Source organism: Podarcis muralis, chromosome 1 (assembly GCF_964188315.1).
Source record: "Podarcis muralis chromosome 1, rPodMur119.hap1.1, whole genome shotgun sequence".
Classification (NCBI taxonomy): Eukaryota; Metazoa; Chordata; class Lepidosauria; order Squamata; family Lacertidae; genus Podarcis; species Podarcis muralis.
The window spans coordinates 46,142,066-46,407,658 of record NC_135655.1 but is presented as its reverse complement, the minus strand read 5'-3'; the positions used below and the strand labels follow the sequence as shown (position 1 = coordinate 46,407,658).

At 42.3% G+C, this 265,593-nt stretch overlaps 2 protein-coding genes across 11 annotated transcripts in view; both read left to right on the top strand.

Annotated features, from left to right (window-relative positions):
• The window catches only part of PCNX1 (pecanex 1), a 79,610-nt gene extending 70,946 nt beyond the window's left edge, over window positions 1-8,664 (top strand). Inside the window, exons 33-36 of the mRNA XM_077919751.1 lie at window positions 93-171; window positions 454-939; window positions 1,752-1,892; window positions 3,568-8,664. Coding sequence (XP_077775877.1) covers window positions 93-171; window positions 454-939; window positions 1,752-1,892; window positions 3,568-3,708 — 847 coding nt within the window. The 3' untranslated portion in view covers window positions 3,709-8,664. The remainder of the gene's footprint in view (window positions 1-92; window positions 172-453; window positions 940-1,751; window positions 1,893-3,567) is intronic.
• A 109,055-nt stretch (window positions 8,665-117,719) lies between these two features.
• On the top strand, window positions 117,720-263,098 carry SIPA1L1 (signal induced proliferation associated 1 like 1). Of its 10 annotated transcripts, none has more exons than XM_028724757.2 (24): window positions 117,720-117,854; window positions 146,096-146,190; window positions 197,377-197,498; window positions 201,604-201,672; window positions 214,620-216,467; window positions 217,331-217,461; window positions 218,902-219,090; window positions 220,669-220,843; window positions 224,640-224,743; window positions 227,207-227,364; window positions 228,374-228,947; window positions 229,987-230,261; window positions 232,275-232,556; window positions 239,143-239,292; window positions 241,981-242,099; window positions 244,264-244,382; window positions 246,620-247,065; window positions 249,957-250,193; window positions 251,712-251,877; window positions 256,221-256,443; window positions 257,176-257,322; window positions 258,034-258,148; window positions 259,323-259,404; window positions 260,468-263,098. In XM_028724757.2, the coding sequence occupies exons 5-24, from the start codon at window positions 214,979-214,981 to the stop codon at window positions 260,609-260,611; spliced, it is 5,325 nt and encodes a 1,774-aa protein (XP_028580590.2). In that variant the 5' UTR covers window positions 117,720-117,854; window positions 146,096-146,190; window positions 197,377-197,498; window positions 201,604-201,672; window positions 214,620-214,978; the 3' UTR covers window positions 260,612-263,098. The 10 variants fall into 10 exon arrangements, with proteins under 10 accessions (XP_028580590.2, XP_028580597.2, XP_028580625.2 ...); XM_028724764.2 differs by lacking the exon at window positions 197,377-197,498 and adding an exon at window positions 173,009-173,069; XM_028724792.2 differs by lacking the exon at window positions 197,377-197,498 and having other exon boundaries at window positions 244,288-244,382.
• Window positions 263,099-265,593: the final 2,495 nt, after the last annotated feature.

Below are 265,593 nucleotides of genomic sequence, written 5' to 3'. Positions count from 1 at the left end.
CATGGTTGCTTTAACCACCCACTATGAGCTCTGTGTATGCAGCAGCTCAGCACATGGGCTAGGCAGTTTTGACAGCGTTATGTCTCAAACAGAACCCAAATCTGTGGTGGTATGGAAAAGCATTGCCCAGTTCAGCTAATGTGCCACTGTGCAGAAATAGCTGATGACATGGTAAAGCAGCTTAGACGAGGCAACTGAACGAAGACAAGAGAAATGTAACAGTTCATTTTGAATCATGTAGAAAGTAGATGGTATTTATCATTTATCAGGTATGTTTTACACTTGTGTATGAATGAAAGTTGTACTTCCAGAAGGCACTGGAACAGATTATGGATTTGACTTATTTGACAAGTATTGAAACCTTGTAGAGCTTTTCTAATTTGCTGATCAATTTTAGATCAAGAAAGAACTGGTATATTAAAGGCTTAAAATAAAGCTGTTAAGATATCAAAGATTTCCACTTGCCCTTTGCTCTCATGGTCCTTTATTTCCTTATTAGGCACCAGTCATAGTGCTCATTCTGTGCAGTCCAGCCTTGTCAGACACTCTCCTGCTCGTGCCTCAGTTGCCAGCCAGTCGTCCTATTGCTACAGCAGTCGTCATTCATCCCTGCGCACGTCCACTACTGGCTTTGTGCCTTGCCGACGCTCCTCCACCAGCCAGATCTCCCTTCGCAATCTTCCATCGTCCATCCAGTCGCGTCTGTCCATGGTGAACCAAATGGACCCCCCAAGCCAGACAGGTGTTGCCAACATGCAACATGGCCTACCTTCCTCAAGCAGCTCCAGCCAAAGTATCCCTGCCTGCAAGCAGCATGCCCTCGTTGGATTTCTAGGGACAGAGGGAATGAGTAACGTCACTGATGCACAGCCAGGCACACATGTGAGCCCTGTCAACCAGACACAAACCAAAAGGGAGGATGTTAGATATAGAATTCAGGTAAATCAACTTGAGTAGTAGTAATAATAATAATATTTATTATTGTTGTTGTTATTATTAATTTTATTATTTATACTCCACATATCTGGTTAGGTTCCCCCAGCCACTCTGTGCGGCTTCCAGCAGAATATAAATATGTAATAACATAAATCTGATTCCCAGTCTTCTTTACAATCTTTCGAATCAGCACTCATCACTAGCAAGTGAGTGGTACGTTAGTTTTTGACCTCTTGTGTAATGCAATACTCTAGAGAATGGAGCTGAGGTTCTTATGGTAAAGTATCTGTAGAGATGATATACTACTACTTACAAATACCTGCAGGCTCCAGACCATGAAAGATACAAAGGTTTGAAAGAGGCAAGCGACTTGATATGTTTCCAACACAGCTTTTGAGCTTTAAGGCTGCCTTACGATGATTGCCATTCTTTTCCGCATACCTTATGTCGACTAGTAACCTTAACTGATCAATCTGCAGTTCACAAATCCTTCAAAGCATTACATCAACTAGCTGGCCTTCCTGTGCTATAGGCACAGCGTAGGAGATTAGGATTGTGTTCCTGTTTTATTCTACGTACCAAAGCTTATAAAATGAAGAGATTTGCATGCCTGGTATTAACTAGTATTGGTAACAAAATTTGGAAGATGGGGGAAATGGGTTTACAATGGGGGAATATTAAATTATGCAGCTCCTCCCCTGTGTACTGAAGTGGTACAGTCCCAGTACAATATCCTTTTTCCAATAGCAGAAGTGAGAATTTAATTTGCATTTAAACAGATTATTCCAAAATATTTTAAACTCTTCCTGTTGCAGATAATGGATCCCAGCCAGGTATTTGAAGGGATCAACTTGTCCAAAAGAAAGGAACTGCAGTGGCCAGATGAGACAATACGGTTAAAAGCTGGAAGAAACAGCTGGAAAGACTGGAGTCCTCAGGAAGGCATGGAAGGCCATGTAAGTTGCTCTCTGCAGTGGATTTTTGGGATTGGAACATTTATCCTAACAGTCCCATTGAACATACAGCACAGGACTATGTATACTTCATGTTTCAGAATAATTTTGAGCACTAGGAAAAGCTCAATTTTGCAGCCTGTAAGTTATGCTACATATATGGTGATTTTCATAATCACCATATTATATACCTTTCAGAAAGTATATAGAAAATGGAACTCATGCATGCAATAAGTTATAGCAGTCTTGCTAACCTGACACCCATGAGTGCCACATTGTCTGCAGAGGCTTTCATTGGTGTCCCTTGGCAGGTTTCCCAGACTCTGAGCTTTCAGGTAAAAAAAGAAGTAAGCTCTAGCCCTCCTTGAAAGAAAGTTATGAGGCAAAATGTGGAGGTAACTTTTAAGTGATTTTTGTGAAATGCGAGTGTGTGATCTGACCACATTGTATTTTAAATTTTAAATTTAAATTTTATTAAACGGTCACAGACCAGATTAACTCGTACAGCTAGTCAGCAAAGCATAACACCGGAAAAAACAAAGGACAATTTCAATACAGATTAGGCCATAACAGCAATTTAAAATTAGACAGCATAAATAAAATTAAATATTTGCCTTCGCCTGCATATTGACATTGGAAAGCTCTTGTTTCCTGCGCCTAATAGCGGCTACACAGAATTTGGCAACATTGATCGTAATTTCAGGAACCTTATCTTCTACCAAGGCTCTCATACGTTGGAGTACTGGTTCATTTTTAAGCTTTTGTAGAACTGGGGCAATAAAGGTCAGGCGTAGATCCTCGTCGTAACTACAGTGCAGCAATACATGCAGACTTGTTTCCACTTCCGATGAGCCACATGGGCAAACACGTGACTCATATGGTTTGCCCTCATATCTGCCTAGCAGCAGGGCAGAGGGCAGAACGTTAAATCTGGCCAAGGTAAAGGAGTGTCTGTACTTAGGTATTTGTAAATCAGCCAGATAATTTGCGGGTAACAACCCTCTCCCAAAGTCTCTAATTGTGGCATGTTTATCCATTTTGCCCATATGACATTGCAGCTCTATGTCCCTAATGCGTTGGAGCACTTGACTTCTGGCTCTCTCATATCCTGCCGCTATCAAGATCTGTATATTTTTCCTGGTACTGAGGAATACTCCATATTGTTATTAGATGGTAACAGCATTAGACTGGGGGGGGGGGAGAGAGAGAAATCAGTATTGTGTAATCTCCACAATTGGGACATAATGGGAAGCAATAAGGTTTTCAGGAGTGGATGTCTCTTTGAAATGTGCTCACTTGTCCCAAAAGATCGGTTTGGAGATGGGATGATGGGATTGTTTGCATTTCTTTCCTTTCCACACCTCTCCTCTTTCAGTTCTTCATGCCTCTTCTAGTGGTTGTTACACTATAAACTACTGGTCTACCATTATGAGAAGGAAAGACACCAGTGCGCCCTCTGTTCAACTAGCATACCTGCAGATAGATATTGAGCAGTCTTTGAGATGGGGCAGACACATCTGATGGGCAAGACATGGAAGCGTAACCTTGGTCTCCCCACCAATTAGGGAGAAGATGATCCTCCAGTCTGGGTCATTGCCTTGTCTCCATAGTCTTTCAGAATGATGAAAGCTGCACTTGTTTGTAGTATCTAAGTTTTCTGTGCTTGACCTTCCTCCAGGTGATTCACCGTTGGGTGCCTTGCAGCAGAGATCCAGGAAGTAGATCTCACATAGACAAAACCATCCTTTTGGTCCTGATTGAAGACAAATACGTTCCTGTGATTGAAACTGGAGTCCTGGAACTTGGGGCTGAAGTGTGAGCTGCTTGGACAGTTTAGCTGCTTCTTGTCCCTCCGCAAGGTTTAGAAATGAGGTTGAGTTCTCAAGAGGATGCTCCTCATGCCTCAAGTAATAGAAAAAGACTTGAACTCAAAGTGGTTGTGTGTCAATCTCTGGCCCAAAAATAAATAAGGGGCGTTGCTTTTATTCTTATTTTTCAAGTTAGCTACTGAGGAAAACATTTTGCATGAAGGGCAATGTTCTGTTTTATACTTCATTTTATGCATTACAGTGCTTTAAAAGAACCCCACATTTTCCAGTTTTAAAATAGGAACATCTCGCTTTTCTAATCGTTTTGGCAAAAATGGCCATGTTTTGTCACAGTAATGTGGATTCCATTCATCTTTTCTTTTTTTTAAAAAAACAACCAAGTAGCGTATAAATCTTGAGTTCAGTGTAAAGCAGAATGGTGGGTTTATTCTTGGCAAGAGTGACCAGACTTAAAAGATTCTTATTTCTTGTGAGTGAAACGTTTCAGTGAGAAAACTGCACTAATTTTTTTTTATGGCAATGCACTAAAAAAAAAAGGGTCTGAGGTTGCTCAGAACATTTATTTATATATGTATGTATAAATATATAAACAGAAACAAATACCATTATTTAAATTGCCTTTGGGATTAACCCCCTCCCGCTCCATGTTCATACTGATGGTAGGACCTGTGCCATTGATCCGTTTTTCTGGCTTAATATACTAGATTGTGCATCAGTACATTCATATTGTCCTATTCACAAGATATGGCGGAGTACAAATAATTGCAGAATAGCATGCCAGAGGTGCCACTCCGGGTGAAACCAATGGAGGGCACAGATGTGCAGTAATTTCACCTTGTTATGAAGGGCCCAATCACACTACTGTGCATCTTCTGTCTCTACCTTTTTGCTGCTTTCCATCTCAGAGCCAACTAAAAGATGCTATTGGCATCCTTTGGAATAAATTTTTACTTTTTCAAGGGAAATTGGACGAGACCCAGTGTTTTAAATGGGATAGTGGTTTTCTATGTGCATTTGGACTTCTTCCTATATTCAGTCTGGTGAAGCAGCTGGAGGGTTGTTGTCGTTGTCGTTGTCGTTGTTTTTATTTTTAATTCAAGGAAAAATACAGGAGGCACAGCCTGACTGTCATATCATTTGTACCATTTCACCTTTTAGCTCCCTTTAGTCATTCTTTTCTGTGACTTGAATTTTATTTTCAGTGATTATATATTCTATAATAACTGTACTTCGAGTATAACTGTGAAATTGAATTATGTTGCATATCTTAGGTTTTACTGTGTTTAGGTTTGTTTGTTTTTTTTCCATAGTGTGTGTGTGTGTGTTTTCAGGGAAACAATTTACTCAAATAACATTGGGACGAGGAGAGGAAGCTGCAGCTTCTTAATGTGCTATTATTCTGTGTCTTGCCCCCAGCAGTCATGAAAAATTGTGTTATGTAGGGATTGTTTCCTGTGTGCGATCTGGAACTCTGCAGGGCTCGATAGGAAACTCAACACAGTCTGCAGCTGTAGCTTTTAGAAGCAGCCATCTTTTTATTCTCTGGAACTTTCCAAGTATTGCCTCAGTTTAAAAGCTTTATGGGTGATCTTGCAAGGGAGGAATTGCAGTAAAATTAAAAGCATTATACACCTAATGAAAGAGTTGAAGTACTTGTGACCTAATGTGTATTAATGTCCAAATACAACTTGCCCTATGCCATGAACATGAGCTTTGCACTATGCAAAGTGTCAATACAATGTTGTTTCTAGTAAACTTAGGATCACACATTAAGGTCACACATTGAGCAAAGTTTTTCATTTCCCAATAATGTGAATTTCACTGCATGTTTCTCATGCATGCGAAATCACAGGCTTAACTTTGGGAGCAGGAGGTAGAACATGAATGTAAGAAAACTATTGAAAAGAATTTGCTATTCTGGCCTGGGCTACAGCCTGTGTTCATTAATTATCACACGAGTGTCTGAATGTCTTCAAATTAGCACCAGGCTGTGTTGGCATTTTCATCATTTTATAGGCATGAGAGAAACCAGCCTGTATGTTGACAGGTCATTCTTGTATTCCTTCTCAATTGACACTTTTAAATTTCATTTATCACTCCTATCTTGAGTTTCCCAAGACTGTTAAATGATGGACAACCAGTCATTTTAAAAAAACCCCAGTGATCTCACACACTATTACACCCATCAGTAAAAGCGTTTTCTTTTTTTAAAAATAAAATGTCAGTTTGACTAAGGCAGTGACTTGAGTACCGTATTTTTCACCCCATAGGACGCACCGCCCCATAGGACGCACCTAGGTTTTTTTTGGGGGGGGGGGGAATAAAGAGAAAAAAATTATTTCCCCCCCAGGCGCGGGGGAAGCGCAAGCTTTCCCCAACCCCAGCCTCAGAACAGGCTGCCGCCCCAAGCCTTGCGCACCCAGCGGGACCTCCCGCCGGGCGTGCGAGGCTTGCGGACATCTGCCCGAAGCAGTGGGGGGGCTCCGCAGCTCACCCCCTGCTTCGGGATGCAGGCTGCCGCCCCAAGCCTTGCGCGCGAGGCTTGCCGACATCTGCCCGAAGCAGGGGGCGGGCTCCGCAGCTCGCCCCGTGCTTCGGGCTGCAGGCTGCCGCCCGCAAGCCTTGCGCGCCCGGTGCGGCCTCCCGCCGGACGCGTGAGGCTTGCGGATAGCTTCCTGAAGCCTGGAGAGCGAGAGGGGTCGGTGCGCACCGACGCCTCTCGCTCTCCAGGCTTCAGCGAAAGCCTGCATTTGCCCCATAGGACGCACACACATTTCCCCTTCATTTTTGGAGGGGAAAAAGTGCGTCCTATAGGGCGAAAAATACGGTACATTATGACAGGTTGTCTGTGCTAGATTTTTCTGAGAAAAAAAATTCTGCTTTCCCATTTTTAACATGCAGCTGGCGACAAGTACCCTACAAATCTGTGACTTAGAATATTGCACTCTGGTTGCACTTGATCCAAGATTCAGTTTTTTAAAAGATATGGCAATTTTAAGGCTTCTGATGTGTTCATATATAGATCCTTTTGTAATTTGGTACGTTCAGTTATTGAACCCAAGTCCCTAGTATGCAAGTCATTAGCTCAACGTGGTTCCAGCTGCACCAGTATTAGCTAGAAATCTCATGCAGTTAGCAGTGAAAATATCACAAAAAAGTATGTGACTACAATTTCACCCTCAGATTTTTTAGGTTGCCCATATTCCATTAATTGGGAAAGAACTCTGGCTTTCTAGGTTCTTAATGTATGGTCACCCACTTAATACATAGGGAATTTCTATCCAAAACCCATCTGCTTTTCTCTTTGAGCACTACATTAGGTGGGTTTGTTGACCAAAAAGTAAAATTCTACACAGCCTTCATTATATGGAGGCATAATATAATCCAACATTTTCACGGATTATAACCTTTCCAGCAAAATGTGCAATTTTTAAATAATAATAATAAAAAACCTTAGCACTTTTCTAAACTCTGCCTTTCAATACTTGGCAATATTGTAAGTAGCTGGTAATCTGCTGGATTAATTTTTCTCTGTGCTTAGACTAGCTTCTGAGGATAGATATCTAGAAAGTTTGTGAAAATTAGTTTTTCTACAGGTGATATTTATAAATGTATAACGACTACCCGACCTGGGGGGAATCATTAAACATAGAAGCATGCTTAACTTCCCAGTTGATGCGCTGGGAAAATAAAGCAAAATCTTTTCTTACCTCATTTTGAAATGCTTTGATTTTTTTCTAAAGTACACAATCCTACTCTTGTCCAATATTGCAGTAGTGAATTGTAGACTTTTTTTGGTAAACCAGAAAATGCAAGGAAGTTTTCAACAGAAGTGTTGCTGTTTTTCTTTTTTAAAAATCTCTTAGAGATTTTTGTCTGACACATTTCTGATTTCAATTCTGTCATGACTTTACCTCCCTGTCTTGTTATTTGGGAGCTGATGGTGACAGAAATGTACGAAAACACTGGCCAGATGTACACTCTGAATGGTATGGCAAGAAGCCCTTAAACTTTGCTTTGGGACAAAATGTTAGGAAAGCAGGCATTGAAATGAATTAATGTGAGATCAAATAACCCAGTCATGTCAGTCTTCTTGTTAAAAGCCCTTTTTAAAAAAGTAATACCTTAACTAAATGAAGTGGTATAAATGGAAGACCCTTTCAGAGCATATAGAACTACTTCATATTAGGTATGGGGTTAAGCCACCATGGTATTATATACCTAATTTTATTAAGGGATTTTCTTTTACCTATTATATAGGTTTCTACTTGTCTGGCCTTACTTGGTGTTTAAAAACACGATGCCCTTTGCTTTGTGATGCTAGACAGTGTAAGAAATTATAGCAGTATTTAATCCGTGCCTTAGTAAAATGATGGTGGGTACATAACACCTTGGTGGGACCTTGACTAGTTTTCAGCCAGATTTGTTTAAAAGGCTGTTTTTAAGATGGCTGCTCCAGAAGGCTTCAGGGGGTGTAATGCAAATACTTTTTTAAAAAAACAAAACAAAACCCTGCCATAGACTTTTGACTGTGTATACACACAGCCCTGTACAGTCGCTCGCTTATGACTTCGACAGATGGAATCTCATAGCTTGAAGGTCAAACTTGATAGCATCCTTATGAAACTTAGCCTGACAATGAACTGCAGGAGGGAGAAAATAGAGCAAGCAAGCAAGTAAACTGAGTTTGAAACGGGATGTGGAATATATATATACCTTGCATCTACCAGCATATGGAGATATTACCAGGGATAGGGGCATGTGTACTTGGTGTGTGCGTGCGTGTGCGTGTGTGTGTCTGCGTGTGTGTGCTGTTGGAAACAGCCTGTAAATATTGTAGCTGTTTAAAACTGGGGAAAGCTGAGGGGGGTTTGTTTTCAACATGCATTGAAAAGAACAGTATTGACAGTGGAAAGAAACACTGAAATAAAAAAAAGTCTTTTTCCTCTTGTTGTCCTTGGTTTTGCTTTCATTTTTACCTTTTGGTTTCTCACAGCCCAACCCACACTTTTCACACTTTACCTCTGAAGAATAATACAGTGGTACCTCAGGTTAAGTACTTAATTCGTTCTGGAGGTCCATTCTTAACCTGAAACTGTTCTTAACCTGAAGCACCACTTTAGCTAATGGGACCTCCTGCTGCTGCTGCGCTACCAGAGCCCGATTTCTGATCTTATCCTAAGCAAAGTTCTTAACCTGAAGCACTATTTCTGGGTTAGCAGAGTGTGTAACCTGAAGCGTATGTAACCCGAGGTACCACTGTATCTAAAAAATTGAGGGTTGCCTCTTGATCCGTGAAAGGAGATGGTGACGTATTGTATGCCCACTGGCTCTGCTTGGTGCAGACTTCAGGGTTGGAAGTTCAGAGCCCCGCAATCCAGAGGGATCTGAAATGTCACTAGAGAGCAACTGGCAGCGGATAAGTTGAGGGGTGGGCAAGGTGCAGGACCCTGCTATGAAGTTAAGCACCGCTCCACCCAAGCTCCAGTCACTTGTGATCTTCCTTTCCTACACTGGAACCTGTAGGAATGGTGTTCGCAGGGTGTGGGACAGCATAAGACACACCACAGCGTGTTTAGCCGCCATGCCCTCTCTTCGACTTTTTGTCTCCTCAGCAGTGTACCGTGCCCTGTCTCTGACCTTTGTCTCCTTTGCAAAAGGGTTGCTCAGTTTCCTCTCTGATGGGAACATGACGTGGTGAAACAGGTAGCGCAAGTAACAGGGCAACGCCCAGAGGGCTTGGGATTGGAGGAGGACAAAGGGCAGTCGTCCTGAATGTATCTGGCTGGTTTTGCATATCTTGCTAACCAAAGGAGCTCTGCGAAACTCCTGAGTGTGGTTCGCACAGCCCACCTGCACCAGCAACTCCTGTCTCGTCTCAAATCCTTCAGGACCCAGAGGCATTATGGGGAAGTAAAAATGGTGGGGAATCAGCCTCCGCTGGTACTTTGCTTTGTAGTGCTCTGCGCCCCAAAGCTTTTGTTTATTTTAAAAAGCAAGCAGGCTGGGTAGTCAAATGAATGTTCCAGCCACGCAAAAGGGTTAAAGAAGAAGGTGGGGGAGCATTTAGGGAAGAGCACAGGGTGGTCAACGCAGCAAGGAAGAGACGGTGACCACCACTGTCTTGGAGGCCACGAGAGAAAGCCTCACCAGAGTCGGATTTAGGGGAGCGCAACCAGTTCAATTACACTGGATGCCAAACCCTTGAGGGTGCCCTAGGGGCACTGAATTTTGGCATCACACAAGGTGCTGCTGAAATGTGAGGTGAGGAATCAGGTGGGGAACCTTTAGATTTCCACTTCTTCCTCAAACTCCAGCTTCCATCAGCTCCTACAGCGTGGCCCCAATAGGATCACTGGGAGTTATGCTCCAACAGCAACCAGAGGCCCAAAGCTTCTCCTTCTGTGGCCCACATCATTATAAATAGTTACATTGCCTATAACAGCATTGTGTGATCACTGCCAAATTATTATTATTATTATTATTAATCATCATTATCATCATTAAGTAACTTTATATACCATCCTATACCTGCAGGTCTCAGAGCAGTTCACAAGATATAATTAAAATATGAAAACACAAAATACACACCGTATTTATTCAAGTCTAATGCGCCATTGAATCTAATGCGCACCTCAAATTTCAGTACCTTGAAACCAAAAATGTAATGGCGAATGTAAAAGTGCCATCAAATCTAATACACATCTTAATTTTTGCAATGTAATTTGGCCAAAAAAGGTGAGCATTAGATTCGAGTAAATACGGTAATGAAAACAGAAATAGATGAATAACATTCCCCTCAAAAAACATATAAAAAAGTTTAAAACTATTTTAAAAAAAATTAAAAACACAATTAAAATCACAGTACAAATTCAGTTCTGTACTGAAAAGTCACACTCATAAGTCAACTTTTAAAAACCAAATTGGTGTGATTGATCATAACCATAGCACAAATTTTTCAGCTATAATTTCTTCCAGAAAATCTTTCTACAACAGCTACCTGTGGACCTTGCCTCTAGAGATTATATACTGGATCTGGAATCTTCAGCAAGCAACCTTATGAGGTATGGCTGAACAATGAATCGTTACATTTAAAGTCTTTCAAAGCATTACATGTTCATTATTTGATTAATGTCTCTTCTATTATGGGTAGGCCAATAATATCTTTTTGCAAGGGGAAGGAGAGAGTGTTGAAGGTAAAAGAATCAACATCCGTTGCTGCCCGAGTGAATCTTGGCTGAAATAAGAATTGCATGTTCACTCTCTTACCTGCTAACTAGGTAGAAAGTTGAGCTCAGTGTTGTCATTACTGTAGAGATGCTACTGAAAGCCATGAGATATAACGAAGACTCTCCAGGGACAATGTTTATAGAGAATAATAGCAAAGTGCAAAGCCCTTGGGGATCCTAAATAAGACGAAGAGCATCCCTGTATGGTAGCATTGCACAAGTAATTGATGAGTAGGAAGAGAACTAGTTTTGAGGGCAGAATAGCAGAAGTTGGGCAAAGGCGAGTGAAGCAGGAGTGATAAACTATCAAAGGTACAGAGGAGGAGGGCTTTGGGGGTGAGGAAGGCATGAGTGATTTTCACGAGGACAGTTTCAGTGGAGTGGGGTATCAAAAGTGCTCAAAAGCAGAACTGAAGGAGAGCAAGTCACGGCAGTGGGAATAAACAGCTTGTTCCAGGACATAAAGAGTAGAAGGGAAATTGGGGCTTAGTTGGAGAGGGAGGAGGGAGCTTACTACCCATGATGACTTTGTATGCTGCTGAATACCCACTGCTGGAAACCACAGGAGAGGAGAGTGCTGTTGCCCTTAGATCTTGTTTTGCATGTTTCTCATGGACATCTGAGATGCGGGTGGCGCTGTGGTCTAAACCACTGAGCCTCTTGGGCTTGCCAATCAGAAGGCTGGCGATTAGAATCCATGCGACCAGGTGAGCTCCCGTTGCTCTGTCCCAGCTCCTGCCAACCTAGCAGTTGGAAAGCTGCTCACACCAGTGCAAGTAGATGAATAGGTACCACTGTGGTGGGAAGGTAAACGTCGTTTCTGTGCGCTCTGGTTTCCGTCACAGTGTTCCGTTGTGTCAGAAGCAGTTTAGTCATGCGGGCCACATGACCCGGAAAACTGTCTGTGGACAAATGCCAGTTCCCTCGCCTTAAGCAAGATGAGCGCCACAACCCCATAGCGGCCTTTGACTGGACTTAACTGTCCAGAACAGGATGCTGAACTAGATGGGCCACTGGCCTAGCAGTGCTATCTTGTGTTCTTAAGGATCAAGTGGTTGGGTGTTTTTTTGTTATTTGATTTAGAATTGGGGAAATAGCGTGGAGATTGGATGCTGAAGGAGAAGGAGCCACAGGAGAAAGGTAGGTTATAATTTGCGAGGGGAGGGGATCCAGGTGGGACACATAAAAGTGTTAGATGAAGATAAGTAGTGTAACTTGCAGAGTGGACTGTGAACTGTGCCTGAGGGAGAAGATGATGACCATACATAGGTAATATTGCAGGGTGTATATCAAGGCATTCAAAGGTGCTGTGCTCTGAGCTGACACGCATTCTGTAGTGCATGGGACTCCTTTTGAATCCAAAGGGAAGGGAAAATGCTGACTACCACTGCAACAACCCTCTCTATTTTTATTCAGCATTCACAGTGTGCTAGTCGCTGCAGAGAAGATGAATGGAATCCTCATTTTAAGATAGTGGCTTAGATCCAAAGGTCTGTGGGTTGGTGTTCTGTGCACACCCTGCAGCTTTCTCTTTTAACCCCTTGACCACTTGTAACACATCTGTTGCTAAGCATAAGGAATGGAATGGTGAGTTATACAGCTGTTGTGGGTTGTAGCAGGCGGGATCCTCTTGCCCATGGGGCACTTTCGAGCCAGCACCTGAAATCTGTGAATTAAATATTTCATCGAATGCTTCCCTTACCACAACCGATCTAATTCAGATAGAAATAATGTAGATTCCACGTGCATGAAAAGCTTGTGAGAGTGGGAAGCCAGGCTAACTTCCATGAAACAACTATTGGTGTATAGGTATTCAGAAGTCTGCAAAGGAGTCCTGAGTAGATGTATTTCAGAGAACGTAAGGGCAGCCCTTCTGGATCAGGCCAGTGGACCTGCTAGTGCAGCATCCTGTTTTCACAGAAGCCAACAAAATGCCCATGAGAAGCCTGCAAGCAGGACCTGAACACAGCACTGCTCTCCCCTCCTGTCGTTTCAGCAATTTGGGCATTCAGAAACCAGAGGCAGCAAATAGCCAGCATGGTTAGTAAGCTCCCTTCTCCCTCTCCAACCAGCCCCAATCTCTCTTCTACTCTGTGTTCAGTGCCCACCCCCCTGCCCAATTTCCTGTCTATTCTTTATGCTGTTGATAGCCTTCTCTGAGAGCCAGTGTGGTGTAGTGGTTAAGAGCGGTGGACTCGTAATCTGGTGAACCGGGTTTGCGTCTCCGCTCCTCCACATGCAGCTGCTGGGTGACCTTGGGCCAGTCACACTTCTCTGAAGTCTCTCAGCCTCACTCACCTCACAGAGTGTTTGTTGTGGGGGAGGAAGGGAAAGGAGATTGTTAGCCGCATTGAGACTCCTTAGGGTAGTGATAAAGCGGGATATCAAATCCAAACTCCTCCTCCTCCTCCTCTTCTTCTTCTTCTTCCTCCTCCTCCTCCTCTGTGAAGTTGTTTAATCCACTTTTGAACCCACCCATTTTGATGGCCATCGCTGCCCCTTAAGGAAGCAAGTTGGCTATGCATTGTAGTTGTGGAGAAGTACTTCCTTTTCTCCTGAATCTTCCAACATTTAGCTTCATCGGATGTTCACAAGTTCTGCTGTTAAGATGAGTGTGTGCCAGCTTGGTATTTATTTTATTTGAAATATATCCTGCCTTTCTAGAGTCTAGGTGGTTTGTTTATTGAGCAGGTGTGCAATATCACATGAATAGCACTCTTTATTTATGTGAATTGCGGAGATAAAAATGAACCAGGCTATAAACCATTTGCCACGAGCAATGTCAAAAAGACAGCTTCACACCAACATGATTTTGCTCTTCCCACCTGCCAGTATACATAATTTCATGCCGAGGAAGCAGCGTTCTGCTGAATTAGGGGGAATGGGAGCCTTCATCAGTTCTTGGTGACATTTTTAGCATGGATTAGTCTGCCTAATCCTAGTGATATATTCACAAATACATGTAATTGAGTTAAATGTAAAACCTGTAAAATATACAAGGTAAAAATATCCAAAGAGTAATATAGACAATTACGTTTATTTTTCAAAATAGCCTCATGTATTTCAAGCTGGTTCATTTTTTTAAAAAAATGATTATAATTGCTAATACATTTTTTTGATGGGGGGAGGAGCTGTTAAGTTCAAAACACACTGGATCATTTTGAAAATAAAACTGATTGCCTACACACATTCAGGTACTGTATTTTTCTTCTTCTTCGGATGTTGTTTCTGGAATGAATCTAAAACGCCCAGCAGGTGGCAGCAGCAATACAATCCTGCAAATGTGAACTAATGATGCAATTCAATGCAGGCTTTGATTGGGAACAGTTGTGAGGCACTGTTTAATTTTGTTTAGCATAGTTATATCCCGCTTTTCTATTGGGGTCCTCAAAGCAGCTGGAAACTTAGTAAACAAAGCAGCTGCGAGTTAGAACCCCACGTTCATAAACTGAAAACAACCAGCAGCCCCCCCATGGAAATGCAGACAACAGTCCAATGTTCTTCCCTGCGGGGCAGTCAATGTACTTTGGGGGGAGGAGGGGGGAGGATAATCTGACTGGAGCAGGTCCAAGTTCATCTCTACCTGCCTGGCTCTTCTTCTTTCCCACAGGGCAATTGCTGCAAGGTGACTGGAGGTGACTGGATGTATGGAAGTGAGAGCTGGACCATAAAGAAGGCTGATCGCCGAAGAATTGATGCTTTTGAATTATGGTGCTGGAGGAGACTCTTGAGAGTCCCATGGACTGCAAGAAGATCAAACGCATCCATTCTTAAGGAAATCAGCCCTGAGTGCTCACTGGAAGGACAGATCGTGAAGCTGAGGCTCCAGTACTTTGGCCACCTCATGAGAAGAGAAGACTCCCTGGAAAAGACCCTGATGTTGGGAAAGATGGAGGGCACAAGGAGAAGGGGACAACAGAGGACGAGATGGTTGGACAGTGTTCTCGAAGCCACAAACATGAGTCTGACCAAACTGCGGGAGGCAGTGGAAGACAGAAGTGCCTGGTGTGCTCTGGTCCACGGGGTCACAAAGAGTCGGACACGACTAAACAACAACAACGACTGGAGGCAGAATTGGGGAGGGCGAGGGCATCCAAACTTGAGCAGGCCTCAGTGCTGCCTGGGCTGGCCAGCCAGCCTCTCTTAGAAGGAAGCTACACTGAAGGTTTCTTTGAGAGTAAAGTATTGCCAGGATCTTCTTGAAGATGAGGCATAATATCCGGCTTCTCCTTTGCTTGTCTTGGTCTCCTGCCCAAGTGGGGGCAGTTTTGGATCCTTCAGAGGAGCCTACGGGGCCTATGCTTCCCTCCACCTCCTCTCTCTGCGGTGTCCATTCCTCACTGCTTTGTCTAATTTTGTCTCCATTCTTGCTTATAAATGGCCTTGGATTCCCGTTCCAAAAAAGTTCCCTTTGATTTTGAATGTTTTGCATTAACATTTCTTTTGTTAATAACTTGCATGCAAAGATCCTTTTCCCTCCCCTCTCCCTGTGCCAGACCTTTTTAACTACTGCCGTTCTGTTTTGAAAGCATCCAGATGTGTGTGTGTGTGTTTTATATATATAAAAAAGGAGTTATTGTATGACATTTCTCAGGTTTAAAGATTAGACTCTTAACATGAGATGGGTGAATCATGTCTAAGGACTCTCAGCAGCCTAGCGTGAGACTTGGTGTTGCAGCAGAGAAACTTACCTCATGTGGGGAATGAGGGAAACAGAATCCCAGCTCAAGCTAGCCACTGACACGGCCATTAAATCTTTTTTAATAACGTTTCTCTGACTGAAGTGAGTAGTTCACAATGCATCTCCACTGCACCTGCTCCTTGAATCATATTTTCTTCCCCCTCCCCCCACCCCCACCCCCACAAACCTTTTTTTATTAAGTACTGTACAGTAATTTTCAAGCTGGTATCCACATTTTATGTGGGCTGAGGCAAACGGCTGTGACAATTCTGGTAAAGCAGAGAGAACAGTTTGCTTTTGCACAAGCTTGTTATGCTATTAGTATAAATCCATAATGCAACACAATCTCTGCTTTAGAAGGGCTGCCAAATGGTGACTACCATTTCATCAGGTATTAGCCTGCTAGAAAGGATTACTTTCTGCACAAGATGCATGCAGAGCTTGCTTCAGCTATAAGCACATCCAAGAAAACTACAGGCTGTATACAGCGGTACCTCGGTTTTCGAGCGTCTCAGAAGCCAAACGTTTCGGTTTTCGAATGCCAAAACCTAGAAGTAAATGCTTCCATTTTTGAATGTGCCTCAGAAGTCAAACAGCTTCCGCTGAATGTTTTTCAATTTTACCCCTTGCATTTGCAGTCCACCCTTTGCACCTCAGTTATTGAATGTTTCTGAAGTCAAACAGTCTTCCGGAATGGATTATGTTCAAAAACTGAGGTATCACTGTACAAATTCCAAAATTAAAGACATTGCCTATTTTATTTCCACCAAACAGTGCCCTAACAGTTCAGGATCACAACAAGGCGGTCAATGTCCCCACTGTGGAAGGATGTGTGGGTCCAGAATTGGCCTCCACAGTCACTTACGGACTCATTGTTAAAACCGTGTTTATGGAAGACAATCTTACTTGGCTACGAGTGATAGCCAAAGAAGAAGAAGAAGAAGAAGAAGATTCATGGAAGTCATTTTCATCTTCAGACTTTGTCTTCTATACTTGTTGGCAGAACTGCCCAGCCACCCAATTCCTGGTTCTGTGTATTTAAAGCCAACAGCCTTGGGGTTTGTTTGTTTGTTTGTTTGTTTGTTTGTTTTGCAAGCTATTCTCTGATAAATCTACTACATGTTTTGGAAAGTTTGTTCATGCAAACTTTGGACACTCCTTAAGCTACAATAACCAGATTTTGTATGATAGTTCCCAACATCAAAGAGCTGGTTTTCAGCTTTGTTTGGCCATAGTTTTGAATCAAGAAGCTTTCAAAAGTGCAGTTTATTGGTTTCCAAGTATTCCTAAGCAAAGGCTGATACTAGGCTGCTAGTAAAAATATGCTAATCGAATTATTGCAGTGGCACCCAATTCAAAAAAGCTAATATGAACACACAAATCCATGTAAACAATATATATTTGGATGCAGTGAAAAGTCTCTGGAAGGGGGCTCACACAAAAAGTCCCTCTTGGTGCTCAGGGGACTCTGCTGAAAGGAGCAGGGGATGGAGGGCAAAGGGGGAATCCCAGAAAACGGCAGAGGGGCTTTCCACGAGCAAACCTAAGTGGACATTTCCCCCTGCGGCCTCAAGCTATTTGTCTCAAGCTATTGTATTTGTCTAAGTCTTGTTTGGGGAGCCTTTTTGCTACATATACCCCGTTGGGAGGCAGCTCCTGCCTTATAAATTAGACTCATTGCCTGAACAATTTACTGGCAAATAAAGTCAGTAGTGAACAGGGATCGCCCAAGACATTTTGCTGCCCGATATAAACACTCTGCCCCTCCCCACATAGTTCCTGTGCAGAAGCCAATCAGACTGGAAGTTGAGACTGACAGATGACTAGGCCACGGCCTCAGTTCTCAAGCTGTGGGTCCCCAGATGCTATTGGACTACAACTCCCATCATCCCTGAGCTCTGGCCTTGCTAGCTAGGGGTGATGGGAGTTGTAGTTCAACATCTGGGGAGCCACAGGTTGAGAAAGGCTGGCTTAGAGGGTACAAGCGGGCAGTGGCAGAGGAAGGGGGGTTCAGTGGGTGTGGGCCACCCTGGGTGTCACCACTGGGGGACACACAAAATGCTGGGCGGCATTCACCACAGGGCCTGTATCATGCCTGAGCCGCGCATCTCTCCTGGGAGAGACACAGTGGCTTGGAAGTGCACAGGCTCCGCACTGCCCAAACGGTCTGCCCACTGCCTCCCCCCAGCTGTAGGGCAGCTGAATGGGAGGAGGCAGGCAGACTCCGGAGGCCCCACAGTGCGTCCCGCCTCCTTGCCTGGCTGGCTACTATGGTGGTCACCCAGCCGCAGACATGCTGCCCCCTGGAGCTTGCTGCCCAAGGCAAAGGCCTCACCCTGTCTCAGAGTGTGCTAGCCCCGTCAGGGACTGTAGCATAGTGCTCTGACTGGCTAGAAGGGAGGAGCAAAGGAAATCGCCATCCTCACCTCACCTCTGGTTTTTCATTGTGTCGCCTTGGTCCCCTCCCTTCTAAACAGGACCCTGAAGCCATAATCACACACTTCTCTTATTGCTCTGAGGACACCCGTCCTTCATTCACCTTACCTTCAAACTCTCAATTCTTGCATCATGTGACCTTTGCTCCACCACCCTTAGTTATCTGTAGGTCTCTTGAGATGCCAAAAAAATTGCTACCCTTGCTTCCTGTATGCTTGGAATTTCTTCCAAAAAAATCTGTATGGTACCACCTCTCCTACTTTCCTCAGATCCCTCTCAAACCCCACCTTTTGCATGAAGACTTTGGCTCAGCCCCCAGGTCCCCACACTCTACTGTATCCTAGCCCGAGCATGTAAAGCTGAAATAGTCACATATTCCTTCGCTGTTTACTCCTGCCTCCACCCATATCCCATATGTTGTGAATGTAAGACTGTAAGCTCCTCAGGGGAAAGACCTGTCCTCTGTAATCTGTTAGGTGCCACGAGCAGTGATTTTTATTTTCTCTTTTGCATTTGTATGACTAGTGGCTGAATATGTAAAAAACTTCCTTTAGAAATTGGGGGGGGGGGTGTCATTTGAAATAGTTTCTTTTTTTTAAGGGCGTTTAGAAATTGCAAGGGGAGAGCATACTGAGTAACTACATGCAGATTTGTCTAAAGTCATTTAAAATGACCAAATCGCTATTAAAAATCCCAGTGCAGTCCTCAATACATCTGGGGGGCTGCCTAAGGCGAAGCATCCCTATCCATCTCTCCAACCCCCATGTGCAACAGTACAGTGGTACCTCTGGTTATGAACTTAATTCATTCCCGAAGTCCATTCTTAACCTGAAACCGTTCTTAACCTGAGGTACAACTTTAACTAATGGGGCCTCCTGCTGCCGCCACGCTGCTGGCACGCAGTTTCTGGTCTCATCCTGATGTAAAGTTCTTAACCCGAGGTACTACTTCCGGGTTAGCGGAGTCTGTAACCCAAAGTGTTTGTAAGCCAAGGTGTTTGTAACCTGAGGTACCACTGTATTTGAGTCCTTCGCATTAGTGATGGAAGAAATCATCAACCAGTGCGAAGTATTTCACCCCAGTGTGACACACACTTACTCAAGCCATACTGTGGTTGTGCTAGGACTGAATTGCCAGGTGAAGAAAAACTCTCATTTCAAACCCCGCTGGCAACAGTGGATTGCTGCTGCTTAAATGACTGCCAGATTGGTCTCTCCTCCCCCTCCCCAATATGCCTTTTGCTAAAGGTCAGCTACAAGGATTAAAATGTAAAGTGAATTAAGCATAGGAATATAGGTAGACTTTCTCCGCTGTAGCCAGCCAAGGAAAGACTTCCATGGAGAAACAGGGTTATAATTAACCTTTGTAAAAGCTGTTTATTCCTTTCTGGAGACGTGTCACCTTCTGGTGTGTAGAAACCACCTCAGAATTTCGCTACCTTTGACACTTGCTAATGTAACCTTATTGGAAGTTTCCAGTTCCTGTTGCAAAGCTGTGACATGACATCCCTACGAAATTTGAGGAGAGGGATGTCTGAAATTTGACCCTCTGGTGCTCTAGGGGGATTTACTTATTTATTGCTGATGTTCTGTCACTGGAATGCTAATGCAAAATTTATTTCGAATGATGGCCGTGTTTCGGTTAGTGCATTGTTTGGGGAACAGCAAAATAAGTAGATTTGCCTTTAGATGTGAACTGAACTGTCCTATATGAGTGGGACAGCCATGCAAGCCAAACCAATGTAACTTGCCCTAAGTGGGAGGTTATACTGCACTGTCTAAACACGTTGCAAATATAAGGTGCTGGATAATTGCTCAGATAAGGCCATTCTGAACCTAAATGTCACACATGGTTGAGATTCGCGGAGTTTCATGACAGCCGGATGTCAATAATGTCAGAAAAACGATGCCTTCTGGGGTGCTCCAAGCAAAGTGGGCAAGAGCTAGCAAATTTCAGAATAGTTGGATAATATTTTGGAGAAACTTATTTTACAGTGAATCCTAATCCAGAAGATATAAATCATTGTTGGAGAATCCACACCATAAACTGCCTTTAGAGCAAAGCTATATTGAATGTATTCCTGCTCAGCTGTATTGCCTGGCAACAATGCATTTCTTATCCATCCTTTTCTTTTTAAATTAATTTACCTTGCTGTTTTGATAAATACTGAAGCTGAAAGGTGAAAATGATGGCAGCAGTAGTACAATGCCAAATCAAGATTTTGTTGTTAAGGTGATTACAGACAAGTTATTTCCCTTTTTCAAGGCCATGCCCTCTCGGAAACACAATTGCCTCAATTATTAATCTTATCAAATTATCTTACAATTGGGCACAGACAGGGCCTGAATGCCAATGGAAGGAATGTGTGTAGAGATCAACAGGTGAGAACCTATTTGACTGTCTACTAAAGCTGGAGAAAATGACTTTGAGTGTCAGGGGTTTAACACCCTGCTGAGCAGAAAGGTTGTCTTAAATCCTACACGCATCTCCCTCATTCTCTGGCAATAAAAACAGACAGCAAATTAAATATCTAACCATTTTGCTGCCCTTTCAAGAGACCTATCTATGCTGCCTGAGGTGGTTGCTCCACTCTGCCTAATGGTAGGGCCAACCCTCTTATGGAGACGTGCCCATGTTCAATGGGGATTGCTATGACTTATGAGCCCTAGTTGTCCACCTCCCATCCTCTGTCCCAGGGACTGTCAACACAGTGCCCTTTCGGATGTTAGATTACATCACACATCATTCCTTTCCATTGGTCATGCTGGCTGGTGCATCACGTGCATCTGAAATGTCTCATGTTGGCAACCCCTGCGCTATCCACTACAGAACCATAGACTTGGAAGGGACTTCAAAGGTAATGTAGTTAGCATGTACTTTGGCCCTAGCTGTTGAAGAACAGGATATGTATGCCTTGAGTCTCAAGTCTGGTTCCTGGGAGAATGACTGAGACCATCCGCCACACTAGCAGAGGAATTAATTTCGTTGTAAGTAATTTCGTTGTCCCCGAGAGGGGGCAATGACAATAAAGATATTATTATTATTATTATTATTATTATTATTATTATTATTATTATTATTATTGTAAGTTTAGGTGAAAACACTAATAATTGTTGGCCAAACTGCCCTGCCTGGAACTTGCCCAAAGCCTTGGCTGGTGAATGTGTCAGGAATGTGCAGAGTGGTGACAAATCTGTTCCATTCAATTTTTCTCAGCTTGATGAGACACAGTCTTGGAACAATAACGTCAAATTGTTTTCAGGGTCTTAGAGGCATTTTATAGCCATCCTTCCTTTGCCTTCTCTCCAAGAGACTCCAGAACCAAAACTGGACATTATATAGCCAATTTTCACCAAGGCCTGCTTGTACCAATAAAATAAAATGCTCTGTGTCACTAGCAGAGATTTCCAGAGGAGTGGCTGCATTAGTCTGTTGCGGAAAAAATCAACAGAATACATAAAATTGCGCTTTGTTGCACGCTGAAGACTGAGAGTTGGATCTGAGAAGCACGCAAGCAGCAACAATTCTGATAGTGCTGCCGTTCTATTGCACAACACTTAGTGGAAGACTGCACAGTGCGTGCATGCATCTTGAGACATTGTGCAAGAGATTTGCCACACCTTGTGCGTTGATTTCCATTCTCTTTCACACAAGAATCTTGTGCCGAGTCTAGAAAAGTCCTTCTGCTAGCTGTGTAGGAGAAGGCATTTCAGCAAGGGCAATTTGTCATGTAAGCTACAACTGCTGAAATTCTCCCTTCTACGTGTCTATTAAAGGCGGCAGAAGCCTTATCAAGTTTTCCAGCTGGCCACCCTGAGAAAACAGGGATGTGACAAGCGCAGGGCATGAGTTAGAAAGAAGAACCTACAGCTTGAATTACTAAAGGCTCCAAAATGTGCAATCAGAATATTTAACTCCATAGAGTTTCTTTTACCCCAAGGAACCTGGGAACCGTAGGTTTATAATTTATTTATTTGAACTATTTAGAAAACAATCTGTGCACCTAAGTGAAGTTCTTTAAACTGGACTTGAACTGGACAGCCCATCAATTTGAATGATTTAACAACATACCGTATTTTTCGCTCTATAAGACGCACCAGACCACAAGATGCACCTGGTTTTTGGAGGAGGAAAACAAGGAAAAAAATATTCTGAATCTCAGAAGCCAGAACAGCAAGAGGGATCGCTGCGCAGTGAAAGCAGCAATCCCTCTTGCTGTTCTGGCTTCTGTGATAGCTGCGCAGCCTGCATTCGCTCCATAAGACGCACACACATTTCCCCTTACTTTTTAGGAGGGGAAAAGTGAGTCTTATAGAGCAAAAAATACGGTATTTGCTGTCTCTTAGTGCAGGCCCAGGTTGTTGAGCCTGAGCTTCCACAGCTGCCATCTGCCATGAATAACCATTGGCAGGATTGGCAGCAACAGCAGAAGATATGTTCTAATCTGGGCCGTCTTACCCATAGGAGCTAGGGGTGCAGGGCGCCCGGGCAGCGGGCTCTCAGGGGTGCCAGGCCGAGAGTCCGGGGCCCGAGAGTTGAGTCCAGGGAAGAGCCCGCCTGTCGGTCAGAGCCTCTGAGCCGCAAGTTTGGGGGCGACCGAGCCAGCGAGGCATTGAGGCAGCCGGCTGGCTCTGCCCTCCTGCGTGCCTGGGACTGGGCAACCTGGGTGTGTGTGTGTGTGTGTGTGTGTGTGTGTGTGTGTGCCAGGTGGATCTTTGCACCCCAACGTCGCATATACTTAAGACAGCCCTGGTTCTAATGCTGATGGTAGTATCTTATTCCCTTCCTAATGTTTTAAATGTGCATTTTATAGTTGACTTCCTTTTGTAATGTTTTCTTTTGAAATGTTTAAGATAATATTTTTGTTTCCTGTTAATTTCGTGGTTTTGAATGTATATTGGTCTTTCTTCAGTAGTGTTTTATTCTTGTTTTATTTGGTGTTTTGATGTGTTGTAAACTGCTTTGGGATTTTTTTCTTAAACATATAAAATGGTACAGAAATGAAGTGAATAATAATAATAATAATAATAATAATAATAATAATAATAATAGAGAATTGTGAAAAGGCATCCCTGGATGCAATCCTAATACAGTGTTACCTTGGGTTAAGTACTTAATACATTCCGGAGGTCCGTTCTTAACCTGAAACTGTTCTTAACCTGAAGCACCACTTTAGCTAATGGGGCCTCCTGCTGCTGCCGTGCCGCCGGAGCACAATTTCTGTTCTCATCCTGAAGCAAAGTTCTTAACCCGAGGTACTATTTCTGGGTTAGCGGAGTCTGTAAACTGAAGCGTATGTAACCTGAAGCGTATGTAACCTGAGGTACCTTGGAAGTCAAACGGAATCCATTCCAGAAGTCTGTTCGACTTCCAAAATGTTCGAAAACCAAATCACAGCTTCTGGTTGGCTGCAGGAACCTCCTGCAGCCAATCAGAAGCCATGGAAGCCCTATTGGACATTTGACTTCCAAAAATAGTTCGCAAACTGGAACAGTCACTTCCAAATTTGCGGCGTTCTGGAGCCAAAAGGTTCAAGAACTGAACTGTTTGAAAACCAAGGTACGACTGTATATTGATTATGGCATAAGCTGTGTAGCCCATGAAAGCTTACACCATAACAAGCTTGTTATTCTTTAAGAACAACAATTCCATGTGATAGGAGAACCCTCTGTCCTTTGTAAGGAAAGGTTTACCAGAGGGTTCCTATTAAAAAGTTCTTTACATTGGTGTGATTTTTCCCTGTTACGCAATTTGTAACGCATTCCTTATTATTAGCCACATGCGCCAGAATGAACACAGCCTGTTTTTGTACCCTTTTAAAGAACTATCTGATGAATTTTCTATAGAAACAGACATTTGCCTGCCAAAACATTATGCTGCGATAACTAAGCCTCGTTTTTGAGGTGCTACAGGTGTGTTTGTCTGGTCATAGATGACCCTTAAGTGCCTATCATGGAATGTCTTCCCGTGTCTGGTAGGTTTGAGGAAAATGACAACTTCCTTTTTAAAAAATAGGTTTTTCACTTTCATGGTAAAGCAAAAAGTAACAGCAGCAAGCATGTTATGGGTGGACTGCCTCACGCATAATCCAGCAACAAATAATTGTTGCAATTTATTGAGCACCTGCTATTAGGTATTTATGGACTGCCTGCTTGCTTCTGCCTGTGCACAGAGAAGCTAAGGCCAGTTCCATCTTCCTGATCTATGTGCATGTATAATACACGCATCATATTCATCATTTACGATGTGTATATGAACATGTCCAGTATTTTTATGTCTTCCAGAAGGGTACATTATGCTAGTCTGTTGCAGCAAAACAGGCTGAAGGAACTTAAAAGATTAGTGCATTTATTATGACATAAGCTTTTGTGGATTAGAGTCCACTTCATCGAATGCACGAAGCATTATCTTCATTTGGCATGTGTATATAAACATGGTGGGTGCAGACAGAGGGGGAGAAGGAAACAGGGATGCCAAATGTCACGAAATGCAACGAGTACATCTGTTCCAAATCCGCTGAAGTTTAAATGCAAGCAAAAAAAAAAAAGCACAGTGAACGTTCACAACAACAGCATCTGGCAATTGCACACTCATCTTTGCATATCTGAGTCAATTAACAGGTTAAAGAAATGGATATTAAATGCTCTGACCCAGCAAAGGAAGATTTCTGCATGCAGTTGATAGAGATATGGATCTGGATGGAGAGGCACATATTGGTTGCTCATCCAAGCTCTGTGAAACTGGAGAGTTGTATTTAATGTAAGTGGAGTTTCACTGTTGTGGTCAAAATAATGCTAAGCAAAGCCTGAGTTCATGCTAAGTAGTTTAATTACAACAGTTGTTCAGATTCTTCTGCTTTTGGTTCTTGCCTTGCTACAAGGATAATCTGTGCATATTTGCATATTCCCGTTGGGTATTTTTTGCGGTGGGAGGGACTATTTGTCTTTTTAGTAGTTTTTTGGCTGTGGTAGTAAAACAAAATATGATAACCGTGGACATATAAGGATTGTATGTGAGGTCCGTAAGTGAATCTCTAACTTGATTAAAAACAGCAGAAGCTGTGCATGTGAATCCAAACACTGGTAGGTTCAGGGTAAAGCATTTCCAGCCAATTTATGATTCAGGAGATCCTGGATCTAGGCTCATAAAGTGAGTTCTAAATTGTTTGATAGCTGAGACATATTTCTCTTCGGCATTAAGGTGGAAGGTGCACTCCACTCTTTGACACAAAGGGATGCATAAACTATCAGAACTATCTGCCCTCACAGGACCCCCTTCGCCTTATTTTTGGTGGGAGTTTCTATTCTGGGCACCCCTTCTCTGAGAACCAGCGTTTGTATTACATGTGTACATCAGGAGCAGAGGCGGAGCTAGCTGCTCTGGCACCCGGAGTGGCGCAAATGCTGTGCGCCCAGGGGGGGGGGCGCAGTAAGCATGGGGGCGGGGCAGTGATGTCACCCCCTCAGGGATGACACCTGGGATAGGCCACACCCCACTTCATCTGCCAGTGGTTAGGAGATCCAAGCAGAATCTGGGTGGGCATGTCTACAGGATTCACCACAGCACCAGAATGCTGCAGTGGCTTACACATTCCTCATTTGCTCAGATGTTTGAAACACTAAAAAAAGGGAAGCTTATGAATCCCTGAACTCAAAAGTTTCTATGCCCCTGGACTCCAAAATAAACATTGGGATACCCCATATCATACATCTGCACAATCACAACAGCTTCCAAAATATGCTTCCAAAATACTCCTAAATGTGTGCTGACATTGCATAGTTCACACTCACTCTCTCTCTCTCTCTCTCTCACACACACACACACACACAGAGAGAGAGAGAGAGAGAGAGAGAGAGTTGTATTTATTGATTTGGGGTTTCTTTTTCCCTCAGGCTTCCCTAAATGCAATAAATAAATGCAACCATTTCTGTGCTTAAAATACTGCAGTCCTCTGTGTTTCCTCTAATAACGTTTGCCCTTGACCAGGAAGAAATGTTCTAGCTGTGATACTCACATAGAATAAAGGTAAAGGTAAAGGGATCCCTGACCATTAGGTCCAGTCGTAGCCAACTCTGGGGTTGCGGCGCTCATCTCGCTTTATTGGCCAAGGGAGCCGGCGTGCATCTTCCAGGACATGTGGCCAGCATGACTAAGCCACTTCTGGCGAACCAGAGCAGTGCATGGAAACGCCGTTTACCTTCCCGCCGGAGCGGTACCTATTTATCTACTTGCACTTTGATGTGCTTTCGAACTGCTAGGTTGGCAGGAGCAGGGACCGAGCAACGGGAGCTCACCCCTGGCGGGGATTCAAACTGCCAACCTTCTGATCGGCAAGTCCTAGGCTCTGTGGTTTAACCCACAGTGCCACCCTATTTTCTCCCTATTTCCATCAGAGTAATGTTGGAGGATATGACCATTGGTCTATCTATCTCAATACTATCTGCCCTGACTGGCGTTGCTCTGCAGGGTTTTAGGCAGGAGTCTTCCCCCAGACCTCCCTGGAGATGGAACCTGGGGATTTTCTGCCTGCAAAACTGACTAGCGGCCCCATCTTCCCCATTATAGTTTGTTCTTTTCCTTTCCACCAAGCAGGTTGCTTTTTCTGCCGCGGAGCATGCAATGACGCATGCTGCCTTTGCTTTGCAGGCTGTGCCTATGAATAGTTCCATATGCTTGCATTAGCTCACTGTCACTTCCTCATTATGCCACTTTTGCAGAGAAGTGACTGTGCATCCTTGGGACCTTGCCTGCTGCTCCTTGCTTTCAACCAAGGAGAGCTCTAATTGCCATTCCGCTCTGCTCTCAGAAGTGCACTGGGGGTCTGCAGGAAAAAAATCACACTGCTAATTAAAACTACTCTAGGATGTACAAAAGCTACAAAGTGTAAACACTCGCCCCCCCCACCCCCATTAAAATTTACTTGACACGTATTATCAAGATGAGGGAGGTGGTGATTAAGTGGGTTTTTAATTCTACCGAATGGTGATGCACATGCTGAAGAAGCGCTGCAGTGCTTATGTCTAAAACAGTGCCTCACCACTGTGAGAAGATGCTGGACTAGGTGAGCCTTCGGTCTCATACAGCAGAGTTCTCCTTACGTTCCAAAACTCACTGTCACGCGAGAACAGCCAAAAGAATACAGTGGTGCCTCGCAAGATGAAATTAATCCGTTCCGCGAGTCTCTTCGTCTTGCGGTTTTTTCGTCTTGCAAAGCACGGCTATTAGCGGCTTAGCGGCTTTAAGAAAAAGGAAACAAACTCGCAAGAACTCGCAAGACGGTTCGTCTTGCAAAGCAAGCCCATAGTGAAATTCGTCTTGCGGAATGACTCAAAAAACGGAAAACCCTTTCGTCTAGCGAGTTTTTCGTCTTGCGAGGCATTCGTCTTGCGGGGCACCACTGTATTACAAAGGGCATGTGCTTTCAAAATGAGACCAAGACTGTAGGCCTCAGACTTCTGAAGGAAGAACCATATGTCCACATTGTGGCTAATTTGTTTAATAAATAAATATAAATACAACCTATGGCCTTTTAAACTAGTGGGAAGGGGGCAGGGGGCATTGTTTTTGTTTGCTACTATGTTATGTATTTTTGTGATTTTATCTTGTAATAATAATAATCCTCGGATGTTGATGATGATGATGATGATGATTTGATCCTCGGATGAAGGGCCGTTTAGAAATTTAATACAGTGGTACCTCGCAAGACGAATGCATCGCAAGAGAAAAAACCCGAAAGACGAAAGGGTTTTTTGTTTTTTGAGCTGCTTCGCAAGACGATTTTCCCTATGGGCTTGCTTCGCAAGACGGAAACGTCTTGCAAGTTTGTTTCCTTTTTCTTAACACCGTTAATACAGTTGCGACTTGACTTCAAGGAACAACTCATAGCACATGGTGTGGTAGCCTTTTTTGAGGTTTTTAAAGACTTTGGTGATTTTTGAAGCTTTTCCAAAACTTTTCCGACACCGTGCTTCGCAAGATGAAAAAAATCGCAAGACGAAAAAACTCGCGGAACGAATTAATTTCGTCTTGCGAGGCACCACTAAATAAATGATAATGTTAGGTTTGCATTTTTTTGGTACTGAACGTATTGATCAAATGTGTAGAGATCTTTTCTATTCTAATCAATTCAAGAAGGTTCTGGAAGCTTCTCTGTGTGATACAAGTTGGTGCAAGCTGGAAGTTTCTAGCTGACAAGCAAGGTTATATTCTGCCTAGAAACAAGCGGAAGGCTCCTGATGTTTTGGTTATTCCTTCAGAGAAGCTGCACAACTGGTTTAAACTGGTTCTGTTATCTCTGTCAAGGTCATGCTGACTATAAGAACAGGCCAGAAGGAGCCTGAGTTTCACTTTCTGTCTCTTTTCTTCTGGTGTAGTGGTTTGAATATAGTATTCTTAGTGTTAAGGTTTTAGTCTTATGGTAAGTTATTGTAAGTTTAAGTTAATTTTGATGCAACTGGATTTCTTATTTATTGTGCCAATCCTGAAGATATATGAATTTGTGACTATTATTGCTCATTTACCTTCAGTAGTAAAGCTCTGCTGGATGAATAATTAATTAATTACCTCTGGTCTATTTTTTTTTGAATCCTTCAACGTGTTTAAGTTTTTACTCTGCTAACTATACATTGGAGTCTGCTTTGAATCAATATGAGCAGTACCAAATAACAAATAATAATAACAGCTATCTGGAACAGGGTTGCCAACTTTTATTCTGATGTTGCTCTTGTGCTTGTAACATCTGTCTGAGTGGTGCACATCAAACGACTGAAACATTTCCCACTGACTGAAAATGAAACCACTAGTACTGTACAGTGCCTCTGGTCCAGATACCTGGTCAATCTCTTCCTGATTCTGAGTGAGGGTAACAGAGAAGCTTCTCACTGATGTTGCCAATTCCAACCAGCTGTGAAGTGCTGATATGATAACTTAGTGAAGGTCTTCCCCATTTAAAAAAGAATGGCAGCAGAGAATTGCAGCAGAACACCAGGGAAAGAATGGCTTAAAAAATGCATGAAAATTGCGTGCCAAAGAGTGGAAAGTGTGGGAAGGGAAGCTGTGTGGTTTGCAAACAGGAGGAACACTTGCAGCAAACCTCAACAAAATCCAAAATAAGATGCAATGTGGTAAGTGCTGCTTTGGTCATAAAGCTGTGTGTTGTGACACTTGCAGCAATATCCTCAGTGTCGTCACTACTGTTCTGAACTGCCCAAATGTCAGATAAATGTTTGCAGGACATAGGTCTTGGCAGCTATTACATGGTGAGTTGGGAGGTGTGGCGGACGTGATTCATTTGTTTACATGCAATCTATTTGCTTTTATCCTTCACCTAAAGTCAATCTCTTGCCACTTGGAGTCTGCTGTGTCTGCAGACAGTCAGAGTTACCTCACAGCGGCAACCTGTACCAAATGGCTAAAATATTGCTCTGAATCAGAATGGCATGGAATCCAAGTCCAGTTCTTTGTTACCTGGCAGCACCATATTTGTTTTCCTGGTTAATGTAAAAAGAAATAATAATGGCCAAGGCCATAAATAAGCAAATAATCACGCTATGTCCATGTTGGCCATTAAAAAATGTGTGTCAATATAAAAAAAACCAAATGTGGTAAAGGAATCAACAGCAGATATAAGACAGTAACATTTCCCCTTCATCAACCAAATCTCCCAAATCACAGACTTGAATACCAGCAGTAAACTCAGCTTTATTTACGGAAGACCTACAGATTTCAGTAGTGCCTCTATTTTCTGAGGAAGGTAAATAGAGCTTGCCCTTTCTGGTTATCCTTTGGTTTTACCCTACCCACAGCATGCAACCGGGTGTAGTCCAAACTTCCACAATCCAAGGCTACAGATGCTTTGCAGTCTTAAGTACCATCAGCCCAAGTCACCACAACTGGGCACCAAGTTGTTATCGTTATTAATTAAATTTGTATACCACCCTTCTTCATCTGAAGATGCCAGGGCAGTTCACAACTGAAAAATTAGAGAACACTGGTGCAGAAGAAAGTCTTAGACTGGGGAGGCCTAGGTTCAGAGATTCCTTCTCAGCCGTAGCCTAACCTACATTGCAGGGTTCCTATGAGGCAAGATTAGAGAAATATTTGTAGACTCCATAGAGGATGGGTGGAATACAAATGTTACTGTACAGGCTGTGCTGACTCTTGTTGTTTAAAAGCAGTTCTAAAGTGGCATTAGCTACCTGACCTGTTGCTATTAAGTCAGCAGCCTTTGGAAGGCCAGGATATTTAGTGCTGATTGTTTCTTGTCCTCTGTGGACTGCAATGCTAGAGCGGGAGTATTTTTACATAGATGATGGTCAATTAGGGAGCTAAACTGACGTGCTCGAAGTAGACATGGCAAAGATAGAATTTCACAGCTGTTCTATCTAGAGTTCTCCCTTGGGAGCCTAAGACTTAGCCAGAAGGATGACGATATATTGGCATCTGTGAAATTAACGTTAGCTGTAACTGAAATGTGGATTCCCCACTCCACACGCACCCCAGTGCCAAGTATAGTCCTCTCAGATCTTGGGCGAACGAATGACAGCTATGAAAGGAAGATGCAATAAAGAATGTATCAATTGGAGTTCTGTCTGGACCACAAGCTGAGCTTTCCACATAGGAAGGGAAATGAATCTTAAGGTAAAAGGTAAAGGTACCCCTGCCCGTACGGGCCAGTCTTGCCAGACTCTAGGGTTGTGCGCCCATCTCACTCTATAGGCCGGGGGCCAGCGCTGTCCGGAGACACTTTCCAGGTCACGTGGCCAGCGTGACAAAGCTGCATCTGGCGAGCCAGAGCCGCACACGGAAACGCTGTTTACCTTCCCGCCAGTAAGCGGTCCCTATTTATCTACTTGCACCCGAGGGTGCTTTCGAACTGCTAGGTTGACAGGCGCTGGGACCGAACAACGGGAGCGCACCCCGCTGCGGGGATTCGAACCGCCGACCTTTCGATCGGCAAGCCCTAGGCACTGAGGCTTTTACCCACAGCGCCACCTGCGTCCCCTAAATGAATCTTACCAAGCTCTAATTGCAGCCAGCCTTACCTGCTTCTGTTCATGCAAGGGGCTTATGGTGGCTCGATTGATTTTACATATATTGCTGCATGCCACCCCAATCTCCAAGCACTGCAAGGGATTCTAGGGTTCATGTTTCCTTTTGGAAATGAGACACAGCGGAAACAGTGGTGTCTTTATGATATATGGTTTATATACACATATATACCACCTGAGCCTTTGATGGAGGGGTTCACAGAATTGACACTCCAAAAGGGTCTTGTTTCTCTCATGGCCACAGCCTTGGATTCAAACAGACATCAAACGCCATGCTATGCCTTTCTAGCTTCCCAGCTTGCTGCTTTTGTCTCCAGCTTCTAGTTCACATAATAGCTCTCAACTCTGGCTTTATATGTTGAGGGAGCCCCGCCCCCATTTTCCATCTCATGCTAGCCCCTTGAGCCTTTGTTCTCTTAATCATTAATCATCATTCAGGCAATCACCTCGAAACAGGATGCTAGTCTGGCTTAATTAGCTTTTAACACTTGCTGGATCCAGGGATTAGAGAGGTCTGGCAACCATCTTAATACCCCAAACCCTGATTAAATTCTAATAGTTACAGGATCCAGGAATTTAGAAAGGTCTAGCACCCCCCCATAAAAAAACACATAACAATATCTGTTTCATGTGAAATTCTCAGTACACTAAAAACTAGTACAATATTATAACAGGATCTATTGCATTCATTTTAATAAACTTTCAACCGATTCTTCCACTCCATGCAGGGATGGTCTGACCATTAGGAAGAGTGGGGCAGCTGCCTTAGGCAACCAGTGTTGGATATGGGGGTGTGGGGAGGTAGCAGCAGCTGCCCTCCCAGCTTTTCCTCCTGTGTCTCCTGGCTATTCTTCTCTATTGGAGAAACACAGCTGTGTCACATGCATTGGGATGGGTGAACCCATCAATTTCATTTTCTTATTTTTCCTGCCTTGAGTTCCATTTTTCACATTTAAACAAAAGTTTGCAACGTTTTAGTGTGACTTGCTTCAAATATGCACAATTTTCTTTGCAGTCTTGCCTAATTTTTGCAATCCATTCTCTCTAGTTTAATGCTTTTTGTGCAGCCTGTATATGCATTTTGTACATTTTGCTTGACCAGAGAACTTCATTGCAAAATTCAGAGGAGCACAAATTTTGAAGGCTTGCTGCATTTCAGTTCATGTAATGTTTCAGGAAGTGTGGGTTACGTAAGTTCACCTTTAAAAGTCAGTTGAGCTAAATGCCTCCTCCCCAGGGCTCTTGTCCTGCACCCACTATGCTATCCTGCTGCCCTCAGGTGCAGCAGCAGAGGATGCTGTCCTGTCTGGCCTGTGTTCAAGTGAGACTCTGTACACGGAAGGTTCCCAACCCCTGATTTAGGGCCTTAAAGGCTAAAACCAACCCTTTAAATCTGAGCTTGGGAAGAAACAGGAAGCTAGTGCAACTGGTGCAGCAACGGCAGAACACATCTGTGAATGTGCAGGAGCTAGAAGGTATTTGAAGACATCCAAACATTGTTAGCAGATCAGTTCTGAAAAGCCCTCTAGGCACTCAGGAAAATCTCAAAATGGGTGAAGTCCATCATCTCCTAACCTTTTCTGAAACTAATTAACTGCAGAGGGCCAAAAGGCAGGTGCAAGGGCAATCACACCTCTTGCAATGTGCTCTACGTGGGGCTACCTTTGAAGGGGACCCAAAAACTACAATTAATCCAGAACGCGGCAGCTAGACTGGTGATTGGGAGTGGCTGCCGAGACCATAGACCATAGAGTGGCGGAGTATAAATAAATCATTGTTATTGTTGTTATAATTGTTGTTGTTGTTGTTGTTGTTGTTGTTGTTGTTATTATTATTATTATTATTATTATTATCTTGCAGAACACAATTTTGCCTACAAAAATAAGTTTCTATTTCTATTTTCACAAATGGTGCAAAGTTGTAGCTTCTTAACTTGAAAAGCAAACAAACCCATATCCATCACACGAATGCTCATCCATCACACAGATTCCACTGATGCAGTAACATTCTTCTGGTGATATCTGGCATCCATTCACAAATATCCTGGGAGCTTGCCCAAGTGGAACTGCTGACAGAGGCGCTGGGCGCTCTACTGTTCTTTCTAAGCTGTTTTGCTTGTTTAATCAGCAGCTCTGAATTCAGAATCCAGTTGCTGCCGTGTGCAGTACATTTTGTGCTTCGTTTTGTTATGTACGGTGCGCTGTGCTGCCTGAAGCTTCCATTGACTTCATTGTGTCTGGTAATGCATCAGAAACACTGACAAACCCAGGGCTCAATCTGACTCATGCTAAGCTACCGGAAGTCTCACTCGCTTCAACAGAACAGAGCTCAGGGCATGACTTACTCTCCTATAGAAATATAAATCATTGGGAGTTAAACGTACTTATCTTTGGCTGGATTGTGTCCACGCAGATGCTGATTGCAAGTTCATTTTGCCCAACATATGTAGAAGACAATGCAAGCATCTGCCTTAGTCATAACCATCAAATTATTCATGTATATGCTGTGGACCACCTGAACGAAGCTCATGAACCGCTGGTGCTCCGCAGAGCACATTTTGGGAACCTCTGGCCGGGATGTTGTTGTGCACGCTTGCCTTAGAACCTCGGGGATAAAGTTCTGTTAAGCCTACAAAACCCATTCCTCTAGTCTGTTTGTGGACCCAGAACTGATCTACACACAACATAGTTATCATCAAAATGCCAACCCATTTCCCACCCCTCCCTCTTATTTAATCTGGGTTTACCTTTTGCAGGGGAAATCCAATAAGTTTAACGAAACCTGTTGCCAACAACCCATTTGTGATATGTGAATGAGCCATTTGCAATATTAAGCCTCTGCCTGAAATCACCCTTAATACCTTGCAGCTGTTTTTATTTTCCTACTGTATGTTTGCTTCATTTGAAGTTGGAGTTGGAATCTACCTTGGGGCGGGGGGGGGGGTGACCTTTTGATGAGGTAGGTAGAAATATGTTTTAAAACAATGGGAGGAGTTCAAAATCCAATGGAATAAAACTTTGCATCAGCACAAGCCTTTCTGCTTGTCTCTCTCCTCCCTATATGCTGGGGGGGGGGGACCTTGACACCCCAGAGCTGATTTGAAAAGGCCCAGGGTGCAAGGGGGAGAAAATCCCTGTTGCACTAGCAGAAGTCTCTGCGCTGGGTTATGTTGACGTAACTACTTACTTGAATCTGGCCCAATAAATGAAAGTACTGCCACACAAAAGGTTGTGTCCCCCCACCTACCCCCCCAAATGTGTTTTCTGCAAAGAGGTTTCGTTTTTGTTTTTTGCAATGAAAGCAGCCCCAGATGCTCAGTTTCCCATGCAAAGTAAAAATAAAATAAATAGGGGGTGGCCTTTGTCTGAAAGTTGTTTTGAGAGAGGTCTCAATAAAGAGTATAAAGGTATACCTGTGGGTATAGGGCGGTATAATAATAATAATAATAATAATAATAATAATAATAATAATAGCTGAAGTAATAAATCCATGATAAGTAGCAGTAACTTTCCCCCTGAGCCACCTTGCACCAGTGACCTAGCAGTACAAGCAAGACTGGAAAGCGATAGTTGTAAAGCACTTTGCACACTGAAAGAGCAGCATTAGTGATGTTAACTGTGATATTCTGGCTTGTTGAGCTAGATTGCCTTGTGGGGAGGATTTGGCTGAAAACACTAGTTGTTGCTATGGAAACGCATTCTGGTACTACAGCAAGCGGGTTTATGACTCACCATTACCATAGGTAATAAACATCACAAGGAACAATTTGAGTTGGGGCTGATGGAGGGGGAGTGGATCACATATATGTGGTTCATAGGGGGTGAAGATTTTCCAGATTCTGGGGACAAGCACATCCTCTCTGCCTTCCCAGTTCTCAGAGGCATTTGGCAGCCTAGTATTGGAGACAGTGTTCAGGGCAAGGTGCATGTGTGAACATACACATACTTCTAATAAAGGAAGAGTGAGATGAGCATGTGCAGAGTGCCTTTCCTGGCCACCAGGCAACCTCCACTGGCCCACCCTTTCCAGCTGCCAACCTTGAAGTGCATCTTGAGCAGCAATACAGCACCTTCCTTTTTAGAAACTGGCGATTTAGTTAAAATACAGCGCTACCCCACACAGGTCTAGCCAGCATTAATTCTCAACTGCAATCAAAAGGACTTACTCTTGGGTAAGTGCAACCTGAGAGAGATTCCAAATCATATTCATTAATCCATCTTTCAGCTGACATATTGAGCAGATAAGAAATATTGCCAAAGATTTCACAGGGTGCTTGTTGTTGGGGAACAGTTTTCTATTTATAGTAGAACACAGCCTTTTCTCAACACACAGAGTCATAAAATCTAATCCATTCAAGTATTAAAATATAAATTGGGCAATTTATTTTACTCATTCCCTTCGCAGCGCAATCCTATGCATTTTTATTTTTGTAAACTACCCAGGGGTTATGGGCAGTTTAGAAATTCCCTGGGAAGATCCCTGGGAAGAGGGATTGGATGATAAATCACTCTGGAAATGATAACTCTTAACAAGTCACAGTTCCCAGGATCCTTGCGGGGAAGCTAAGACTGTTTAAAGTAGCATGATACATTTTGTTGCAGGACCCATTGTACTATTCCCCACTCACTGCTCTAGACTAGAATTATAGAATTGTAGAGTTGGAAGAGACCCCGAGGATCATCTAGTCCAACTCTCTGCAATGCAGAAATCTCAGCTAAAGCATCCATGACAGATGGCCATCCAACCTCTGCTTAAAAACCTCCAAGGAAGGAGAGTCCATTCCACTTTCAAGAGCTCTTACTGTCAGAAAGTTCTTCCAGATGTTTAGTCGGAATCTCCTTTCTTGCAAATTGAAGCCATTGGCTGAAGTCCTACCCTCTTCCATGGGACAACCCTTGAGATATTTGAAGATGGCTACCTCTCAGTCTCCTAAGACTAGAGCCTTAGCATCAAAACCCCCAGAACCTTCTCAAACCAACTGCTTGGGAACCAGCTCCCAACCCCACAGAAATGTGTGGATTTACTCTGTAGAAACAGATCTGTGTGTCTCAGCTTCAAGAGGAGAGGAGAGCAATATGTTTGCTTTCGGTGGATGCTTACAGCATAATGTGCATGTCAGAGATGCCATGTCCATTTGCCTCCAGGAGCTGTTTACTTGCAACGTTTCCTGTTCCAACATGTACCAACTCTGGCAAGTATCCTGTTGTAGCAGAAAATGCTACATGTTTCGGTGGACATCAGTTTATACTTCAAGCCACACATTATTCATCTCAGTTGTGATATTTATTTCATGGTTCTTTACCCTTGAAGAGGTTTTTTTGTGTGCTGGAATGCTTTCTAGAATAACAAGGCGATCTTTAGCGGTGCTGAATAATTCATTGCTTTGCTTGAATTTATGACAAGGCCAAAGAATTTTCCACATGCCTTGAGTGTTGCAGTGATGCAAGACCTCTCTGGGATTAGAACCACACTAGTAAATCAGCCCCGTTAATATCCCTGCAATATCCTATTATAGATCTTACCCCTAAGAAGATCCCGTCTGTGTTGTTAATTTGCTTGATGACTGCCTCCTGGAGTTTTATTTGACTGACAAGTCTCTCTCATGCTAGGATGTAAAGGGTACCTTTTTAGAAACCAGTCCCTGCAAAATGACAATTTTGTCAGATAAGGCTCCCTAATAGCACTCTTTAGACTTTATGAGAGAGAATTTTTACAAGTTGCCTGCAAAAGGGAAAAATCTTCTTCCATCACAAGACCACATTAAGGTTTTCAGAGTCTCTCTGTGTTGTTTTTAATTCTTTTGAACTCCTGGTTTCAGTCTTCAGACATTCCCCAGACCACAAAAAAGTTGGCATTAAAGGGAGCTGCATAGCTGATGACTCACCACCACCAAGCTGAATACAGCCTGCCAGCAGCCATGAAGGGAGCCTCTCAACACCCTCCTGTTTTTGCTGCCTGTGTTGGACTGCCAGCATAAGATTAGCACCACGCAGGGCACACTATAGGACTGGAGCCGGGACCGGCCCTACCATTAGGCAATGCGAGGTGGCAGTTTGGCCTTATCATTGAAGTTTAGCAAATGGTCAGCTATTTCATCATTATTTATACCACAGTGAAAGGTACCATTTCGCTTTGGGGCTCTGTCTCAGGTCAGACTCACAACATTTGTTTGTTTAATTTATACACTGCTTCATATTTCAGAAGAAATCTCCAGGCCATTTGCAAATCCTAACAAAAAGGGATCAATATAAGTATGCAAAATCCACGTTCAAAACCAGACACTAGCACTGCATTCTTGTTATTATCCCACATTCTAAGTAATTTGCTAAGTAACATGATTAAATTACTGGTTTCACATAAAATAATGCTTTCATATAAAAACATGCACATGCCAGTGTAAGGGGGAGTCAGGCTAGCCTGTTTTTGCACAATTTCTGCTAATATATATAGGTGTCACGTATATTGTCCACACCTAAACCCTTGTCCTTCCCCAGCAGAACAGCGCTTGCAGATATTTTTAGCCTGTGAGTTTTCAGTAAAATCTTAAATGTATACTAACTTTGTCACTGACATTGCTAAACGTTGTCTCAGCTACCATCTCCTCCTGCTAGCAAGGATCCCTAGCTCATTGGAAGGGCATCTGCTTTCCATCCAGAAGGTCCTGGGTTCAAACTCTGGCATCTCCTAGTCAGGCTGGGAGAGACCCCTGTCTGAAGCCCTGAAGAGAGGCTGCCAGTCATTGTGGATAGTATTGAACTAGGTGGATCAATAGTCCGATTCAGTATAAGGCAGCTTTCCACAACCCTACAACTAAAGGTTTTGCTTCTAATTACAATTAATTTAAAGGGACGTGGGTGGCGCTGTGGGTTAAACCACAGAGTCTAGGGCTTGCCAATCAGAAGGTTGGCAGTTCGAATCCCCGCGATGGGGTGAGCTCCCGTTGCTCGGTCCCTGCTCCTGCCAACCTAGCAGTTCGAAAGCACGTCAAAGTGCAAGTAGATAAATAGGTACCACTCCAGCAGGAAGGTAAATGGTTTTCTGTGCACTGCTTTGGTTCGCCAGAAGTGGCTTAGTCACGCTGACCACATGACCAGTAAAGCGAGATGAGCGCCGCAACCCCAGAGTCGTCCACGACTGGACCTAATGGTCAGGGGTCCCTTTACCTTTACCTTTACAATTAATTTCCGAGGTAAAACAGGAAAAGTAGCATGTGGAGGAAGGGAGCAGGTGGCATATATTTGTATGCTAGTGAAACATCGATGAGTGGAGCATAATATTTAATTAGTATGGGATGCAGGTGGTGGTGTGCTTTAAACCACTGAGCCTCTTGAGCTTGCCGATCAAAAGGTTGCTCTGTCCCAGCTCCTGCCAACCTAGCAGTTCGAAAGCACGCCAGTGCAAGTAGATAAATAAGTACTGCTGCGGCGGGAAGGTAAACTGCTTTTCTGTGCGCTCTGGTTTCCATCACGGTATTCCATTGCGCCATAAGTGATTTAGTCATTCTGGCCACATGACCCGGAAAGCCATCTGTGGAGATGATCGCTGCAACCCCATAGTAGCCTTTGACTGGACTTAACTGCCCAGGGGTCCTTTAATTTGACCTTATTTAATTAGTACCATTTCTTTCTTTTTCTTTTTAGGCATCTAGATTTGTTTTTAAAAAATTGCACCTGAAGATTTTTATGCAAAGTTCAAGCAGCATGACAAACCAATATCATAACAGCAAGGGGCATAGTTCAAGGACTCTCGCCAAAATGATCTAAGGTTGCAACCCCACTGACATGGGAGTAAGCCAGGTTGCATCAGAAGGGAATGACTTCTAAGTAGACATAGTTAGGATGGCAACCGGAAAAGCTAAAGGCATTCCCAGAAGGCCCTTCCAGGGATCCTCAGCCAGTAAAAAGTAAGGCAGCAGGGAGTAGGTACCAATTTTTCATTTCTCGCCGGGGAGAGAAGCGATGAGCAGAAGGCCCCACAGGTCTGCCAAGGTGACCTGTGCAATTTAACTTCAGCAGAACAAAGCAGCAATGTAAGCGACAGCGAGTGCTTGCAGTTGCAAAGGGACCCTCCTCTCAGTGAACTTTCCATTGTGCTCGGAGTGCGGGAGAGAGGAGCGAAGCAGGTGAAGTCTTGGCTCCAGCTTTTATTTCTTTTCAAGCAAAATTATAGGGCTGGATTTATTCTTTCTCTCTCTCCTCCCTCACCCCCCCCCCGCCTTCCTCCAGCTGCAGTGAAAATGCATTGCATGATAAAGCACCAGATCTGACAGGGGCTGGGCTGGTGAAGCATGAACAGTAAGCAGTATTGAAAGAAAATCATGTGTTTCTTTTGCTTCACGCTTATTTTTGCTGGACCACTGCCACTGCCGACGCCTCTCTCCGCAGCAATGTGTCCCAAAAGCAGGAGCCCAGCCAGAGAAAGAGTGGAGAGCCCAGTAGCAGCAGCAACGGGTCCTGCACAAACATTTGCTTTTAGCTGAATGAGAGGGCTTAGGATCATTTTTCCCGTTAGGCTACAGCTGAGGTTCGTATTTCTCAAAAGGGGCAGGTTCCTGGTAAGATTTCGTGAAGATAAGAAGCCAACGAAATAGGATATTTTATAGTTTGTGGAAGTTCACAGTGGGAGAAAAGGAAATTGATTAGCTTTGAGGGAGGTTTGGGGGGGGCGTTAAGATAGACTATCTCACTGCTCTGAAAACACAGTCATACGCATGCTTATTTGGAAGAAAATCACAATGTGACCATAGAGTTTTACCTCCCCCCCCCAGAAGGGGGAGAAATAGATTCAGTTGATGTTTAAAGGTGAACCTACCTAATTTGCACTTACAGAAACATTGTGAGACCTGAAACAGTCATCCTTTGAGATTTACAATTCTCTGAATTTTGCAGTGCAGTTTTCCAGCCAAGTAAAGTATACAGAAATGCATATACAAGGGTGAAGCGTGCATAAAAATGCATGTGTGGGTGAAAATAACATACGAACATGCATTAAAGTAAGGAAAATTTATTTGAACAAATGTGTATTGGGAGAAATGCAAACGTGTATATTAGGATAAATCTACACTGAAATGCTTCTGAATTTTCATGAGCATTCCTTTTTTTAAAACTGCAAACTGATATGAATATGTGAAGAAATTGGCTTAAGAGCTGAAAACTGAAAAACTGAAATTGAGAGCTTTGTCCGTCCCTATTCTCTGGGACCAGGATTATGGCTTAAGTAACATACATAGCTAAGAGTCATTCACTTCTAAGCTGCAATTCTATACCCATGTATCTTGAAGGAACCCCCACTAACCAGCATGGAACTAGCTTCTGGGTAAATGTACATAGGGTCAGACTCTTATTTATGAGCAAGGATTTTCATAGCCACTGTGCAAAAAAAACAAAATATCACAGGGGAACTGCAACCTTTTGAACAGAGATTAGATTCTCCTACAAAATGCAAGAGTGTGGTGATAAAAAAAATGTACAATATTAAATCCACAGACTGTGAGGGAAAATACCTAAATAATACAGTATTTGGAAACTCACAGGTTTTGGGATCAAAGCGTTCAATCAAAACCAGCTGCAAAGAAAACTTGTGTAACAGGCTCTTTCAGTAGTATTTATCTCCAGTCACACCACTAAAAAAATCAATGTTGGTATGGTTATCAGTCAAGCACAGATTTCATAATTTTATGAGGAATTGCAAGGAGATTAAAATGTACTGGAGAAAGATTTAGTCTGAAAATTAATGAACTATTCTCCCATAATGCCCTGGGAATCAGGGTGTGCGCTTTTAGGGGGTGAAACTTAATTTTTGCAAATTTCTTCAGTGAGGGGTCTTTAAAATATGTTTTTGGGTGCAAGGAATTCAAATCTGCTATTATTATTGTGATTGGAAGCTTGGTAAGTCTACGTTCAATGAAGAAGCACATAAACTGCTTTTGGAAAGCCAAAGAATTTTACCTTTACTTTTAAAAATATCAACTAATGATAATAAATAATAGCAGTAGTATTAATATGCAACATAACTGCAAGTACTTAGAAATCATTTTATTTTTTAATGATTTCTATGCAATTTTAAACACATTTTACTTACCAAGTAAAACTCAATTGTAAAGTAAAACTAATATAACCAGAAAATGTTTTGAATTCCCAAGTCATGTTACAACTTTTTAGCACCCCCATATTATTGGAATTGAAAGTTGAAAAATTCAACACTCCTTCCCAAGGCATTCTTATTGGGTTAAGTCCACATTCCCAGCAAGTTTGCACTCCTGTCTCAGTGACGTCTACGTTGACTTGGTCAGGTCCACAGAATGGAAGATGGCAGGATCCCCAATGACGTGCCGTACGGGGAACTGGCTTCAGGCACCAGGCTCTTTGGCAGACCAACTCTGTGTTACAAATATGTCCACAAACATGACATGAAGGCTGACAACATCAACCCTGCTGTGTGGGAATCCCTTGCAGACAACCGCAGTGCCTGGAGACAGGCAAGTCATGTGAAGTGTAGGTGGGTTCCCACAAGGCAAGACACAGTGATAACAGCAAGAACCTTTATTGAACTAACAGAACTGGACAACAGGGGCAAAGCAACTGCTTATATACATTTCTGCAGGCCTGGGCCACTCCCACTCCGAATGTGATTGGCTGTCTAAACTCCCAAGCTGTGAATCATGAGTTTAAGGGCCAATAGCAGAGGCCCAAATCCTGAAATGTTCTCTGATTGGATATCATGTATCGAATCAGAACAAAGGGGCTCAGAATCCTTAGTCCAGACTCAAGCTCAGTCAAACACAGACCACTGAATTCATAACATCATGTATCCATAGCTGTGGCCAGAGGAGGAATGGCCACTGGGAGGAGCTCAGAGAGAAGAAACGCCATGGTGCATCTGTAGCAGCACAACCAGATGCCTTCATCTGCCCCAGCATCAAGAAAACATGTCCTCAACCATCTTGCAACAACTCCACTGTCCTAAGGGGTATCGTGCAACACTTTGAGTATAAACTATTTTGTACTTCCTGCCCAAGTTCTAGCTAGGCAAGATGGGTTACTCAAGGTGCTGCTGGAATCCAGACAGAAAGTTCAGCAAAAGGGCCAAAATGCTACCTCATCCATCTCCTGCTACAGGCTATCTGAGGAAGAAGGTAGAGAAAGAGCAAGGATAAATTAGAATCAACAGAGCGAAGAGATGGAGGTAAAAATATCAGCAGCTGTTAAAGTACAGTGGTACCTCGGGTTACATATGCTTCAGGTTACATACGCTTCAGGTTACAGACTCCACTAACCCAGAAATATTACCTCGGGTTAAGAACTTTGCTTCAGGATGAGAACAGAAATCGTGCGGCGGCGGCGCAGCAGCAGCAGGAGGCCCCAATAGCTAAAGTGGCGCTTCAGGTTAAGAACAGACCTCCAGAACAAATTAAGTACTTAACCTGAGGTACCATTGTAATAATATCCCAAACCTAGATGCTAGGAACTGTCTCAAGATTCCCCCATCTCACTTCAGTTTACTGCGGCAGTGACACTCTGCTTTCTGAGCTGGTAGACTGGGAAGATCCTAGCAGTCCAAGGCAATATGGTTTCCTATGATATGAGTGTTTATCTTTCAAAATACTGAGTAAACGCTTCCTGTTCAATCTCTCTGTGTTTGCATGACTGTCTGTTTATTTTGACCCAGCTCATCAGCCATATTGAGCTAGTATTATTGCTGCAAAAAAGACTATCCCATTATTTATAGCCCTTAATGCATTTTATTGATGCCTGGCTCTGGGGACAGATTCTGAGCACTGAAGCAAGCATGTATGCTTGCTCAAGCTGAACAAATATTAAATTGAGTGTGGGGAACTTTTGGGTCTCCAGATGTTGCTGAGCTACAATTCCCATCATCCCTTGCCAGTGGTCATGCTTGCTGGGGCTGATGGGAGTCGTAGTTCAGCAACATCTGGGGAGCCGCATTCTCATCCACACCTGTCTTATATGGTATCAGAAATGGATTCTGTTAGGAATTGTAGTCCAAAGATTTTGGAGGGCACCAGGTTGGGGAAGGTTGTCCTATCGGCTGCAGTAACATATGGAGCTATTTAAGCCATCAGCATAGTGGGAACCTTGGCAAAAACTGGAGCGGTTGGGAACAGAAGCTTCTGATTTTACCTGACAGTCACAAGAACCATTTGTCAGTCTGATCCATTTAAATTGCTGTCATGCTTCATTAAATGGGAGACGGGGCATAAGAAATGTATAACAATGTGCAAAATGTCCAGTCTCCAAGCAAAACTCTAGCAGAAGCCCTACATGTTTTTAAAGTTGCTTTTCAACCGAGAAAGAGCCCAGTTGTTGTTCTTAAAAAAATAATAATTAAAGCAATCAATTTGGAAACATATGTGATGAGTCAAGCTGGAAAAGATATATTTGTGTCTGAGGTGAAAGAGAAAGAGGATTTTGTTGTTGGTATCCATCTGTCTCAGGAGACAATGGAGAAGTGTCCCTTTGGGGGGTGAGGTCAAAACATTGGAGAGTTACAGCGCCTGCTGTGGCTGTAGAGGCCGATAAGGGATAGACATGTTTTGTTGCACCTGGGGCAGATGAAGGCGACTGGCTTTGCTGCTACAGGTGCACCATGGCGTTTCTTCTCTCTGCGTTCTTCCCAGCGGTCATTCCTCCTCTGGTAGAGAAGACTTTGAACCTGGTGTAGCAGAGGACTTCATGATGAGGAGGTTGATTGAATTCGGTGGGACAGGGAATCCTAGAGCTCTAGAAGTGAGACGTGCTACTACCAGCCCTTTTATCAGGATATGAATATGGGCACCACAATTTTTACCAAAAAGATACAGAGGAAGGAAGGAAGGAAGGAAGGAAGGAAGGAAGGAAGGAAGGAAGGAAGGAAGGAAGGAAGGGGAAAGCACTGGGTTTAAACAGCCGCAAAGAACACAAAGAACAAAAGGGACCAAGCTAAATGACACCCATTTGTCTAAGATCCTCAGAAATCTGAAATTTCAAGCTAGACAGCGGAACTGAGGCAGATAAGGTACCAGAAAACACTGTAGCAATATAGGGTGCAAAAAGCAGGCACCGTCAGTAAATTAGTTACTTACTGAGGTACCAGAAATAAATTGAAGGGTGGAATAAAAGCTCAGCGTAAAGCCTGGCTCAATGAAGCATGGCTCACACTTTTCTTTATCACTCAGAAAGATTCCTGCACTTGCAACTAGGCTAATGTGCTGGGTCACCTGGCTGACGTGCCATAGACTTGGGATAGATATACATGTGATGATCCACCTCTAACTGCCTAGGCAATGTATACTGACAGTAATATGTTTCTGGTGAAAATTTTGTTATTTATCCAGGCATTTCCTATGAGAAAACTGTGTATTATATATGATGATGGGTTGTATATTACAGTGGTACCTCGGGTTACATACGCTTCAGGTTACATACGCTTCAGGTTACAGACTCCGCTAACCCAGAAATATTACCTTGGGTTAAGAACTTTGCTTCAGGATGAGAACAGAAATCGGGCTCCGGCGGCGCGGCAGCAGCAGGAGGCCCCATTAGCTAAAGTGGTGCTTCAGGTTAAGAACAGTTTCAGGTTAAGAACGAACCTCCGGAACGAATAAGTACTTAACCCGAGAGTACACAGTAGCAGCACCTTTTTTCCCTAGAAGAAAAGCGCTGGTTTAAAATATTTGAGCTGAGAAATAAGACAGGACTCTGGAATTATGTCCTCTGTTATTAGGGACCAGAGCTTCAGGGGTATCTAGATAGGCTGAAACAGGGGTCAGCAAACTTTTTCAGCAGGGGGCCGGTCCACTGTCCCTCAGACCTTGTGGGGGGCTGGACTATATTTTGAAAAAAAGAAGAAGGAATTCCTATGCCCCACAAATAACCCAGAGATGCATTTTAAATAAAAAGGGGGATTCTACTTATGTAAAAACACGCTGGTTCCCGGACCGTCTGTGGGCCGGATTGAGAAGGCGATTGGGCCGCATCTGGCCCACAGGCCTTAGTTTGCCTGGGCTGAAACAAGCCACTGTTCAGGTGCTCCAGCAGAGCTACAAGAAGGGCAAGTGGGCACACCCAAAAACAACTTGTGCTCGTGTGTGTTCCAGAGAAGATAATCTAGAGCAGCCTTTCTCAACCTGTGGGTCCCCAGATGTTGTTGAACTACAACTCCCATCACCCTTAGCTAGCAAGGCCAGAGCTCAGGGATGATGGGAAATGTAGTCCAACAACATCTGGGGACCCGCACGTTGAGAACCGCTGATCTAGAGCTTGTGCATTGGGAGTGTTAAAAGCATGCAGACAAAACTTACACTCGGATTGAAAAGGAGCTGTTGGTCATTGTACTCACTCTGACCACATTCCATCAGCATGAATGTGGCATGCTTGTGAATATTCAGTCTGACCACAAGCTTCTGGAAACTATCATCACAAAGCCAATGGGTGAAATGCCAGAGAAGCTACAGTGAATAGTTCTTCTGCTATGGAAGTGTGACATACAAGTTTCTTACATGGCAGAGAAGGGAACCGCAGTATTCACCCAGACACTGAACCTGCTAGGGGAATACTTGTCAAAGTGGGTCAGGGGTGTAAATGGAATCAATAAATGAACACTGAGTCAAGCCTTCTGCCTGGAGAGTTTGAGAGATGCTGCCTTTTATTTAAATTAGTAAATTTATATACAGCTTCACATTTCAACAGAAATCCCTAGCCGGTTTACGAATCCTAATAAAAAGTAATCAGAAACATAATACAAACTCCATATTCAAAACAGAACAATACTATAGTACAGTATAGTACTATATATGTACTATAGAACAATAGTGCTTACAGTAATCCTACATGTTAAGCAACACAATTAACTGAGCATCTCTGGAATTGTCTGCTCCTCTGCTAATTATCCTGATTGGCTGTTGTTGGCACCTGTCTCGGAAGACAATGGAGGAGTGCGCCCTGATTGGCCAGGCATTGCCAATCTTACACAAAGGAACCTCAAGCCTTCTTTTCAATGGGAATATGTGGTTGTAGACCACACAGATGCTGGTGCAGCTGGTGGTTTCCCTGCTGCTAAACAGGAATTGACATGACAGACAGACAGACAGACAGGCAGGCAGGCAGACAGTAAGTGCATAAGTAGACAGTGAGTGGCTTTATATGGGAAGAAAAGAAGGAGAATGTGCTCTTTGGTTTCTGGAGGCTCCAGCTAGCCCTGCCAAACCTCCCTGCCACTGAACTCCTGAGCCATGCAATGCACAAAAACAGTATGGGAGCTGTTATTTTATGGTTAATGTTTAATGGGTTCCATAGACTTTGGAAAGTGGCATTGGTCAGTTTAGCATGTTGCCTGTATTTAAGATACAAGAAGAAGAAGAAGAAGAAGAAGAAGAAGAAGAAGAAGAAGAAGAAGAAGAAGAAGAAGAAGAAGAAGTTGTTTATTTTTTATACCCTGCCCATCTGGCTGGGTTTCCCCAGCCACTCTGGGCAGCTTACAGCACATAAAAAATTGTAGAACACTAGACGTTAAAAATTTCCCAATACAGGGTTGCCTTCAGATGTCTTCCAAAAGTCAGATAGTTTTTTACTCCCTTGACATCTGGTGGGAGGGCATTCCACAGGGCAGGCACCACTACCAAAAAGGCCCTCCACCTGGTTCCCTGTAAGCTCACTTCCAGAAGGCCCTTGGAGCTGGACCTCAGTGTCTGGACTGAACAATGGGGGTGGAGATGCTCCTTCAGGTATACAGGGCCAAGGCTGTTTAGGCCCTTAAAGATTAGAACCAACACTTTGAATTGTGCTCGGAAATGTACTAGGAGCCAATGTAGGTCTTTCAGTACTGGTGTTATAGGGTCTCAGCAGCCACTCCCAGTCACCAGTCTAGCTGCTGCATTCTGGATTCATTGTGGTTTCCAAGTCATCTTCAAAGGTAGCCCCATGTAGCACAAATTGCAATAGTCCAAGCGGCAGATAACCAGAGAATGCACCACTCTGGCAAGACAGTCTACGGGCAGGTAGGGTCTCAGCCTGCGTACCAGATGGAGCTGGTAGACAGCTGCCCTGGACACAGAATACATATTTATTTATGTATTGCTTGTGAAGCAATATATGGTTGACTGGGGATGATGAGAGCCCAAAACATCTAGAGGACAACAGGTTGGGGAAGGCTGGCCTGGAGGGCCACATTTGGTCCCTGGACCCAAGGTTCCCCATCCCGGCTTTAACCTCTCCAGGTTTTTCTTTTTTTGACATTTGGCTCCTGTCCAGATGCATAAGGCAGATGAAGGGAATAGCATCTCCTGTGCCTCTCTCCAACAGGGTAACATTTAGTTCTACGGCTACAGCAGTGAGCTTCTCCCAGGGAGTCCATGCACCCGACCTCTCTGTTTCCATAGCATTTCCCTCAGGTCAGATCTTCAGCCCTAGTGCCTCCCTTGACATAATGAGTACCAAACATGCTTCAGCCAAGTGGGAGGAAAAGATGTACAGCCACTGCAGAAGAAAATGTCAAGAGTTACACAGGAACAGAGTGTCATAACAACTGGAAGAATGGAGGGGATATAGCCAAGCATTTAGGAGATAATGAAAGGGTATGGGAAAGGGATGGTACTTTTCAAAGATGGGAAATGGGCCCTTTTCTTTTGCAAATGTATTGAAAGAGCAAGCACCAAAAACAAAACAAACAAAACAAACCTTTGACAACTGGTGTGTGTGTGTGTGTGTGTAGCATCAAGGCCTCATCTGCACTAGACATTTGAAGCTGTATCATATCATGTTAAACAGGCATTTTTTTCTGCCAAAGAATGTTGGGACTTGTTAAGGGTGTTGAGAGTTTTCTGACTCCTCACAAAGCTATGATTTCCAGAGTTTGCTGGGACGAGGGATGGGCTGCTTAACTGCTCTAGGACTTGTAAACTCTGAGGTGAATAGGGCTCTCCTGGCAACTCTCAGGACCCATAAGAAGCTACAGCTCCCAGGATTCCTTGAGAGAATCTATTATTGTTTAAAGTCATATGGTACTGATTTAAATATATAGTCCGGATGGGGCTCAAGTTTGGTCCTGAGACTTTAACAACAATGCTGCAACTGGAAATTCATCAGGCAGATGGAAATTCATTAGGCAGATCTATCAGTAGAGAGAGTGAGGCTATCATTTCAGGTGGCAGATATGAGGAGATTATGTGGCCTTCCCTCGTGAGCCTCTGGCCTAGGATGTGTGAGGAAAACTACACTTGCTGAATTTCTGCCTGTCACGCAGCTCCTCCAGGCATCGTCATGGAGCCTCTGTGGGGGAAAGTAAATGATAGCAACCTCAATTATGAGCATGAAACTAGAGATTGTGGGTATTCAGGGTCAATTATTCCAGAACAGGTGAGGCATCTCTAAACATCCTTCTTACTGTGCACTCATGATTATTTGTGCTCACGATGGTCTCAGGGTGCCAATACACGATCCTGCTTTCAATACTGTCGGTTCCTTCAAACGTTTTTTTTGGGGGGACATACTGTTTCATTTCCAATCAGTGCATGTCCCGGAGCTTCCTGCTGAAATCCTGTTTCTTTTCATGCCACAGATGTTCCGTGTGTGTGTGTGTGTGTCCTGCTTTTATTGCGCTGTAGCACAAGAGTGCCCCACCAGCTGGCAATAATGCCTTAACACTGGGGAAGCCTCGCAAGGACAAGGCAACAGAGCCCAGTAATCCACTTTAACTGTGCAAACCTAAATACCCAGTATGTGCTTGAATCCTTCCTGCAAAATACTGACAGTCTAGTGGAGGCAAAACTATGAACAACAGGAAGGAACGTGAAAATGGCTGAAACCAATTCCTTTTCACTTGCAGTTCAACAGGGGAATACAGCCTCATTCGAAATTGACCCAGGCAGGTACTATTCACAATACACAATACATTTTCTGGTTGAAAACTCCCATTCAACAGAAGCCCTAGGGTGTCTCACAGCTGCACATCTCTGTGAAATCAGCACAGCCCTCTTGTCTCCTAATGTAGCATATGTATTTTAGAATTTATTTTTATAAAAACCTTTGCAATGCCATAAGGACAGAGTTATGTAAATGGCTTTATTTTGTCTTGAGGTTGCTTTTTTTGTTTGTTTGTTTTGCTGCAGAGGCAAGTTTGCAGTGTGCTTTTATTTGCAATTTTTATCTCATTTTTAACATGTGTACATAATATGTACATAGGATATTCGGTAACAGAATAATGCCCCATGTCACCCACCTTCAATTCTAAGTGCTTAGAGGAGGAGAAAACCAAGTTTCGGATGCCCAAATCAACCACTGATTAGATAACGTAAAACTAATGTTACTTTTCACATTTATGCATCATAAGATTGGGGGGGGGGGTACGCTCCTCTGAAGGTGGCATGTTCCAGCCCACCAACCGGCAGCTTAGCTTCAAAGTCCTGTTGATAATGTGCTAGGAAAGTTATATTGTACAGGAATTTAGTGCTTGGCAGAGTCGAAACATTTCATTTCTGGCTACCAGCTGCATAATATAAATGGAAGTTGTACAGTTATGGATGCTGCAAATCACCCCAGAGATCCTGCCTCGCAGAGCCCAGGTGGAGCTTACGATAACAGGACGCAGGGATCCTTTCCAAAACGGTGCTGGAACACAAGAACAGAAATCCCCCAGGAAGCCACAAAACCTACCTACGTTCTATACTGCTGGACAAAATGCCCATATCTTCATCACATAGATGCTCCTCTCCAGTAACCACTGGTCTCCAAAAATATGGTGAAACGACCATCATGTTGAAAATACCAAAGATTTTTAAAAATGTTGCAACAGGCCAGACATGCACTCATGTGCAAAATGTTCCTTTCTTGAAACCTCAAAGGGTTTCTCTCTTTTTTTTTAGGGATAATGTTTCTTTGTTTTTGGAAATACAGTGGTGCCCCGCAAGACGAATGCCTCGCAAGACGAAAAACTTGCTAGACGAAAGGGTTTTCCGTTTTTTGAGTCGTTCCGCAAGACGAATTTCCCTATGGGCTTGCTTCGCAAGATGAAACGTCTTGCGAGTTCTTGCGAGTTTATTTCCTTTTTCTTAAAGCCGCTAAGCCGTTAATAGCCGCTAAGCCGCTAATAGCCGCTAAGCCGCTAATAGCCGTGCTTCGCAAGACGAAAAAACGCAAGACGAAGAGACTCGCGGAACGGATTAATTTCGTCTTGCGAGGCACCACTGTATAGAATTTATTTCAATGTACGATAAGGCAACATGGCAGACAGACCTATAGGCTGCTGCCAACACAGACCATAAGAGAAGTTCATTTTATTAAACATTTGTTCCCTTCCAGTCCCTTTTCCTTCCCAGTGTTAGTGTTTCATCAAGAAGGATGATCTGCAAGGCTGGAGCTTTTAAATCACTTGAGTCTTTCTCTTGTGGGTGGAGATACTCAGTCCGCATTGGATGTTGCTCTAGACTGGGGGAGGGAGGGGGGTTATACAAGAAGCAAATGCAAATTTATAAACATTTATTTATATAAAATGCCTGGAATGAAATAAATTTTGAATGAATAAAATATTTAAAATTACAACCTCAAATATCATCTTCATGTAGACTGATTTGGCTTCGGGAGGTTAGTGCTTTATTCACTACTTCATAATCTATAAAGTTTAAATTTCTGCATTTTGGGGGTGGGATTGTTGCTGGAGGTTCTTACGTTCAGCAATAAAGCTGTGGTCTCTTCAAGTCCCAAAAAACTACATCTTGTCTCTGTTCTTTGTTGATGCACAGCAGAAATCGCCCACCCAATTCCTCATGCAGCGAGGGTAACATGGAGGCAACCCACTCTTCACTCCTTAAACTGTTGTCAGTGGAGAACACTTGCCCCCCATTGCAGAACTGGAAGGCGGAAAAAGTTATTTATTGTTGCCTATTGGGACAAATTTCTATGCTCATTTACCCAATGCCATCTCAGAGGGCCTGCTTACATATTTCCAAGGGGGAAAAAGAAAAAGAAAACACATCATTGAAAAGAGGACCCTATGTGTGCAGAATTAGAAGAAGTTACTATAATATAAATACCTCATACCATAGTGTGTATGTGTACCAGGTGATTTGTGTGCCAGCTCAGGCTGCTTAACCCCTGCGGTTGACATGGCCTTATCTTCTGATGCCTCTTTATCTTAAAAGTGGACTTGGACTGCACAGTCCTTCAAACAGAGGACTGTCCTGTATACAGTAGGATACATGGCTACCCTGAGATTTATGAACCATAGAAACGAACATATCTGATAAACCTCATACACAGGAAGGTCATGTCTATGCTATTTAATTATCATTTGGGGGTGGGTGGTAGTGTAAAGAAACGTTTAGTTCTACATTTGAACATCTCTGTTCTTTTTGGGGGGCAAATGAACGGAACTGAAAATCCAACGTGGCAAGCTGATTCTGGAAAATGTGCATGGGCATCTCTTGACCTGAGGGATTTTTTAAATTCTCACATACATGCAATTCCTTCCCTCAATATCCAGCTCGTAGCAGCCAGGAAGTGAAGTGTTTTCGCACTAAACTCCTTCAGCATTAAGTGTTTTGATTGTTCTGCTGTTCTCATTCCTATCTCCCTTGCAATTTGGAAGCCGGTGCTTTGGAGGCCTTGCAAAGGAAAACAGAGGGTGCGGCGGGAGGGAGGGAAAGCTCCACACCAGCACATGAGCAAGACAAAGCCTGGATTAGATTGTAACTTGTTTATGGAAATGAAGGAGAAATGAACAGATCACACACACCTTAGGAGCGCAGGCACTTCCTTCCTTCAGAGGCAGAAGCCCAACAATAACTAATCTGTAAACACCAGATTCCTGAGTTTCAATCTTTGGTTGTAATTAGAGGTAAGAAAGAGGGGACATTCTTTAGCCCAACACCCAGGATTTCACATGACCAAAATTCCACAGAATCTCAAAAGTTGTTGATTCTTCCCAAGGATTCAGACTTGGCCAGGTATTGTCAGATGATTTAGGAGAGCATCAATGATAGTGAATAGGAAAAGCGTGGGTGGCTAAATCCCTTCTTCCAGTAAGTACAGTGGTACCTCGGGTTACAGACGCTTCAGGTTAGAGACGCTTCAAGTTACAGACTCCGCTAACCCAGAAGCAGCAACTCAAAACTTGCCACAGAGCTTAAAGCAATCGCTTCTCCCATTTCACAGGGATGGCAGCAGGAGAATCATCTGATATGTGTCGTCCTCTTATTGCCAACTGCCAAAGCAAGGACCACACCTACTGACCCACCTCCCACTCACAAAGCAATATCCTGTGGGCCTTGAGATGGTGGGATAGAAAGACTCTACACACACACACACACACACACACACACACACACACACACACACAACCCAGTGAGAAATTGCAGTGATCCCAATGGCCTGGAGCAAAGGTAGCTAGTTATTTTGAATCATCTCGTTGCGTGTTTTCCACCAGCAGATCACAGCCCTCCCTGCCCCTGGATTCCCAAGTAAGATTTGATTCCATTTGATTCTTGCTTTCTTAGTGTCCCCTCATCCTTCTCTGCCTCGAACTACTCTGTCTCCTAAACAGCAAATCCCCCTGAAGCTTACACCCCTACCTTCTCCATTTCCTATATGAGGGTTTCTCCCATGCCTTATCTCCCTGCCCTTTGCCCTTCGATTCCCACTTCTCATTTCCATCTCTTGCCAACCATTTAATCCTACAATCCAAAATTTATCCTCTTTTGAAACAGACCAAGCTATATTTCCACTTTCCTCAGCGACATTTTTCAACATTCGATGACTTCCCCCTGAGCATTCAGAATGTTTATGAATATTCTATCACAGCAGCTTGCTCAGGATCTGGAGAAGAAGGGAGTCCAGGTAGGGAAAAGTCCATTTTTAGCCTGTTGTATAAAAATTACTTTAGGCTCAGTTGTACCACATTATTGCTCAGGTTAGAAAGTTAAATGCTAAATGGAAAGTGACTCATACAAATACTGTTGGAATGATGAAGTATTACCTTTCTTTTCTTTCTCCAATTATTTAGTGCAGCTGGAAGCTTTTATGAGTGAATCTGGAAGAAGTTCCAGAGTAAGTTGTGCTGGACTTCCCAGAAAAGGAGCTGTAAAAACCTCCAGGAATTGCCAGCAGTCATCCAGAGTTCCTTGGCTAATAATGTGAGCAAGCAACTTGGATAGCCTAGTAGCATAGAATGCCTTGAAGCAGGTAAAGAAAAGTATTGTCTATCTTGGCAAAAATGTTGGTTTCAATGGTACTAGGCCTATAAAACTCATTTGTTTTTGTGTAATTCCAGTAGGTCTCTCATTTACGCAGTTCCCCTTGAGACAGACAGACAGACACACACACACACACACACACACACACACACACACACACACTCCAGTTTAAGTGTTCTGCACTGTACAAAATAACCTCTCAAAACTAGGTACCATCCAAAATATTTTGTTTAGGTGAACAAAAATCAGGATGGGAGCCATGAAGTGTTTTCAGGGATCTTTTCTCTGCTCCACTCAGAACATTTACCATCTTCTCCTTGCTGTCTTTGTGCCATTCCTTAAAATAAAATTTAAAAAGCCTCTTCTACTTTCTCACAGCCTTAGACTGTGCAAGCTTTTTCAAGGAGAGTGATGAAGCCCCCATGTGAACTTTCTTCCTCCTTGTGCTTCTCCTCTCCATCTTTAACCCATTCCCTCTGCTCCCACAACTTCAGTTTGACTCCTCTCCACCTCCAGTTATTTGACCATACCCACGTGGTCCATGGATATATCCCTCACATCCACACTATGCTTTCAAAGTCCTCCTATACCACTCTTATCATGGCTTTCCCCAAAGAATCCATAGTTTGTTAAGAGTGATGATAATTGTTAGGAGCAACAATTCTCAGCACCTTTAACAAACTACGGTTCCCAGGATCCTTTGGGTGAAGTCATGATGGTTAAGTAGTAGGAGAGTACTTTAAATATATGGTGCGAACGTGGCCTTGGTTTCCTCCCCCTCTTCCCCCGAGAATTATGGGAAATTTTATCATGATGGGGCAGACTACAGGGACAAACTTCTAAACACAAGCTGGAGACTTAACCACATGTATTAGGATACAAAAGAAGAAGAAGGCGGCACTTACCTGCTGAATAACCCCTGCACACCATTGGTGGCATTATTATTATTAATAATTAGTAATAATTTATATACCACCTTCATCTTCCAAGGATCTCTAGGTGGTTTGCTCCTCCCTGCCATTTAACCCTCACAACAACCCTGTGAGGTAGGCTAAGCTAAGAGATGGTGACTGGCCCAAGGTGTCCACGGAGAGAAACAAGACCACCTGCTTTTTGCCTGCACGTGAAGCTGATTGCAAAGGGGCAGCAACCCAAATTGTAACCAGGAGGAGATCCCAGGGCCCACTTGGAAATTTCTAGCACTGAGCAAGTTTCCTCTGTGTGGGAGTAACGTGCTTTTTTTTAAAAAATGAGGCGTGACTGTGGAAAGTGTATGAAAAGTTGAAAGTTAATAATCTGAAGGATCTATTTCTGTGCAAGGCTGAGCAGTGAGGGCAGAAAGGAGGAAACTGCTCAGAGGGACTTTTCTACCCCTGGAAACATTTCCTCCTGAGTTATTTCCTTTGCAGTGCTTTGAAAGGTTAGACTCCCAATTAGCTGTGCATTAGGCCTAACCCGCGTCCCATTATGATACGCTCAATGGACTGTGATGAATTTTCTCCCAGGTTAAAGCAGACTTTCTATTAAAAGGGGAAAGAACAAATATAAGGATCAAGTTGGTGGTAGAATGAAGGGTTCCCCCCCCCCCACTCTCTCCTCCCTGTCAGCATACCTTGCATGCCTCATTAGCTTGATATAAAAGCAAGATATTTTTTAATAAGGCCCTTTCATATTCGCCTTTACTCTTGGTCTTCTCCGATTCATTGAATTAGTAAAGGATGCAGTTACAAGTGTTTCTCCCTGGCCTGTGATCTGCTTCCAAACCTCCATTTGGCATGCTGGAGCCACGCCTGAAGCTGCTAGCTTGGGCCTCATCTAGACATTGTGTTTGCCATGGAGATTGGCACTCCAGGGTCAAATTCCTCATGCTCCCACACTCCCACACCCCTGCCCATACACTCTAATGCGGCCTCCCCAACCCGGCACTCTCCAGTTTCTGCTGGATCCCAACTCCCATCACTCCCAACAGGCATGGCCAATGATCAAGGCTGATGGGAACAGTAGTCCAGCCACACCCGGAGAACAGGTTGAGGAAAGCTGTATTGGACTGTATTAGAGAAGGCTGCTGTGGCAGAACAACCATGAACACCAGTGGCAAACACCATTGCTGCGGAACAGAGTCTGCTAAGCTGACAGCACGACAGCCCTGCCCATTTATCCGCAGTCAGAATTTGAGAATACAGTGGTACCTCGGGTTACAGATGCTTCAGGTTACAGACGCTTCAGGTTACAGACTCCGCTAACCCAGAAATAGTACCTCGGGTTAAGAACTTTGCTTCAGGATGAGAACAGAAATTGCATGGTGGCGGCAGTGGGAGGCCCCATTAGCTAAAGTGGTACCTCAGGTTAAGAACAGTTTCAGGTTAAGAACAGACCTCTGGAACGAATTAAGTTCTTAACCCGAGGTACCACTGAAGTGCAATAAGGAACTTCAATCAACAGGCGGCAGCAAAGAAGCTGCAACAGCAACTGAGGAATATTGCAAGAAGGACCTCCAGCAGCTGACAGCAGAGGTCCTTCTGTAGTTCCGCAGCTCCAAAGTAATAGGAATTGCTAAACCAGGTATAGAGTGGTTGCAGGCTTATCTCACCAAGGTAGATCTCTGCCCATAATAATCCAGCCAGTGAAGTTTGGCAATCTTCTAACTAAAGCACTTCTACAAGAAACCAGTTCAACCCATCCACATTCTCTTTAAAAGCCTACTTTCCCCCTTCCCAGATCTGTGACCCTTGCTCTCCAGAAGTCATAACTGGTTAGCATGAACCATCAGGAGCATTCTTAAATGCGGGTAGCTAGTGGACAAGGAGTCACAAGTGAGCCAGACACCCTTCTGTTTATTAATTTAGTCCAACGGTTACAATAAAAAATATTGTTATTACTATCCAACATGCAAAGAAAGTGGGGCATGCTGGGTTTGAACACTACCTGCTTCTCTCTACACTAGCTGCTTCTACCATTTGGTGGAGTGCATTTTCTCTACAGCTTTACATTAATGTGTAGGATTAGCGAGGAAGAAAGTAAGCCTTCAAGGAAGTGCTGTTGTCATTGGAGAGAGAGGGAAAAAGCTGATCAGGTTTTGGAAAGTGGAGGGGGTCTGACCCTCTAAGCCATGTCAGAAATATTGCGCATCAGCATAATAACTTGCAAGATCCTAGGATGGTGATTTTTTAAAAAAAGGATGCTTGAAGTGCCTTAAAACGCTTCTGAATGTAAGAAAGGTTATTTCCCCCAGATCCAGTTTCCCCCTCTCTTTGACGTGTCAGTGAAAATACACACGCTCTTAGCCATTTGCTAAACGCACATAAATCCCCACTGAAGTGAGAAACAAATTCCACAGTAATTGCTAAGGAGATGTGGAAGATCGAAGGCAGAAGCTGCCGCAGCATCGGAGGCCTGGATAATAAGATGTGATAATTGTATGGAGCCCACCTTTCTGCCTCTGCCAGAAGTGTCCATAAGCTCAAGGTCACGACACAGCAGCAGATCCCAGCAACAGTCCGGATTAATGGAGTGGAGCTGAAAGTGGCGAGCTCTTTTCCTTCAATTACCTCTGTGCTGCCATGAATGAGGATGATGACCAGTCTCTTGGGGAGATTTGTAGGAAGCTGGAGTTGGGCTCAATTATATAGCAAGTGGAAGGACACATCAAAAGCAGAAGGCCCAGGAACAGCAAAGGCTTCCGTGGCTCTTTTGTGTCTACAAATGTGATAAAGAGGATTGTAAGGGTGGTTTTCTTTTTCTTTTCTTTTTCAGAGAAGTGAAGAAATTCTCTTTTAGGCCTTATCGCCCATAGTTTTGTGTAGCTTAATAGAAAATGATTGGGACTTAATAGAGAGAGGCAGAGTTGTATCTAAACAGTCACACATTGGCAAAGCCCCATTGAGAGATGCAGTCACTAACCTCACACCTCGGGTCAAAGTGCACCTTCTAGAATAGGGAAGGCAGCTCTGCAGATGAAGCAGGGAGTCACATGACCTCAGAATAAGTTCACTACCTGTGCCCTGAATACAGCAAGACAGTCTGGCCAGTGGAACATGCATGGGTTTAGCCTCTGTGAAACAAATAAGTTGGATGTCTAAGAGTGAGTGGGTGTATAACAAGCACAACTGAACCTTGGTAGAATTCCTGGAAATCTCAGGAGGAGAGAGTGCTCTTATGCTAATATTTTACTTGCTGGTTTCCCACAGGCAACTGGTTGGCTACTGTGAGAACGGGTTGCTGGACTAGATGGGCCATTGGCCTGATCCAGCAGGCTATTGTTATGTTCTTACTTATGTTCTTACTTAGGGAGACTAGAGTCAGAGGCAGGAGAAGCTGCAGGACTGGAGAGTGAAGGAACGGATGCAAGAGGAGGGAGAGATAGGTCAGGCCAGTGTGGAGTCGAGGGCTTCCACACCTCCTCCTCCTGCCCTTCCCTTACCTCTCCTGCTCCACTGTCTCCCAGGACCAATGCTTGTGCGCAGCTCGGATAAGCTGAGGTCAGCGGCAGGGCCTCTCTGTTGTTGTATCCGCTTCATCAGGTGCACACCTAGAAGCAGCTGAGAGACGTAGGACTAATAGACATGCCTTTTCCTAACTCCTAAATCCTCTCTGTGGACATGCCCTGCCTGAAGGTGCTGTGACAGTGGATTATGTACTATATGAGAGAAAAGGGAGGGAGTCACAAAGGGGTGCTTATCATTCTTAGCTGTTACAACTACAACTACTACTATTTTAAAAAATTAAATCTGACAGATTAATCAGGGGGTACCCTGTTAGTTGATTTTTAAAATGGATTAATCAAGCCAATTAGTGGCCTGGCATGGCCGCATTCCTAATACAGTGGTACCTTGGGTTACAGATACTTCAGGTTACAGACGCTTCAGGTTACAGACTCCGCTAACCCAGAAATATTACCTTGGGTTAAGAACTTTGCTTCAGGATGAGAACAGAAATTGTGCAGCGGTGGTGGCGGGGTGGCAGCGGGAGGCCCCATTAGCTAAAGTGGTGCTTCAGGTTAGGAACAGTTTCAGGTTAAGAACGGACCTCCAGAACAAATTAAATACTTAACCCGAGGTACCACTGTACTCAAGAGTGTACTGAGAGTATGAGGCAATACACCAGCGGATTGGTTTTGCTGCTAGTTCCTTCCACAAAGGTGGCTCTAAGTTGAATTTAAACCAGCTTCCTTTGTGCAGCCAAATGCTGAGGAAGTTGTAGACAGTGTTGCGCACCTCCCCCCCCCCCGCTCCCCACCTTTCAGGCACATTATCTGCGCTACAAATCTTTCACACGGGTTACTGGTAGGAGATTTCTACTGGGAGAGCTACCTTTGGAGAAGTGCCTCAGGCAGCTCTGCCGCCAATGCCCACACTTCTGATTTATAGTTTTGAAATGTTTTTGCCTTTCTCCCTTATGGATTTTCTTCTCGTCTCTGTTCATTCTTCCAGAAAAGAAAAGCACTGGTATTGACATGGGCACATGACTCTGAGCAGGCCAGTTTCTCCAGGGCGATGGGCTTCCGCTTTGCTGGGTTTCAGCAAGCCTTTTCCTTCCGGTAATATGCTGTAATGTTTTAACCTTTTGGGTGGTCTGCAAACATTGTATTCCCCCCCCCCTCCAGGGCATGGTGAAGAATCCTGACCCCATGATAACAATTCCAGCCTGTCCATGGCATGCCCTGACTGTTGGGATGGCTTGTTGCATAACACTGATGGGCAGCCCTCCCACCTGCATCCCAGAAGGCATTTGTGTGCTACCTACATCAAGCAGCCAATATTAGATGAAAGGCTTTTATGCTACCCCAGAGTCAGCCTCTTCCATGTCAGGCAATAAAGCAGGGAAATGAAAGACCAAAAACCCCAACGACATTGCATGCACGCTCTTCCTCACACTTACCGTACTCCTGTTAATCTGCCCAACAGCTGGATCTGGAGGTCCTGTGGATTATTTGTGTGTGTGTGTAGAGGGAATGGAATGCTACGGCTGAAGAGGATTTCTGATTTACCATCACCAGCCAGACTTTGACACAAGTAAAACAGCAGAAAGGATAAGCTGTATTTGCGGAATAATGATTTATAACTGAGGATTTTTGTGGGCTGACAAAGTGAAGAGTAACTCTGCCTGACATTTTGGGAATGTGTTATAGTTAAATAAAAGTCTAATCAGGAATCGAAATATGTACAGCTGATGGGAAATGAAGAAGGGGGGAAAATAATGATAAAATGCTAAAATATTTTAAGCATCGAAATGGTATTAGGAAATGTATGTTACACTGAGCAGTGAGTAAGGAAGGAAAGAGAAACATTGTGGGAAGTCAACTTTTAAATTTGTATTAAATTATTAATTTGATGTTAATTGGTTAACTTTTTTGAAAAGCAATAAAACATTAATTGGCAAATCACCATCACCATCATCTGTCCAACAACCCAGAGATATCACAGTGGAGGAATTCTCCCTACCAAAGATTCTACATGCCCATAGTGTGGCCTTCTCTCTTGCTCTGACATAACAAGAATGGCCACAATCCAGGGAGCTACAGCAAAGCTGAAAGCTAGGTGGCAAATGCCTTTCAGGGGAAGATGAGGGGGCTGGTCATTGTCACACTAAGCTTGGGAAGGCATTGAATGATGGAGGACCTATGGCCATGTCCAAATGTTGTTGGCCTCCAGCTCTCATCAGTTCCAGCCAACTTAGACAACACTCAAGGATGATGGGGATCTATAGTCCAATCATATTTGGAGAGCGCTGCCGGTTCTTCACCCCGGTTTAAAAAGTACAACACTGAACCAAAGGCAAAAAGGCTAGGGGTGAAAAGCTGGGTTTTGAATTCTGTCCGCAAAAAGTTGATAGTACAAACTGTTAAGTACTAATGGAATCACACAGAGATCATTATGATGCTCATCGTCACTATTTATGAAAGGAGTAGATGTGGGGAAATGATGCAAAGGGCAGGCACCCTTTGCACTGTTGCAACTAATCGTAGACTGTGGTGACAGCAGCACCACTCTAATGCAACCTTAAGCATTTTGTTCCCTGCCCCCATTGTTCCTTGCTGTTTCTATGCAGGTTTGCTGACTGTAGCTATATATTCTATGTGTCTGTACTTCCTTTCATGATCACCGAGCTATTCTTCCCATCTGTTGTGCAAGATGTAATACTTAAAAAAAATAAAATGCCTCAAATACATGTGCAACCAGCCTGTAGGTAGGCACTGCTAAGGTATATCCAGCTGGGCTCTATAATCCTGGTAAGAACTGCAGAAATGGGAAGCACCCCCCCCCCCAAAAAAAAACACATTGTACTTGCTCCCTGAAATCAGAGCCAGCCCCAATATTCCACCCACCAGTAGGGAATCTGCCTTCCCTGTTCCTATTCTTTCAGGTAAGCTCGTACTTGCTACCTGGTGCTCAAACTATGCAATTTATGCAGAGATATTTTTCATGGCTGATGAAAGCAATATGCTGGAAAACTGATGAGCAAAGGGGGGAAAAGGGAAGCCAGCAAGGCAACTTTTAAAAAACACAGCTCTCCATTTATTAACCTAAGCAATCGAAAAGACAATCAGGAGCCGCGCACCTGGGAACCAAGGCCTCTGCGGTTGGCTGCATTCTTCACAACCCAGCATTTGGATGGCCTCCCAGAATAAGAAACGGGGAATGTTTTACAGAGGACAAGAGGATTCAAAAACCCTTCATCTGCCTTTTACAATCCTCTTCACTCCGACGGTTCACAGCCCAGGCCTAACCGTGTTTACTCAGAAGTGCCCCATTGATTTAAATAGCACACATTTCAGAGTTAAATTTGCTTGGGATTGCAGCCCAAAAGCCTGAGCACGGCAGTCAAATGTGTATGACTGAACGCTTTATTTTCCAGGGAAGACCACTTTGGGAGCGGGTGAAAGGGACGATGGAGGGCTTAACAATATCCCTGCCTGGAACCTCCTCGTCCAGAATTAACTCACTGGATGGCGTGTCAAATGCATGCTGCATTTGAACCCTTTGTTTACCTTCTAACATGTAGTTCCGTCCTAAAAAAGATGGGCAACTTTCTTAGTTTTGTTATAGGAATCCTAAGGTCTTAAATATAGCATAAATGTTGATAATCACACAAGGTAAAAACACATACACAAGTATACAAACCACATGTCTAAAATAGTACATGAGAGCCATCCAAAAGCCATCTTGGCTCTCCTAAAGACTCTAAATATTTCCTCTGCTTCCTTAATCCCCCTTGCCTGAGAACAGGTAGGCAGATAGCAATCGGGAAGTTTCTGAAGGGATTCCTCTCCTATATCTATGAACCTCCTTTGTATTAATTGTCATTGTTTGCCCAGACGCTCTGCATCGAGGGACATCTGACGGGCATCCTGATTGTCTTATCAAATGCTAATGTCTTGTGTAAACTGTGTCTGGAACTATGTAAAACTTGCCACATCCTCAGGAATATTACACCTTAGCCTGCCTGAGCCACAGTAACCCCACCTGATGTGTGATGTGATTTCTGACTGTTTGTAGAGGGGATGTGCTTCTTCTCCACGCCAAAATGCAAACCCTTAAAAGAGACGTTTCTTCTTGGTTCTGGGTCTCTCTTGCCTCCTTACAAGGAGGGGAGGGAACTCTGTTGCAACAGGAAAAGTAAGATCTGCCTTGCTTTCACGGCATCCTGCCTCCATCCATTCTTCTCTGACCAATCATGGACTTAGGGGACTTAGTCCCTTGGGAGTTGGGCAGCAAAAGCCAACCCCCCCTTATTTTTTCTATATCACCTTGAAGCAGAAGTGGGGAACCTATAGCCCTCCAGATGTTGTCAGTGCATGTCTAGGTATAGTTTGAAGACACACAGGTCTACCATTTTGCAGAAACTAAGCATCCCCAGATCTGGCCAGTAACCTCCACAGTTGGAGGCAGCAATGCTTCTGAACACCAACTACTGGAAACCACTGTGGGAGGGGAGGGGACTCTCATGCTCAAATCCTGCTTGCAGGTTTCCCATGGGGAACTGGTCAGCCACTGTGAGAACAGAATGATGGACCAGGTGGAACATTGGCTGGATCCAGCAGGCTCTTCTTACTTGATTCTGGATGAGCCACTGCCTGGGAACTGTATGGACTCCACCTTGGGAGAAATCTGGGATATAAATTCAAGAAAACTAATAATGCCTGCTAAAGAAGGTAAGAAAGTTAACACTGATTCATCCATGCACAATATTAATCACTTCTTTGTAGGAAGCCCAGCATTCTTTTTCCTGTTCTACTCATCTCCAGGGAAGGAAATTCGGCTGCTTCTGCTGTTTATTGTGCAGTTTTGTGTACCTGAGCAGCCCCCTCTCCCCACGTACGTCCATTATTCACAGAGATGGCATCGGCATTGCAGAGGCAGAAGCTGATAATCAGGAAATGAATAGTTTGCCTTCCTTCAAGATCTCTGGGGAGAAAAGAACCCTTGTGCTGTGCTTGGAGTGACGTCTGAGTGCTGAAAGAACCTTTTTACTTAGTAACCTAATATTGCTTCCCATCTTTCTGAATGATAAAGGGCTTGGTTTCTAATTCATGTAATGTTTCCAGTGAGAACAGTGCCTAGTTTATCATTTGATGAAAGCCTATAGGAGGTTAATTTGATGGGGGGGGGGCAGGAATTAGGAGGCTTCTCTAATAGGTGAGGTCTGAGTGGCCCAAGGGGGATGGCAGGGAGATGCCAGCTGCTTTTGAAGGTCACTTGCTCAAATTCGTCCAGGTTAAGGCAACGTCTGCGAGCTCTTTGATTGCTGTTTAAATAAAGATGAGGTTGTTCCAGGTGGATGGTGTCACCAGCCCAGATGTCTCCTCAGTGGATGCACTCAGTACCAAGATGAAATGAACTACTGGCCTGTTAAGAGTGAGCAAGGAGATTCGTGGTCTCTCCGATGAACACAGCTATAGGCCAGTGCTCACATGCACCACCTGATTTTCCATCATTGGATTGCTTGGCAATTGACACTTGCTGCTGAATGAACAAAAAAACACTTGAATTTTATTTGTTTATTAAGTTTTTATCCTGCCCTTCTTCCCAAAGGAACCCCAGGTGGCAAACGCATCTATGGTATACCACTAAAAGTAAAAATAAGAATGCATTTAAAAACAATTTAAAGTACCCTTCATCCTCCTAGCAGTTGAACCTTTGATGTCCTAGAGCAGCAGGCAAGTGTGTCATTTCTTTCTTTGGTTCTGGGATGAGCGATGCATCTTGCTACCATTTGGGAATCTTCTAGACCTTTTGGCTTTGCTTTTGTTTTAACCAGTTTCATATAAAATGTTTACAGGCTCCTCACTACAAGCTGCCTAAAATGGAACATTACCAGCAATTCAGATAAACAAGGGGAGCTTTCAGGATGAAAGCAGAGCTACTCTGAGAGTTCAGCACCTCTGCAGGTTAGTTAACACATGGAAAATTAATTACCAGAAGCATGACAGGCTTTTAAGAACTTACAAGGAAAAGGGGCCTTTGTCTGCTAAAAAAGAAATTATATGCACCATCTCACTGTGTCTTTTAACACACCTTTCAAAATGTTATCACGGTGACTAAACATTTCAGAATATCTTACCTAGCTTGTTGATTTTTCTTTTTCTCAGAAGCAGAAGACCAAAGTGTTCCGACTCAAATGCAGTAAGTATCTATGAGAGAAAGGCAGCATCCTGGACAACTTGCTCCTTCAATGGTTGGATGTGAATGAAAGCCTTCCGCTAGTTTGCTTTTCCTGAGCTTCACCCACCATGGTCTTAAAGAGTCAACCCTCTGACCTGAAGGGGAGTGATTCTTTGCCTTTCTGTGCCATCCCGCCCATAGGTGCCAACTCCCTGGGGCCCTGGGTACCCAAGCACCCACAAAATTCCCCAGGAAGAGGCCAGGCACCCACAAGTTTCAGTGCCAGGGCCATGCATGCTGCTTGGCACCCACGGCCCCGGGCATCCATGGTCACGGGGCCAAGTTGGCACTCCTGATCCTGCCTGTTGCACTCCCTGTGTTGATAGGCAAACATGATAGTGCAGAAGCCATTAGATTCCACCAGCAAGTCAGACTTGGCTGACAGCCTCCGTGAGAGTCTCAGAATGAGTCACAAGTTCCATGGACTCTGGGACCACCAGCGTCAGACTCAGCATCAGGAACCTGGTCCAGCTGACAGTACAGCAACCCCAGACCTGCTGGCTCCTCCTCCTCCAACTCTGAACCTAAGGATGGTGCCAGAACACTAAGTCTCCTTGTTTTGGACTTTCACATTATGAGCAGGGATGAACAGACAAATCTTCAGTTGGTATTAGCAGTGCTCCTGATCTTGAGGCACCACAACACATTTACAATTGCCATGGAGCATTGAAGCTGCCTCTCTGTGCTTCTCTCCCACATGACTCTGGTGTCTGTGAAAGCTGCACCCATGTTGACAGGGCTGATTTCATGAGTTTTTCCCACCCAGCTAGTACCCCGATGCTGATGAGCTGGCCAAGATCCATGCTATCAACCTCCAGCAACCCTGCTACAAACACCCCACAACTCCACAGAGAGACAACTCCCATCTGGTTTGCTGATTTTGTGAAGGAAGCCTTAACCATCAGGGGAAAGGGGTATCAGCTACCGATGCTGCAAAGCCTCTTAAGCATTCCATCATGGTCAACTTTCTGGAGGGCCTTTCATTTCAGTAGTTGGTGGAGCCAAAGGAGAAAGTGGGCTGAGCAACAGATGTGACTCTCCCCTTTGTACAGTAGGCTGCATTCCACACATGCAAAAACCAGAGGTTTCCTCTACATGCCCTCCCCCTCTTCTCTTCATCATCCAGCCAGGCGAGCAAGAAGCATCACCACACTTCAAGGCTGCTGCAGAGTGGGGTGAGGGGTCCCAAGGGCTGGACAGAGTGGCCCAGTTGGCTGCTTAAAGTTCCCAGACCTGAGGTTCCTCACCCCTGACCTTGAGATGTCAAATCCCCAAATAGGAATGAATTGAGAAACCAAATGCCTAATCATTTTCAAGCTGAGAAGCAGATTACTAGAGTGGTGTAGGAGCTCCTTTCCTATGGTCCTCTGTGAGATGAAGCACATGAGCTGGCAAAACATTGTGGTTCCTTTCAGCACTACAGTTGCCAGATCCAGCATGGACCAGCTTCTGAGTGTGGGTGGAATATGTTTTTCAACTGGGCTTCAATGGAGGCTATTGTGTGGGGAAAATGTGTATGATGCAGCACAGAGCTTTTGAAGAATCGGAAAGCTGCCATGGTGGTTCCTTATGTGAGTGACCTTTGACCCTCCAAAGGTTGCTGAACTACAACTCCCACCATCCCTGGCTATTGAACAAAACTGCAGGGTCTTGTGGGAGTTGTAGTTCAGCGACATCTAGAGGGTCATTCCAGATCCTGCTGTAAGGGATGTGAACTGGGAGTCTGTCAAGGGAGTTGAAGAGATGAGCTGGAAGAAGATGGGGAAGTCTGGGAAGAAACCTTTTAGAAATCTGCCATCATCCTATGGCTGAATTGTCAGCTTACTTCTCTTTTAGAGTCTTTCATGAGATGCTCTGATTGCAGTTAATATGACCAGACCAATATGGCTGCAGCATGTGTTTGAAAAGACGTTGCACAGTCGTTCAGCTTGTGGCTTCTGGCCTTCAGGTAGGAGGAATGAAGCAAAAAGCTGGAAAGCTGGCAGCATTTCTTGGCACTTCTAATGGAAGCTATAAATTATACTTTTCAGAGCAGTGGAAAATAGAAACCCTCATCAATGCCTAAAAGCCAGTCCAAAAACGGGGAAATTTCAGAAGTGTGAGTGCTGGATTTCTTATGAGGAACAAATATAATATTCACACTGTTTCCCCTGGCCTTGTGGTTTTAATAAACTAAGCATACAGCTACTCCCAACCACGGTGGTTTTGCATCCAATTCCAAACCTGACTGTCCATAACAGCTAGAAATGCAAACTATATGGAGAGGGAGCTAAACATGAAGTTGTCTTCCTGATGGCCAGGACTCAAGTGGTGGATTCGCCATGGATTTCTATAATGGTGCCTTTTTAAAAAAATGTTGTTTTCTTTTTCTACTTCCTTTATCTCCCTGACATTCCATCTGTTTTTGACAGCTTATTATACTGATGTTTCCATGGAAGTATCCATAATTCCAACACCTGCTTTTGAGTGATAATGGTAGTTAATTTAGAAGAAAATAGACCGTTTCACATATTTTCCACTAAGCACAACTTTGTACTTCACACCTGTCACTGCTCTACTTACCCTTCTAACACTGCAAGATCTTTCATTATTCCTCAGGATCTCAAATCCTGTGGTTAGCAATGCTTTCTTTGGAAGCCTGGATGTATCTAGACAAATATGCCTGCTAGTTTCTGTTAAAAGGGGGGGGGGAGATCAAGATGGGGAGGGAAGAAGAGGCATCTCTCAAGGTGCTTTGCTAAAAGAAGACTGGAGACTCCAAAATATCTGCTAAAAGACTTATGGTAAAGACAACTAGGTATTCAATAAACTGTAAAGCTACAGAAGCAGAATTTCATTACCTGTTCAGAAGCTCAGAGCTATACAAACTTTGGAAAGAAAGCTGAGTCCTTTCTCTTGAAAGTTTAGAACATCTGTTGTGAAAAATCACAAAGTAAAAAAACCCCACATTTGAAAAAGTGACTGTTGCTATTCCCAGGTTCAATTTCAGTCTTATTACGTATTAAGAATGTTGTGCCCCATAAGATATTGGGCATAATATTCAACTTTTGTCTTGGGAAAGATTATGGAAGGAAGATCTAAAATTTACAGTGTGCTGTTCATTGAAGGAAAACTATATGAAAATGATGTACAGATGGTATTTAACACCAGTAAAATTAGCTAAAATGTATAGAACTGCTTCTAATGTATGTTGAAAATGTAAAGAAAAAGAAGGCATGTTTTACCATATGTGGTGGACGTGCAAGATAACTTAAGCATTCTGGGAAATGATATATAACGAACTAAAGAAAATGTTTAAAAGAACATTTGTGAGAAAACCAGAGGGTTTTCTTGTTAGGCATTTTAGGTACAGAGATTCCAAAAGAACAGGAAAGATTATTCATGTATGCGATGACAGCAGCAAGAATATTACTGGCCCAGAGATGGAAAGAAGATAAAGTTCCAACCAGAGAAGAATGGCTAATGAAGATGATGGACTATGTCAAAATGGAAAAATTGACCGGAAGAATCAGAGACGAGGATGAGAAGAAGTTTAAGAAAGAATGGGGAAATTTTATACAGTAATTTATTCAAGAGGACACTGTAAACAACTAAAAACTTTGTCAGGATTAGACTAATACTTGTAACGTACAAAACACAATGGAGATGGGTAATAATACTGTTAGCAAATTAGCTAAAAAATGGATAAGCTGAAAGTAAAATGGATTGACATTGAAAACCAGAGAAGGCTGGTGGGAAGTCAGGGATTCTGAGAATCCTAAATGTGAAGGCGAACGATATGTTTGTAAAACGCAATATAAAAATTTATATAAAAGAATGTTGTGCTCCAGAGTATTGGGGGATCCTGCAGAACAGCATGGGAGAAGTTAAATGGGACTCCATGGGAGGAGTTGCATGGAATCTACTATGCATTCCCCTCTCTCATCTGCTAGCCTGGCATGTGTCCACCTTCCAGTCATGGAAGTCACCAGCTGTTTTGGAGTGGAAGTTGGGTTGGGGCAGCGATTCCCTTTCCATCACTTCTTTTTACAAACCAGCCCAGCACGATGAGTCTGCACGTTCTGCTCTGTAGCTATGAAATGTTCAATTTGTGCTGCTTTTCATTGTGCAGCAGACAGACTGAGTTTCTATCTAATTGAATCCTAAGTGGAGCTCTTTCTACTGCAGATAAATTAAGGGGGTGGGCAATGTAAAGGTAAAGACATTAATCGAGGCAATGTGCTGGCAGTGTGGGTCCACTGCGAATTTATCTTGCATATATACACACACAGAGAGAATATATATGAGAATATATATGAGAAAACAGAGAAGATAAAAGACTATGTGTGTGTACACACATACACACACAGAGATACAGTCTTTTATCTTCTGTTTTCTCATTATTCAGCTCTGTTTGCAGTGGATTTTATCAAGCCAAGCAAATAATTGAAAATTGTCAATTTCCCCACCGAGAGCTTTCTTTCCTTCCCCCGTCTTTACCTAAAGGTACAGCAAATCTCCTGCCCTTTCTGAGGAGATCTGTGGAAAGTTGCCTTCTCTTGGGGGAAGTGAATGTCATGTTGTTTTGAAGGACTGTGGCTAGAATTCTGTTTGCGAAGCCTAAATAGGGCCATGAAATGGAAATGCTTCAGTAATTAATTAATTGGCTTTTAACTGATTAACGGATGAATTAATTGATTTCATTTAAATAAATGTACACATTGCAAACCTCAGTACTTTGCATATCCTGAAGGGGGAAATCAGTTTATCTTAAGATAAAAAGAAGAGCCCCACTGAATGTGGCCAAAGGCCTTTCTGTTGTCTCCCACAGGGCCTACCAAACGTCTAGGAGAAGCTCAAAAGCAAGACAAGTGAGCAACAGCCCACACTCAGTGATATTCCCCAATGACTGGTATTGAGAGGCATGCTGCCTCTGAGGAGATAGATAGATATATACAGAAAGAGAAGGGAGGAATCATGTTATTTTAACTTCAGTGTTAATAAACATGATTTACGGACACTGAGGTCCAGCGCCGAGGGCCTTCTGGCGGTTCCCTCACTGAAAGAAGTGAAGCTACAGGGAACCTGGCAGAGGGCCTTCTTGGTAGTGGCACCTACCCTGTGGAACGCCCTCCCACCAGATGGCAAGGAAATGAGTATCTATATTACCCTTAGAAGGCATCTGAAGGCCTTTTAATATGGTATAGGGAAAACTTTTAATGTGCAATGTTTTATTATGTTTTTATATATGTTGGAAACGGCCCAGAATGGCTGAGGCAATCCAGTCAGATGGATGGGGTACAAATACTACAACAACAACAACAACAACAACAACAACAACAACAACAACAACAACAACAACAACAACAACCTACATAAGTGGTAAGCACATGGTGTGGGAGATGCCAGAGTTCCCTTCTTATTTCCTCGTCCAGGAAGATGAGCAACTCTCCATGCCTATGTATCACAGGCAAAATACAATTTCCTCAAAAGTTCACATTTCTTCCTGATCAAGATAGGGACTTCTCAAAAGCACGGACGGAGCCTGGCTCACTTAATCTATATCCTCCACAAAGTGTATCTCCTTACATTTTGGAGCCAGGCTCTACCTTGCTCTTTTCCAGTCGGGAATATTTTTAGAAATGCTCTTACTCTATTGATTCCAGATTATTGAGGAGGTGAATAGCATAGCGGTTGGCCGGAACCAATCCGCATTTTGCAGCTTCAGTCTGTCTGAAATCTTAGTTGGAGGAGAAGGTGAAATCTATATCCTTTCCTTGGGAGTCTTGATGAGCCAAGGGACAAAACTGATAAGAGAATGGGGACAGGTTGCTAACACTATTGATTGTTGCCGGTAAGAGTTGCCTTTTTTCATCATGTCTTCTTGTCAAATCCTCTGGGATCCCTGAGCACAATGTGGACATCATATAGGTTGAAAGGGAGAATGGCTGTGCTTTTCCTTATATATTTAATTTATGTGCTAATTGGGAGAGGGTGTCTAAAGGGGAATTTTTTATAGTTAGAAGTGCAAAAGAACATGGGATAAGACTTTCATGAGAGCATATAAAGTAGGGGTTGGTGCCCACCACCTCCCCATCCATACCATGGCTTTGATCCAGGGGTCCTGATCCAGGGCAACTCACCCTGGGCTAACCTGGGGACCACATATAATAATATAATAATAATTTATTATTTATACCCCGCCCATCTGGCTGAGTTTCCCCAGCCACTCTGGGCAGCTCCCAATCAAGTATTAAAAACAATACAGCGTTAAATATTAAAAACTTCCCTGAACAGGGCTGCCTTCAGATGTCTTTTAAAAATAGGATAGCTACTTATTTCCTTTACATCTGAAGGGAGGGCATTCCACAGGGTGGGCGCCACTACTGTGAAGGTCCTCTGCCTGGTTCCCTATAACTTCGCTTCTCGCAGTGAGGGAACCGCCAGAAGGCCCTTGGAGCTGGATCTCAGTGTCTGGGCTGAACGATGGGGGTGGAGACGCTCCTTCATACCTCACCCTGTATCTAGTTCTGAAGTAGTTGAGGGGCAGGGCTTATGTTTAAGAACCTTTTGACTCTTAATTGCTCTTCTCCCCACACCCCCAACCTAGACCAAGTGGGGTGGTGGTGGTATTTTTCTTTGCTGGCAAAGAAGCACCCGGCCTCAGGCAGGGAACAAAGTCAGGTGGTGTGTTCCTACTTTCTGGTGGTGGTCTGCAAGATTTCTGCAAGATTTTTCCATTCGATGCCAGATCAGGACCCAGGCATAGTGGAAGGGAGCTTTTGCTCCCCTCTGTGGTCCTGGTTTAGATTAGGGGGACCTGCGTCTGAAATTTGGATGAGGGTGAGTTCCGGTTTCACTCGAATTAGATCTTTCCTGTGTATGCAGTGCTGCCATAAGATGACAACTCTCCCTTGCAACCCACAAAGTGCCTGAAGAAGGGGACTTTAATTTATCTGTATCCTGCTGGTTACACTTTTTAATTTTAAGAAATTGTTTAAAAATACATAAAGAGTGTACCTGTGCAAACTCCATTAAAACATGCAGTTACATATTCACTTAAAGCATGTAATGCATTCATAGCAACAATTATCTGACCCAATAGAAAAATTAAGAATAGATATTATAATTCATAAACCCATTATGCAAATCACTTACATATAATATTTCTTAATATATTGAATTACAGCCTCCATTTTTCTAGCATTAATGCATATTTTTAGATGATCTTCATAGTATACTAAAGCTTAACCCATCTCAATTTGGTCCCTTTTTAAGCAATTGTGTTCTAATTGTATTTTTATTGCTCTTCCTTGTTCTTGAAAAAAATCTAATGATTAGAAGTGGGGAGAAAATGCAGTAAATGCTTTTTTTAAAGTGTTTTTAAAAATACACTGAATTTTCAATAAGGCTCACCATTGCCATCTAGTGTCACATTGCATATTGCACTTAAAACACACTTGAAACATTTTATTTGCAGCTGTATAGCTGAGTCCTCAGTGTTGGCCTCTCAGGGAATAAACATGCTGTGCCAATCCCCTCTATTTAACAGGGGCATACTTTTCCCGGAACCATTTTTTGTTTCTAGGAAACGGTTAATGCCTCTTCGCCTTGACTTTGGATAGCCCAAAAGAAGCTTCTTTCTTAGCTAAGGACCATTAAATCAACTTTAATTATCCCTTTCTGGATAATTAAATCTCTCCCAGTAGTCAGCAATGACAAGACAACAGTGGTATTTTGTGTTGGGCAAAATATTACAGAAAAACATTAAAAGCTTAAAAGGGAAAGCATAAAACCGCAGACCGTTTACATTCCAAGAAAATGCATTTGTTGTGAGCACTTAGGAGCTTTTTTTTTTTTTTTAAGGATCTTGGAGCACCCAATTGTTGGTAACGTAATTTCCATAACTGTTCTCCAGAGACTGATCCACACAAGAGTGAAAGTGGAGGAATGCAGTAATGAAGCTGCTCCACCTGTCTCTGTTGCAGCATAGCTGGAGAAACACAGAGGCATTTTATGTTTTGGTATGTACCATACTGCAGATGGTGACAACAACCATGAAATTAAAAGACGCCTGTTTCTTGGGACAAAAGCAATGACAAACCTAGACAGCATCTTAAAAAGTAGAGACATCACCTTGCCAACAAAGGTCCATATAGTAAAAGCTATGGTTTTCCCAGTAGTGATGTATGGAAGTGAGAGCTGGACCATAAAGAAGGCTGATCACCGAAGAATTGATGCTTTTGAATTATGGTGCTGGAGGAGACTCTTGAGAGTCCCATGGATTGCAAGAAGATCAAACCTATCCATTCTGAAGGAAATCAGCCCTGAGTGCTCACTGGAAGGACAGATCATGAAGCTGAAGCTCCAATACTTTGGCCACCTCATGAGAAGAGAAGACTCCCTGGAAAAGACCCTGATGTTGGGAAAGATGGAGGGCACAAGGAGAAGGGGACGACAGAGGACGAGATGGTTGGATGGTGTTCTTGAAGCTACCAGCATGAGTTTGACCAAACTGCGGGAAGCAGTGGAAGACAGAAGTGCCTGGCGTCCTCTGGTCCATGGTGTCACAAAGAGTCGCACACGACTAAACGACTAAACAACAACAACAACAACATGTACCTCTAAATGCAAAATACACAGACAAATCATCAACTGGAAAGGTTGCTGATAGAAATGAGCCATCATATCTCCGTTTAAGCTCATTGCCTTCCTGGTTGCTATTTTTGTTTTTTTGAAAGGTAAAGGTTGTAACTTCACTATGTGGGGATGCACTTCATAGCTGATGCTGTACCTTTCTGGAGCAACCCCTGGATTTTCCACTACACTGCGCACTTCTGGACATCAGTGTTCCAGCGCAGGCCAATCAGACCACAGGAAGGAAAAGTGGGGACTGGAAGGAAGCAGAACAGAGCTTTTGAGAGATTGTGGGCATCAAAAAAGAAATGGATGAAGAGTCAGAGGTGGGCAAGCGAGAGATAACCAGCAGCGGTTAGAGAGGATGATTTCAGGAGCAGCGACCACTGGGATGTAGGAGTGGAGCGAAACTGGAGATCCAATAAATGAAAGGGGCAACAGAGAAAAGGCAAGAGGCTGACAAATCAAAAGGATCATCAATGGCATGGGTCGGCAAACTAAGGCCTGTGGGCCAGATCAGGCCCAATTGCCTTCTGGATCCAGCTCACAGACGGTCCGGGAATTGCCATGTGGATCGCCAGCGTTTGTGCGTTCTTTCCTTCTCCCTCCCTCTCTCTCACACAGCGGTGGTGGTGGCACCTCCTCCCTCCCTCCCTCCTCCTGGCTTCTCCCCGCCCTGCCTAGAGGAGGAAGGGGGCTGGGCTTTGTCGGTGCCAGCAGCAGCGCTCGAGCGGCCGCTATTTTAAGCAGCCCCTCTCCGAAGCCCTTTTGTGCGCCGCTCATTGTCCCGCTGCTGCTGCCAGCCCCTGCTGCTTGCAAGACACAGCTAAGCAGCCACCGGGGCTCATGGTGCTCTTGCATCATTTTTTTCTTCAAAATATAGTCCGGCCCCCCACAAGGTCTGAGGGACAGTGGACCGGCCCCTTGCTGAAAATGTTTGCTGATCAGCAGGAATACTGAGTGATGCTTGATTTCTGTTTGAAGTCAAGGCTGAAGCTAAAGGGAAAACAAAACCCCTTTGGGGTGTTAATGCTGTGAACCCCTCCATCGTAGGCTTAGGTTGTATATATGTGTAAATAAACCATATATCATAAAGACACCACCGTCTCCACTATGTCTCGTTTACAAAAAGAAACATGAACCCTGGAATATCGCACCACTCAGAGGCTGGGGTGATGTGCAACAATATTTAGGGTGCTCTGAAGATGGAGACGTTAACTGTGGCATTGACGTGTGACATGGTAGCCAATTCAGGCAGACATCTGTATTTCCCAGTGCAGGAAGATGGAGGATTTTATTGGTTTACAAAGTGGGCCCCAAAGGTAAAGCAATTCACAAGAGAGCAGGAACCATCTCACAGTACGATGCAGAGCAGAAGTGGATAAAGAAACCAGTTCAATGAATGTAAGATCCAATTCATGTGGGTAGGACCCATTCCCAACTAGTAGCCCAACTAGTTGCCTGCCCAATCAATTACCAGGTGGTCACAGGCTAGAAGTTCTCTCACTAATAATAATAATAATAATAATAATAATAATAATAATAATAATAATAATTTATTACTTATACCCCGTCCATCTGGTCAGCCCTCCCCAGCCACTCTGGGCAGCTCCCAACAGAATATTAAAAACACAATAAAACATCAAACATCAAAAACTTCCCTGAACAGGGCTGCCTTCAGGTGTCTTCTAAAAGTCAAGGTAGTTGTTTATTTCCTTGACATCTGGTGGGAGGGTGTTCCACAGGGCGGGCACCACCACCGAGAAGGCCCTCTGCCTGGTTTCCTGAAACTTCACTTCTCACAGTGAGGGAACCACCAGAAGGCCTTCGGCGCTGGACCTCAGTGTCTGGGCAGAACGATTGGGGTGGAGATGCTCCTTCAGGTATACAGGACGGAGGCCGTTTAGGGCTTTAAAGGTCAGCACCAACACTTTGAATTGTGCTCAGAAACATACTGGGAGCCAGTATAGGTCTTTCAGGGCTGCTGTTACATGGTCTCAGCGGCCACTCCCAGTCACCAGTTTAGCTGCTGCATTCTGATGTGCTAGGGTTGTTGTTGTTTAATTGCAGGGTGTGGGAACATTCAAAACGATGTTCCCAGCCTGCATCTATAGCATTCTGCCATATTCACCAAGGTCGTGAATTGAGCAGGTGACAGGAAACTTCACTATATGGTAGACAAAAGCCAAATGGGATTGGGTGTAACATCCTGATCATCAACAAGCAGCTGCCGAAGAACTGAATCATGTGACAATTATGCAGACAATCATTTTACCTGTGAAAAGTGAGTATGGACTATTACAATAGTTTGTACCCAAGTTACCTGGCCATATCAGGTTGAAGGCAACATATCACCTTGCTTCACCGCCAAATTCTCATTAAAGCGGATTTACACAGCCAGTTCTTCCTGTTCACGTCACTTTCTGCCCTCGAGGGTGACACCTGTATGAGATGAAAAGGCTCCGTCATCACAGCTCACAAGAATTTCATGAAAAATATGCATGACTGCATTGCATCTATTACATGGAAAGATCTGGAAAAGAGCTACACGTTTCTCTTGCCTGACCCTAACTGTTTGGGCTTGAGCTCTCTGGCCAGTCGTTGAAGTGTGTGCTGTCCAACTCATCACCACCTAAGCTTCTGATGTGAAGATCAAGGCAGCAATCAAAAGTCCACATTCTCCAGTGAACAAGAAAGAGTCACTGCAGTTTTTCAGGCAGTGAAAAGCGCCCACTTGACTCCCTGAAGCACTTGCTCCATTATTTCCTTTATGTTTATCATTCATTACAGCAGAAACAAAACAAAACCCTTCCCAGATAGAGGCAGGGAGGGAAAGAGGGTGGAAGTAATGCAGGGAGGCTTGTGAACTACGATTCTGGGGTGGAGAAGTCCGAGAGATAGCTAAACATCAGAAACCCAAAAGGAAATGAATTCACACAGCAAAGGGAGAGGACACAGAAAGGTCACAGATGTAGCTAAGCAACAAGGAGAGAACTCCTCAGTCCTGTTGTCCCAGTAAGGAATGCCACACAAAGCAAAAGGATGGCTTTGCTACTGATAAGATAAGACCAGGGCGGGTAAATTAAGTGTCCTAGATTCTATTCCCGACTTTCGCCAGTGTTCACCAATGACCTTTGGGAAACAAAAGTCAGATATTTTCTTCGTGAAAGATAAATCTGTTGGGATTTTTTAATCCTACATCTGGAACATGAATGTGAAACTTACATTGGCTATTGTGTGCCTTTGGCTTTCAAATGGATCTCTTCTGTTCTCTAGCCTAATGAGGCACCCACAAATTGGGCGAGTGAGACACAGTGAACTAGGAATAAATTTCATTGGAAACAAAGAGCAGTTCTGAGGATAGGATTGTACAGTTAGAGGTGCTTCTCCATGTCATGCGGGGAAAACATGCATCACCCTTCTACAGAGGCTTTGTCAGCCATGTATTTTTATATCACTTCGCTACCTCATAGAAGTCTGGGAAGTGTTAATTCCATGTTGTTTTCGAAACACCTTCGGATTCTCACATAAAAGCTGTTACAGCCGTGCAGAATAATATATATATAAATTAAAGATTCCTCCCCCCTCTTTTTTAATGGATAGGCACACAACAGGAGCAGCTACAACATGTGTTTGTGTAGGAGTAAATGACTCATTTGAGTTGCTTTGAAGCTCGCTGCTAACTGTTCTTAAAAACATACATCAAAATAAAACCTGACATTAGAGATATGGATGGTAGAATGGTGAATGTCTGTATGTCACATGCAGCCATCTGCACCCTTATAAGTTAGCACCAGCTGCTGTAGATTGCAATTGACTGCCCAATAGGTACAGGAAAGATTTCGCTGAAGGATGAAGACATCCAAAAGAGGGATTCCTAGGGAGTTCTGACCACTGGAGCAACAGGCTATTGCTGGTGAGGAAACTCTTCCCCTGAAGTGGCAGCAACAACAGCATAGAACTCAAGACCAGGAGCCTGCAATTTAAAACAGTACCAGCACAAGTGGGATTCAATGACGTGCTGAAAAATTCAGGTTGCACAATTAAAATAGATTTAGCCTCTTGCACAGCGTAGTCACTTCCAAGAAAGTGTAGTGCCTGTGTATTATTCTACACACTTTAAACATGCATTCTGCATAAGGATTGTTAAATGGGAAAGCTCCTTAGAAATGCAGGATTTTACAGCATTTAATCAGAAAACCCTTATGAGACTTTATACTTTGCAGCCTAGAGGGGTTTGTTAACAACTTCCCCGTATACGGGAATGTGATGCTGACATACTAGTAAAACATAATGAAGATATCCTCAGGAAGACGGGGGAAAGGCACTTTGCATTTCCTCTCTTGGGAAGAATTATTGACACTCTCCTGCTTATCTTGGCAAATCAGCCTCTTTCAACATGTGCTTCTCTTCAAGACCAAAGCATTTTGTAGGTGTCTTTCCCAAAGCAGCAGCAGAATGTGAATGCAGTGGTACCTCGGGTTAAGAGCTTAATTCGTTCTGGAGGTCCGTTCTTAACCTGAAACTGTTCTTAACCTGAGGTACCACTTTAGCTAATGGGGCCTCCCGCTGCTGCTGCTGCGCCGCCGCCATGCGATTTCTGTTCTCATCCTGAACAGTTCTGGATTTACAGAAGCCATCCCAGTTTCTGATTTTATCCCGGAATGGAATGTCCCACTTTTCCTTAGGACGTTCCTATTTTCATCGGTGAAATGTTAGAGCTTATGTCATTTTGGCTGCTCTCTGCCACTGCTTTTCCAGCACTACAACATCCTTTTGGAGAACTGCACAGAACAGTCCAGGTATGATTACACCATAGATTGTTGTAAAGGCATTACATTATTAGCAGCTGTTATTTCCCTTCCCTTTCCTCATGAGCCATTTCTATAGAATTTGCCGGTGACAGAGGAATTCTCCTAGAATAGAACACGGACATGTTCTTGCACAGGTCCTTTTCAGGTCAGTGGGGCGTGCACAGAAGTTCCTGGTGATCTGTGCCCAGAATCGGAATGTGTTCATTTCAGTGGAAAAGGGAGTGTCACCCTCCTTGCACGTACCTCCATGCCCCTAGTCCTGACTGCCTCTTGCATCTTCTTCTTTTAAGCAGGAATTCCTTTACAGGTGAAGGAGTTCTTTGTGTGCATTGGGGTCCCGACTCCCACAACTGATTTTTGTAACAGTGGAAAATATGTGCAAAATATGCAGATTGCCTCTGGATTCTTCTTTGGTTCATGGTGCATTTTCAATATGTTTTTGATTCTCTTCCCCCTGCCTCCTCTTCATTTCTTAAACTGAAAACAACAGTGAAGATAGTTCATGACCATTATTAATGGGAAAGAACAAATCATACAAGCCTGGAGATTGTATCAGGTCAAAGGGATACTCTCCATGACAACGGGTGTTGTATTTCTCCCTAGGAAATATAGCAAAAATAGGGAGAAATAAAGCCAGGGCATGGACTGGGAAAGCTTAATGACTTTTCCAGGCATGTTATTTATTTACCTGAGATTTCTTGGAGGGATTTAGAAATTTGAATGGCGAGGGTCTTATCTTATGCAACGTGTAGCTAATAAAATGCACATCATGTACTTGGTGCACTTCTAAATGTGAGACTATGCTTGCGTTCTGGGAAGGTCCATGAAGCGATCAAAATCAAGGTTCAAAATGAAGGACATCTATCCCTTGTCTAACATACCCTGTTTCTTTTCCTTAATCTAAACTGAGTCATTCGCCTAGGAGCTGAAATCTTGTTCTGTTTCACATTGGCAACAATACACTACTAACCTCATAGTGTCAGTACTGCATTATCAGATGCTCTTTTTAAAACAACAGCAAGAATAATATCAATAGTAATAGGAGAGGGGACGGTGATATGCGCACTTCAATATGCGCACATGCACTTTCTTTCAGTGCTTTAAGTTAGATATAGAATTTAATAATTGCATGGCTCAACCTTCCACTGAACTATGCAAAGGAAACCAGCAACTGGACTATTATGAAACTATTACAGCAAGAAGCTTCCTTCTCTTTTCCTGCAATCCTCTTAGTGCAGCTATGCTTTTTGGCTGACATGATCTGCCAAGATCAGACAGTCTTAAATTGCAAGGAAATGTACATTTGTCAGCTTTATGGAAATGTTTCCCACCAATACTGCAGAAAACATGCAGTAGCACATGCAAAGTACCGTATTTTTCGCTCTATAAGACGCACCAGACCACAAGACGCACCTAGTTTTTGGAGGAGGAAAACAAGAAAAAAAATATTCTGAATCCCAGAAGCCAGAACAGCAAGAGGGATCGCTGTGCAGTGAAAGCAGCAATCCCTCTTGCTGTTCTGGCTTCTGGGATAGCTGCGCAGCCTGCATTCTCTCCATAAGACGCACACACATTTCCCCTTACTTTTTAGGAGGGAAAAAGTGAGTCTTATAGAGCAAAAAATACGGTACTTCCTGCCCACCTTTTTGTTGTTGTTGTTCGCATGTGCTGCAATCACCTGTCTACAGGGCTTTTCCTGAATGCAACGGCAAGTGGAGTAGAGGTTTCACAAGGAGTGAAGGAGAAGCGAACAGGTGCTTGGGGTGTATGTCTTCCTCTTCTGTGGTGCATTGTCAATTTCACCAAGCTGAAATTGACAGTGCTGTACTTAGTATTACTTTGTGGGATTCTTCTTCTTCTTTGGCGATCTAACAGCAACAATCACAGATAACAATGGCTCTCAAAGTGAACCATTCACAGTGGGATCAGGTGTTAAACAGGGTTGTGTTATTGCCCCAACTCTATTCATTATTTTCATTGCCATGATCCTACACTTTGCAGGGTATCACATTGTCTTCACAATTTTAAAATCAAAGGCGAAACAACATGGAGTATTGTTGCAAGAAAGGGAGCCAGCTTTGTTGATATTCCCTTCATTTTATAATTTAAATGTTTGTTGAAAGAGCATGATTTCCCACACTTAGTGGGAAAGCAGAGAGCTTATGTGGATTTTGTTTTTATTTTTAAAAAGATCCACAGAATAACATTGGATGGGGGAGAAATAACTGTGGTTTCTGTTGCTAGTGATGCCATTGGAGTGTCTGGTGTCACACGTACAACAGGTCCACAAGGCCTGTCACAGCAATGTGCAAGCACTAGTGGCGGTTGGAGTATCATTTTCCAGGTAACACCCGGCAGAAATGTATTGCTGGGACAATACAGCTTCCTCGTAAGAGCATGAAAGACACCTAGATCCCCTGAAGCAACTGAAATGGAGGTATAAACAAAGGAAGACAAAAACAGCTAGAATAAGAATGTGAAAGCGTCAACTTAGTGTTGGCTTCTCACAGCAAAAACAACACCACAGAGGATGGTGGCACCTTAAAGACTATCAGCTGATTATAGCATAAGCTTTTTGTTATGTACTGAAGTTCTCACCTTGGGCCAACAGGGGGATACTGTAGATAGTTCAGGTCCACATATGCAAATAAGGGATTGAAAGTGACATTCAGTGATTGGATAGTTACAGAAAGTTGTTACAGTTACATTGTACTGGAGCTCTATATAAGCAGGCTGGCTGAACCCTTCAGTTCAGTTCTGTTCTGACCTGTGAATAAACAAGAGCTGTTTGGAGAATCGCTGTGTCGTCTGATATGTTCACCCACAACTTAACACTTTTGATGTCCATTTCAACAGATGCATGCCTGTTTCTGATTCCAAAAGGAAAGGAAAGAAAAAAGGAAAGGAAAGAAAGATCTGTTATTGTTATTGTTTCAAAAGAACAGAATGGCCAAAAAGAATACAGTAGTTGGCCATTCTTATTCTAGCCTCAGCTGCAAAGTTTAGCTATACAAAGTCATATTTGAGAGCAATTTCTGCTTTAAAAATAGCTGGGAGTAAAGGGAATGAATTAATGTGACAAATGACAGATCAAGCCTTAGTAAACTGACACATACTGACAAGGGAATCCAATTTCTTAAGCTACCCTTCATGTTTTCTTTCTAAATCTCTTGAGATGGCAAAGTGCTCCATTTGGTACAGACAGCCCAATCTTATTTCATTTTCAGTTATTTTCCATTAGAATAGAGTTGCAGCGAAAGGTTTCCCTCAAACATATTGTGTTCCATAAACCTTCTAAGACTTTTACAACATTTGTTAACTAATTTGGAATTTATTGCTGCTTTCAGCTGTGTTCTCTCCATCCCTGAATCTCTTTGAGTCATTCCGTACTGTGTTGTACCAAGGACAAACAGCCCTGTCAAAACATTTCAGCAAAGAGCTTTTTTTAAAAAAGACTTTTAAATACAAATATTGACCTGAAATGTTTTAAAATAGAATTTAAACAATGCTTCAATTGCTTCTGTTCCTTAGTCTTCTTAATCTTTCAAGCATGCCTCCCCATTCCATCCCAGGAGAGACGAAACAGCAGTAATTAGAGATTAAAAAGCAAAAATTGATTTTGTAATTCCTTATTTTTAGCAGCCTCATTCTGCATTATTGGAGAATGAGAAATCATTTGGAAACGCTTTCATTTTATCAAAGGGCAAGGGCTTGGGAAAGAACAATCTGGGAATCACAGAAAAAAAGAGGAAAGGGTATTGTGGCACCTTAAACCGAGACCAACAAATTCATTATGGCCTTAGCTTACATGGACTACAGTTAGCTTCATAAAATACATGATGTGTTTATCCTGAGTTACAGATACTTATCTCTCTGGATTTAGATAACTGTTGGCACCCACAGTATTTTTATCAATATATGAGTACTGGTGCCCCATTATTATTTTTTAATAAAAAATAATGTAAAAGGCACTTGTGTGTGTATATATATTTAGAGAAAGAGAAAGAGATAGAAACAGACAGACATGCATATACACACACACACATACATGGTTGGCATGTTGGTGGTTTGTAAACAATGGCATCCGATGGAAATGGAATGCAGGAAAACAGAGAAAGTCATAATTAAATAATTAACAGTTGTGATTCAATAAAACAGTTGTTGATAACACAGACATCCTAGCATGGGTAAACCAGTTGAAGCATAACAATGTGCTGAAACTCCTTTGAGCAGTGAGCCTTCTGCTGTATCCTAATTCATTGATTTCTTGTTGCATTTTCCCTTTGAAGAAAAAAGGCCCTGGAGGAGCCACTGGCTGGGCAGCAAATAGCCTGAAAGAAAAAGCTTTAAAAGATAAGCAAGGTGGGTGTCAGCTGCCATTTCTCTCTTTCTGAACACGAATTTTGCTTGAACACATTTAAGCAGAAATATTTGACGTCTCTCCAGCTTAGGTGTACATGGCAAGCATTGGATATTATTTTTCACTGCTGGGTGCTATCGCAACAGATCTCAGCTCTTGGCTACCTGGATGAGGTAGAAGCTGCTTAGAACACAGATATCAGGAAGCTCTAGCAAGTTATGTTAATCTGATTCCAAACAGGCCTTGCTCAAAAGCCTCAGGTTACAGAGGCTGTCCAGTGATAACAGTGAATGGAAACAAGACTAAAAAAACTCAAAACATAAATGACTAAGAAGTAAGACATTTCCCCATCTTTATTCATTCCCCTCCAAAGATGTAGAAAGCCTACCTGAGCATTCTTTTCCAAAGTCAGAATATATTGAAGGTAATTAGCATATAGTATTAAATCTGTTATTAAGATTATTATCGATATTCTTATCAAAGCTGACATGAACACAGCTGAGATGGACTTAACAGAAATAAATACTGATTTCTGCCTTATGCAAAGCGAGCTTCTCTGTAATTGCACATGTTGTCTTGACTAATAAAGAAGCAACATGCTTAGTGTTTTTTATTTATTTTAAAATGCCGTATTCCAAGTGGAAACATTTGACACAATCTCTTTTTATTATTGTCCCACTAATTACTGTTCTCATATTTTAATAAACAGCTTAGATGCAAGAAGAGAAGGATAGCACTGGCAATGACTATTCTGATGATCTGGAGTACAGTTCTAATGAAGAGCATGAATATAGCTTAGCAGGGACGGGGAAGGTTGTGTGTTATATACGCCTTTCTGCTGAATTAAATTAATTATTAATTTATTATTTATACCCTGCCCAACTGGCTGGGTTTCCCTAGCCACTCTGGGTGGCTTTCAACAGAACATTAAAAACAGAATAAAACATCAAATATTAAAAACTTCCCTGAACAGGGCTGCCTTCAGATGTTCTTCCAAAACTCAGATAATTGTTTATTTCCTTGACATCTGATGGAAGGGCATTCCACAGGGTGGGTACCACTACCGAGAAGGCCCTCTGCCTGGTTCCCTGTAGCTTCACTTCTTATTTCCTATTCTCGGGTAACAATGCATGCAATCAGTGTCACAGATGCCAAAGACAAGGCATGCATTCCACTGACTGACCATGCAACATGCATGATTGACAGTGCCATTATTGTCTCCCTGCCCAGCAAAAATTGAAATGGCAACAGAAAATCTGTGACTGGATCTGCCATGTAAAAGTTTAAGAGCAGCCACATTTGGAACACTCTTCGGAGTGACTTTTTCCAATGAAAATTGCTCCCAGTGCTGCTATTTTCCCCCTGATCAAAACATTTGTGGCACCACACCTGTCTGCTTTACTCCATATTGCTTTACTCCATATTGAGGGGGCAATGTTCATCAGTAAAACAGAAGGAGGATTAAATACTCCCTGTTCCCAACACTGGGCCCTTGATTGTGTGCCCCTCGCTACTATCAAAGCTAAGAAACATTTTAAAAGAGAGGATAGATCAATCATCCATTGACACTTGTAGGTGTGCCTTAGATCTTTTAGCTGTATCAGGGATTCCCTTTTCCATATTATAGATACCTGGGCATGACATCCATTCACTGCGAATTTCTGCCATGCAGGGGCCATTGAAATGAATGGGAGCTGCAGCAGAGCTGAATAGCACTCTTGCACAGCTCCTGTTCATTTTAACGGTGCCTGTGCAGGAGAACTTATAAATTGTGCACTCTAGACTTTGAGATTTAGGGATGCGGGTGGCGCTGTGGTCTAAACCACAGAACCTAGGGCATGCCAATCAGAAGGTCGGCGGTTCGAATCCTCGGAACAGAGTGAGCTCCTGTTGCTCGGTCCCTGCTCCTGCCAACCTAGCAGTTCAAAAGCACGAAGTGCAAGTAGATAAATAGGTACCGTTCTGGCGGGAAGGTAAACGGCATTTCCGTGCGCTGCTCTGGTTCGCCAGAAGCGGCTTAGTCATGCTGGTCACATGACCCAGAAGCTGTACGCCGGCTCCCTCGGCCAATAAAGCAAGATGAGCGTCGCAACCCCAGAGTCGTCTGCGACTGGACCTAATCATCAGGGGTCCCTTTACTTTTTTACCTAGACTTTGAGATAGTTGATAAACACATATCATTCGCTGGGGCCCTTGTCCTATGCCCCCCCATTTCTGTGATGAGCTACAGGATGATTTCATTCTACATCAAATGCCATGGCAGAATTCTATACTGCAGTCTCAGAAGGAAGTGAAAGCGATGCTACAGAGCAAGATGCACATTATCATTTATTTTAGTAATTGCAGCTGCTATGGTTACCAATTGTGCTCTTGCCTATTTTCAAGTTGAGGGTGTTCAGTGTCATGACGTTGCACATTGTTTAACAGAAGCCAGATAAACCACGGGGGTGGCTGGTAGATGTAACTAACTACCCACTATGGAAGGAATAAGTTCGCAAATGCTTGGCAGGTGGGAGATGTTGGAGTTCTAGGGCCTTCTCACAGTTGCTTTGTGTAGACTTTAATAAAGATACACAAAGCACACGAACCATCTCTGCTGACTGTTATTTGCAGCAGGGATGGGGAACAAGATGTTCTTGTACTCAAACTCCCATCAGCCCAGCCAGCATGACCAGGAATAATGGAAGTTGTAGTCCAACAACATCTTCCACACTTTCCTCATCCCTAGTTTACCCTAATTATACATACTTTGCCCGTAAACCAGAGTGTAATTACTCCAGAGTGTTCTAAAACTAACAGAATGGTTCAATAGTAGATAAAAGGTAAAGGTAAAGGTACCCCTGCCCGTACGGGCCAGTCTTGACAGACTCTGGGGTTGTGCGCCCATCTCACTTAAGAGGCCAGGGGCCAGCGCTGTCCGGAGACACTTCCGGGTCACGTGGCCAGCGTGACAAAGCTGCATCTGGCGAGCCAGCGCAGCACACGGAAACGCTGTTTACCTTCCCGCCAGTAAGCGGTCCCTATTTATCTACTTGCACCTGGGGGTGCTTTCGAACTGCTAGGTTGGCAGGCGCTGGGACCGAGCAGCAGGAGCGCACCCCGCCGCGGGGATTCGAACGGCCGACCTTTCGATCGGCAAGCCCTAGGCGCTGAGGCTTTTACCCACAGCGCCACCCGCGTCCCTCAATAGTAGATAGGGACAGCCATTTTTGAAACTGGTCTCTTACTATATTTAGTAGAGTGGTACCTCAGGTTAAGTACTTAATTTGTTCCGGAGGTCCGTTCTTAACCTGAAACTGTTCTCAACCTGAAGCGCCACTTTAGCTAATGGAGCCTCCTGCTGCTGCCATGCCGCCAGAGCACAATTTCTGTTCTCATCCTGAAGCAAAGTTCTTAACCCGAGGTACTATTTCTGGGTTAGGGGAGTCTGTAACCTGAAGCGTCTGTAACCTGAAGCGTATGTAATCCAATGTTCCACTGTACATGGTAGTAACTATAGCCTCATGCCAGGCATAGCTGTGTTTACCTGGAAGTGCAGCCATGCTTTTAGCTCCACCCCTCACATCATGTCTCCTTCATGTTACAACCATGGTTTGCATGTGGCTGTCTGTAAAGCAACTGCAATATGCAAGCTCCTGCTGATGAGGAACCACAGAACTTTGTTTTATAGAGAGCGGCTTGGAACTGGAAAGGCAGATAGAAGTAGACAGAGCACAGAGCGACTTAGGAACAGAATTTTAGAAGAAAAACAGATACAGATGGAAAGTGAATTTGGGGTCCATGCACACCCTTACTATATACTAACTGAATGGGTTACTTCCACATCTTGAACAACCCTTGTTCATTAATCACAGAGGTGGAGGAAAGCTAGCTAGAAGACAGCTCTAGGGTAGCTCTAGGCCAGAGTTGGCTGAAGGAAGTCACAGTTGCAAAAATGTGGATGTTAGGCAAAATTGAATACAAAAATATGTATATTGTGAGAAATTACCACCATAATACTGGTGGCTACTTTTCTTTTTAAAAATGCAAACTATGGAGCACTGAACTTAAGGTCAGAAATATTAGAATCTGAAAGAAACATAAATAGATAGATTCTCCCCTCCCCAGTGGTGTAGTGGTGGTTGCCGGTGCCCGCCATGGCCTGGCCTGGCCTGGGCGGGAAGGTGCCACTGATGCCGTTGGAGCGACCCCACCCCCACCAGAGCAAAGCAGGGCTGCACAGAGCCACCTGCCCACCCTCTCAGGGGGGGAGGCCGGCTGACTGACGCAGCCCTTGGTGGGTGGAGAGGAGTTCTAGGCCAGCCTAGGGGTGCCTGCGCGGGGTGCCTGGTTTACTCCCCTTGAAAAATTGTGCACTTGGAGCCACGGCCCCTCTAGCAGCCCCCACGCTATGCCCCTCCCCCCTAACTCTTGTCTTATGGATACCAATGGGATATTAAAAGCTTATTGACATATTGCTGCACATGTTGATTCAAAGTATGTCCCACTGAAAATAATGAGGTTTACTTCCAACTGAGCAGGTGAAGTATTGCAGTCTAAGTCAATGGAATCCTATCTATGGGATACAAGTACTGCTATAATAAAAATTAGTTTAATTATACAAACTGTCACTGTTAATTTCTAACCTGCTGGCAACTGAAGTGATACCTTAAGACACTATTAATTATATAGCTAGAGTTCTTTCCTAACCAGAAGGTTAATCATTCAGCCACAGGCCAATGAAAAGAAATCAAACTGAGGAGAGGCTGATCCATCCATCTTGGTGGTGCAAAGTAGAGGCGGTGGAGCATTTGGATGAAGGGAAGGCAGAGCAGATTCCAATCACTGTTCAGCCACGAAGCTCTCTGCATGGGGCTGAGAAAGTGACTACCTCAATTACAGAGTTGTTGTGGAAGCGAAGTGAGATAATTGTTAATAACTTTCATGCACCGAAATAGTCTATAGAAATTAATAATGATAGCGTTAATCATCAGTGTTGAAAATATAATAGAGAGAACAGAGATTCCATTGAATAATCAAGCACTTACCAAAGTCAGCATTGTTGTTGCAGGCAGGAGAAATTACCGGAAGATTTGTGAAAATCTTTTGCTATCCAGCTTGTTATGTTTCTCCTCTCGTTGAAGCACCACTCCACGATTATAGAAGCGATGGATATCTCTCCTTCTCTTCCTGATTCGGTGTTCTGTCTACCTGGGCAACAAGCACTGAGTGCAAACAGCCCTTTCCAAATTCATTTTGTAGGTTATCATTTTTAAAGCTTTCCCACAAAGTCAAAACAAGACTTCAGAAGTATAACTAGGGTGGCAATAGATTGCTGTGTGCTTTCTTGTGACTGTTGCAGAAACATATTAAATAGTGTTCTGGCTGACCCAAGACGTTTTGCTGCTTGAGGTGAAGAGCAAAGTGGTGCATTTCCCAACATGCCCTGTAATTTTATTTACAGAACTGAGTGGTAAACTGGCAGCAGTTGAATCTTACAGCTTCAGGTCTTCAACCACACCCAAAAGCAACAGGCTCTTGGGGATGCAGAGCAAGACCTGTGGCACACACAGCTGTGTCTTCCAGCACCTTGACACCAATTGCTCACATCTCCAGGCTGACACCTGTTCACTGTTCAAACAAACGCCACATCGCAGAGGCTGTGCCACCAGCACATACATTCCAAGTGTCTCTATTTTCCAGGGACTGTGCCGGAATTACAAAAGCCATCCTGGCTTCTGATTTGATCCTGGAATGTCCTTATGTTTCCCACCAAGCTCAGGGAAGAGGATGAGCCGGCGCTTGTCGTGTGGAACTTCGGTGGAAGTGGTGGCTGTGAAGGAGCATCTGTATGACTGTGGCCTCTGTATGACTGTCGCTGCTGGCCTCCTCCCTTGGAGGTGTGAGTTAGAAGCTAGAGGCAAGAGGCTGCAGGCTGTTCAGCTGGGAGACAGAGCCATACCAGATTTCTGCTGGAATCCAGGTGTTTACCCACGGTTCTTGTTTCTCTTGGGAACGAGGTACAGCAGAGACTGTGGTGGCTATACAGTGGTACCTCAGGTTAAGAACTTAATTCGTTCTGGAGGTCCATTCTTAACCTGAGGTACCACTTTAGCTAATGGGGCCTCCCACTGCCACTGCGCCGCCACCACTCAATTTCTGTTCTCATCCTGAGGTAAAGTTCTCAACCCAAGGTACTACTTCTGGGTTAGCGGAGTCTGTAACCTGAAGTGTCTGTAACCTGAAGCATATGTAACCCGAGGTACCACTGTAGTTTATTTACACATGTATATAACCTGAGCCTACAATGGAGGGATTCACAGCATTAATAACCCAAGAGGGTCTTGTTTCTCCCATAGCTGCAGCCTTGGATTTAAACAGAAATCAAGCAGGCCTCTTTCTCTCCGGCTTCTTCTTCCTGCTGCTTCTCTAGCTCCACTGCAAACTCTCTGCCCTCAACTCTGGCTTTGTTCTTCTAACTAACCACAAGTTAGGGTCCCATACCAGTTGCTGTCTCACACAGAGCCCCTTTCCTTTGTTCCCCTTAATGGCCCATCACCCAGGTGATCACCTCTTCAGGAAGCTAGCCTGGCTTATATTTTAGCACTTGCTGGGTCCAGGGTTTAGAAGGGTCTTGGCATACCGCCTACTCCCCCACTCAAACTCACAATACTACTATATAATCTCTGTTTCTTTTCTATTTTCTGTTGAATATGAATCAAGAATATGAACTAAATTGGCCTGTATGTTGCCCAGTCATATCTGGCTCATTGAACATGATTGGCTTTAAAACTAAGCTGCCAATGACTAGCCTTGCGATACAAACAGAATGGATCTCAAGGAAGTATCTTTAAAAAGCTGTCTGGGAATAGGAGCCTGGGGTGCACACACTTCCCAAAAACAGTGTTTGTAAAACAATCAATTCACATGCCTAGCCTAATGAGATGAGACACAAGATTGCAAGAGGTTGGCTGAAAAATACAAACAGGATATTCATGATGCTTAAATAATATTCTGAGTCAAATCTTACAAGAGTAGCTAAGGGTCAGACTGAGTTCATGGTAGATAGGAATTACTGTGATGGCTGTATCCAACACCAGCTAATTTATAAGCGATTAAAATTGTTAAGATTTCCTATATAATAATGCTATGAAATGTTATTTCATGCAACATATATTTCATAGAGCTTCTATAAATATATTTTTTTCATTTTAGAATGCAAGATGGATTCTGTCTGAAGGCTCTGACATGCATTACAACCTCATTTTGAAAGCATTTTACCCCAATCCCACAATGTTTCCCACACTTTTACAGTCCCGTACATAACTTTAGGCTCTGAGCAACTCAGTAATCATCTTGTCAGGCAGATAGCTGTTGCCATTTTGGACCTAAGCTGGATCTTACTGCTCCACAAACAGCTTGATATCCTCCCATCGTCTCCTTCTTCCCCAGGAATGTGAGGACAAGGTAAAGCTAAGTCAGACCATTGCAGGTGATGGTTCCTCCTTCTTGGCTTTTCTAAGGACCAAACTGCACCTCACATTGTACCAGCTGATTGAGGGTAAGGCCAGATAACAATTTGGCCTGTGGAGCCAAAAAGGTCCCCCCTCCCCGCTTGTTGTTTCTACAGAAACTGCCAGTTCAGAAGACCTGATGTGGATCAGGAACCCAGTGGGGACGGGGTGCTAGGGGACTTTAACCCTTTGATCTCTGCCATGGTCCCAATGCAGACCAACTCCTCTGCACTTCCAATTTCCAGTGTCGAAGCAATGATTCTTCAACATCAACTTATTTGGACTGGTCATGTCATGCGGATGCCTGATTATCATCCTCCAAAGCAACTACTCTATTCCGAACTAAAAAATGGAAAGCGTAATGCTGGTGGTCAACAAAAGAGGTTTAAAGACCGTCTCAAGGCAAATCTAAAAAAATGTAGTATAAACACTGACAACTGGGAAACACTGGCCTGCGAGCGCTCCAGTTGGAGAACAGCCTTTACCAAAGGTGTCATGGGCTTTGAAAACACTCAAAGGGAGAAATGTGCTAAGAGGAAGGCACGTGTGGCAAATCCACACCGTGACCAACTCCCACCCGGAAACCAATGTCCCCACTGTGGAAGGGCATGTGGATCCAGAATTGGCCTCCACAGTCACTTACGGACTCATTGTTAAAACCGTGTTTATGGAAGACAATCTTAATTGACTACGAGTGATCACCAAAGAAGAAGACTTCCAATTCACATTATTGGGGGGGGGGGGGGAGAAGCTCCAGTTGGAGTGAACAGGAATTTTCTTTCAGTGCAAATTGCAGAAATAGGGGTTGATCCACAACAGGATCGTGGGAGCGATTAAAGGTCCTTTATCTCTCACACAGGAATCAGAGGCCCCATGATGTCAATTTTGTATAAAAACAAGTGAACAAAATCCTTGTATTTAAATACACAGCCTTGTAGCTAACATAGCAGGTAGTTTGGCCCCAAGACCAGGAACATGGGGGCTCCTGTGCATGTTCTTTAACCAGATGCTAGCATGTAAAGCAGCTCTGAGCTGAAGCCATGATTAACTTTTCTTTAGCACTGCCAGACTTATCCAACAGGATTTGGGGACTATCATCTTCTTTAGCCTGCAGTATTCCCTGCGGATTTTACCACAGCTTCCCTTTCAGACTTTCCTTGACCTTAGCCCAACAGCTGGTTAATAACTTCAATGGGCTTCACTGCTGCCTGGAGGAACAGCCTCCTCTTAAGTTTTGTGGTTTTGAAAGCCATTCACATTCTTTTTCCTGTGGTCTTCCATTCACTGTCCCTCTTGCCATTCATCTGTGGAAGAAATTCCATTACCTGATCTGGGGCTTCCCAGATGAAGGCTACGGGGGAGTTTGGGGCATCTTTTTCAATTAGCACTTCCCTAGTGGCGGCTGAATTGAGTGATATTCTTGTTCTCAAGGGTTATCGTAGATAGAGTTCCTGCTGGGGGGATAAATGTTTTCTTTTTAATTGCAGAAAGGACAATTCCAGACTCTTACTATTATTGGCTGTGTTTCAGTCCACTACCAGCCAAATTCAGGTTGCATAATTAAAGCTGTTTGGGAGCTCTCACACAACAAACCCACAAATATTGGACGCTTTGCAGTAAGGAAAACGGATAGGGAAATGTACAGTGGTACCTCGGGTTAAGTACTTAATTCGTTCCGCAGGTCCGTTCTTAACCTGAAACTGTTCTTAACCTGAAGCACCACTTTAGCTAATGGGGCCTCTCGCTGCCACCACGCCGCCGGAGCACGATTTCTGTTCTCATCCTGAAGCAAAGTTCTTAACCTGAGGTACTATTTCTGGGTTAGCGGAATCTGTAACCTGAAGCATCTGTAACCTGAAACGTATGTAACCTGAGGTACCACTGTACTGAAAAGCATGGGATAATGCTTGGTTGATGCCACATCATCTGACCTCCTTGCAGACAACCAGAATGAAAGCTCAATAAATAGCCAATATCATCTGACCTCCTTGCAAACAAATGCAAATAGGCTAAAGCACCTCTTCAAACTTTCTTAATTAGCCAGCCGTTTTAATGATTCTTTTACGGTTTCTTGTAGAAACTGTTGTGCACTACCTGGATATTTTATATGAATTAGCAGTTTATATATTTTTGAAAATAAATAAATGAAAATCAAGATGAATGCTCAATAAACAGTGTTTCTATTTTAGTACTGTCAAGTGGAGGGAAAGTGATGAGGATAGTGGGGGAAGTGTTGAAAGTTATTTATAGAGACAGGATATTGAGTTGTCCTGAGCTGTCATGGCAGGGACTTGCAATGAACTTTGCAGTGTCCTCATACTATACGGTAACCAAGGGACGTGGGTGGCGCTGTGGTCTAAACCACTGAGCCTCTTGGGCTTGCCAGTTGGAAGGTTGACAGTTCAAATCCCTGCGACAGAGTGAGCTCCCGTTGCTCTGTCCCAACTCCTGCCAACCTAGTAGTTCAAAAGCACGCCAGTGGAAGTAGATAAATAGGTACCACTGTGGCAGGAAGGTAAAAGGTGTTTCCATGTGCTCTGGCTTCCGTCATGGTGTTCCATTGTGCCTGTAGTGGTTTAGTCATGCTGGCCACATGACCCGGAAAGCTGTCTGTGGACAAACATTGGCTCCCTCGGCCTGAAAGCGAGATGAGAGCCGCAACCCCATAGCCGCCTTTCACTGGACTTAACCGTGCAGGGGTTCTTTACCTTTTACCTTTACGGTAACCAGGACTGGTTCTGGGCTTGAAGGGAGACTGAGTAAAGTAGCCTGGAGCCTTCCAGCTTCTCTGTTAGTGGCCCTGACTGACTTATCTGGTGTCAGGCATTGCAGAACTAAAATCCAGAGACAAAATCTTTTTGTAATGTATTGCAAACAGGAAAAAATATATATTATTTTGAAAGGTAATGACGAGAGATGCAGTCAGCTCGAGCTAAAGCACAACTTATACCTTAATAAGCTTGTTGTCGGTCGTTGCAAGATGAGATTAAATGGTTCACAGTTAACACTTGTCAGCTTCTATATTAGACAGTTTTGATAGGCTAGTTGTTAAAATTGTTTTGGCTCTCACTGACTTATCGTTAAAGGCCAACGAGCAGGCTGAGAAAGAAGATTTAAAGGTCATTGGTCAATGGGTTGTGACTGAAACTGTATATAAAAGGACAGTCACACAGCATTGTTGAGGAGAATGTGGTTTGGTGGTCAGTAGGGGCAGCAAGCAATACTTTGGCCACCTCTTGAGAAGAGAAGACTCCCTGGAAAAGACCCTGATGTTGGGAAAGATTGAGGGCACAAGAAGAAGGGGACGACATAGGACAAGATGGTTGGAAAGTGTTCTTGAAGCTACAAACATGAGTCTGACCAAACTGCAGGAGGCAGTGGAAGACAGGAGTGCCTGGCGTGCTCTGGTCCATGGGGTCATGAAGAGTTGGACACGACTAAACGACTAAACAACAAAGGGGCAGCAAGCAGCCCAAGAGCCAGGCAGAGAGATAAAGAGGTACCGCTCCGGCGGGAAGGTAAACGGCGTTTCCGTGCGCTGCTCTGGTTCGCCAGAAGTGGCTTAGTCATGCTGGCCACATGACCTGGAAGCTATACGCCAGCTCCCTCGGCCAATAAAGCGAGATGAGCGCCGCAACCCCAGAGTCGGTCACGACTGAACCTAATGGTCAGGGGTCCCTTTACCTTTACCTTTAAATTTAGCATAGATCTGTCATCCCCCACCCCTTCCCTTCTCACACTGAAAGCTCTTGCTGGGACAATGCTGTCTTAGTGGTTCAGTTCATTCTCCTCTACCACAGTCACTGGGTCCTGCATATTGTCACACAAGATAGCCACCAGGAAATTCTTTAAATACTCAGGCATAACTGACTGACTTGCATAAAGGCATGCAATCAAATCTGCTCTACCTGTCTGTTCTAACATTGGTGCATGAGGACTGAGTGCCCCCCACACCCACTGCCTTTTCTCTTGCTAGTAAGCACACGGCAGCAACAATGGAAATACCATCATGAGTGACAGAGGTGAGAAATAATGCTGAGCAAAATTTTGGCATAGCGCAAAAAAGAAAAATAAGACAGAGAAGGAGTGATAAAAAATGCTGTGAAATAGTCTCGTAGTCATCTTGTCAGTTTCCCCCTCTGCAGGGATGGTAAAAAAAATATCGTTTTTAAACAATCCCACTAGTTTATTTTCCCAAAGACTCTTGGCAGGCTGTCACAGAAGGGAAAGATTATGATTAACTGAAATGTCATCAGCCTGTTATTCTCTGCAGAGGCGATATGAATGGGAATTAAGTAATGAACTTCTGCAAACAGATGATAGGAGAGAAGGAGTTCCAACTAGCCAAAGCTGATTTCTTATTTTAATGCACAGGGTGCGCTGACAAGGTTGAGAGAAGCTACACTCCTCCTCTCCCTCTCGTCAGCTTGCCACATTGTTGAACCAAAGCAGGGTGCAGGGAAAGAGAACTTTGATGGCAAATTCAAACATTTTAAAAAAATGTTCTCTAATCAAACATTTGACATTTCTTGAAGAATTGCTATTTTTTCCTTAAAATTTTGGTTATGCTCTGCATGCTTCCTATCTCTGTAGTAGCAACAGGGATGCATTTAAAGCCAGAGAATCAAGGAATAAAGCAAACTCTGTCCCATGGGAAGTTAATAGTTGATTCAATCAAACACACTTTAATTAATTTTTTTATCAAAAGGGGGAAAAGCAAATTACAAATTAGTCCATTATACAATTATAACTGGGGATGAGATCAAGCCACATAGCTTGTATCTGAATTTCAAACACGTATTATAGCAATAATGGCACTTCGCCATGTACTGTCCGTATCTAATTTCAGTCCACATCTTGTGAGTTTATAGCTACAAGCTCTGCTGCGTGTACAGATCTCTGCTTGTGCGTCTTTGAGTCTGAGCCACAGAGTATTTCTCAGCTTTAAAAGGCAGTGCAAATTGATAGATGCTGAAATGCCAGCACTGCAATGCAGTTGTCAGGACTTGTTGCTGCATACAGTGAAGACCCACAAAGTCACCCTAGATGTCAGTGCTGGAAGAAGACATTTGCTGGCTGAAGAAAATGGCACCCACATAGCACCCTTTAAAAAGTCTGACTGTACCAGACTTCATCTTTCTGCTTTTCTATCTCCCCCAGTCCTTTCAATGGGGTTGCCTGAAGCTGAGCTGGTCCTTCCAGTTGTGCTATCTCTGCATAATTTACCCCGTCCTCCTAATAACCCCTTCAAAAGAAACAGAGGGGCCCCCTGGACATCATTTTTATTGCACATTCATGATGATTTCTGCTTAAGAAGCTGCCTTATCCTGAATCAGACCATTACAGTCGTACCTTGGAAGTCAAACAGAATCTGTGCCGGAAGTCCATTCGTCTTCCAAAACATTCAAAAACCAAAGCATGGCTTCAGATTCACTGCAGGAAGCTGCTGCAGCCAATCGGAAGCCGCAGAAGCCCTGACAGACGTTTGGCTTCCAAAAATAGTTTGCAAACCAGATCAGTTACTTCCGGGTTTGCGGCGTTTGGGAGCCAAAACATTTGAGAACTAAGCTGTTCAAAAACCAAGGTATGACTGTATTCCATTTAGCTCAATTTGGTTTGCCATATTTCAAAAGATGAAAATCCAGACACAAAAGTTGTTGGGCTTTTTGGGCAAAATCGCAAAAAAGAGAGAAGTTTTTGAGCTATTTTAAAGGAAAATCACCAAAAATGACACTGTGGACACATCTAATTTCTGCCCGGACACTGCTTCCAACTGCAGTATTCCAACTATGTCTGGAAAAATTCTGGACATATGACAACCCTAACTCAATACTGTCTGCACTGACTGGCAGAAGCTCTCCAGAATATGAAAGATCTTTCCCAGGGTATGGCAGGTCTTTCCCATGCCTACCTGGAGATGTCAGGAAAAGCATGTGCTTGGCCACTGAGCTATGACCCACCCCCATGCTTCTGCATGTAACTGCTTGGATCCTAGGTTTTTTTCAGGGTTCGTGTGCTGCAAAGTGTCCAGATTTACGTAATTAAACCAAAAGAATTAGCCTATGCATCAAATTGTGTTTTCTTTTTACACTTTAAGAACGGGCTAAGCAACATTCTGTTTCGTTCCATTTTCTCAGTGTTGTTCTGGTGGTAGAAAGGAAGCAATCCCAGGGAGGATTTGCCTAGTATGAAGGTTGACCCTGCAGGTATGCCCAGCTGTGTCCTATAACTGTCCCCTCATCCCTCCTCTTGTAATTGGCAGAGAAGAGAAACGACTAAAACCTGCACTCTGCTAGAAAGGCACCAGTTTTACGGGACCCTGGGGAACTGATTCCATTAAGGCTCCACAAAACCAGGGCAAGAGAAGCAAGTAGCTGGAAGTTTAGCAGGTTTTCATTTTGTTGTCTTTGCCCATTTTAGGTCAGGCGGTGTGCTGGTGGAAGCACAAGCATTTCCAGGTGCTCCTTAGAGTACACTTATTTCCCTGAGAAAGGATAATCCTGATGGGTGCCTTAGACCGTAAATGGGTGGGTCAGATTCAATTTTCCTGTGTGCATGTTTGGCATGTCAGCTTGCACACAGACACATTCCTGGTTTTTCAGTCCTGTATATTCACTGCTGATCTGCTGTTTGTTGTCCATAAAAGTGGACAGACCTTAGCAGGAAAATATGGAGGTGTGTTTTCTATCCCAACGTATGTACTACAGTTACAGTCTTTGAGGTAATCCCTGTACTGTACATGTATTATTTTCGGAAGAACGTCAGAAAGCAACTTTTTTCAGGTTGTTGGAATTTCAATTCGACTTCATTTATGCGACATTTGGTGCAAAGAGGCCTGCTCTTATTGTCTAAATAGCCAGAACAACCCCCCCAAATTGTGCTCATCTGAGGAACAAACAATAGTAGGAGTCTGCCTGTCAAAATGTCATCAAGCATGTAACAAACTTCCCACTAAAAAGAAAAGAAGCACTTGCAAATAAGCTTCCATGTTAGCAGTGACAGAAGATGTTGTGTGGTAAGGAGAGATCCAGATTAAATACTTTTTAAAAGAAAGTATGGGGTGACATTTTGATGACAACAATGGTGTATGAATGTGGCAAAAAAACCCCGCAGTAGTCCACAATAAACTTCCATATGGCAGAAATTCGACAGAAGTTTTTTCCTCAGTGGGGGAATGGGAATGCAGAACACTTTTTTGTTTTGTTTTGTTTTGTTTTGCTTTGCTTTGTTTTGTTTTTGCCAACAGTATGTCTGCCTTTTTGGAACTAAGAACACAGGATCATAACCAGGCCCATCCCCCACTTCCTTTCAAAAGAAAAGTGTCAATTTTGATTCTGGGTAACTCACGTTGATTTGTTTGTGCCTGTTCCTTTGGCCTATTGACTCATTCCTCAAAGTATAACAGTTCTCTCTAGAATTTGCTTATGCTTAACCCTTGATAGAGTGGGTGGCGCTGTGGGTTAAAACACAGAGCCTAGGACTTGCCGATCAGAAGGTCAGTGGTTCGAATCCCCGCGATGGGGTGAGCTCCCGTTGCTCGGTCCCAGCTCCTGCCAACCTAGCAGTTTGAAACCACACAGTGCAAGTAGATAAATAGGTACCGCTCCGGCGGGAAGGTAAACGACGTTTCCGTGCGCTGCTCTGGTTTGCCAGAAGCGGCTTAGTCATGCTGGCCACATGACCCGGAAGCTGTACGCCGGCTCCCTCGGCCAATAAAGTGAGATGAGCGCCGCGACCCCAGAGTCGGTTGCGACTGGACCTAATGGTCAGGGGTCCCTTTACCTTTACCTAACCCTTGATACAGCCTGATGCTGTCTTGGCCTGTGATCCAATTGTGCAAGCATCTGTTTTGGATTCGCGAAACCAAAAAGGACAACGTATCAATATCTCAGAAAATTGAAATTTCTGTTGGTATGTCCAGCATGAGAAGCAAACTATCTGTATGTATTACAAGGGTGAGGGATTAATAGGATAGGAGCCCGTTACAAGGTTTCCCTGTTTGTGAAAGTTCAAGCAAGCAAGGGAACGTGGTGAGGGTCAAAGTGTATTTCAGCAAAGGATCTGAGATGAATTTAAGGGTTCAGCTTCAGCTATATGCACATCCATTTGGCAGTATCACACTTCTAAATAAAGATGCACAGGAAATGGCTGCATGAAAGATTTCATTATGTGCAGAATATAATTTCCAGCCAGAAAGCTGAACACTTCATGGGGCACCCCGGTTGAGATTTGACAGTGGTCACTGCTGTCTCAGTTCTGCGCTATTGATGTGTGAAAGCCTTTTAGGCATGTCTAAGAATGCATAGAATTCTGCCATCTATTTTCCTGCCAATCTATCTTTCTTCCTCCATGCCAAAATTAGACCACGATTGTTTATTGACAAGGAGTTCCGGTTTCCTACTTACATCAGCTCCTCTTGGAATGTTACAATGGGCAGCCTGTTGCAGAATAACCTACAGCCAAGGCCAAGGGTAGAGTTCTTAAGAGAGATGGGGTTACCAGCGTATCTTTGGACAGGACCTGAAAAGTGCTGTTATATTAGCCTTATGGTGTGTGCGTAATATTACTGCAATGCATTATTCAACAAAGCAAGTTCAGATCATCGTTTTAGATTTCTATGGTGTAACCTGCCCTGGAAAATGAAAGATGGGCTAGAAATATGTTGTACACTGCTTTGTTACATTTTCAACGACAAGTGTGGTTCATAAATGTTTCAATAAATTAAATAAATATTTAAAAGGATACCAAACAGAGATCATATGTTGCCATGAGGAGGAGGAAGAAGAGATGGATGTATGTGTGCGAACTGGTTGGATGCTTGTGAGTGGGATGGGTTGGGAGGGTAAACCTGAAAAAAGTGTGAAAGAATGGGGGGAGTGAGTTTATTTAGAAGTAATTTTGGCAAACTGGCTGCCTTCTGGGGTTTCTGTTGGACAGAAAACTGCAGTTCAAATGAGTAACTTCACTTTCAGGAATGAGGAGGGGCAGAATGCAATCACTTGAGAGTCAAAGAACATAAAGCTATTACTTTATCTCATAAAATTAAGGAACAACTAAGCCAATAAATGAAGCATTATAACAATAAATAACCATATCACAATTTCCCCGCCTCACATCAATACTGGTTATTCATCTCAGCACTTTTAAAAAAGATATATGAGTCAATGATGTCAGATAACTGCTGCAGTTTGGGTGACAAAATTTCTGACCCCAGTCTTTCGGCTTGTCAGAGCTCACTTTATTTTCTGCTCTGTTGTGTAATGGCTTCCTTCCCTTTCCCCCCTTTCCTTCTTTGTGGCATTGCTCTTTCTTCATCACTCTGCTATTCTCTTTCCTCACCCCTCTACACCGAGTCCTTCTTCAACAGACTTTTCCTATTCTTTCCCACTTACCACCCCATACTTTTTAATTTATTTATTGAATTTATATACCACCCTATACCCAGAGGTATCAGGGCAGTTCACAGAATAAAATCAAAATATAAAACCACAAAATGCATAATCAAAATAAAAACAACAACCCATTAGCCCCATACCCCTCACATTTGCCCAAGAAAGGCCTTAGGCAAATTTTGCCTGACCAGTTTGAAATGGCTTTTCAGTGGAGAGGTTTTGTATACAGGAATTGACTCCCCCCGACTCAGCTTGGAACTTAGTTTCTTGAGCAAGTTACTTGTCCTTTGTGACTAGCCATAATCCCCATTTTGTGATGGTGCCCACAGCAATTTTTCAAATTCTCAAATGTGCCTATATGCTGAAAAGTGTGGTATCCCTTATTGGGGAATTGTCACACAGTAAGAAAGATGGGGTGTTTCTAGGCCACACGCAATGAAAAGGGCTCCAGTTGTAAAATGGTTTCTCAAATATAACAAAAGTTTTCATTGCTTACACTTGCTTTAATTACATGCCTATCATCTTAAAAGGGCAGTGGGGACCCATTTTAAAAAGCAAAGATAATAGATTTCACAATCCGAAATACCCTGTTAGTTGTGGCCAAATACATTATCTGCTCTCTGAGATGTCAAGCAATTCCATGCAGTGTCATGAATTTATATGACAGTAATGGGTTTTATGGAACAGTTCCCTTCCACCTCTCTCTACTCCTTTGAAAGTGGCAAGCAAGAAAAGGAGGCGGAGTTGGGAGCATAAGATAATTTCTCCTTAGAAAATAACAAGTCACAATTTGATTGGTTAATGCTCACATTTTGTTTAAACTACCCTTCTTAGCTGGAAAACATGCTATTTTTGTAAAACTGGAGGAAGGCGACTGTGAGATGGTGTCATTCTGTAGGGAGAGGAATGCGTCCCTCCACCCCAGAATCTGTACTATCCCTCTTAGGAGTTCAGAAACAATATTTTAACTGCCAAAAAAATGAGGAAGATGTTGCTATAAAAATAAGCTACAAGCAGATTGTGTGGTATAATATTTTGAAATAAACTTCATAGATAATTTGTCTGTATCCAATTGTACACACCCCCCCTAGTATTTTCTCTCTCTTTTACTCTTGAGTTCAGGGGACTTACATTAAGTGTGCTTAAGGTGGGGCTTTGGGAATGTTGTTCAGCTCCACGAAATGTGGGGTTTGCAGTGTGGACCCTCATAAGGTTTGCGTTTATCCCCCATGCAGTTCAACATCTACATAATACTGCGGAGTGGGATACGCGAGTGTTTTCGGAGTGCATTGACATGCAGCTCTGTTTCTTTTTTACACCTGCAGGTGTGGCAGTTGATGGGCTAGATTGATGTCTGGCCTCAGAAATGAACTGGACAAGAACCAATAAACTGAAGCTTCATCCAGACAAGGCTGAGGCATTGTTAGTGGGTGATTCCCTAGGCAGGATAAGAATAAGAATAAGAATAAGAATAAGAATAAGAATAAGAATAAGAATTTATTATTTGTACCCTGCCCATCTAGTTGGACTTCCCCAGCCACTCTGGACGACTTCCAACAAAGATTAAAAATACATTAAAATGTCACACATAAAAAACTTCCCTGAACAGGGCTGCCTGCAGATGTCTTCTAAATGTCAGGTAGTTGTTTATCTCTTTGACATCTGATGGGAGGGCATTCCACAGGGCAGGTGCCACCACCGAGAAGGCCCTCTGCCTGGTTCCCTGTAGCTTTGCTTCTCGCAGTGAGGGAACTGCCAGAAGGCCCTCGGCGCTGGTTCTCAGCGTCCAGGCAGAACGATGGGGGTGGAGACGCTCCTTCAGGTACACAGGGCCAAGGCCATTTAGGGCTTTAAAGGTCAACACCAACACTTTGAATTGTGCTCGGAAACGGGACGTGGTCTGCTCTGGATGGGGTTATACTCCTTCTGAGGGTACAGAGAGGGTATTTCTGGGTCCATTACCATCTCCAAGATGGCCCAGAGTGCCTTCCATCAGCTTTGACTGGTGGCCCAGCTGAGCCCCTCTCTAGACAGGGTTAGCCTAACTTCTGCTGTCTATGCTCTGGTAATCTCTCGGTTGGATTGCTGCCATGCGTTAAATGTGAGGATACTTTTGAAGATGTTTCAGAAATGTCAGCTGGTGCAGAAATCGGAAGCCAGTTTGCTAAGCAGGGTAGGACAGTCTGAGTGCATTATAACACCAGTTCTGGCGCGACTGCACTGGTTATAAACTAATTTCAAAATGCTGGTCTTGACCTATAAGGCCTGATGCCTCAAGGACGGCTTCTCTCCACATGAACTGACCCAAACCCTGCAATCTTGAGCTGAGGGCCTTCTCCATTTGCCTCCTCCATGAGAGATACAGAGGGTGGCAACATAAGAACAGGTCTTTTCAATAGTGGCTCCCTGCTTGTAGAATGCTCTCCTGGACTTATCTTTATCTGTTTTTAGGCACTAGGCAAAATATTTCCCCTTTGAAGGGTTTCAAGTATTTGTGGCTGCTTATAGAAGGGCAGGTTCTTGTAAGTCTTGCCTTTCATTTGTATAGATTTGGGGGGGGGGTTATTGGTTTGTTTGCTGTAATTGGTTTTAGGGTTTATAATGTGTCGTTAGTCGCTTTGGGTCATTTTTGTGAGTAAAGTGACTAATATTAATCAATAAGAACAACTTCTGGTTTGATGGTACGCCTGGCCAGGTTGCCACACCATTGTTTTCCTGTAGTGAAAACCGTGCTGCAAACCCAGCCATCCAAATCTAGTCCACTGCATGATCTTCCCAATAAGAGGTTGGCAAGCAGGGCATAGCCTACCTGTCTGTCCTAATGGTAGAAAACCAAACAATTTAAACTGTCACTGTCTTTATGCAGACATCAAAACTAAAAATGGATTCAGCTGGTGACTGGTGTAAGTTTCTCATCTAGCTGATCATTAGCAATGACAAATCCCTCAAGAAGTCTAGACATCTCAAGCTTATCTCAGTTTTGGTTTATGCTTTCATGCCTTCTGAGACTAGAGAATAACAAACCTGGAGCACAGAACTTCCAATCTGTTAATGCGCTCTGTTTATTTCATACATTCTTTATGAATCGTTGCAGTGTTGAAATACAGTCATTTCAGAGGTTATCAACAGATGTATTGGATTTAATGAATCACGCACATCTTTGTGAAGCCTAAAAAAGAGACCTCCTCCATATAACAGAGTATAAAAAGAAATAGAATTTCTGCCAAAAAAAAAAATAGCGCCCTAAGCAAAATAGACATGAGTGTGTTTTAATGAATGTTTAGCCCTGTACATGACTCAGAGGGAAATGTGCTGCAAGGTGACATTGGAGGTACCTACCATTAAGGGATGGAAGAGAAATTTGATTTTGCTTGCATTATAATGAGAAAGTACCTAATGTGCCCTTCTTCAAGCAATATGCGAACTGAAACACATCTATCCTTTGAAAGGCAAACTCCAAATTCTGCGTTGCAGTTTTCCAAGCAAGTAATTTATATAAAAATGCACTTATTGGGCGAAAGTGCATACAAATGCTTAGCATTTAGTGTGAACCATGCAAAGCACATACCGAAAATGTCAAATAGGCCCATAAAGGTAAGGTCCTGAAAAAGTAAGGCTGCAATCCTAAACACACTTGCTAGAGAGTCAGTGGTATTCTTCTGAGAACTACTGCACACTGCTAGAAGATCTGTGCATCATCTGATTTATTGCATTTTTTATATTTGTTGCTGACCATCTCAGCTGATAAAGGAAGTGAGATTTAAAGGTACAATTGTATCGAACCTGGACAAACCAAAATGCATTTTGAAATGAAGATTAAAATAGTTATTTCTTTGGGCCACACAATACAGAACACGAGCTAATTGCTATCTCTAAAGGAGTGTCAGCTGCCCCAAGATAATTTCTTCTTCCATTGTTATGATCTGTAGAATCAGACAGAAGTGATTTCTTTAAGATTAGGATTGCTTAGGCTCAAATTATAGCAGCCGTTTCAAGGGAGAGAGATTTCTTGGACAGAAACCCAGATAAAGAGTTCTTCAGACATGAGAGAGGTCTTACATAGGTATTTTGTTTGGCTTGTAGCTTGTGTACTCTTGTCTTAATTAGCAAGAAGAGAATGTAGGCAGAGACATTTCTGCTGGGTAGTGTTTCCTTGGGCTGGACAGGAATTTTGTAAATAAACTGGGAAGTGCAGATACTTTATTTTCCTTAACAAGGATATCCTGTGAACTTTTCTCTCTCTCCAGTCTTCTCCGTCACTGGCTAAATGCTGCGAGCTGCATAGCAGACTGTCAGACGTCCCAGAAAGTAGCATCGTTAATGGGAGCAAAGGGTCACCAGAATATTTGAAGATTCTATTTCTGAATGGTGAGCTCAGCTTTGGAGAGGCTCACTGAAGCAGATGTGGGTGTGAGTGGTTAAACGGGAATGCTGGAGCATCAAGAAAAAACTTTCATGGTTCCACAGATTCAAAACCAACTCTAGAGCTACTTTCCCATTTTGTAGGGAACCCTTGTTTATAAAGCTTGAATCCAGAGACAGATATTAATATTATTTGGGGGACATGGGCAATAATATTATGCATGTTTTGCATGCTTATAGTTGCCAGCTAGCTAGAATTTTACAGGCTCATTCTGGATTTTACCATCTTGTTCTCTTCCCAGAACTAGGGTGTACATTATTTGAGCTGTAGAACCGCGGTGGAAGTATGCTCACTGTGTTGTATACAAATGTACAATTTCCTGTCCAAGATCAAGCTAACAGGAGGTCAGTTCTCCCAGTTTACAACAGAGGCTGGCTATAGACAGCACAGTTTGGCTGGCACTTGAGTCGTCACTAACTTTTCTAGTCCCTAGTACAATTCTGCAGCTCTTTTAACATGGATTTTCAGTAATAAAAAAATAATAATGCAATCAGCAAAATGTTTAAATGAATAGAAGATTAGTGCTGCACTTAAAACTGCTTTTTTAAAAAGCAGAAAGCTAGACAGTCCATCTGAAGATTATGGGAAGGGGTCTACTTTATGGGCAGAATTCAGTGTTGTTTTGGACGCTATTTATGATGGAAAAATCCTGGATATTTCTGGAAAATCCTGGGCATATGGCAGCCCTAGGAGATCCACAGTTAAAGCCCAAATTTTTGTGGTTTTGAGGGTGGAATATGTGTATTCACTTTAAGATCTGCAGCTGAACCATAAGAAAATGTGGAAGGTGGGATAGCATCAGCACTCCTTTCTCTTTAGGGGCAACTGACAGAAGCAATAAAACACAACAAAAACCATTGATGTAACCTAGTATTTAGCATAATGTCTTTCTCTTTTTCTCTTTTTACTGTTTATCCCTCAAATGCAAGCACTGCTCAGCCTAAATAAATCTATCATATGCTGATTTTTTCCCCTTTCCTTCTCATATCACAACCTCATCTATCTCTACATGTGTCTATCATCACCTCTCAAATTTGGCTCGAATCTGTATTTTGGCTCTGCTGAAGCTGTTACTCAAACCACAGCCACTTCCTGACACAACAGTAATGCCTATACATCTGCAGTATCTATACATGAAAGGCCAGTCGTTTTCTGTTTTCTTCAGACATGCATTGCGTGCTCAGAAAAATTAATCTTAGCGTGCATCTACATTTCCCCTGATACCAGTGTTCAAATTCTGATTTTCTTGCCAGTTGGGATCTTCACAAGAGAGGCTAATGGATAGTCCTGAGTATATCACTGTTTCATCTTTGTTTTTGCTTTTATTTCCTAGCTAATCTTCTAGTAGAGCTTTATAGTATTCACAAAAGGGCTTATTAATTGTTGGAAATCGCAACATGTCTTTGGGGCACCATCAGTCAAAGAGTGCTTTTCGGAGATGAGACAGATCTGCAACTTGAGATGATGCAGCAGGACTTTTGCTACTAGTTTTTGGTAGAATGAGACAAAATTAATATTGCTTTTTATGGTCAGGTGAAGTTTCACTGAAAATTGTACTGCTATACAGAAAAGTATTTGCTTTATTATTGCTATACAATATAATGATTAATTTAACATATTCCTGGTTATTTATTGTCTTTTAAATATTAACAATATTTGATATATTTCAGACACGCTTTCCTCTTCCAGACAACAATGTGACACGGTCTTTAGATGATAAGACTCGTAGAAGCATCTGCCCTGTTTGAGAGGAAAGTTTCAGAGTTTGTAAAGAGGATATGTGAGCACCCCTCAGAATTTCAGAAGGGCTTGGACCATTTAAGCCGACAAGGCTTCTATCCATAATGAAAATTAAAAATAGAAGGGAGAACACTAAATAAAAATAAGGCAACGAAACCAGAGTGAGTGGTTTGTTGAATCAGCTAATCTGAGAGGACATGTACATCATTGTCTAATCTTGTGCAATCAGAATTGACATATTTGTTTTAATATTTATGAATATTCTTAAATCTTTACTATGACAAAATCTATGGGAGGAATTCAAAGTAGTGCTTTAGCAATCATTCAATCAACTTGCCAGATGGAACAAACCCTCACTGTTTTGGGGGTTCTCCTGACCATCTGAGCCAATTTAATAGTATTAGTAATAAGAGTAATAATTCTATACCATCAAAAATCACAGGGTGGTTTACAATATAACAACACAAAAATATATACCATAATAACAGTATTGGGAGGTTTTTAATGCTTGTTGTTCTATTATGTTTTTAGATGTGTTGTAAGCTGCCCAGAGTGGCTGGGGAAACCCAGAAAGATGGGTGAGGTATAAATAATAAAATTATTATTATTATTATTATTATTAACATAAGTTGCAGGTAAGTTGCTGGATCTAACAAGGATTCAATTGATGGAATAGCTAGGCAAGTTTATTGGTCATGGCCCTTAAGTATGGGTCATTAGCCCTGCATGTAAAGGTAAAGGTAAAGGTACCCCTGCCCGTACGGGCCAGTCTTGACAGACTCTAGGGTTGTGCGCTCATCTCACTCTAGAGGCCGGGAGCCAGCGCTGTCCGCAGACACTTCCGGGTCACGTGGCCAGCGTGACAGAGCTGCTCTGGCGAGCCAGCGCAGCACACACGGAAACGCCGTTTACCTTCCCGCTAGTAAGCAGTCCCTATTTATCTACTTGCACCCGGGGGTGCTTTCGAACTGCTAGGTTGGCAGGCGCTGGGACCGAGCAGCAGGAGTGCACCCCGCCGCAGGGATTCGAACTGCCGACCATGCGATCGGCAAGTCCTAGGCGCTGAGGTTTTACCCACAGCGCCACCCGCGTCCCAGCCCTGCATGTAAAAACTGCTAAATGAAATCATTGCAGGCAATATTTGTCAACAAAGATCTACTGTCAACCAGTACTAATAAGTGCCAGGCAAAAACATTCCTTTTCAACCAGGCCTTTGGATAATTAAACTATCTACGGCCTTTTAAATACGTCAGGGAGGTATTGGTTTTTTACTCTGCTGTTATGTATTTTGAATTTTTATGCTGTAAAGCTTCCTGTGATCTTCGGATGCAGTACAGAAATTTAATTATTAAAAACAATTCTACTGATGCCTGTTGTCTTTAGGGAAGATAGTAAAATCCTCTTCTGCACTCAATTATTCTATAACTGTCTATATTCTGTAACTATATATAACTGTCATTTCCCTAATGATAGGCGGACCCTTAAAACACATTGCATTCTTTTGCTATGAACAATGCTGGCATTTATCAGTGAATTAATTACGCAAGTTGCCGGGTGTTCTAATCATTGTGTTTAATGTTGCTAGGGAGATCATCAAGTGATATAAAAATGCTATGGCCAAATTTACTGTGCAACCAACTCAGTTTGTATTTATAATGGTTTCTATGAAATGTCTAGAGTTGTGATTGAGGCATCAATATCTTTTAATCCGTGAAAGGAAAGAAAGCTACAAGATGAGATTGAATAGCTAATAGGAACAGATTAGTTTAGGAAGATCACCGCATTAAAAGGCATATTTGCTCAGAAACCTCAGAGCTGTAAGTACAGTTAATTTTAGAAACATGTATTTATAAATGCACTTTATGTTAGTACCAGTCAGACAGATTAATTCACCATACTGAGCTTTCAATGCTCACATGGTCGCTTGAGTCATACCAGTTGCTGGGGAAGAACGGCAGAAGCCTACTGTTTTCATCTCCTTCTTGTAGGTTTTCCATAAGAATGTGGTTTGTCACTGTGGGGAAACAAGATGCACGGCTGTTCTTACGTTCTTATGGAACTGTTTGCATCACACATCCTTGATCAGCAGCACACATGCTTTCTGCTTGTTGTGCACAGTGATCTGAATTAGGCTGGTTTTAGGCTGGTGGCAGGTTCTACATTTTGGTTGGAAGTTTGTCTATAAATCCTTTTGGTGTCGACCAATGCTGAGGTTCAGGATAGAGACAGGTACACAGACTTGTTTTTTTGTTTTGTTTATTATTATTATTATTATTATTATTATTATTATTATTATTATTATTATCCCGCCCATCTGGCTGGGTTTCCCCAGCCACTCTGGGCGGCTTCCAACAAAGATTAAAAATACATTAAAATGTCAAGCTTTTCACAAATTATCTAAAAAGACAACAAAATGAACTGGACTCCTTGGCAGGTTTTGAATAAACATACACAAATTTATTGGTTGATAACATGATAGATAGATAAGGTAATGATATGTATAATTTTAAAGGGACACGGGTGGCGCTGTGGGTTGCCAATCAGAGCCTAGGGCTTGCCGATCAGAAGGTCGGTGGTTTGAATCCCCGCGATGGGGTGAGCTCCCGTTCCTCAGTCCCTGCTCCTGCCAACTTAACAGTTCGAAAGCACGTCAAAGTGCAAGTAGATAAATAGGTACCGTTCTGGCGGGAAGGTAAACAGCGTTTCCGTGTGCTGCTCTGGTTTGCCAAAAGCGGCTTAGTCATGCTGACCACATGACCGGCAGCTGTACACCGGCTCCCTTGGCCAATAAAGTGAGATGAGCGCCGCAACCCTAGAGTCGGTCACGACTGGACCTAATGGTCAGGGGTCCCTTTACCTTTACTATGTATAATTTTATAACATGCAGAGAATAAGAAGTGCAGAGAAAACAGAGAAAGGAGCTGAGGGATGTCCTTGGTGGGTGGGAGGGAGGAGGGAAGGATGGAAGGAGGTGGGGGGGAAAGGGGGGAAATAATGTATGTGATTATGCGGTTTGACAATTTGTTATGTTGAAATTGCTTAATAAAAACATTTTTTTAAAAATACATTAAAATGTCACACATTAAAAACTTCCCTGAACAGGGCTGCCTTCAGATGTCTTCTAAATGTCAGGTAGTTGTTTATCTCTTTGACATCTGATGGGATATACAACCATCCTGGCATCCATAGGCATCAAAGGATTCCATGCAGGTGAGCAAGTGGGCTGGCAGAGAAAGGGGCGCTGTTCCAGCACTTTGAATTAGGACCGGAAAGTAATCAGCAGCCTGTGCAGTTGGGCCACAATTGGCATTATATGTTCAAAGCATTGTATGCTCAAACTGTCTTGCTCTGGTGAGCATCCCCGGTGGCTGGGAGCAGACAGTTGAAAATGATTCTCTGTAGGGATCCCATAATAGGAGAAAAACTTCAGAGATGTTTTGCTACTTCTGAAAGGAACCCCAGATATGTGTTTCTTAAAGAGGTCCAAGTTCTCTTTCATTCCTTCTTTTTAATGAAATATAGGCAGCTTCCAACAGAAGAAAAAAGTATACAATTTTCTATGTATCTAGTCGGGAAGGAAGGCGAAGGACTGTATTTATAACAATATGTTGAATGTTTGAAGAAAATAAACTGAAATATACATAGTATGTTTTCCCTGGCTTGCATGCCTACTTTATCAGCATTAGTAGATTCTGAAAAGATGATGGTGTCCTTTTTATGTAGAATTGGAAGAAGTACAGGCAATTTCTTTTTTTACACACACAGAAAGAATATTTGTTGTCCTGAAATGAAAATATTCTATATAGCTCCTCACCTGTGGTAAAGCTTCTAATGTAAAGGCTATTTTTTTTTTAATGCAACTACGTAACTAATTTGTAATTCTTTAAATGTGTTAGGAATGTAAACTCGGCAGGCTTGTCTGCAAAGAATGAGGAAGCGTAAGGAGATTGTTAGGAATTTCTCTCCAGTTTATTTGTTTGATTGTTTGTTCGTTCATTCATTCATTTGTATACTGCTTAATCATAGCTGTATCTAAGTGCTATATAGGAGATCCAATACAATAAGACTAAATATGAATTAAAACTATAAAATCAGGATTCAATAAAAAGCCAGTTCACTAATCGCTGGAAGTTCAACAGGGAGTGGGGCCTCAGCTGACCTAAGTTGGAAGGAATTTCCACCGCATTGGGCCCACAATACTGAATCCATGGCTCCTTGTGAATACAAGTCATGCATCCAAGCCATGGGGGATGATTAACAGTGAATTTCCCCCAAACCTCAGTGATCAAGCAGTGACATAAGGAATCAGGCAGTCCCTGAAGTATCCTAGACCAAAGTTGTCAATGGCATTGTAAATGAATACAAGAACCTTGAACCCAGCCTGGTAGCATATGGACAGCCAGTGCAAGCTTTTGAGCACCAGAACTTTTGAGCACCAGATGCTGAAGCTGCTCTAGCCATCCTCATCAGTAGTCTAGCTGTAGTGTTTTGCAGCAGCTGGAGCCACAGGACAGATGAAGGGTAGCCCCAAATAGAGTGCACCACAGTAATGGGGTACTGAGGTTATCAATGCATGAATCACTGTGACCAGACTATCCCAGTCCAAGAACGGCTGTAGCTGATCTACCAGATATATCAGGTGAAGGGCACTCCTAGTCACTGAGGCCATGTGAGCCACCCACGATCAAGATGGAGCACCCCCAAACTCGAAACCTGTTTCTTCAGAAGGTGCGCAGACCCATTCAGAGCAGGCAACTGGCCAGTCTTCTTGGCATGGGAACCACCAACCCACAGTGCCTTTGATTCTGTCCCAAGATGGCACCTGAGCCCTGACTGAAGTTGATCTAGATACATAACTGGTATTCTCCAGGAACTCCCAACAACTGCCCAGTTTTATTCTGTATCTGTGAACTATTCCTTAAAGATAAATATCTGTATCATCTAATATTTTGTTCTGAATACAGTGGTACCTCAGGTTACATACGCTTCAGGTTATGTACGCTTCACGTTACAGACTCCGCTAACCCAGAAATATTACCTCGGGTTAAGAACTTTGCTTCAGGATGAGAACAGAAATCGTGCAGCGGCAGCGCAGTGGCAGCAGGAGGCCCCATTAGCTAAAGTGGTGCTTCAGGTTAAGAACAGACCTCCAGAACAAATTAAGTTCTTAACTTGAGGTACCAGTGTAATAGAAAGTGACAAGACTACTCTCACATGGATTAATTGCAATGTAATCATTTTATATTACAGCATACCTTCTTTAAAGACTGAAAAAACAAGTTTCTTTATCTATCCTTGCCATCTTGAATTAGAAGTTATATTACATTGTGACACTGAAGGCTAAATTTTTGTCTTTTATTTTATTTTTTATCTGTGCTAATTAATGGCCTATACATCTCTCTTTTTGGAAGTATATAGTTTGCTTGCTACTGTGTTGTGAACTAATAAATCACTAAAGTTAGCCTACATGTATCTTTTTGTGTGCTAAACATTGGAGGGTACTTTCTTCTAATCTATTATGATAAAACCTTTTGGCACTGTTTTAGAAAGCGTACAAATGATGCAGTACTTGTGGACTGCAGGACAACAAAGAAGAAAGGGGAAAACTTAATATTTATGAATATGATTGAACATTTATCTGGACTAACATATGTGGCCTGCCAACATCCATCTTAACCGAATGCTTCCAGACTGATATCTCCCAAAGGATCATCCCTGAGTATATCTTTTCCTGTCATCTTTCCATTGTGTACCATATATCTGATTTCTACTCTATGATGTATCACAGTGTTTCCCAACCTTGTGCCTCCAGATGTTTTTGGCCTACAACTCCCATCATCCCTGACTAGCAAGACCAGTGGCAAGGGATGATGGGAATTGTAGGCCAAAAACAGCTGGAGGCACAAGGTTGGGAAACACTGATGTATCTCATCTAACTTTCCTCCTTGGTAATACTTTCCATAATGATGCAGCAATACAGTTTTTATGTATTTTAAATCCCACTTTAAGGACAGGTGACAGCAATTACCGGTATACACACAACAGGCTGGGTTAGCTAAACTGTAACTTGTGAATTATGTGTGGCTTGTAGGTAATTAATGTGGGGCTTCTGAGTGATTAAAGTGATGAGAAATGGATTTGTGGGAACTCTGTAATGCACATGTGATAGAGGCATGTCCTTCCCACCCTATGCTGAAGCCAGTGATAAAGCTGCATGCTCCGCTACCGGGCGCGGAGAGCAGGCGGGGGTGGGGCTGCCCCGGGGGGGCATGACACGCGCCAGGGGGGCGTGGTACGCTACCTGCGAGGGCGTGACACACTGCCCACAGGGGCGTGGCGCACATTCTGGGGGCGTGGCGCACCGCCTGTGGGGGTGTGGTGCCTGGTATGCAGGGGGGTGCACGGCGCATGTCCGGGGGGGGGGGCAGCTGCTATGGCACCCTACCAGAATAGTGGTGCTGGGGGCAGTCTGCTCCCTCTGCACCCCTTTCTTCCACCAGTGGCTGAAGCCAAAGCAATCTAGAAGGGAAGGGGAAAGGATTTATAGTAGCAGAATCTGTGAGGATCTGGATTACAAACTCAGATTCTGCAGCAGGCATTTCATGAACTAATATGTGGGAATGCACTAATTTAAGTGGTCTGCAGAAATCGTAATCTCTGTTGAAAGCAAGATGCAATTATCTTCCTGAAAGCTGTGGAGAAGGAGAACATCAAGTGGGAGAGAAGGCAAAACAAGCAGAAGTTGTAGAAGGAAAAGTGATAGTAGAAGCTCAGGGTCCTGTGCCTCATGTCAAATGAAAACAGGTGTAAAAATAAGCACTGTTGTTTCTTAAGTTTAGGAACTTTAGCAATCTTTGAAATAGACAGAACTTTGTCTTATAGGACTCCTGGTTTAGCAGATCTGGAAGGAAGTAATGAGGTGCCTTCAAAATTTGTAATGGATGGTTGGGGGGACATCTAGAGAAGTCTTGCAGGGTAGGGTGAATGAGGAGAGGAAACAGAAGTCCCATTCTTATGTTGTAAAGCTACAATTGTAGGTCAATTTCTGCATGTTGACCAAAATGGGAATGTAACCAAATATTGTGGATTTTAGCCACAATACTTTTTGAAGAATAGCAGACTGATTGCCAATCCGGTCTCCTTCCCTCCCCTGGATCCTGTGTAGGTGGCCAGCATGATGTTGTTCAGATGTGAAGCTTACAGAGCAAAACATCAGTGATTCATGAGATGTTCAGGATATAAACAGAACCAGAAGAAGAGAATGCTGCTTTGATCATCTCAAGTGGATGCTTCAAAAGCATTGCTGAAGCCAACAAACTCAGTATATGGGGCAAGATTCTACAGCAGCCAGAGGTGCCAACTTCTAAAAAAGATTGTGGGCGCCTGACACGATGGCCTGATGTCACATGCTCAACGTTGTGAGGAGCCAGGGGGTGGAGCTGAATGTGGTCCCAGTGGTCAGCGGCCCCCGTCTTCCCCCTCCCCGTGCCGCACAAGGGAAAACTGCCCCTGGCCAGTGGCGGTGGCAGTGGCAGGAGGAACCACTGGCCACTGAAGCCACACCATGCCTGGCTCCACATTTGCCCTCCTCCACCCTCTGAACAATGGTGGGGCCCAGCCCCCTCAAGAAAACATTGGGAGGAGGCAAAGTGCTTATGACAGCAACTACTTCATGCACTTGTCTGTGTGCAAATGAACCAATTTAAGGTGGTTTGGTGGAGATACTAAGATTAGTTGGTTTAAACGCAAGTACAGTGGTTTAAGTGGTTTGTGCTTGTCACTTGAGAGGCAATTTGCTTTGAAGTGAATGGCACCCACTGATGCCAACATATTAATAACTGCAACACAAAGTGCAATCAATGTTTCCAATTAATGAGACTTGGCAGCTTTTCCTATTTGCAGTGACTCAAACCATGATGCTTGATAAGTTTTAATCTTTTCAATATTGCAATTTAAATAAAAGTCTGAAAATCTATAAGGCCTTGCTGGAAACTTTCAATCACTTCCTTTGTTTGGTTTTCAAATGACTCAGTACTTCCTTCCATATGTATATCACAAGCTGGCATCCAGTCTGATTTATATTTTGTATGAGTCCACCGGAGATTAAAATTCAAAAGTAAATAGCATGTTGATAGGAGAGAGGAGAAAGAAAGAATATTTGTGACTATGCTATTGCAAGAAGCAAACACTATAATTCACTGGCTTGTTAAGCCTTAAGGGAAGGCTGGAAAACAAGAAGCCAATATGCTGTGGGCAGAGCTCAGCATGGAGAGGGAAACAAAAAATAGAAAGTACATGTTTGCCTTAAACATAATTGATTTTATGTTAAAAATACTGAATTCTATGGTATCTTGGAAAAATTCCAAACTCTCTAATTACAGTATGGGGAAGATGGCAGGTTTGGGAGAGAAGAGTTATGTGGATTCATGTAGGCATCACTGCACCTTTTTATGTATGGCATGTGTTTTCAAAGGTACCCTCATTGTTTTTCTAACTTTTTAATTAAGGGCATAAAAGCAAAGCAAAACAGGATTTTGGATATAGTGTGAGGAGAGCATATTTGTGGCTATGCAGAGGGAATTAACCTGGCCAATTAAACACCATTAATACATGGGTCGTGGCTGGGGAAATTTCCAGCAAGAAAGATACAGTCCTGAGCTGCTTGAGCTGCTTGAGTCTAACATTACCCTGGATTTCTTCACCTTGGATTCCCATCACAGCAAGCAACAATAGGAGTGAACTTTACTTTCCTGAGACCACATAATGAGTTTACCAGTGCTTGGCTATGTTTTTCAATGGAGAAGTGATAATAAAAGAGTGACTCTGAGTATGTGTACAATGGATTCCTTTTGCTAATAAGTAACTACAACCAGGTCTCACACATTCTGAATTACAGAAAAGAGGTGGAGGGTATGCTTTCTGGGGATGTTTGACACATACCACACCCCTCTGTTGTTTAGAAAATGAAGCCCTGGAGTTCTCTCATTTTGCAAATAGCAAAGGAAGAGGAGTGTTCAGTTGGAATCATTGTGAGGTGCCTTAGACCTAGTGAAACTGTAGAATCCTCAGAAATAGGGAAGAACAGCACTTTTATTAGCTGTAAAACATGTGAATCCCTACTCTCTTAATCCCTTAGTATTCATGCAACATGAACTGGGCTTTGCAAGCCAATGGAGTTGTGAAGTGGGAACTGACTATTTCTGAGAATGCTCAGAGCACTCACTTCTCAAAGGGACCTATATAAAGGAACCCTCCCCCAAATGATTTCTGGAAGCATTAGCAGAATATCTAATGGTAACATACGTGATAGGAGGATAAGATCTGTCAGTGGAATGGACAAATACTGCAGTTCCTAAATTCTGCAATTATCAGATTTCACTTGTTTTGGAAAGTTCTCCTGCCGTACCTTTTAGGTAATAGAAGATTCCACAGTTTGGTTGGTGCAGTATTGTCTTTTGCTAGTAATCTCCTCATACATGACAATTCTTGGCCTCTTTTCTCACCTGCTTTTCTCACCTTTTCCTGAACCTGTCTTTATGCTTCTTTATGCCCACACACAACCTTTCTGTAGAATGTCAGGTGTAGAGATTTCCTCATGTCTGTGGATTTTTGTCCTTCATTTGTGTGTGCATGGTTGTTTCAACATTAAAAATAACTTATGTAGCATTTCTCTATATACAAAACCCTGTACAATGTTTCTTTATCTTCAAAGCAACACTATGTTAGGAGAGCACTGGTAACAGGTATGTGTCAGCATTTTATTGAGGCTATTTTATTTGTAAGTTGCTAGAACAAGAGCTGTGTGCCTTACTTTGGGAACTGACCTTAATGAAGTGGAACACAATAACTTAAGTTTGTGCTTCCTTTAATAGGCCATGTCTGCATTGCAGTAAACTTGTCTGTCTGATGTGGTGTTCAGTTGGATTGCTTACACTGCATTTGATCAGGCTGTCTGCTTTTCTAGTGTGTCCACAAATTCTACTATTTCACATATATCTGGCACTAGGAGTGGACTAGACCCTGCATGATACGGAAGGGGGGGGGCATGTCTTCTTCACCTTCTTCTTTGCTACAATATATCCATTTATTTCCAATTGTCAATGTCAAAAGGGACTAAAATCTATAAAATTCATAGAAAATCAACGTGCCAATTTGCTCAATTTCTCTAGGACTCCATGATACCTCCCCTGTCCTCCATAATCCCTCAAGCAAGGTGTCAAGACCCTAATCCTGTCAAATCACTCTGCCAAGCCTTTCCTCCGGGCAATGCCAGGTGGTAGACTATGTATACATGGACCATTGTCTTCTCATCACCGGTACTCAGGATGTGCTTATCTGCGCATATCTCCAGCTCTGCATATTCCCCCCTCCCTCCTCCATATGTTAATCCGGTGTAACCCAACCTCTCCTTAATGTCAAAACAAAAAAAAAATTACTTCCAGTAGCACCTTAAAGACCAACTAAGTTAGTTCTTGGTATGAGCTTTCGTGTGCATGCACACTTCTTCAGATACACTGAAACAGAAGTTGCCAGATCCTTCTATATAGTGAGGTGGTGGGGAGGGGTATTACTCAGAAGGGTGGTGGGAATGGGTGATTGGCAGATAGCTGTGATGAGCCTGTTGACGACTCTTAACGACTGCAATAGGTCTTACAGGAAAAAGCAAGGGGTGAGAAGGTGAAAAATGGCTTTGTCATGTATAATGAGATAAGAATCCAATGTCTTTGTTCAGACCAGATCTCTCCATGGTTTTAAGTTTGGTAATGAGTTGCAATTCAGCAGCTTCTCTTTCCAGTCTATTTCTGAAATTCCTTTGTAGTAAAACAGCTACTTTGAGATCTTGTATAGAATGTCCTGGGAGATTGAAGTGTTCTCCTACTGGTTTCTCTGTCTTGTGATTCTTGATGTCAGATTTATGTCCGTTTATTCTTTGGCGTAAGGTTTGGCCTGTTTGTCCAATATAGAGAACTGAAGGACACTGTTGGCATTTGATGGCATACACAATGTTAGATGCATTTTTTATTTTATTTTTATTTTTTTTGTTTTGTTTTGACTATGGCAGACCAACACGGCTACCTATCTGTAACTCTCCTTAATGTATTCATGATGTAACCTGTGTAACCCAACCTCTCCTTAATGTATTCATGATGTAACTGTGATGTATTTTGCACTGTATTCTGGGACATGGAGGGAAGTTTCAAAAGTTCATGTCACCCCTTTCTCACTGTTCAATCTCGCCTTGAAACTTGGATCTTCTGCAGTTTGCTCCTATCTCCGGCTGAGCTCATTTTCCTCCGCAGGGACCCGTGGACTTAGTCCGATGAGCTGGGTGGCAGAGCAGCCTCGCACCCAGATTTTACCATAACACTGCATATCAGAAATACATGGGCAAGACAGGGTCAAGAAGGAAAAAGTGAGATGGGGCATGCATCTTATATCCAGGTGTACTCAACTCCTAAAGGCCTTCTTAAGCATCTTATACAATAACTTTCATTGGAAGTAAGTGCTATTGAAATTAATGACATTTACTTGCAAATGAACATTGCTAGGATTGAACCATAGACCATTCACATCACATGAAATGACCAGATTCAGGGACACCTTTTTTTTTTTATCAGCAAAAGCACAGAAAAAGAAATATATTTGTTCAGTTTACAGGTGCATGCTGTTGTTTTTGTGCAATAAATGTGCACACCCCCCCCCTTTGCATGCACCAACAGCCTATAATCCCTCAAACTGCCTTTCTGTCAGGGATATCATGGTTTTCCAAGTCATTGTGCACTATTTTTTTACCTGTGAAAATATGGTGCTTCCCACACAGAAAGCATTCAGTGCTATTCAGATTGCTGTGTAGGATGTGGTTGCTTGAGTGCCACAGTTTAATATAGTGGTGAGCCACAAGTTTCCCCTCACTCTGCAGCATTTCTTGCATTTTAGTTTAAAATAACTCTTTAGTGACTGTACGGATCCAAACACATCTACTTAAACGGCACCCTGGTTACTTCTCACCCCCCCCCCCCAAATGCATGGATTGTGAAGTACGAGGAGGTCCAGGTACAAATCCCCCGTCTGTCATGAAGCTCGCTGCACAGCCTGGGCCAGTCACTCACTCTCAACCTAAACTACATCACAGGGTTGTTGTGAAGATAAAAAGGAGGAGCTTGTGTGCTACCTCAATGTCCCCTTCTTGAAGGGAAGAATGTATTCTCATATTTTTTTAAAATAATAAAATCTTCGTTTATTTACTTTGAAGTAAGTCTCACTAGGTCTGTGGCATCTGTTCCTGTGACATTGGAGCTTTATGTCTGTGTCTGCTGCCGAATTCAACCAAATTGAATTTTACGCAGTTATTTGGGAGCAAGCCCTACAAATAGCAGCAAGACTTGCAGGGTGCATAGCACTGGGTTGTTGATCGCTAATCTGTGTGATGCTAAAGTACCCACCCGCTGTGTGTTCGTGCATGGCTTGATGGAAAAAGCCACTGCTTTGCACGGAAGTCGCTGCACAGGAAGGCTTCTGCACTTTTTTTTTTTTTTGCAATAAGTTCCCAAGGACAGTCTGCACGCCGGATTTATGTCGGAAAAATTACGGGAGAGAATTTAGCAGCCGCATTAGCTATTATCAGTAGGTTGACTGCATAGCCGCGAACCGGGAAGAAGCTGCTGGGGGCGCCTTTCCCCCGGCTTCGTCCGTCGAGCCACTGCTGCAACTGCAAGGGCGCGAAGCGTGCCTCGACTTTCAGAGCCGCTGCGGAGGACAGGCTACCGCAGCGACAACACCCTCCGGAGCCGAGCTCCCTTTCCCCTTTTTCTTTGCCTGGGCTCGCAAGGCTTCGCGGTCCACCGCTAGGCCCGGCGCTTGGCAGTTGCCATAGTAACTGCCGCGGCTGCTCGGGTCCCCCTCTTTGGCGCGGCGCGCGGCGATGGCCGCAGCCACGCGGCTTCTCGCGAGAGTTGGACTGCTAAGCAGGCGGAGCGAGGCAAGCTTGCTGGGTGAGCTCATCCCGGGCGCTGGAGAGGGAGCGAGCAGCGGCTCACGCAGAAGCAGCAGCAACTTTGTTGGGTGAGTTCTGGGGAGGGAAGCAGGGAGGCAGGTAGCTGAGCGAGGCTAGGCTGGGCAGCGGGGGGGGGGGGTACGGCTTCAGACCCCCCTCTTTCCCCCCACCCCACCTTCCTCTGCTGCCCCCGAGTGCGGCTGAACCTGGCGAGACACGCGCGCGCGCACACACACAAATATGCATGCACACATACATATTTCTAGTCTCCTCCGCATACTGACGGGGCAACGGCGACACACAAACCAGGACCCCCCCCCCGTCCTCCAACCCAAGTCCGTCCCCCCACCAAAATGACTCTGGTAGTCGCAGCGGGAGGGAGCTGAAAACCTGAATGAAACGGGTGGAGGCAACACGCCCCCTCTTTCCCCGCTCTAATCCCACTTCTCCGAAAACCCCTGCTCCTAAAGCGCCTTCCCCCTTCCCTTCCCCCTTCCCTTTGACTCCCGAGACCTTGAGTTTTCTGTGCTATTGATTCCCACCCCGCACCTTGGCAAAGTCCTGCTGCTGCATGATGGTCGCCCCCTCTGTCCCCCAATTCATTAAACCGGGAGCCTCTCCTCCCCCCCCCCACTTCGATTCATTGGAGAGAGAAAGACTCTCTTTTCAGCGCCCCCTGCCCAAATATTTCCTATATCCCCGAGAAATGAGCTGCACGGAAAGTCTGCGAGCTTCTCCTGCAACTGACCAGCGAGATTCGGAGCCGACTTGCTCACCCTGCCCCCAGTTTAAACAAGGAAAAAAGCAGCGGTATTCACTTGGCTTTCCTTCTCTCTCTACCCCCCCCCCCCGCCCCGCCTTCTGGTACTCATTGGATTCATCTCTTTTCCACCTCCCCCCCTCCAAAAAAAAAAAGAGAGTGCGGGAGGGAGAAGAGGACTCGTATTTCTCCCCAAACCTCTTGACCAAGTTGATTATTTTTCCTGTGGGTAGAACCGACAGGCGGTTGCTGTGGAAAGGTTTTCTTCCTCTGTGTTCCCCCATCCTTTTTTTGGGTGGTTGGGGGAATGGGTCAAAAGAGTCAGCAGTTTTAGTTGTCAGCTTTGCTGTAGTTATTTTCTTCTGAACCAGTTTGGACACTGTGATAATTATTAGCTAATTCAAAGGTAATGCCGTTGGGGATAATCTGAATGTTTATAGTGTGGGAAAGGGAGTGGAAGAATGAAAGGTAGTTTCTTTCCCGGTAGTTCAGATAAGTGAATAGGGAATGCTTTAAAACTGGATCTTGTAGAACAGGTAGCTTTGAACAGGTTTGTTTTAAAAATAAAAATAGGCACACTTTTCCATTGTCTCCTGAGGCGTCTGGTTGCCAACAAAATGGATTATAAGTGAAGTAAAACTACATTTTATTTTATGTTCTAAATGCTATATTTTTAGTAATAGTTCTGCCACATGGTATGGTTTTAAAATTAATGTATGCATATCTGTTGGATAATCATGGATTATGTTTATTGCTGAGGAGTGCACTTGTCTGCATTTGGGGGGGGGGGGAATAGAACAGAAAATGCTTTTAGTAGGAAATTCTCCTTGTCTAACCTTGACTGCTGCTGTTCATTTTTTTCTGCTACAAATCCAGACTTTTTTCTGAATTCATTTTGTCCAGGATGATTTAAAAATCTGACTACTGATTCTTGGGTTTTTGGTGATTCTGCTAAGTGTGGGTCCTTGCAGTGTTACGATTTTCCTTTAGAGGTGTCAGGTTTCATTAGATTACCAGTTTGTCTGTCTGGATGAATGAGTATTGGTCCTTCCTCTTTTTGCTTTTCATGATGAAACTGACCTGGAACCTCCTCTTTTCCTCTGCTGTGCACATTGCATGTGGTGCATGTTCACTTTTATGGATTTAAATTGTAAACAAGCTTCATAAAGGATTTTCTTTTGGTGCTTCTTGTTGGTTGTGCAATAGGTGTCTCCAATTTCATATAGAGTTGAGAGTATAGCAGTTTATTTTTGAGCAGTGCAGTTCAACAGTACAGCTCCTTGTTCTGCCTTTGAGGCATAAGGGAAAGTGGAATCTTAAGTTTCTGACAATAGTATTTATTGCAAAAGATTTTCATTGCATTTATATTTCACTACCTCCATTTCCTAAGTTGGCCTTCTGGCTAACTGTCCAGAGGTTAACCAGGTCCAACTTTACTATATTTTTAAAGTATTTTGAAGAAACGAGTACAGTGATGGTCAACCAGCAAGAGCCTTGTGCACACACTATTCTGTTTGAGGAGTCTTTCTTATCCCTCTGCATAGTAAGTGATCACCTGTTGGGGGAAGGAAGCAGTTGAAGAATATCCAGGAATCACTTTTCCTGATCATTTGTTTGTTGTGTACACGTTGCATGAGCACTTATACATTTGTATGTGTGTTAAATATTGGTTGCCTGCAACCAGCAGCCTTGAGTTTTCAGTTACTCATCAAATTGTGCTTGCCTGAACATGTCTGTTCTTATACCCAATTGTGTTTTGCTGTGTTTATAGTTTGCCTTCTCGTTTTAACCAGTTTTTGCATAATGCAGTATAATGCCATTTAGATAGTATTCAAATTTTTGTTAAAGCATCTTGTCTCTTATGCTGCCTTTGAGAGTAAACTCCTTCAAGTCATCTTACAATAGAGGTATCAATTATATATGCAGTTGGGTTTACTTTGGGTCAGTTTACCTAAGCGGCTGTAATATATATATATATATATATATATATATATATATATATATGCAGGTTTTGGTGTCCTCGGGTGTTTTACACGGGAAGACACCCGAGGACACCAAAACCTGCATTCCTGTACCCGTGAAAATCTACGAAAGTATATATATATATATATATATATATATATATATATATATATATATAAATTATGGTGAAATACTAGAACATTTATTTAAAATGTTTTGTTAAAACCAAGACAGTTACTTAAAAACAACAACCCCACTTTCAAATAGTTTATGAACCTACTTTGTAGCTGATGTATACCACTAATATCTTAACTAGATTGTATCAAGTATAATTATTATTTTTATTTTGAAACATGTTGGATCTTATCTTTATTTATTCTCTTCTTACTATTCTGTATGTTCAACTAGGGTTTCATTTTTTTGTACAGTACATAGAGAAGGACAAATTGTAAAACTGGAAGACAGCCATTGTTTTAGACAACCTACAAACTCTGAAAGAGGGAGAGAGAGGATTGTGTCCCCCTTGAATTTCTTTTGTATCCATCCTCATTTATACAACCATAGTATGTCTCTTCAATGAGAGAAAGGGGCACAGATTTCTCCATAGCAATAGTATAGGCTTTACACCAAGGGACTTGCTGCTTAATATTCACTGCTTACAGGACATTCAGGATACCCCACTGAGATGCAGAAAAAGCTCCAGTGTTGCTTTAAAAAATGTAAATCCTGCAGGTTGATCGCTTGTCTAACAACTATTTTCTTACCACCACCTCTAAACTATTTCTAGTGAAAGTTGGGATTACTTTTGGTATGTCAGCAAAATACTTTTTGGGTGTTACTTAGCTATTGCACCATGCCCCTGTTTATAGAAGCATCTATCACTTAACTCCAAGTATATACTTGGATGTCCTGAATTTTTCAAATATATAACTGGTGATTCATACCCCCTATTAACATCATTTCAGAAGTTTTATTTTTAATTCTTCAGAAATTTGGTATATAGTTTTGTAGTGTTTTTGTAAATGTGTGTGTATGCTGGATTTCTTTTGATATCATGCTACGGTCAACTAGGGGGAAATGCCATGCTCCTTTGTATCTTAGGTAGGGGGAGATTCTATCACAGGGTTTGTTGGCTAATTTTCTATTTCGATAGTCCAGTCTGTCATTTTTAAATCAGTTGAATTAATTCAATTTGAAAGGAACCTGAATGTGATGTTCCATGGCTCTTGGTAGATCTGGATATATATTTTATTTTAAGAAGGGTAATTGTGTGTTAAATATCATCTTATAATCAGATGAAAATGTGCTGGATTGTTCTTAGTTTCATGTTTCCAGGGAGATATGACTCAGTGACTTTGCTTCCCAAGAATCTCTGTTAACGTAAGATTCCCCAGTTGATACATATTTATAAATTGTTGGCTTCATTTTGATTCTTATTTGAGATATAAAGCTGCTTTTTAAAAAGTAACTCCTTAGCGAATTGGACACCTGCAAGTGATAAAAAATAAACTTGGTGATGATTGTTCATACTGTTAATTAATTATTTCAATAGCTATTTATTAGTACTAATTATGGGATCTTCTAGGTTGCTCTTATGATTTTAGTTCTCTACAATTGCCTCATGGAATTAACTTTCTTCACTATTGTTAGTACTCATTAGTGTGTGTGTTTTGTAAATACTTTTTTATTAATTTTCACAGATATTAATAAAATAAAGATACAAAAATCAAACCACAATCTAACATTTGAACTTCTAATAAGGAATCCTACTATTTTACAAACTTTCTTTTGAGGTTCTTTAAACCTCAAGACTTCCTTCCACTCCCTTCTACTGATTCTTTACATCTCCTCTGCATTTTGTTATCATTTTTATCCAATTGTTACTCCTTAACATTTTCTAGTTCCTTACTGCTTACAAGTACTCATTGGTTTGTGATAGCAAAGGTTTATGTAATGGTGAATCTTGTAAACATCTCATGTAACCCTGGAGCTTCCCAGATCACCTATTCAGGGTTATGTCCCTGGAATTAGATGGTGGAAAAGAAAGATAGAGCTGTGTTTCATCCACATATTAATGCTACCTCTGCTCAAACCATCAGTTGATTTCTCTCTGTGGTTTTATATACCTGTTGAAAAGCATGAGAACAAAGACAGAACTTTAGGGCTAGATGTCCAATTAACCCTAAATATCAATGGCCAAGGGATGGAACAAAAGTCTCCCAGCACCATATTCTGGCTTTTTAACCCCAGAAAGGGACCGTAGCCATTATCACACTGTGGCTCCAAGTCTCATCCTAGAGAGTTGCACCAGAAAGGTTATTATGGTCAATGGCATCAGAAGCTGTAAAAGGTCCAGAAGAATCAGTAGACTCACCCTCCCTCAGTCAAATTTCATGGCATAAGTTATCTAATCCAAAATTCATTGGTTCAGGTTATAGCGGGGGGGGGGGGGGAGAGATTGAGCAAACAGATTCTAACAAACAAGCTAAAATAATAGAAAAGGCATACTAAAACACATGCAAAAGAACACATGAAATATAAAACATACATGCACACGTGGCATGTATCTCAGGTTGCAAGTCTTTCCTGAGTTGGAAAACTATTACTGCAAATTTAGCTGTATTCAACATGACAGGCAGTTGGTGTGAAGGCATTTTGATTCCTTCACAAATGCTGGAGAAAATGTGGTTTGGTTTCCATTTCAAAACAAGTTTTTCTTTAATTGAAGATTTGATTTAATCCCCATGCTGCCTGGAAATATATGTATATGCGGTGATCTTGTTGAGAAATCTAATTCGACCCACCAAACTATAATAAAAGTGGGCCACGACCATTAAGAAGGCCAAGTGTTTGAAACAATTTTTAATACACTTCTCTATTAAAGAGAACTCCTCCTCTCACCAAGAACCTAACTCTACAAACCTGACTAGGCTACTTCTAAGGTTTGATGAGGCTAATTATCCTTCTTCCACTCATCTTAAAAGTCCTTAATGATATTAAGAATAATGAAGAGAGCTGTAGATTGAAACATGTTTGGATCTGATATTTTGCTATTAATGCTTGATATCCAGTTCTTGAAAAATGTTCTCATCACTTAACTGTCATCACTGACAGTGTACCGCTTTAATTTCTGATTCATATAAATGATAGTTGTATGACTGTAGCTGGATGGGAGAACCCATGCTTTACATGCAAAAGATCCCAGGTTCAGTCACTGGGATATCCACTTAAGGCTGGGAATTATTCTTCTGATCTGAAACTCTAGAGAGCAGTTGCTCATCATTATGATAATACTACAGTGATACCTCAGGTTAAGTACTTAATTCGTTCTGGAGGTCTGTTCTTAACATGAAGCTGTTCTTAACCTGAAGCACCACTTTAGCTAATGGGGCCTCCTGCTGCTGCCATGCCGCTGGAACACATTTTCTGTTCTCATCCTGAAGCAAAGTTCTTAACCTGAGGTGCTATTTCTGGGTTAGGGGAGTCTGTAACCTGAAGCGTCTGTTACCCAAGGTACCACCTTATAATCAAGCAAGATGGACAAATGTTCTGACTTGGTATAAGGCAGTTTCCTGTTTTCCCATTTGGTAATTTGTCAGTTGGAGAATAATGAACATATTCTTCTTCGTCCTTCTATTTATGCTCAGTACCTGTTGTCTGTGACTTTAAACCAGGGGTCAGCAAACTTTTTCAGCAGGGGGCCGGTCCACTGTCCCTCAGACCTTGTGGGGGGCCGGACTATATTTTTTTTTTGGGGGGGGGAGAACGAATTCCTATGCCTCACAAATAACCCAGAGATTCATTTTCAATAAAAGCACACATTCTGCTCATGTAAAAACACCAGGCAGGCCCCACAAATAACCCAGAGATGCATTTTAAAGAAAAGGACATATTCTACTCATGTAAAAACATGCTGATTCCCGAACTGTCTGTGGGCTGGATCCGGCCTCTGAGCCTTAGTTTGCCTACCCATGGCTTAGAGGTTTATTTGCATAGGCTCCCCTCGGAGCGGCAGTATTCCATGATCAGGGTTCTGGTTTTTGGAGAAGTACAGACTTTCCATCTGCAGAGGTCCACACATAACATGTAGATGTCAGGATAGGGCCAGGAAAGGCCATTTTGCCTTATTGGTGGGGCCTCACTCCCTATGAGGACCCCTCCATGTCTTCTAAAATTTGAAAGGGACATGCTATATTTGTGCTAGCAGAATTCTTGATAAGTGCTGAGAAACGGGTTTGGAAGTACAGTGGTACCTCGGGTTACACACGCTTCAGGTTACATACGCTTCACGTTACATACTCCGCTAATCCAGAAATATTACCTCAGGTTAAGAACTTTGCTTCAGGATGAGAACAGAAATTGTGCTCTGGTGGCGTGGCAGCAGCAGGAGGCCCCATTAGCTAAAGTGGTGCTTCAGGTTAAGAACAGTTTCAGGTTAAGAACAGACCTCCGGAACGAATTAAGTACTTAACCCGAAGTACCACCGTAAAAGCTTAATGCTTTTTCAGCTAAGGATTTTCTGGTTGGTTCTTTCTGCTTATCCATTTTCTGCCAGCTGTATCCTTTATATATGGCTGCCCAGACACACTGTGCCCCAGAACCCCACTACCCACTTGCTAATCCATGACCTTTCCCTTTGTCTTCTGTAATGTAAAAGTGGTAATAGTTACCTTAATAGAGCAATTGTATGGGTAGATTGGTCAATGGTTTTCAAAATCTGCAATTTTATGTTCTTTTTACATATGCTTTTGTTCCTATGCAGTTGTGTAGGGGGTAGAAGGCTCTAAGTCAGTGGTGTCCAAACTTTTTTCAAAGAGGGCCAGATTTGATGAAGTGAAGGGCCGACCAGTTTTGGAGGGTTTTTTTTGGATTTTACCCCAGGAAATAAACTGACCGGCGGGCTGCATTAGGCCCCCAAAACGGACTTTGGACGTGCCTGCTCTAAGTCTAAGTGTTTCATAATCTGCTAAAAAATGATATAAGGAATATAAAATTAATTAAAATAAAACATTTTTTGTTTTCCATTTTCAAATGTAGGCAAAACTGATAAAAAGCTTAGAGAGGGATTTCCCTCCTGTAGTTTAACCACCAAAAATGCTTATCTGTGCTGCTATTGCTCAGTAATTGTGAATTGATGGCATTGTTAAGGGGCGTTGCAGAGAGGGTGCACATGGGAATGGTGCCAATATTTAAAGAATGTAGGGCCAGATTTTTTACTCCAAAACTAGTTTGGACCAGGAACATCAGTGCTGTTTTAAGCACCCATGCTTGGTGGGAGTCCAATGGCTGTGATCTGTCTTATTTTGAGTCTCGAAGGCAACTTTCTCAACCTATGGCCCTCTGGATGATTTGCACTACAACTGCTGTTAGCCCCAATGAGCATGGCAAGGAATGACAGGAGGGCACCAGGTTGGGGGAAGCTTCTCTAGGGTGTGAGCGCTTTCTCCTCCCAGTAGACAAGCCTTGTGGTTCTGAAGGCATGGAACTTGTTTGGTCCAAGGGTAGGTGGAAGGCTTGCATATTTGCCAGTATTGTGCGATGTTTTCCAAGTGTACCTGGAGTAGCAAGATGATGACGACTGTTTTACCAAATAATGAGCTGTCTGGGCAATAGCTGCCTGAGCAGCAAGCCACTATCAATAGATCTTCTTTTTAGTGATGCAGAACTCTAATTTTGTTTTCTTTTAAAGAGTAAGCCATCGATGCAGCAGTGCTCTCACCTTTGCCATTACTACTGGGAAGTATTTAGTACTGGTGAAGTGGATTGTGTTGATGTAAGTGTGCATCCTAAGGGATTTAGACCTTTCTTTAAAGGGATTCCTGGCAGTTACAATTATAATTTTCATTCTAGGTTGCCTTGGCTGTTGGAAAGATTGACTTTTTGGCTTATCTGCACCTCTGTGGTGTTTTATTGGAGAAAGAGCAGATTTTGTGATGCAGTGCGCACTGTTTCAACAATATTTTACAGGTGGTAGCACATAATAGCAGTTCTTGGCTGTGCTTTCGTACGTGGGTGTTTCATGCCTGTTCTTGCAGTTAAGGGCTATAATATTAAACACAAACAAGGCTTGTTTTTGTATGCATTCTGTGATGCAAGACATGCATTCGAATTGGTTGGTGCACCTGTGTGGGTCTGTTGATGATAAAAGGTGTGTAACAGTTTTGCTGCTGAGGCTTTTAAAAAAAATGTGCTCAGAAATTGACATTGATTAAAATAACAACTTATATGTAATCTATCCCATTGCTTACAATCATTGTTAATGGTTGAAGATATTACTATATATTCCATCACGGTGTTCCGTTGCCCCAGAAGTGGTTTGGCCATGCTGGCTACATGACCCGGAATGCCGCCTGTGGACAAATGCTGGCTCCCTCGGCCTGAAAGTGAGACGAGCGCTGGAACCCCATCCAGGGGTCCTTTACTTTTATTACTATATAAAATGAGCCCTAATTGGACAAAGCAAAGTAAATTACATGGAATATCATAGAAAGGGTTAAAAAAAAGTTGAACGCTTACTAATAGTATTTACACGTTCCTTTCCACTGATGTCACATTCCATGTTTCGCTAGAAGCATTGGGGGAGGGGAATGGTACATTTGTGTCTCTATATCAGCCTTTCTCAACCTGTGGGTCCCCAGATGTTGTTGAACTGCAACTCCCATCACCCCTAGCTAGCAAGGCCAGAGCTCAGGGATGATGGGAGTTGTAGTCCAACAACATCTGGGGACCCACAGGTTGAGAACCGCTGCTCTATATGAAGGGAGTACAGCTCTAATGAGGCTCATTGCAATTCTTATATAAGTGTGAGCTCTTCCCCCAGCAGTCAAATACTGGCATTGTGGTATCCCAGTACAGCAGGGGAGAGGGAATCTGTGGTCCTCCAGATGTCATACCCCAGCTCCCATCAGCTCCAGCTAGCATGTCCAATGGCCAGGGATGATGGGAATTGTGGTTCAGCAGCTTAAAGACCACAGGTTCCATACCCCTGCAATGGAGCTTTTCTTCCCTTCTCCTTTCCAGTATTATGCCATAGTAGTCTGTTCAACAGACATACCCAACTGACCCTTGGAAATGAGGCCCTTGTTTTATCTATTTGTCACTGTGTTAACTGATGTGCAGAATTCCTTACCAAAGGGCATCAGTGTAGTCTGTGACATGAATTGAATAGATTCTGTTCCCTTGATGATGCTACAACATTAATGCATTGCTTTGCTACCAGAGCTGTAGTAATAAGCTAGGATATGATTTATACGATTGTTGGGTGACTAAAACTTGCTGATACATGCAAGTTATTCAGCACCAGTACAAACTTTTTCAAGTTATAAAGGTATAATTCACAGTGTTCATAATAACCTGTTGCCCAGAACCCGAGCTCAGTGTAAAACACACGTCTCACACGAAAGAAATACAGGTTAAAAAGCCCATAGAATGCTACATGAAAACTCAGTTTGCATATTACCTTAAACCATAGTTAAAATAAACTATGGTTTAATGTGAAACAGCTGCTGAAATCCTGGGCACTTGGCTCCTTATCTGCTCGTGCTTCTGTTGCAGCTGTGTTGTCTGTTCTTTCCAAACAAACCATGAACAGAAGACAACGGTTCATCTTCACTTATTTCTTGTGAGTTTATCTGGGAGAAATAAACATGACAAGTCAGACTATTGTTCTTTCCCTGGGAGTGTGGGAAGTTTAGGGGGAAAGTGAAGTGCCTTGGCTTTCAGCAGTGTGCATCAGCATGTTGCTCATTCACATTAAACTGTAGCTTATTTTAATTGTGGTTTAATGTCCCATGCAAATTGCCAGTTTGTATATCCCCCTACTCCTTGATGACTTGGCAGAAATTACACAATCACTGCATTCTTTTACCCATGTATTTTAAACTCGATGAAACCTACTTCTGAGTAGATATAAATATTTTTTTTAATTTCATAAAATTTATATACCACTTGATTGTAGAAAAAACCTCAAAGCAGTTTACAATATGAATATGACCGTGCTGTAAAATATCAAGCCACAGATTGGATGAAATTTAGCTATTTTTTTGTGAAAAGCTTTATCTCCTTGTGTAAAGGCACATAACCTTCATAATGCACTATTCAGAAAAAAGTTACCGCAGCTCAGTGCATGTATACTGGCATACCTTAATGTCTGGTACAGAGGAGCTCCTGTACTATATTGGAGACACAAAAGTTGTGGAGCTAATTTCCTGGGGATTAAGTTGAATTGAATTGTCAAGTGTTGGGCTTTTCATTAATTCTGGAGAGTCAGCCTGTACAACACTTTTACTTCATTAATAAATTGGAATGAAAACACTTAAAAAATTAGTCCAGTATTGATGATGTCGTTTTATGAATTATTTCCAGCAATACAAATTATTTCCAGCATGTATTGTGAAGGCTACTACCAATCTGTATCTGCATCTTTGTGTTCAATGAGGGGGTTGTATTAAATACTGTGAGATGAGTAGTTGCATCCAGTTAGCTTGCAAATCTCCTCCTGATTACTTGTTTTTGATAAATGGTGAGATTAGAGCCAGCTGGGGGCCTATTGTACATAAATACTTCCTCAATTTGTTGCAGTTTAAATGTCATTAGCATAACATTAGTAAAAACTCACTCAGAAAGGATTTTGTGAGAACTGTTCTGTTCTAGATATTGACCATTGGTGTCTTATGGAAATCATGTCTTACTGTTATCATTATCTCCCTATCTTCTTACCCAGTTTGGTACTGCAAGTGCTGTTGCTTTACTTGCTTATGTAGCCAGAACAACAGTAGCCACACAGAAGGGGGTATCATTAGGCTTGGAGTATCTTGAGATTTGCAAAAGTACAAAAACACTTTTGGCATATTTTCCTCCCCATCACTTTTTAAAAATTAAAAACCAACAACAGTCCTTGGAGTGCTCAGCATGTACAGTGGGCAGAGACTGTTGATTAACGTGTGTGTGTGTGTGTGTGTGTGTGTGAGAGAGAGAGAGAGAGAGAGAGAGAGAGAGAGAGAGAGAGAGAGACCTAGACTTGGAAGGGTGAGATTTGACACTAGTACCAGCATTTTGTAGATTCTTGGAGAGAGGGTGAAGGCAGTGATGACTATGCAGGGCTTTGCATTGGATGAAGGACTTAAGTATTAGCAAAAATCTGTTTTAAGCTGGACTGGGCACTCAAATTCTCTTTCCCTCTGGACTTGTACTAATCGAACTGTGGAAATGAGTGTAGACTGGAATTCCTCTCTGGACATGGTTTATTTTTCCATTTTCTGTTTGTTCATTATTATATATGCAGAAAATAAGTAATATATTGTTTGGGGGGGGGAATGAGAAGGTGTGGGACTGGAGGTCCCTAAAGAGGAGCATCTCATGTTGCAGCAATTTGTTCCAGGTATCACTTGTTCCTTTGTATTACTAAAGGGCAAGTTGCAGGAAGGCATCAGCAATGTACCTGCAGAACTCCAAGTGAATGTTGGCATTGATTCCCACAGCACCACTTAAAAAGAAGTGAATAATTAAACGTGTCGTGATAATAAATAGTCCACCTTTCATTTTGCCTAGCAGTGGTGTAATGCAGATGTGTGCTCTACCCTATTGCAGCATTGTATGCAGACTGCCAGGCCTGTCTTAGGTTGTATTTGCAAGCAGAGTCTTGTGCTGAACTTCATGTCCAAGACAGCAGGGCACCTGCCTTGCCAAGACTCATTAAGAACCTCACTGAGGGGGCAGATTTATGACTTCAAGGGCAGCATTTTCCCTCTGCTAATTTCAGGCATATGTTGCTAAAGTCATTTGTGTGTTTGGATTCTGCTTTTGTGTTTAAGTAGCACATGGGTAGGCAAACTAAGGCCTGGATCCGGCCCAATCACCTTCTAAATCCGACCCGCGGACGGTCCAGGAATCAGCATGTATTTACGTGAGTAGAATGTGTCCTTTTATTTAAAATGCATCTCTGGGTTATTTGTGGGGCCTGCCTGGTGTTTTTACATGAGCAGAATGTGTGCTTTTATTTAAAATGCATGTCTGGGTTATTTGTGGGGCATAGGAATTCGTTCATTTCCCCCCCTTCAAAATATAGTCCTACCCCACACAAAGTCTGAGGGACAGTGGACCGACCCCCTGCTGAAAAAGTTTGCTGACCCCTGAAGTAGCATCTTAAAGATTGTTGCAACAGATGTAACTTCCAAGTCACTAGCTTCTCTAATCCCCAGACTTCAGTCTAACAGAATCTTCTCAGGTTTGGACTTCTGTCAGGTTGGCACAGGGCTGCATATGAATAGTGGAGCTTATCTGGTGAAACCAGAGCAGCACACAGAAACGTCGTTTACCTTTCCGCCAGAGCAGTACCTATTTATCTACTTGCACTTTGACGTGCTTTCAAACTGCTAGGTTGGCAGGAGCTGGGACCGAACAACAGGAGCACACCCTGTCGCAGGGATTCGAACCGTCGACCTTCTGATTGGCAAGCCCAGAGGCTCAGTGGTTTAGACCACAGTGCCATCCCCGTCCCAGCAATGTATCCTACTTGCCTGTAAAATAATGTTCCCATTAGTGACACATAAAAGTGGGGAAAATATTTGTTTCACAAGTAGTTAAAACAGTGAAAGGTGGGCTGCTCCACAACCATGCCACATTGCAATTGGTTCCCTGTTTCTCTGGTTTCTGGAGTCATTTCCAAGAATTATTTGAGAGAGTTCAGAATGACAAGGCTCAGTGAAGTACAGTGAAACCTTGGTTGTTGAATGCTTCGGAAGCCGAACAATTCGAAACCCGAACGCCGACAACCTGGAAGTGAATGCTTCCGTTTTTGAACATGCCTCGGAAGTTTTCTCCATTTTTAAAAAGGAATTTGCCAACCGGAAACTGTGCCTCAGTTGCATAGCTGTCAACCTTTCCTTTTTTGCGGGAAATTCCCTTATTCCAGCGCCGTTTCCCGCTGCTATCCCAGATTGTTAGATATCCCGTAGACTGGCCCCAGGAAAGGTGAGGCTGCTGATCCCTTATTTTCGAAGCTGCTGATCCCTTATTTTCAAATCTGAAAGTTGACAGCTATGCTCAGTTGTCGAACGTTTCGGAAGTCGAACTGTCTTCTGGAACGGATTACGTCCAACAACCAAGGTTCCACTGTACCCCTTCAGCCTGGGTTTCTCCAGCCCTTTCCCCCCCAAACCTACCATTACTAATGGTGTCAGGAAGGTGGGGTAGAGGATTTCAGCAGTGCCAGAGATACTATATTTTTAAAGGCCTGGATGCTAGAGGGGATTTCCATTGTTGCTAGGGGAGCCTGGAAAATAGAGTTCTCAATGTCCTCTTTGTTGCTGGAATGGGAGGCATTGGTGACGCAGCCTCTCATATTCCCTGGTAGTAATGGATTCTCTTGATGAACACCTGGGTCTCAAACATTACCTCTACTGGTAAAGTTAGTATTTCTACAACATATCTGTATTCCCTGCCATTGGCCTTTCCTTTTTCTGCAATGACACTTTTTGAGAAAGGGGAGAGACAGGTGTCAGGAAGGACTTGTTGATGCTGGGGTGAGCCTGTTATGAGCCATTTTTGAAATTGGACAGGATTTGGGCCCTGCCCATGAAGGGTAGTTTTCTGATCTGGGGTAATTCATTTCTGATTTTCTTCCCAGTTCTTAAATTTATCACTCTCACTGCTTAACATGTGTGCTCTTCAGGCACTACTGGTTTATATACTGTCAGAACTGTACCATGTGCTGCAGAAGCAATCCTGGTGTTATTGTGGTGTGTATTTTATTGGTGATTCTTCTGGACTGAAAGGAAATACAAAAATAATATCATATCGTATACTGCACTTATACTGCCTTTTTTATTTATATAAACTAGGGTTTGCAATTTGATTCTGGCAGGCACATGCAAGCCTTACTTCGTCTCCTTGTAGAGCTTTGTATAGCTACTTCTTTAGTTATAGAATAAGACTAGCAGGTAGTCCCTTGCATGGTTGGAAAATAAACAAAACAGGAAGCAATGAAGAGGTTTGATGCATTTGTGTTTGGAAGTTCTTATGGTGCGTCTCATGGAGGATGTCCAAAAGAAGGTTTGATCATCTAGTGGATAGATGTGTTATATTTTGTGCATCAATATTTATATTGCTGTAATTGCACATAAAGCTTTTATTTGTTTGACACTTTCTGCTATTGATTTTGTTAGAACAGTTGGAGCAGTGCAAATTAGTTTACTACTGTAAACATTCCAGTTGTGTTCAGAGCACATTCATTATTCATATCCTACTCAAACATTCCTCTTATTTACTGTGATAGGCTGCCAACTTTCAAAAGTTAGAGACGTGTACATTTGTGACTTGGTCCTCTGGCTTCTCACATATATTCTATTGTCTTTGAATCCAAGTTCTCAGACTGTTTCTTTTCAGACTAACACTTTAAAAATATTTTCCATGCAACTTCTAAAAAAGTTACTGATGAAGAAATGCTGCCTTTGGGCTGAAAATGTTTCCCCACCCTGGGCTAGAGATTATGGCTTGCTTTTGTTGAAGACCTGGATTCAAGAGTTCCTAAATGTTGGCTGGTCTTTGTAATCAGCCAAAATTTTACTTGCCAGGACTTTGTCCCAGAATGGTGAGATCTTGTCTCTGCACTGTGGAGGCACTTGTCTGTGATCAGTATGATGTCAAAGTTAATATATCCCTTCCAAGCCATAAGCAGAATGTTTGGGACCTTCTGTGCCACCCTATGCTTGGAAGCACACTGAGGAACACTATTATAATCTCCTGCTAAGCTTGGAGTTGAGGAAGGAGTCTCTGCTCTAAAGGTACAGAGACCCTTCTAGGGAAGATCTTGAATGGGGACAACATAGTGTCTTAGCGCCTGCACCCACCAGCACTCTCATCTGTTAACCAGACAGATTAAACTCTTTGATCCAAGGGGGCTTGACTGTTAACTAACCCCACACTAATCTCACAAGCAAATGGGCCAATAACAGGCCTTATAAAACCTTCCCCTCCAAATCAGCTCCACAGTATGAGCAACTATTTGCTTCAGTAGCAATGCAAACTCCTTGCCTCATTGCTTTCCTTGCCTATTTAACCCAGTACCAGTGATGTGGGTTTTCCAGAAATATTTGAATTGGAAAATCATCTGGAAATTTGCATAGGATAACTTGCATCAGGAAATTTTCTGATGCCCTAGAGCAGGGATTCTCAAACTTTCTTACCACTAGGGCCAACTTGAGATGGTTGCAAATTACTGAGGACCACCAATCACAGGGGTAGAACCAATCACAGAACAGAAACAGATGGAATCAGAATTTGGCATAATCAGCTGGAAATTGCTGACATCCCTGTCCACTGATATCTGAATTCTTTGCCTCAAAATTTTCATTGTGGAAGGAGTTCCATAGTTTCACAGAATCTCAGTACAGTGGTACCTCTGGTTACAAAGTTAATTCATTCCGCAGATCCGTCCTTAAGCTGAAACTGTTCTTATCCTGAGGTGTGCTTTTGCTAATGAGGCCTCTTGCTGTGTGCATGATTTCCATTCACATCCTGGGGCAAAGTTCGCAACCAGGAGCAGCTACTTCCGGGTTAGCGGAGCTCGCAACCCGAAGCATTCGTAAGCAGAAGCGTTCGTAACCAGAGGTACCACTGTACAGACATGTGGCTCAACCTCCCAAATTTGCTGATCCAAAGGCTCTAAGCAGAGAAGCTATATATATATATATATATATATATATATATATATATATATTCCCTTCACATCCTGACATGCCTCTGAACGTATTTTACTCAGCCCCTGTAATTTCTTCTCCCATTCTCCTTATACCTTATTATCCCCAGTTGTTTTCATCTCACCTCCCTTATCCTTTCTTATCCTTTTACATTCAGTTCTCTCTCCTATAACAGCTTTCCTCTCTTCCTTTTAGGTTCCCTGTTTATTAATATATTGTAGTTGTTGTTCCCAGTTAGTTATTATTCATGGGCGTAGCCAGGATTTATGTTGGGGAGGCAGGCTTCATGTTAGTGGGGGGCAGATAAAGCAAATTTAGTGGGTAAATCAATAAGTATTTTTATTGATTTACTTGAGCTGGGGTGTATGCGGCAGCTTGGTATTGTTATACCAAGGCTTCTTGAACAAACTTACTGTACAGCAATTAATATCAGTGGCTTCTTCTGAATAATTTAGGCTCTTTTGATGCCCCTTATTGAATGAGTGCCTTGTTCTCACTCTCACATGTTAGCAGCATGTTAACAGCAACCAAATTCACTGCAAACCTTAGTTCTTGGTGCTTTATAAAGCATATGCTGAGGCTAGCAGGCCCCAATATAGTAGCAGAAATTTAGATCAGGAATGTTACTGTTGACTCATGGTATCAGATTTAAGGACAGCCAGGGCTTTTAGGAAAATTCTGCTGTGAGCACAGAGATTTGATGAGAGATTTAGAAGCTTATAGTTCATCATTCATGTAGTTACAGTACTGCAATTTGAAAAGTGATTTGAGTTTTGTATGAACCTAGTCTTGGAAATAAGCACACAAGTTACTTCTTGTTGTTGTTTAGTCGTTTAGTCGTGTCCGACTCTTCGTGACCCCATGGACCAGAGCACGCTAGGCACTCCTGTCTTCCACTGCCTCCCGCAGTTTGGTCAAACTTATGGTAGTAGCTTCGAGAACACTGCCCAAGCGTCTCGTCCTCTGTTGTCCCCTTCTCCTTATGCCCTCCATCTTTCCCAACATCAGGGTCTCTTCCAACGAGTCTTCTCTTCTCACGAGGTGGCCAAAGTATTGGAGCCTCAGCTTCAGGATCTGTCCTTCCAGTGAGCACTCAGGGCTGATTTCCTTAAGAATGGATAGGTTTGATCTTCTTGCAGTCCATGGGACTCTCAAGAGTCTCCTCCAGCACCATAATTCAAAAGCATCAATTCTTCGGCGATCAGCCTTCTTTATGGTCCAGCTCTCACTTCCATACATCACTACTGGGAAAACCATAGCTTTCACTATACGGACCTTTGTTGGCAAGGCAATGTCTCTGCTTTTTAAGATGCTGTCTAGGTTTGTCATCGCTTTTCTCCCAAGAAGCAGGCATCTTTTAATTTTGTGACTGCTGTCACCATCTGCAGTGATCATGGAGCCCAAGAAAATAAAATCTCTCACTTCCTCCATTTCATCCCCTTCTATTTGCCAGGACGTGATGGGACCAGTTACTGGCCTGCACATTTTTTTACCAGCCTTTAAGACAGGCTGGTAGTCTGCATTCCTGGTCACCTATGACTCCTAGGCAAGTTGTTAAAAACAAGACAGTTATGAACCAGCATGTTTGTTTTTGCTCCAGATTTCATAAAACAGCTACTTGCTTCTGTTATGGCAGGAGTGCTGCCATTACTTGATCAGTGACTTGGCTAAGTATTGTGTTATGACTGGCTTAGCTGCCCTGGGTTTATCTGCCTCAAAGGCAGAAGAAATAAGTACTAAGGCAAAAGAAATAAAGGGACTTCTATTTTTGTATGTTGATTTGTGTGCAGTTGATTGTTCAGAAAATCAGCTAATAAATGTAATAAACTCTTAGCAAGTATGTGATTTCATACTGATTACCATCTACTTAGTCGATTCCAGAACTAGAAATGGAATCTTCTTCTTTTAAATAAATGATTATTGTTCTGTCTTACAATAGAGAATGATGTTCACACAAACACTGCATGGACATTTCCCTATATGCTGTTAGAGATATGACTATAGATAACTTGTCTTATGGTTTGAGAAAAAACATGCTCATGTTTCAGTACAGTGGTACCTCGCAAGACGAATGCCTCGCAAGACAAAAAACTCGCTAGACGAAAGGTTTTTCCGTTTTCGATTTGCCTCGCAAGACGAATTTCCCCTATGGGCTTGCTTCGCAAGACGAAAACGTCTCGCGACTTTGTTTTCTTTGTCTAAAAACAAAGACATGTTTTGTTTATAAAGTTAATTTATTTTCCCTTCAATTTTTGAACTGCTCTTTACAGTATGTGTGACTTTAAAGAGCAGTTAATAAACTGTTGTTGTACCAAATTTGGCTTTGTTTGGACTTTTTTTGACCATAGGAACGCATTAATTGATTTTCAATGCATTCCTATGGGATTTCGTGCTTCGCAAGACGAAAAATTCGCTAGACGACAAAAATTGCGGAACGAATTAATTTCGTCTTGCGGGGCACCACTGTATTTGAAAATATGAATGATGAGTTGAGTTGCTGGGTTTTTAAAGAAACTTTTTTTAGCATCATAAGCCTCTCTAAATGAGAAGAGACACCAATGCTTTACTAAAGTTTGACTCATTAATTTGGTCCGTGAAACAATTCCGTTAACTGTATAATCCCACAACTGAACTATCCCATCGCCCTTTAATCTCCAGCACGATAGCCACCATTTAATTACGCACTGCTGCAAATGCTTGCTTTGCAGTTTGCCCTCTGCATTCTGAGATCTTTAAGGTAAAGTGATATTTCTAGCAAAATCACAAGTATGATCTGTTTTGTTTTCTGTAGGGTACTTAACTTGGTTTATTTGTGGTTTCATGTTCACTAACAAAGGCTTATACTTGTGTTTTGAATAACCAGGGCAGGGCTAGCCAATGGGATGCCTTCCAGATGTTGTGAAATAAAAATCTCATAAGCCCCGCTAGCATGACTAAAGATCAGGGATGATAGCTGTTGTAATTAAACAATGTCAGGGGGTACCATGTAGACTACTTTGGATGTAGGCATTGAAAAATTTATTGCATCATAAACCTCCAGCCAGGGTAGATTTGATTTAATCAAATTGATTTAAATCAAATTGATTTAAATCACGATTTAAATCACTAATCAGTAAGACTTGATTTAAATCATTTTTTTACATACTTTTGCCTCACCAGAGTGATGCATGCTCTGGTTATCTCCTGTTTGGACTACTGCAATGTGCTCTACGTGGGGCTACCTTTGAAGGTGACCCGGAAACTACAACTAATCCAGAACGCGGCAGCTAGACTGGTGACTGGGAATGGCCACCGAGACCATATTACACCGTTCCTGAAAGACCTACATTGGCTCTCAGTACGTTTCTGAGCACAGTTCAAAGTGTTGGTGCTGACCTTTAAAGCCCTAAATGGCCTCAGCCCAGTATACCTGAAGAAGTTTCTTCACCTCCATCATTCAGCCTGGACACTGAGGTTCACTTTTGAGGGTCTTCTGGCAGTTTCCTCCCTGTGAGAAGTAAAGTTACAGGGAACCCGGCAGAGGGCCTTTTCGGTAGTGGCGCCCTCCCCGTGGAACGCCTTCCCATCAGATGTCAGGGAGATAAAGAATTGCACAACTTTTAGAAAACATCTGAAGGCAGCCCTGTTCAGGGAAACCCAGCGAGATGGAAGGGGTAATAATAATAATAATAATAATAATAATAATAATAATTTATTTTACAGAACCTTTCCACCCTTGTTTGTGGAACCAAGAGATCTGGAAATGTCCTTTCTTAAAATATAAGCTGAAATTGTCAGGGTTCTGAAAGAATGGACAGACTTTTAGAATCATAGCCATGGAAGAACTTCTATTTATAAATTCCTGTTATAAAAACTGCCACTCTGGTGCTTTCTTGAGTGTTGCTTTTAGAATAATTCTTTGGGTAGGACACAAAACTGAACTTGTTCTAGAAATCCTGTGCATGGTTTCTGTGGGAGGAGAGAGGAAATGAGAAATCCAAAACATGAAAGTACTAGGCTAGGCTAGAGGCAGCTTATTTTCAGAGCTGTGCAAATAAGAAGAACAAAATCTGTGCCAAGAGAAGCTGGGTATTGTGATGGGTATAAAATTGTGCACACTCACTTAAATAAAATAAAATAAAAAGTTATGTACTAAGATAGCACAGGTCAAAATATCATTGCACACCTGATGTAAATTATAAATGTATGTCTTATCTTAAAAGACAAATCACCAAGGTCAGTGACAGAGACTTTGCTTAGCTATAAGTTCAAACTTTGAAGCTGCTATGTTGAAAGAGAATATATGCATGGTCTGCGTGACAACTGGAAAATACAACAAAACTATTACGTATTACATATAACTTGCCATTGGGTCTTGCCAACCTAAATTCCTCTCCCATAATGTTTTCCGGCCAGCGACGGTTCCTGTTGAAATTTCTATTAGTTTGTTGTATATATTTGAGAGTAGACTCATATCATCTAGAACAGAATTCTAGATCAGAAGTTCAAACCTTGTTAATGGGATGGCAGATTGTAATTTGGATATTTTAGAAACTAAAACCGCTAATGTGCTTGCAACCACCCCCAGGTAATTTTACCCAAGTCTAGCCTCAATTGTACTTCAGTAACATAAAAGTTTTATGTCATTTGTTATGAATGCTGGCGTGGTTGCTCGAGAGCGAACAGGCAAGACTCCCACTGGTCTTTACAAGGCTTTATTATCTGTCGAAAACATTCACAATGCAGAGCATCTCAATTCCATGTCTGCTCAGTCGCTAGCAGAATCTGGGAGTGGGAGGTCCTTAAACTTTCCCCAGGAGAGCAGTCTTTCGACCCCCAACCTACGCCTCCCCTCTCTGCGCGTAAGCCTACTGCTCAGAGAGGGTGTGGCAAAGGGGGAACTAGCAGTTCGAAAGCACTCCCGGGTGCAAGTAGATAAATAGGGACCGCTTACTAGCGGGCAGGTAAACGGCGTTTCCGTGTGCGGCTCTGGCTCACCAGAGCAGCGATGTCACGCTGGCCACGTGACCCGGAAGTGTCTCCGGACAGCGCTGGCCCCCGGCCTATAGAGTGAGATGGGCGCACAACCCCAGAGTCTGTCAAGACTGGCCCGTACGGGCAGGGGTACCTTTACCTTATGTTCTTAAATGGCAAGTCTCATAGCAGAAATCTTAATCTTTCTGGTTTCTGAGCTTTCGGCAGGCATTGGCTGCGCACTTTCTGTAACATCTTCCCAAACATAAGGGCAGATGTGAATTACTTTAAATGTTGTTGATGTAAGTCATTAAGACGAGAGCCCTTTAAAAATCACTGGTGTACATTGACTTTTCCATTTTGTGATTCATATATTCTACAAACAAGATTTAGTTGCTGCAGCAAATGAACACAAATTGGTTTGCAGCTAAATTCTCACACCTTGAAGCATAATCCAAGATCTCTGATCATGTATTTTGCACTACTCAATTATATCTGCCTGTAGAGATGAGGTGGGGATTATGAAAATTAATTTACTGGCTTTCTTGATATGTGCAAAGTCTGTAAGTAATATCGTTTGGAGTGAAGGGCCATAGGCCAGCATTCTGTGTCCAGAAGCTAGGCTGATAATTATTGGGGGGGGGTAGTGCTTTTCCACATAGGAACTGTAAATATTACACTTTCTGTGGATCTCAACAGCTAGGAATCTTGGTGTAAAACAAACTAGTCACTTTCAAAAAAGCCCACTTCAAACTGTAGTTATAAAGCTGATTTACATACGATTCTTGTTTGTACTTAATGATAAGTTGGGATTCAGGATAATAAAGTAATTTTGGCTGCTCTCTTCCTGCTGGCCTAATAGGAAGAAAATAGGAGGTGGGTGGGAATCTGTGAGCGCAGCACTTTGCTTTGGTTTGCTGAAGTTCTCCAATTACCACTAAATCAGCATACTTAACATGTTTATATTACATGCAGATTTTATTTAAAGGACAACTTTTTACAGTATCTTTTAATATAACTGAAACTGAATCTTATTTAAATAATACAATCTTACATTTTAAAAATTATTCATTCTTTGAAAGGACTGGAAATGTTTTATTCCTAAATGGACACTCTTAGGAAGCTGAATTTAGCAATTACATGACTTCAAAACTCCTGTGTTTTCCATTTTTGAATGGATGAATTTGATGCAAAAACACAGTCATTTCTTCAGCCTGTTCATTTGACCTCTGGGGATCACAACAAAATTAACAGTAAGTTAGTTAACTTAGTTGGAGAAACTGCAATATAAATGCTGTGTAGTCGCGCCAGTAGAACAAATATGTAAGTTGATCATGGAGTGCCTTGAGGACCTGCATAATGTAATTTATACTGTGCTGGAATTGAATGTGGGAGACCTTGACAGGTTTAAATCTCTGCTTGGGGCAGTTACTCACTATGTTCCTAGAGCTTCATCTACATTTTTTCAGTAATCTTTACAGCAACTCTGAAAAAAGGAAGGTGAAGCTGAAAGAGTGGTTTGCTTTGGCACATCCAGTGAATGTATAGCATAGCTGAGAAGAGATTTGAACTCAAAACTATTTGGCTAAGGGTAGCTCTTAACTACTACAGTGGTACCTCGGGTTACAGACGCTTCAGGTTACAGACGCTTCAGGTTACAGACTCCGCTAACCCAGAAATAGTACCTTGGGTTAAGAATTTTGCTTCAGGATGAGAACAGAAATCGTGCAGCGGCGGCACAGTGGCAGCAGGAGGCCCTGTTAGCTAAAGTGGTACCTCAGGTTAAGAACAGTTTCAGGTTAAGAACGGACCTCCAGAATGAATTAAGTTCTTAACCAGAGGTACCACTGCTCATGGTGGTAGTTATACTGATACAATGAAGCACTTGGTGCAGTGAAAGGATAAATGGGGTGAAATGCTTCATGTTTTATTCTGAAGCTCAGTGTGGTTTTGTGTTTCTAAAATTCCAACCCAACCACTGAAACTACTCAGCACAGATGACTGGCTATCTGCAAAGTTTTATTAGATGAAATACTCAAAAACGTGTTGTTGTTATTAATTTTTAATGTTTAGGCACATTGACTCTTAATTGTAGATTATGCTTCTTAAGAGTTGTATGTCTAAAGCACTGAATTCATTTTTGTTTAAAGATGAACCGATCCTGGCCCCTGGATTCAATTAAAAAATCTAGTAGATCACATTAGGGTTTACCAAAGCTACCGCCAAGTGACACTAACCTGAAATCCCCAGAACTTGTCTCTGGCCTAAATTTGCTCAGCAGATTCTCTTCCCCAACTACTCCTGTGCCAGCCTTCTGTTTATGGGATGTGTACACAGATACACTCATGCTCAGTTCTTTTGTGTGCCTCAGCTGTTGTGCATGAAGATCTTTGTGTAGGAATAGTAAATACACAATTAGCAGGTGTGCTCCTTCATCTCTCCACCACCCGTCACATGGTAAACTGCAGTTTCAGTCTCCTGTGAGGTCTACCTCCAAGGAGACTTACGGAACAAATCTGGCTAGGGCTGGCATCTTTGACAGGGGAATGCTTTGTACTGTGTGTTCACTTGTAGGACCCTAGTGAAGAACCAATAGGCTCTGCAGATGTGGAAGGGGTCTAAGGAAGTAGCAGTGCATGTTCAGTGACCGTGCACAAAGGTGACGGTCAGGAACTGAGTGAATCCTCCTTCCAGCAGCTGTTAGCTTAGTGTCCAGATGTGTTGTCGCTTACCTCAATTCCATCCTTTTCATCTTGTCCCATACTTGCCTGGAACCAGCTCTTTTACTGAGGGCTGGAGTCAGGAAAAAATGGGAAATCCTCAAGGCAGAATGGTGTGGGCAGATGCATACCAGACGCTTAAAGCACATCTAATGCACATACCCCAAAAGAATCCTGGGAACTGCAGTTCTCCCTCACAGAGCTACATTTCCCAGCACCCCAACAAGGCACAGTGTCCATTAGTCCTTGTTCCTTTGAGCATTGAGTTGGATGCATGGAGAACCTGCTTTGGGTTTATTTTAAGCATACAGCTTAAAGGATACTATGCATTCTGAAGGTGAGCACATGGTTGCTTGCCCGCCCTACAAAATACTCTATTGCATAAGGAGAGTTGGCTCCTGTCAGTCTGGTCTGTAAGTGGCAGATCATTAGAAAAACTCATGACAAGACGATTACTATCTAGTTTCATCTCAAAAGAATAATGATCTCGAATGCTTGATTCCCCCCCCCCCCCCCGTTTTGGGGGTGTTGTACTTAAAATTAAATTAAGCAAGAGAGAAAAAAGAGTTGCACAATCTGCAAACTGCTATTTTCATTTTCACAGAGAGTCCCAGAGAGGGAAGGATAACTGGATGGTATACTTTTATCCTTCCAATTCACCTGTCAACCAAGGTCCTTGTGCGTATGGTGGCAATCCTTCCAGTCTGGAAGTGGTGTTTTTGAATGCCATGTCAGTATGTGGTAAAATATGACCTCCCAGGATCTGACCTAGAATGTATTGCAGAGCCATGGTTGGAAGAAGTGGATGGGTAAACATATTTTAGCACTGTACCAGGTTTCTCTGTAGAGCCATCAGCTAAGCTGTGCATGTATGGGCAGGCAGGGAGGCAGAATTGCTGTGGTCTATCATGATTCCACCCACCCTGACCTAGTGCCCTGTTTGAATCATTGAGTGTTTGTTTTTGAGGTAGGTGGCTGGCACAGAAGGGAGATTCTGTTGTATAACAGGCTCTTTATGTGACCTAGCTAGGGTAGTTTCCCATGTTGCTGGAGTTTCCCAGCCTGTTGTTACCGAGTGACTTCGACATCCATGCAAAGACCACCTTGTTGGAAATGCCTCAGGACTTTCTGCCCTCCACAGCAACTGTGGGGCTATCCAAAATTACCGTATTTTTCGCCCTATAGGACGCACTCCCCCCCCCTCCAAAAATGAAGGGGAAATGTGTGTGCGTCCTATGAGGCGAATGCAGGCTTCAGGAATCTATCCGCGGGAGTTCCCGCCGGGCTCCCTAGGCTTGCGGATAGCAGCCTGCATCCCGAACCCTGGGGCTCGCTGAGCAGCGCGCCCCGGGCTTCGGGCAGATATCCGCCGGGCTCCCCAGGCTTGTGGATAGCAGCCTGTTCTGGGGGCTGGGGTCGGGGGAAGCTCCCCCTGGGGGGGAAATAAATTTTTTCCCTTTATTCCCCCCCCCCAAAAAAACTAGGTGTGCCCTATGGGCCGGTGCGCCCTATAGGGCGAAAAATACGGTATATTGGGACTCCTTCACATAGCAGAATACACTTTGGGATTGAATTTTGTTTTGTTTTTGTTTTTGTTCTGAACAAGAGGTATGGAGGGACAATGTACGGTCCTCTTGTCATTGACAGATTTTGAATGCTTGAACCTGCCTCCAGACTGACAGGAACCTTCACAGGAGCGCTGACCTATGTAAAAGGAGTTCCTGACTACCTACAACCCCCTGTTGAAACGGTCCCCTCTAACCCCCCCATCATGTTGGACGATTACCAACCAGTCTCAAGTTTACCATTTTTGGCAAGGTACACGAAGGCATAGTAGAATATCAGCTTCAGGGTTTCTTGGATAAAATGGATTATGATCCATTTCAGTCTGGCTTCATGCCTGAAGTTGGAACCAAAGCAGCTTTGGTTGACTTTGTAGACAACCTCCACTGGGAACTAGACAGAGGGAGTACATCCCTATGGGTTCTGCTGAACTTCTCAGAATGTAGCAGTAGGTCTGTCTTAACACCTATCTGGCAATGTCTGCACTGGTTGCCAGTTGTTTCTGGTAACAAATTGAGACTTCACTGATTCTCTTTAAAGCTTTAAATAGCTTGGGTTTACAATATCAGAGGAGTTACTTCCTTCCATAGTAGTCTTTTGCTCACTCCCTAAGATCAGAAGGAGATGCCCATCTCTGTGTTCAACCTGGGTGGAGGCATGGTTGATGGGAGCATGGTTGAGAGCAGCACGAGATAGGGCCTTCTCAGCGGCTGCACCAATGTTATGGAATACAGTACAGTATCTTGTTTCTTGAAACATGTAGCCTTCCCCTCCCCACCTGCCTGTTGGTAAATACATTCTTTTTTAAGCAGGCTTTTGCCTGCGAAGTATCAGCAGCTTTGTGTAAAGGTTGGATTATGTTTTTGGTCTTCGCTTTTGTTATGTTTTTAGTGTGGCAGTGAAGTGGGTGGTGTTGATGTGATTTTAAGTTACTGTATGCTGTGCTGAGTTGTGCATATGCACCAGAAGGGTAGGATAGAAATTTCTATATAAAATAAATAAATATATTTTTAAATATAATTATTATTCACTTGTTTCCCCCCCATGTCAGTTCTCCTGTTGGATATAATTTGAATACAGGTGTTTATTTCAGCAGCCAATTTACCACCCAGTCCAGTCATTTATTCAGGAAACAGTAGTACACAAGAAACTGCCTAATAACTGAGACAGATCATTGGTACATGTAGTGTCAGTACTGTTGACACTGGCTGGCAAAGTTTCAGCTGGGACCCAGGATAGAACCTATGGCGTTTTGCGTGAAAAACATGTGAGCAACACAAGCTATAGCCCCTCTTCTGCTTCTTAACAGATGTAAATCTTCCAGGACACAGAAACTAGTTCAAGGGCTGATCTTTTCTTGCTTGAGCCTCCTGAAACATAACCGATGTTGCTATAAAAATTAATCTCTTGTGGTAAAGCAACTGACTGTTTAAATTAGATATAGGAAAAAACATTCCTGATTCGATTCTAATCTGCCCATCTTTGAGATTTCCTCTGCAGAAAAAGCAAAAATATACAGTATTAAGATGTTGACATTTGTATTTGGTGTAATCCAGCCTACTGTGAAGACAGCACTTACACACGAGATTCCTATAGACCAGGGGTCAGCAAACTAAGGTCCGTAGGCCAGATCAGGCCCAATTGCCTTCAGGATCTGGCCTGCGGACTGTTCATGGATCGGCGTGGGGATTCTGTTCATTCGGGTTGTGCCATTCCCCTCCCCCCATGCCATTGCATTCCATTCCATTCCCCCCTCCCTCCCACACATCGTGGCGGCGCCTCCTCCCTCCCTCCTCCTGGCTTCTCCCTGCCCTGCCTAGAGGAGGAAGGAGACTGGGCTGGGCTGGGCTGGCTGAGCGCCATTTTAATCAGCCCCTCTCCGGAGCCAGCCCTTTTGCGCCACTCATTGTCCCTCCGTCGCCGCCCTGGTGCTCCTGTGGGTCAGAGAGCAGAGCAGATGAACTCACTCTGCTTACCCATGAGTAGCAGCGGTGGTGGTGGTGGCGGCGGCGGTAGCCCCTGGGAAGGTAAGCGCAGCAGCTGGGGGTAGGGAGGAGGACTACTTGCCCCCCTCACCTCTTCTTCCAGCTCCCCCTCTGTGCTGTTTCTCGAGCCCGCCACAAGGTCTGATGGATAATAGACAGGCCCACGGCTAAAAAAATTTGCTGACCCCTGCTATAGACTATAAGAGTTCAGTCATGGCATGCATGTGTGAGCATTCTGCACGCTGGGCTATTACAGCGAAGAAGAGGCCTTTTATTGGATCTTCTCCCCTCAATTCCACCCTCTGTTTCATTAAGGAACATTGTGAATGGACCTGAAGGGGTGAAAGAACTTTATGCTGATATGTGAGATAGGAAGTACATCCTTGCAACTAGCTTGCCCTGGGCTCCTATGCTTTTCCTTTTATACTTTCTCAAGCAACTTGAGATTTTAGAGTCAAGGTGCTAGGGACATGTTTAAGACAAAAGCCAGTAACACTCCCATTAATGTATACTTATGGTGTAGTGAAAATGAGTTTAACAGTATAGAAAAGGGTGGGAGTGTACTATAAGGGTTGTTCTAAAAGTCAGAATTTACTACGAGGTCAAACCATTTCCTACATGGTTATAAAATAATCTTTCTCTTTTCTTTGTCCCCCCTGTATTTTACAGCTGAAATGCTCCCTGGGTATATTGTACAGTGATGATGACAAAAGGAATAGGAACTTCAATTATGTTAATGAGTGATCAGACAAACAAAACTTGAGGTAAGAATATAAACTTTGAAGAAGCACAATGTGTCTGAAGGCAGCCCTGTATCTGGAAATGTTTTAATGTCTGATGTTTTACAGTTTTTTATATATGCTGTAAGCCGCCCAGAGTGGCTGGGGAAACCCAGCCAGATGGGCGGGGTATAAATAATAAAATTATTACTATTATTATTATTGGTGGAATGGACAGCCCCAAATTCCAGATGTTTGGCTTTGTAGTTACTCTTGAATTTTTCTTTCTGGAATTAAGTGAGGTAAGGGGTAGCATTTCAGATGTACAGGGCATTGCAAAGGGGTTTTAGAGGAAGGGGAAAGATCCTGACCAAGGTTTAGAGACTTGCTTTTTTGTATAGTCAAAGCAAACACATTTCTTTTTCGTCATGGATACCTAGTTTATAAGCCCACTTCCCATAACAACTTGCTGTGGTCAGGAATTGTGGTTGTCATGAATGAGTCTGGGTGACCCTTGGGTTCCTGCACTTGCCCTCTTTCTTCCTCCCCTACAACCAGTTAATAATAATAATAATAATAATAATAATAATAATAATAAATATAGTTTTGTGTCTTCACTCTTCTAACCCTAACCCTTCTTAGTCCAGAACTATAGCTTGCTTAGTTCCCACTCATATTGGTGCTTAATGTATACAGATGCTGCTGTTTGACCAGGGCTACAACCTAAGGGTAGATACCCAGTGGTGGCTTGCTTATGACACTGGTCTCTTTGAATAGAAATCGCTGAATCTTCATCTTCAGAGGAAGAGGAATAAGCTCAACCTAAATGCTATCTATCAGTCATGGTCAGTGGGAACAAAACCTGAGCCACTAAGGTTCCTTTTGGTGTAGTGGTTAAGAGTGGTGGACTCGTAATCTGGTGAACCGGGTTCGATTCCCCGCTCCTCCACATGCAGCTGCTGGGTGACCTTGGGCTAGTCACACTTCTCTGAAGTCTCTCAGCCTCACTCACCTCACAGTGTTTGTTGTGGGGGAGGGAGGGAAAAGGAGATTGTTAGCTGCTTTGAGACTCCTTCGGGTAGTGATAAAGCAGGATATCAAATCCAAAGTCGTCGTCTTCTTCTACTGAGCAGCTGCTGATTTTGAACCAACTGCTGAATGTTGGTTTCCTCTCTATAGAGAGATCACAGTGCTGGCTGCTTAAATGAACACCAAGGCAAGTTTTTTTTGTAACAGAAGCATTAAATAAATGGTTAATTTAAATCAGCAGCACTTTACTGGTTTGGAAACAGAAAAAAATTACTCATTTGCTTAATAAAACATTTGTAAACAGAGGATTAGTGTAATGTGTGATGGAGTGAGCTACAGTTTAGAAAGTTGCCTTCTATCAAGTTAGATCATTGTTCCATCTATCTCAGTATTGCTTGCACTGGTGTTCAGTGGTTCTCCAGAGTTTTAGGAAGGGTTATTTTCCAGACCTACCCGGAGATGCAGGGGATCATACTTGAGATCGTCTGAACAAAAAAGCATGCACTCTACCACTGAAATACAGCCTTTCTCTAAAGTAAAAATCAGTAGGAACGCAGACTGATTACTTGCTGCCATTAGCTGATTTTGTTCTTGTTCTGAGGGCAATCTTGAGAAAGGAGAACTAAAAACATTTAAACAGTGGCTAATCCTTTGGTTTACAGTCAGTATGCTGGTTGTGGTAGATAAAAATATGTTGAACATATGGAAATGGAATGAGATTAACTATTTTCGTAGACCCTTCAAATAACATACCAGCTGGAGCTAATATTGCATGGAGCTAAGACTTGCCTGGAACTGGTGATCTTGATGCAACGATATCTTTGCCCCGTGCCCATTTTTCTAAGTTACGTAACATCTTTGAAGGTATTATATGCTCAGCCATCAATTACATGATGTTTTAGTCACCAGAACCAGTCTGCTTTGGCTCTTATAGCCTACATTTTATGGGTCTTGAATTTCTCTCCCTTCCCTCATTGGGTCAGATTCTGCCTTTATAAAGACCCTTCTAAACAAATGGCTGAAACTTCATTGCAAGAACTGAATCAGTTTTGTTTTTCAGGGTGAATACTAGTGCTTTTGATCTTCTTTAATCTGATCCTTTTATCTGTCTTGTTTTAGTCCTAACAAGTTAGCTCATGTAGTGGTTACACTGAGGTTAAGAGATACTGTGACTTAAAGGATATCTCTGCAGATGCTTTGGTGTTTCAAGCATAAAATACCTTCAGGCTACTACAGCTATTCAGTTGCATAATCTGTTGGATTATGTGCTTTGAGTACAAGACTGATTACATAGCCTGTATGTAAGTCATCTCTAAGAGCTTCAGAAGCAATACATTGTGATATAAAGACACAAATAAACCAGCATGTTATTTTGCAGATATCTGCAAGAGATGCTCCATTGTATACCCAAGATTCTTCATATAAGAACAAACCGCATTGTAAATGTCTTTATTTTACAGCACACAGTCCCCTCAGGCCTTACACTCATCTCCCACAAGCCTTGATCCAAGGGCAACATTCTGCCCCTCATACTAAAGAGGAATGAGCTTTGGGGTAGGGAGTTTTCGATAGGGTTGCCATACGTCCGGATTTTCCTGGACATATTCGGAATACTGTAGTTGGCAGCAGTGCCCGGGCGGAAATCGTAAAAAATGTCTGGTACAATCTGGACTTTTGGCAGCCCATGTTGGCAGTGCTATTATTGCTTTTCCATAAAAATTGCTAAAAATGGCATTTTTAAAAAAGCAATTTTGCCCCAAAAGCTCAACAGTTTTTGGCAAAGGTTTAAAAAAGCTCAATAGATTTGGCATAAAGAAAAAAGCTCAGCAACTTTTCTGTCCAGGTTTTCACTGTTTGAAATATGGCATCCTTATGTTTCGATCTGTTACTCTTTGCCACGTGGAAGAAAAGATATTGAATGAACACACTAGTGCTGAAGTTTTGCAGTGGGAGAGTAAACAGCCACAGAAGAATGTGAATGAAGTTAAGTTTGGGATTGACAAAGGAGACTAGTGCTACTTGTTACAATATAATTGTGAGGCTGGCCAGCAGGGTCTTCTTTCTCTTTATTCTGTGTTTTTGTGTTTTTGTATTGCACATTACCTTGTTTCTTTTAGGCATTTTATGAATAGTGTATGTTAACATTACAGGCAACAAGTGATAGTTGTACAAACTGCATTTCATGTGGCACCTGCAATAGCAAAGGATGTTTTGAGGGGGAAGTATCACATTTTTGAAAGGTGCAAAAGGTGGTGTGTTGAGTGTCAAATGTCTTATTTTAGCAATTTAAGCATATCCTTCAGGGAAGTAGTTTGGGCTAAGTACAACACACAAAAAACCTGATTGTAAACAATGGAGACATGCTGCAAGAGAAACAATGGACTATTTTAAAGTTAACGTTTTATGTTTTACCAGAATACCTTCATGTAAAGGGCTAAGATCTATTTTTTCTTCTCTTTTTAAACTTACTGATGTTTTAAAGTTACTTTACTATGGTAGCAATATTGTGCTCATGGAGTGACTCCTACAGATAGACTTTTCCAACCTCACCAGTTGTTCCCACAAAACTTCACTGAGCATGTTGTGTAGGGCAGTTGCTGGACTACAGTTTACATCAATCTGGACTACTGGTTGTGCTGTCCGGGGCTAATGAGAGTTGGAGCCCAGCAACATCTTGGGCGGGGGGGAGGGGGGCAGAGTCTAGTCATTCCTGCTATATGGCCATTCAATAGCAGCCATTGCCCTTTTGAATATCTGTAGCATCCTCCCATTGCTGGCTCTTCCCCAGGCCCCCCATGTATGGCACTCTTCTCATGCTTCTTGAGCTCTTCTGCACATCTGAATCCTGGGGCAGACTTGGCAACACAGCAGAGCATCAACTGCTATTGAATAACCCTGCTGGGCCATAGTGTGCTCTGAAGCGCTGAGTGGAGGTAGTTGGTGAGCGAGGATTGTCACGTGCAAGACTCATAGAGCCTTATGGAAACTGCTGTTTGAGCACAGAGCTTTCTATGGCTTGGATCCTAAGTTACTTTCTGTCAATGGAACTGAATGGAATGAGCCTCCCCCACCTTCCCTTCCCAATCTTAATAAACAGATTGATACCTGCTGTTCTTCCATTATGAGGCAATTACATTTACAGACAAATATGTGTTAATGTTGGGGTTTTACTCCCAGTTGAAAACCAGCTGTTTCTCGTTAAACCAGAACTCTTTATGATGAAGCTCATTTCTTTGGAGGCACATAAGGCTCTGGCAATGACCAGCAGAGTAACTGATCCAATAATGTGATAGGCCAGGTGTGCCTCATGGCTATCCCAGGAACAGTTCTCTCAGTCCTGTGATGTAATTCTGAATTTGTTGCAACTTGCTGCACCCATCAGAACAGTAGAACTGGAAATGTTTGTGTGGCCTAATCCTCAGGGTGTTCCAGCCATGTCAGCTGTGTTACAGTTGATTGGGCTGGCAGAAACATAGCACTTTAAGGGTCAGGTCATGGAGAAATAACACTTGTTGTTAAGTCTCTCTTTGGTTACGCCCTAACTAGCAGTTGCCAAGTAAGCTTTGTGTGCATGTGTGTCACGTTTTGATATTTGATAAACATTAGCTCAAGATGGCTTCTGAACATGTATAGCAACTATTTGGTCTTGTGTATTTTAAATTATGTAATTTGAATGATTCATATAATTGAAATAATATGTGGCTATATAGCTAACGCACACAGCCACTTTCTCAAGCTGGTGTTAGGCAGGCAGTCTCAGGTGTGTCTCTCCTTCCAATGTAGCCTGACTTTTTCATTCACAATTGGTTCACCTCTGGGTATACAATCCTGGTGTTGGGTGAAAAGGAGGCCAGCAAATCAGTTTTGCTGCAGGCAGTGTAGCTGGCTGAACGCCATGATGCATTGGATATATTATCACTGGACACACAAGGCTTGCATTAAAGAACAATGGTCTTCAACTGGTCAGTTGGAAATGAAGAGAATTTTTATTTTTATTAAATTTATATACTGCCCTTCTTCCCAAATGAGCCCAGAAATGAAAAATGTAAATACAATAAGATGACTTCTGATGGTGAAACTGTTGAAATATATGATGGTCAATTATAAACTGTTCCAAATTAAAGGAATATATTTGCGAAGAGAAATTAAAGACATTACGACAATGTAGAAAGATTTTACTAAGACCGAGAGAATTCATATAGTGAAGATACACAAAACTTAATGATTCAGAAAAACAAGCAAACGAGATAAAGAATCCCAAGATGCGTTTTTATTTATAGTAATAAAATTGGGTGATATGTTAACAAGAAAAGGGGCAAAGATGCACAAATACAAACATGGTTTATTTATCTTCCGTATTCCCTTCCTATGTACAAAACATATAGCATTTGAATTATAATACAACACTCCACCTTCAAACCTAGAAAATATCCTTAAATGGTCTCTTCCAACACCCCACCAAATCACTCATCCCAAGCAGAGATGGCTGTTGCTAAATGGTATGCACAGATTCTCTTATAAAAGGGGTGGAGTCTGGCCATACACAGTTCAGGAGGCATTCTGAGAATTGTGAGGCCAAACTTTGCAGGATGCTGGCTCATCCTAGAGGTCTGCTTGGTTTCCTTTCTCTCATGCTTGCTTGGCCACAGGGGAGCATGAATCATGCTCAGTCAGTGATGCACGAACTCATTCACAAGACCAGATTTCATGCATATCCATTACAACGCGACTTCCATAAATCATCTCGCGGCTCACTAATGGCTGTATGAATTGTACTGAATAGACAAAGCTAGCATTGCTGATAATAGTCTAATGTTGATGTAGTAGTACATAACCAATGACTCAGTCTGTTAGCCGTTGTGCTGTAGAGACAGATAATGTGGAGGTGCAAGGTTCAATTCAATATTTGGAAAGCTGGGTGAATTGAGGCCTTTAGTTTTAACCAGCTTATTTGAGACACCAGAATGAGGTATATGTTCAGAGCACAATTCTACGTTCCATAATTGTATACTAGTTTGACATCCATTTTCAAAGTGGGTGACACACAAAATTGACTGATTCTTGTCATCAAGCACCATATTTTGCTAGTTGTAAAACTCTTTACTTTCAGGCACCTCACAACACTTGGTTTAAGTAGTCCTTTGGCTGAGGTGTAAGTGAAATGTAATGTGAGCAGTATTTAAATTGGGGATTTTAGATAGTGTGTCTTGTACAATTGGAAAAGTTATTAGTAGCTGCAGACTACCTGGAATCAGGCCGTTTTTGTGATACATCAGTAGAATGTCTCTTTATCTGTTTGGAGGCCATTCACATTACGTACAGAAATGAAATAGGTGGGAGGGAGCTGTAACAGACTGAGAGAGAAATTAGTCTATTCACAAATATTTTCCTGATATCAGGGACTCAGTGTCGGTTCTGAACTCTGTGTTTTGCCACTGTTTGGGGTTGGATGAGGTCAAGCAAGTTAAAAATTTAGGGACAATGGAGGTCCTGTTGCTTAAGGATCCCAGTGATCTGGGAGTAGGTGTACATACAGTATCCTATTTTGGAAGAGTTTGCACTCACCCTTAAAATCAAGTTTGCAACTTGGAAATGCCCCTGAATCTTGTGCTTCTTTCTGAATATACCTCTGCTTCTAGATGGCTAGGTAGCAGCTGTTTTAGGAGTGCCTTTGTTCTGGCCACTCACTCCATGCTTTTCTTGTTCAAAGGGAGTTCAGTTCTAATGAGGAACAGGTAAAACAAGCTTCTGCTTGGTCTGCAAAATCCATACATGCTTTGCTCATAGCAGTGGGTGGCAAATGAAAACCAAACATTGGCTGGCGAAGCATTGCATGCAAAGCTTTGTGGCACCCCTGGGATAACTCTGCAGTCCCTGCCCACAGGTTGGGAACCACCATTCCTGATAGCATTCTCTTAGTGTAGAGTGTTTGACAACGTTCCAGATAATGTTCCATTTTATGTTAAGTTTTATTGCTCAGTGTTGTATGGAAAAGGTGCAGCAATTCTTCAAGTTAACATACTTTAAGTATGCAGTAAGTTTTTAGGAGTTAGACATACATACAGTGGTGCCCCACAAGACGAATGCCTCGCAAGACGAAAAACTCGCTAGACGAAAGGGTTTTCTGTTTTTTGAGTCGTTCCGCAAGACGAATTTCCCTATGGGCTTGCTTCGCAAGACGTAACGTCTTGCGAGTTTGTTTCCTTTTTCTTAAAGCCACTAAGCCGTTAATAGCCGCTAAGCCGTTAATAGCCGCTAAGCCGCTAATAGCCGTGCTTCGCAAGACGAAAAAACCGCAAGACGAAGAGACTCACGGAACGGATTAATTTCGTCTTGCGAGGCACCACTGTATAACAAAAAGTACCCAGAAAAACATTAATATTCCTGGGTTTAGCCTATGTCCTAGCAGTAAAAAAATAAAGTACTGAAAGCACTTTCATATTAGTTATATTAAATATATAGCAGGAAACTGAAGCTAGTCTTAGTTCTCTTCTGCATATCTGCACAATACATTTGTCACATGTGTATATGATGTTTGTGAGGGAGCAGGTGGTGCTGTAGTCTAAACCACTGAGCCTCTTGGGCTTGCTGATTGGAAGGTTGGCGGTTCAAATCTGCGCGACAGGGTGAGCTCCCGTTGCTCTGTCCCAGCTTCTGCCAACCTAGCAGTTTGAAAGTAGATAATTAGGTACTTCTGTGGTGGAAAGGTAAACGGCATTTCTGTGCGCTCTGGCTTCCATCATGGTGTTCCATTGCGTTTTAATCATGCTGGCCACATTACCTGGAAAGCTGTCTGTGGACAAACGCCGGCTCCCTCAGCCTGAAGTGAGATGACCGCTGCACCCCATAGTCACCTTCGACTGGACTTAACTTTCCAGGGGTCCTTTACATTATATTTGTCTGTACAGATGTATTATTGTTGTTGTTTTAAATTTCTGTTTTGCCTTTCCTCCAAAAGGAGCCCAGGGTGACAAGCAACAAAGTGATAAAACAAAACTATTAAAAAGAAAATAAAAACATTAAAAAATGTAAAAACATGTAAAAGGATTATGAACATGCAAACGTGTATGGAGGAGCCCTAATTTTTGGGACAATAAGCACCCTTCCCCCATTCATAAATGTCCCCTAGGTATCCTTATGACATGGAGCAGGCACAGCAGAACTTAATGAGACAGCTATGAGAGAGGCACCAACCTTGGGCTAGTTAACAGATGCTATGTGTGCTGAACATCTGCCTTCAGCTGAAAGACAGGCCAAAAAAGTCATTCAGGATTTTTTCTTTTTGCTTGCATTGCAGACACCAAGCTATTTTAGAATAATACACTTAATCCCCCTTTAGATTTGGTTTTATTGTTATCATGTCCCGTCTGGCAAACCCACATAGGGCATGTTATGAGTGGTAAACAAATTTCCCCTCTATTTCTTCAGGATATTTTGTGTGGCTTAGATTGTTTTATGGACTGGCTTTTTATGCCTTTTTGATACCAAGCAAAAGTTTGTAGACATTCATGGGCCTGGTTTGCACATCACATTGAACTATAGTTAAAAGCAAACTATGCTTTAATATGCAGCATGCCAATGCGTACTTCTGAAAAGTTCTGAGTCTCCCTTTCAGACTTCAGTGCACTTTCACTGTTCCCTTCCTTTTGACATATCTGTGGACATCTAGGGGAGATTTGTATTAGTGGTGAACTGATGATGTGATTCTGTGTGTATGTGTTTAACTGTAGTATCTCGAGATGTGCTGATCAAATATAAATGTATATGTGAACCAGCTTAAGGTGGGTTTTTGTCCTTTTTAGATTGTACTTAATGTTGTTGCTCTTGAATCCTGTTGTGCTATTCCACCTGCTCACACCTAGATTTCATGGCACACCTGTATTGTCCCATCTCTTTCTCACTGCAGCTGAATTATTTGTACTGTTTCTATTCAGAGGAAGTGTCTTGAGATGCTAAACCAGTGCAGGGTGTGTGGCTGTACTGGGGCAATTCCAGTTTTGGCTGTTTGACTGGCACAGTGATCCTTACACCTTCCTTTAACAGAGCACTTAGCATTTTCAGAGATTATATAATTTTTTTTGGAACAGGAGGCCCAAATGCCTTGTGCTTCCTGTTTCTTGGGCTCTTCGCCATTGCCCAAAATGGAACTCTCACGAGCTCCATTCTGGATGACACAGAAGAACAGGAAACACAAAACACTTGTGCTTTTCCTGTGTCGTCCTGCATTCTATAGTTTGTAAAACTGCTCTTCAATTAAAGATGGGTGCCAAAAAAAATTATGTAGATTGTTTTCTATTTAAAGCCAATGATAAATAAAGGCTAGAACTGAATGCAGAGATGAAGAGAATAAGCAACTTTAGTTGTATCCAGTGTTGCTTGAGAGAAGTCAGCTGGTGCAGCTGATCATTCCCTTTTTGAAATACAACTTATTTACCCTTCTAATAATAGTAAGCGCTTTAATTTCACTCATGGAAGTTAATTTGGATATTAATGATGGGACATTGGAAAGGAGATAAAATTGTCAGTTGCTGTAACCACATTTCCTTAGGGGCAATTTTTTAGTTAAGAAGAAATATACTAGTTTTGAAAGAAACCTTTGTAGAATCAAGTTCAGACCACAATTGCTCTTCGGAAGGAAGATGAAGTGGAAAAATGGTTGTATTGATGGAAAAAGCTTACTGTGGCACGCTTCCCAGTTCTACCCACAAAGCCTGACCCATCTCAAAAGCCAAAATGAAACCACCACCGTAACTATATTTAAGATCTTAACAATAGTTGTTTCTTTTTGTAGTGTTTGTGAAATGTCTAACCATGTTGGCATCTTACACCTTAATGTTGACATCACCATGAAGTGAACAGTGCTGTTTAATTCTTTGTGCTATTGTTTTGACTGGCTATAGAATTTGCATAACATCTTCGTTGAATATATTCAGTGCAAGCTTTTTGAAAAGTGGTTTTATATACCACTTATTTGGTCCAAAGACCACCCCCAAAGCAATAAATTAATACAAAAGAAAGATACAGTAAAAGTACAATAAAGCAATATAAAATGGCAGTATCACCCTGCGATAACACTGCAGGTGCATTTGTGAGTAGTATTCATGCTCTCACTACAGATGCAGCTCCTCATCATTCTACCTCTCACTTGAAAGCAAGGTAAACTCAAATTCTCCCTCTCAACGCCTGTCCGTTGCTCCAGTCTCTCACCTAGGAATAGGTCCACCCATAACCGTTCACCTACAAGGAATGCCCTTGCCCTTGTCACACCCCAAAGGAGAGATCCCAAGGGACTTTTACCCTTTGCTTTTGGGGTTATCCCACCACAGATGACCCTTTGCTCCCCAAAAGCCCTTAGTGGGACTGGCTAGCCAAGCTTTCTGGCTGCTTCAGTAGGTTTCCATTCACCAGGTACCACACAACAGAAAAGGTCTGGGGAGGCTAAGGTTGGTATCCACCTCCCAGCCAGCACCCGTCCTGCTATTGCTGCTTAACAGTTATTGACGTTACCGAAAAGTGATGCTGATTTGATTAACTTGTTGAGAATTTGCACAGTTCGACAGCTAGGAATAGAAAATGCACAAGTAGTCAGTGCATTACCGTGGAGGCTGACTGAAGGCCTAACGTAAAACGTATTTAAAAATCAAGAGATATGGAAGGTATGTCCACTTACGTTTGTTGGCTTGAGCAGATGCTCTTTAGTATTCAGGGGTTCAAATTTCTAGGCAAGCATTTAACATAGACTGAGGAACTTTCATTTCAGTGACATCTCTGTAAAGTTTATACTAGAAAGCCTAGTCATAATTTTATGTTAGGTAACATGAATATGATTGTCGTATTTATTCAAGCTCAAGTAGCTGTTGGGGTGTGGGAATTGGAGAACAAAATATTCACTCAACTCTCACTTTTTCTTAGTGAGTTCAGGAGACTTGGTAGAGAGTAGGGAATTCCATTTGCCTTTTTGAATATATTTTGTTGCTCTGAAGGTGGGCAGCAATTTACTTTTTATGGCACCTCAACCTCCCTTTGTGCGCTGCTGAAATTCATGTGGCCACACATTTGGTTTAAGTGACCTGCAGGAGCAATATAATTACAAGCTACAAAAATATTACAAGGGGCTCAGGTTGAATTTACAGGGCAATATGTTGCCACCCTTTTAAAAATAAGTAATGGAATTATATTATTTTTCTGCTGCTAAATCACTCTAAAAAAATGACTACATGAGCTGGCTTATAAAGCTAAATACAATAAAAATGCATAAGGCACCAGAACATATTCTTAAAAACAACTCCTAAAACTTCACACAATAATCAGAAATAAAACATTTCAGGTCATATGCTGCCAATTCCTCTCCATAGTCCACAAACTGCAAAGCCTAGACCCTGCCCCCCCCCCCAAATCTGACATAATAGGAAGCTTTTGGTTTTTTACCTTAAAAGTTTCTGTGCAGTTCTCCCTTTGTCTTACTCTCTCTGTGTCTCTGTCTCTCTTTCTGACACCCACACCTAGTTAACAAGTCACTGTTTTTTGCACTTAGCAACTGATTTTTAAAACTCTTGTTTTTGAAATCCCACTTTGCAAAACCGTGGGAATTCAACACTTTGAGTCACAGACCACCTGATGAGCCCAACATCAAATGCATTGTTTGACTCTGCTGCAATTGGGAGAAAATTGTTCTGTGCTATTTTTCCCAAGAACAGGAAAATCATCACATTAGCAGCCTGCTAACAATTGTTTGTATGGGAATCCTAACCAAGGTCGTAAAATTGGTGACAACGAGCAAGAGGAACTTGATTTTAATAATTGTAAATTGCGTAGCAAATTTAAATCATAATGGAGTAATTTAAAAACAGTTTGGAAACTGTGTTAGCAGCCTTAGGAAAATCTTGTTCTTCTGCATGCTTCTTTACCAATGGAAGTACTCGTGAGCAGGCTAAGTTGTGAGTCTTCCAGGCTACTGAGGGGATGGATATGTTCTCTCTTCTTTACTAATGGCACCAGCTAAAAGCTTACTACATCAGTCAGGCTTCTAATGATGTTGATTTTGAAATGATAGGCCACTGATCCTTGGAGTGTGAATAGTTATAATTTTAGTGAGTTTTATAGTGCTTTTATGTAATCCTTTATTCCTTTTTTTATTCCTGTTTTGTTAAATCAATCTGTTTTTATTTTATGTACCCCACACTGTGTTCACTTGTTTGAATGGTGTGTAAAAAGTATAATAATAATAATAATAATAATAATAATAATAATAATAATAATAATAATAATAAATTATATTATTTATTATTTATACCCCACCCATCTGACTGGGTTTTATTTTGTACAAAAATAAAAACAGAAATTAATCCCTACTGTCCCAAGTATTGGGCCCACAAAATTTTCCTTTCACAGGAGAAGCAACAAATAGTGTACACACACAAGAAGAAGAAGAAGAAGAAGAAGAAGAAGAAGAAGAAGAAGAACCAGCCATAGTGCATAGTACCCAAGCCCCAGTCATCTTTGTTGCACCAGCTTATGTTTGCATAAGAAAATATTTTTGGGTAGGGCCTCCCCGCAAAGGCCGCCATTTGCTCTCTCTGCTTCAAAACATTTCTGTCTATATGTTTAAAAATATGTACAGTTTGTGTAAATCAGTTTTATTTTAAGTATGAGTTACTATGAGACTGAAGCTGTGAAATGAGAATTCCTCCAGTTCTGATGAACTCAGTCCAGTTGCAGTTTAGAATACCCTTACTAGGGAATTTCCACTTCCAATATTATGAGGATACTGAACTACCTTGTAGGTTTGTTGCAAGGATTACCTAGATAATATGCGTGGAGCACTTTAAACACGTGAGGGTACTGCATGAGGCTAATCATTACTCATTTCCCAAAACACCGAAAAAAGAATAGTTAATCACCCTATGGCAACCCAACAGAAGTTCCTGCTGTGCAGCGCCATCCTATGCACACCTGCTCACTGGGGTATACTTCTGAGTAGACTTACATGGGACTGCCCTATTTAGCAGCCAGCCCTCCAAGGAAAGGGGGTATTAGAAAGCCAGCAAGCGAGAAATGAAATGAAACGAAACTCTACCTTTGGCCATAAATTAATTTCTGTGTTTGAAATTTCCTGCTGTGAAGGAATGAGGAGGACAATGACAATTTGGCAAGCACAACAAGAACTAGCCCGGGAAAAAGAAAAGTAATTTCATTTGTCAAACTGGAACTCAAGCTAGCAGCAGGATACGGCCACTTATCTGAATTAGCCTTCTTTTTCCTTCCCTCCCAGGGAAACAAGCTCCTACAAACTTTTCTTTCTTGGTTGCCCAAAGCTCCCTCAGCCCAAAGCTAAGAAGAGGGGAGATGTTGCATTAGAGATCTTGTATTTTATGTTCTTTGCTTTCTTTTACCCATGCACGAATCGGATCATGGGGATTTATCTCCTCATCTCTGCACCTGTCATCTGCCACCCCCCTCTTTTTTTTAAAAAAGCTGCTTCCGCTTTCACCTATTAATGTTGAAAAAGAAATGGGAAGGTGGAGATGAAAGCAAAATCAGCATCCCATTGCCTTTCCCACACATGATGCCCACAAATACGCACTGCCTGTGCTCTTTCCCTTGCCAAGAGCCTCTCCGTCTACACCAGCCACAGGGTACACCTAGAAGGAGTTGTCCAGGCAGCTCAGTGGAGAAGACAATGACAACCCCCCAGTGCCTGAAGAGAGGAGGTGGGACCCATCACCAGGCAGGGAGCCCTGTGGACCAGCAGTGAGTCTGCAAGGCAGGGACGGCAGCTGGCAGCAAAACTCACAGCAGCTCTGAAGGTTGACTGGCAAAAGCAGTAGTAGCAGCAGCAGCAGCAGCAGCAGCAGCAGCAGCAATGAGCCAAATAGCTGTAGTGGGCAGGCTGCGAGGCCTGATCTGCCTCTCCTCCTGAGGCATTGCATAAGACAGATGTCTCATGGTGCTAATAGGGGGCTGGCCCTGCCTAGTACCACAATTAAAATGTAAAAAAGGGTGATGAAATGCCACCTACATTTCCTTTTTAAAAATGCAGTATAAAAAGTATACTGTATACTTAAGTATACAGTAGCTTCAGTTATATAACAAAAGTTACGCAACTAACAGTTAAATCTAATGCTACTGGTTGTAAGTCAGTATATATCATTATTAACAATGGAATGTATTAAGTAGATTGTCATACTTTTGACAGCTCATTAAATAAAATCATTACATTGGTTCTGAAATCTTTCACTTACAGTGGTAGCCAACACAATGGCCTCCAGATGTTGTGAACCACAGCTCCCTTCATCCCAGACCCATTTGGCCATGCTGGCTGGAGCTGATATCCGCAGAAGCCATTTGACTTCCGAGGCGCATTCGAAAACGGAAGCATTCACTTCCAGGTTTTCGGCATTCGGCTTCCGAAACGTTCGGCAGCTGAGACATTCAAAAACCGAGGTTCCACTGTATCTCTGGAAGTTTAAAGAGAAACTATTTCAGTTGTCATGACTGAATGATAAGTACAGTCTTTCAAAGCAAAATTAATCTACTTGTCTTTGAGATATACTTTGTACCACAGTCTATCCTCATTCATTTTAAAAATGTTCTAAGTCCCACTTTTAGTTTGGGTTGCCTTAACCCTTTCAGGAAGTTTCCATTTATTTTGGTCTCATGAAAGTATGTTGACTGACAGAGTATATTCAGTTATTAATTCTGTTGCCTGACTCTCTTCAAACAGTAATGCGGTAAAGCAGGTTATGTAAGCATTTTACAGATAATAAAACATATTTCCATGCATATATTATGGAGTTGATTGCTGAAACAAGTTTGTTTCTTGAGCTTCATTTGCACATCAAGGTGTAATGATTATCTGTACTGCAGATGGGTAAAGCAATTCTCTCTTTGAAAAATAAGTTGTAAACTAATGCAGATTTTGAATTGCTGAGAGTATAAAGAGTTTGATTAGCAAGACCTCTAGCTCTCTGCAATATATATATATATATATATATATATATATATATATGTGTGTGTGTGTGTGTGTGTGTGTGTGTGTGTGTGTATGTATATGTATATGTATTCTACGTCCTTACGTAGTCCCAAAGACAAATATGAGATTTAATCCTACCTAAGCCAAAAGCCATAATCTCCTATTTTTGGAAATGGGTGGTGGTAGAAAGTCAAACTCCTGGTTGCAAGCACTGTTATGAAACTGCTCAGCTGATTTGTGCAGCCAAGGTGGTGGTTTCAAACTTGTTGAAATTTATTGTTCAGCAATTTAACAATCATTGCTTAGAAATGAATTCTTCTTCTTTTTATAAAAAAAGGACTGAATTATATTATATCTCCAGTTCCCGCGAGTGTTCAGCTGCTTGCTTCTAGGCTGTGATACTCCTCTGTGATGTTAGAAATCAGATCACTCAGTGGCATAAAGAGAAGTGGATTAGTCATGGGTTAAAAATCAAAGAAATTTTACTAGTGTGCTGTTTGGTCCTGGCCCTGAAAATAATTTCACTTTTGTACTTATCTTGAATCCGCTAAAGGTCTTTAGGGACTTCAGCTGTGTGTTCAAACTTGGTTTGGAATACCAATTGCTCCATGCGGGAGACACGCAATAGGATTCTGTCACAAGACAAGCAGAAAAGAAATCACAAACTCAAGTGACGGAATGTGGACACTTGAGTCTTGCTTAGTGTTTGGAGTACTTTGGTAGAGACATTTCTCCTTACAGATAGTTATGCTTTCTGGACTACAGTGAAGAAGTTTGACACCTGTTCAAAGCAGTTGCAGAGATGGGGTCAGCTCTTAGGCTCATGGGTGTGTGTTTTTACATGCTGAATGCAACTTGTACTGAGCTGAAAGTTCCGAATGCACTGTTTCTAAACTTGGAACAGTAAAATGAGTTATCCTTACTGATTTAGGGATAACTTAGCACATGTGTATATTAATTTACCCTGTGGGACATAAAGAGGAAACCCTTTCTTACTGGATTTAGTTGACTGTTAAGCAGAAAATGCCTTCTGGGTTGCCTCTATTGGTAGACAGAGTCACATGACTAGTATGCTGTAGTTTCTTTTTCTAATAGTGAGGATGAATTATTAGTGTATTCATGTTGATTCATAAGGAAATGAGAAGATTCATTTCATAGGCGCTGTTTCTTTTTTCCTCACATTTGTGATGGGTGTTTTTTGTTGTCTTCAGGGAGGTAACAGAGAGGTAGCAACTATAAATGGTACAATGATAAATGTGGGTGGAACATAACATTTCATAGTAAATGCTTATCTTCAAGTCTTTTAACTGTTTCAGTGTGGATAGCATTTTACCTGGACACTGTATTATAGTTCTATGCTATCTGAATTGTCTGCTTTTGAAGCTATTATTTCTTAGGTGCAGTTACTGCTTAATGCCACTGTGAGTAAGTAGTGCTAGATATATTATGTAACATAAAATATAGAAGCTATGTTACCATGTTAAATATTGCGCCTTGCTTAAGTGGTGCTTACAATAATGTTTTTTATGCTGCAATATTTGATATACAAACAAGTGAGTCTAACCACTGTTTGGCACGAAATCTTCAGTGAGTGATTGCATTATATCCACTAGCACCTGCCGGTTTTGTGGTGAGGCTGGGACAGCATTAAATCATGACCTGGTTTCGCCCTGTAGTGGCTTATTTGGGGGTGTAAATCTCAAATAAATTTGCTCCTGAGAATGTCTCTGAAATCTTTGTATGCTCATGTTACACATTATATCCAAGTGTTTTGGAACTTGAAGGAGAGACAACACAGCTGGATCCTGCAAACTTTATTGGTAGCTAACCAACAGGTTTTACAGCATTGGAAGGACTGGATGGCTCCTCTCATAGCTTGTTGGTTGGAGAATCTTTCCTCTCTTGCAGTTTATGAAAAAGCTGCTTTTGCCTAGAGGTGCAAAGGGCACAACTTTTCTGAGATCCCATCTAGAGCTATTGGTGCAATATGCATGTAGTACGGGCTCGGCCAGAGCTTTATCCTTTCCTGTCTGACTCCCTCTCCCCTCTTTCTTGTTTTTTATTATTGGTTTCCACATGTGCCTGATTTTGTAAAATGGTTTTGTGAATGGACATGTTTTGCTGATATCTTTTCTTTTTCCTTCTTCATGCTGTTAAGGGGGAAAACCAATAAACAATGCATTTTAAAAGCATTGAAGAAGACTTTTTAAAAGAAAATGTTAGCATGTTGAGGTTGGCAGAATGATCAGGTTGACACTATCCTCAGTTTTTATTTGGAGCTGTAACTTTGCATATCTTTGAGTGGTCAGGAAGGTAACACTGGAAAGTGATAATGAGTTTGACATCTGTTGGGACTGGTATAATTCTCAGGTTTTTGTCTTGCATGCAGCTGCAAATGAAAAGCCATTGCCCAATCTCAATGTAGAAGAGTTAAGAGTTGGAAATTAAACAGAGCTGAGCCAAAGAAGTAATACGTTTGGTTTAGTTTTCTGTTGTTAGAAATTATCTCTGTTTTTCAGGAAGCTTTCAACTGTCTCCTTAGAACTGCCTTCTATTTTTCATCCAAATTATGGACACTAGAAGGAAGTGTTCAGAAGCTCCCAAAGACTGACTTCTAAGGTTCCTATGGCCTTTGCAGCCCCTGAGCTAGCTCATCGGACATGACTCAGGGAAGCTCCCAGGCCTTTGGAACAAAGGTGATGTGAAATTCCTGAGTTTGTCTTCTTAATGCTAGGTAGAAACCTGAAGTGTTGTGCAGGATTAATGCAGAACTCTTACTAATTACATCATGGCCCTGAGGGTTGCTTCCTGAGAGTAAATTAAGAGGTTCTGCTGAAGCTGTTACTTTCTCTGGGATAGCACAGCTTCCAAGAGTTGGAAGCTTCCATGAGCTCTGCCCTTTTTGCTAGTCCAGGGATTGCCCTGGGACTACTACATAGCTCTGCCTAAGCTATAATTAGATGACAAACAGAGAAGCACTCTTCATGTGATTTTCTTAGCTGTTGAAGGTCTCTCACTGAACAAGCACATTCCTCCTTAAAGTGAAACTCGTGAAAATGCAGCTTGGCCTTTAATTAATGAAGTGAATGATTTGAGGAGGGCTGCAGATTCATTAAGACCTCTCCTTTTCTTTTCTTTCCTTGCATATAATAATACTAACTGGAGGTAATTCCAAAAATAGAGCTTGTAACCACAGTTAGAGGCAGGTTGGTTTTAAGAACTAAAGGTTTAGTGCTGATATCAGTACAGGCATAATGTTGCTTTATAGTTCTGAACAGGAAAGTGTTAATTTGCATCTCAAGGGGTGGGGGAAAGGAGATGGAGAATGCTTCAGATTTCCTAACTGTAGTTAGGAGATGGGAAATGTTATGGTTGTACTGATTATGATTAATATTATGCATCTGCCAGGATGTCGTATGGCTTGTTCTTAATTATGGCTGAAGGATTGTGCTGGGTATAAGAGTGTGTGTTCTTTCCCATCTTGAATACAAATCCCCTCTCCCCTGTTCCTCCTGGCCTGATCCATTATTACACTGGCACCACAATTTACCATGGCTAGGGCTTCCCATAGTTTCCTTTTTTCCTGTATTTGAAGGTGGCTTCGTATCCTGGCTAAGAGAGAACTCTGTAATGTGAGAAAGGTCTAGGTCTAGTAGTACTTGTAGAAGAGAACAGGAAGCCTATGCGTATGAGCCTCTCAGTTAAGGCCCTGGTGAGTAGAACATCAAGAGAATTATTAAAATTTTGTCTGGTGATTATGACGTGTGAAAGAAGGCTTTCTAGTGTTCTACCGAAATGCACCATAAGGTTGGAGGTTGCATTTATAGTTGTACAGTATATCACTAAAGACCTGAGAGATGTTTGTGTGGGGTTGTTGATCACAGTGGAAATGACAGAGGTTGCAGATCTTTACTCACTCTGAATATACACGATCTGGATCTTTGGAGAAAGATTGAGCACAAACTTATCTAGCACTGTGGGGTCTTCTGGCTGAATTTGTATTGCTCCATTCATTTATTTATTTCATTTATGATCACTTCTCCTGAGACATCCCAAAGCAATTTACAGGACAACAAAAACATACACAGAACAGCTAAAACATTTTCGTATAGAAGACCAACCATGTATATCAAAACAATTTAAAAGAACAGCAAAAACGGATATATAAAATCAGTTCAAATCCAAAACAGCTGGGGGAAAAGACTCTACAGACTTGTTCGAAAACTTGTTGAAAGAAAAGTGTTTTCAACAGGTACCAAAAAAACAATAGAGGAGGCGCCTGTCTGATGGGAGGGAGTTACCTACCTTGGCGGGTAGATGCCGCCAAGCCAAAGGTAGGTAACAGAACTTGTCTGTCTGGATGAAATTATAGTTGTGTAGCAGAACTTGGACTGTATTCTACTTACTTCAGTTACATTATTTAAGTAATGTCGTTTTGTTGGAAGACTAGTCAAGAGTTCTGTTAATGATACTGAAACAGGTAATAGATTTCTAAAGCTATTTCCACGTTCTTCAACGTGGATGAAATTTGTATGAATCGAAAAGTACGCTTTATTAAATCCTGTATGCCAGAATGGAACTCTAATTCTCCAGTGTAATGAGAATACATAACCTGTTTTACTATTGCTGGTCATCTGTAACTGTATCTTTGTTTTCATTTAAAGTAATTTTTTGTTGCTGTGATCACTGACATTATCAGAGAACTGAGACTTCTGTTTCATCCTTGTCCCATCTTTAGCTATTCACTTAACAATGCAGTATCATTAACACATTACTGCTGCTAAGCAATAGTTGTAATAAAGAAATACTGTTGCTAAAATCACAGTTCAGCTGTGATGAGATTTACTTCAACGATAAAACGCTATGGTGGTTGCTACTATTGGCTTCCATTCCATTTTTTCCTGGCGTTAAGGTCAGGATCCCTGACATTTTTTTCATGCTGGGGAAATGGTATGTTGTATTATGGCAGCCTCTTAGGATGAGGGGGAGGAGAAAAGAACAGATGAACAACTAATGAACTGCCCAAAATATATTAGCACAGCAAAGCTGTTTGGATGGTGAGTAGCAATGAACTTATCAGATGACAGATCTCTAAGATACCTCCAGTATAGTGAGGGGAATGGAGAAATCTATTATTAGATTATGATGATTAAAAGTAATATGCTGTGATGTTGGGTGGTGTTTTTTTTTGCAAATGAAACTATGAATTTCAGAAGTACAAACTATAGACTACAGATTGCTAGTAATGTTTAAATGACTTAACTAGGTAACTACTTAAATAACTTCTGTCTTTCAAAGACCCTTCTAATGTTGGTCTCGTGCTATCAAACACATATGTTTTTATTATTTTTTATTTCTTTTCGCTGGTGGTAGTATTCCTTCTTAATAACATATTTGCTATCCTTTTCCCAGCAAAATTTCTAAAGTATAACTCTTTTTGTCTTCTTGAAAGTTATATGTGGCATAATGCATATAATGCTTCATACCCATAAAAGCTAACAAGCTGAGGACACCATTCTGGCTGCAGGACACATTTGTTATATACAGTATTTGCGTAACATACAACTGTGCTGCAAGAGTCTTAATTTTTATGCGTTTGTGAACTATATGCCCACTGTAAACTCTCTCTCCTCAGTTAGTTGCCCATCCAAATGGTGCAGCAGTTAAGTCAAGATTATTGACCATATATGCACTTTGGGTTAAAAGCATCAAACCTGTTATGGACAATGTCTAAATATTTCATATGGATGCACTCTCACACCCATTCTGAAATAAATGAATTTTAATTTTTACACTGTTTGCTCCTAGGTGAATATACTGTGAATCAAGAGAATGTTTTCAATGGTGATGCTAATTAAAAGACATATAGAATGTATGTGTATAAACAGTGAACATAAAACAAGGGGACATGTATGTTCATAATGTACTATATAATTCTATATTATATTATATAATGTACTATATAAATTCAATAAATAATAAAATAATAATAATTCAGTAGCAGAAATACATACACAAACACACACACACACACACACACACACACACACACACAATCACCAACCAGTTGCCAGTTCCCTTCTTGGACAAGATTCTTGAGTTGCAGACCAGATCCAGGCACTCTTGGGGGAAACAGATTTTCTATATCTATTTCAATCAGGGTTTAGGCCCAGTTTTCACATAGAAACTTCTTTGGTTGTCATAAATGATGACGCACAGCTGTATTTCTCCATTACATCTCCAGGTGTGGCAGTGGATCTGCTTGACTGTTATCTTGCATTGGTAATGGGCTGGATGAGAGCCAACAAACTGAAACTCAGTTCAGATAAGACTGAGGCCCTGTTTGTGGGTGGTTCCCTAGACCAGATCAATGGTATTGTGACTTTGAAAACAGCTGCTGCCTGTTCTCATTGACTTTACACAATCTACTGATTCTGTCATACAGAGGCGCTGCAAAGTTTTCAACAGAGTGGCTGGGGAAACCCAGCCAGATGGGCGGGGTACAAATAAATCATCATCATCATCTTATTTATTTATTTATTTATTTATTTATTTATTTATTAACTAGCACCATGAAATTGCCAGGGATAGTGCTGGGGCTTATGCCAATATCAGAAATGCACCTGTGACATCGATAAATTTGTTCCATGTGTCCCAAGCTGACTTTTTGCTATTCTTGGCAAAGAATATGGTCACATCACAGCCAGTGAACACATGAAACATAGTTAATACCTATGATTCCCTTGAGCCCAAACTGGTTGCCGTTTTATATGCTGCAGTGTACCTGTGGCATTTGTCTTTGCTTTAGTCACTGGAATGTGTTGGAAGTTGGACACAGTCCCATCTGACCATGAACATTTGGTGCCCAGTACGTGCTGCATTAGATGGATGCAACATCATTAGACGTGTCAGCTTCCTTGTGTGAACTTTTGTCCTTTCTGCCGGGTGAGCATAGTATTTGGACTCCCGCAAACTACTGTACACTTGTTTGCTTTTTTAATGGATGCAATATGCTCCTCCAGCAAATGGAACAGATCAGTTTTGTTTTCATTTACTGTGAAGGAAGCTGTCAGTTACTATGCATTCTTATTGCAAGATCAGCTCTCTACTTCAAACTGTTCTCTTTCCTCTACATTTGCTACCTTTTGCATATGTTTGATGTAGGCATACAGTACCATGTTCTAGCCTGTCCACATGCTCTAGCTGTTGATGTAGTCTAGGAACGCTCCTGAGTTTCCCAGCTGTTATGGTCTAGTCCTGCCACCATCCAACAACTACCTTATTTTTCACTCTATAAGACGCACTTCCCCCTCCTAAAAAGTAAGGGGAAATGTGTGTGCGTCTTATGGAGCGAATGCAGGCTGCGCAGCTATCCCAGAAGCCAGAACAGCAAGAGGGATCGGTGCGCAGTGATCCCTCTTGTTCTTCTGGCTTCAGCGATAGCCACACAAAGCCTCTTGAGTGCAGCCGGAGCACTCCTCCCTCTTCGCTCAGGAGGCTTTGTGTTGCTTTCTTGTTTCTTGTTTTCCTCCTCTAAAAACTAGGTGCGTTTTATGGTCGGGTGCGTCTTATAAAGCGAAAAATACGTTAAGTGCTGTTAGCCCCATTGTACCTGCAGCTAGGGCATTCACCTGTTACGTAGTCTGATCTTCCCTGTATAATGTACACATTGTTTTGTGTGCCACAAACAGAGCAGAATTCTTGGTACACAGTTGGGTAAAATTGTGGAAAGCAACCATGTATGGTAGTCCCGTCCCCCCCACAAAATCTTAGGATATTCTTAATTACTGTGTTCAGTCTTGTTATGCCTGCAGTAAGAATAATAGATAGTAATAAACAGTGATGGTTGTGAACATGATTAAAAATTACATTATGAGTATGTAGGCCCATGCTTTTCATTATCATTTTAAAGTTGTATTATCCAACTACAGAATCATCACCATCATCTCCTCCTCCTCCACACAGTTACCATTGTGCCCTAGATCTTTTCTGATATGCTTATTTGAAACTTCTACCCATTTTTGTTATAGCCTAATCAGTAAGTATGTTTGCTGCCAGAAATGGAGAACTTGTTACCCTCTAGGTGTTGTTAAATTCCAACTCCTATCAGCCTCAACCAGCATGGCTACTAGTCAGGGATAATGGGAGTCCACCAACATCTGCAGATGTGAGGAAAGCTTTCCAGTGCTTTATTTTTCTGTGGAGAATTTGCCATTTTAAAAGTTTGGTTGCAACAATGAACCAGATGCCAGTTGCAAATACAATATTAAGAAAGCTTGGCACTTTCACCATTTTTAGGTTTGTTTAATAAATGCCTGTAAAATAGACGTGCTAAATTAGATCACTCTCAAAGGCTGGGATGGAGAACCAATGATCAGGAATGATGGAATGAACCGTATGAACTAACCTGGACCCTGTGATCATCATCTGAGACCCTTATTTGTGTGCCTCTTCTGCGAGAGGTCCAGAGGTGGCAACATGAAAACAGACTTTTCAGCGGTGGCTCTCCCCGGGGAGGCTTGTCTGGCACCTTCCTTACATATCTTTAGGCACCAGGCAAAAACATTCCTCTGCTCCCTGGTCTTTGGCTAGTTAAACAATCTATGGTGTTTTATTAAACTGTGTATGGTGGGGGTATTATTGTAGGTCAGTAAGACTAAGTTGGTTCCTCCTTCCTGCTCTAGGGGCATCAGTAAGTTTTCTGATGCAAATAACCCTAATTTTCATAGGTTATGTTTTACAGTTCAGAATTTTCTGGAGAACCAACCTTAGTGGTTGGCCTACAGTAAAACAATTTAAAGCTACCAACACACTGTAGAAACATGACACGTTTATGCCATACTTGGTCACCTGTTTTGCTGCTCTCATTTGCTATTTGGTTTGTGGCGCAGGCCACCTCCTAAGGGATCTCTTTGGGTATACCACCTGTCCTTCCCTTCATATTGTGCAGTCAAAGGGGTACTTATTAACACTCACTGAGAATGGTATAAGGAGAATCACTCCTGTGTCCACAGGGATTCCTGGAGACTCTCAGTTGTAAGTGACTCCACAGTGACTCATGCACTGAAGGGCAGTGAGTTGTCTCTGGCTGGCTGGTTGTGTGTGGTGTAACACACATTGGTGGTGTCTCTCTGTATGGATTTGCATAGCCCATGCATGACTGATCTGAGGGAAATGTTGCCTTGTTCTCTGCAGCTGATTATTATGGGTGCTTGGGGAATGGCTGTCAGAGTTGCAGTGTTCCCTATAGCATCCTAACAAAAAGCAATGCAGATATTAAGACTGGGGTAAGTGGGCCACAGTTGTGGCATGCCGATAGGATTGCCAGGACTGTGTCTGATTCTTTCTGATTGCTTCATGTGTTTCATATGACTTGTCCTTGGCTTTATCGTGTGATGCCTGTTTGGACTAAAGGGTTAGCTCTTTTTGTTTCCAGGCAACCAGTTACCCATGTTTGTGAAGCCTGTTTGAGGAGGGAGGAGAGAGGCTACAATAGAGTTCAGTTTTCTTCCTTCTCGCTTCCATATACGCCTACACTATTGTGTTTTTTACCCAGTTCGGCAAGTGGTTTTTATCACTTTCTCTGCTGTGTAGGCGGCCTTCTGTGTCATACTTGAACTTTGTAAGAAATTTAAACCCGTTTTGTACAGCAGATCTATAATTTAACATTAAAGAAAAAGAAAATGGAGGGGCTGTTTTCAGAGTTGTGATGCATTTCAGTTCTAGCCAAAAAGGTTGCAGCTCTGAGAAAAGTATAAAAAGAAAAGAAAGTATTATGCAGATATATATTACGCATATCTAAACGATGACATCACTGGGTTCCTCTTGTGAAAGATATTCATCATTTCTCTCTCTCTCTCTCCCCCCCCCCCCCCCATTTGAGGTTTCTACCAAAGTAAAACAGGGCAAGATAAGCAAAAGGAGATTTTGGTATTTTTAGAGCCCCGGATTTGGATTTCGCAACCCCCTCCTACCTAGCAGCTGAAACTTTTGCCTTTTTAAAGCATGCCACATTTAGTTTACTAAACTGAAATATCTATAAACATTTCTGGATTTGGAGTTCACTTGAGTATCTTTCATTACATGCTCATTTATATTGTAACTAATGGTATAAACAGCCTGAGCCATCTGGATTTGTTTTTCTTAAATGTCTACCTTTTGACAATAGATGAACAGGGCTTGGCTTCTCCTGTTGTCTATAAGTGGCACACTTGATCCCAGTCTCTTACTAGATTCACTACTTTGTTTTGTTGTGCAGCATTTGACACTTAGTTGGAACCAGTGCCAGGATTTGTGATGAACTAGATCATGGGTAGGCAAACTAAGGCCCGGGCGCCGGATACAGCCCAATCACCTTCTCAATCTGGCCCGCGGACGGTCTGGGAATCAGCGTGTTTTTACATCAGTGTGCTTTTATTTAAAATGCATCTCTGGGTTATTTGTGGGGCATAGGAATTCGTTCATCCCCCCCCCCCAAATATAGTCCAGCCCCCCACAAGGTCTGAGGGACAGTGGACTGGCCCCCTGCTTAAAAAGTTTGCTGACCCCTGAACTATTGGATTCAGTGGCTCGGGTACGGCAGCTTAATGTTCTGGCTTCAATTTTAGGAAATCAGCAAAATAGGGGAAGATTAACCTAACCAGTCTCATCAGCAGAAGCCCAATGGGGCTTCTCCCTCCTTCTGGCCCCTGGATTGGCTGGAGAGAATTGGGGAAAAAAGCAGAACAAAGTATGAGTGGGGAGAGGTATTGTTCTGTCTGGCAGGCTGGATTTGATTATCTTTATTCACATGCAGTATTCAGGAAATGTATTAAGGACATAGCAGTGAAGAGGTACACTGCACACTGATAACTTTCTAGCTGTATCCCACCCTCTATGTGAGGTACAGACAGCTGCTTGCAGTCCTGCACACTTGCAAAGTAAAAGATAGTTAAGCAAGCATTTGGGCCTGTGTTGGGTTAAGTTGCACAACCTACCTCTTATGGCACAAACTCTGCAAAATGTTGCATTGTTGAAGTGTACTTCATGCCTTCACTTCTGCGCCATCCTCACCTCTTTCTGCTGGGCTACGTGGCACTCCCTCCCCCAACCAAATGCACTGCGAAGCACCTTTGAGGTTCTCCTTTTGCCTCCACCTCTGTCAGTACTAAGTTAGGTAACATAACCTCCTCCTGCCCAAGCCAACTGTGCTCTGAGCGTCCTGCATGATGGTAGTGGTGGGTCCACCCACCCACTTTCCCCCATTTTAAACCTCCACTCCAAGAATGAAAGGTGGTGGTGACAGCAACCACAGCTCCATTCCTCTTCTATGCTGCTGCACTTTTAAATAGTAGAAGAAAGAGGGGCAAGGGAATAAACCTCCCAATCCAACTGTTTCAAGGGGTCAAATCCTCCTAAATAGTCCTCAGTTCAGCACCCCATTTTAATATTTTTTTGTTTAGCAACTGTCAGCCTTTTAGATGATGTCTAATATGTTATAAATAAGGGACGCGGGTGGCGCTGTGGGTTAAACCACAGAGCCTAGGACTTGCCGATCAGAAGGTCGGCGGTTCGAATCCCCGCGACGGGGGTGAGCTCCCATTGCTCTGTCCCTGCTCCTGCCCACCTAGCAGTTCGAAAGCACATCAAAGTGCAAGTAGATAAATAGGTACCGCTCCGGTGGGAAGGTAAACGGCGTTTCCGTGTGCTACTCTGGTTCGCCAGAAGTGGCTTAGTCATGCTGGCCACATGACCTGGAAGCTGTATGCCGGCTCCCTTGGCCAATAAAGCGAGATGAGCGCCACAACCCCAGAGTCGGCCATGACTCGACCTAATGGTCTAAAATTATGGAAAATCTTGCTTCTCTCTCCAAAACTTTTTCAGGCTAGTAATGTTTTGAATATGCATGATAACACAGATCTCAAGTTCTGCCAAGCAGAAATAAGTAAGTACATACCTGCAGCTAGTCTATGGATCAGTAATACTTAACTCTGGAAAATAAAAATGATCCCCCCACTCTGTTTAGTGTTGGCATCAGATTAAAAAGTTCACTTGCTTCAGCTGACTTTTTGTGAACTTTTCATTTTTAAATACATTTCCATATCTAAACCTTCAAGTGTCTCTCTGAGTTATACTGCAAGAAGTGGGAGGACTAACAACTTAAGTAACAAATTACCACTCCTTGATAGAATGGCCGTATTTAATAACTTCATTTTATTCACTACTACCTGACCAAGCTTGCCACATCTTAAAAAAAATTTACTTCCTTCTCTGGAACCTGCCCAGATTTCACTTAAAGCTTCACTTCTCCTTTATAGCAAAGGGTTTCAGACTGGGAGCTAGCCCTTTCCCCTCCCTCCTGGCCTAACCGAAGACCAAGAAGCCAGGATTCAAAAGATTTTCCAAAAGATCTGTGGGTTGTATCCAATGGTGTTATTCAGCTGATGGTAAGCCAGTGCAGTGGGAAGTGAAGCAATTTTCTGTGATTCTCCCTCTCCTTTGCAGCTTCCCCTGAAACTGCTCTAGGGCACCATCAACCCTCTAGATCACATTTAGGAGGGGTGCAGGGAGCTGCAGGGCTAAAGAAGAATCACCAAAAATTGGTTCCCTTTTAGTTCCACTGACAGAAGCCTTTCCACCATTGGATACAATCCTGTTTTAGTAAATCTCAATCTCCCTCTCCGTTCCGTCTCCCCCTCTCTCCCCCTCCCTCTCTCTCTCTCTCTCCCCCTCCCTCCCCCTCTCCTTCTCCCTCTCCCTCTCTCCTGAATGGGTGCTCAGAGTATAACTTCATGACATGCTTTCTTGTTCACATTACTAGTAATAAACCACAAATGGCTTTTGAAATTCCAGACAGTATACCAAGCGGCTTGCTTGGCCACTCTTTAAACATAAATAAATTTGGTAGCCTGAGTGCATATGCAGTTTGCCACAACTTTTGGCAAGCTTTGGTAGCCAGCCAGAATTTGTGGTGGTCATATCTATGACCCTGCCCCTCCCTCAGCATGGAGAAGGGGTTGGGTCTCTGACATGGAGACTAGAGGCTTGTCTATGTTGTGTGAAGTTCTGTGATGCTGCGAGCTCCTCTGAAGTGCAGCATGACTAAAAGGGTGATACCATTTCCTCCCCCTCCGCCTGCCTGTAAACTTGGGAGAAGGAAGTAGCCTCCTCATGCTTGCCAGAGATCGAGGGATGGTTTGGTGGATGGATTTGTGGAATTCTGGCCACAAGACTTTCTACATTGCACCCATAAAGTATTTTAAAAGAAATCAAGTCTGTCTACAAATAAGCATGACTGCTCTGTTATAGTATGCCATATTTTCTTTTGAATTGCACATGCAGTGGTACCTCTGGTCCATTCCGGAGGTCCGTTCTTAACCTGAAACCATTCTTAACCTGAGGTACCACTTTAGCTAATGGGGCCTCCCGCTGATCCCGCACCACCGCTCCATGATTTCTGTTCTCATCCTGAGGTAAAGTTCTTAACCCGAGGTACCACTGTAGTGTATTTTGAAGTTGTCAGACAGAGCATGTTTCTCCCTGTGCTGTATTTGAAGTTGGAAGACTGTGCTGTTGCAAGCAGGATTTTTAAAAAAATGTTTCAGTAAAGCAGCCATCTCAAAAAGCTTGTTTTGTGGCATGTATTTCTGTCCTAAATATAAACCAGTGCAGTAAACAATTGTTATGTCTCCTGAATACTTTGTTTGAAGAATGTAACTTGTCTTGTGACACTTCTGCTTTAGCACATTTGAGCTGGTTATTCAGGGGGGAAATTGGTCTGCTGTATGTACCCTTCACTTATTTCTCCTGTAAGCTATATTTTAAAAAAATATGTTTACCTGTACAACAGATTTATTTCCATATGTGTAATATTGTCTTCTGTATAGCTCAAAGTTTATTCTACTTTTCCTTTGTTGTTTCTTCCAAGTCAGTTTAAACAGACCAGATTGCTAGGTATGATAAAGTATATCCTTTTGCTTGCTCCACAAAATATAAGTATCAGGAATACAGTCATACCTCGGGTTGCAGGTGCTTCAGGTTGCGTTTTTTTGGGTTGCGGACTGCCAAAACCCGGAAGTACCAGAACAGGTTACTTCTGGGTTTCGGCGGTTGTGCATGCACAGAAGCGCTAAATTGCACTTTGCGCATGTGCAGAAGCGCCGAATAGCAACCCGCGCATGCGCAGACGCACCACTGTGGGTTGCAGATGCTGTGGGTTGTGAACGTGCATCCTGCACGGATCACGTTCGCAACCCGAGCGTCCACTGGGTGTGGTTATTTGCTGGAAACACTTCTTTGCGTATTTGAAAACATAGGGTTTGGGGGAGAAGTTGGTAGGTAACAGTTACATTCACTAAGACAGTGAAAAACCTATAATGTGTAGGTGGAAAAACTTATTTTTCATCCTGATGTTTCATCATTTTGCTCTCCCGTGTTTCATTTCCTTTTGTTGTGTTTTCAATCAATGTTTTTCCCATTATCAGTGTAAAATCTCAGTGCAGGAAAGGGATGCCTCTGAAAAATGTGATCATATCTTGAGTATTTTTACAAAGTCGAATAAAAATATTGGCAGCATGCCCCTCCTTGTTGGAAAGCAGTTTGGTGAAACACAGTGTGTGAGATCAAGAATGTAATTAGCTATAACAAAGAATAGGATGATACACAAACTTTCCCCAGTGGCATTGACCCCTGCATAAAATATCAGGTATGAACCGTGTGCAGAGAGTCAAGAGAATACACATTTTCTCTTTGTTAGGAGACCTGTACATGGGCCCATGTGAGTGGTGCCTTACTCTATTACCATTACCATGTCCTTTTAGCCTAGCCCAGTAACCACCTTCCCTTCCACCACCTTTTCCTCTGTGCGTGGTTCCAGTTCCCGTTGTCTAAATCAGTGGTTCCTAATTGGTGGTCTGCGGACCCCAAGGGCTCTGTGTAACCCACCCCAGGGGGTCCGTGGCACCATTCACTAGGGCTGGGCAATGTCAGCTTTTTCAACATTGCGGTTTGGTGATATATCATGATGTTGAAAAAACAAGGTGCATTGGTCTCTGTCCACGAGACACCGGGTGAAACTGCCCCAGCTCTCACCTCATGAGCTGAGGCGGTTTCACCCAGGCTTGCAGGCTGGGACAATGAAACTTGTTTGCGCTGCTCAGCTGGGGTGAGGGAATGTCCCCCCTCCCAGCTGAGACAGCCCCGGTGCTCAAACTCTTGACTTCCTCCAGTGGACACTGCTAGCAGAGGGACTCAGGAGCAGTGGCAGTTTCACTAGCAATATACCACTGAGTGAAACTGACATTGCGGTCTGCTCCTCATACCAGTCCTGGGTGATATACCATCCACATAACAAAAACTACCATAGAGATATCAAAAATTCCAAAAGTATGGGGTCAATGGCTTGGCTTTTGAAAAACAGGCTGTCCACAGTACTTGGAAACCATTGTTCTAAACCTTTTTTCTGACCTGAAGCAGTTGCCTGTGCATAAAGAACAGCCTGCACATGGTTGCTAGTTTACTAAGCCTTCATTTGTTTTCTGCCTTGCTTCCTGCTCAGCCTTGATGTTGCCCAGCTTCCATGTTCCTATGTCTTAGATTTTAAGGTTAGGTTGGGGTTTCGGGGGGGGGGGCGGGTTAGGTAACTGATACCTACTTGTCTTTGTTGAACAGTGACCGCTTATCCCTGTGGAAACTATGCTCCAAACTGATGTATGATGGGCTTATCCAGATGAATAAGTCTTAAAGTATCTAAAATGTTTGCCTTAACTGGTATCATACTGTTTACAAACCAAGATGCAAAATCCTTTAAAGGCTTGTAGGTTCCCTGACATGAGCAGCTGTAAGTGGACCCTTAACCCAGTCTCGTTCTTCATAATGGTTTCTTGATCCCTTTAAAAATTAAGCTGTGAGCTCACCTTTTACAGGGCCGAAGGGGAATAATGTGGTACAGGCTTTCTCCTTCTCGCCAGCAAATTTCTAGACCTGTTGCAGCAGTGTCTGCTGGGATTTCAATCATTTTAAAAGATGCACAGCCCTAGCAGCTGTAATCGTTCCTAGCTCAAATTTGTAGCTTATTCTGATGTGGCTGGAGAGATTGGATGCATTTAAGAATTCTGCTGTGTATCCATCCTAAATAAATTGTGCTTTCACTTCAAATGAAAGACAGTAAAGGATAAAATATTTTCTAAATCATTCTTACTGCATTCAGAAGGGTGATAAATGCACTTTCATGCACTGTATTGTGGTTGGAATTTTAATTATAAAAGGATCTGCACATTTATCTTTGTCCCCTCCTTTCCCCCCCTGAAATGGCAATGGTGGCGGGAGGGGGAGAGAATTCACTTGGCAAAATAGCAGGCACACACATTTTTTTTATTTATTTTTTAAAAAATCTTGCTTAGCGTTCTGGTTATAAAAACATTATGGCAATAACCATGGGAACATAAGAGCTAGCTAGCACTTATGTTATGTATTATGGAAGAAAGTTGTAAACTTTGAATCCTTCTCTCTCTCTCTCTCTCTCTGTGTGTGTGTGTGTGTGTGCGCGCGTGTGTTAGTTGTACTCATACTGACATGTCTCTGGGTAGTTTCAAACTTTAAACCTAGAAAAAGTCTATCCTATTAATGATGAATTTGTTGCTGTATGACCTGCCAGGCATGGTGGTTGTCTAAGATGTATGTTGTGAATAATATTACTTCAGAAGCAAAGACATATAAACCCTTATGTATTTGAATTCTGGGAATAGAAAGGATGAAGGCTATTGATCGCAGTGTAGACACAAAGAAATTGAAAACACAGATTTAGAAACAGTACAAAAGGAAATTTTCCGGACTCAGTCAGTAGACAGCCTGCAGCTTTATTAAATCAGTGTCTCTGGGAAACACATGGATATGTTTTTGTCCCATTCCTTGATTAATTCCGTCTTGGAACTCAAATGTTATCCTCAGCTGGTTACCATCACTGGACCTTCGCAACTGTGCAGAGAAGAGCTCTCTCATGAATATCAGCCATGCAGCCTTATTCATGAAGGATGAAATTTTGGTCACAAAATTTAAATTTGGTGGGATGGGTGAAGATGCAGGCCATATTCTCTCTGACTGTGCCAAAGCTCTTGGTCCTAGCACCTTGCCAGCTATGACAATAGATCCTTGCAGGGAAAGTAAAAAATCCCAAGACCAAAGTACTGGTGTATGTACTTTAGATATTTTTGAGATTGTATTTTTTTTTTAATCAAGCTTGGAAACAGCCACTTGCCTGATAGCTGACAAACAGAGCTTTCTTTGGAAGTTAGAATGTTTTCTAGGTGGGACTACCTTTGAAAACTGTTTGGAAAATTCAGCTGGGCCAGAATACAGCAGCTTAAAGGCTGGAGCTGGCTTCCGTGATCATGTGGCTCATCATTAGAGACAACTTCATGGCCTTTCAGTCTGTTTCCTGGCCCAATTCAGCATGCTGGCTTTTGTTTTTAATCAGATGAGCCTGCTTTCATTTGCATCTGGGAGCTTTCTTTGTGGCCATGCTTTGGAATTTGATGCCTGTCTTCCTGCTGCTTTTTATGTGGAAGACTTTTCCTTTTCAGCAATCAGCCAGGATGATTTTTTTGTCAACTGGAAGAGAGTTGTTGGCTCCTTAGTCATAGGAAGGAAGGTGGGAGCAGCAGCGGGTGGGCAGAGTCCTAAGCCAGCTGATGAACAGAATTCCCTCCTGCCATTGCTGCCGATTTCCCGGAAAGAAACGGGTATAGTCAAAAGGTGGGCAACCAGTTTGGCTGCAAAAAAATCTGAATTTGAGGGGCTGATTGACTGGAAGGGAAAAAACAGCTTGTTTACAAAATTGCTGTTAGTTTAGTAAGATTTACTATCCATTCTGTCTAAGGTAAAGGTAAAGGGACCCCTGACCAGTCGTGGCCGACTGGGGTTGCGGTGCTCATCTCGCTTTATTGGCCAAGGGAGCCGGCATACAGCTTCCAGGTCATGTGGCCAGCATGACTAAGCCGTTTCTGGCGAACCAGAGCAGCTCACGGAAATGCCGTTTACCTTCCCACCTATTTATCTACTTGCACTTTGATGTGCTTTCGAACAGCTAGGTTGGCAGGAGCAGGGACCAAGCTACGGGAGCTCACTCTGTTGCGGGGATTCGAACCGCCAACCTTCTGATCGGCAAGTCCTAGGCTCTGTGGTTTAACCCACAGCGCCACCCGCATCCCATCCATTCTGCCTACCTTTCTCCAAATGCAATTTTTTTTAGGGTAGAGGATGTGTTCCTGCAGTTCCTAGGAGGGGTTTGTGTAAGGTGCAGGAATCTTTGGGTACTGTACTTGATTCCATAAACTTTTTCTTTGAAAAGTGTCCAGAATGTAATTATATGCATTTTTTTAATATAAAAAAATCTTAGATATTTGAAATTTCTGTTTACAAGTTAAATGCAGGTATTAGACCCAATACAGTGATACCTCGGATTTCTAACAGTCTGCAGAAAACTGAAAAACAACAACAACACATGTACAGACAGCGGAAGCCATTCGACTTCCAAGGTGCGTTTGAAAACGGAAGCATTTACTTCTGGGTTTTCGGCGTTTGGAAACCGAAACATTCGGCTTCCGACACGCTCGAAAACCGAGGTACCACTGCATCTATTTTACAATTAGTGATGAGCACATTTTTCATGGATTCGGTCAGTCGGTATAGACATCCACAGTGAAGTGTTGATAAGTTGTCTTCAGAAATGTCTGCCTGAAACCACTTTGTTAGCTTATATCTTATAAATTGGTTTCACAAAAGAACACCTGCTGGGCATCTGGTAATGACTCATGCAAGGTTACTGTTACCCCAAAATAGATTTGCTACCATGAGAGATTAATTTTACTATCATTCCTGCTGTGGAATTCATGGAGCCTTGATAAGTTATTCCTGAGTTATTGACCTGGAGGTGGCAGACTGGACCAGGTGGTATTGTAGATGTATGACTCTAGATGGGGGACTTTACTGTGGGAAATTGATTTCTAGTATCCCTGTTAAACTTGTTCATGTTCCAGTACACATAGTAGGAGAGTGGCTGAAGTGTTATAATGAGAATTTTTTTAAAGCACACATTATTTTGAATACACAAAGAGAGGCGGGGGATGCAGGTGAAGATCATGCCTGATCCTGCTGTAGCTAGTCACTTCCCCTTACCCCACCATGGCCCTTCTAACAAGTACCCTGAGTGAATGATCCTGATATTGTATGTTAATATTGATTGCTGTGGTTTTTTTAAAAAAATATTAAAAAATAGTTTAATGTTACTTGTAAGCTGCCATGGGAGGATTTGTAACCTGAAAGTCCGCACATAAATAATGTTAATAAATCAATTCACATATATTCCTAGTAAATCCATGCCACCTCCCATATCCTACTAATATAGAAAGTTAATTCAGTCACTATTTGGTCAAATAGTAGCAGCAGGTTTATAGATCTTAGTTCTAAAAATGTTGACGTAAAATCAATTCAATGCAATTTAATTAATGCAAAGTTTTCGATAGGGATAATATAAATTATGAAATATTAACCACATTCATGTAGTGTGCATGCATGTGGGGTTGTGGTTTAAGGGGGAGATATGGATTAGTTACTAATTAAATCAGGAGTTTAATTCTTTGTTTAAGTTTTGACTCAATCAATGGTAAACTTCTCCATGCTTGTTTTATAGCTTATAAATGCATGCTGCATTATAAATGATGGACATTGTTGTGTGTTAAATACTGCTGTTTGCTCAGAAAGAAAATAATACAAGCTACTTACACTGCAAAATTTTCAATAGATTTTTATTGTTTATAGCCAATGTCCATCACAATACAATATAAGCACAAATCATATAACTACAGAACGAAAGACCTTACACACATCAGACCAAGACACATCTGCAATGTCCAGAATTTTTTTTTTAAATCCTTCTTTTCATCATCCCTAGGGTTTGGCACTTGCACTATCCATAAAGGTTGCCCTTATATTTCTTGCCTCTAGTGCAAATAGTGCCACCCTATAACTGATGCATTTATCAACATCTTCCAACAGCCATTTAATTTTAAAGACATCTGGTTGACCTTCTGAGGCGGTCTGAAAAGGGGAGATAAATTTGGCTCTGGGTGAATCATACAATGGGCAAGCTAGAATATAATGTCCAATATCCTTAATAGACCCTGATCCACATATACAGAGGCGCTCTCTTGCAGGTCTGCTAGTATATCTCCCAGCCAGGTTATTCAGTAGGCATGGTCTGGAAGCTGAGCTGGGATGTCTTAACGGGGGGTGGGGGGAGTTAGTTCTTGCAAGTACATAGCCCTTTTGTGGTCTGTTTTAATTTTAATATACCAAATAGCAGATTTACAATTTTTTGTGTATTCAAGATCTATTTTTGCATCTTCGCTAAACACAATATCTCGTATCTTACGACCAGAAGTTGGAGAGATCAAATAACTCTGCATCAGACTTCTACAGGATTTTACCCAGCCTTCCCTATTCTGCAATCCAAAAAAACATCTTTTGGCTAAGTGTTGTTCTGGTTGTAATGATATTTTTCCCAAGTACAAAAATATAGTTTTGTGTCTATGGGCTCTTATAGAAGGAAGACCTAGTGCAGTTCTTAGTAATGCTCCGGGTGTACTATGTAGTACTGCCAATATCATACACAGAAACTTATTTTGAATTACATCAAGTTCCTCCCTGCAGTGGTTACCCCAGATTGGTGAACCATATAAAAGGTGAGACACAATCTTGGCCACAATTTTGTTTTAATGCTGGTTCTACTAAACAGTGGCCCTCTGTGTGATACAGTTTCTTTATGGGCCCCAATAAGCATGTAGCTGAAAGTGCTATTGTTTCTAGGTGGGTGTGGCATAGGGTATTTTCAGAAAAATTAAGCCCTAAATATTTATATGATTGGCATTGTTCGATATTATGTCCATCCATGGTCCATATGTGTTTACTCCTTTTGGCAAACACCACCACCACCTTTGTTTTGCTGTAAGTCCTCTCTTACAGTAGCTTCTAAATTTGATGTGTAACCTTCTCCTACCGATTAGATGAGTGTCATGTCATCTGCATAAAGCGAGACTGGGATCTTCTGTTTCCCAACTGCAGGAGGGAAAACATCAGATGAGGAGGCAAGCTCCTGGCCTATGTTCTTTATGTAAAGATTAAATAGAAGTGGTGCCAAGATGCAGCCCTGTTTAACTGCCTACACTGTTGGGATTGACTCAGATAGAAAACCTGTCCTGCCAACTCTACTTTTAATGTCAGTATTGGTATAAAGTTGTTTCACAAGAAACAGCAGGTGTTTTAGCAACTGAAATGGCATCTAGTTTCTTCCATAAGTGTTGCCAGTCTATTGAGTCAAACAAAGATGAAAGCTCAATAAATGTAACATAACTTCTTTAAAGATCTGTTTACATACTTTTGTATAAGGTAATTCAAGACAATGCACTATTGTGCTATACCCCTTACAAAACCTGCCTGTAATGGGGACAAAACCTGGTGTTCTTCTACCCACTGTTCTGATTTGTCTAGTAGATCAGTATATATGCTGTGCAAATATATTAGCAGGGACATCAGGGAGGCTTATTGGGTAGTAGTTGTAAGTGTCCTCTCGATCACCTCTCTTATAAATTGGAACTATAATACTAGATGTCCAACAATTTGACATTATTCCAGTTGAATTAATTGATGTGAAAAGTTTTGCCAGGATTGGTCACCAATCAGATAGAAATCCGTATTTCCAAAATATGAAACCCATTTGGCCACTGGAATTTACTGCCAAATCACGATACTGGGCAGGTGATAACATTGTGATGTTGAAAACCTGACCTTGCCCAGCCCCACCTAGTGGGTGGTAATGGGGTGAGATCAGTCCTGGTGAAATGGTCCCATCTCTTGCTGACCTTACACTTATTGTGGTAGTGGCACCTCGATCACTACCCTGCACCCCCAATTCCTTCTTTCAGGCATTGCCTGATTTCAGAAATCTCAGCCTTTCTATAAACCATTCTCTGTGTACTGAGGAAGATGGTAAGCCAGGACTGGGTTTTATGTATGTGATGGCTCTTCTATAAAATTAAAGCAAAAATGTGCTGAATGCTTACAGAAATGCACAATGCAAAGGCTTTCCTTTGTATATGCTTCATATGCTGACTGAGCTCTGTGAAAAAAAGACACTTCAGGGTCCCCCCACCCCTTTGGCTGCTTGCATTTTTGGAAGCTGTACAGTGAAATGATTGAAAAGCTTGCATTCTTTTCATAGTCTCATAAATTAATTTTCTTCTTGTGTGAATGATTGCATTCCTGTGGCATACCATATTTCCCAGATTAATAAGATCATGGTAGTCTATGTTGGTATAAGTATCAGATACCCATTTTTAGGAATTTTACTGAGAGATGTTTAAGCATGTTCTCTGTGCACACTAGCAGTTCGAAAGCACCCCAGGGTGCAAGTAGATAAATAGGGACCGCTTACTAGCGGGAAGGTAAACAGCGTTTCTGTGTGCGGCTCTGGCTCGCCAGAGCAGCGATGTCACGCTGGCCACGTGACCCAGAAGTGTCTCCGGACAGCGCTGGCCCCCGGCCTCTTGAGTGAGATGGGCGCACAACCCCAGAGTCTGGCAAGACTGGCCCGTATGGGCAGGGGTACCTTTACCTTTACCTTTTACCTGTGCACACTGTTAGATTTTAATTAAGTGCTTGTGATAGTTTGAATGGCTTTAATAGCAATTTTTAATATGTTTTAAAGTTGTCACATGGATGTATTAGGTTAACACCAATGGATGGAATGCAGTTTTTCTGTTCCATGAAACGAAGGACTTCAGATCCTGCTCACACCTCTAGTAATGGGAAGGGGGTTAGAATCATAGAATCATAGAGTTGGAATAGACCACAAGGGCCATCGAGTCCAACCCCCTGCCAAGCAGGAAACACCATCAGAGCACTCCTGACATATGGTTGTCAAGCCTCTGCTTAAAGACCTCCAAAGATGGAGACTCCACCACACTCCTTGGCAGCAAATTCCACTGTTGAACAGCTCTTACTGTCAGGAAGTTCTTCCTAATGTTTAGGTGGAATCTTCTTTCTTGTAGTTTGGATCCATTGCTCCGTGTCCGCTTCTCTGGAGCAGCAGAAAACAACCTTTCTCCCTCCTCTATATGACATCCTTTTATATATTTGAACATGGCTATCATATCACCCATTAACCTCCTCTTCTCCAGGCTAAACATGCCCAGCTCCCTTAGCCGTTCCTCATAAGGCATCGTTTCTAGGCCTTTGACCATTTTGGTTATTTTTCCAATTCACCTTCCCCCCTGCAGCCACTTTTGTCCCCTGAAAATCTGCTCCACAGGTTTGGGGAGGTCCCTCCAGGAGTGTGTGGAAGGGGGCACAGAAGGTGTGGAGAGAATCACACCTCCTTCTATTAGGAAAGACCTCTTTTAGGGTAAAGACACAACACACTTCTGTGAATGGAAGGACTCCTGTTTGCATAACAAAGGATAAGGACTCCTGTTTGATACAACCCAGTTTGCACAGGTTAACTGCATAAAGTATCTGAAATAAAGGCTGGAAGACTGAATATAGTGTTTAGTGTTTTTAGAGGCGGGGAATAAAGCAGAAGTGGATGACCTTTTGCCTCTAGATATGGTCCCATCATTCCTGACTATTAGCCATGCTGGCTGGGACTGGTATAAGAAATAAAAGCTTGTCATTTCATTTCAGCTGCATTTCTTTGTTCCCTGAAGTCTGTAGTTTTGCATCTCCTTCTAAAGCTGCCCTTAATAATTTAACTTTTAAGGTCAGTGGGCAACTAGCTTTTGCACTATTTCTCTACCCCACCCCTACTTCTTCTGGGGTGCCTATTTTCCAAGACTTAAGAGGGGTTAACAGTGAATGAGCATCTCTGTTTAACCCAGGACCTTAAGCTAATTTCAAACCCTATTCTTTGTGGTGGCCCCCATTTCCCCCACCCTCTTCATCAGGGGCATTAGGAGTGAAACAAAATGGCTTCCAGGCCATGGCTGCTAAAAGATGAGCTTTGATGCTGATGCAGCAGTCAAGAAAAGGAAGAGGGAGATTCTGGTTGCCTCTAAGGCTAGCGGTGAGCTTCCTTTCAATCCTGACAGCAAACTTGGGAAGAAAAAGCAGGATGCAGTTGAACAGATGTATACCACTGTATGTGCCTTTTAAATTATTTTAAAGTTTAGCTTTTTGTTGCATTAGTGCAGGGGTCTGCAACCCGCAGCTCTGGAGCCGCATGTGGCTCTTTTACACCTTTGCCGCGGCTCCGGAGCGGATACTAGCGATGGGAGGAGGCGCATTGTGCGCCCCGACACTCCCCACTGTGGCTGGCGCGGTACTGGCTGTGACGTCACATGGGGGTGGTGTGTGCGTTAGTCACGCACTGTCCCGATGTCACCTTCCCGGTTTTGCGGCTCCCAGTTTTTTTTTCTTCTGAAACGGGTCCAAGTGGCTCTTTTTGTCTTAAAGGTTGCAGACCCCTGCATTAGTGGATATACCCTGGTGGCGACCATTTTGGGTGTGTGACTGCAGACATGCAAGTACTTTCAGACCCAAAAGAGGGAGGAATGGGGGCAGAATGGGTGTGTGAGTGTAACGAGGTGGTGTATGCTTATGCATGCTCTGCCAATGAGCGCTTTGAAGTAGAACTCAACCCCTGTGGAAATGGGGAGTTGCCTGTATATTGCCCCCAAACCTGAATTATTTAGATCTATTTGAGCAGCCCTTGAATAACATGAATGACTGCAACTAAAAAATGTAAGAATACTAAAATGATTCAAAAAAATGAATATAAAAAGGAACTGAATGTGTTTATTTCATGGTCTTGTCTAGTACTGCAAAATAACCAACAAGTGATGATGATGATTCCCCAGCCACTCTAGGCAGCTTACAACATATCTGAAAACCTAATAAAAACATCAAGCATTAAAAACCTCCCGATACAGGGCTGCCTTCAGGTGTCTTTTAAAAGTTGTGTAATTCTTGACATCTCCTTGACATCTGAAGGGAGGGCGTTCCACAGCTGCTACTGAGAAGGCCCTCTGCCTCCAGTAAAGGTAGCATTTTTACACAGCTGGAAATATGTTTGCGAGTGAAAGGATATTAAGTATATTGTCATATGCTTTCTAAAAACTTTTTCTTCAAAATGAGCTTGTATTTTACTCAAATTTACAATTCCCTAGGCATTGCTAAATTATTAAAAGACTGAAGGGATTTTTTAATATTAAAAGGAGGCAAGTTCTACAGCTGTTAATCTTGTGGGTCTTTTGGCTTGAATATAGCTTTTGTTATTGAGAGAAGGATGTGTACAGCTGCTAAATCGTGAAATAGAGGACCTGTCAGATTTTACTTATTACCTAAGAATCATGTTACAATGAAGCAGTTGAGACAATACGTATTTAAAATACTTATTTCAAGGTGTCTCACAACAGAAAACAACAAAATGTTATAAAACCAACAGTACTGTAACCAACAGTTTCTTTTATGAGAAAATGTTTCCCATAAACACTGAGCTGAGAAACTATAACATAACTTTTTGAAAAGTTGAAATACTTTCTTCTGAAATTGTTGTTCTAAAAACAGGAATGGAATTTCAAAAACCAGAGAAATTTCTCGTTTCCTTTTTCCAAGGATCTTTTAAGTCAAAAGAGCTGTGCAAGTAAGTTAATTGAGGGAAGAACAGAGTGAAACATTCAGTATCGTGTTCCATCAGTGCAGACATTGCAGCTTGCCAGATGGAAGAATACCTCCCCTCCTCCCACTGTGTGCTGTTCAGTGGTTCTCTCGACCCCCCAGAGCAGATTTGGGAGACATCGGCAGGAGAAGAGGAGAGGAAGGCCCCACTGTGCTAGTAGAAGCCCTTCTGCTGGCACGCTTGGTTATTTAAATCTGGGCCACAAGTTTTTACTATTGCAAATCTAGCCCTTCCCTCCTAGACATCACTTGCCTTTTCAGATGTTCTTAAAGTAACCGGTAAGCCAAAGGGAGAACCTGACGAGTCTCTAAATACGCTCATCGTATTTAATATATACTCATCAACTTCAGGAACGTTGGATGCAGCTGGAAACGAAGCATATGGTATCTAAACATTTTCTGTACATCTTAAAATAGCACTAAGCTGGCTGCTGGACATTTCCTGTAGATTAATAACCATCTGGGCTTTCAGTACAGCCCAGCTGGCTATTAATCTGCAGAATAATATCATGGACATGAGCTTGTTAGAATTTATTCCAACCGCTGTTCGGCTGTTCATTTATGCATTCTTTGAGCAAAACAGAGAACTAATTGTCTTGGGCTGTGGTGTGATCACACCTACTTGGAAGGTAGCCCTGATGAAATTAGCTGGACCTAGTTCATTGTAAGTGTGGCTGGAAATTCTAGCTTGCAGAAAATAGGTGCTTCCTTGCTTGCTTTTCAACTTTATACTGTATGTTATGACTGAATCAGTAGTGCACCCTGAAGCACAGAAATGCAAAAGCTTGGTGCCAATCAGAGGTGCTGAAATCTGGAGGAATTTACTGACATTTGTCTTGTTTCTGGAAAGCAGGCATTGAACTAAAAATAGCAACAACCCAGTAATCTTTCAGTACAACCCTGTTTGACACAACTTATGTAAAATGCGCTCATTCCTATTACCTGCTCAAACCTGCATTGAAATCCTAAGGGTAGATACAGTGATGCACATTTAATTGTGTAGAATTGGTAGGTCCCAAAGGAGAAAATATTATGGATGGGCTTTTCTAACTGCAAAGAGAAAATGAAAGAGAAGTTCTCTGAAGCCATGTTCGGGAGTAGACGCAGAAGTACGTTTACTAGTAACAAGTATACTGGGACAAGTTCCTATAAAAGCAAGAAGCACTTTTTCTTCCCCAGTGGGTACGATTGCATGGGGAGCTGATCCCTTTGTTTCTAGCAGGGGAACAGTTTATTGCTGGTAGCAGAAGGGAAACATTGCTGGGTATGAATCTTTGTCTGCATCAGCCATTACATGCCCACATACCACTTGTACTAGTCCTTTTTCTCCAATATACCATTGACAACATAGGAACGTTGTTCTCATTTTAATTATCGGGGTTTTTTAAGCCCAAATGTTAGTATTGTGAGATGCTGAGGATGATTAAAGTAACACCATTCACACACAGCAGAATGCTGCAGTTGGCAGTGAGCTGCATGACAATTGCACTGCTGTGAAACAATGTAGTAGCACTCTTCTGGAACAATAATAATTGCCAAAGAATATATATATAATAATTGCCAAACAGTTATCAGAGTTTATCTGATATTTCTATGGTAACAAATCTCTTATTTCTACATCTATGTTCAGTACTACATTTTTTTTTTAAAGAAAAGCTGCCATCTGAATCTCTTTTATCTATCCTTTTAACTTTCAGTGTTTACTGCGGTGTGTAATGTTTTAGAGAAGTAGGCCGTAATAGCTTTCTTTGAACCTTCAAAGCGAGGTGCAAAGGGAACACTTGCACAGCAAATGCTTATTTGATGCTCAACAGCGTATTTTTAATACGCCATGAAACATGAAGGCATTGCTGCATGCAGGCTTACTGCATTTTGACATTCAGTTGCACGACAAGTTTTTAACCAGAGGGTTGACAGGTTGGGGGTGGGGTAGTGAAGCGTATTTGTTGTTGCAATCAAAAGGAAATCTCTTTGCGAGTTTATCTGGTTCAAAAAAAAGACAGGTGTATAATCTCAGAATGCTGCAATTGGAAATCAAAGGTGTTTTTTTTAAAAAAAGTTTTGCTAAATGAGGGCCAACTGTGGTAGAGTGTATTCCTCTTTTGAAGATGTAAGATTTAGAGATGATCCCTTGTTCTTTCCTCTATCATCATGTGTATTAGTGAAAGATCTTGAGGCCTTTTCATAATTAATGATACCTGATCATGACTTCATGCAGTCTATATAATTGGGTGCCTTTAGATAGTAATTTTGGTCCTCAGTAAAGGTAAAAAATCACCTCAGAGATCTTTGCAGACTGCTTCTTCATTTTATCCTGAATAAATAGAGATTGACACAATAATAATTTCTGTATAATGAATTTTAATTTTTTGGAGGTCAGTTTGGTTGCTTACTGGTTTTTGCTTTATCTTATGTGAAATTAGGCTGGCAATGGGATACTGTTTTGCCATATGCTTCGTTTCTCACTGCTGTACTGTGTTTACAGCAAAACAAACATAGCTGAAAGCAAGGCTAACTTTTCTTCTTCTTTGTGCATTTCTTTTTGTGTGTGTCTAAGCCTCATACCAGTGACCATTGGGTGGTGTTAGTTTGGCACTTCTTTTGTTCTTGTATGATATGTTTTGTAATTTTTTTTTAAAAAAAGTATTATTCCTGGTTCAAATCAGCATGAGAAAAACAAATTTAAAATGTTTAATTTGTTGCCTCGAAGTTTTTCAAATCCCCCTTTTCAGCAAATTGATTTGGTGGGATTAAGTTGTACGTTAGAATGAAAATGCGATGTGCAAAGCCAACAAGTATAATAACATTCCATAATGAACTAAATTATATGGACAGGAGGGAGGTTCTGCTGCAATATCACAAAATGACTAAACTCAAGTGATGTATAGTAATTGGATTACCGTATTTTTCGCACCATAGGACGCACTTTTTCCCTCCTAAAAAGCAAGGGAAAATGTGTGTGCGTCCTATGGAGCGAATGCAGGGGGGGAGGCAGGCGGGAAAAGCCCCCAAGAGCCGCACACAAGCTCCGTGCGCTCTTGCGGGCTTTTCCACAGGAGGGAGAAGGGACTGACTGGCCGCATCAGTCCCTTCTCCCACCTCCCAGGAAAGCCAGGAGAAGCCGTGCAGCCCTTTTAAAGTGCACGCGGCTTCTGCCGGTTTTGCGGGAGGTGGGGGAATTCCCCCACCTCCCAGAAAAGCCAGGAGAAGCCGCGCAGCCCCTTTAAAGAGCTCACGGCTTCTGCGGGCTTTTGCGAGAGGTGAGGGAATCCCCCCACCTCCCAGGAAAGCCAGAAGAAGCCGTGCAGCCCTTTTAAAGTGCGCGCGGCTTCTGCCGGTTTTGCGGGAGGTGGGGGAATTCCCCCACCTCCCAGAAAAGCCAGGAAAGCCCTGCGCAGCATCTCCCGGCAAGGAGAGGCTGCGCGGGGCTAAAGGGGAAGGCAAAACAGCGAGCGGGATCCATCCCGCTCGCTGCCTTGCCTTCTTCCATAGCCGCGCGCAACCCCTCCGCAAGGAGAGGCTGCGCGGGGCTAAAGGAGAAGGCAAAACAGCGAGCGGGATCCATCCCGCTCGCTGCCTTGCCTTCTTCCATAGCCGCGCGCAACCCCTCCGCAAGGAGAGGCTGCGCGGGGCTAAAGGGGAAGGCAAAACAGCGAGCAGGATGGATCCCGCTCGCTGCCTTGCCTTCTTCCATAGCCGCGCGCAACCCCTCCGCAAGGAGAGGCTGCGCGGGGCTAAAGGGGAAGGCAAGGCAGCGAGCGGGATCCATCCCGCTCGCTGCCTTGCCTTCTTCCATAGCCGCGCGCAACCCCTCCGCAAGGAGAGGCTGCGCGGGGCTAAAGGGGAAGGCAAGGCAGCGAGCGGGATGGATCCCGCTCGCTGCCTTGCCTTCTTCCATAGCCGCGCGCAACCCCTCCGCAAGGAGAGGCTGCGCGGGGCTTAAGGAGAAGGCAAAACAGCGAGCGGGATCCATCCCGCTCGCTGCCTTGCCTTCTTCCATAGCCGCGCGCAACCCCTCCGCAAGGAGAGGCTGCGCGGGGCTAAAGGGGAAGGCAAGGCAGCGAGCGGGATCCATCCCGCTCGCTGCCTTGCCTTCTTCCATAGCCGCGCGTAACCCCTCCGCAAGGAGAGGCTGCGCGGGGCTAAAGGGGAAGGCAAGGCAGCGAGCGGGATCCATCCCGCTCGCTGCCTTGCCTTCTTCCATAGCCGCGCGTAACCCCTCCGCAAGGAGAGGCTGCGCGGGGCTAAAGGGGAAGGCAAGGCAGCGAGCGGGATCCATCCCGCTCGCTGCCTTGCCTTCTTCCATAGCCGCGCGCAACCCCTCCGCAAGGAGAGGCTGCGCGGGGCTAAAGGGGAAGGCAAGGCAGCGAGCGGGATCCATCCCGCTCGCTGCCTTGCCTTCTTCCATAGCCGCGCGCAACCCCTCCGCAAGGAGAGGCTGCGCGGGGCTAAAGGGGAAGGCAAGGCAGCGAGCGGGATCCATCCCGCTCGCTGCCTTGCCTTCTTCCATAGCCGCGCGTAACCCCTCCGCAAGGAGAGGCTGCGCGGGGCTAAAGGGGAAGGCAAGGCAGCGAGCGGGATCCATCCCGCTCGCTGCCTTGCCTTCTTCCATAGCCGCGCGCAACCCCTCCGCAAGGAGAGGCTGCGCGGGGCTAAAGGGGAAGGCAAAACAGCGAGCGGGATCCATCCCGCTCGCTGCCTTGCCTTCTTCCATAGCCGCGCGCAACCCCTCCGCAAGGAGAGGCTGCGCGGGGCTAAAGGGGAAGGCAAAACAGCGAGCGGGATCCATCCCGCTCGCTGCCTTGCCTTCTTCCATAGCCGCGCGCAACCCCTCCGCAAGGAGAGGCTGCATGGGGCTATGGCTTCTTTAGCCCTGTGCAGCGTCTCCCGGCAAGGAGAGGCTGCATGGGGCTAAAGGGGAAGCCAAAACTTGGCTTGCTCCATAGCTGCTCGCAACCCCTCCAGCAGGGAGAGGTTGTGCGCACCCTGTACGCTGCTCTTTGGGTCTGGGGGGGGGGGAAAGATTTTTTTCTTGATTTCCCCCCCTAAAAACTGGGTGCGCCCTATGGTCCGGTGCGCCCTATGGTGCGAAAAATACGGTACTTTAAAAATAAATATCTTTCAAAAGGAGAAACTACCACATGGTTTTAGCCAGCAGGATTCTGTTTTATGCACCTTTACCATTTTTTTGTGGCTGTGCCCTCATGCTGACATAAATGGAAAAGATGAAGCCACAGTCTAGGTTCCAGTTCAGATGCTTTTGTTCCATAGCCTAAGATTAGGTAAACTTTAGGTTGAGGTGCATGTGTAAAGTTTCGCCTAGGCTCAAACTTTTAAGCTGACTCATTTGAATTTGAGAAGCTGAAAACAGAATGTTTTAGACCCATGGACACATTTGGGGGTTTTTTGCTTTAGTGCCTTGGGTACTAAATCATGCACAACCACTTCTATCCACACCCCCTAACCTGGATCAGCCAGAGAAAGATAGAGAAAAAGCACACATATACACAATATTTGTTTTTCCAAGGGATCTAAGTAAAAATCAAATCCGGTAGATTTAATTTGAGCCTTGAAAAGCATACAGTGGTACCTCGGGTTACATACACTTCAGGTTACAGACTCCGCTAACCCAGAAATAGTGCTTCAGGTTAAGAACTTTGCTTCAGGATGAGAACAGAAATCATGCTCCGGCGGCGTGGCGGCACCAGGAGGCCCCATTAGCTAAAGTGGTGCTTCAGGTTAAGAACAGTTTCAGGTTAAGTACGGACCTCTGGAACGAATTAAGTACTTAACCCGAGGTACCACTGTATAGTTAAGTGGGAGATTTTCACCCTTCCAACTTCCTCCTTTAACAGTGTGTACTTTTCAAGAGGAAAAAGAAGTAACTATTCTCATCACCTCATGACCAAAGGCAGTGTGTAGGGAACTCAGAGCTTTCTTTGGGACCAATAGGAAGACCTCAAGGGCCACTGCACTCACAGCCACCACATTGGCTGCCGCTGCTGAACAATAAGCATTACTGAGCCTGGGTACGACCCAAAAAGTCGATCTCAGAAAAGGTCTTTAGAAATTCCAAGCTTGGTCTGATGTGGTGTGTTTGGCCAATACATTAACGTCCTATGCTAAGCTTAGTTTTGAATCTGTTGGTGGCTGGCATAGTGAGTAAATGCGGAGATGAGTAAGACTGAAAGAAGCAGGGAGACTCTCTGATTTCAGCAAAGTAAAATGTTGTCTGGGTCATTGAGATATTAGACAAACATAGGTAATGCAGTGCTCTGTTAATTCCTTTAAAAGGAGTTGAAAGGAACTGCTGCTGTGTGATAGCATCAAGCAGTATCGCTGAGGGATATCTAATAGCTGATTATGCCATGCTGACACAGCAACTAGAGATCCCCCCCCCCCCCCTTGAAGCTTCTCAGCTTAGTACAAAGTCACCTTCATGGGTTTTTTTTTGTACTGTTCCAAAGAATCTTCCAGTGGCAGTGCTTGTGTAAATGGAATACTTAATATAACAATAAATATTTATATAGCCCATTTCAAGTTTTCAAATAGTTATTCACACGTTATCTCAGTAAGCCTCACAACAGCTCGTATTATCCCCATATTGTCAATTAGGATGATTTACCTAAGATGTCCTGAGAGTTCATGAATTTGTGATTTGGGACAGTATACAACAAACACGTCCTGTCAGCACAAGGATTTCCCCATCCAGCCCCAGAGCTTCTCTGGACATTTGGGGGAACCACTAGAAGAGGTTTAGGGGAGGAGATGGGGAAAGTCCTTTTGCACAAGTATTGAATTGAATTTTATTTTATTATTACGGTCACAGACCAGTTCCGGGTGCACAAGTATAAATCCAAAGTAGTACTTTGGATAGAACCCTAGTACACTACACCAGTTTGCATAATGCTTGGGCTTATATGCTTCTTTTTTCTTCTTTTCTGTCAAAAGCTTCTGCTTTTGATTTTATGTTACAGGTGGCACCCACTTTGCATGGGGTGGAGTGCGCATAAGCCTGTTCCGCCCCATTCAGCCTTCTACCACGTCCAAAAGGACCCACACATCAATTGGACGTGTGCAAAATGGTCACTGCCTGAGATCATAGTTTCCCGTGGTGATCAAACTTCAGGAATTGTGGCTTGTTTAACCTGTGTTGTGTTTGACAACCAACAAGAGCAAACCATGTTTTCAGATTCCGGTTTGTTTCCATCCCCTAGTTTAAACAGACCATAGTTCCCCAAGCTGGGAGAACATGGGCAATTCCTCCCTTTTATAGCTAGACTACACTACATCATCTTTAACTGTGTCTCTGGGTAACTATTTCCAATTACTTTCAATTAAGTTATGACTTCTAAACATTTTCTTCAAATCGTATCTGAAGGCGGGAATGTAAATATTGTATCCTCTTCAGCTGCATATAAGATGCTTTATGGCACATGCTTATTTGTTGTTGTTTAGTCGTTTAGTCGTGTCCGACTCTTCGTGACCCCATGGACCAGAGCACGCCAGGCACTCCTGTCTTCCACTGCCTCCCGCAGTTTGGTCATGCTTATAGTTCATAGTAAAGAGCATTTTTAAAAGGTCTCTGCGGTGTATATGTTTAGTCTGAATAATAATTGGAAGCTTTTGTACACACACCAACAACTTTTCACTTCCATTGAAGGTTTCTCTCCCCCTTCCCCTTTATTGTAATGTTCTCTGCCACTCATAGGAATTAACAGCCACTGCCTAATCGAACTTATTTTCTCATGAAGCCCACCTATCTAACTGCATTCTTGTTAGTATTTCCACTAATGAAGAAATATTTCTAAAAATATATGCTTTTTTAAAAAAAAATCAAGGATAAAGACCTTCCTAGTATAGAATATTGGAGCACAAATTCTTTTGCTCTGAACATGTTGCATACAGTGGGTTTCAGTGTGGTGTTAAACTGTTTGCAAATCAGGTGCTTGCCTAATATTAACCTGCCAATGTTCAGCACATTCACTGGTAGAATTCTTTTGTTCTCATGAACCCTACCTAATTTATAATTAATAAAGTATGTTGTACATACCTATGCAAAGCAGATTCCTTGGATTCTCTTTTGCAGTTACAGAATGTTACCCAGAAATATACTCAAAGGGTTTGGGACTCGCTTCGTGAGCGCTGTGACCTGCTCTGTTCCAGCCTTGCATGAATTTCTGCAGCAGGGACTTGTAAAGTTGCCAGCTGGGTGCCTGTAGATATCTTCAATTCATTAAGCATTACACTCTTGATTTAGCGGTTAGATAAGAGACTCAGTTTGAAAAGCTGTGCTTCATTCATTTTTTGGCTCCAGTGTGGTGCCTCCTAAGAGGTGACATTCTTGCCTGGAGAAAATAGCACTCCACTAATCATTTTAGCAATAGAAGGGACGTGTTTCAACCTGCTTGCTTTAAACTAGAATTCAGTCCATTCACACTTCCAGTCCGCCTTCTGCATTATCTTGGAGCCCTTCAGGCACTTGTAAAAACCACACTAAATCTGGATTAATTAGTCCAGAATAAATCCATTCCCTGCTTCTGACCTCAATTGCTAACTTCTTATAATTGCAACTTCACACACTAGGGCTTCGGGCAATTCACCAGGATGCCTAAAATGTTTAGCAGGGCAGAGTGCATCTTTATCCCAACTCCCAGTATGCCAGTTGTTTCTTGAAAGTTTAATTGAGCTGGAAGACTAAACCCACATAATTAAAAAAAATGGGTATCAAGTGACTTCAGCAGAAAACATCAGATCACGGTGCATTTCAGGCTAAGGCACTCGTCATTGTAGGTTACAGTATGACATTAATAATAATAAAAATGAACTCAATCATACATATACATACTCAATTATCTTATTAATAGAGAGAAACAATTTAAAACATCCTGCAAACATGAGAAAATTGATAACCATATAAAGCTCCCATATAGTTTTTAATAACAGTTTTTGTATTTGGGAGAGAAGACTGCACCCTGTACATAATTCAGCAATAGGGGCAATTGTTAAGTAATTCAAAGTGTATATGTCTACTCAGAAGTAAGCCCCCTTGGGTTCAAGGGAACTTATCCCAAGTATGTTTGTATAGGATTGCAGCTTAAATTTATTTGATTTTTAATTATCTATTATTACTAGTTATTTTCTTAGTACTTACTAAAAAACAGTGGTTGGTAAAAAGTCTTTCTACTGTTCTTAATGAACCCAAGTGGTTTTGGGGGTTTTGGACTAAGAAATGTATTTTTTTATAGTTGCAATTGAAAATTACTCATAATTCTTGCTAACAAAGTATGTAAAAGGTTCCATTCTTTGCAACAACATACAGCGTTATACACTGGATGTTAGTGAATTAAACCTGAAAGTGTCACTTCCCTATCTATATAGGCCAAGCTAGACAGCGTAGTTAATGTATTTTGGTTTTATTATTTAACAGAGGAGAGGCGGGGAGATCAGTACTGGGACTCCACCATGTTGAAAGTGTATGGCAGTGCACTGAGAGCCAGTGTGGTGTAGTGGTTAAGAGCGGTAGTCACGTAATCTGGGGAACCGGGTTCGCGTCTCCGCTCCTCCACATGCAGCTGCTGGGTGACCTTGGGCCAGTCACACTTCTCTGAAGTCTCTCAGCCCCACTCACCTCACAGAGTGTTTGTTGTGGGGGAAGAAGGGAAAGGAGAATGTTAGCCGCTTTGAGACTCCTTAAAGGGAGTGAAAGGCAGGATATCAAATCAAATCCAAACTCTTCACTTGGTCCCAGAGAGAAGGAAGATGATACAGCATGGAGATGTGGAGGGGAAGAATGAGAGGAATGAGGTGTGGGAAGTAGTATCAGATACAGTGGTACCTCAGGTTAAGTACTTCATTCGTTCCGGAGGTCCGTTCTTAACCTGAAACTGTTCTTAACCTGAAGCACCACTTTAGCTAATGGGGCCTCCTGCTGCTGCCGCGCCGCCGGAGCCCGATTTCTGTTCTTATCCTGAAGCAAAGTTCTTAACCTGAAGCACTATTTCTGGGTTAGCGGAGTCTGTAACCTGAAGCGTATGTAACCTGAAGCATATGTAACCCGAGGTACCACTGTATAGGGAAGGTTGCGAAGCAATGGGATGGATGGATGGGGATGAGTTGTTAGGGGCATTTGTTCTATGTGGAGAAGTAATTTTCCACAGGTAGATAACCAATATATTTTAAGTCAAGTGCATCTATTTAACTTTCTTTGGCAGCCAGCCACATACTGTTTCTAACAGGATATGTGCTTTCAAGGAATAGGGGGAAAGGAACTTGTAAGAGGACAAAGATGCTGGCAATCAAACACAGTCTGTTAGAAGCCTCTGTTTCTAAATCCACCATGTCTAAAACTGGCAGCTGGATAGCAGAGCAGAATCACAATAGTGCAGTAATGTTGTTTTATCTTCTTAAACTCTTTATTTAGTCAAATAAATAGGTTTCTGTGTCCGGAAAGTTGTGATGAGACTCGCAGAATATAGCAGCCACTTTCCTCTGGAAGTATCTAGCAATTATTTTATTCTTTTCAGGTACCTTCTTGTTTCAATAGATAGACGTTTAGCTGTCCCAACAACATATGGATTCTTGAAATTTAGCAATTTAAAATCTCTCAGACGCCTATGTGGAGAGGCCATGTGGGGAAACACTGAAAGTGAGTAATGCATGAAGCACAGGAACCTTGTGATAAGATGGGAGTTCTCATAATATTACATTGGTGGATACTTTCCTTGCTTCTTTACTGTACTTTGCTATGTACAAGCCCGTAACTTAAATAATTTTGTGTTGTTATATGTCTGGCTTGTGATGAATAATGAAAATAATAAAAATTTAATATATATATTTTTGAGATTTCTCTCCTAAAGAGCTGTGTCATATGACAGATGATGCATTAGAATTCTAATAAGGTAAACAATGTTGTGACACTGTAGTGCTAATCAGATGATATACCTGTAATGACAAGGTGAGTAAGCTCTGTAGAGCTGTGTGTGTCAGCCATGAATGCTGTACCATCAACCCTCCTGTGTTGAGCAGGAAGGTCTAAAGGGACCTTCTAAGAGCAGTCAGCTGAACATGCTTAGGAGCCTCCTCATGATCAGGAACCTGGATAACACAGCAGGTCTCTGCCTAACAGTTGCTGGGAATCTCAAGTGGGAAGAGTGTTGTTGCACTCACATCCGACTTTGAGCTTCCCGTGAACACCTAGCTAGCCACTGTGAGTACGGGCTGCTGGACTATGGGCCTTTGACCTAATCCTGCAGGGTTGTTCTTCTTGTGTTCCTCTTGTGTCAGTTGTGCTTAGAAGACACATTCATACCTTTCTATAACATAAGAAACTTATGGGGTATGCATGGTAGGGACAGGATGTTGGGGGCAGGAGGTGACATTCCCCACCCCTGTGTTAGCATTCTCTGTACAGATAATTTTGTGAGAAGAACCTACTCAAGACTCCGTGACTGAGGATGTGGTAGCGATACGCATGCATGAATTTGAGGTATTCTGGATGATGGAGTGAGTTAAAATGTGGGGATAAACAGAGCAAGAAAACAAACTTCTCGGCTTTCTTAGCAGGAATCAAAGCAATATATACTGAGCAGTTTGCAAGAATATTAGTAAATAATAATCTCTCAGATTATTAAATAAAGAAGGGAACTAGACAAGGCTGCCCTCTATCCCCATTATTGTTTATTACAACGTTGGAAATACTGTTGCAGAATATAAGGGGAAACAAAGATATTAAGGGTATAGAACTAGGGTGTAGAACTTATAAATTAAAGGCTTTTGAGGAGGGTGTGGTCTTAACAGTGGAACAACCTAACGTAAGCATTCCCAAGGTTTTTAGAGGAAATTAAAAAGTTTGGAAAAGTGGCAGGCTTTAAAATAAATGTAGAAAAGACTAAAATGTTGATTAAAAACATAGATGAGCAGTCGAAAGAGATTTTGGAAAGGTAGTCTGGCCTAAAAATAGGTAAAAAAAAGAAGTATTTGGGGATTTGGCTGACAGTGAGAAATCTCAACATATTTCAAGATAATTATATTAAACTGTGGAAAGACATTAAAAAAGAGATAGAGATACGGGAAAGAATTATTTCCCTATTAGGTAGAATTTCAGCCATTTAAATGAATGTATTACCTAAGATGTTTTTATTCCAATTGATCCTTTTGTCAACAACTTAAGCTGCCTCAGAATGGAAAAAATATATTTCTAAATTTGGCAGGGGGAAAAGTGTAGGATTAAACATAAAATTTTGATTGATAAAAAAAAGAGGAGGCTTTGCTCTGCCAGACTTGCAATTGTATTATGGGGCAGCTTGTTTATGTTGGTTAAAAGAATGAATTGTATTAGAAAATTCATATATTTTAGACTTGGAATGCCATGATTTAAAGTTTGGCTGGCATTCATGTCTTTGGTATGGAAAAGCAAAAATTTATAAAAGTTTTGCAAACCACATCAGGATAAATTTGTATAGAGTTTGGTACAAACTTGTTGGAAAGGGAAAAAAACTCTTATGGTTATCACCCATTGAAGCAATCACAATCAAGAGAATTAACATGGATAGGCAATGAGCCACAACAGAGATCTGTTGGAATTCACAGGGAGCGGACCTAGATTGAAACCAATGGAAAAGTAAGGAGCTTAATTATGGATTGGTTACAGTATCATCAAATATATGATATGTTCAAATTAGATTTAAAAAATGGGTTTCCAGATCAAAGCTCACAGTTTGAAAGAGAACTATTATGGAATAAGGATAAACTATTGTAAAAAATGTATAACATTATTGGAATGGGAAACGAAAGATGCGTTAGTCAAAGCTTTAATGACACACTGGGCAATGGACATAGGACATAACATAGACCTAAACTTCTGGGGGAAACTCTAGAAGAATTATTTGAAATTTACCACATGTTATACTTTGAAAGAGAATTATATGAAAATGATGCATAGATGGTATTTAACTCCGAGTAGGTTGGTTAAGATGTACAAAGTAGGATTAGATCTGTGTTGGAAATGTTCTCATTAAAAGTGTTTTTATTTTGGTGATGCAAAGCATCAAATTAGTGGCATATTTATTATTTTATTACCTTTCAGAATAGAAGTCGCTTGAAGACAGGTTACATGTAGCAGTGCATTTTTTGAAACTCACAGTAAACAAAATCAACATGCAACAAGTCATCAAGACTTCTCACTGGAGAAATGGAAAACCGGAATAGGATTTGAGGTGGTCCTTCCCATAGTTATGCCTGCGTTGGGTTCCTTCTTCTATAAGGCTATTTAGCCACTAAAAGGAAATCTAAAATAAAGTGATTTCTGTTCTAAAATTGTACTATTTTCAAGAAATCGGTTCAGTTAATGCCCTTTTGAGCTCACATATTGTATAGAATTTTTATCTCATACCAACACATTTTGATTAATTTGGTAATTCCTTGGAATGTCAACTAAGTTTGTATTCTGCCAGTATATTGGTCCTGGCTTTTGATACCTCGAGTGATCTTTACAGTCAATAGAATATTCATAGCTCTTTTTTTCATTTAAATATCACAGCCTTTCTCTGTTTAATTAAGTTCTGCTCTGTTATTGTCCTCCTGTTAGATGAAACTTTTTAAACAGAAGCAACAAGGCTGTTACTTCAGGGTGTGATGAGAGCTAGGCTTAAAAATGCCATATGTACGTTGTGGATTTTAAAATTGACCAAGGCACAGGTTCCACACACTGTATGTCAGGCTACCTGGCACCTGCATAAGCTCACATTTTGAATTGTAATATTGGTGATATTTTATACATGCCAAACAAGCCAGCAGACTCCGCAGTGCCAAACAAAATTAATGTGATGCTAATACTGTTTGTGGACACAGCTGGGCCACCGGTTGAAGCTGATGGAAGACACTCTGAGCCACTGAGGCCACCTGAGCCTCAAGTGACATCAATGGATTCAGAAGTACCCCCAAGCCACTCCTTCACAGGGAGTCTAACCCCATCAAGAGCAGACCACCTTCCATCCATCTGTGGTTGCACCCAGAATGGGGGACTTCAGCCTAGGGAGGTTTAGTTGGCTCCCTTCTTGATGCTTTTGCATCACCTTGTGAAGGCCTTTTATTATTCTGACAGTCATTTGTCTTCCCAGGTGGCTGGTTGATTTTGTTTACTTTTGTTAAATTATTTTTTTTTAACTTGCTGTCTCTGTTCTCCCAATATAATTCAAAATATCATGGTTTTATTGTTTTGTATTTTTTACTGACGTAAGCCACCTTGAGTGACTCTTTTGAGACAGAAGTATAGATATAGATGAAATAAACCAGCCAAATATACTAAGCGCTATCCAATTTCCCACATATTTTGTTCTTGTGAAATATGTCTAGGCATCTATTGAAGGGATTGTTTTGTGGTTTCTCTCACACACTACTTTTTTTTTTTTTTACAACAGCAAGGTATCACTATGCTCAGTATGCCTCTTGTATTGGTTGGCATTCTAGTGTGTATCCTCAGGAAACCATATGCGTTTTCAGGAGTTCAAAAACAGTGAATAGATTTTTACAAAATGAAGTGAACAGTTGTTTTGAATTAAATACGTCTGCCCTCTGTTTGCACCCAATTGATTTGAACCCTGTCCCTGGATTTTTGGAAATTGTTTCTCTTACATCGACTTAGCCTTTCCACCCTTTCTTCTTGATTTGCATTATCATTGTTGTTGTCATTTGTAACAACTGATTGTCCCCTGAACGTTTTGTAATAGTGGCATATTGTTTGTTTTCTCTAGGTTTTACTTTTTACTGTGTGGATGCTGAAAATGAAGTTCATGAATTTGCCAGGATGCCATGAAGCTATAGTAGGTGCTTCTTTCTTTCCCATTGTACCTCTTATATGCCAGATCCATATGTGTACATGTGAAACCATTTGGCTTAATTCCTAGGCTTAAATCAAGACTTTGGTTCTACAAATAGAAGGAGAGGGAGGCGACCTTGGCTGGTTTTCCTCTTCCACTGCAGCCTGTTGCATTGCATTCTCTGAAAACATGCTCTGGAGAGTTGGGGAACAGTGTGGGAAATGACACTGAGGACTGCAGGAAGAGAGAGGAATAGTCAAGTGTTGCCTCCCACTCCTTCAGCCCCCAGGATCCCCCTGCTGGTCCAGAAGCCTTCAGGGTGTAATGAAGAAAAGAACGGGCATTCCATTTGTGAAGGGGAATTCTGGCTCCAACCCATAGGATGGGGAAGTGGTTTAGGCCAGCAGGCCAGATCTTTACCTCCTTATTCCTGTGCCTGACTTTGACAGATGGGCAGGATGTCAGTCAACTGATGGTACAGTGACATCTTGGTTGGAAGTCCTGCTCCCTCCCTCCCTGCCTTGCAGGCCTTTTCCCACCTAGCCAGGAGGTTAGGTCCTTGACTGACTCCAGCTACGAAAGCTGAGGCTGCTGAACAGTATTGTGGTCTGGGGGTTGTTTAGGAGGGTTGTTGGCGGAGATTAGTGCTGCTGCTTATATTTTATATTTTTATTTTGGAGTTTAGGATCTATGTGGAAGTTGTTTGATTTTGTTGCATACTTTTTGAAGTTTTGTTTATTGTTTATGTCTAGTTTTGTTATATTTGTAGTTATGTAGTTTTTATACGTTGTAAGCCACCTTGAACATGGTTTTAACTTTGGAAAAGTGGCATACAAATAAAATGACTGATTGACATCGGGTGGTTTGTTTTCCTTTTCTTACATGGTTTGACATCGAACTGTTTGAGCCAATGTATAGGGCTTTGCAGGCACCACCAATCGGCTGATTGCCAGTGCTTACCAATCCCCGTTGTGCCGTTTCAGGCAGCGACCATCATGGTGCTTGTAGGCACAGCTGATAGTTGGCTCTTGCAACTCCCTTCTGTACAATTGCAATGATCACCTATTAGCTGATTGGTACCATTTGCAAAGGTACAGGGTTTCTCAGGCACCTTTACCTGTCCCACACCTGGCAACACCTTGTGGACCAAATGCAGAGGCCTAATTAGACCTGTGGGCAAAAGGTTCCTCATCAGTGCCATGGTATATGATTAATTTTATTACTGTGTGTTGTTCTAGTGAGCTGTAGAACATACTAAAATACATATTTTTGTTGGGTTCAATTTAAGTCTGGACATCTGAAATAAAATCTGGGTTCATCAGCAAGAAGGTTGATTAATTTCACCTTCTGTGAAATAGCACACTGCTCAGGCAGTTCACTTGAAATGCAAATCTTCTTTTTATTTTTAGCAAACAATTAATCCCTCACAGGGGAATGTGGGTGTAATTGTCAAATCTAGCAAAGGACTGCTATTAAGCCAACTGCAACAGCAGGTGTTGGGTGGAATCTCCTCGAGCCCTTACCAACTATTGTGCTGATTTTTCATTCTTAAGATAGCCAGATGAAGCTCAAACAAAAAGGAAGGTGTTTCATGTATTCTTCCTTTCCTCCCTTATTTATTTTGATTGTTTGGGAGAAGGTTCTCTCTCTACCTTGAGGTTTTGAGTCTTACCGATTTCCTCTTCTGTATTTATGAAAGCAAAATTAGTCTGTGCGGTAAAGTTGGGACAATTGATTTTGAAGAAGGGACTTTAATTAGACATATGAAAATGATTTTTTAGTACAGAGCCTGGGGGCCTGTTGGCTGCATCAGTGCCAGGAGGATACAGTTGCTGGAGTTACCTTCTTTCTCTGTCTGCTTCCCATGCACTTCCTATAGTGTGCTTTGTGTAGGTCAGGTGTTTATCATGTGTGTGTTGTCTAAGAATATACTAGCCATATTTAGAACTGTCAGAATTTCAGTGCATTTATATTCTGGGCCAAAGTATATGGTTCTTTCCAAAGGTGGTAGGATATCCTCCAGAAGACCATAACCTTTAGATCATTTTCAGGCCCCTCTTACACCAGAGGACAGGGCTTAGAGCTCTTGGCCCATGCTTTGGACCTGAAAGCCCCAGCTCATTATAGGATAGGATTGAGGATATCTTTCTGTTTCTCTCTTTGCCATGTCCTCCACCTTCCTTTCTTCCTCTTTCTCTGTGGCTTATAAAGCAGAAAAAAACCTGTCTCCTGCCTCTGTTCTTCCAACCTCACCCTCCTGACATGGGTGGGAAGAAAAACAGCCTCAGCATCTCTTACAGCCTCACCACAGGAGGCTTTGCACTAGTAGACATGTTTCTGCTTGTGCATGAAGAGCACCTGAGTCCTACAACACTGATTCCTCCAACACAGTGCAGCCCCCTCTGCCCCCAGAAAATTAACCAATATTTTGGTTTAGATAGTAGCTCATCTCCACTAAATGACTATTCACATATATCCTTTTCTAAATTATCTTCTCATCAACATAGCATCGTATCAGGAGCCCAGTTATACTAGAGGACCTTGATCAACTGGTAAAATAACCAGATGCAACCAATTTATCCAGCACCCAGGAATTATTATAGGCTCAGTAACCCACAAAATATTTGTCCACAGGTAGTGATCACTGGCTATTCTTGCTTGTCAATTCATTTAGGACAGTCAGGAGTGTCATGATCTTGGGTACTGAGCCTTTTTAATTCAACAGTCCCATGCGCTGAAATTCTTCCATGACCTCTTCTCTACTCTGGAAAATCCCATGTATGGGAGAGACAACATAGTCCTAGGGATTGTCTCTTCTTTTTTTCTACATATTTGCTTCCTATTCTGAGGTGGGAACACAGCCCACATCAGAACGTGGAACAGGAAATAGCAGGGACATCAGAATGTGGAACAGGAAATAGCAAGAACAACTCACAAAGACCCAGTTAGCTAGATGGAATTATTTAACTTGAACATGTTTTCAAGTTATGCTTCAAACCATGAACCATTTTTTGAATTGGCTAATAACAAAGATCCTGAAGAATAACCATATGTTTGCCTCTGATACGTGGGCAAAGTTCTCCTTTCTATTTGGCAGGATGATAGACAACCAGCTCACAAAATGATTTCATTCACATTTGATAAATGGTTGTCTGATTCCACTCTATGTTGCTGAATATCTTCCTTGATAATGTGATCGTGATAGTTTGCTGTACTATATTGTTGTACTTTCACTGATACAAAGTACAGGCATAATTCTAGTGAAGCAAGTGAAAAAGCAAATGTATGTAAAAAGAAGAAGCTAGGGGCCTAGTCTTTTCCCAGTAGCTTCTCACGTGTATTTAACAACAAAAATAGTTGTTTCTGTACAGATGAAACTTCTCACTTGTCCTGCAAAGCACATATTTTCTATTTTGCATTCTGTATCCCGGTAAAAAGCACGACACAAGAAAACACTCTCAAATATTTAGAGCAATTTCTGCTTTCAGGTACTTTTGTATGAAATATAAAGTCAGTTTCTAAATATTGCCATGGATGTTGTTTAGGGCTAAGGATGTCCGCTCTTAAATAAGGGGTGAGTGGGTGGTGTGTATGCGGAGCTTGAGAGCAAAGGGCCCTTACACTCCCCATTACCATCAAATGTCACACCAGGATGCAAATGAAAAGGTAGGCAGCGACCTACACAAGAGCATTCTTGGCATCCTGAAGGACTTGACTGCTGTGAAATAATAGGAGACTGAGTTAGCAATACTGTTTGATTAGCCAGTTGACCAGCTTGCTCACTTGGTGCTTTGCAAAATCCACTCAGTTGAATGCTTTTCCTTTTTACATGCAAATGCATGTGCACACAAGTGCTGTCTTTCATTTGCTCGCATTAATTATAAGTTTGGTTAGTCTTTGAGATGCCACGAGGCTGCAGCAGACTAAACACAGTTACTACTCTGGAAATTAATTATAAACGTATCTGTGACAATTTGAAACTACTTTTGAGTGAAATCAACCCATGTTTCTTACTTCTTTGTTACTCTTAGTCTCTCTGCAGATTAAACATATAATTTAGCTTTATTTTAGGAGGGCGTGAGTTATGAGGCAAATATGAATTAGCACAAAATTGTTGTGATTTGCCATCTCTCAGCATCTGCATTCTGAAGTGAAGAAACCAACCTCCACACTGTGGCGCAGTATAGAGTTTACAGATGAGTCACATAGGTTTCGCATATCTCTGCAGTTTTGTATTTATCTTTTATACCACTAAAAGCATTAAGTTGATGATAATAGCCATTTCCTTAGTGTGACACTGTGGGGGTGTGGGGGGGGGGTGTGACAGTGACATGGAAGATGCTGAAAGAAGGCGCCTTAAAGCATATTAAATTTCATTTTTAATGGTTTTGGTATCTCACATCAGCAGCCCATGTCCCTAATTAATTAAATCTTCTAGAACTATAATCATGGAGAGTGTAGCCAATAGTCAGGTGAAGTTCTTGTCTCCCACGAAAGATAAATTATGTGTAATAGCGAATAGCACTGTGTAACAGAGAGAGAAAAATGTAATTGGATGAAAATTTGGAGCTGACTTTAATAGATATTGGTCAAGTAAAGCAAAATATATTCAGACCTGCACTGAGATACACAAGGCTTGATTGACACTGGATAGAACCCCATAGCCAGCTCCAGATGGAAGGGCAACACAGAGAATGCTCAAGTCTCACAGCAATCATCTTGTATTTGTATTAGTATCACCTGCTAGAGGAGGAGTCTCCTCTAGTCTTTTACCTTTTTTTAGTGCAATAAAGCTGGCCCTATTCTATGGTAGTGATGAGGAACTTCTTGTCAGGTGGCTGAAGGATTCCCATCCAGCCAACTGAGCCTCTGGATCTAGACCAGGAGTGGGACAGGGTGGGGATGCAGTTTGCATTGTGGGTAAAACATCTATTCACTTGATTGGAAAGGCTTCTGTTCACTCTACTGTGAAGCATACCCTGCTGTGTTATGCCCTGCCCCCCATTACACCCCTGTTCTGTCCTCTTCTGGGTCCAAAAGGACCCATGCACTGGCAATTGTGCATCAGTTGGACGTAATAAAATGGTTGCCGCTTGTAGGCTAATGGTTTCGGCAGTAAAATAAAGGGGCTGGAATTTTAATTGATAAATTGCCACCTATAACTTTTTAATTGTGAAAATTAAAGTCCCTTGATTTCAGTGGGTTTAACAGGATAGCACCCTATGCTGTGATTTCTTTTTAAAAAAAGTAATAGATTCTTGACTTTTTCTTTGTCTCAGCCGTGGGAGGCCTTTTTTCAGTCACAAATAACCAACAGCCAAATAGGCTTACAGAATTCCATCCTAGAATGAGTTAAATTTACTTTTATAGAACTCTTACCCATGTGACATTATTATATAAACTGCAATCAAAAAAATAGTGTGGAAAGGCTGATTAAAGCTGTTTGATGCAGAGGAACAGGCAGACGCCTACACATGTGCCGTAGGTAATTTGCTTGTGCGGATTTTGAATTTGAATCTAAATCAGATTGTTTATGTGCATGTGTGTGAGAAGTAAAAATAAAAGCAGGCTGGAACAGATTTGAGTATTTTCCTTACTAACCATAATTAACCATAGAGTTGGAAAGGATTTTAAAGGTCATCTACTCCAAAGCCCTGATCAGTGGCCATCTACCCTCTTTAAAACCTCTAATGACGGAGAGTCCACCACCTTCTGAAGCAGTCTGTTCCACTGTTGAACAGTTAGTACCATCAGGAATTTCTTCCTAATGTGTGGTCAAAATGAGAAAAGCAGAATATTCGGGGGCAGGGACCTCTCCATTCGCATCCACCCAGCATTGCTCCGAACTGATTCCTTGTTAGTAGGAAAGTAATCAAATATCACTGCTAACTAGAATTACCGCCTAACTAGAAATGCCCAAAATGAGATTTGATAATGGATTTAGAACTATCAGTAGATCCCCAAGGATGTGCTCCAGGGAGAGCTGACTTCAGGCACTAGGCCCTTTGGCAAAGCAGAGGAGGAATGACCACTGGGAGGAGCGCAAAGAGAAGAAACACCATAGTGCATGGTTGTGAAGCAGCACAGCCAGACACCTTCATCTGCCCCAGCTGCAACAACACATGTCTCTCCCGTATCGGTCTCTACAGCCACAGCAGGCGTTGTAACTCCCCAACAGTTTGACTTCACCCCCAAAGATACACTCCTCCATTGTCTCCCAGGACACCAACCAACCAATGGATGTAGAACTATCAGTAGAATTTCTAGGCAGCACTCTATTGGGTTCCATCCAGTATCCTTGTTTGCAGATTCAGCAGGCCTTTAAATGAATCTGAAGCTTTGACAAACATGCAGCAATGGCTAGAGACTCCTCAGGGGGCTGAGGCCTATGCAGAATAATCTCGGGTGGTTAAGAGAGAACATAGGGGTCTTGATTATTGTGCAGTTTGTTGCCTGACTGGAGTTACGGAGTGTTCCATGCATATGTAGGGGCATCCAAAGTTGTTCTTCTAACTCAGGTTTGGGGAACCTGCAGGCCAGGGGCCAAAGGCTTGAAGGGTCTGGAGTTTAAGCTCCTGCTTAGCTGTGAAGCTCACTGAATGGCCTTGGCCATCACTGTCTCTTCAGCCTACCCTTAGCTCTTTGGAGGAAACATGGGACACAGATGTTATTGCTAGATTTGTATTGTTTTGATTATCATTATTTGCGTTTTGCTGGTGGCTTTGAAGATCACGGATTTTGAGGAAAGGATCCCCGCATTGATTTACAGCATTAACTGTCTAATAATAAACTTTGCAGTGTGCAACTTGAGCATCAAGGTCAAACAGCTGGTGTGGCTTGCGACAGCCAGCTAATAAGGTGGAAATGAGTTTACCCCAATGCGTTTTTTATTTTAAGATCCCTAGATCAGTTGAGTTCATTTCAATATAAATTATAAAAACAAACAGTTAACACATAAAACAGGCAAAAAAATGCAGCCACTCCCTTCCCGGCTCTTTCCTAAGCTGAATAATATCCAGTACATCTAAAGCTCTGGCTCCACCCTACAATGTCACTTAGCTTGTTTTTCTTTGGTTCTCCCTTCTCCCCACTCCAGAGGTTATTTGTTCCATACCTCCCCTTTGGCCAGGATTCTTAGGGAATTGTTTTCAGGAGTAGATTGCCATCCACCAGTGTCATAGTTTCGGTGCCTGCAGGAACTGAAAAGTTATAAATATGTAGGCTTGCCATATGTCAGGAAAATTCCTGACATGTCCTGGTTTTGGGGTGTAAAAATGGTGTCAGGGGAAATTTTGCCGAATCAGGGAAATCACTATTAAAACAATTTTGAACTATGACAACCCTATGAATCTGGCTCAATGCTCAACATGTTTCTTCTTTGACAATCACTGATAAATTGTAGTCAAGCTGGAGAGCACAGCTGACATTAAGACAAGAGCTAGATTTGTTTTCGCAAATATTTTGTATTTCCAGTCAGCTTTACGTGTGACACAGCACAGAGCATGCAGAGTTCTCTCTAGAAGTTAGCACCAGACAGCTGGATTTATTCCGAGTAACAGGCTTATAAAAAAACCACATTGAATAGACCCCAGATGACTAACTCCCCCCCCTCTTATTTTACTTGTTTTTAAATACCAAATATTTACTTTACAGATTATGTTTGGCATGCAGAAATTATACCTTGTCATTGAATTATATTAAACATAAAATACTGTATTTTTTTCCTTTTTATTTTTCTGAGCAATTGTGTTTTTACAGTGAGTTGTGATCACTTGAAGCCAAGGAAGGAACAGTTATAAGCTCACCAAACTCAGTGGATCTCTCTCTCTCTCTCTCTCTCTCTCTCTCTCTCTCTCCCTCCCTCCCTCCCTCCCTCCCTCCCTCTCTCCCTCCCTCCCTCTCCCCCCTCCCCTCCCCTTTCTTCAGAGTTCATCTAGGCACCCCAGCTATTTAAATACGCAATTCAAAATAAAAACTTTTCTGAAGAAGTTGTGATTCTCCCCCTTCCCTTGATGAATATAAGGGTAAAGGGACCCCTGACCATTAGGTCCAGTCGCGGACGACTCTGGGGTTGCGGTGCTCATCTCGCTTTACTGGCCGAGGGAGCTGGCGTACAGCTTCTGGGTCATGTGGCCAGCATGACTAAGCCGCTTCTGGTGAACCAGAGCAGCACACGGAAACAGCGTTTACCTTCCCGCCGGAGTGGTACCTATTTATCTACTTGCACTTTGACGTGCTTTCGAACTGCTAGGTTGGCAGGAGCAGGGACCGAGCAACAGGAGCTCACCCTGTTGCGGGGATTCGAATCGCCGACCTTCTGATCGGCAAGCCCTAGGCTCTGTGGTTTAACCCACAGTGCCACCCACTTCCCTTTGATGAGTATAGCCTCACATCATAATTATTGCCAACTGTAGTAATTCAGATATTTAAATCTATGAAAGGAATGTTCTTTTTAAAAGGTTAGATGATTATGAAGACACTTAATGTGGCCTTTACTGATTGTGAGATGTCAGTCTCCTTGTGGAACAAAAATCTGTCTGCACAGTGGGACTTCTGGTTTCTCTCTGCCCCCCCTTCATCCCCTTTGTGCCACCAAAATATGCTCTAGAGCAGGGGTCGGCAAAGTTTTTGTGGCTTGGGCCGGTCTACGGTCCTGCAGATACAGCGGTGGGCCAGAGTGTTTGTGTGCGTAAATGCTATTTCTGGCTCTTTTTCCTGCACAAAGGAGGTGTGTGCAGCTTCCCATTGGCTGCAGGAGCTTCCTGCAGCCAATGGGAAGCCGACCAGCATTGCAGAAGGCGGTCCCCGCTCTGCTCCACGCCGGTTTAACACGACACACAAGAGCCAACCAAGCGGGCGGTGGGGGTCCATGGGCTGGTTAAACGCTTGTGGCCCATGGGCCTTAGGTTGCCCACCTGTGCTCTAGGGTGTCCATAGACACTCCAGGGCAGTTTTTGGGGATGTTCAGAAGGCATAAAGGGGGACGAAAGGAAGGAGAAGCCCCATTGCACAAGCAAACTCCCATTTGCACTGCATTGCTTCTCACCCTGTGTGTTTTTAAAACCTTAATTATAGATTTTAAAATAGCAATTGGTTTATGAAAGACGTCTTAAACATGGATTGTTTGGAATGGCTTGTTTAATTAACAGTCTAGCCATTGTGTTGCCTTAGCAGATAAAGCATGGTGATTGTTAACTTAGACATATAAGCTCTATTATTCTTTTAATAATGGATAATAGAAAATTGCAAGGCAAGCGTGTGAATATTGCAGCAAACCTGTGGCGCATTTTATCGCAGTTTTAAACATGAATAAGGGAGGCCTGCAACAAAACGTTGCAGCCTAGGGTGCTTCCGTTGACTGTTCCTTTTTGACAGCCATGCCCTCTTCCAGATACTGCATTCCATGAAATGCTTTTAAATTTGCTAGTTGTTGGAGGCAGGCTATGTTCTGGCTAGAGGTTTAATTACTGTGGTAGCAAGCACTTGTTACTTTTGAGAAGAGGCTGCAGAAAGTGCTGGTTTCCCTAGAACTGTCAGAAGCCTTGATTTGTACACAATGCTTCTCTGTCAACGTGGTGCTGGTTCAGCAGCATCCTTGCATGCATAGACTTGGCAAGTATTTGAAGGCCACATTTTGTGTAATTGGTTGAGTCTCTGAATAGGATTCTCTTCTTTGTGTTAAAGGGTGTATACAGCAGTGCAGGATTTTATGCTGACATTCTCTTGCCTTTGTCTACTCCCTGCCAGGGTGCATTTGTGGAGGTGGCTTTTGTTGTTGTTCCTGTTAAAGATGCTTTAAAAGACAAACTACCACTTTGTAATCAGTCCAGAGTCAATGTAGGAAGTGCCTTTTGTTTCAGTAACCTTATAAAATTAGAATTTAAAAGGTGCTTTATTTTGACAGAAGATAAAACATTTGTATTTTAATATGCAAGATGAGTGTAGAAAAAAATTCGTTCGTGTATTGAATCACTAGTTTGGGGCAGGGAGGGTTTGAGTATTTGTATTTTCTGTTTTGTGAACCTTCAGGTAAAAATATTGCGGAAATGCTTCAAAATGTTTTCATTTGCTTTTTGCGTTTTATTTGGACAGCTTTCATAATCGAGGGCTTTGGGCCAGAAAACACTTCTGTGGAACCTGATTTTTCACCCGAGTTATGGTCCCCGGCCTCTTGAGCGAGATGAGCGCGCAACCCTAGAGTCGGTCACAACTGGCCCTGACGGGCAGGGGTACCTTTACCTTTACTATGGTCCCAGAACTGCATCCCATGCTGTTCCAGAAGGTTCCTTGACCTTCAGAAGCCATTTTTCAGAAGGTGCAAGGGGCTGTGCTAGAAAGGAAGTTGAAAACTCAGTTGCACATGCAAAACTCCATTTGTATTTTTATAGCCGCTCGTGGGGGAAATGCTGCGATAAATTGTTCTGAGCAATACTTTTTCTCACACCAGAGTACCACTTGGCTGTTTGGAGTCCCACTGGTGCTAAGCAAATGTGTTAAGCACATTGATGACTTGGATAATTTGTGAACCATCACGCCAGATACAGCCCACTAACCATGTATTGTGGGCTACTAAGGTCTTAGAAAACTACTTTTGTTTGCTTAGAATAGCAGAAACAGGGGAGCAGCAATAAATGGTTGGCAGGCTGTATCCAGCCTGGCAGTTATCAGGGGTCTGCTCTATGGCTCCAGCTTAAAACTTCTCTGTGACGATTCTTGCACTGCCAGCCATTAGCAGTAAGAGCTTGCTTATGCAAACAGAGTTCCAATTTGGGGATGAGAAGAAGATTTGGGATGGTGGGTAGAAGGGATGAGAGAGGAAAATAAGTTTGGGAACATGAAGCTAGTAAGACCAGCTTTGTAATAGGCTGAGCAAGCCTCATTTGGAAGTCTACTGTTAACTATCAGATTATTATTATATATTTGGCACAATGAAGGTGACATTTGGATATTCTGCCGTCAGCAAAATGTCTTGAGTCATCTCTGAACACTAACCTATGCCAAGGTTTACAAGGAGAAATGCTCTGGGAAGACTTCCTAGTCATCGTCCAGAAGGTTGACTTGGGCCTTCATTGGCCACCTTTGAAATTTGCTCAGAAGCAAACTCCAGGAACTTACTCAGTGTTCACCCTTCTTTTATTCCCCTACTCTGGTTTCTTTCAGAATTTTATGGACCTAGTAATTGTGGCTCCTGCTTTCAAGTAGGGATCTCTTTTTGATGATCTGGGGGAAAGGGGCGATCTAAGCCATCTCTAACGAGATTGGCACTGCCAGGGCAGGGCACATAGCCTGCTTGGGGGGGCATCTTACCCAGCACACTATTCCCCCAGGGTATCCCACCTCCTGATTAGTCAGCTCCACATAGGGACACTGGTCAGGAGAGTGGGAAATGACTTGGCCCTTCCTTTTTCTTATTCTCTGAGCTTGGCAGAGGAATATCTGCCTTGTGTTGTCTCATTTTCAGCCAGGGGTCGGAATCTTTTAATGGTAGTTGCAACCCCAGCACATCAGGAGGAGCCACTCACAAAGAGCCCTCACAAACTGCTGCTGCCTCTCTCCACTACCTATTCATTTCTTCACCCTCTTGGTGAGTGAAAGAACAGCCAGCAGGGAGGCAAATGACCCAATGCCGCAGGCACCAAAGACAGGTGTCACTGGAGAGGAGAGCCTACCCAAATCATCGTGCCAAGGGCTTCACAAAACCCAGAGTTGGTCCTAGTTTTGGAAGTGAGATTGGTGATTTGCAGCAACATCTTCTCGGTAGTCACATCAGCTTTGCTACATTAATTGTGTGAAAATAATTGATGTGCAGTTTTTGAAATGTAGATAGCTGCCACAAGGTGAGCCAAGTGAACAGGATCAGGTCCATGCTCATGGGGGGGGGATTAACTCTTCAACTCTTCCTATCCACTGTTACCCCCCCCCCCAAAAAAAAATATATATCACTCAAGGTATTTTTAGCTTTTCTTTTGTTTGGGGAGGAGGGACATTTTCTTTGGGGCTGTGATCAGAGGAGGGTTAAGCCCTCACACATTTTGATCCCAGTCTTGGGTGGTCATTTACATTTCAAAAACTGCTTTCATGCAATTTATGAAGAGCTTTTTCCTGAAATATTGTAACTGACTTTCATTTCACTTTGCTGCTACTGCTGAGCTTCAAGATACGTCTTTTTTAAGGTGTCTTCTGAATTTTGAGTAGAAAACCAAGCAGTGAATAATAATAATAGCCATGATAATGATAGTAACTAATAAATAGATGAAAAGGAATTGCTTCTCAGGTCTGTCCTTGGGATAGTAACCAGCAGTAGCAGCCTGGTTCAGCAGTCAAAATCAATCCTGACTACTCCATGCAAAAACTCAAAATTTACACCTGGTCTTCCTAAAGCATACATGTAATCAATAGGCAATCTGCTAAGAATGGCTTGAATCCTAAGTAAGTCCCATTCCATAAATGTTTACAAAATGGAGCTTTCATGCTTCCTCCTTTCCTCTGCAGTCTCCTGTGTCCCCCCCCCCCCCCCAATCTTCTATTGAGGGTTGGAGGACTCTCTGGAACAGAGTGACATGAGAAGGGAAAAGGAGCAATTGCCAAAAATAGGGGGTGGAGAGTCCCACAGTACAGAACCAAAAGTGCTTTCCACTGGCAGAACAGCAGTTTGGATCCAACTCAGTATCTCCTAATTGAGAAGCACATCTGTTCTTTCTACATATGTATAGATGGTAATAGCTTTCCTATAGCTTGTTGATCTAGAGAGAAGTCTGTTGTATATATTGAAAAGTAACTTACATCATTCTGCATTCAAAGCTGTAAAATACAGTATGTTAGGTATCAATCGCTGATCTTTGTGGTGAAATGTACTGAGAAAGCAACTACTGTATTGAAGCTTTCACTTTTCTGCTGTATATAACTGTGAATGTGCTGGCTAATCACTTTCTCTTCTTTATTTGCTCTAGGATTAAAGCAAGTTTACCAGTTGAAAGTTCATTCTTCAAACGAAGATTATTATTTTTTGACGTATGGAAGGATGACTACTTTTTGAAATGGACGGATTAAGACTTCTAAGAAGTCAAAAGTGATTGAACAACGGTCGTTCGTAGAAAAGCTATCGCTTCTCGGCCTTTTGGCTAAGATCAAGTGTAGAAAAGCTGCATCTGTAGAACATTTGCCATTATATTACATGATCATAACTGGGATCTCATGCAACCTTTGTGTTTTCTGGATAACCTTCTTCGGAAGAGAGTTATAAATGTGAAAGGCAGAGATGGCTGTGTTTTCTTTTGGAGCTTACTAAGGATAAACACGTTTTCCAATAATGACCAGTTTGAAGCGGTCCCAGACTGAAAGGGCTGTTGCCACCGGAGTGTCAGATGGAACTCCTAAAGTCCACTCAGATGACTTTTATATGAGACGCTTCAGGTCACAGAATGGTAGCTTGGGATCTTCAGTGATGGCTCCAGTAGGCCCTCCACGCAATGAAGGGTCTCATCACCTTACATCTACTCCTGGAGTACCTAAAATGGGGGTTAGGGCCAGGATTGCTGACTGGCCCCCAAGGAAGGAAAATGTCAAAGAAAATAGTAGATCAAGTCAAGAAATGGATACATCAAGCTGCCTTGATAGTATGTCTTCAAAAAGCAGTCCTGGGAGCCAGGGGAGCTCTATTAACTTGAATTCTAGTGACTCTGTCATGTTAAAGAGTATCCAAAACACACTTAAGAGCAAAACAAGGCAGTCTGAGAACCTAGATTCTAGGTTTCTCACTCCTGATGGATACCACAGCTCCCCAAGAAAAGCTCTTCGCAGAATAAGACAGCGAAGTAATAGTGACATTACCCTAAGTGAGCTTGATGTAGATAGCTATGATGAATGTATCTCGCCCAGTTATAAATCTGGACCATCACTGCACAGGGAATATGGCAGCACTTCATCAATAGATAAGCAGGGTACTTCAGGGGAAGGTTTTTTTGACCTGTTGAAAAGTTTTAAAGATGAAAAATCTGACCAGAGAGGTCCAGGCACCAGCAAATTCTGTGAACTCCTTATAGCTAGTGGAAGTAAGGGCTCAGGATTTTCCTTGGATGTGATAGATGGACCCATAACTCAGAGGGAGAACCTTCGACTATTTAAAGAAAGGGAGAAGCCACTGAAGAGGCGTTCAAAATCAGAGACAGGAGATTCTTCCATTTTTCGAAAGCTGCGTAATGCCAAAGCTGAAGGGGATCTTGGGAAGTCCTCAGATCTTGAGGACAGCAGATCAGAAGACAGTGTCAGGCCTTGGACTTGTCCAAAGTGTTTTGCCCATTACGATTGCCAGAGCATATTATTTGATTTAAATGAAGTGGCAGTTAACCGGCACAATGTGATCAAACGAAGGAATACAACGACTGGAGCTTCTGCTGCAGCAGTTGCATCATTAGCTTCTGGACCATTGTCCCATTCTGCAAGTTTCAATTCCCCAATGGGCAGTACAGAAGACCTGAATTCCAAAGGAAGTCTCAATATGGACCAGGGAGACGATAAAAGCAATGACCTTGTTATGAGTTGTCCTTATTTTCGTAATGAGATTGGTGGGGAAGGAGAAAGAAAGATCAGTCTCACAAAATCTAACTCTGGATCCTTCAGTGGCTGTGAAAGTGCCTCTTTTGAGTCCACTCTTAGCTCTCATTGCACAAATGCAGGAGTGGCTGTTCTTGAAGTACCCAAGGAAAACCTGGTCTTGCACTTGGATAGAGGGAAGAGATACATCGTTGAACACGTGGATCTTGGTGCATATTATTATCGTAAATTCTTCTATCAGAAAGGTGAGCAATCATTTAATACCTTGAATAGCATTATTCTTTCCTATTTTACAAAATGTTCTCCAAGTACTGCCTGCTGCACAGAATGTTCCTTGATCATTCTAGGCATAATTCATACAAACACTTAAATTTTGCAATTTGCTTTTTAATAATATGACAGGGATTTTTTTAGACTTTATAGTTTAGGCAGTCTTCTAACATGTACATGGAACGAGACCAAATCGAAAGGCACAATCTACAGAAAGATGCCGAGGTTTTAAAAATATTTTGGAAATGGAAATGTAATTAAAACTTGTTTAACAGGGACTGTGCGAATGTTCTGGCACCCACAGCATTGTAAAACATGTATTAAAATGGTCAAATGGAGGTTTCTCTATTATAATGTATTTCATTGTACTAAAAGGTTTTTCCAAATCCCCAGTTGACACAATTCTTCTTACTGTTCTAGAAAGGGGGGTATAATTAACATAATTCTGGTGTGCCTTTAATATAGAACACGGACCTCAGCCTGTAGGTTGGGAAAATGTTTGCTATACCTGGAAGAAGGTTTTGTGCTTTACAACATTCAAATATTACACTGAGCATGTGAACCAGATGTTCATAGCTACAACTGGTAGCAGTTTCTGTTATCACAGCGGTTAGAATGAGTATCACCAAAATCTTTAGAATTGTTTCCCAGCTGTATGTGCATGCTACATTTGCCCATGTGAGCATGTGCCCATGGATGGTTGGAACTTGCTCACATGTAGAACAAAACTGTCCTTAATCCTTTACTTACTATGCAAAATGTAACATACAGAATCCTTTTTTTCTGAGATGGAAAATAATTTTTTCTCCTCCCGCACCCCTTTTTTTAAATGCACAAGAACACTGGAACTACTTTGGGGCAGATGAGAACCTTGGTCCTGTAGCTGTCAGCATCAGAAGAGAAAAACCTGAAGAAATAAAAGAAAATGGATCGCAATACAATTACCGCATCATTTTCAGAACTAGTGAGGTAAACAATATATGGAAAGTATAAGAATAAGAAATGCAAAAATGTATTTTCTCTATACTCTTAAGATTGACTGCAAATGTGAGTTGTATAAGGGTTATTTTCATGTTTTGCCTGTGGTCTAAAATGTACTGATCCTTTAAATCAGAAAATATGTAAAGATGACAGAAAGAGCTACTCAAAAGTGGAATGGACTACCTCAGAAGGTGGAGTCACCTTCATTGGAGGTTTTGAAGTAGAGATTAGATGGCCATCTGTCAGGGATTCTTTAGCTGTGATTTGTGCGTTGCTGGGATAGGATTGGATGACTCTCAGAAATCCTCCCACCTCTATGATTCTACACTGGGTTGTTTTAGATCTGGGTATCTATTTTAATTGCCATTTTGTGCAATGTTGTAAACTGCTCTTGAGTATATAATAGTTTATATCAGAAGGCAACTTGATCTCCAGATGTTCTTGACTACAAATCCCAACACCCTTGACTATTGACCATGCAGACTGGGGCTGATGAAAAGTTACCATTCACTAATAACCAGGCCTGGTTCACACATACCTAAGCCACAGTTTGTTTAGCAAACACGTGGCATATTTAAAGAATAAGCCAAAACACTAACTTTTTGTAAACCGCTTTGAGGTTTTGTTACTCAAGTGGCATGTAAATGTTGTGAACCAAGCTTTGGAGAAACGATTTGTTGCTTATTTGTTCTGTGAGATGACACATGGCTTGTTGAACACAGCCTATGTCTGCTTAAATCATATGTACATCTTCTGTTCCTGGTACTTGGATTAATTTTTACATTTTCCTGCTTTAATTTTACAAAGAAACCTCCCTGTTTTAAAAAATTCAACTAGAGAACATGCTAGTTTATGGACAGCCTTTAACATAGAAACCCAGGTAAAAAGAAATATGTACAGTGGGGTTTCTATCATATAGACAGAAACTGCCTTGATTCCCTGTCGGGGGAAAAGACAGGGTATAAATAAATATGTTATAATAATAGTACTAATAACAATAAATTAACTAGTCCAAATGTTGAGTTTGGGCAGACGGGGAGCATTGTTCTTGTTTTACTTCTGCATTAACAGTAGCACAGAGGTGCTTGACTTAATGAAACAAAACCATTTTGCACATTCCTGGGAAGAAGCAAAAAGTGAATGCATGAGTAGCTTGTCCATCTGTTTTCTGTATTTCTGGATAACATATCAAGAGGAAAATCCCTGCATCTTCTAGGAGCACAATGCCTGCTTTTCCATTTAAGGAATCATGCAAATTGAACTTGTGTAAGTTCTTCAGATATTGGTACTAAACAAAACAATGATGCAGACATGCACAACTTAGTATAAGATTTGAAGCACAGCACCCAGGAATCCTTAGTTCTTTGGGTTACTAGCCTACCCCCACCTTCCCTTCATATATCTAAGTAAATAACTTTTGTTTCACAGCTTACAACCCTAAGAGGTTCTGTCTTGGAAGATGCTATACCTTCAACTGCAAAGCACTGTACAGCTAGAGGGCTGCCCTTGAAAGAGGTGCTTGAGCACGTGGTTCCTGAACTGAATATACATTGTCTCAGGTTGGCCTTCAACACTCCTAAAGTCACAGAACAACTTATGAAACTTGATGAACAAGGGGTAAGTTCAAAATAGCAAACTTTAATCCTTTACTAGGCCAGCATTGCGGTAACAGATCTAGATATCTTTTTTCCCACCATGTCTGGAAACTCTAAAGAAATCTACCAAGTCTATCCAATGCTACAGAATAAAGGGTTTGCCTGAGATCTCAGGCCTTAGAGTTTGCTGCCAAAAAAAGTGAATTAGGCAAACTCAAAAATTCTGAAATGTGTACTGTTTAAAGCAGAATATTATAACCTAGCATGTTTAATTTCTTTCTGCATGGTATAATGGAAGACAGCGTGTAAGACATTGATACAAGAATTATGCCTTATTTCTCCTGCTTATGTCATCCATGACATATTAGGCACTATCATCATACATTCTAACAACTTAAACCTCTTATGGTATTAGACCTTACTTTTTAATATCTGAAGACTCTTGATACTGCTTTTTTATATCTAGAATTTCATAACTTAGCAGAAATTAAGTAATTAACTTAACTTGACAGAAATACACTAGCTTGTATTTAATGAAGCTGTTTAGTTGGTGGTGTCTAAAACCAAAGTATTCAATTCATTGTTTGGATCTGTTCCAACTTGGTTTTCTGGCCTCGTTCGGAACTGAAAGTGGCTTCATTACTCTCTTGAATGGCATATGCTAGGAGATGGATGGGGCAGTGAGACACTGTTTAGTCTCCAGAACCTCTCAGCAGCTATCAGTAGTTTATTTATTTTATTATTGATTGGGAATATTTATAGCCTGCCCTTCATCAATACTGATACCAGGGTGGAGTACAACATAAGATAACGTAACAACCAAATTAATATATAATCCACAATAGAACACTAAAACCCACTTAAAAACTTCTTCACTCGGTGCATATTGAAATCTAAGGAATTTGCTCCCATGAGATTGCCCCCAACTTGGATGATTTTAAAAGAGATTTAGACAGATTCATGGAGGATGTGGCTTGCCATTGTGTCTAATAGCCACTGATGTGTTCTACCTCTACTGTCAGAGGCAATATGCGTCTCAATATTAGTTGCTGTAAATCACAAATGGAGAGATTTCATGTCCTGCTTGCAGGCTTCCCATAAGCATTTGGTTGGCCATGTAAGAACAGAATTCTGAAGTAGATGGGACTTAAAGTTGATCCGGGCCACACTTATGTTCTCAGTATTCCATTGACTTGATTATTTTCATAGACTAAACTACACATTTAAATTCAAATCACCTCCCAATACAAAGATAATAGTGTTGCATTCAAGTCAAAACTTGATGGCATAGAAACATTACGCTAAAGTCTACAGTTTAGAAACTATATTTTTCTTTCTCTCTCTTTCTGTTTTGCATCCTTTGGGGGAAATCTTGAATTGGAAATGCAAGTAGCAACCAATATCCTTTGCAGAGCGATTTGAAATACACAGATTTAATGTGCCTACATTTATTAGTCATAGTTTTCTCATTGTTGAAGGGGAAGAGGAAGAAGTCAGTGGTGACTTTTGGAAGGACTCTCTATGTTAGTCTTTTAATGCAGCATAGATGCTACATAAGCTGATGAGAATGCAAAACTTGAGTTTCTGTTTGTGTTTACAGCTAAGCTATCAACTTAAAGTGGGGATCATGTACTGCAAGTCTGGACAAAGCACAGAAGAGGAAATGTACAACAATGAATCAGCAGGCCCTGCCTTTGAAGAGTTTCTTCAGTTACTGGGAGAACGGGTTCGGCTCAAGGGATTTGAAAAGTACCGTGCTCAACTAGACACAAAGAGTAAGGGACCCTCTCTTATGCAAATTAATAAGACATAGTTACAGCCATGGTCAGCAAATAGATTTTGACAGTGGACCTATTGAGGAAGTGGAGAGTGGCAAGCCGCCACTCTCTCTTATCTTTTCAGTGTGAACTTCTCAGAAACCTCCTCATGACAACACTGCAGCTGCAGCTCATCTTTGTTACAGAAGTACTTGTTCTGAGAATTTGGTTGATTTGTACAGTCCCTCATGTTGATAGTCTATCTTTATGGCATCTTCCCTTATTAGTCCTGAAATTTAATTTTGCTTGTTTGTTTCCATCAGTGTACATGGCATTTCACAAAATAACCTAATCAAAAGACAAGTTCCTGCCCCAAAGAGCTTTCAGCATAAATTACCTTCTTTCTTCTTAATCTCTACATAGTTTCCCCTCAATTGAGTTCATTAAAACATAGTTCCTGGCTTGGTTTATAAAATTCATGGCTAAAATGAAGTAAAGAGGTGACTTTTTGCCAAGATCTTGAAACAAAATGCATGGTTTTTAAGGGAAGGGGAGAAATCAGCAAAATTACTCCTGTAAACACCTCTTCAGTGTGTAGTCCTCCCCGTGAAATACACACACCTATAGCTGTGAGCTTTCATTATGTGGTATTTAGATTGAACCGTGCGTATTGAGGTCCATGGTTATCTCACTTGCGGTATAGGAAATTAAAGTAAAGAATGCGTCATGAAAGTAGAAAAGCGTTCGCAAACAGTGCAGTGAATTTTCTGTTGCCATGGTTTCTGCTGTTACTGATGTTTTGACTATAGGCAGCAGAGAAGGAAACGATTAAAACATGAAATAACCTAGAATATTTTAAAGCCAGTTAGATATATTTAGAAACGCCAATAAATGTCAAATTCTGTAGTACAAAAAACTGAAATTACTTTATTTCTTTTGAATTTAAATGACCTTCCCCTATTTCTACCTAGTCATTGCCATGTAATTTACCTGTAATGTGAGGGGTCTTATGCAGGAAAATATTTAAGGGAGAAGAGGGGGAAATAATGCTGGTTCTTCTAGCAAGTGTTGAAGCACTGCTTACCCACCTACCCTGGTCTTTTCTTTAAAGTTGAACTGTGCTAAAATGCAGCCAATGTTGTTGACGTTCTGCTCACTTTGCTTAAATTTGTTATCAGCATAGACCTTTTCTGTTTAATGAGCCCTGAGTCCCTTAGTTTTTGCATGAGTTGACCCAAAATTGAATAGCTATTTACAAGCAGCAGGTCTATAACATGATTTGATAGATGCTACATATTGCTTAGAACAGCTACAAAATGTGTTTATTATTTAGATTATTTATATTCTGCTTTTCAAACTGATGAAACAACCATATGCTCTTTTGCTCTGAAGGAAGTCCCATTGAGATCAGTCATGTTCATGTCTTAAGTAAGTGTAGGTAGGAATGCAACCTAATTTTCAAAAGCAACTGATGTGATGCATGCTACTTTTGATTTATTTATATTTTTTAATGCTCCTGCCCTCTCCCCTTAAACAAAAAAAAATATATATTCAAGAGTAAATCATGTTGAGATCTTTCCCAGCCCCCTGCTACCTGTGATTCTTAACTGGGTATAACAAGGCGTGAATCTGGGGGTTTCTGCGTGCAAAGCACCTGAGCTTCAATCAATACATAGTGTCTCACTGATGTACTTGGTGCTTTAGAATAACAAGCAGAACAAACAAAAAGCAGGTCCCTTCCCCAAGGAGCTGACAATGATTATTTACCACGCTTCCTTTTTATTTTCAGGTATTTAACAATCTAATGTTAAATCCTAGACCTGAGAAACGACCAGAGTTGAAATATTCAAGTATATGAATTCCTTAAGGAAACGTTTCAGATGGAAAATTTATCCCTGCTTTGTGCATCATTAGAAAATGATCATATTGAGCAACTGTGTGCTTACAATTTTCTGCTTTCAGCTTGAAGAATTTATCCATCTCAAAAGGGGATTGCATCCCCCATCCCAAATCTTCATAGGCCTAATGTTTGTTTCTCCTATGTTTTTCACACAGTAGACTTTTGCTTTAAGTCGACAATGTTGACTTCAGATATAACCTCACTCATGGTTGAGGAGGACTGTGGTTATTTACATGATTCCCAAGACACGAGTGTTTTATGATAAGCACTTGTTGCCTTGCTTGTAGTGATCTGCTAGTTCAGGTCTCATTACTTAAGCGGCAAATGGCCTGGAGCCATTTGAAGACTCGGTTGCTTGATTTTTATTTTCCCCTGTGTTTTAGTTCACTGCTCCATTTAGATCAGTTCTCAAAAGTTTCTCTGCACACCAGAGCTATGATTACAACCATTTATGAAGTAAAATGAATTGTTAAACTAAAAGTTGTTACTGTTCTGGACTTTTAAAACTTTCAGAAGCTTGGTCATCATGAGAAGGCTGTATTTATGTTCAGCCAGAACCTTTTTCCAAATACTTGCTGCTGTGTGAAATATGCTGCCATCCTTCCCCATCTGTTTCTCACATTTTAGGCATTGGTTTTGATGTTTTCCTTCTACCAGGCAGGCAAACAAGGGACAAGATGAGCAACACATCTAATTGGGATGAGGGCACAATGCAGATAGACTTTCATTAAACGAGAGATCACCCCTGCAGAGACCAATGCTGGTTCTGATTTTAAAATGTAGTCTTGGGAGCCATATTGAGAGTAGTACTAGGGCCCAGATAGGCGATTAAAAGAGGCCTGTACAACTTGTGACCCATCATAGATAACCCTTTAACAGCAGTCATAAAAGGCTTAATAATCCTCCTGCCCCCCCCCCATGACTGCAGAATTGCAGAACTTTAAGCATTTGGCACACTGTATGTAATGGGACGTGGGTGGCGCTGTGGGTTAAACCACAGAGCCTAGGACTTGCTGATCAGAAGGTCGGTGGTTCGAATCCCCGCGACAGGGTGAGCTCCCGTTGCTCAGTCCCTGCTCCTGCCAACCTAGCAGTTCAAAAGCACATCAAAGTGCAAGTAGATAAATATGTACTGCTGTGGCAGGAAGGTAAACGGCGTTTCCATGCGCTGCTCTGGTTCACCAGAAGCGGCTTAGTCATGCTGGCCACATGACCCAGAAGCTGTCTATGGACAAACGCCGGCTCCCTCGGCCCATAGAACAAGATGAGCGCCGCAACCACAGAGTCGGTCATGACTGGACCTAATGGTCAGGGGTACCTTTACCTTTACCTTTTATGTAGTTGGTGTGGCTTGGTAGGTCACAAATTGTGCGGGCCTGTATTAAAATATAAATTTATTGTTCAAATATTTTAAAAATTAAATTGTAATCATAGTTTTCCTATATCAAAGAGCTTTAAAACGAGTTAAATTACTTATCATATGTATTCTTTGGGTAGAGGGGATTGTAAATATCATACATAATGCATTATATTAGGGAACATTTCTTGTAAAATGTGTGTGTTGGGGAAAAGGCATTCAGACATGTACTTCAGGAGAAATGTGCAGTAAAATGCCTGTGAATTTTTCTGTGGTCTTCCTTTTTTAAAAAAATCATAAACTAGTGCTGAAATAAATCATACTGAGATTAAGAGTGGGGGCAAATGAAAAAGTGGAAGCAGCCAAAGGTGATAAATTATTCCATCTCAATTAGGTACTACCTCCCTTTCAGATTTTGTTTGTATTTTTCATGTTGTTCTTGACGCTATTGCACGATTGTTTCCATAGCTGATGCTTACAACATCATGCAGTTTTGCAGCTTATGTAAAAGTATTTTAAAATAGTAAGTTGGATTTCTTTTGTTATTTGAATCTTAGCTGATTCTACTGGCACTCACTCTCTTTATACAACGTACAAGGACTATGAAATCATGTTCCATGTTTCCACCATGCTGCCCTACACACCTAACAACAAGCAACAGGTAGGATTCATTTTCACTGTGTAAAGAGTTATGTGGGTCCATTACAGATGTAACACTAAAGCATTATTTAGCACTGTGTGAATAAGCGGAAGAAAGCTTTTGACAGACATGATTTCCCCTCCCCTATCCTCCCTAGTGCAGCAATGAATAAGAGATTAGAGGCATTTGTTTCCTGTTTTAAACTAACAGAAATGTACCATTGTATCTGAATTAGGAGGAGCTAGGTTTTCTTTAGACTGCTTTGTGAACGAGTCATAGTCATAAACCTCTGTTGAATGCTGTCTTGTTTAAACAAGCCACAGTTTACACTAACTGGAGAATTTGGTTCATTGCAGAAGAAATTTCATGAGGTATGACACCATAACATAAGTCTATATACAACTTACAGCTATAGTATTCGAGTGTTAATTCCTAGCAACAAGAAAAAACTTTGCTACTTGCTGCAGTCTTGCATCTCAATCAGTATAATTGCACCAAGTAGGTTTGGATTGCTCTGAAATGACGTTGCTCATTGAGTGATAATATTTTCTCCACCCATTTGCATTGTTTCATTAAGATCCTCCAAGATGTTTGAGCTGTTTAAAAAATGGTTTTGGTGTAATAAAGAAAACTTCCAAGTAGCTGCAAGAAGTTATATTTCAGTAGACAAGTTGGCTAGTGATGGCTTAAGATTTTGGGAATGAACAAATCTGGGGCTGATTTAAAGTTTGTTTCTCTTTAGGAAATGTGAGTTAAGTAGTAAATCTGATCAGCATAGCTTTTTCAAGATCATTTGCTTTCACATGAGAGCTGTGATAGAGTCAGAGAGAGAGATGGCAGTCTGGGGTACAGAAGGGGTGTCTCCCCAGCCTTGGGGGAATCTTGTGTTTTTACTGCTTAGAGCCAGTGACTAAACTTCAGCCTAGTTGATACATTCAGCGCTATGATAGTGTGGTATAAGTCTTGTACAAGAGCATATGCAAACAGAAGAATTTACCTAGGTTTGGGGTAGGAAGCAGCCCTTTCATGAGTGGAAGAAATTGTGTGCTAGTGCAAGGGCGGGGAACCTTTTTTCTGCCAAGGACTGCATACCAGTGGGAGTTAGGGTCAAAGCCAGTGCGTGGGCAATGCCAAAACCAAAAGTACATGGGGTATCCTATCTTTTTCCTGCTGCTGCCACTCTTCCCTCCTTGCCATTAACATGTGGCCCTCAGCATACAGGTTGCGTCCCCATGTGCTAGAAGAAGGGCACACTTGGATCCACCCCATGTGTCCCAAGGCACTTTTCTACATTTGTAAAAGCAATGTCCAGGGGACGCGGGTGGTGCTGTGGTCTAGGGCTTGCTGATCGGAAGGTCAGCAGTTCAAATCCCCATGACGGGATGAGCGTCGGTTGTTCGGTCCCAGCTCCTGCCCACCTAGCAGTTCGAAAGCATGTCAACGTGGAAGTAGATAAATAGGTACCGCTCCGGCGGGAAGGCAAACGGCATTTCTGTGCGCTGCTCTGGTTTGCCAGAAGCGGCTTAGTCATGCTGGCCACATGACCCGGAAGCTGTCTGCGGACAAACGCCGGCTCCCTTGGCCTATAGAGTGAGATGAGCATGCAACCCCAGAGTCATCCACGACTGGAGCTAACGGTCAGGGGTACCTTTACCTTTAAAGGCAATATCTAGTTTCTTTCTTGAGTGATTACTCAATATACTTTACCTCATACATTGCCCTCTTTGATATCATTTTCATTTTGTAAATTTTTGCTAATCATTGTTTGAACTGAACTGAGCTGCGGAAGTCTATGTATAGCTGGAATTTATATCTGATTTAAACAAAAAGCAAACAAACCACAAAACAATTGTTAATTCAAGGAGCTAACATTGAATTCAAGGAACAATAACATGGTTTAGTTGATTCTGCCTGCTCATGAACATACTTTAATCTCATTATATTTTAAATGGTCAGTTCTATCATACAGATGGTTAGTGCTATGCTGTAATTTAAAGGAAGCTTTCTGGCATTCTTTTCAGGAGAAAAAGAATAAGTTGACAAAAATGCATAACAATAATTTGTTTGGTAACACTGCCACTATCAAATACAAAAACACAGTTTTAATGCACAGAAGAACATTGTCTAGGTTATGAACAATTTATAATGGTTGGAAGAAAGTAGCAAGTAGACAAACATAGTGTTATATTACGATAAATTTGATTCTAGAGACATTCAAAATCTGTCTGTTATGAAGACATTTCTGGGTATTAAAATAGACGTGTAGCTGTTGTTATGGAAACAGGGGGTGCAAGATGCTAGTCGTTTCAGCATGTCATATATTGGCCAATTTCTCATTTACTTGCTCAGAATAAAGCATTGAATGAAATAATTTAAAATATTCCATGATTCGCAAACATTAATTAACAGGAATAATGAACAATATGCTATAAGGGGGTACTTCCCCCCTCCAATACCTTATGTTTCTTGTCTTTACCCTCATAGCTCTTAAGAAAACGACATATTGGAAATGATATTGTGACCATCGTTTTCCAAGAACCTGGAGCAGAGTCATTCAGCCCAAAGAATATTCGCTCTCACTTCCAGCATGTCTTTGTCATTGTCCGTGTGCACAATCCATGCACCGACAACGTCTGTTACAGGTACCTATTACTTTGTGAACACGCAGAGGCTAACCACATTTTGGAATTTTTTATGCTTTATTTTACAATGCTTTTTTACTGTTAATTTTCAGGAAAACTATTTTTGGGTTTAACATTTAAGTACTTGGCAGGCTGAGAACCAGTTAACATTTCTACTTTTTTTCCACAGAAGAAAGAGCATGCGAGTTAATTGGATACTTTAGAACCAGAGTTAGCTGCCTTGCATTGAGGCCAAGCTTCAAAAATGGCCAAGTGGGCTTCATATTAACCTGGTGATAATCCTAGCCTGGGTTAATTCAGCGTGTATGAAAATAAAATAATAAAATTCTGGGGAGTTGAAAAGCAGTCTGGAAACCATGTATGCCAGATTCATGGTGGCTTTCTCACATTGTTTATATGCATGGAGTTTCTTAGGAATTCACACCTAGGGAGCAGAGAATGTGGTTGTGAAAGATAGCAATATATTGCTCCCTCTGGAAAACATCCAAGAAGAACAGATGAATTCTGTCAAATTTAACATACTACCCTTTGGAATAAAATACTGGAGAAGTCTATTCTTAAGAAATAAGACATAGTATTTCAGTAGAAATACTTTTCAGGACTGTTTTCCATGAAGTCTCAGGCAGTAAATGTCTTAGTCTTTAAGGTGCCACAAGACTCTTGGTTGTTCTTGCTACAGAAGGCTCTACTTTACAGCTGCTCTGCTGTAAAGTAGTACTGTTGCTTGTTTGTTAAAGCATTGGTTCCCATGTGAAGTAGGGAACACTAGAATGCGGTTTCATAAATCCCCAACCAGCAATTTCATAGGGGTCAAGGTCTTTGATTTGGGAGAGAAGAGGCTGTGACTGTTTTCTGTTCTTGTTTGTACTGCTAGGCCATGCTACCCTGTCGTAGATCATAAATTTTGTCGTTTCTAAAGATCAAAGCAAAGAAGTCAATGGAAGAGTAGAAAGATGAGTTCCGTGGATTCAGCTCATCATTAACTCACATTTCCTTTTCCTTTATGTAGTGTTGCTGCGACGAGATCCAGAGATGTGCCATCGTTTGGACCACCAATCCCTAAAGGCATTACCTTCCCCAAATCCAATGTATTCAGGGACTTCTTACTTGCTAAAGTGATCAATGCTGAGAATGCAGCTCATAAATCAGAGAAGTTCCGTGCCATGGCCACCAGAACCCGTCAGGAATACTTGAAAGATTTGGCAGAGAAGAATGTCACAAACACACCCATTGACCCTTCGGGCAAATTCCCCTTCATCTCACTTGCCTCTAAGAAGAAGGAGAAGTCCAAGCCTCATCCAGGAGTAGAACTCCACAGTTCTGGTGCTGTTGTATGGAGTCTCCGTGCTAAAGACTATAGCAAGGGTGTAGATATAGACTCTCTCCTGGGGATTTCTAATGAATTTGTTGTTATCATTGAACAAGATACAAAGAGTGTTGTGTTCAATTGTTCCTGCAGAGATGTCATAGGGTGGACTTCAACAGACACAAGTGTCAAAATTTTCTATGAAAGGGGTGAATGTGTTTCTGTGGAGAGTTTCAAAAACCCTGAAGATATCAAAGAGATTGTCAAAAGGCTAGAGGTTAGAGTTTGTTCTCTCTCTCTCTCTCTCTCTCTCTCTCTCTCTCTCTCTCTCCCTCCCCCTCCCTCCCTCCCTCCCTCCCTCCCCCTCTCTAAATATGTAGATCTGGTCTTCAGGCATGAGTAAATTCAAAGAACTGTGATGGAAAGATTAACATAGTTTGGATCCATTCTTAGATTTTGGTAACAGATCCGTTGATAGTGAAACAGTCCCTCAACTTGTGATGTAATTGTGCAAAAATATTAATGGAAATTATTTTCTAATTCTTCTCCCAGTTCTCCAAAGTTGCAAGCAGACTAGGTCAAAGAATACCTTCTTATTGCCTGTTGCTTGTTCAGTCATTAACTGAGACCTTTGAGTAGTGTATTGCTGTGGGAGCACTGACACATAGCACAGTCCCTGACATGTATCAAATATTATGCAAGACTTAATGTTATAGTTTCTACCTATTCTAGTAGCAACTGCATTTTATTCTCTTATTCAGAAAATAGCAGTCTCTACATCATGAAGAAAAGCTGCATTTGTCTATTGCATTCAAAAATATTCATAATTAGCAGGATCACTTAGCCAATAGAACAAGTTTGCATTTTGTGTAGATAGCTGCATGCCAGTAAATAAGATGACTAAATTACAAAGAACTACCAATTTATCGAATCAATAGGGACATAATAATATAAAGGAACATTCTGTCAGCCTAACCGTGAATACTGGTATATAACCCCACCCATGAATTTTCCAGTTGTATTGCTACATTACCTTAATGCTTCTATAATTTCCATAAAGTTCTAAAGCCAGTCATTTATACAAAATCTGACTGTGCCTGGATTTTCATCCAGTAGTAACCTAGCCAACTTGCACTGAAAACTGTGCACAGCAGTAGCTGTCAAAATAAGGAATATCATTGTCCCATCTTGCTTCATGTACCATATTTTTTTTAAAAAACTCCCCCATGTATTTGTCTTCCACTGAATGTAATTAATTGCACTAAACTCTTCCCATTGCACCCTCCCCCTCCAACCCCTCTCTCTTCACTTCTCAGCTTGTGACAAAGGGCTGTGAGTCAGTGGAAATGACTTTACGTCGCAATGGACTAGGCCAGCTTGGTTTCCATGTGAACTATGAAGGAATTGTGGCAGATGTTGAACCTTATGGCTATGCTTGGCAAGCAGGATTACGACAAGGCAGCAGATTAGTGGAAATTTGCACTGTGGCTGTAGCTACTCTGAGCCACGAGCAAATGATTGATCTCCTGCGGACTTCAGTTACTGTGAAGGTTGTCATTATCCCACCTCATGAGGATTGCACCCCACGAAGGTATCTTTATTTGTGGGGGGATAAATGAGTTATATCTGCTGTTGACTTTTTCAGGGTGTTCTCTGAATTTATAAAGAATAATTTTTGTTCTAACTTGGTCTATATAAAAATAAGAGTCCCGTTTCACATTAATTTGGCTATGGATGTAGAGTCGTAGGTGGTTACTGTGTTTTTAAAGGGGACCTATTTATTCTTATGGTATGGGAGTGCTTCTGCATTGCCATTGATATGTCAAAGCCTCCCACTGGATTGTGTTACATGTATAATGTCTCTGAAGGAAGCATTGGTCATGCTGAGTATTCTCAAGTCAGATTGCCAGTGCTAGTGTTTGCTTACATTCTCACTAGTCAGTTAATAATTACGTAGCCTTTGAATAGCTGCATCTCGTAGCTGCATTTATCTTGGTGATGCTCACTTTTTAAATAAATGCATGTGAGATACTGCAAAATCTTTAAATGTCATATAGCCATTTTAACACTTCACTGAACAAAAACACCATTTGCGCTTTAAGCTGGGGATCTACATATATACTTATTTTGAAGGAGCCCCTGCCTGTTTTTATTATTTGGATCCTTCAGCCTGACCTCAGAATAACTTGAGATGAGTTTCACCTTTTACTTTAACTCTCTATAGAAAAGTTCTAGTTACAGGTAGGTAGTCTACCATAGTCGAAACAAAATAAAAAAAATCCTTCCAGTAGCACCTTAGAGACCAACTAAGTTTGTTATTGGTATGAGCTTTTGTGTGCATGCACACTTCTTCAGATAAATTGAAACAGAAGTCACCAGACCCTTATATATAGTGAGAGGGTGGGGAGGGGTGGGAATGGGTGATTGACTGATAGTTGTGGTAAACCTGTTGACAACTGTTAACGACTGCGATTGGTCTTACAGGAAAAAGCAAGGGGTTTACAGCCATTAACAGTCATCAACAGGTTTCCCACACCTATCTGTACAAAAGTCAAGTGCCAGGGTATGAAAGAATAGAACCTTTCTCCTGGAGCAGAATGAACAAATATTATGTGGGAGGCTATCTCATTTTCCTAACAGCTAGTTCTGTGTTAAATGCATGTTTTAAGATAAGTCAGCTCAAAGTTAGGGCAATTGATGTTTACAATTTGGCAAATGTTATTAGCCATCATTCATATTGTTGCTTTCAGATATTTTTCAAAAACCACCTGTTCATATAATATAAAACTTGCATAGTCTTGAAGTAGAAGAATAGAACAGCAAGGCAAGAAAACCCTGTCATTTTTGAAGTTCAATATTTTTAGTTATTTCCTAAATGCAATTCTTAAAATAACATTTAGGCTGAAATCCTATACCCAGTTTCCTGAGAGTAAGCCCCATTGATCTGAGTTCCATTTCCAGGATCTCTGAATCCAAACTTTACTTCATAACCCTAAGCATATTTATTCTGCTGTCAGCCGGTCTTCTTTCTGTTTTTACGATTGTAATTGATTTTTATTTTTTTGTAAGTTCAGGTGATATGACCAGACTTCGGTTCCAGAGACTATGGGATATATGTCAAGTGTTAGATATACAGAAACATTAGTTAGTTTAAGTCAGTTGATTTCCTTGTGTCTGAGTATGACTTGATTGGCTAGTGCCCTATAAATTAGGGATAGAATTAATGTGTAACTAACCAGTCTGGGCCATATTTAGCACTCAAGACTAGGGGTATCACAATTGCTGTCATATAAGGGTATATGGCAAAAACCTTGGTTTTCGAACAGCTTGGTTCTCAAACGTTTTGGCTCCCGAACGCCGCAAACCCAGAAGTGAGTGTTTCAGTTTGCGAACTATTTGGGGAAGCCAAACATCCGACGGGGCTTTCACAGCTTCTGATTGGCTGCCGGAGCTTCCTGCAGCCAGTCAGAAGCCGCACTTGGTTTCTGAACATTTTGGAAGTTGAACGGACTTCCGAAACAGATTCCGCTTGACTTCCAAGGTAACGACTGTACTTTTCTCCCTTATTTCAGAATTGCATTATGCTTTCTTCTTTCTCTTTCAGAAGTTTTTCAGAAATTAATCGCATGCCGGTGATGGAATACAAAATGAATGACGGCGGTGTTCCATACGAGTTCAAGTTCCCTTTCAGGAATAACAACAAATGGCAGAGAAATGCTAACAAGGGACAAGGGCCTCATGGGCAGCAAATGCCATCCCAGATGCAAAGTCCTGCTACCACTAGGGTTGCCTCAGGGAAAGGTGAAGGGAAAATGCCTCCCCCAGAGCGAGCAGCCAATATTCCACGCAGTATTTCTAGTGACGGGCGGCCACTGGAGAGTAGAAGGTAGATAACTAATTTGTGTGTTGTTTTCCTCCAAGGTATGTTGCAGCATTCTGAGACTTTTGAAACAACAGCAGTAAGAACTCTCAGGCACACAAGTTCACATTCCAATTCCCCTGTTTCTTATCCAGATCAAATCTGACCCCCACCTCAACAAAATGTTTTTATTCACTTCCAGAAAGTATTTGGTATCTAAAAGAAATGACACTAAACTAGTTCACAGCATTTGGGGATTAACTCATAGTCTTCAGGTACCAATTCTAGTCATGCCACCTTACTTATCCAGTAACTGGAGTATGAAGAAATGCACATATACTCATGTCTCTCTATTGTTTAAAAAATTCTTTTTTTAAAAGAAAAACATCCCTAATTATATTTTCCTCTGCGAACCTGCAGAAACACAAACATCTGTGTTGTTATATCTATATTAAGAAAAGAGCATCTTGTAAGGCAAGAAAGGCAAAAGCAGTTCATATTGGAATATGAAAGAATCGCCTGTAGGTCTAGCCCTTCCGCTTGTGTTCACGTTTGACAAATTGCCTCAGCACTCTAAAACCTTATTTCCACCCCCTTTTTGCACATTGAAATCAATGGATTTTGAACTTTTTAGGGAATTAGCACATGTTGAAGATTGGTTCGGTAAATGGAAGGGCTAGCTTTAAAGTATATGAATAACATAGTCTGTTGGAAGAAAGACCTCACTATATTGGTCGTATGAGCTCTAAGCCTGTAGTCAATAAAGAAGGGGGATAGTTCCAAGATAATTGTGCTTCTCTTTCCTCAGATATTCTCAGATATTTTGCCGGCTTTTAGGCAAAATGTCATTATAGCATTGCAGAATGCAGTGCCCTTTATTTGGGGTAGCAATACCTGTTGTTGCAATTTTAGATCTTATCAGAATTCTCTTCCTTCTGTAGAGAACGTGTGAAGTCTCTGGCTGATGTTATTTCTACAATACACAATTAGTTTTACATGTAAAAAAACACCAACCTGTTTTGTTCATTCTGGATTTTCCCAACATTGCTGGAATGCAGAGCAAATGTAGTCTGAAACACTCCATTTCTACACTTTCTCGTGCATACCAAAAGGACGAAGTAAATTGGCCCTTTTTTTTCTTTTTTGATCACTTGATACCAGCTATGCTTCCTGCCATTTCATGCTATCATGTGGCACAGCCAGTTTTGCCTAGAGCAGTGTTTCCCAACCTTGGGCCTCCAGCTGTTTTTGGACTACAACTCCCATCATCCCTAGCTAGCAAGACCAGTGGTCAGGGATGATGGGAATTGTAGTTCAAAAACAGCTGGAGGCCCAAGGTTGGGAAACACTGGCCTAGAGAGCTGAGCTTTGACTAAAGCTCATTTGACATTGATAGAGCAAGCCTGTGTGCTCTTGGCTGTCATATGTTCTGCTCACAGCAAGTCCTGGGCACCGTAGAGTGTTGATGCCATGAAATGTACTTTTGCTTTATCTCTCCTACATCCCTTCTCCCCTCAATGAACTACTGTATTTTTCGCTCTATAATACACACTTTTTCCTCCTTCGCTCTTATGGAGTGAATGCACTGGGTGGCAGAGGGATCCCTCGGCTACCACTGCAGTCGCAAGCTGAGGGATGCCTCCGCAGCCAGAGCCCTGGCTCCTGTCCATCACTCGCTGTGAAGCCAGCAGAGCAAGAGCTGCTGCGCAGCTATCACTCTTGCTCTGCTGGCTTCAGCGAGAGCTGCGCAGCGGCTCTTGCTCTGCTGTCTTCCCAGCAAAGCGGGATGTGGGATGGAAGGGGCTCCATGTAAGGGCTCCCTTCTGTTCCTCCCGCTTCGCTGGGAAGCCAGCAGAGCAAGAGCCGCTGTGCAGCTATCACTCTTGCTCTCCTGACTTCAGCGATAGCTGCGCAGCGGCTCTTGCTCTGCTGGCTTTACAGTGAAGCAGGAGGAAGGATGGAAGGGAGCAAGCAAAGCGAGAGCTGCTTACATGGCTTCTGTCCCACTTTGCGCAGCTCTCACTTTGCTTGCCCATCCCTCCTCCCGCCGTGCTGTAAAGCAAGCAAAGCACCTGTCCCGGTGTCTCCTCCTCCTCCTCTTCTACAGCGAGGCGGGAGGAGGGATGGGCAAGCAAAGCGGGACAGAAGCCGTGTAAGCAGCTCTCACTTGGCTTGCTTTAAAGCAAGAAAATTGAGAGCCGCTTACATGCTCTGTGCAGAATTTTTTTTCCCCCTTGCTTTCCCCCTCTAAAATCTAGGTGTGTCTTATGGTCAGGTGCGTCTTATGGAGCGAAAAATACGGCAGTTCACAGCTGAAAAGAATCACTGAAATTAAAAGTGTCAGGTATTACTTTCTACAGTAAACACCCTTGATGTTGGGTTTCCGCTGTGTTCAGGTGGGCCAGTTTCATTTCTTTGTTTTGTTATTTATATGCCCCCCTTCATCCAGTATAACCACAGGGCCACTTCTTCCAAATGTGTTAGGAATGCTGGGAGCTTCTTGTTAGTTGTAATTTGGTTATTGCTTTTGACAAGAATGGGCTTCTGTGGTAGCTCCCCATCTGTGTAATGCTCTCCCCGGGGAGGCTCTCCTGACGCCTTCATCACATATCTTTAGGCACGAGGTGAAAAGATTCCTCTTTTCCCAGGCCTTTGGCTAGTTAAACCACCTACAACCTTCTAAACTGGGGTGTGGGTGTTATTGTTTTGTTTCTTTGTATTTTTGTATTCTGAGACCGTAAGGCTCCCTGTGCTTGCATGAAAGGTGGTATACAGACTTAATAAATAAGTAAAAATTGAAACTTCTTGTGATAACAAACCTGATAAGCATACAAAGATTGGAAAACGCTTTATGCCGCGTGTTTTGCAACCCCACACACTTGCTCGGGAAAAACTCCTATTGAAGACAGTGGGTTGTAGCCAGTGTATATTTGCAGTAGTAGAGAGCACAAGGTGTGGCAGCTCCTTTGTCATCTGAAAAGCTGTTCTTGAGGGGTGAAGCACCCTCTGGAACTCTTCAGTATGGAGTAAAGAGGGCTATGGTAGGTGAGGAGGAATCACTGGAAATCAGGTTCTCCACCTTGAAAAATAAAATCACTTTCCAGGAGCACAAAGCCACCTTTGGGTAGAACCCCTCGGAGCTTGCTTCCAAGTGAACCTGTGTTTGATTGAGCTGTAAAGGCACTATATTGGCAGTCACTCCTTAGGCAGCTTGCAAATTACATTTTTAGTTTTCTGCTGCTGCGTATATCATTACCTAACCCATTTCATAACTATAGAATTCAGGGACAAGGCATAGCAGGGGACGTTTTGTAATATGTGCAACATATTTTTGAGGCAAATACAGGGAGCAAAAAGCCCTCAGGCAGAGAAGCAACAACTAAAATAAATATTTAAAGGAAACACAGGCAGAAGAACTGCCAAAGAACAGCATTACGAAACCTCAGCATGAATTTCAGAACAAAATATTTTTGGTATAAGCATATTATTTGTCTGAAAAATCAAACTTTGCAAATGGGAAGCCTGGAAAATGGCTTTAATGCCTCAGTGAATATGCAGAGAGCCTTGAACTGGATAACTGATTCAAACTGTCTGGTTCTCAATAATAGCACCTCAAAGCCAATGCTTTTGCTGCTGTTAAATTGGATTTCTGCCCCAAGATGCGGTAGAATTTTTAAAAATGAAATTTAGTCTCTTGCAGCCAGCCAGCCAGCATTTAATGATTAGCAGGCAAAATGGTTGGGACATGAACTTCAGAGCAGTCATCTGGTAATAATAATGTTTAACCAAGACTAAAAATACTGATTTGAGCAAAATGGCAGACACCTCATTTCTAGGGATGCTAGTTGACCAAATAAAACAACCACCCTGCTTAGCTTTGCAAATACGCTAGCCGTTTTATCGTGGCACCATATTGCTCAAAACAGTCCTAGTCCAATAACGGTGTTTTTGTTGGGTTTTTTTACTCCTAAGATAGCAGTTCCTAGACAAGAAAGGAGAGAAGCTGATTTCCCATCCGTTAGCCAATTTTAATTTTTAATTTTTTAAAAATAAATATATTGTGATGCATGTGTTGTGTACATATTGCTTCAACAAAAGTTTTGGCTGTGCTAGGTTTTTTGTGTGATTATTACTATTTACATTTATTATTATGTACATTTCAAATCTTTGTAAGCCACTCCACCTTAACAGCAGTTGTATTGCACACATGGGTGTGCATGGCAAGACCAAACCTTCCCAGCTAGCCAAGCTGCCTGTTTTTTGCCAAAGGCAAGCCAGCTGGCCACCAGCCCAGAAGAATCTATCTGGCTGTTATTTTATATTATATTTGTTGGTCGATTTTCTTGAAAAGCAATCCAATGTGACTTACATTAAAGCCCATTATAAACAACAATGAAAACCTAAAAGCACAGCCTGAAAATGCGGGTAAACAAAAGGCAGAGCTATGGGTCCCACCCCACTTGAAGAGGACACAATGACATCCTTCAAGTGAAGGGCCAAAAGTCAGAGAATAGGCTTTTTCATTTATGGCCTCCTGATTGTAGAATGCTCGCCCCAGGGAGGCTTGCCCAGCACCATCTTTATCCAGCTTTAAGGTAAAGGTAAAGGGGCCCCTGACCATTAGGTCCAGTCGTGCCCGACTCTGGGGTTGCGGAGCTCTTCTCGCTTTACTGGCCGAGGGAGCTGGCGTACAGCTTCCGGGTCATGTGGCCAGCATGACTAAGCTGCTTCTGGCGAACCAGAGCAGCGCACGGAAACACCGTTTACCTTCCCGCTGGAGCGGTACCTATTTATCTACTTGCACTTTTTGGTGTGCTTTAGAACTGCTAGGTTAGCAGGAGCAGGGACCGAGCAACGGGAGCTCACCCCGTCACGGGGATTCGAACCGCCAACCTTCTGATCAGCAAGTCCTAGGCTCTGTGGTTTAACCCACAGCGCCACCCGCGTCCCTTATCCAGCTTTAGGCATCAGGGAAAGACTTCTCTTTTCTTGTGTTGCCACCTTCCAAATCAGAGCTTTCCAAACTTTTCATGATGGTGACACACTTTTTATACATGCATCATTTCGTGACACAGTAATTCAGTTTTAGTACCAAACCGGAGGTTAAACTAATCCCTTTCCAGCCCCAGGAGGAGCACAAGGAGTGTTCATGTGACACACCTACACACTGCAGCCGACACACTAAGGTGTCGCGACACACAGTCTGGAAAGCTCTGCTCCAAATAGTCCATGGACGAGGCATACAAAGAAGGGACTCAGATGGTGATCACAGGGTCTGGGTGGGTTCATTGCAGGGAGAGGCAGTTCTTGAGGTACTGTGGATCCTAAGCTACATAAGGCTTTAGGGGTAAGAATCAGCACTTTAAATTGAGTCCAGAAACTAAGTGGTACCCAGAATTTGTGCTATATGTTCCAACCATCCTCCCCCAATCAATGGTCTGGCTGCCAAATTCTGTACCAGCTGCAGTTTCTGAACTATCTTCTTAGGCATTCCTATGTAACACATTGCATTAGTCCTAGAGTTTACCAGAACACAGACAACAGAGGATAGGCAGTTGCTATGCAGTGGTAAAGCTGGGCCACCATTGGAAGCTGAAAGAAAGCTGTGATCTACTCAGAACCCAACTGGGGTTGAGCAGTGCTGCGCTCATCTGTCAGCTAGCCAGCCAGCAAAGAAAGTTTCCTTTTCTTACATATGTTTTGCACTGTCTCAGTTGTACGACTCTCTTCCTGCTGGACAGTTTAAAAAATGTCCAGGGAGGCTCATATCATAAAAACAGAAACCGTTTGGACTGTTTCACCACCTGTGGAACAGTGTGTGTAAGTAAATCAAAGTGCAAAGTGAATTCAGGGACTGGTTGGGTGAACAGGCCATTAAGCTACTGATTATGCCAGGTGTGGGGAACCCATAGTCCTTCAGAAGTTGCTGAACTACAATTCCCAGCATCCCTGGCTATTGCCCATGTTTGCTGGGGATGATGGGAGTTGTAGTTCATCAACATTTGGAGGACCAAAGGTTCCCCAGACCCAGCTTATGACAAACAATTGTCTTTTTATACTTGTTGAGAGCTATTAAAAATGAAGCATTCCTGTGATGTAAGGACTTGTATCTGTAAATACCCTGCATCATGTTTTCTTGACTATCCGAGGAAATATGCTTTACCTAAAATGCCAGTATTTGATTTTGCAAAGTTGTGGCATGTTTTGCAGATCATATTGGTAAATACAAAGTTTTTAAAAAATGGTTTGCTAAAGCTTGTTCTGAGGTGCTTAGTTAAATCACATTTTATTTGGGATTTGTATAAAATATGCTACGTATTAATATTCCTTGCTTGCAAATAGCAAATGCAACTCAGCAACTTTATTTCTGGAACTCCTTGGAAACAGTCATTTCTCCCCTTTGTCACTCCCTAATCTTTCACCGCTGTTCCATAGGGAACAGGTTAATGGATGAAAATACATACTGCCCTCCAGCTGGCTTCATTTCTTACTGTCTCAATGAATTGACACTGCTGATGTGGCAGTTCCGACAAAAGTGTTGTTGCTCTATCAAGCTTTGTGCTGCAATGCTTCCTTTAATAATGTAATGTTTGGGATTGTTTGTATTGAACAGATTATCCCCTGGCTCTGATGTTTACGTCACCGTTTCATCCATTGCCTTAGCAAGATCACAGCAGTGCCGTAACTCTCCCAGCAACTTATCATCCTGCAGTGAAACTGGCTCTGGTGGAGGCACCTACAGGCAAAAATCTATGCCCGAAGGGTAGGCCCTCGTATGTTTGTTTATTTTGTGTACTGTTTCGTTGAGACTGGAGAAGAGTATAAATTAGTACTTAGCCTCTTTTCAAGTGTTGTTAAACTCACTGGGCTGGTTCATACATAGCACTAAACTACGGTTTACTGCTATGTGTATCAGGATATCAGGAGGAAGAAGCCCAGAGAAGACTCAATAAACTCATGCTTTCCCCTCTCCTTCTCTCTTTATCCAAGTTTTTGGAGAAGGACTTTGCTAGCATTTCCCCTAATTCTGAGTGGTTTTCTACAAGCCAGAGATCTTGGTTTGAAACAAGCTTTAGTTAAACAGACCAGCTTCATAAGCCATGGTTTGAAGTAGGCTTGCTTAGAAACTGACCAGCATTTGTTTTGACTTAGCCTGTCTTTAACACTTAAGGCAGAGCGTATATTAAAATTCAATAATTGTTTTATGGGGCCAGTTCCCAGAATAGCATTATGCTTCCATGAGGTGGCTTTCAGGCAATTCCCACTGATGAGTATATGTGAAAACATTTCAGAAGACTTTATCTTCTAGTCTTGAAATACAGTGTTGCTGAAAGGCAACCTATCAACAGTCCCAGCTCATGAAATTGAGTTTGAAACGATAACATATATTGTCAAATTATTTCCACTTCTAGACATCTTTTTGTCCCTCTTCTATCACCTACCCCCAAACACTGAATATGTAAAATGTTGTACTGCAACTGGCCCTGTATGTCTTCTCACTTTGTGATTTGTGAAAAATACTATCCAGTATTGCAAGTGGACATGAGAAGGCCATTGTCCCTCCACATTCTTTATTAGCTGTAGTTTTGAATGGGAACCCCAGAATAGGAGCAGTGATGCACTTTCAGAGTTGTAATGGCATTCTTGCATGACAGCTGCTAGGTCTGAATCAGAAAATGCATTGCATCCTTGATGGAGTTGGTAGTTCTGAAAGTCCAGATTGTAAACTTGAATAAACAAGATAGCAGCAATAATAAAACTTTCTATCCATAGTCACCAGGCCAACAAATCTTCATTATCACCTTTCCCTGTTACGCATCTTCTGTCGACTCGCTCACATCTTTTCTCCGTGGCTATTTACCAGTGCTGAAGCTGTGAGCCACAGGGGATTATAGCATTGTTAAAATGAATGACGAATTTGATTGCAACCAACAGTTCTGAATGGTTTAAGTGATTGAAATCTAGTGGTTACAAAGTCTACCCATTTACAGATTGTTAGCATGAAGGAAATTAGAGTACAATTGTTTCATACAAGTGGCAATCAAAAACATTGAAAGCTGTAGTGAAGTGAGTAAAGCAGAGTGCAGAATGAACACCCATGAACAGCCACTTCCCAAAAGCATTCCAGTATCATACAGGGCAATCATATGCATATTTACTCAGACGTAAATCCCATTGTGTTCAGTGGGAATTATTCCCAGGAAGGTGTGTATAGGGTTGCACCCTGAGGCTTTCAAGAATGGAAACCCCTTACTGTCAACTTTTCCCTTGAGAAAAGACCAGGTGGGGGGAGCACACCCATTGGATTCCACTGCTTTCTCTCCCCTTGTTCAGTGTTTTCCCAATGAAAAGGCTGGGTGGGGCAAGGAAGCTCACCAATTGGACTTTGCTGCCTAACAGCACCCTACACACCTCAGGAGCATCACATTCGTGTTGTAAAATAAATCAGCTTCAAGGAGAGCGTCGTCTATGGGAAAGGCCAGGTGCAATGCTCTGCTACCACTGCTTCGAGACTCAAGGTGCTCTCAGACGTTACACACCTGGCTTGTCTAATTATAATGTATTAGATGTGCAAAGTTCCTGCAAATGCACACTGATAATGTTGATCAATTTGGATGCCCTGGGTGCATTTTTAGAATTAGTGTACCCACCCCAGTTCAGTGGGACAACAGTGCTTTCGGTACCATTTCTGGCACTGGAACTGCCAGGATAATTCCATACCTGTCACTGTCTTACTGTGCTGTCCCTGATACCTGTGCTGCCTCCATCCAGGTGGGAATCTGAGCCACCACCTGTTCTTTTCCTTCAGTAACCCACAAAGTCACAAGTAGGAGTGGTATGACAGATGGGCCCACTCACTCAGATTGCACCTCCACTGTGTACAAATCTCAGTTGTGCATCATACAAAACTTGGCCAGTCAGAATGCACCCCCATGTGGCATTTTCACATTTGGGAGGTCTACTGAAAGGACTGCTAGCCAATTCATGGTGAGGTGTCTTTTGCAGAGAATCCTTAAGTATGACTGAAGCCCTCTGTTTTGTTGCTGACTTTGGCTCTGAGGCCCTTTTGGGGCTAGCCATGAAAGGAGTATTTGTTGTTCGTGTTCCATCTTTCAGACTTTTCTCTGTGCAGGAATGGGCATCACAAGATCACATATTTCATGTTTGTGTTAGTTATTACCACAGTCCTTTAAATCCTGGCTCTTCATACAGTAGTGGAGTTTACCTATGAAGGATGTTTGGCAGTTGAAGTATATTCTCAATTCATAATCCTAGAAATGGAAAGTCAGAAACCTCCACAATAAGAAAAGCATAGCTTTTTTTAAAAAAACAACAACACCACATTTGTATCAGAAGTGCATTGTGTAAGTATGGCTTCTTGATGTAAAGAGATGTTTGCTGTATACCACATTTACCATGTATGGAACTAAAGAATAATTATTTACCTCAGGTTTGGAATGAGTCGAAGATCTCCTGCCTCCATCGACAGGCAGAACACAGATACGAGTGGCAGTGGCAAATCCACCCCCAGTTGGCAGAGAAGTGAGGATAGCATTGCTGACCAAATGGGTAAGGAATAACTTCTGCGGCAATTAAATGGTTTCCCCCACAAGGTGACTTTGGCAACCTGTTCCTTCCTTAAAAGGAGCAATTCCATTTTTTTTTTAATGTTACCCCTGTTGGTGAGAATGAATGATGAAATGTGAGGTATACTGTCATCGGCACTTTGTGTCCTTGAGACCTGGGAACATCATGTGATGTAGAAATGAAGTTCTCTAGAGAATAGATCAGTTATAATGGTTCAGTGCCTGGGGCATCTTTTAAGAAGCAGCGGTGCAGGCACAAATATTACTTGGCCTTACTGCTTACTTACCCTCATCTCTTTTCAGCACTGCATCAGCTTAATTTAATTTTTACCTTTTCTGTAGCTCTTTTTGTAGTGCTTCCTTTCTAATGGTGCTATATGCTGACTGTTAGATGGTTGAAAGTATAAACAGCCCACGTACAGATTATTATTTTTTAATGCAGATAAAATATAAGTAAAAATGTACAGTTGGGTGAGAATCACTTTCTGCTGCTGGGTGTATTTGCACAGTGCTTTGCAGTTAAGTAGTTAGATGAAAGAAAGATCCTCAGGACTCAGCAGATTAAATGAAGTTAAGCCTTCATTTGGCATCTCAGTACACGGACCTGTTTCTCTTCGTTTGTAGCTACTGAAGCAGTGACCTGACACTGGTAGATCCTGCTGAGGCTTTTGCATTAATAGGAATTTTACTATGGTTTCATTCATCTTGGCAGTGACACTGATACAGTGTGACTAGCTTTGATTAAGGATTCCAGCGTGGAGAGTGTGGCTTCCTGGTTGGCAGTACACCAAATACGACGCATCCAGCCTGGTATCTGTTAGGTCTGGGAGGGAAGTCCGTTGCATCATCAGTTCTCAGGTCAAACTGGCATGGTTTGTGTATTGCGGGAATGTAGGCAAAGAAGAATAGGAGCTGGAAATGGTGGTACTTGGACTGGATATTTTAAAAATAAAACAAAAGAAGTTGTGAGACAACCTGATTCCCAAAACTAAGATTTGACACAGGCTCAACTTCTCTATAGGGGCTTATCTAACTACCCGGAATACCACATCAGAGCCTGAACAAAAGCTAAATTCCATATGATGTTACCTTGAAAACAGAAAGGTTCTGTGACTTCCTAGGATAATTGGGAGTTGGGAGATCCTTCCTGTTATCCTAGGTATCCATAATTGACAGCTAGATTGGTGGGTGGGGGTAACTCCATTGTCCTAGCTTAGCTGAATGCTATAAGAGAAGCTGAAGATGCTCAGCTCTTACTATCATTCTTGTCATCACAACATACTGCTACTGTGTAAATAAGGTAGGCTTCGAGACAGATTGAAGTATTCAGCGAATGCCTCAGGAGTTCAGGAAATGAAATGCGATTCTCAGATTCAAAAGATACACTTTTGTTCTAGTAACTTCAGAGGCTCAGTGAGCTGCGCCTTATTATTAAAGCCATCTGGTAATTCCCCATCCCCCATATCTGCTTAACAGGAAAAACCTGTGATTATACTGATCTCTAGTTTCCATTTTGGCAGAATACTTTAATCACATGTGTTTTTATACTGTTGAGATGGTAACAACATGTGTAAAGTTAATCTTACTCAGAATTACTTTTGCAGACCCTCCCTTGTGTGTTAATGTTGGCACTGAACATAGCTGCCCAAAAAAAATCTGCTGTGGAAACTAAACTGCCCCCATATCAACCTGAACAAAATGGAACAGGTAGAGAGGAAAAATTGTGGTTTTGGAGTGAAAGGACAATGTCATAGGTAGAAACCCAAATACAGTGATACCTGTTGGTCTCTTTGAATATTTTAGTTTCCTGTTTTAAGGCAGTTAAAAGTACTCTCTCATATACAGTCTTTAAAAAAAAAAGGTTGATTCTAATTATGTAGTTCGAAATAATTAAGATACAAACTGTATCAGGTAAGCAACTTTAGCTCAGGAGGTGAAGAGGTGGCGTACTCCTTTTTTACTTTATTGCTTATATATTGGTATTTTTTGTAGTGTATTTAAAAGTTGTCAAGGCCTATTGCTGGTACAATAATTTTGCTGTTGATGAGAAAGCATACACTGCTTTTAGTTCTCTTGCTTCTAAGCTTCTTTCTTTTTTAATGCCAAACTTCTTGAAAGCAAATGCTGTATTCCATGCTGCATTACAGAGCCAACATGCCATCTCCCTGCAGTGTCGAAGGTGCTGCCATCCTTCAGAGAGAGCCCCACTGGAAGGCTGATGAGGCAAGATCCAGTAGTCCACTTGTCTCCAAATAAGCAGGGTCATGTAAGTCCACTTTCAAAATTGTTGTGCAAAGTTGTTTTGCTCTCCCTGCAGTTCTCCGAAGGTAAAATATCCTTCACTTTCCCTGAACCTGTACGTCCTTGTTAAGAGTATGGAGGAACAGGCAGTAGAGCTGACCTCAGTATTTTAAGAGCTAAATGCAGCTTTAAGATAAAGTTTATTAATAGAAATGCTTTGCTGCCAACTCAAAAGTAGAGTTATGCTCGAGTATAGTGTGATAGTCCAAAGATCTGTGGGAACCTTCATTATTCTAGAAATAAGATTCCTCCTGCTCAATCCCTCTGGCTTGTTGCGCATTCCACAAGCGAGACTTTGGTGACTTACCAACATTAATATGTTCTTTCAGCAAACTATTTATAGCCCTATATCCTTTCTTCATTCTGTTTAGTTGAGATTCCTGCATTGCAGGGGTTTGAAATAGATGACTCTTGGGGGTACCTTCCAACTCTACAATTCTGTGATTCTGCGCCCCGACTCCTGCTCCCTTAACTTTTCTTTTGAATATTTCTGCTTGGAGAGATCCGGTTCACATGTCATGGTAATAAACTATGGCTTGCCAAGAATGAGGAGCTTACGAGTGTGTGCTGCTCATTCAATCCTGCATTGCACTGCCCTTCCTGGAGCCAGGAGAAACAAACCATAAGCTTTGCGTTACATGCAAACAAGCCATGAGCAGTTGCTCTACAAATCTTTGCTTCTGTTCATGGTTTGTTTGGGAAGAAACAAATGTTCTTTCACAAGTGATGCTGAGTCAATCTTCACAGTTGTTTCTCCCAGCTCCAAACAAAATGGCGCAGAGTGGGAGCAACTGAGCAGCGTGTTCTAGCCCACTGCTTGTTCACAGCAAGCCATAACCCATGGCTTACCATGACATGTGAACTGACTCACAGTTTTAGTCCTAAGCTCTTGTGGTGTTTGACTGACTAATCCACACTCTCGAAAGTGCACAAACACGACCCTTGTAACAATGTGCAAAGATTGATGCATTGCCATATTTCTAAAGGGGAAGGAACTAGCTCGAGAACTAGGAATTTCCCCCAAACCATTAAAATCCTTTTTTTATTTATTTTAATAGTACATACCATCACATTTTTGCATTTGAAGCTTTTCTCTCTCTCTCTCTCTCTCTCTCTCTCTCTCTCTCTCTCTCACACACACACACACACACACACACACACACACACACAATTTTAACTGTTGCAGACATTTGCCAGTGTAACTTGTTTTATCCATATTCTTCTGCATGGCTTCTTATATACTGAGCTGCTGCTGGCCTAACTCCTTCATTAATCAGTTGCTTTAACTGTCATACAGCCACCTTGAGGAAAGATGCAAAAGTTTCGCTTCAGATGCTGTGAAATGCATAGGATGTTGATTGTTTGGTGTGTTCTGTTCCCCTGATATCTTGGAATCCTTTTTCTTCATTTCACCTGGTTCAGCTCTGAACATGTAGATTTTCATGCTCATAACTTTCCACTAATGATTTTTTTTCTTTCTGACAATACGACAAATCGTTCTGCTTTGTTTGAATATGAATATATTAAACGATGAAGTGGACTTACTTGCATTTCAAAGCAAATTGATGGAAAATTATTGTAAAGGTAAAAAGGTAAAGGACCCCTGGACGGTTAAGTCCAGTCAAAGGCAACTATGGGGTGCGGCAGTCATCTCATTTTCAGGCAGAGGGAGCAAGCATTTGTCTGCAGACAGCTTTCTGGGTCATGTGGCCAGCATAACTAAAATGCTTCTGGTGCAACGGAACACCGTGATGGAAGCCAGAGCGCATGGAAACACCGTTTACCTTCCTGCCACAGCAGTACATATTTATCTACTTGCATTGGCATGCTTTTAAACTGCTAGGTTGGCAGGAGATGGGATAGAGCAACAGGAGCTCATCCCGTCACAGGGATTCGAACCGCCAACCTTCTGATTGGCAAGCCCAAGAGGCTCAGTGGTTTAGACCACAGCGCCACCTGCGTCCTGCCTGAAAATTATTGTGGAAATGGCTGTTTCATTTATAAAGTGGTCTGTTGGTGGGTGTTTCAGACTCATAACTCTTGTAGCATAAGTCTTGAGTACAGCGTTCATGAATTTTGTTCTTGTTAATTTTATATTTGAGCTTATGGATGTTTGGTCTTCAATACTGTACTGTTATTCCCATTTTATTTTATTTTCTCCCGAAACCTTGAATTTATCTACAATTTCTCCCCTTTTTGCAGTCTGATAGCCACTACTCTAGTCATTCAAGCAGCAACACGCTGTCCAGCAATGCATCCAGTGTCCACAGTGAGGAGAAGTGGTATGACAGTGGAGATAGGACTGAGTCAGAGCTGAATAGCTACAACTATCTTCAAGGTACTTCTGCTGACAGTGGCATTGATACCACCTCCTACGGCCCCAGCCATGGCAGCACAGCCTCCCTGGGCAACTCGGCAACATCTCCCCGATCAGGACTTGTAAAAGAGAAAGTGGCACCACTATGGCACAGTTCCAGTGAAGTAGTCTCTATTGCAGACCGGACTTTAGAAAAAGACAGCCACATGATGGACAGGAAGACAGAGTCTTCGTTAAGCTTGGACATTCATACCAAAAGCCAACCAGCCTCCAACCCTTTAACAAGAGAGAACAGTGCTTTTAGCCTTAGTGATGCCGTTTCCCATACAAGGTAATATTCTTTAAAATGATGAGTGGTGTCTCTAGATCTTTCTAGCAGACATGGGGAGTGAGTGCTATGGATAATGACATACCTGTGATTCTTGGCAGCCCAGCACTTTGAAAAGAGGCACAATGCGGAGAGTTTGGAAATAGGAAGCAAGTTTAATATTTCCATATGTGGATGGAGATTCCTTTCCTTTATTGTAGGGGGGTCTTGGAACACATGGGAATCTGGATCTGAGCATGGCAGAAATATACATTATGTTACAGTGTACACAATGTTGCAGATGTACAAGGCTTGTGCGAATATGACGCTCTTGATCTCTTAACCATAGCTTCAGGGATTGGGAATAGGTTACAGGATTGTCTGTTCTATTTCCTTTTCAGCTCATCTCCTTCCTTCTCTCTGTCCCTCTCTCGCCCTCTCTCCCTCACACACATACACCACATTAAATTTAAGGCTAGTGTATATTACTTTACATCCAGGTATGGGACCTGGATGTGTAAAGTCTACAGAATGCTGGGACCTTTCTAAAGGAACTTCAGACTTGCACTACAGTGCTACTGGTTCACACATAATGTTTAAACCATGGTCTATGAGCTGGAATGAGTACAAGCAAAGCCTTAGGCCAGGATTTCCCAAACTTGGGTCTCCAGTTGTTTTCAGACCACAATTTCCATCATCCCTGACCACTGGTCCTGAGAGCTTGGGATGATGGGAGTTGTAGTCCAAAAACAGCAGGATGAGGAAGATAAGATAGATACACAAGCAGCTTCAATTTCACATTAAACTCCAGTGTGGATGAGACCTATGTTTCTAGCATTTATAGAACATGAGAGATGAGGCAAAAATGTGCAGACAGGCTTCTGCTCATTTGTTTTGTGAATTTAAAAATTTGGAGTATTAATACACCCACCCAAACCCAGAAATATTCCCATGGATGTCCATGACTTTATCTGGACAAAATGAATAACACTTGTAGAGGTGAGAGGAGGTTCCACTTTGGTTTGATTGTTCTGTTAGAAAGCTAGCTATGACAAAGATAGATGCATCACCTAATAATGTAAATAGCCTTTCCTTCAACATACCAACTTTTTTCAAACAGGATTAGCATTCCTCAACACACCAATTATCTTGTCATTTCTCTATGGATATTAAGATTGCTGCTATTCAAACAGAGTGCTTCTTAATGTAGAAATTTCTATATCTATTTATATCTATACATTAATATCTACTCATATATACTTGTCCTCTTAATTTTATTATCTTAAGAAGCTGACTGGTACAGTGTTCGTTGCCTTTTCAACCTAGCCCTTTTTGTGGGGATTTGTCAGTCTGATGACTTCACCCTCTTCAACTGCATGTTGAGAAAAATAGATTCATCACATGGTGATCTGTCTGAATCTTTTCTTCAATTTCTGAAATCTTAGAACTAGCATCTATAGCATTAGACAACCATCCATTTTGTAAAACAGTGATTCACCTCTGATAAGATCTCTTCTTCCCCCGCCCCGCCCCCCATCTTGAATTTTAGATGTAGAGAAGGCCTTAATGTACATTTAAAACACAGGCTTAAACACTGACGGTGTTACTGAATTTATGTCACCAACACAGTGTTCTGCAGCACAAGCACTCAGCATTTGAAATGATGGTTTCTTCAGGCCATTTATCTTTTCCATCATCTTATCTGCTTTTTCTAGGGAATAAATAGGAAAGAACATTTGTTGCAAGCATTTGTAATATATGCTGGCTTCTCAAGTTTATTTAGTTTTGCTATATAGTAGGCAGGGTCATTTATCATTGCTGTGTAATCCTAGCATTCTCGAGTAGTTACCAAGTAGTTTAGAACCCTTTAAACAGGACGATGTAAATAATAATAATAATAATAATAATAAGGCTGCAATCCTATTTAAAATCTGGAAGCATGTGTCATTGAACTCATTGGGGCTTGCTTCTGAGTAGACATCTATAGGATTGTTCTGTAAATATTAATAGGACCAATGTTTAAGTGAAGGACAGCCCAGGAAGCAATGTGTATAATGGGAAAGAGCACTTGCCCGTTTGGAGCTGTGAAAAGATGTGAAACCGCCAGACAGCTTCTCTGTAAACTGGTTAGTGCACTGCAAAGACCTGCCTTCCCAACACAACCTTGACATGATGTAATGATGCAGAAGAGCTGTTCGCTCCCTTACCATTCCCAGTGTTTGAATAGGCAGTATTGGAGTGCATTTCAGTTTGGAAGAACATGCTGTTTCTTGAGAGTCACAGAAGAAGCTGGGCAGCTACATTCAGCAAAATCTTTTAGACCTGGCGTAACCTCAGAGCAACAAAGCAAATCAGTCGGTGGAAAACTGGGAATCTAAGATAACAGCCGAATAAATCAGAATGAGTAATTTCTTAGAGCAGTTTCTCACATCATAGTTTTTGCTCAGGGAAGTCCTCTCTTACGTCCCTTCCATATGGGAATATGTTACCACGCAGTGGGTTTATGTCTGGATTCTTAAAAGCCAAATAGAGGCTAAATAACATGAGAGTGTCCTAGCGTGCTGTACCAGTCTTGCACATAAAGACACACCAAGTCCACCCCACATCACCGTTTTGCCACAGGAACAAACACAATGAGAGAAAACTAGTTAGTCTGCAGAGTCATTTCTCTCTCTTATTAAGTTTGATGCAAGGGATGGATTAGGGATGGGTGGGTCTCCTGATAGGTAACTAAGTTGTGTAGTTAATCTTTCTGTGCCTCTAATTTAACAGGGTGAATGATTTGTTTTCCAGCTGTGGTGTTTTTTTTTTTTTTTAAGGCAGCAAAGGTATCTGCCCAGCATGACAAAATGCAGCTTTGAAATTAATGTCGGCATGTACACTTAAGCTTTGTCTTTGTTATGCTTCTCCCCCAGTACCATGAGTTCCCGACACTCTGCCAGTCCCGTTGTTTTCACCAGTGCCAGAAGTTCACCTAAAGAAGAGCTTCATTCTGCCACTTCACCACAGCTTGCGCCTTCTTTCTCCTCTTCTTCCTCCTCCTCTGGTCCTAGGACTTTCTACCCACGCCAGGGTGCTACTAGCAAGTACTTGATTGGATGGAAGAAACCTGAGGGGACAATAAACTCTGTGGGGTTTATGGATTCCAGAAAGTAAGAGCATTTTTTGTTCTGTTCTGGTGGGTGCTAATTTTCAACATGAAGAGGCCTCTAAAATGTATAGTAATTTGATACATTATGGGGGAAAACTCTTTTAAGGGGTAGTACAGTGATTTAAGCTCTTAAACTTACCTAAGAATTCTGTGGAGATTATTAGAGTGTTCAAATAACTGAAGTAAAATGGTTTAATTTAATGAATTTTAAAACTCTTGTTCTATCTCTTCAATTGCACATTTAATCCTATGGCAGGATGTTTTAATTGAACTGAAAAATACCAAAAATTCTCCAGTAGTGTTTAGGATCCTCCAACTGCAGTTGTTAAATGTATTGAGAGGAGGAGCTTTGTTTAGAAAAAGTGGCTTTGGTAATAGAAACTGAACTGCAGCACAAAGTGTTTCAAGTCATAGTTAATCAGCAATCCCCCCAATATTGCCTTGGTGTGTGTCAGCCATTTTGTATGGTTACCACCATTCATCTCTCTATGCAGAGAGCTTAAATTAGAGTTGAGTCTTATCTCATGTGTGCTAGGATATGGGAAAGGTAAGAAAGAGTGGGAGGGAGCCTGCTATTCCTAATTTTCTCCAAACCACAACATAAAGCACCAGGAGAATCTGTGTCCTGCTGGCCACCCTACTCATCAGAGCTGGTGAGTGGATTTGTGGACAACTCTTACTGGTGAAAAAGAAACTCCCCACCCCCCTGCAAATAATGCCAATAACCCTTCAACTGAGTACCAGTGGGAATACTGGGGGCCAGTGGGGAGACTGCAACAACAGGGTTTTGCAAATATGGGCTTTCAAAGATGATCTGAATAGGGTATTTTCCTTTTGTACTATTTCAAAAGGATTTGCCAATTAGGTTTTTAGCTATTGTGGAAAAAGAGCCGCTCTTTTATGCCAAGAACTGGCGCTATGTCAAGAACCGAGATCATAATTGAAGAGTCAGGATGAGGGCTCATGCAGCAGAGTGCCATCATGGGTAAAATGAAAGTAAGGTCAAAGGTTAATCACATTCCAAGTCGTAAAGCATTACAGAGGGGGCAGACTAGGTTACAGATTGACTAAAAAGGGCTTGAATACAGGTAGTAGTGTTAAGACTGTTCTCAAGAAGGCATGTGGTTGGGATGCTGAAATGGTACTATGGGCAGAACAGAGCAAAACCAAAGCAAAGGGAATGATAGCAGCAAAGCCTCTTAGACATCTCACTGATAATCATACGGCTTCACATTAGCCAATATGTCTGGTGTCAGTTGCCTTAACTGTGGTTATACGGTGGCGATGCGGTCAGCCTTTCTGCTATTAGGATGAGCTTCTTATAGAGATATGGAAAAGCCAATGTACCTAACAGGTTTATTCCTTTAAACAGGCATTCCTATACACCTTTTCTCAGTCCCTCTCCCCATCCAAGTGCCCACCTTCTATGCAAACATTTTCTCTGAATAACGGGAGGGTGCTGCAAAGGTCTGGCCCCAAGGGCTTGGATTCCTAAGTGTTTATCTTCCTTCCTTTAAAGGCGTCACCAAAGCGATGGCAATGAAATGGCACATCCTCGGTTGCGCGCATCAGCCAGAGATCTTCGTGCCTCACCAAAGCGAGCATCTAAGTCAAATATCGAGGAAGAGCTGAAGAAGCTAATAGATCTAGACAGCCCGACACCAGAGTCTCAGAAAAACTTTAAGGTAGGTGTTACAGAATGGTATCATCGCCTTCCTGCTGAGAAGAGGATGTCAAGGCCAGCCAGCAGCTGCTGCAGTTGGTGTGAAAGAGCAGGTTTTCCGCAGTCCCATGACTGCTGAGCTTATCTCTTTTTTATGATTAAGTATAAACAACTGTGGGAGTCGGTGCGCAATAAAAGCTACAACTGTCAGTTACCTTTCCCATACATTAACTTGCATTTCCTGTAAATAATTGATCAGTGGGTTCTGAGTTTAATGGCCAGGATGTTAACTTGATTTGGCCACAGAGATTCCCTTAATTTTCTTGAAGGGCTTCTGATTGCTTTCTAAGACTCGGTTCAAAGGTCTAGTCCTGATCTTACATGGCATGGTAGTAGCGTATCTTACGAACCACTTTCTCCCAACTGCATTCCTATGTGCCTAGAGATTTGCCAAGGTGTGTCTGCTTTTGCACTCCTCAGGGTTGGGTTGGGCCACAAGAATAGGGCATCTTTTGTGTTTTGTGAAACAAAATCTCCAGAGAAGCCCACCAAGTTTATTCTCATTTGGCCTTAATGGAGTTGCCCTTTTCGGCAACCCTTTCCAGACCCGCTGTATTTCTAGAGAATGGATTTATGTGAACTGCTGGATATTTTTCTTCAATGGCTTTATGTTTATTTGCATATTTCTGAAAAGTGCAAGTCTGAGTAAAACACTAAATCTGAAAGTTTCTGAATATCTGCTAGATTAGAAAATGCTACTGTGGTTCAACACCAGACAGAGTAGGGAAGGAGATTAATGCTTTCTGTTTTAAAGAGCTTTCGTGGTATCTCACATTACAGCATCTTAACAGCATCTCATGGAAACCTTTTACAACCTGATCTGTGGTCAGATGAATGGTACAGAGCTTCTGACAGGGTGTGAATTTTCTTCATGAATTACAACATTGCCACTGGCCTCCTTTGGTTCTTTGGGAGTGTTAGTTAGGGAAGGTTTCAATATACTGCATTAGCAGGTGCCACAATTGCACCTCATAGTTCTGCATGCAGCCTTTTATCAGAAGGAGGTATCACTTGCTGAAAAGCCACTACTGCTAATGGAATGTTTTCTTCCAAAGGCCGCCTTCGTTCAGTTGAGTGGCTCTTCCACTTTTCTGATCAGAGCTCTTGAGTAATGGCATGCTTGGAGTGAGCAGAACTTTTCTACTGAACCCATGCCTCATTTCGTCAGGGCCAAAATTGCTTCCCAAACTTTAAAACACTTGAAATAAATCCACCCAGAACAATTCCTTAAGGTTTCACCAGAAGTACTAATGACTTAACCATCTTTAAACATCCAGTGAATAATCTTGAAGAAAGAGCCTTGATTTCTAAGGCCTCTGTGCTGAAAGCCACTGCTTAACATTTCAAGCTTGTCAGAGACTAAATGGTTTCCACAGCAACCATGAAAAAGAGGGCACTCGCAACTTCTTTCTTTGCTTGTCAAAACCCAAAGAGGCTTATTAAAACTTGTAAGTATGAGGTTCCATGTACAGATTATTTTTCAGTGTTGTCTTTGAGGCTGGAGCAAAGGCACATTGCCACAGGCAAGTATTCCCCCCACCCAACTGCCTACTGGCATTTTGAGGGGAAAGATGAACAACTTTCTCATGACTCGTCAGACAAGGACTGTTCTCTTTCCACAAAATTGCTAATCATTTAAATGATTGATTGTCCTAGTAGCTGTTACTACATGTCTCTTGTGGAACTCCTCATGATCAATGGAGTCTGCTCTCTCTCAAATTATTTTCCTCATTTAGACGGTAGTCACTAGTTTAAACAAATAACCTGCCAAAATTCATGAATCCTGATACCAGTGTTACTATTACTGCCTATTCTCTTTATTTAAAACATCCTCTTAGTAGACAAGGGCATTAAGATAGCTCTTCCCTAACTCCTTGAAAGAGTTCATTACGAGCACTTACATTCTCTTTGTTCAAGATTAGCTGTTTTCTGAGGGGACGCTTCTTTCTTTCTTAGCCGCTCTTTTATATTTCCTGCTGTCAGAAGAAGGGGAGGGGCCATGCTACTGAGTCCCTGCAGTGTGACTCCTCTTCTTTTGGCAAAGTGATTCCAGTCCAAGAGAAGAACTTGTGCTGCAACACCCACTCCGCCACATCCTAAAATTGCTAAGGGGAGCACTTTTCACAAATGACAAAAGAAAAAGTTTGTGAAGCTCCTCCCCCGCAACCCCCACGTTTGTCTCAGGCACATTTCATTAGGTGGGGATTTTTTAAAATCCAAGTACACAATGGCCATATGGTTCAGCATCTGCAGTGTAAAGTGAGGTCTGGTCCAGAAAGAGTCTCACCTCTTTGATAAGTTGTTTGTCTACCAAACTTCTGAGTTACCACCATGCCTGAACAACTGTAGAACTTTTGGCAGAAGACATGCAGTAGCAGAGTGGGCTTGTTCTTTCTCTCGCTAAAGATACTCATATGCATTGGTACAGTGGTAGAGTAGCTGCCTTGAGACCCCTGCCTGAAACCCAGCCATTGAAGACCATACCAAGCTAGATTGACCAATGTTCTTGATTCTGTATAAAGCATCTTCCTATGTTTGAGGTCTCTTCTCTTTTCTTTTCTCCTCCTCTCTTCTCATAAACAAGCCTTACTGGAGCAACTCACTTCAGGGATGTTTATGTCTGCCCTGGGGACCAGGTACAGCCCTCCCAGCAAATTTTGTGTCCCCCACCCCAATGGCCCCAGCAATTTTGGCAGCCGTAGAAGGAAATGAGAAAAAGTATGCAGTCACAGCATTGGAGTAGGTAGAGAACTTTTAAACCTCTCTTTGAAGCCCTGAAGGGCATGCAAATTGACCTCTCCCTACTCATCAGATTAATCTTAATGAATGGAGAGGTGGCAATAACTGCCCCAGCAACTGAGGAGGGGAGCTGTGTGTATCTGTCCTGGGTGTGGAAGTGAGAAAGTGTTGGTGGCACGCAGCTCTCAGACAAAAGAAGAAGAAGTTTACCCTACACTATGGCTTTTATCCACAACAACTCTTGGATAACTTTTGTACATACAAAAATACAGAATGTAAGGATTCAAAAAAATTCCTACAGGAGAAATAATTAATAAGCTTCTGATTTGGAGGTTAATTCTATTTTGGCACACTGCTATCCCACCCTTCTGGTGCCTACACACCACCCAATAATTCCTGCTACAACTTCACTATGCAGCGCTTGCAGCCAATCAGTGATGATGATTGAGAGATTTGGGACTTGGGAGATTGGGGAGATAAGGTACTAAGGGAGACCTATGTTTTTAGCATTGTTTACCATGCAGATGTAAGAGCCATTCCTTCCACATCTTCTCTGTGTAGGAGGAATATTGCTGAATTGATAGATTCTCTTCAGCACTGTTTTGAAAGTTTATTGTATAATAAAATAGAAAATGCAGGAAGTAGAAGAAATGAGAATTGCCTTTTCCGTCTGAGGGGCCTTCTAGATGATGTTTTTTTGTGCAGTAAAGGCACAGATGCTACTCATTTATTGTAGTGGATCCACCAAGCAACTTTCACGGGTTAATGATTTCTGTTTCTTGGAGATGTTACCTAGCACTCTGGCCATAATATTTCATTGTTGAAAAAACCAGCCTCTCCAACCCTGCTGCTCTCAGCACCCAACAAACACTGTTTGGTGGAACATGGTTGTGTGAGCACTCAAGTGCAGGAATGTTCAGTGACCCCTTTAAAAAGGGACTAACAGACAGACAGGCTTACCCTCCAACACACATATCGGTCATAATGAACGTTGTGCTTTCTAAAATGTATTTCATTCTTTGGAGGATGGATGCAGCACTAGAACATGTATCTCCCTGAAGTTCAGAAAATGTCAAGCAGCCAACAAGCAAGCCTGATCGCTTTTTGTTACGTGAGAGCAGGTTATCATGTTATTAGCACAGACAGGAGAATATCACTAAGAATATTGATTTTACAATTCAGGATAGGCCTTTAGTCCTTTTCGGGACATGCTTACTTAAAATTAGTCCAGTGTACTTCCAGATATGTTTTCCCACGTTGTAGCTGTGGGTATAAATGCCTTTGGGATGCAGACACGTGTAACCTTTGAATCGGTACAGGTTAACTACAATTTTCTGTGCACCCATTCTGAAAGACCTGAAAGGGACAAAATCTTATACTGGAACTGGTTCTCACTTTTAAAGGTACATTCTAAAATCACCTTATTATTACATGTTGTTGTCATTAATATGCCGCCCATCTGACTAGGTTATCCAAGCCACTCTGGGTGGCTTCCAACAAATTAAAAAACACCATGCGCTTTTGACATGTACTACTGGCAGTTATCGCTCCTGTCTCTTCTTCCAGTCTCCGTTCCCCAGCACTCCTACCTCAAGGCGTGCGTTGCAGAGGACCCTGTCAGATGAGAGTATTTACAGCAGTCAAAGGGAACACTTCTTCCCCTCGCGAGCTTCTCTTCTAGACCAAGCCCTGCCAAATGATGTCCTTTTCACCAGCACATATCCTTCTCTTCCCAAGTCATTACCATTAAGAAGGCCGTCGTACACGTTAGGAATGAAATCCTTACACGGTGAGTATGCTTCCAACTTCAGTATTATTGTGAAAGTGCTGTGCGTTGATTCAGCCGGCAGCCTGCTCTGTCCTGAGAACTCAGAATAAGCAAGCTTCTTTCATACCAACCATGCTTTTGTGCTTAGAGATGGGTTCAAAGGTATGTTGGTCATGCCTTATGTAAGCTTGAAACGTGAATATTGCAATGTATTCTGCTTGGTGCTGCCCTTGATGGTTCAAAAGCTACAACTGATACAGAATATAAGACCTGCTTTTGAAGAGGGTGGTCATTACTGGCTTTTTATGCCAGTGCCTCCAGCATCCGCTTGCCTCTTCATTGGCTCCGGAGCATAATTTAAGGTGATTGTTTTGGCCTATAAAGCTCTATGTGGCTTTATCTTAGAAACTTAGACCTATGTTAGACATATCGTAGGAACTCTTCAGACCAATAACAATCTTTAAAATCAGTGGTATGTTCCTTTTTCACCATACCACCGATATGCCAAGTCAGAGCAGCAATGGCACAAAGGTTGGCATTCTCAGTGGCTGGACCTATTAGTTTAATCTGGCCTACAATGCTCAGTTACCTTCCTTTTCACTTTTGAATAACCTCCATGTGGATCTGAAGCTGTGGAAATTCAAGAAGAAAATTGTTTCTTTAGAATATTCTCTCAGCTGAATTTGAGTGTTGTTAGCTTTTCCTGATTTCTGCTTTTAATTGTGTGTTTGTCTATGTTCTTTGTTGCTTCAGGAGAGTTCTCTGCCTCTGACAGCTCCCTCACAGATATCCAGGATCAGAGAAGGCAGCCCATGCCAGATCCTGGTCTCATGCCTCTGCCCGATTCTGCTTCTGACCTAGACTGGTCAAACTTGGTAGATGCTGCCAAAGCCTTTGAGGGTAGGTCTTGGCAGGTCACTGCTTCAAAAGCTCTTACACCCTCTTTACAAATTTGTTTTAATTTGCCATGTCTTGCATAGGTTTTTCCAGCTCTGAAACCCACGTTTCCTCTTCAGTTGCAATGGCAATCTTACGTCACTTAACACTATTCCATTGCAGTTTCTTTTTGCATTTTTGGTGTGCTTCCCATTTTATTATTGTACCTGAAATGCAATAGGTGCTTTGCTGTCAGTCAGTGTTTTCAGTTCATCCTTATTTTGATTTGCAAATATCAAGGCTTAAATGTGCAGCCTTTTGCCACAGGGCCAGAAAGACCTTTAAAAAAGGAATGTGGACCATTTAGTGATATAACTAGCATTTTCAGCAGAAAAGGCTCCCAGAGCACCTTATACAGGATCAATTAAAACAGGATTGTTCCTGCAAGGAGGCTTGCAGTCTAGAATACATGACATAAAAAGAAAAAAATGAGGAGGAAAGAGGAAAACAAAATCAGACACCACTTCATAAAGTCATTTCTGTAATGATTATCTGAAATGGAAACAGTCTCAGAAGAGGATTCCAGTTCTTGACTTTGTTACAGGACATTCTTTTCCTTGTCTTCCTGTTTTGTTTTCATGTGAAAGAAGACTGCTTTCTTCTGCTGCAAAAGAAAAAAATAATTATTTTGTGGCATGTGTTTGTTTGTTTGTTTGTGTGTGTCTCTCTCTCCAGTCCAGCGAGCCTCATTTTTTGCCACTAGTGATGAAAACCACAGACCTGTCAGTGTTGCTTCCAACAGTGATCAAACCGAAGATCAGCTTCCTGCTCAGATGAAGCCTTACACTGGGTATGTAAAATGTTAAATGATGCTTGGCAGTTTATTCTAGGGAAGGAGTGAGGAATCTGTGACCATCCAGATGTTCTTTGACTCCAGCTTTCATCAGCCCCAGCCAGCATAGCCAATGACCAAGGATCATGGGTGTTGTGTGTAGGCAGTCCATAAACATCTGGAGGGTCACAGGTTCCCCATCCCTGATAGAGAGGGATCTGCTCATCAGCATTTCAAATAATCATTGTCTGGTTGATGGAGAAGACGACATGTGTAGTATTATCTTACAATAGCTATGGCAAGTAGCACACATTGCTTTAAAACTCTAGAACAGGTCCACCTTTGAGAGAGTCTTCCTATGTTTTTAGATTAGTCTTTCCAGAAGGGGTATTAGAAACACGCAGTTGCTGTCATAGGATGCCAAACCAACCCAAAAGTCTATACAGCTGTTCCGAAACGTGTTGTTAAGGCTTCCCACAGACATAAACCCAGCCACATGGGCAGAGTATAAATAATAAATCATTATTATTATTAGCATTAGCATTAGCATTAGCATTATTATATTATAACAGGTGGACCCTGGTTAGCACTAACCTTGATTTGGTGCCTTAAACTGGTTAACAAGATGCAGTAGGTTCAGAGCAAAGGAAATAACTGTTCCACACAGTGCATAATTAACCTGGCAAATTCAATGGATCCTTCCTGGTCAGAACCATGCAAAAAGAAAGGGGCATATGTTTTTCTTGGGGCAGGGGTAGGGAATGGGTGGGTTGATATTCCTATGAAAACCAGCTCCTGAAGACAAACACCTGCAGAGGATGCCCTGCTCCGCGGCTTCCAAGAAGTGCCTGATTGGCTGGAATTGGAATTGAATTCGATTGACACTTGATCTGTTTCAACAGGGGACCTTATGTTCTTACTGATTAACATCCTTTACTTACCAGGGGTTATATATGCAGATGTAACACTGATTTGTGATTAAGGAAAGCAAACCACTGGTTCTGTCTGCATAAGACAGAGAATGGGGGACTTGGTGCCCTTCAGACGTTATTGGAATCCAACTCCCATCATCTCACCATTAGCCACTGGAGCTGATGTGAGTTGGAGTCCAAAGCATTGGGGGGGGGGGTGGCCCTGGCATAAGGCCACAGAGAAAGTAAACAACTCTGTGTCTGTCTCCTCCTTCCTGCAGTAAAGAATCTCCTCCTTCTCTTGCTTCTAAAGTGAACCAGCTGGAAAGTATGCTGAGAATGTTGCAGGAGGATTTAAAGAAGGTAAATATTTTGACTTAAAGAACTTCTGAGTTATTTCTGTTTAAATGCTAGACGTGCTAACAGCTCTGTGAGCCCTGATCTCATGCTGTATTTCAAAACAGAGTTTTTAAGAAGCCCTGGAATGAAAACATAGATAGGAGATGAAATCAGAAGGTGTACTTTCTTACAGCCAAACCAAGTGCAAAACCCTTTACTTGAAGTGCCACTGGTGCTTTTTGTTATGCATAGCTGCTGGGGGGGGGGGAGTGTTTGTCAGGAGTGCAGAAAGAGAACTTGACCCTTTATTCCCCCACCACAACACTCCAAATAAAATCTGCCTTCCACAGCAGCTGTTAGTCTCAGAAGACAAGTGTCTGTGGGAGCTTACCTCCTGTAACTAATAGCCACCAAACCAGAGGTGACAGTGGTGGTTTTCATTGAGAGCATGGCAGGAAAAGATAGATTTAAGCCCACATACTGTAATTCTAATGAGAATGGAGAGACCTGTGGCAGTTAAGAATAATTGTATTAATAGAATAATATAGTGATAATTTGAAGTGTGTGGTTTGGTGTCATATCTTGTTTGAAACACGGAATAACATTGAGTCCTACTGATGGCGGATGAAGAGGAGATCATGCTTTGCATCGGCCAGTGGTCCATTTCCTGTTTGGCAGAGAGAGGAAGCCTTGGATTTATAAGGGAAAACTCAGCAGAATTGATGGCACAAGCATCTAGGTAGAGGGAAAGGAATGTCATCGCAAATACCAGAAAACTTGGCATGCCACAACATCTCAAAACGCTGTATCAGGAAGTCTTTAATGCTTGACATTTTGTTCTGTTTTTATATTTTGCTGGAAGCTGCCCATAGTGGCTGGGGAAACCCAGCCAGATGGGCAGAGTAGAAATAATAAAATTAGTAGTAGTAGTAGTAGTAGTAGTAGTAGTAGTAAATTAGAAGGCGGGAAGCCTGGGGAGGTTAGAGAGAACACCCTTTTGATGAAGGTCTGCCCTGGTGATCACTATAAGGCTTGCCACATAGAATCCACCATCTGAGATCTTTTGTCTTTTGCTCATTCTTCTCAGGAAAAAGAAGACAAAGCCAATCTTCAGGCCGAAGTCCAGCATTTGCGGGAAGACAATTTACGGTTACAAGAGGAATCCCAGAACGCCTCTGAGAAACTGAAGAAATTCACGGAATGGGTTTTCAACACAATTGATATGAGCTAAGAACAGCACACGTTGAAGCAGACACATTGGCAAAAAAAGTGAAATCACCTCTGTAGTGGGACTTTGCTTTAATACCACACTAATCATGACCTTTGAAAGTCCAGTCAGAGCACTTTTACATCTTTCATACTCTGATTACCCTTTTTTTGCATCTCTGCAAGCACCCAGAACTATTGCAGATCAACAATCATTGTCTGCCTTTTGTAGGAAAAAAATAAAAGCAACAAAAAAAGTAATTTTAAAGAAAATAAAAGTTTAACTGCTAAAATGTGAATGTCTTTATTTTTTTGCACATTCTCCTTACCTGTCCTGTACAAAATGACTTGGGAGAGTGGACCAGAATAACTTGTCCATCTGCCTCTATTTATTTCTATTCACTCCTTTGTATCAGTTTCAGATTAATCTGCTTTATTCTTGCTGCTTTGGCAAATATTACAACTTCTAGAAAACTAGGAAGATGTTTGTTTTGCTGCTTCCTTTCTATTGTTTCTGACGTATTCCACAAGCCAGAGGATGTGAGCTATGTTTTGGGTGTCACCTTAATGATTTGTGCTTGACCATCCTTAGTGCTATCTCCACCTACCTTGTATAGAGCCATTTCCCCTAGAGTGTGCACATGTACAAGTGTGTACAGTGTAGCCAGTGGAGACTTGAGCCATGGCTATGGCAAGTTACCCAATTCCATTTCTGCACATCTCTTTGAATCGGTGGTTGTTGCGCCTTTGTTTTCCAGCGGAAGTGCATGGGCTTCCAGCTACCTAAGGGACAGAAAGGCAGTACAAATTTGATATGCGGAACAGATATCCTTTCTCAGGCTCCTTGAGTGAAGAGAATACTCACTCCTTTTGTAAGAACTGCCCTCTGTGTCTTCCTACCTAGGGACCTTTCTCTCACCAATCCCTTCCTGATAGCATTGCATATTTTACATTTCTTTAATAGAGATAGCCCACTCCTGTTGATCTGGAGATTGTGTAATTACGTCCAGGGTGGATTCTAGGTTTGGGGAGCTCTTTGGGCCAGACACTCTTCATCCGTGGGTCTCCTCCTCTTCTCCACTCAATGCCTTTCTCTCTCCCTCCGGGCCCAATCTGCACAACTGCCTAGAGGGAAGTAGAGGATGCTACCCTGCTTCCTCGTTTTTGTCTTTTGCTTGCAAACAGTCAGCAACAGCAAGGAGGGAAAGGGCCAGGAAGCAGTGGTCTGTGGGCCTTGACAGGGCCCACTCCCGAGAAAGGAGATGAGCCAAAGCTCTTTCTCCGTGCCCCACCCTAGCAGTGTGACACTTAGCACCCTTATGCAGCACCCCTGAAGTTTGCCTTGGAGAACGAGACAATACCGACCCCCCAGTTTCCATTGGTGGCCTTTTGACAGATAACGTGCTGTACTGTTAAGACTGCACACAACGCCATGTGTGCCTGAATGCTGTTGACCTCAATGGATTTTCATTTTAATAGCTTGCATATTGAGACTTTAATAGGACACGCCAGTGTCGCTGCCCATGTGTTATTTCTTAGCACTCGTACATATCCAAAATAAGGCGAAGCTGTGAAGCAACCGTTGCGAGTTGCGCTCCATGCAGCAGGTGTCTGTCATACAAGTAAATTTTTAATAACTTTGTCATCATTGCCCTGAGTGAAAAGACAATGGGAGGGCTCCTTTATTAACATGATCGAAGTCTTCCCTTGATTTTTAGAATCGGGAGAAGGAAGAATCCTTCCTCTTGAATCTTTGGCACGTGACATTTCCATTAGAACTGCCATAAAATGTCGCATCGGCAAGGAATGAAGTCTTAGCATTGGGGGGAGAAACCGGTGTGCCCTGCAGCCTGCCTAAGCTTTGTTTCAAGTGGCATGTGGTAAATCTCATTTGTGACCTTCTCTGCATGCAGCCGTGATACTCTTTCCTACGCACTGTTGCGCCTAACGGCAGCAGCCCATGCCTGTCCATTTCACCAACCTTCCTCTCCTTCCCTGTGTTCTAGGCCTCATTCATCACTGGGAATGTTCTTTACCTTCCATTGAGTCTTCCTGGCCTTCTTTGATACGCATTTTCATAACTCTTAATTAACTGTACAAACCCACATGGTTCGTTCTGACCTACAGCTTCATTCGATGAAAATCCCCTCGGGGTGTTTCTCCCCCCTGATAACATTTGGCTATGCGAGAGGATTGGTTTGAGAGTATTTCTGGAGTGCTTTCGCAGAAAGATAGAATGTCTTAGGGTGTTGTTGTTTTTCATCTTCAATAATTTGTATGAAGGAGATCTATATAATGCCTGAAGTAATTTGTAAATGGGAAATATTGCTAACATCTCTCAGCATCCTGACTTATTTTTTTCTCTCTTTAGTTTTTATTTTATTTTAAACAGTGGGACTTGAGGCAGACTATTTATTAGAGTTTTGCAACAGAGTTCTTGTATGAAGCCTCTAAAAGGCTACTTGTAAAAAATAATAATCTGACAATAAAATTCATTTTAAAGGCTCTTCTATATACGATATCCTGTTTATTTTCATTCTCTGAGCTTTCCTTACATAATGATTCCCCACCACATCACCTGCCTAAGAATCCATAAAGACAATGATTAAAAACTTTTTTAAAAAAATAATAATATGCACAATTCTTTTTTACACATACCATTCCATATCCTTTGTAGTTTCCCTTCTTGCATTTTAGCACATTCCTATCTTTCTTGTAGTAGAAACAAATCCATTAATTGTGGTTTTGCTTTAATTTCCCTTTATACTAGCACTTACCAACTAGCATTAAAAGGAAGGCTGATGTTGGTTGCTGTGCAGGGTGGTCCCGGCTACTTTTTTCTGATGCTTGAGTGAGAGTGTTACTTCCTTATAGCAGAGTGCTTGTCTGGAGCCAAACTAGATGGGACATTTGTCAATGTAGTGTGCTGGCAAACCATCCCTGGACACTAAAATGTGTTGAAATGCTAAAAAGAGACCTGGTTCAGAGTGGGAGAGCAGAGCAATTCCCTTCCCCACTTCTCCAGAATGAACTGGGAAGCTCTTGCGGAGCTATGAGGCTTTGTTTTATGTGTATGTATTGCACCACTTCAGTTGCAACTCCAAACACTCTTTTACAGGGAGCAGGACTGCACTTTAACTTGGGCTTACTTCTGAGAAGACATAGATCCGGCTGACACTGTAGAGACCCGAGCTGCAGTCTTAAAAGTACTTATTCAAGAGTTAGGTTCTTTGAACACAATGTGACTGACTTCTGAGTAAACATACCTGTGTGCTGTAAAGGCACTGAAGGAGACGTTCTTGATTTTGCTTATACTGATCACGGTTTTATTTGGGCATGCGGCATCTGGGTGTTATGTGAAATAGGTGCTTTGGTTTATTGGCATTCTTGGCAACGAAGAATATTAAATCTCATTGTTTGAACTTACACTGTGTTGATGATATTCAGATGTTCCTGTATTAGCTTGTGCCTTTGTTTACTTGCACATTTCTTGAAGTGAGTAATTTCCCTTTAATACAAGTCCCTTTATTACTCGTAAAGGAAGCATATTTTAAGTGTACCATGAAAGGTTCCTTTCACCTTTTATTTATTTATTTATCATATCACCATTCCTATGTCAAACAGATGTTGGCTGCAAGTAGCAGCCTTTCTGTTTTGGTTGATTTACTATTTAATGCAGGGGGTGACCTTTCACCCTCCAGATGTTGTTGGACTCCACATCCCATCATCCCAAGCTAATATGGCCAATTATTGAGATGATTATAGGCCAGCAACATCCCTTTCCCTGCCCTGATCTAGCTCACAGATTAGCAAGGCATTCAATAGGCAAGGTTTTATTTTATTTTATTTTTTTAAAACCCCACTAGTACATCCGTTCCATACCAGAATACAGTGGTACCTCGGTTTAAGAACTTAATTTGTTCTGGGATTCGAACCGCTGACCCTCCGATCAGCAAGCCCTAGGCTCTGTGGTTTAGACCACAGTGCTACCCGCATCCACACTCAGTATAGTGGTACCTCGGGTTAAGTACTTAATTCGTTCCGGAGGTCTGTTCTTAACCTGAAACTGTTCTTAACCTGAGGTACCACTTTAGCTAATGGGGCCTCCCGCTGCCGCCGCACCACCGGAGCACGATTTCTGTTCTCATCCTGAAGAAAAGTTCTTAACCAGAAGTACTATTTCTGGGTTAGCGGAGTCTGTAACTTGAAGCGTCTGTAACCTGAAGTGTCTGTAACCCGAGGTACCACTTTAGGAAATAAATTTTTGGACAAGGGCAGCAGTTACAGAGACATAAATAACAAAACGTGAGTTCATATTCTGTATTTAGAACAATTCATAGCATTTGTCCTTAGGAACTCCCGGCAAATCATCACTGATGCCAATGCAGCAGAAAGATAATACCCGTGAGAGAGACCAAGAACCATGATTGACCTGTTGAGGATCTCTTGTCTTCTGCTGAGTCTGACTGCAGTTGATTCAGGGTTGGTACTGTAGGTGCTCTCATCTTCACACCAACAGAGAGAGGTTTGGGGAGATTTTTTTGCCTCTTGCTGAATGTGGCAAGGCACCCTTCAAGAAGATGTCTTCAGCATCTCAACATAAGGCAGCCCTTGTCAGCTGTTCACCCCTGAGGAGAAATATATGCGCACTCCTTCTGGGTCTTCAGCTGCCATAGCACACTCCTCCACCCCAGCAGTTTCTGTCAAAGTTGTATGTCAGTAGAACAGACTCCCTTAGAGAGCAGTGGCTCTGCAGTGTTGGAGCTCTTTAAACAGAGGCTAGACGGCCACCTGTCTCTCCCATTCTCTGACTTTTAGGGAATTGAAGCACTCTTATTCCCGGTGCATTGAAAGCTGTGAAAACCAATTTCTCACAAGTCATTTATTGTTAACTAAGGGGTTTTTTAGGGAAAGAATTTCACTGATCAATGCAAAAAATAAGCATTGGAAAAAACAGTTGCTGAAGTTTCTGTGCAGCCAGCACAAAAGCAAGCGCCTCCTTGTGAC

Excerpts from the sequence above, each read along its gene's own strand:
- SIPA1L1 (XM_028724783.2), top strand. The coding sequence starts at position 214,979 with ATGACCAGTTTGAAGCGGTCCCAGACTGAAAGGGCTGTTGCCACCGGA. Across the intron at positions 220,844-224,639 it reads TGCTCAACTAGACACAAAGA|CTGATTCTACTGGCACTCAC; the intron begins GTAAGGGACCCT and ends TTTGAATCTTAG. Across the intron at positions 258,149-259,322 it reads CAGATGAAGCCTTACACTGG|TAAAGAATCTCCTCCTTCTC; the intron begins GTATGTAAAATG and ends TCCTTCCTGCAG.